The sequence below is a fragment of the Pelodiscus sinensis genome, chromosome 20, assembly GCF_049634645.1.
Source record: "Pelodiscus sinensis isolate JC-2024 chromosome 20, ASM4963464v1, whole genome shotgun sequence".
Classification (NCBI taxonomy): domain Eukaryota; kingdom Metazoa; phylum Chordata; order Testudines; family Trionychidae; genus Pelodiscus; species Pelodiscus sinensis.
In genome coordinates, this window is record NC_134730.1 from 23,181,160 (window position 1) to 23,410,587 (window position 229,428).

At 48.1% G+C, this 229,428-nt stretch overlaps 5 protein-coding genes across 30 annotated transcripts; 3 read left to right on the plus strand and 2 right to left on the minus strand.

The window, feature by feature from the left end:
• Window positions 1-6,147: 6,147 nt before the first annotated feature.
• On the plus strand, window positions 6,148-37,184 carry AMZ2 (archaelysin family metallopeptidase 2). 3 transcript variants are annotated; one of them, XM_006110564.4, is made up of 7 exons: window positions 6,148-6,224; window positions 10,811-11,093; window positions 14,096-14,269; window positions 17,142-17,270; window positions 31,705-31,868; window positions 33,999-34,175; window positions 34,973-37,184. In XM_006110564.4, exons 1-7 carry the CDS (start codon window positions 6,219-6,221, stop codon window positions 35,117-35,119), a joined length of 1,080 nt encoding a protein of 359 aa, XP_006110626.2. In that variant the 5' UTR covers window positions 6,148-6,218; the 3' UTR covers window positions 35,120-37,184. The 3 variants fall into 3 exon arrangements, with proteins under 3 accessions (XP_006110626.2, XP_075760101.1, XP_006110625.2); XM_075903986.1 differs by lacking the exon at window positions 6,148-6,224 and adding an exon at window positions 9,086-9,208 and having other exon boundaries at window positions 34,973-37,183; XM_006110563.4 differs by lacking the exon at window positions 6,148-6,224 and adding an exon at window positions 9,581-10,490.
• An 832-nt stretch (window positions 37,185-38,016) lies between these two features.
• ARSG (arylsulfatase G) lies at window positions 38,017-185,258 on the plus strand. Of its 23 annotated transcripts, XR_012896913.1 has the most exons (16): window positions 42,561-46,063; window positions 64,976-65,164; window positions 75,777-76,616; window positions 78,281-78,468; window positions 80,181-80,228; window positions 81,477-81,588; window positions 82,475-82,612; window positions 94,573-94,769; window positions 96,572-96,652; window positions 103,926-104,034; window positions 118,301-118,421; window positions 128,709-128,799; window positions 131,135-131,476; window positions 139,655-139,792; window positions 160,755-160,815; window positions 184,703-185,258. XR_012896913.1 is itself a non-coding variant. In XM_075903967.1 (15 exons), exons 4-14 carry the CDS (start codon window positions 76,396-76,398, stop codon window positions 131,431-131,433), a joined length of 1,605 nt encoding a protein of 534 aa, XP_075760082.1. In that variant the 5' UTR covers window positions 38,020-38,172; window positions 45,355-46,063; window positions 64,976-65,164; window positions 75,777-76,395; the 3' UTR covers window positions 131,434-131,476; window positions 139,655-142,403. The 23 variants fall into 23 exon arrangements, 18 of the variants coding, with proteins under 18 accessions (XP_075760090.1, XP_075760082.1, XP_075760086.1 ...); XM_075903967.1 differs by lacking the exons at window positions 160,755-160,815; window positions 184,703-185,258 and adding an exon at window positions 38,020-38,172 and having other exon boundaries at window positions 45,355-46,063; window positions 139,655-142,403; XM_075903971.1 differs by lacking the exons at window positions 160,755-160,815; window positions 184,703-185,258 and adding an exon at window positions 38,022-38,172 and having other exon boundaries at window positions 45,808-46,063; window positions 139,655-142,403.
• SLC16A6 (solute carrier family 16 member 6) lies at window positions 47,476-62,766 on the minus strand. 2 transcript variants are annotated; one of them, XM_006110555.4, is made up of 6 exons: window positions 62,450-62,760; window positions 57,215-57,456; window positions 56,046-56,189; window positions 54,554-54,682; window positions 50,805-51,626; window positions 47,476-50,136 (listed from the first exon to the last, which is right to left on the minus strand). In XM_006110555.4, the coding sequence occupies exons 2-6, from the start codon at window positions 57,447-57,449 to the stop codon at window positions 49,895-49,897; spliced, it is 1,572 nt and encodes a 523-aa protein (XP_006110617.1). In that variant the 5' UTR covers window positions 57,450-57,456; window positions 62,450-62,760; the 3' UTR covers window positions 47,476-49,894. The 2 variants fall into 2 exon arrangements, with proteins under 2 accessions (XP_006110617.1, XP_006110619.1); XM_006110557.3 differs by lacking the exons at window positions 54,554-54,682; window positions 56,046-56,189 and having other exon boundaries at window positions 62,450-62,766.
• On the minus strand, window positions 133,639-178,498 carry WIPI1 (WD repeat domain, phosphoinositide interacting 1). Its single transcript, XM_075903985.1, has 13 exons — window positions 178,340-178,498; window positions 167,242-167,324; window positions 163,488-163,657; window positions 157,223-157,319; window positions 152,463-152,560; window positions 151,100-151,192; window positions 150,695-150,765; window positions 148,741-148,848; window positions 146,861-147,025; window positions 146,198-146,305; window positions 144,424-144,545; window positions 141,567-141,667; window positions 133,639-134,192 (listed from the first exon to the last, which is right to left on the minus strand). The coding sequence occupies exons 1-13, from the start codon at window positions 178,414-178,416 to the stop codon at window positions 134,145-134,147; spliced, it is 1,341 nt and encodes a 446-aa protein (XP_075760100.1). The 5' UTR covers window positions 178,417-178,498; the 3' UTR covers window positions 133,639-134,144.
• Window positions 185,259-204,170: 18,912 nt separating the features above from the next.
• On the plus strand, window positions 204,171-228,314 carry PRKAR1A (protein kinase cAMP-dependent type I regulatory subunit alpha). Its single transcript, XM_075903988.1, has 12 exons — window positions 204,171-204,315; window positions 206,215-206,288; window positions 207,153-207,331; window positions 216,264-216,437; window positions 217,639-217,730; window positions 218,222-218,283; window positions 218,800-218,846; window positions 219,796-219,954; window positions 220,791-220,851; window positions 221,788-221,909; window positions 222,761-222,842; window positions 225,851-228,314. Exons 3-12 carry the CDS (start codon window positions 207,155-207,157, stop codon window positions 226,021-226,023), a joined length of 1,149 nt encoding a protein of 382 aa, XP_075760103.1. The 5' UTR covers window positions 204,171-204,315; window positions 206,215-206,288; window positions 207,153-207,154; the 3' UTR covers window positions 226,024-228,314.
• Window positions 228,315-229,428: the final 1,114 nt, after the last annotated feature.

A 229,428-nucleotide genomic window follows, 5' to 3' on the forward strand; every position in this document is an offset into this window, starting at 1 on the left:
TATCCAGAATGGGATGTTTTGTTTATTTTTCCCCACAAACGTGGGGATTCGTTGCTTAGACATGGGAGGAATCATAGTTCTGGCTAGTGTCAGCAGGTTCTGTGCAAGCTTCCTGCCCTCCAACTCTGGCAATGTACCTCTTTCCTGCCCTACAGACCTGCTTGCTTTTGCAGTCTTGATGAGGGCCCAGATAGCACTGCTCCCCAATGCACTCAGTCCTGACTTTCCTGCTCCCCCAAAGCCTGTGTCTCCTGTGCAGGACTTACTAACCTGGGTAGTGGTTTTGTGATGCAAACTGTGGTGGTACCCGGAGTACTAGGACCAGATCACTAGGATCCATTTCTGCTTGTGATTTAAATCAGATCTCCAGAAAGCTAGTTTGTTAATCCAGGGCCCATCTTCTGGGGCACATCAGTTCTTCTTAATATTTGCCTTGTTTTACAACAGGCTTCATGAAAAGCACTAGGGAAGTCAGTACAAATTATAGTTTCATACAGACAGACTTGTTTATACTGCCTGATACAGTATACACTGAAATGTAAGTGCAATATTCACATTTATTTTACCATTATATAGTTACGAGTCACTCATTTTTCAGTAAACGTGTGCCAGGACACTTTTTTAGATTTCTGTCTGGTTTTGTGGGCAAGTAGTTTTAAAGTGAAGTGAAATGGGGTATACCAGACAAATCCAACTCCTAAAAGGGATACAGTATTTTGGACAGACTGCATTAGTCCCATGTTCCACCAAATTAGCCCTCAGGGATCATCATGAATGTTATGATTGAAGTTTAGAAGGGATTCCTGTTACAATCTGTGCTCTAATTCCCCAGCCAAATGAATGCATGTTTCTTTTCTCCAAGATGTGTGTCTATATATAGTCTGGAAGACTTACCAGTGGTATGGTGTTCCCTGCACTAGACAGGCAGGAGGCTGCACAGGCCTCCCACTGGTGCTTGCCAGGTCAGGCAGGGAGGAAGCCAAGCAGATGCTCCTGTGTGGGTGGGGACTGGGGATGTGCTGCCCAGACCCTGTGGTGGGGCCCAGCATGGCTTCTCACCCCATCCCCCTCAGTCTGGCACGGCAGCCGAAGACCAGGGAGGCTGCTATCCTGGTGCTGTGGCCAACAAGATGACGAACCACACCCCCAGCTGGCCACTCCCTTTCTTGTACAGCTGCCTCTGGTGGCCATTCTGCAGTGTTGCTGTCCCTCCAATTGGCCCTCTCCCTTTCCATGTTATGGAAAACCATTGAATTCCAGCCACATCCTGTTTTCCTGGCACAACCAAACCCTGACTTTAAAGCTGCACACCAAATTTGGAGGTCCTAGCTCTTACTGTTTAGGAGTTCTTGACTAAACAGGCTATCTGACTCTCAAATTGCTAAAATATATATAGAGAGAATATTTGATGGCTTGCATTATTATTTTCAATTTTTGGCACACTGTTAATACTGGTCTGTAGATTTGAGACCTTTGTGCCGCTCCCGCTCCCTTCTTCAGGGATTTTGAAAATAAATCACTGTATGTGTTGCAGAATGTAGCAAAGTCCTGTCTCTTTTTTTTTTTTTTTTTTTTTTTTAAATTTAGGATGTGTATTGCTGCTGTTCATCACGGTATAAATCAAAGCAAAATAATCTCTGCTATCCTTTTTCTGAGAGAGACACTGAAGAAAAGGGGTGTTGCTTTAAATGTACAAATGTCCATGACCAGCCCTCTTGGGTGTTTCTCTGTCAGAGCTTCAGCCACTGTTCCATGGTGAAGTTTCAGCAGGATTTTTTCCTTAATTGGAAGAAAAACCCCAACTGCCTAAATCAGCAGGGATGGTATTTAGACACTTTTTGTAATTAACATGTATGTTATCACTCATCTAAAACATTAGGAAGGTAAATTGTTTTTGTTTTCGTTATTTCCCATTCACTGAAATGGACCTGGACGGCAGCCAACTGTACTCCACCAGAGCCAAGCTTAGCTTTTCTTTCTCCTTGTTTGATTTGCTTGTAACAGGCCAAATCCATCCCAAGTGTGACTCCATTGAGGTTAGTGGAGTTACATGAGAGATTAATTTGACCCACCACTCTTAATATTATGACTTTCCTCTATGATGGAGGTTGCACTGCCTGGTGCTTAGACTGGGGCACTATGAATCTAGCCACCTGAGAGTCTAGGCTTGGTTTCAGCCTTGCTCTATGGTGGTGAGAGAGTCGCTTAATCGTGTTGTGCTTTGGTTTTCCTCATCAATTGATTGTGAATAATCCCTGCTTCAAAAGGGTGCTAGAGGGGTTCATGAATTCTTTTATAGCACTTGGAGATCCTTGGAGAAATTTCTCATACACTTGCAAATTATTGATTGATCGATATAAGATCCCACCGCTTGTCTCGATGGGATTTCACAGGTCTGGTCTCCCATGTTTTCCAGATACTAGCTTTTGTGAGTGTACCTAGGTTGTTCCTGTTGCTGGAGTTGTTTGGAGCATGTACACTTGCAGTTTTTACATGATTTTTTTTCCCACTGTGTTTACATCAGAATGGATTTCTCTTTGAATAGACATGCCAAGCCTAAACGTCATTTCATCTCTTAGTGGGATAGCCCAGAAAACAGTGATCTCAGAGCAATGGATGTTTAAAAAGCAAAACAAAAACAAAAAAACCTTAAAATACTAACAAGATCCATGCTATGGAATACACAGCTAAGTTTGTTGGGAATAAATAACAACTGCAGAATACTAGTTACTAGTCACAATTATGTAGGAAAGATCCTGGAACATCTTTAAGCAAATCTGCTGGATTGTCAGGATTATGCAAATGATTGCAAACATGTGAGTTCAGAGATTCCAGAGGTATCCGACAAGTCAATTTTCTTCACAACCTCCTTCCACGGGTAGATTGTGCGTTGTGAAGTACTTCTTTTTGTTTGTTTTTAAATCTGCCGCCTATTAATTTCATGTAGCGACCTCTCTAGTTCTTGCATTACAGTAAGGAGTAAATAACTATTTTTTGTTTTCTCTGCTGTTCGCCAGTTTTTGACAGAGTTCATGTCAGTTGTGTTTGTGGCATTTAACTGCAATAACAATAAGTACATCAGAAGCAGGAAGTCAAACAATTTGTGGGGACACTGTATGATCATAGTGCTAAACATGCACTTAGGAAGACACAGTAAAGAAACTAAATTAATTCTTTGTTTTGGTCTTCACTCCTGAGGATGCAAGGGAGATTTCCACACTTGAGCCATTCTTTTCAGGTGACAAATCTCAGGATCTGCCCCAGCTTGAGGTGTTTGTTGACTGAAGAGGTTTTGGAGGAACTAGATAAGCAATAAAACATTACCAGGATCAGTGGTATTCTGAGGAAATTCAAATATGAACTTGAAGCATCACTGTGCTATGTATGTAACCTATCAGTTAAATCAGTCTATTAGATGACAGAAGGCTAGCTAAAATAATGCTGATTTTTTTTAAAGGCTCTGTAGGTAATTGTGGTAATTACAGGGCCGTAAACCTAATCTCAGTGCCAGCTAAGTGGTAGAAACTATTCTAAAGAACAGAATTATCAGATTGATAGATTAACATGATTTGGGGGGTGGGGGGGGAGAATCAACACAGCTTTTATAAAGGGAAAGCCTACCTCACCATCTGTTAAAATTATTTGAAAAGCTCTACATATATGGATGAGGGTGATCCAGTGAATATAGTGTACCTGAAATTTCAGAAAGCTTTTGACAAGGTATCTCACTAAAGGCTCTTAAGCAAAGTAAGCAATTGGGATAAGATGGAAAATTCTGAAATTGATCAGTAACTTTTTTCTCTCTGAAGTATAGGAATTAATGGTGAATTTTCAGAATGGATTGAGAATAGTAGGGTGCTTCAGCGATCTGTGCGGGGACCTATACTTTTCAGCCTATTCAAAAGTTATCTGAAAAAAAGGGGAGGGGGTAAACAGTGAGGATACAAAAATTACTCTTGATAGTTCAGTCCAAGATAAGTCTCTGAAGAGTTACAAAGAGATCTCACAAAACGGTGCTTGGGTGACAAAACAGCAGATGAAATTCATAGTGATAAATGAAAAGGACTGCACAGTGGAAAACATCCTGATAATACCTACAAAATGATGGGGTGTAAATTAGCTGTTACTACTCAGTAGAGAGATCTTACAGTCATTGTGGATAGTTCTCTGAAAACATCTGTTCAATGTGCAGTGGCAGTAAAAAAGCTTACAATTTTAGGAATCATTAGGAAAAGGTTATATAATGAGAGAGTAAATACAATGCCACTGTAAAAATCCACAGTTCATTTACATCTTGAATACTACATTCAGTTCTGCGTGCCTCATCTCAAAAAGATATATTAGAATTGGAAAATATACTGAAAAGGGCAACAAAAATGGCTAGGAGTATGAAACCGTTCCCAGAACAGGAAAGATTGAAAGAGTGGGACTGTTCAGCTTGGAAGAGAGAATTCTGGTATAATAGAGATCTATAAAATGAATACTGTGAAGAAAGCTTCAAATAGAACAAGAACCAGGGGTCACCTAATGAAATTAATAAGCAGCCCATTTAAAACAAACAAAAGGAAGTACTTCACACAATACACAATCAACTTGTGGGGCTCAGTGCCAGGGAATGTTTTGATGGACAAAAGTATAACTGGGTTTAAAAAAAGAAAAGAATTAGATATGTTCCTGGAGGATATTAGCCAAGATGGTCAAGGATGCAACTCATGCTCTGGCTGCCGCTAGCCTCTGAGTGCCAGATGCTTGGAATGAGTGACGGGATGGATCAGTTGATATTTGGCCTGTTCTGTTAATTCTCTCTGAAGCATCAGGTATTTGGCCACTGTCCTAAGATACTGAGAGGTAGATGGACCAGCTGTCTGATCTAGTGCGACTACTCTATCCATATATCTCAGTCGAGGAGAAATAGCTATTGAACACATTTCCAGAGATTGGGCAAATTCAGTCTGACTAGTCTTTTGGTAATGCAACATAACTTTTTGAAGAAGTGTTTCCACAGCAAGCATGATTTTCACAATATTGACTCCTTATTCCCCCTCAAAAGGGTCCATTCACCCATCTAAATAATCAAAAACTAAAACCCTCTTGAAAAAGGGGGAGATGCCAGAGACTCCATGAAGTTTGGTAAGGAGTTTGCTGTTACCACTGATTTTTTTTTTTTTTTTTAAACACGGGTGGCACTCAGATTCTATGATAAGCTATCTCATTACCAAGCCACTCTCTCAAAGCCAACAGTTCACATTTGTTCTTGGTTGTAACTTTGCTGATGTCAATGGAGGTGACACCCTAGAGGTGAATTTTCCCAGTATATGAGAGTGCGTCTCTTCTCCATGCTTTGTTGTACAAGTGTAACGAGACACCCAAAAATACAGCATCCTCCTCAGAAATTGCAGATGGGCATAAAATGATGGCTAGACATCCTAAAGCCAGACACAGCGTCTTTCATAGGGCACTTCCGTAGGTCTCAGGATGCCGTGCTAATGCAGCCAAAATGACAGGAAATGACATCTGAGTTTGAGGGGGATTTTTTCTTTATACAGTGGCAGCTGAGAGAAACTGCTTTCTTCCTGAAAACCCTCCAAGAGGCAGAGCTAGTTAATTCCTGTAAAAACCACAGATGCATCAGCTGAATCTTTCAAAGATCCCCTCCCTAGATATCATGCAGCACAGAGTAGCTGGAATAACAGGAAATAACAGCCATTTGTCAGCTGCCTGTAGCAGCTTAGTTAACACTGCACCACTAGCTATCCCAAAACGGGTTAATTCCTGCAAATTCATTAGATTTCAGCCTGGTCTACACAGAAACATTGCACTGATTCAACTAAATACTAATGAATTGAATTAAGCTAAATCAGTATCAGTCTGCCTCTAACCAATATAAGTGAATCCACTCAAGGGGATTGCACTGATTTAATTAAAATCAGTTTAGCATTTGATTTAGTTAAATTGGTGGTGTTTGCCATGAGAGAGAAGCTCCAACCTTTATGTCATGTTTCATAGGACAGCTGGTTTTTGCAGATTGACAGCAGCAAAACACTATTCTTCAGAAACACGCAGTACACAGAATGATGGGTTATTTCCTGTAAATGCCCTGAAGGTTTGCTTACTTTTTGAAACTATGTTCCGCAGTTGTCTCCCCCTGCCCTCAGTATCTTCCCAGACAGTAGAGATGGAGTCACTTCAACTTAATGAGACGGGATGCATGAGCTTTCATGGAGGTAATTGGGATTTGCTGAACTATAGTGTCATATTCTGGAATTATTCAGGTCCTGGGTTGTATTCCTAGGGTAGAGTAATTTGGGTTCTGGGGGACTGTCTGGCTGCTTTAGTTTCAGACATTTGAAAAAAAGAAAAACAGACTAAAGGTTGTCTTCACTTTCTGAGTTTTGGGAAAGACCAAGAGATTTTGAAAAATGCCCAATGGCTTTAGATTGTCATACCCTCAGAAAAGGTAATGTCCAGTTGGAGCTCTCCATTTTGACTGATGTTGTGGATCTCGACTTATCAAGGGTACTGAGGTCACAAACTCCTTCAGTTGTAGGCAGTGCTATTCCTGAGCTATTCATGTGGCTCTGCCTTGGGTCACAAGGGCCTTTTTAAAATCCCACAGCTGTCATAGGTCTTGAAGTTCACTTGTCTAGGGCTCTGCATGGAGAATTTCCATCATCTGTAGCCCTAAACTAGTACTCTCCTCACTTGCACCCTGGTGCCACAACAGGTTGAGAGAACTCTGGTATTCTATAGTGGCTTCATAAGAAAAGTAAAGGCTCCCTGGATACAATCAAATGACTCCAAACAACTCAACTACAGCTGCTGGGATTGAATTTACAAAACTGATAGTACTTTCAAAAGTGAGAGTGATTTCTTGTGTGCCAGATTTTTTTTTGTAAACTTAAAAAAAAGCTCTTGTGCTTGCAAAGAAAATCTTTGCATTTTGAACCAAGTACAAACTGGTGAAAGGACATCTGTCTGAGACTGCACACATCACAAACAATACACCTGCAATAATTTTTGTGCAATAATTACATCTGTGTAATTTAAAGGCAATACAAAATCCCGTGATCAAAATTTGCAGAGCGGTAAGGTTTAAGAAGAGAGGTGACCATATTATTTTGAGAAATGGTATGGTCTTCTGTGAGTAATGTCTCATTTCAGTCTCTCATATCAGGGCAGCATGGGAAGAGGCCATTATTTTTCTTCCATCCCTGCCCCCATCAGGATACCTCTATTGAGGTTTAAAGCAACCAGAAAAGAGACACGCAGGGACAAAATGCAGTGTGTCCTTTGGATGTCATTGCCTGGTGGGCCATCCACACACCCTGGCTGTGGCCCAATTCCAGGCAACTGTCCTTGCTGAGTCAAAAGGAGGGAGCCCCTATGGTTCCTGAAGAGTAAGGCCAGGTCTTAGCATTACTCAGGCTGGAACAGGGAGCATTACTGGTAACTCTTCCATTCCTGTGACAGGTCTTACAATTTTGGGGTGCATTTCTGTAAAGCCCCAGCTGCTAGCAGCAAGAGATGCCAGCTGAGGTTCAGCTTTCTTTCAAGTAACTTTCTAACCCTCATGGCTGCAGAAAAAAGCTTGAGAACACAGAGCTCAGAAAACAGAGCAGCAGCACCTGCAATTCATTAAAAAGCATGAAACTTATGGAAAAAATAATTTGTCTCCAGTGTTGTAGCTGGGTTGGCCCAAGGACACTAGAGAGACAGGGTTGGTGACAGAAATAAGCTTTGGAGCCACAGAGAGCTCGTCTTTGGGGGATGTTTGGGAAGTGTATGTGTGGGATGGCATGTGGACAAAGGGGGGATGGTGTGTGGGAGTATTATGGGATGGGGAGTAATGGAGCTGCTGGGAGGAGTGGGGTGTGAGGGGAAGTGTTATGGGGTGGAAGTGAGTGAAATGCTAGGGGGTGGGTATGCTGCATGTGTGGGGAATTATGGGGTGAAAATGCAGGAGATGCTGGGAGAGTGGGGTGGTGGAAAAATGAGGGGAGGTGCTGGGAGGAGAGTGGGGGTGGTATGGAGTTGAGGGGATGCTGTGGGGGGTGTTATGGGGAAGGAGTGCGATAGATGCTCTGAGGGGTGGGAGATGCTAGGGGTGAGATGCTGGGAGATGTGGGGGTGGAATAAGGACAGGGGGATGCTGTGTGAGAGGAGGAGGCTTATGGGGAGGGAGACGCTGGGAGGGGTGGGGGAGTGTGGGAAATGCTGTGGAGTGTGGGGGCTGTGGGGATAGTATGAGGATGAGGGAGATGCTAAGGGGAGAGGGTTATGGGGTGGGAGTGAGGGAGATGTTGGGGTGGCATGAGGGAGAGGACTGCTGTGGGGGGAGGATTATGGGAGGGAGTGTGAGGTGCTGTGGTGGGTTGGGGCAGTATGAGGGAGCAGGGATGCTGTGGGGGGAGGGCTATGGGGTGGGAGTGCAGGGGTGCTGTGAGGTTGGGGTGGTATGAGGTAGGGGGATAGTGGGGCTTATGCAATGGGGGTGCAGTGTGAAGAAGCGGGGGATGCTATGGGGGGAGGGCTGTGGGGTGCGGGTGCTGAGGGGGCAGAGGATGCTGTGGGGTGGGAGTGGGGCGGTGGTATGAGGGAGCAGGGAATGCTGTGGGGGGGGCTGTGGTATGAGGGAGCAGGGAATGCTGCAGGGGGACGGGTATGGGGTGGGGGTGCAGGGCGTGTGGGGCAGTATGAGGGAGCAGGGGATGCTGTGGGGGGAGGAGTGCAGGGCGTGTGGGGCAGTGGTATGAGGGAGCAGGGGATGCTGTGGGGGGGGCTGTGGTATGAGGGAGCAGGGAATGCTGCAGGGGGAGGGGTATGGGGTGCGGGTGCAGGGCGTGTGGGGCAGTGGTATGAGGGAGCAGGGGATGCTGTGGGGGGACTGTGGGGCGATGCTATGGGGCAGGAGGCGGGAGCAGGGGATGCTGCGGGGGGAGGGCGTGCAGGGTGTGGGGGGGTTGGGGCAGTAGGAGGGGGCGGGCCGCGGGGGCCGGGCTTTGGGGGGTAGTGGCAGGGGGGCGCGGGGCGCTGCGGGGGGAGGGCTATGGGGCGGGTGTGGGGGGGGGGCGCTGCGGGGAAGAAGCCCCCCCCCCGTGTTGAGTCTCTGAGGCGCTGGGCCCGGCCCCGCTCTGGCTCTGGAGCCGCCCGCGCGGCGGGGCGGGAGGGACGGGCGCGCAGGGCCCCGCCTCGCCGCTGGGGCAGGAGGGTAAGGCCGCGCCCCGGCTCGGCGGCCTTGCGAGGCGGGGGGGCGATGGGGGGGGGTCACTGTGGGGATCCGAGGGGTGCTGAGGGGGTGGTGTGGGGCTCGGGGGGGGGGGTCGGGACGTGTTGTGGGGGGAGGGGGTGGGGCCATTCTGAGGGGCAGGGGGAGTTCTGGGGTGGCTGTGGGGGGAGTGCTGGGACCCGTGTGTGCGACCCATAACCCGCGACTGCTGGTAACTAACAGGGTGTGTAGGGGTGAGAGGGTGAATTTCAGTGTCCCCCTTTTGAGGACTGAACTACCCGATAACGTAATCCCCCTTCTCTGCCTTTGATACTTTTTCTCATTTAAAAAACAGCAGTGAGTACAATCAAGTGTATGAAAATAAAATGCACTTTTTGTGCACAATGAACTAATGGGATCAACATAGTCCCCTTAAAAATCTCCTCAGTCCTGCCTAATACTTTTTATAATACATTGTTAGGAAAATTTAAATATATATGTAATCTTTTTTCCTAAATTTACATATGTATTGGTATTATGTTGTATTCTTAATTATTGCGTGCACTTTATATTTCCTAATGTGCTCTGCAGTGCAGGCACGATTGTTACTAAAGCCATCTTGATACTCAGCAATCTGGCATTCAGTTTGCTAATCGCAGATGAAGATACATGAAGAAGCAAGAGATGAGATAACAAGATACTATCCTAAATGGTGGATGATTAATAGAAGTGTCCTTACAGAGGAAAAATTGGCATTTGTATTATACTGATAAGTGCTTCACCCAGTGCATGATGAATTGTTTATGGGGTGTTTTTTTTAGTCATAGTGACTTTTGTTCAATCATAGTGATAGAAATGTAGCCGTGTTAGTCTGGGGTAGTTGAAGCAAAATGCAGGACAATGTAGCACTTTAAAGACTAACAAGATGGTTTATTAGATGATGAGCTTTCGTGGGCCAGACCCACTTCCTCAGATCAAAAAATCCCACTTCCTCAGATCATTTTGTTCAATCAGTTATTGATAGAATTGCCTAAGCTTACAGAAGAAACAGCTTCTTGATCTTGGCTCTCCTACATCAGCATAAATCTGTTGACGTCAGCTGAGGGAGCTGCATTGTTTTTTGTTTTGTTTGTTGTTTTTGTACTGGTGCAAGTGAGATCAGAATAAAGTATAAAGATCTTTCTGCAGTGGCAGCCACTAGACTGATACAGTAGCAACAGGGATATTTTAAATGCGGAGGATGAAGCAAAGGAATGACATCATATGTAGAACTACACTGGGAATTGTGAGTTTACAGCAAAATTTTCCCATGCTGGTTCCCTCCACCCCCCACCTCAGCACCCCCCAAAAAGCAGAAGCTGCTTCTGTTGGGGAGGGGGGCTGGGTATGGAAATTGTAGGGAAAAGAGGAAGCTAGACAGCCTGGCTGGGTAGCTAAGAGACTGTGGAAAACAGCTGTTAACTTACCAACACATCAGAAAAGGAATGAGAGGCTGGGTCATCAGGTGGTGGTAGAGGAAGGAAGGAAGCTGTTTAGAAAACATGCTAGGTATGAAACCTGGTTTTATAAATGCTTTTAGTCTTTTCTTTCTTTCCCTTGGGTCAGATGAAGGTGATTAAACACTCTGAGCAGGCCCTGAAGACAGCTTTGATCTCCAAGAACATGAAGCTTGTGAAGCTGTATGAGAATCTTGAATCTAGAGAGAAGTGTTTGCTGAATGAAGCATTTCAGCCAGACAGTGTACTTTTCAGACCCATCACACTGCATTCAGAGTCAGACTGGATCTCTTCACACCCGGAGCCCACCCAGGACTTTGAACAGTTTTATAATGATCCTTACAGAAGCAGACCAACATCTGAGAAAAGTACCATTTATGTACAGCCAATTGGTAATGTCTAACTATGATAGCTGAACCAAGCCATCTGTGTCTTTAATATGCCTGTCCAATTAAATATGACCTACTTAGGTTATATGTTTCAATTTTCAAATAAAAAGACTTTATAGAAGATCTCAAAGTTGTCTGGGGGTTAGAGCAGACTTGGGAGTCAGGACTCCTGTGTTTTATTCCTGATTCAGACATTCAGCTATATTGTTACAGAAAATTCACCAGTATCCTGCAAGCACTTATGGATGTGCTTAACTTTACTCATCTGAGTAGTCCTATTAGAATCAATGGAACTACTCATAGGACTAGAGGTCAACTCATCCATAAATACTTGTAGGATTAATAAAAACAATGAGGAGTCCTGTGGCACCTGAGAGACTAACAGATTTATTAGGGCATAAGCTTTCATGGTTTTTAGCTCCGTGGCTGTAAGTGATAACAAGTGGTGTTCTGTTATTTACCTTGTTGGGTCTGTCCTGAAGCAGGTGACACCTGCAGCCCCCAGCTAAAAACCCTCCAGCACGTCATTGACAACCTACAACCACTCCTGGAAAACGATCCTTCACTCTTACAGACTGTGGGAAACAGGCCAGTCCTCGCCTACAGACAGCGCCCCAACCTGAAGCAAATACCAGCAGCCACACACCGCACCACAGAAACACTTACCCAGGAACCTATCCCTTCAACAAACTGCATTGCCTGCTCTGTCCACATATCTACATGCAACATCCCTGCATGATGTTCCACCACATAAGCCACATTATCAGGGGCTCAACTACCTGCACATCCACTAACATGACACATGGCATCAAGTGCCAGCAATGCTCCTGTGCTAAGTGTATTGGCCAAATTGGGTTGTTTCTATGTCAAAGGATAAATGGACACAAATCAGACCTCAGGAACGGTAACTCACACAGACATGTAGGACAATATTTTAACCTCCCTAGACATTCAGTAATGGATTTGAAAGTAGCCATCCTTCTACAAAAAAATTGCAAAAACTGGTTACGAAGGGAGACATCTGAACTGGAATTCATCTTCAAATTCAACACAATCAGTTTAGGATGAATAAGGATCTCAACTGGTTAACACTTTACAAAGGCAATTTCCCCCTCTGAATATTCACATCTCTAGACCAAATGCTATGAATGACCCTCTTCCACCCAGACTTGATTAGCTTCATTAACACAAGCAACTTCTTCCTTATAGATACTCCTGCTTCTGCAACTTCCATTCCAATTCATCTGATAAAGTGGATTTTACCCATGAAAGCTTACACTCTAATAAATGTTAGTCTCTAAGGCCATGTCTACCCTAGGAGATTATTTTCAAGTTACTAAATTTGACTTCTGGGCGGCTGATTTTACAAATTTGAAGTTCTGTGTTCTCACTAAGGGGAAGAATTGAATGTAGTCCGAGGCAGGCTCTGTTAATGTGGACATGCTGTCTCGGACTCAGAGCCCCAGGAAGCACTCTGGTGAACTGCAGGAAGCCTTCTGGAGGCCAGTAAGTTTGAATTAGTGGTACCAGAGTGTCTACGCTAACATTTTGGATTTACAAATTCGGGAATAATGTTATTCCTCATGAAAAGCAGGACTGCAGACTTCAAATTCCATCGCCCCTTATTCCAGAACAACGGGCTTGGTAGTGTGGACGCAACACTTACAAAATCAAACTTGAGGGGCTAATTTCAGACTAAGGTCCTAGCAGGGCTGGCCCGAGCCATTCGTGCGCCCTGGGAACACAGTGCCGCCCCCAGGAGTGCGATGCATGTGTGTCCCTGCCCCTGGGTGCCCAGTGCATGCGTGGCCCTGCCCCCAGGTGCGCAGCGCATACGTGGTCCTGCCCCGGGGTCCCTGGCCCGGCAGTCCCACGCGGCGCTCCCTACAATGGGTGCCCAGGCAGTAGCCCGGTTGGCCTGTACCTTGGGCCAGCTCTGGGTCCTAGTATAGACCAGGCCTAAGGTGCCACAGGACTCCTTGTTGCTTTCACGGATACAGACTAACATGGCTAGCCCTGTGAGACTTGTAGGATTAGGTCCTTCTGTGCCTCTGTTTAGCAATGTTTAAAATGGTGAAAACTTAATTAAGCATTACTGGAGAGTTGTGAAGCTTAATCAATATTTACAGCATGCTTTGATTTCTTTGGATGAAAGGTGCTAAAGAAATGCAAATTACTATTATTAAATATGTTCTTTCTTGTGAAGATCCATGCTGTCATTGATCACAGTAAATAATATAGAATACATATTTTATGGTAGCTTTCACAGGTTTTGATTAACTTGTGTATAAAATTGTTTTAAGAAAAACAGGAACAGTCATAATCTTTGGGGGGGGAACCCACTGATAGTAATAACAAGCTAATAACAAATACAGTATGGTGAAACTCAGTCCATCAGTTTCCTTACTCCATCTATATTTGATCAACTGTTTATGGGAGTTGCTATTACTCTTGAAACTGATGTTTTAATTACAGTTATGAGTAATGAATTCACTATTGCAGTCTACAGCACTGATGTCTGTGTTGTCTCTTATGGTTACCATTGTAATATTTGACTTTTAAATATTATGCATCACAGCACTTGAATGTGACAGCGATTACACAATACCTTTATTTAAAAAACAAGTCTCCCACTTCCTTACTGTACAATAATTATCCCAAACGTGGCTGTATCACTGTTAAGAGAGTATTTTGGAGCATTCCAATAGAATAACTTTGTCACCACATTTTTGGGTTAAGGGAATAGAAGTTAAATAAAAAGAGGCTTTCTTGGAGTTGCATAGAAATGATGAACAGTTACAGTTGTGTTTTGTGCCATGTATTATAATAACTGTTTGTATTTTCTTTTGATAACTTGGAGTAAATGTGATGTCCAAAACCACATATGAAATAAGAGGGAATATTAAAATTATAATTCTTTGGGGGGATTTTTTAAAAAATGAGTTGATTGAATGAGTTACCATAGCAGGTTTCTAACTTGATGTTATTTTGTACTGTTTATATAGGTTCTTTTGGGGACACCAAAGTTAGCACGGAGGATTATATGAAATGGTTGAAGGATTACTGTGAAGCCTTTTACTATAGCCTAACTGTAAAAATCCTGGAGCCAGTTCCTGTTTCACACACAGGTTGTGCTTTTCGAGTGAACGAGTACACATGCAATCTACAGATTCATGCAGGTATGTAGGGAGCAGGAGAATAGTATCAGTTTGGAAACTGACTCCTTGTAAAAAGATTTGGATAATAAATGGCCATTGAGTTTCTTGAAATTCTGTCATGGGATGCTATGAGGTTAAATATATTAAAGTTTGTGAGGTGTTTATATACTTCAGTAAGGGTATGTCTAAACTACACCCCTCTTTTGAGAGAGGTATGTAAATTAGACAGATCGAAATTGAAAATGAAGCTGGGATTTGAATTTCCCGTGCTTCATTTCTACAATGGCGACCATTAAGGGCTTTTCGGAAGTAAAACCGCCGGCTAGACAGGGTTCTTTTTAAAAAAAAAAAAAAAAAAAGTTTTCGAAAGATTCCATACTCTTCATTTGAGGAGTACGGGATCTTTCAAAACGAGTTTTTTTCCCCCAAAAGAACCCCATCTAGATGGCGGTTTTACTTTCGAAAAGCCCTTTTTCGAAAGACTGTGTGGCTGCCATTATGCAAATGAAGTGCGGGAAATTCAAATCCTGGCTTCATTTGCAATTTCAATCTGTCTAATTTACATCCCTCTCTCGAAAGAGGGGTGTAGTTTAGACATACCCTAAAGGGGAGGTTATATCAGTGCCACAGGCAGAAAGAGAAAAGGATGGATGACGAGAGGTTCTTTGTCAGCAGCTCACTAGAATCTCCAAACATGCAACTTACAGTGCAGTGGAGAAGTATGGGTTAGTTGTTTGAGCAAACTCAGTAATGCAAGATCCTAATCCCAGCTTTGGTTACAGATCTGATGCTGCAACCTTTATTCACATGAGTAGTTCTGTTGTCATCAGTGCCATTCATGCAAGTTAAAGGCATTCGATTAATGTCTAAAAAAAAGTGACTGTCATTCCATTACTGTATATTGATATATCACATGCCTGGTAGTGCATTCAGGCTTGATCACAAAGTTCCTTAAACTAATCAGATGGTCAGCTAGCCAAGTAGTTTTCATGGAAACATTAATTATTTAAAACTAACAGAATATATTGTATGAGTCTAAAGATCAAACAGATGTCCAAGCTAGTTTAGACTGAGATGCTTTTTCTTTAGATATTGCCTCAACATCACTTGATGATTACATATTCTGTTCATTCCCTCTGAAGCACAGGCTTTGGCCACTGTTGGAAGACTAGGGCTAGAACGACCTTTGGTCTGACCAGTACAGACATTCTTGTTTCTTACATTATCATTTTTGACCCTTATAATTATATGAAAGTATTGAAGGATTACTGTGAAGTCTTTTACTATGGCCTGTTTGAAGCCAGTTCGTGGTGGTGATTTTTGTGAATTGGCTACTGTTCTATTAGAAACTTTGCTGAGACCACCAAATGTTCCTCTGACCATTGGGATTTTTAACCTGCAAATAGATTCAGACATCTATATTTATTAAGCAGCCTGAGTACTCTTGTAAAATATTAATTCAGTACCCTGAATAGAAAAATATTATCTACTCTAAGGACTTATCTAGGGTTAGTGCTTTGTCAAAGCTCACTGTGGAACACTGAGTGTCTGTTATCAGGATCCAGGTGGAAACTTAGTGAGCACAGTAAGCTAGTATGCTGTAGCTTCACCGTGTAGCTTTCTGTGTACTTATTTAGTGCATTCTCACAAGCCCCGATTTCATCATGAAACCAATCCTGCAAGCAGAACTCCCCTTGGAAATTCTGTATATGGAAGGTTTACAAGATCTGACCATGTTAGCAGCATTGGCGCCTCCAGTTTGATAATGTAGCTCAGTGGTCCCCAACCTTTTGAGGTTGTCGGGCGCCAGGAGGCGTGGCCGTTTGCCCGCCGGGCGCCAGGGGGCGGGGACACTAGGGCGCCCGGGGGCGGGCCCCCCCTTGACGCATGCCTGGGGGTGGGCCCCCCCTTGCCGCTCGCCCCCCAGCTGCGCGCCCGGGGGTGGGACCCCCCCATAGCCACGCCCCCAGGGGCAGGGCCCCCTCCAAGGGCCGCACGCCCGGGGCCGGCGCTCCCCGCCGAGTGCCGCGGCTGGCGCTCCCCCCCGCCCCCCCGCCGAGTGCCATGCGCCCGGCGCTCCCCCCCCGCCCCCCCACCGAGTGCCGCATGCCCGGGGCCGGCACTCCCCCTCTCCCGCCGAGTGCCGCGCGCCCGGCGCTCCCCCCCACCCCCCCGCCGAGTGCCGCGCGCCCGGGGCCGGCACTCCCCCCCTCCCGCCGAGTGCTGCGCGCCCGGCGCTCCCCCCGCCAAGCGTGCTCCCCCCGCAAGCGCCCGTGCACCATGTGCCCGGGGCCAGGCCATCCCCGAGCACCTGGCGGGTGCATTGAAATGCCCCCGCGGGCGCCATGGCGCCCGCGGGCACCGTGTTGGGGACCACGGATGTAGCTGGACACTTACATCACATAATCCAATGGCTCTTAACCTTTCTGGACTACAGTATCCCTTTGAGGAGTCTGATTTGTCTGGCTTAGCCCCAGGTTTCACTTCACTTAAAAACCACTTGCTTACAAAATCAGACATAAAAATACAAAAGTGGCACAGCACACTATCACTGAAAAATTGCTTCCATTCTCATTTTTACCATATAATTTTATAATAAATACATTAGAATATAAATATTGTATTTGCATTTCAGTGTTCGCTTTGCAGAGCAATAAGGGACAAGTAATTGTAAGAAATTTTAATTTGAACTGACTTCACTAGTGCTTTTAATGTACAACTAGGCAAATATGTAGAGAAACTGATGTACCCCTAGAACACTTGGGGGTACAACCAGGGGTACACGTACTCCTGGTTGAGAACCATTGGCATAATACTATGATGGCTTTCACAGCTTTCTTTTCTGCTGACTTATGCTTCTCCTGAAATGAGTTGTTTTCTGTTGTTCCTACAGGGGACATCTTGAAATACTTAAAGAAAAAAAAGCCCAGAGATGCTTTCTGTATTGTTGGGATAACAATGATAGATCTTTATCCAAGGGAATCCTGGAATTTTGTCTTTGGACAAGCCTCTTTGACAGAAGGTATTCAATTTTATATCGGGATAAAACTAAAATGACTCCAAAATGCTAGGAATCAATTTACAGTGAAAAGAAATAAAATATGCTAAATACAGGAGGAAGTAATTGAATTGATGCATAATTTGTGTAAAAATAGTGTGTGATACTGTTCTAACTCAGGGCTACGCAACATGTGGCCTGTGGGCCGCATGCGGCCCATTTCTTTGCAGCCTGTGGTGTATTTACAGTGTGGTTTGGGTTGATATGTGTTCTAGCAGTTAAATTCCTGAATTGTTGTGAAGCCAAAACAAAAAAGTAGTCAATATAATGGTCTTCTGTTGAGATGCGTTTTAGTTGTTAAATTCCTGGACTGTCATTGCTCATTAAAAGTGCTGTCATATGAGTGGAAATCGGGTAAATATTGCATTTTATTAATATCAGCAGAACTGACTTAAATGGGACCTGCGTGTTATGTAGTCTTGCCTTAATCTTTGTATTCATGCCTGTCAGTGTGAAAGAAGCTATTTACATATATTTGCATGTATATACAACTACACTTAAATTGCGACCCTCGGCATGTGCTGTGAGTATCATTGTGGCCCCCAGAGCTTCCAAAGTTGAGTAGCCCTGTTCTAACTCATAAAGTTCAAGCTCATTACATTTAAGAAACAGTCAAAAGAACAACAGATTTGATTAGTCTACCTTTAAAAGAAAAATGCCTAAGACTTTTTGTTACTTTAAATATCTTTCCCTTTCTATACTGAATCTTGCTGGATAAGTTCACAGCCCTAAATGGTTTGTTTTTTTTCTTTTTGGTTTATACAGTTAGGTTTGTGTTGGTTTCTGTTTGTCTGTTTAGCGAGTTACAGAAGTGCCAGAGAAACTGAGGTCACATTTTTAAGGTTTCTTTTTTAATCTCTGATAAGTAAACCGTGCATTTTGCTTTTTAAAAGAAAATCTTATGCCAATAAAGAAGGTTTTGTTGCCCAAAGAATTTAAATCCACCTCAGAACATGCTTAAGTTACCTGTATTTCTTTGATGACTTACTGTCACAAGCAGAGGCTGGGCTGAAAAAGAACAGCCAAAAATAGTAAATTGCTGCTACAAAGACTCTCAAACCCTCTGCAACACCATGACCCATTGGCAAAGGGCCCCCTGTTCTTTGCAGACAGCTCTTACCTCAGACAAACCCAGTAGCCAAACATGTTTTATAGGGTGAAGAGAATAAAGAGAAACATGTAAGTTATCTATAGAAGACTTGTAACTTATCAAGATTCATAATAATTGCGAGACGTATGTATGGGTAATATATAGAAAGTTTGCTTTATAACTTGAAGCAAAAATTAGTCATCAAGGTTAATGCCTATTCTTCAAGGCTGGAGTTATCACCCCTCGCTGTTAAACTGAGAATGCAATGCAAGGCTTACTTGTTTAGTCTTGTGCAATAGCAAGACTTTGAATGGGAAACCATCAGATGCAACTGCAAACAGTCAAAACCACTTGAAGATAAAAAAGGGACTTTACAGCAAGATGGGTTTGCTCTGTCTCTGAATAGAAACAAAAGATTGGTTTCAGTATAACAAAGAGGGAAAGGCCCTCTGGATCCATTCACTGAGGAAACCCCTTGTTGAACAAAGGTGTTTTCATACATGTTTAGATCATGATTCTTGGGAAACCGGACAGTTTTACCACTATCTGAACTTTGCAGGGGAAGCCTACTTTATTAGGTAGGAAAGGTATTTATTAATAAATGTAGACCTGTGTTCATTTTGTTGCTTTTGTTTTGCATTGTAACTGAATGTTTCAACTGCTTTATCTTGTGTCTAGTTTAATCTTTTTCTACCATATATTTTAGAGGTAGTTTGTGTGTTTGTTTATTCAAGAACTCGTAAACGGTAAGAGCTAGGACCACCAAATTCAAGTATGCAACTTGTTCTTATAATAACTAAAAGCAACACAAGGGCTTGAGTATGCCAGGAAAATGGGATGTGCCTGGAATGGGATTACATCTCATAAAGCCAAACAGAAGAATCATGAGGTTGGCTGGGGGGAAGGAGGCTGAAGCTCCCCTCTGCCCAGATTCATATGGAGACATTGCTGGCTGTTCCCCTTCATCACTGTCAGGGAGCGAGGGAGAAGTGCACAGTTTACTGCATTCCTCACTGCAGATGAGCTGTGCACTTTGCTCTCGTTCCCTGACAAACAGGTAGGGGAAGAGCAAGCAGCCCTGGTGTGAATTGGGGAAGGGGCATTTCCACCATCCCCTGCACACACCCCTCCACACCAACCCCCTGCCCTGAGCCCCACATCCCCAACTCCTGCAACCTCCTCCAACCCCCACAATAACCCCCTGTCTTGAGGCCCCTGCACTTCACTCCACACTTATATTTCTTACAGGTATTGTTGTATTACAGCTCCCCTCCTGCCCCTTGGGGAGTTGAAATACAAAGGTACCTGTAAGAAATGTAAGTTACTTTCAGAAGAGCTAAGAGGAGCCAGAAAAACTGGATGATCCTGCTATAGGATCACTTCTCAATAAACCTTACAGAAAAGAGATAAAACAGAGAAATTGGGAGTAGTGCTCTCTTTTGGCACAGCTAAACCAGTGCTTTCAGGTTTGCAAACTAGAAGAAAATGGTATTGCAAACCACATTGACTAAATGTATAAAGTTATAATATTTAGACTGTTTAGTTCTGAGTCTGGTGTCACACCACTGTAAATTTGGAGTCTGTACATTAACGGCAATGGAGTGATTCCTGTATTAGTGAAAGAAAACTTAGGACTTCTCTGTCCTCATTGCACATTTGCAGTATGAATTCACTTCACAGACCACGACAGCCTTTAACCTATGATGCACAAAATCTACATCTCAAAATATTGTTCTTTGGCCTTTTCAACCTTAAATAGAGTGCCTGTATTGTTCAAAGTAAAACTTTTTCTCGTCTTAGCTATTCCAAAAACATGTATGCTTGCAAAAATCTGCTCAGGCCACTGACTGGGTAAAACCATTTGCTTAGTGGGTGAGTACATTTAAATGCCAGGCTTAGTTGCCATATCTTGCCATGAGCCCAATTCTGTACTCAGTTATAATTGGACAACTACATTAATTTTATTTGGGATTGCTGAACGTAAGTGCAAGTAGATTTTGGTCTGACATCTGCCCAAAATACATTGCAACTGGCTCTATTTCTCCAGAGGCTGACTACTAGAAATAAAGTCCAGTTTGCATAGGTGCTTCTGATTTGACCCGTTCCTCAATTCCCATCTTATGTGCCTGATAGAGCAAGCCCTCCACTTGCCAAATTATCATAGAAATCAGTGGAATTACCCTTATTTACACTTGTGATTAAATTGGATATTTTTTTATGTTGATTTTTTTCTTTAATTCACATTCTAACGTATTTAACAAAATACTGTTTGAAAATAATCAATTGATCTATAATTTTCATCAGAGAAAAGGCTCTCAGTGAGAAATGTTGGCCCCTTTATGTATAGCTTTAATTTAAATAGTATTTTTCTGGTTCACTGTTTGTTTGTTTTTTATGTATTATTTCCCCTGCATTGGCTAGTTGACGCCAGAAATAAGGAATCTAAAATTACCTATGTAACATCTGTGACAAAATCTGGCACAGATTCCAATTCAGCAAGGCACTTAAGCATGTGGCTAAGTTTGTTAGTATCCCTATGGACTTGAATGAGACTACTTTATAATTTAAAGGTAGTTCCATACTTAAGGACCTTGCTGAACTGGATAATACAGCTTGAGTCCTAATTCTGGGAGGTTTTGAATGTGCTCATTAGCCACTGACATCAATCTCAGGATGGGCCCTAACACAGCTATTAGGGGCCTAATTTCAGATTTTGGTGGGGGGAGGGACAACTTTAACCATGATTCCAGGGGCTATTTAGGCACTTTAAAACTCTGCAAAATTATCTGACAAAAAACTAGTTAGCTGACCAGAGCCCTATATCTATTTCCTATATAAAAGACAAATATTAGATCCACTCAGCTTTAATAATAAGATGATCTGACATCTTGTGGCAAGTCACTTACAGGACACTGTTAGGTTTAAAATTTTAATGTACGGACATTGTTACTAACTCTGCAGAGAGAGAGAGAGAGAGAGACCCTATCAGAATCTAGATTTCTAGCTCAGCTCAGCTCTGGGATAGGAGAGGGGTCTAGTTGGGTATAGTAGGAACAGATATATCTAGGTTCTACGTAAGAACATCAGAATCACCAGACTGGGTCAGACCAAAGGACCATCTAGCCCAGTATCCTGTCTTCTGACAGTGTCCAATGCCAAGTGCTTCAGGGGGAATGAACGCAACTAGGGTTGCCAGGTGGTCTCCCAAAAAATACCGAATGCACGGGCTAAAAATTTGTTGACCCAAAAAAAAACCAATCACCCACACCAAGCTACTACCAAGAGCCACCAAGCTGGGAACAAAGGAGGAAGCAGCAGAGCTCATGCAAAGCTGCCGCCTGCTACCCAAAGCAACCATGGGTAGGAAGGTGACTCCCCCATAGCCAGGTCTTTGGGTGTCCAAGTGGGAAGAAGCAGAAATTCCACCCCAGTCAGTTTTGACTGAGGGCCCATGGAAGGCGCCTAAACGCAACCACAAAGTTCCTGCAGGCTTCTCTCCTGGACTATGGTGCCACAAAGCGCTTGAACAGCGCTCAGGAGCAGGGACAGGGCTTCTTCTCCTCCCCAAGGCGTCACTCCTCCTCAGACGCAATCAGCTGAGGGCTCCCAGCTCCAATTGCATCCCACTTCCCAGCCACTCCCCGCACCCCCACCCGGCTTCTGCACACAACCAGAGGCTCTCAGCACTGATCGCGGCCCCACCTCCCAGCCTGGGACTCCCTGTGATTGCGTGCAGAAGCCCAGCAGGGGGAGTGGCTGGGACTCCCTACCACTCCCCCCACCTGGTTTCTGCATGCAACCACAGGCTCTCAGCTGGGAGGCAGGGCCATGATCGGCGCTGGGAGCCTGTGGTTGTGTGCAGAAGCTGGGTGGGGGGAGTGGCTGGAAGTCCTAGCCCCCCACCCCCGCCAGGCTTCTGTCCGGCGCCCAGCGGCAAAACAGAAAATACTGGACATTGCACATGTCCGGTATTTTCTGAATTTTTTTACTGGACAGAGGGCACAAAAATCGGACTGTCTGGTAGACCTGGCAACCCAAAACAACAGGCAATCACTGAGTGGTTCCTCCCATCACCCACTCTCAGCTTCTGAGAGTCACACAGAACGTGGAGTTAGATTTCTGCCCACACTGGCTAATAGCCATTTAGGGACTTATTCTCCGTGAATGTATCTAATTTTATTTTGAACCCTGTTATAGTCTTGGCCTTCACAACATACTTTGGCAAAAAGTTCCACAGGCTGATTGTGCAGAAATACTTTCTTTTGTTTGTTTTAAATCTGCTGCCTATTAATTTCATTGACTTCTAGTTCTGGTGTTATTTGAAGGAGTAAATAACACTTACTCAATTTTTCCACATCATCCCATGATTTTATAGACCTCTGTCATATTTCCTCCTTACTCATCTGTTTTCCAAACTGAAAAATCCCAGTCTTTTTTTAATCTCACCTCATATGGCATGTGTTCAGGACTCCTAGTAATGCCTATTGTCCTTCTCTGTACCTTTTCCAAATCCAGTATATCTTTCTTGAGATGGGGTGATCAGATTTGCATGCAGTATTCAATATGTGTGCATCAAGGTTTGAGAGGCAAATTTTCCTATGGGCAGAATAGTGGATTCAAAGTTAAAGATTTGATTCTCTGTTGCTGAATGCCTCTTTGACAGTTGTGTAATTCCATTAATCTAATTCCAGTAGAGTTGTACCCACTTTAAAGCTTGAGTAATACAGTGGTCTGAGACTCTTCTGAAAATTTAATCAATTGAGCACAAACTCTCATGCCAAAAAGGCCCATGTGCCATTGCTGAAATTAAGTAAGGAATAGTGGTAACGTTCCCTATTGTCTCTCTGGCTACGTCTAGACCATGGGGTTTTTGCGGGATACCAAAGATATCCTGCAAAAATCCTGCCCTGTCCAAGAAATGCATTTGCTCTTCCGTTCTTGTTTTTTTTCCGTGGAAGAGCAAACGTGCTCTTTCGGACACCTGTATACCTCATTTCATGAGGCATAAGGGTGCCACCAAAAGAAGAGGCTTTCCCATCATTTGGCCCCATCTAGATGGGGCCAAATGGCGGAAAAGCCTCTTCTGGAAAAAAAAAGGCGAAAAAAGCTACACAAAATGCAGAGTGCATTTTGTGTAGCTTTTTTTGCAAAAACACTGCAGTCTAGACCTAGCCTCTGATGTTAAGCAAACAGAAAATGTCCTCTTGTGCAACTTTGTTCATAATCCTGCTTTACGAGAGAAGTCTAATCCTTTATTACATAGTAGATCACCTGATACCATTTCAAATTCGCCAACTCTAAATTTAAAATCTGAGTGAAGTTGAGTTCAGTGTAAACTACTCGGTTGGAATCTTACACGCTTTATTTGAAGTTTGAACAGAATATAATGTAAAAGCAATATTTACATGCAGTGTTAGTGTGCTTTCTGACTAACTACATGTGTGCTTTGGATGTACTTTGTTTAGTGTACAGTTTGGCATATAAAAGCTGGGATACATGGTGTTTTATGCAGATAAAAATATGTATAGTTGCTAATATGTGCCGTCTCATAATTATTGTTGTGCAAATTTTCAGTGAGATAAAATGTACTAGTCAAATGTTAAAATACACATATTCAAAACCTATCTTATAGTGACATCACACACAAGATCTTGGAGTCTCCTTTGTGGTTTGTAGAATTACCACTTGAGTTCATTTCTGCACTGTAGAATTTAGCACTACTTCACTGTGCCGGGGAACTTTTACCGTGTTCGGTGAGCTTACACACCTACGGGGTAGAGATGTGAACGACTAGTTGACTATCTGATAAGCCAGAGCTACTCAACTTTGGAAGCCCCAGGTGCCACAATGATACTCACAGCACATGCAGAGGGCCACAACTTAAGGCATATACATGTAAATATATATGCAAATATATGCAAATAGCTTCTTTTACACCGACGGGCATGAATACAAAGATTAAACCTTAAGCCGTGGCACTGTACCCACACGTGGCCAGTGTGAGCCAGTCAGCACCGCTCAGGCTCCGCCCACAAGGCTGAGCAGCCAGCAATTCCCACAATGCCCCAGAGCTCCCGGCACCTCCTCCCTAAAGCCTAGAAACGCTGATACCCCGTACCCTTCTGTTCCAGCCAGCCCGTCCATTTACGTCTTTTACGGCTCACCCCACCTGGGGGATGCCTCACTGTTGTGGAGTGTGTTCCCAGTGGAGGCCATGTTCAAAAGATCCCACCCGCGGGCCATGTGTTGAGCCCTGCGTAAACCCAAACCGCACTGTGGGCCGCGAACAAACGGGCTGCGGGCTGCATGCGACCCACAGGCCGTGTGTTGAGTAGCCCTGTGATAAGCAAATGCTTATCAGATAGTTGATACACTAGTCGACTAGTTGCTTCCCTCCCTCCTTGCTGCATCTATCAGACTATGAGAAAGAGGCAGCAAGGAGGAGGGAAGCAGAAGGGGTGCTTCTAAGCAGTAGTGCTGTGTGGAGGCTGTGCACACCTCACTGACCCCGGGTTCCATGTAGTGCTGCCACTTTGAAACACCACGTGGAGCCTGATACCAGCCTGATGGCATTTCAAAGCAGCAGCACTGCATGGAGCCTGGGGTCAGAATCCCCAGCTGATTCCGGGCTCCAAGTGGTGATGCCGCTTTGAACTGCTGTGGCGAGCACGGGGCCAGCAGGGGACTGCTTGAGGTTCCCCCCCCCCCAGGTCTGTTGCTACACTTCAAAGGTGGAGGCGCCCTCATCGACTAATCGAATAGTCGATGCAAATTGCATCGACTGTTCTATTAGCCAAATAATCTAAATGTAACATCCTTACCACGGGGTTGTTTGGGAGTGTTGTGGATTGCAATGGAGCCAAAACTGTGTGGTAAGTGTCTAAGCACTGTTGTGGATATCATCCTAAGTTCTAAAGCTGCATTTAATGTATGACAGTTTGCATTTTTTTTTCTTGAAACTTAAACATGATGATGAAATTCCTAACTGTAACCTGTTGACTTTACTGGGTGGTATAGATGATTTATACTTCTCAGGATGTGTCCTGGTTTGTGTCATAGAGAAAGTCACACAAGGAAAAATCGTCAAATCTAAAGTGCATTAAGGGCATGTAAGAGTATGATGCAAACATAGCTAGGAAATACAGAGTGAGAGCTCTCTTTTGAACCCTAGATATAGTGGACATCTGCCCTTTTTGCTACTTGTTTGTATTGTCCTGTGTTTTCTTTATGTACAACATGAGCTTTATCTGTAACTGTAATCTTACTTATTTTTTTAGGTCACTCCCTCGCTCTGGGAATGGCTGTGTCTTTCTGGGCCAGTTCTCTTAGGGAGGCTGCAAAGTTTTGCTTTCACACTTCCCATTTTAACATTACCACCTTCCAGGTCTTTTAAGTCAACTATCCTTCTGTCATAATACACTTGGGGGACGTCTGGACGACAAGCTTCTTTTGAAAGAAGCTTTTTCAGAAGAGATCTTCTGAAAAAACTTTTTCCGAAAGAGAGCGTCCACACTTCAAAAGCGCATTGAAAAAATGACCTGCTTTTTCGAAAGAGAAGCATCCACATTCATTGGACGCTCTCTTGCATGTGAACTGTGATTACTATGGACAAAGTGACCATCAGGGCATCTGTGCTTTTTCCTGGAGGCCTCTTCTTTCAAAAAAAAAAAAAACCCCTCCCTCTTCTGCGTCCACACACGCCTTTTTCCGAAAGAGCTCTTTCAGTGAAGTTTTTTCGGAAAAAATGGCCATTTTTCTAAAAAAAACCAAAAAAACCCGGAAGTGTAGATGCATCCTTGGATGGCTACTGTTTAGAAGCCCATCATTGTTGTTCCAAGGTCAGCAAGATGGGTCATTATTGGGCAACACAAGGTGATTGCTTCCTCAGTGGCAGAGTTATTTTTTCTTGTGTCACTTGAACCTCCCTCCAACCTGAGGATTGAGAGCCAGCTGTGGAATCCCATGCTGCATTGCAGTGCTAAGACCCTGAACATTCTTATATAGGTAGCTTTATAGTTTCTCTTTCTGCTGCTGGTACACATAGCACTTCCCTCTATTGTAAATCCTCAATGATTCTCAGTAGAACTTTTGATCATGTGGGATGTGGGCCTATTGACTTACATGCAGGACTCCTGTTGATGACAGCAAGATTTTATCCTAAAGGAATAGAATTTCAAATGGACTATTTTTGTGTTTTACAACATCCTGGGTGGCAAATTTAAAGTAGACACCAAACGCCACTGATGGTTACACACATGAATGTATGGAAGGGAGCCTTGTAAACTGTGTGTGACAGATCTGAGTCATCCACTCCTTCCTGAGTCATTGTGAATCAGTTGTGCCACAGAAGTCATGTTCCATTCTCAGTGAAGACTAGTGTGAGGCGCTGACCTCGTAATTTCATCACCTTTCTAATTATAACATCCAAAAGGCCAGGGTCCTACTGCCGTGTTTTTCACGGGGATCAGTTATACAGGAAACGCTCAATGCTAAGGTACCTTGTACGTCAGTTATTCTCACAATAATTTTAATTGGTCAGCTCAGAAAAATCAGCAGAATGAGAATATATTGGACTCACTACCTGGAAGATCTGGTTTTATTGTTTGAAAAGGAAATGTACTGTGTCTGGGATTTTCAATAATATCGTCCCACGGTAAAAGTAAAAGATTGGTGTGTATTTTTTCAGATCTTTGCTCTGTCGGCCAAACCCTCCTTTGACCAGAAGAGGTCGCTAGCTGTACACGTAAAGCACTTTTACTAACTTCTGAGAGCCTGCTCTTTGTAGTGCTTTCCAGGGCTAGAAACCAGCCCACTGCTGAGCAATAGCTAGGTTGCTTGGAAATAGGTAAGGTAGATTTATTTGTCCTTCTGTGCTGTGTCATGAATTGAAAGGTACATTCACTAGCTAGAACATGTGGCAAAGCAAAAAGAGGATTTTAAAGATCAGGGCACAATGTATATTATTGTTTGCTATTGTACTTTCCATCATAGGCGGGCTCCGTGAGTGTCCAGAGAAGAAATAGTTGGTGCTCAGCGCACTCATCGGCAGCCAAGCTTTTCCCCTTTTCTCCTCCCCCAGCGCTTCTCACCTGCTGCTGGCCCTACTGATCAAGTCCTTCCCCTCCCTCCTGCTCTCTGGGTATAGCTGTTTCCCAGCGTGCAGGACACCCTGTGAGGGAGGAGAAGGAGCAGGGTGGAGTGTGCTGGGGACTGGAACGGAAAGAGAAGGGGAGACGTAGGGCAAGAGTGGAGCCTCAGAGCAGGGCTGGGCAAGATGCGGCATGGGGGCCAAATCCGGCCCACCTAACATTTTGATCTGGCCCACGGAATGCATCAGGGGGTGGCTCAGGCAGCGAGATCGTATTTAAATGGCTCCCAGCTCCCGGCTGTAGCGATAGCCTGACAGAGGCTGGAGCCACGCATCTTTTAAACAGCTGCAGCAACCCCAGGCGGCTGCCGGGCAGTGCAGTAGCAGCGGGGCTGAGGGCTGTGAACCCTTCAAAGTGATGTTATTTAAAGGGTTTGCAGCTCATGGTCCCGCCACTACTGCATTGCCTGGCAGGCGCTGGGATTGCTGCAGCTATTTAACGAGCTTGTGGCTCCAGCCCCTTTCCAGGTAGCTCTGCAATCAGGAGCTGGGACAAAGTATAGCAAAGGACTCGCGGTTCCCGGTCCTGCCACTACTGCATTGCTTAGCAGCCACCCAGTGTTGCTGCAGCCATTTAAAGGGCTCCTGGTTGTGGAGGACTTATGGGGGGGGGGGGGTGGAGCCGACTCGAGACCAGTACCAAAATGAATTAAGTGGGCCTGCTGCGAAAATTATTGCTCACCCCTGGCCTAGGGCAAAGGGGAAGGGTCAAGCACCCCTTAGCTAGAGGGTAAATGAGCCCTATGCTTTCCATGCTCAAACACTTCTGTGTATCTAGTACAGTACATAGACGTGCGCTTAAAATGAGCAGAAGTCCTGCATTTGCTAGTTTGTTTCACTGCAGTTGGGTTTATGGTGTCTATGATGGATGTGGCAATTCCCTGCAATATCTTTAAGAGATCTTACTATAATATATTTTTATATTATTGTGGGCCATGAAATGTGTGTCATTCCACGGGAGAGTGACCACAGCTCCTCCAGGAAATAAGAACAGAGGTGAAGAGCAAAGTTCCCTCTAATCTTTTCCACCCACATGTAAATTTTTTTCCATCCACGTACAGAATAAATTTTTACGTGCACCGAAAGCCTGCCTGTGGGTGCTCTGCTAAGCAGCTGGATGGCATCTGAATTTCTCCTGGGCAGCTGCACAAGTGCTTACAGGGAACATTGGTGAAAAGATCAGGCAAACTCACTCCTATTGTAACTAGGGATGTAAATATCGTTCAAAACCGTTAACCAGTGAAATGATTAAAACTGTATCTTTAGCCAGTTTACCATTGGTGGGCCGGCGCAGAGCAGCTGGGGGCGCTGTCTCACAGGGCTGTGGACAGGCATGGCATTGTTGCTGTGCCACGGCTGGGGCCCTGCATACCCCTGCCCAGGGTCACTGCAGTGCTGTTGGGGCAAGGGCAGGGCTGCTAGTACGGCCAGGGTTGGGACTGGGGCTGCGGGTCCCACCTGCCCCACTCAGGACTGAGGTTTCAGGCACAGTTGGGACTGCTCCTGTAGCGTGGATGAGGCCAGGATCCCCTTGTTCCCAGCCGGGATGTGGCTGAGGCTGCTAGAATCTGGGTTCTACTTGTCCTCGGCTGGGGCCAGGAATGCAGACGTGGCCAGGGCTGGTGCGGGAGTGGGTGGGCCACTATGGCCTCACCTGCTGCCCTGCCCTGAGTTCCTGCCATCCAGCCTGTCTGGTTAACTGGTTACCTATCTGGTAGATCTAATGCTTACCGGGTAACTGGTTAACTAGTTAACCTTTTACATCCCTATTTGTAACCCCCCCCAGAAAAGTAGCGCCACCTGGTGATGATCGTATATACTGGTTCAAACTGCATTCAGGTACATACAAGGTTGTTACAAAGAGGTAAGTAATGTGTTGTCATTAACCTCTGAGAATAGGACAAGAAGCAATGGGCTTAAATTGCAACAAGGGCAGCTTAGGTTGGACATTATGAAAAACTTCCAAACTGTTAAGGTAATTAAGCCTTGGAATACACTGACTAGAGAGGTTGTGGATAGCGATGTAAAATGCCATTTAATCAGTTAACTGGTTAAACATTCTGTTTAACCGATTAACTGCTTAAACAGGAGTGAGCTGGGATCTGCTCCTCTCTGCCTGTTGTGAGGCACCAGGCTCTGGGTGGTTTGGGGTACCCTCTGCCTTCCCTGCCCATGGCATGGCACAGCTGGCCCCACTGTGGGCCCGCCATAAGCTGGGGATGCTCTGGTCTGGCTGGAGCACCCCCCGCACCTGCCATTTGGTATGGCTGGCCTGACCTTCCCATCGTAGGCAGGGGTGCTTCGGTCAGACCAGGCCCACCATGGGTGTGGGCTGCTCCAGCTCAGCCGGGCTGCTGGGTAACCGTAAATGCTAACCATTCACATCCCTAGCTGAGGAATCTCTATCATTGGAGATTTTTAAGAACAGGTTAGACAAACATCTGTCAGGGACAGCCTAGATAATGTTCAGTCCTGCCATGAGTGCAGGAAATTGGAGTAGAAGACTTCTCAAGATCCCTTCCAATCCTGTGAGTCTAGGATTCTTCAGAGTCTAACAGACAAAGAAAGGACTAAATAGCGTGAGTATAAACTGACTGAGGAATACCTTTCTTCTGTCCAAGGGAGGCCCCAGTCCTTCCAAAGAGGGCTTGGAAGAACTTTGGCTTTCTGAGGCCCCGTAAGACGGATGGATGACTTCTGAGAAGCTTATTAGCATGCATTCAGGTTCTTTTATTATTTGAATGTTTTATCTGTGATGCTTTCTCCTGAAGAATAAATGCATTTGCTTATAATGAGTTGGATGATAATGTATAACTAGTGGCAATTATGTTCTTTTATAAGTCTTCACAGAGAAACCAACACACTGATGATGGCTGGTTATAGACAGTCTGACTTGCTAGGAATATCACAATCAGGAGAGAGAAGGAGTAGTCCTTGGGGCAATTCTGCACCACTGCGCAATGCAGAATTTTGAATTAATTTAATTTTTTTGCACAGAATATCTCTTGAATGCAAACAGGGCTTTTTCGAAAGAGAGGGTCCAGATTGCCTGGGTGCTTTCTTTCGAAAAAGCGGATCACTTTTTCGAAAGTCTTGTGGATGTCTAGACAATCTCTTTTGGAAGAGGCTTGTAGTCTAGACGTACCCTGAGGTTGGGGATGGGTGTCTGGGCTGAGGGGCCTATGCAGCTGGGCTCTCAGAGGGCAGGGGATGTGAGTGTCTGCCCCCCAAATGGGCTCTTAGGGAGTGCAGGCAGAGAAAGAGAAACTGGGTTGTCATAGGAGTTTCTTTAACTCTTTACTACTAGACGTATTCTTTTGTGTGCCTGTGTTGTTACAGACCTACTTGCTGACAGGTATTTGGAAATAAATTACCAAAATAGTTGAAACTGGCATGGTTCTGTACTGTTTTTTTGATACATTTTGCAGAATATTTCAGAATTTTAAAACATTGCTTGCAAAATTTTTAATTTTTGGCATAGAATTCCTCCAATAGTAAGGGACAGGGCAGCTGAACAAAGGTGATGGCTGAAGAGCCAAAAGTCTAAAGTGATGCTTTGCAAGGACTACAGAGTGAGTTGCCCTGAACTGTGACTGTCTTCTCTAATAGCCTGACTTGATTAGTCTCATTAACACTCGGGATGGTAAAACGTGTGTATTTATTTCAATGTGTAATCACTGAAAAATCCAGCAGTTACAAGTTTACACGCAGGAGCCAGTGCTTAGGGAGCCCTTTATATTGGCTTCCCACAAGCACCGGCTCCCACGGAGCCACCTGCCCTCCACCCTGTACTGCTGCCTCAGAGCTTAAAACCGGTTCCCCATGCCTACTGGCTCCTGCCTGCTCTCCCACACTTCTGCCTTTGTATCAGGCTCATTGGTTAACCATGTACACGTGTACACTGTCGTATCCCTAATTAACACTGGTTCTACACTTGACAAGTAACTTCTTTTGTTGTTTTTATATATACACCCCTGCCTCTGTAATTTCCATTCCAGTTCATCTGATGAAGTAAGTTTTACCCACAAAAACTTATGACCTAATAAATCTGTTTGTCTCTAAGGTGTCACAGGACTCCTCATTGGTTTTGCAGATATGTACAAACATGGCAACCCCTCTGAGACTTCTCTGATAGAATTCCTTTTTGATTGTGTCTTAAGGAATGGGGATCTTCAGCTTTGCCAGATATGACAGTGACTTTTATAGTGCAAGCTACAAAGGCAGACTGAAGAAAGTCAAGAAGCTTCCCTCCTCAGACTATTCAGTTTTTGATGGCTATTATACGCCTGCAGTCACCAGTGTGCTGCTTCTGAGGTCATGCAAGGTGGGTGCCTATTGGGATCTGCAAAGTTACTGATAGCCTTAAATTTCCATTTGGAAATACAAACAGTTTTTGTTTTGTGTTTAATTCTTCTCTTGCTGGAGTAAATTAGGAGTAGTAACACCAGTGAAGTCAATGGAGTTACACCAGTGTTAATAACAGCAGAGTCTGGTCTTGTCATCGTTTAGCCTTGTAGTTGAGATCAGGTTGGATGTTCAAGCTGATATCCTTAGACTTGTGTACATGGGAGCAGGATGCTCTCAGTAGAGGGTACTTGGCAAGGATGGATTAAAGCCAGATCCACTAATCTGAATCTTGGATTGGGAAAAGGTCTGAGGAGTGACAAAGTTTGGATCCAAGGATACAGCTAAGCTCTAGAGAGTGCTGGTGTTTGCTGTGAGGACTGAGGAGTGGGGGGTAACACAGATGGAGTAGAGAACCTGGAGTGGAATTAGTGTTTTTGCAAGGGGGAGGGGCTTTGGTTTGCTAAGAGCCCTTTGGTGGGTATTGGAGCCAAGATCTATTAGGCTGGATCCACTACCAATCTGCTTCAGCTTGACTGGATGGAGCCAGTTTAGTAACCTCCAGGCCTGCCTGTTTAATTAACCACTTCTTGTAGAGGTGTGTCTGTGAGATACTCAGGGGCGGCCAATGAGCCTAGGCAGACGAGGTGGTCGCCTAGGGCGCTGCCGGCCCAGGCGTCCCGTGATCACGTCGCGGCCATTGACGGCCGTGCAGGCGGGGGCACCAATCGTGCCTTCTGCCTGGGGCACCAGCTGCTACAGCCAGCCTCGGGCCGCTCCTGGAGATACTGTAGCTGCAGGAAGAACTTCATTGGTATTTGTGGTTCCTGTTGTCAGTGGACGGATGTGGTTTGAGAGCCTTTGTCCAGATACTAGAGGCTGTGTCTACACTGCACCCCTTTTCCGGAAAAGGGATGCAGATGAGACAAGTCGGAATTGCAAATGAAGCGGGGGATTTAAATATCCCCCGCTTCATTTGTATAAACGTGGCTGCCGCTTTTTTCCGGCTCGGGGCTTTGCCAGAGAAATGCGCCAGTCTAGATGGGATCTTTCGGAAAATAAACCCTTTTCTGAAAGATCCCTTATTCCTCTTAAAATCAGGAATAAGGGATCTTTCGGAAAAGGCTTTATTTTCCGAAAGATCCCGTGTAGACTGGTGCTTTTTTCTAGGAAAGCCCCGAGCCGGAAAAAAGCGGTAGCCACGTTTATACAAATGAAGCGGGGGATATTTAAATCCCCTGCTTCATTTGCAATTCTGACTTGTCTCATCTGCATCCCTTTTCCGGAAAAGGGGTGCAGTGTAGACACAGCCAGAGAGTACAATAGCATTTTCCTAAATTGGAGAAATCACCTCACCTAATTGATGCATTTTAATTTCCAAATCAAGGAAGATCATGCTTCCCTTTACTCAGTATTGATTGACCTAAATAAAACACAATAAATCCTTATTTTGAAGGCCAGTAAATTCAATCTCTGGGGCTTAGTCAGGGGGTCGTGAGTCTTAGCTTACTATTGCTTGCAAGGTACTTTGAGCTCCCTGGATAGTAGCACTATATTTATAAGGATAATTCTTTACACTTCAAACATCTGGTTTTAAAAATCACTTAAGCATATTCTGAGAAGCAGATATTTTGTTACAATAGTGTCGAGAGGTCCCCCTGAAATTAGGGCCTGATTGTGCTAGGTGATGTACAAAAAAAAGGAGAGAGGAAGAGACAGCCTCTAAACTTGGGGAGCTTAGAGCCCAGGTCCACAATACAAAACAAGAATGGGAGAAAGTATTACTGTCCTCATTCTGCAGCTGATGAACTGAAGCATAGAGAGACTGTGACTTACTCAGTTCACAGGAAGTCTGTGGCAGTGCTGGGAATTCAACATTCACTTCCTTTCATTAACTACAAGGCCATCCTCTTCTTTTTTCTTTAGCTAAAATTGGTACCAGCCCAGTACCAGCTCTGTTGACCTGTCTTGGAATGGGTTCGAAGTGGATCATTGTATCATCAGCCCATTTCGGAAGGTGTTATAATGGGTATTGCTGATGTAGGGAGAGCAGAAGAAAGAGGGGAAAATATAGATTACAGTACTTTGTGAAGTATGACCTGTATTTCAGACCCTGACCCATGAGATTGGACACATCTTTGGACTCCGTCACTGTCAGTGGCTGCAGTGTGTGATGCAGGGTTCCAATCATCTGGAGGAATCAGACCGACGCCCGTTGGACCTGTGTCCAATTTGTCTGCGCAAGTTGCAGTCTGCCATTGGCTTTCACCTTGTGGAGAGATACCAGGTACAGAGAAATTGCTTAGAAAGGGAAGGATTTGCCATTGAGGAACAGACTACTTCTTCAGGTCTAACGACCTGCCAATAACTGATCTTCCTAAAAAAGTGAAAATCTTTCATCATGCACCTGACTACATGTGCAGTAATGTAAATGGGAGAAGTACTTACAGATCCCTATGGCTGTCTGCCCATGCCAAAGAGCATGATATTTGATTAGCCCGCAATTAGCGTGTATTATCCAATCCCAATGTTTAACCTTTTGACCCCTAGCAGGAGTGAATCTCACAGCCGCAAACAGAAAGAAAAAACATTTTTCTTGTGTTTGTTTCTGCCACTTTAGTTATTTGAAACGTTGCTATGGAAACTGTAGTTAATGTCAGTGTGTTTTTCTTGGTACCTTTTTGGTCCTCTACTGTAGTGCTTAAAAAAGTTAAAAATTAAGGAGCACAAACATTCATGGCCTCCAGAGGAAACTGTGGTTTGAGACATGCAAAGTAAGATCATTGTTTATGCAGAATACTGTCCCCATGGTTTATTGGAAACGAAGTGTTTACTTGTTATACTAAATAGTGAGCTATAGAAGTGGCTAGTTGTACTGACAATTCTTCACATTTAAAATGGAGGACAGAATAACTGTATTTATGGTTGGCTTGTTGAAAAACTCCTAATCCCTATAAACTGGGTTTGTTCCCAGTAGACTATAATGGAAAAAGAGAGAACAATTTCAGAGTTGTTCAGTAGTTTAATTTGATCCAAAACTCACTGAATCATGAATGGCCGTTCAGCTTGTGTATCTTTTTCTAGGCGTTACTGGAGTGGATGGATGAAGATGGGAATGGAATGGAAGCTGAACTCCGCAATGAAGCCAAGATGGGTTTGCTGAAACCCATAGAAGCATTTAAGGAGTGTCGAGAGTGGGTATTAAAATGTCTTGATGTCCTGCAGAAATAAAGCTGTAGGATGTATGTAGTATCAAAGGGGAACTATTCTCCTCTGTTTAAAGATTAACTTCCAGGTTGACCATTTCTAAAACTGTTGTAACTTGCTATAGGTCATCCACTGCATTGTAAGGATCTGTAATAAAAATCCATCCCTTTGTTGCTGAACCATTTACCTTTACTCCAGAACAGTAACTCTTTCTTCCATGACCATACAGTATTTGATCTCTGCTAGTGCTATGCTCATAACAGAAATCAAGGTACATTTTAATCTCAATTGCAGGAATATACAGAAGAATATTTAATATCTTGTAAAAAGGGCGTAATGTGTAGCTTTTAAATATATATTCTAAATATTTGCAGAGGATTGTTGTGTTTATCTAATTTCTTTCTCAAGCATTGGAAATTAGGAGCATTGAATAATGAGGAGTCAGTGGCCAAGCTCCCCCACACCCGCTGAAGCTGCAGATCTGTAGTATTCTTCAGGTCCTGTAACAGGCCTTTTCTATACTACCGCAGGCCATCAACCTAAGTTATGCAACTTCAGCTACCTGTATAATGTAGAAGTCTATGTACTTAGATCTGTTTCCTGCTGTCTCTGCACTGTGTTAAGTCGACATCTGACAGTCTCCAGTTGACTCCACTTAATCTTCTCATTTTGGTGGCGTACCGGAGTTGATGGGAGAGTGCTTGCAATAAATCGACCTCCACTGGATTGATCACTGCCTGTTGCTCTAGCCCAGTGGTCCCCAACGCGGTGCCCGCGGGCGCCATGGCGCCCACCGGGGCATTTATGTGCTCCCACCTAGTGACCAGGGCCGGCCCAAGTCATTCTTGCACCCTGGGTGCATGCACGGCCCCTGCCCTAAGCGCGCGGCGCATGCATAGTGCTGCCCCTCGGTGCCCGCCAGCCCCAAAGGGTTGGGGATCACTGCTCTAGCCCGTAGTGAAAACATGCATTAAGACAGTCACTGGGGAGAGGATTCCATCCCCACTACCTGCCTAGAGGCCTGCAATTTTCTCCATGTGGGTGCAGCGGCCTGTCTGTCTGCAAAATCATTTGCAGGGTCAGATCCAAAGTGAGTTTTTCATTTGAGAATCAGGAAATGGTGCCTGGGTACTTTAAATTAGGAATAGAATGAAAAGAAACTGATTAAAGAGCCAAAGCAGAACAGATTTAATTGATGTGTTGTGTGATGTGTTTAATTTCCCATGCCAGGTTATTATTTTAATTACGGACACCAAGACCCAATTATACTTCAATTTTCTTTATATAATCCTGTTAGGACACTTCCTTAGTCTGTTGCTGCTAAACTGATTTCTTCCCATCATTACCCCAAAGAAAGGCTGGAGGACTGGATTTCACACTGTGTACAATTTTCAGGATTATTTTTGCACTGTTTCACAAAGGTGTATTTGTGTTCCCTTCCAAATCCCTTTGCATTGTGAGCAATTAACTTTCTATTGAAGTTTATAAATAAATCATTGCTGTTCCAATGGAAAAATATATGCCAAATGAATGTTTTATGATTTTTAGATTTAAATCCGTTCGAAACGTGTTATAATATTTATTGCTGTTATAATTTCCATAGTGCTATGTTTGTGGAAATTTTATTTGACAGTTATATAAAAGGACACAATCCATGTCCCAGAGGCTTCCATTTTGAGGCTGTGATCTTGTAATCTAATCAGCAGGGGCAGCCATACTGAATGGTGCTCTACTCCAGAACAGAGGCCCATCTGTGCAGATCAGATTGCAGAACTGGGTCTAATCCTGCAAGCACTTCAGAATAGAAGTAATTTGATTTACATGAATTGTCACCATTGTTATCCTGATTTCTTGGGTGAATAAAGTTTACTCACATGCTTAAGTGTTTGCAGAACACAGTCCACATTTCTCCACCTCACTTAACACCTCAATTGCTAAAGGCACTGAGCAGGAAACCTCTGTGTTACCAGTGGATTTTTGTGTTCACCAATTTTGGAATAACCAAACTATACAGGATGTTCAGTACATCGCTGCTTTCATTATATTTTTAAAGTTTGGAAAACATTTGATGACAATCACCAGGACTAAAACTTTGGCAAAACTCCAAGACTTCAGTGGGGCCCGGATTTCATCTTAAATCTTAAATGTATACAGATTTTTTTTAAATGACATTTTAAAAATCAAAATTAATACTTGCACCATTCATAGGCACCAGAATTTTTTTTTTTTTTTGGTTTATGCATAGGTAACCATGCATGGCAAACTCACTAGAACCTGCATTCCCATGTATATGTCCTATGTCAGGATTTTCAGGTGGAAATGGTTAGAAAGTGAGGGAGACATTTGATTTCTAAAGGCTCATTAAAACAGAGCAAAATGCTTCCTCACGAAAGATTATAAGCAGTGTTGTTATAGCCCTTTTGGTCCCAGGGCATTAAAGAGCAAAGGTGGATGAGGTAAGAGCACAGACGTTTAGTGAGGGGACCTGCCCCCCCACAGAAACAGAAGACAGGACTATGCAGCTCTTTAAAGACTAACAAGATGGTTTATTAGGCGATGAGCTTCGTGGGCCAGACCCACTGCCCCACGAAAGCTCATCACCTAATAAACATCTTGTTAGTCTTGCAAGTGCTGCATAGCCCTGTCTTTTGTTTCAGCTACCCCAGACTAACAGAGCTGCATCTCTATGGCTATTCCGACACAGAGAGATGGTGCTGTAAAAACAACACCGCTAATCACCGCACTCTCCAGATGCAGATCTGCAGGAGGTGCCGGGCTAGAGCTTTCTCCAGCAGCCAATCGCAGCAGGCCAGTGGGGGTAGTGGAAACAACATCGCTCCCTTTTGCTGGGCCCGCTCTTAACCACGTGTGTGGTGCAGGCAAAGCGCTGCGCGTGAAGCCCCGGGGCTCTGTAGGGGGCCGGGAAGCGAGCAGCTGTAGGCGGCTGAAACTTTCGCTCCACCCTTCGGTGTGGCCCTGGGCGGGGCAGGGCCTTGCTCACCCGCGTCACGCTGCGCAGCGGGGAGGATTAAGCATGGCAGGCAGGCAGGCAGCCGCGGGCCGCTCTCAGTACACCAGTGAGTGCACCCTTCTTTTGGCTGGCTGTGGGGCTTGATTCTAGGGGGCCTGTCCCTGGGGGCGGCGTGTGCCAACTTCTACAAACTTGTGTGCGGGATAGAGCTGCTTGTGAACCTTGGGGGGATGGGGCCTGTGTCTCTCTGCAGTGTGTTGGCAGCTGCCAGCTCGGAAAGTGCAGGGGAGGGCAGAGCAGGAGGTGTGGCTATTGCTGATCAACTCGCAACTGTGTGTGTGTGTTGGGGGGGAGATGTTATAGGGAGAGATTCAAATCCAGGTACAGCTCGTGGCTGGTGGATATTTATTTGATGATGCATGAAGGAGATGGAATCCAGGTCTTGCAGAGTGAGGATCTCAGGTCTGGACTTAGGATGGTCTGTAGGATTTGCCTCATTATTACTTTGCATCTTGTCTGTGTGTTCCGTGGTGGCTCTGTGTGTGTATTATTCGCTCAGGTCGGGCACCTGTTCAGCTAGTTACATTACAGAGCAACAACCAGCCCCTGCCCACCAGTAGAAAAACCCTTGTTGGCCATAGAATACTAGAACTGGCAGGGACCTGGAGAGATCATCCAGTCCAGTCCCCTGCCCTCATGGCAGGACCAAACATTGTCTATATCATCCCTGATACCAGTGACCCCAGCACTTATGACCTAATTGGTTCCTGGAGAGCCATCATAAGTCGAGCCATAAGTTGAACCCTTATTTCTTAGAGGTGCAATGTTATAAATGGGAGTTCTGTTCCTGGCCCACTTTGCTTCCTGGGAGTTGTAGTCCCCAATGTGCTGGGCCTGAAAGGACTTGCTGAGCTGGAGCACGGCAGTCGTAAGTTGGGGGTTGCCTGTAGATGTCTGTCTAACCTGCTCTTAAATATCTCCAGTGATGGAGATTCCACAACCTCCCTAGGCAACTTAGGTTGTGGAATCAGCTTGACAGGAAGTTTTTCCTAATGTTCACCTAAATCTCCCTTCATGCAGTTTAAGTCCATTGCTTTTTGTCCTATCATCAGAGGTCAAGGAGAATAATTTCCCCCCCTTCTCCCTGCAACACCTTTTTAGATACCTGAAAACTGCTATCATGTCCCCTCTTAGTCTTCTCTTTTCCAAACTAAACAAGCCCAGTTCCTTCAGCTTTGCCTCATAGCTCATGTTTTCTAGACCTTTAATCATTTTTGTTGCCCTTCTCCGGACCTTCTCTAATTTCTCCAAATCTTTCTTGAAATGTGGCACACAGAACTGGACACAGTACTCCAATTGAGGCTTAATCAGTGCAGAGCCATAATGCTGTGGTACGCAGAAGGCTAGAATTCTCAGGCTCTGTCAACTTTCCGGCGGGAATACCTGTACCCATCCATGGACTGAAAATGTCTTTGCTTCAATCTAGAGGGTGTGTAATAAAGGACCATCTGAGCATGGAGGTTGAACTTGAGGCTTTGAAAGGTGGTGGGGATTCACAGGTGGAGATTCCCATAGAATTTATTAACAGGCTATTTCTTCCATTCAGAATGGCAATGTCCTCTTCCCTTTATGTAGCCAGCCTTCTCTGCTGGCTGGTGGATTATGGAGTGGAGCTATAATCCTGCCTGCTCCATCCCCTTGCTTATCCGCTTGATCCTTGGTGGCGGACCTGTAGTGGAAGAAACCCTAGTACAGGTGCATAAGTGGCGGAATTCTGACTCCCTCTGCAGCCAAGTTGGGCCATAGACAATCTCTGGCCTGGAGTTGATTGACTCTAAATGGTATAAAATGCTTCATTTCAGTAAGCTTGCGTGTTGTCCGCATGGGCTAGTACGGATTAAAAGGGTATGGTCAGATGTTCGTTTCCACTGTGCAGCCTGGGGGAACAAGGCCAGGTCTACATCATCAGAGAAAGTTGACTTAAGAGAGGCAACTCCAGCTATGAGAATAGCGTAATTGGAGTCGACATGCCTTAAGTCGACTTCCCTTACTTGCGCCCCTGTGAAGTACTAGGGTCGACAGGGATGCCGTCAGCAGTTGATTTAGTGGGTCCTTTCTAGACTCACTAAATCAAACCCTGGAAGATCAATCTCTGGTGTGTTGCTCTCGGGGTAAGTGTAGTCAGGCCCTGAGAAGCAAAGAGGTGGGGATGGTGTAGTGGTGAGGAGTGGAGAACTTGGGGGAGAAGAGCAGTTTTCTAAAAGTGACACACAAAATGCTCTTCAAGCCATCTAATTCCAATAGCCACATCCATCTTCCACTGCAGGGATGCCCAAACTTTTCCTGTTGCACCTCCCTCCTTACCAGTAATGGAATCTTTTTGCACAGATGGCTCAGCAGAGGACTGAAAGCTCCTGGTGGGAAAGGAGCGGAGGCTAGAAGAGCGGGATTGGGGCAAAAAGGGAATGGGGGCAGGGCTGTGCTAGAAGCAGAGCGGGGGACTGAGGGTTTCAGATGGGAACGGAGGGAGCTATACCCTGCTGTGCCTCCCCTCCCCCCCAATTTCTTCTCTACCCTCCTCAGGGAGCATACCCCACATTTTGAGGACCACTGCTTCATTGGCTAATCGGACTCCACTTTGTGTTTCAAATCAGCTGCTGTGTCATAGGGGTGCAAGTGAGTAGTGAATTGGTCGACTACCCCGTAAGCCTAGGCTTATCAGGTAGTCAAGTTGACTACTCACATTTCCCCCTGCCCTTGCTGCCTCTACACCAGGGCTACTCAACACGTGCGGCCTGTTTGTTTGCGGCCCGCAGTGCGGTTTGGATTTATGCATGGCTCAACACAAGGCCCGTGGGTGGGAGCCAAACCAAAAAAGTAGTCAATATAATGGTCTTCTGTTGATATGTGTTTTAGTAGTTCAATTCCTGGACTGTCGTTGCTCGTTAGAAGTGCTGTCGTATGCGTGGAAATCGGGTAAATGTTGCATTTTATTAATATCAGCAGAACTGACTTAAATGGGGCCTGCGCATAGTGTAGTTTTGTCTTAATCTTTGTATTCATGGCCATCACCGTGAAAGACACTATTTGCATATATTTGTGGGGGGAGGGATAGCTCAGTGGTTTGAGCTTTGGCCTGCTAAACCCAGGGTTGTGAGTTCAATCCTTGCAGAGGCCATTTAGGGATTTGGGACAAAAAGTTGTCAGCGATGGTACTTGGTCCTGCTGTGAAGGCAGGGGACTGGACTCAATGACCTTTCAAGGTCCATTTCAGTTCTAGGAGATAGGTGATTTGCATATATACATGTGCAGGGCTTGACAAATGGTGGCAAAAGCTGCTCGCCAACCCTGCAGTGTGCAAGAGCTGAATTGCGCATGCACACACTGCTGGTAAATGGGGCATGCAGCTGAAATCTACTTGCCCATGTCGAGTAGATTCTAGAGTTTGTCAAGCCCTGTATGTTTGCATGTATATGCCACCACACTCAAGTTGCAGCCCTTTGCATGTGGTGTGAGTATCATTGTGGCCCCCAGGGCTTCTGAGGTTAAGAAGCCCTGGGCTACGCTGTTTCCTACTGAAACGTTTTATGGTGGAAAAAGTGAAGTAAAGCATTGTCTCCTCTAATCTGTTCTCCATAGATGTTCTTGGTTAATAAGCATATCATGACTAGCTCTGGTGACAAAACCAGAGACTTTGGGGTGTTTTAAGGCTTGGTCTGTGTCACTCTGGTTCAGCGGTTCCCAACCCCTGGTCTGCGGACCGGTGGTGGACCGCAAACAGCTGCTAGCCGGGCCGCAGTACGCTGCCAGGACGTACCCCAATGCCTCAGCCCCGTCCGCTGGAGAAGTGAGCGGCGCAGCGGGCTGGTCTTCCAGGGAGGGGTCTGTGCTGGGCCTGCATGTGCACCCGAGCAGCATGGGGAACGGCGGGGGGGGGTTCTCATGTCTTGCAGGAGCAGGCCCCACCACGGCACAGGCCGCTCCACCCGATCTGACAGAGCAGCGCTAGCCGGTAGTGGAGCGCGTGCGCGGAACCGGAAGTCCGCCAGTCTTCGCTTCTTGAAGGGCCCTTCAAGGCCCTTAAGCTGAGGCTTCTCTATGGCCCACGGCTGCTGCTTGTGCGGGGAACTGGTGAGGCAAGGGGGAGCGGTAGCGGCACCTGCCCCGGGGAGAGGGATGGGTGAGAGCCCCTGCCCCATTAGAGTGATCCTGGTGAGTTCAGGCTGCCATGGCAACAAGCTGCTCTTCTGCTTCCGCTTCCAGCGTGGAGCGCCTGGCTGCCCAGGCCGATAAGTGACAGCGCGGGAACTGCAGGCTGGGCGGCCGGGCGCACAAAGCTTGGTGCCAATAGCAGGGGAAGAGCGAGGTGGGGGTTGGGCTCTCCTTGGGCTGAGGGGCTGGAGGTGGGGGTGGGAGCAGTTTGGGGGCCAGTGTCCAGGTGCTGACGGGGGTGGTTCCTGAGGTGACGGTAACGGGGCGGGAGGGAGGCGATGGCCCTCATAAAAGGGGCAAAGTTGGAGAAGTGGGGGGTTATTCATAGTGTGTGTACGGATGCAATGCAAAATAGCACACGACAAGATTAATTACCATAATGAATATGCAAATGTTTCTACGCCAGTCCGCCAAAAGTTTTTGAATGCGTTTGCCGGTCTGTGGTAATAAAAAGGTCGGGAACCATTGCTCTGGTTAGTCTGTTCCTGAGCAAGACCCTTGCACAGACTGTTACGTATGTATAGCTGCAGGGCAAAGGAGTGTGGGCATTGTACGTAGGGATGTAAATAAGTGATTAAAAAGTTATCTTGTTAAATCACTAAAATTATAATGTTTAACTGGTTAACCATTGGCCAGGCTCCCACCTGGCCTTCTCCAGTGTGGCCAGGGCTAGGGACCATGCGGATGGGGCCATGCCTGCCCTCTCTGGCCCAGCTGGGACCAGGGTCCCTGTGGGCTGCTCTGGCGGGGTCAAGGTCCTGCCAAGTCACCCAGGCTGCTCCAGTGCACCTGGGGCTGGAGTCCCACCTGCCTGCCTGCTTCAGCACATCTGGGGCTGGGGTTCTGCTGGCTTGAATGGGATGAGTTGGAGCGGCCGGGGCTGGAGTTCCATCTGGCCGCACTGGCATAGCCAGAGCCAGGGTCCTCCCAGCTCACCCAGGCAGAGTTGGAGCAACAGGACCCTGCCTGCCACCCCCACATGGCCAGGTTTTGCCGGCTTGATGCAAGCGCAGTCCTGCCTGCTGCGGTTGGCTGTCCAATCGGTTATTCGGCAAGTATTCCGGTTAGGAATGTGAATGTGTAACCATTTACATGGTTAACCTGATGCAGAGGTGTGTGTAGGAATGTGAATGTGTAACCATTTACATGGTTAACCTGATGCAGAGGTGTGTGTGTGTGTGTGTGTGTGTGTGTGTCTTACTGTTTAGGACAAGTTCTTGCACAAACAGACTCAGATGGATAGATAGACAGATCAACATTTCTAAAAATGTATGAACGGATATAGGGATGATGCTGGGCCTACAGAACCAGACAACCAGAGGAAGAAAGAAACAAATTGTATAAATGAATTAACTTGCAGATATAGTCTCTGTCTTGCACCTTGTTTAGTAATTTGGACCAGTGCAAAGTGGATGTGAAATGTAACCTAATAAGAATGGCAATGCTTTTACCCCACTTTGAGCTGTTTTAAATGACTACATACAGAGCAATTAAGAATCTGGCCCATGTAATCAGATTAAATTACTTTAAATCTATATGGGGTGTGAGGGGTGAGGGATTACTTAGAAGTTATAGTGGAAGTCACCAGATGTCACTGTTTAACAAGTTCTGTTTCTTAGCATGTGAACAACGCGCAGTCTCTGTTATAGTTTTGCAATGCCAGTTCTTTTTGGGAACGCTGTTGCAAATAGCATGTTTGTGGTCTACTTCTATCTAAACAGAGTTCATTCTTGTGACAAAGTTGCTTCCTCAAAAAATTGGCTATTGGGTTGAAACTAGGGATGTAAAAAGTCAGTTAAATAGTTAAACCTGTAATGGCTGAAAATCTCAGTGTTACATGGTTACACACACTAGGGGCTTTGCAGTATAAAGCTTAGCGAAGCTTTATATTGCAGAGCCTGCAGTAGGGATGTAATAATGTAGTCGATTAACTGATAAGCAAAAGCTTACAGGTTAATGCTATGGACTACATGCACCCCCCCCCCCCCAGTAAATTTTTTAGCAGGCTGGCCAGCAGCCCAGCTCAGTCCTGGCTCATGCCAGGTCTGGGACGTCTCCCCACTGCGGCTCTGCATTTAAAGTATTAGGAGCCAGGCAGGCAGCTCCGCTCAGTTCCAGCTTGTGCCAGGTCTGGGAACTCAGCCCCTCCACTGGACAGGGGCAGCTGCCTCTGATACAGCCACTGCGCTCCACCCACACCCAAGGAGCTCCCTGCCACTCCACACTGCTGCCTGTGTATCCGAGGCAGCAGTGCGAGGTGACAGGCAACCGGTCTGAGAGGGAGCTGGTTTAAAAGCTGGTTCCCCCCCAGCACTGTCTCTGCGGCAGGCAGGGGGTAGCAGGGACCAGGTGCAAGCCAAGAAGCAGCTGATTCCTAGCTCGCGCCTAGTCCCAGATGCTGCACCTCTTCTTTTTAAATGTATTAAGAGCTTGTCAGCTCTTAATACATTTAAACATCAGAAGTGCAGTGGGGGGACCCCGTGTGAGCCAGGAATCAGCAGTCCTAGCCTCGCGTGGATTCCCTCTTGCTGCACTTTTAGCCTTTTAAATGTATTAGCCACTAACGGGCTCTTAATACATTTAAAAGGCAGAGCCATAGCGGGGTTAACTCTTGGGCTGGGAGCTAATCGCACTGCGGCTCCCCCGCTTATCGACTAATGGATGGAAACTCCATCTACTACTCGATTAGTTGATTACATTCAATTTAACATCCCTACTTTGGGAGTGGGGCTAGAGCGCACTGGCTTAGCCCTCTGATAAGAATTCATAAGTTAATCGACTGTTCTATTCATCCATATTTAATGTCCCTAGCCTGCAGCAAAGCCTCTCCAGAAGCAGAGCCATCAGCCCCTGCCAGTCCAACTCCTGGAGAGGAGGCTGCCTTGCTGCAGCAAATCTCCTGGGGAGCCACCATGTAACCTGTGGTGGGGGGCACTGGGCCAGGCCACCGTGGACAGGGGTTGCTCCGGCTGGCGGGCAAGCTGCTCCATCCCCTGAGATTAAGGAGAATCAGGTAGAGTGATGCTTGGTGGTTAACCTTTCACATTCCTAGCTGAAACTGGATTTTTTTTAAAAGGTTTGCCTACATGCCACTTGTGATCACCTTTGTTCCAGGACTGATGTATAATGTAATAAAGCAAGTCACTCTAAGAAAGTGCCACTGATTTCTCCACCAGTGAATAACCAGCTTACAAGGTTTCTGACATCTGCCATTCAGGAGAAGGTCAATAATTCTTTGAAAGGGGATTGGTGTTGCAATTAAGGTGCATAGTAATTGTCTGGCCTCTTTAATGCTATGAGCTTTTATATAAGGATTATGGGCGGGAGTGGGGAGAATTGTTTTAAATTAATGTGATAAGAACCCAGGTTTTGCAGAAGAGAAAGTTAATTCCTCAGGAAGTGTTACAGCCTGTGCAATTTATGATTTTATTTTTGAGGCACCAGCCAGCTACTTTGTAATAACTGTAAAAGCTCTTATCTGGCACTCAATTAACTGGCATTTCTGTTATTTCCCAAAATAAATCTCCAGTCTAGTAACCAGGATACATTAGGCAAGTGCATATTCTGCACTCTACGTGTATGCAGAAGAAGTAGAAGACACGTAAGCAAGCTGAAATCAGGGATTTGTTCAAGAAAGCAGCTTCCAGAATGTGTGTAGGATCATTCCTGAGCTCAATCTCCGACCTATACTACCTATAGCTACAATGATGATTGATGTTAAGGATGACCCTGAGGCATTGCAAGATTCTGATGTGCCATTTCAACCAAAGAAAGATTAAATTATGGTAAGTGTAGTTTTCATGATCTGGGTGTACCCCATGCACTGCCCATAGTGATATGTGGGGTCGTAAAGAGGTAGGTAATTGGCTAACTGTAGTCAATAAAGGAAGGCGCTCAGTCCTGGCTTGTGCTAGATCCAGGAGCTAACCCTGCTGCAGCTCTGTGGTTTAAACATCGTTGGAGCTGGGCGCGCAGGCAGGGCCGGCTCTTACTACATTTAAAATGCAGAGCCACAGTGGGGGTAAATCCTGGACCCGGTGCGAGTCCCGGTATGTGCCGAGTCCGGCAGTCCCTGTCTGCAGAGATGTCCCAGCATGGAGTTAGGACCCCCCATGGACAAGGGCTGCTGCCAGAGCAGCCTGTGTTCAAGGCTACCCTTGGCTGCCACAGATGGGGGCTGCTTCATGGCAGCAGCGCCTGGCCACGGTGGCCCAGGCTGGCTGTGAACACAGGTGCCACAAAGCAGCCCCTATCTGTGGTAGCTGGGGCTGCCTGTGAACAGAGGTTGCTGTAGCAGCAGCCCATCTGCAGGGGGTCCCAGCTCCTCACTGGGACCCCCCCGTGGGCAGGAACTGCTCTGCCAGATGCCTGTCACGGGCAGAGTCTGCTTTGCGGCAGCCTCCCCTGGCCCCCATTCTCTCCTACTGTTGTTTTTTAAGCCTGCTCCCCTCAGCACCAGCTCCTGCCCCCTGCTGCCTCTGATACAGAGGCAGCAAAGGGTGGGGGGAAATGCAAGTAGTCAACCTGACTACCCGATAAGCCCAGGCTTATCAGGTAGTCAACTACATTCCTACTGTATACACTTACATGCTTCATGAAACTCTGCAGTACAGGATTGCTATGGATTAATGAGTACACGTATACTATTTATACATTTTATTGTATTATAATTCTTTGTACATTGGTATTCCATGGGTAAAAGTAGAACTTTCAGTTAACCAGAACATTTGATTAACCGGAATCCCTGATGTGCTAGATAACAGAGCTTTTACTGTATAACACACTTTCTTGTCTAATTCACTAAGACAAGATGTTCCTAAAATGGGTGTTTGTTATCAAAGCATAGCTAGAAGTCAGAATGATGCACTGATTATAGCTCAGAGTATAGTGGTACAAATTTTACAAGAACACCCAATGTCATGTCAAGGTCTGTGTTAATCGACCCCTTCATAGGCAGTCAATGTTAAAGAATGCATGGTTGCTCCATCCACTGGGTAAACATGGTCCTTCAATCTGAGCAAGTTGCATGTGATAGCAATGCACTCCTGAAAGCCCTTTTAAAGAGGGAATCGTAATAATCAAGCCTTTTAGTCACAAGGCTGTGTCTTACTTTGTAAGGTTATTATAGGACAACTCGAAGCACAGCACTGTTTGAGTAAGGAATGCAGAAGAGATCTGGAAATAAAAGGGGTAAAAATTTTGTTTTTAAAAAAAATTTATTGCAAAACTCAATATTTCATATCACTTCCAAACTTCACTAAATACATTACAGAACAAACCAGCAAATCCTGTTTTGAATGCATTAAAGCCTGCATTTTCTAGGTCTTTTGTGCACACACATGCATGCACGAATACACATGCACTTGCCTGCTCATGCTATGTACAGAAACTTATTATGCAGCCATTTGTTTACATTATTACTGAATCTGTATTGGAAATCCTTGTAAAAAAGTTACAGTAGAACCTCGTTAATCTGCAGAACAGGTAATCCTCATACATAACCTGGAGGCTTTTCCCACTTCTAAATAAGTTTATAATAGCAAAGTGCTGTAGTGAGGTCTCGTATTACTAAGACTTCATTAATTTTACAGTTATATTCTACAGTACATTTACCAGCATGCCAGAAGTATTAGCATAAATTAAAAATAAACACTTTACAAAAATAAATAGTTTTGTAATGCAGTATCGTGTTTGTTCGCTTACTCGCTAATTCACAAAATCTAGTTGCCTACAGTGGATCTTCCAGTCATTCATGCAACTCATCGAGGTTCTGCTGTTCATGATAAAGTGCTGAAGGCATATAAAAAGACACAGAACTGCAGCATAGTCACACTGATTCAGGCAGTAACAATGGATTGCTATGGACACTTTGTTGCAGGAATGTGTTTCTTTTTGGACATCTAAGACAGTTTAAACAAAACCACCTTCCTAAAGAGAGAAGTCTTCTACAGATTGTCCCAGATTTCTATGGCTGATAAAATACATAAACATGTTAGCATAGCAGTTAATATACAGTGCCACTTCCACTTAAATGCAGAGAAACATGTCAAGCTGTATGCGTACTTAGAACCAAACAAACTTTGTACTTGTCCCCCTGAGTTGCCGAGTGGTATAAAAATGCATAAGGGAATCTTACCAAAATAAGAGTGAGTGAACGGCCAGTTCGTTGTCTTTCAGAATTCCCTTCTTTACCAGTAATAAAATGGGAAACACAATAAGGACCTAATCCTGCCATCACTGAAGTTAGTGGCAAAAAAACCTCACTGACTTCAATGGAAACAAGGTAGCGTCCACAGTGATTATTTTCTTTTCATTGTAGACCAATTATGTGACGCCTACAGAAGCTTAAGAACACAGACTGTATTCTAATGTAAACTGTTACTGGTAATGGTCAAGTGCCTTTACTATTTTGTATTAGCCACAGTGATTTTATTCATGCTAATTCAGTAGTGCTGCAAAGATTCCTTTGTGCAGCTGTGGTAAGTGAAAGTTGTAGGTGTGTTTAGGTCCATATCATACAGGTCCAGATTCTCAGCTAGTGCTATTCAGTGGAGCTGTATCAGTTTACACCAGCTGAGGATATGACCTACAATCTATTAAGAGTCGCTCATATTCAGTGAATATCCACCACAGAATTATTTTAAGAGCATAGTTGTCTAAGACCTCCATAGTAAAATCAGGCAGCATTCACAACAACCCTGTGATTTAAAAACAAACAAAACACTGAGTTTACAAGATAGGTGTTGAAAGGATTGATGAAGAGGTAAAAATATCTTCTAAATCAGATTTTTCTCTCCAATTCAAATTATTTATCTGATCGCTTTTAACAAACCTAGAATAACTTAAATAATAAATACTGGTTTAAATTAAAGACAATACATCTTATCAAGAAATTGTTATCAGGATGCTAGTTTGTAGAGAAATAACTTTTTATAGTGAAATATCTGTAGTAATAACTGGCCATAAAAATAAGTGGTAACCTCCAACTTCCCAGCGTTTACAAAATTCAAGTTAACTACAAATTCAGTTTATCAATAATTCTATTTTAACCAGTTAGCCTACCCTACTGTCCCCAAGTCTTCTTACAAAGATCTGAAACAAAAGTCCATGTTCTTCTGATAGAAAATTCAAGAGTTCAGATTACCGGTACTTAGTTATTAAATCATTTCTTCTGTATTATTTATTCTGTTGGTTGAAGAAGATCTACAGTTTGAGAAGCTCGCCAAGCGATGACAAAGACTGTGACCTAATGGATTTAGTTGCATGCATCACTTCTGATTTTATGCATACAACCTTATGTTTTCTATTTAAGATCAGTAGAACTTTGAGATATGCATGTTATGTATTCAGAGTGTAGGAATGTGAACCATATGTCTTCATGTGGGTCAGGTATATTTTTATGTAGCGAGCAGTGCATGGCCCTATTTCATATGGATCCTACCATTGCGGACTTTAAAAAAAAAATCTTTCCAAAAGAATAGTCATTGATGGCAACTTGTTCACATTAAGATTTTGCATTCCCTTTCAAATATAGCTTTACAACATGGAGCAGAGCTGACTTGTTTTTTTCCCCAGCTTTAACACAGAGTGTATTGGATTTATGAGGACCGGCTTTTTTATGCCTTGCTGTCACAGCTTCTTCCTGAATCATCTATTTTTCCGAGATCCATTTCGATAAAGTCATCTGGGATTTCTTGTAACGCTTCTGACACATTTCCTTCCAAGCTCTGCTTTTGACCTTGACACAATACCGTCTTGCATGGTCTTACTAAGGACAGAAACACAGCGCCCAGTACCATGCCAGCAGCACAGGAGTAGAAAGCTGATCTGTAGTTCTGTGTCATGTCCACTAGCACACCTATGGAAGAAGCATTTTACATCGATTAAAAAAAAAAAATCACGTCACACTCATCTACCATTTTCTTGTCCATCCCACTAACTCAACACCCTTTCTACTTTTCAATATAGTTGCCATTGCATTTTTATGATATTGCAACTTGAAGATAAGTACCGGTAATCAGCTAGCTAACCATTAGGAGGTACCCTTTTAAGCCTTAAAATATCAAGGGTTTACTTAATCCATATTTAACTGATGGCTCCCAAAAAAGGGCTGACTTATTTTGCAGGATGTAGGGCTAGAAGACACTATTTAAATGAGTCGTCATCTGAATGTATGTTTCACTAAAACCTGGAAAGGATGCCAGCTTTAGTATTCTACCAGGAACAGGGAAGCAGTGCACTATTTTCCGTCCTTCAGGCTCCAAGACATTGTAGTGCTGACTCCCTTCTTTCCAGCTCAAGGGGGCTGGATGGGACATTGCTTGGAGCCTACCACTACTGTTCCTAATTCGCTGGAAAGGCAGTTAGAGAGAAATTTTTCTCATCTTCCCACCCACTTCCTGCCCAGGACCCAAGAGTAGCACTAACCACAGCCCCAACCCATTGCAACGTGGTTATTACGAAGAGGCATCAACAACAGTAGTAGCTGATTTCAGACATTCCAAAAAGCATTTATTTTAAAGTTACCTGCAAGGGGTGGTCCAGCCAGTCCAGATAAACTCTGAATGAACACATATACTCCAGCTGCAGAAGACATCCTGTCGATACCAGCCACATCATCTTCAGCTAACATGGGAATGTGTGTGCCTGCTACAGTTCCAAGCATGAATCCAAAAAATATGCTACATATCATCAACCCCCAAAATTCATAAGCAAAAGGGAAGGCAAACAGAGCGAGGGAGAGCAGAATGACACATATGAGTTCAATGTAAATCTTGCGGATAGGCTCCTTGTTGAGGACCCAACCAGCACTAATTCTTCCAAAGACTTCAGCAATTGCCATGGCAGACAATATGTATGCAGAATGATCCTTATTGATACCAAGACTGATGCTGAGCGGAATGATGTACAGTGATGGAGCAAAGAATCCTAGAGTAGCAAATAGACCAAAAAGTGCGTAACAAATAAAGCTGTGGTCTTTCATCACAGAGAAGTCCAGTAGTTGGATTTTTGGTTCTTTAGGGGAGCTGCTAGCTTCAACAAGCATCTGTACAGTTTCCTTTGGTTCTTCACTTTTCAGGTCTGCTTTGGTGTTTCCAGGCACACTGCTGGGTGAGGTAGATACTTCTACTCCTGAGTCAATTGAATCTAGTGAGGTGCGTGTTTGCTCATTTTCAAGCATGTACTTAGTCTCTGTATGCTCTTCTGTTGGCAATACTTTCACTATTTCCTGTGCTTTAATAATGATCGGTCGCAGCAGCGATCCACAGATGACAATGCCTAACTGTAGCATGCCCACTATCATGAGACTGTATCTCCAACCAATCTGTTCCTTCAAAGAGGTGATAGCTGGGGAAATAGGGAGCAGAGAAGAAATGATTAAATAACTTTAGTTATCAGAACAGGTAGCCTCCAAAATACGTGTGTTAAAACAAAATCAAAGTCAGTGCATCAATGTAGTCTCAAGTGACTTACTCAAGATCACTCAATGGCTCACTATCAGAATTCCAGATTCCCATGTTTAGGCTCAGTCTATGTTGTCTAGTATCGAGAGTCTGGCTTGTCATAACTACTGGATTTTCCCTCTCTTCTAAACAGTCTTTTCATTTCTTAACTGGCATGGACTGGTTGTCAATGTTCCCTCTAATTTTTTCCATCTGTGAGTGGAATAAATGTTATGTGCACCAAAGCATACGCAGATGTGCACCATCAACAAAAACACATGCTGCTGGCTGTGGATGCTCTGCTAATCAGCTGGGCAGCAACTGAATCTCTCCTGGGCGGCTACCCAAGTGTTCAGCTTACAGGGAACCCGCTCGTGATGGACTTTGACATGCAGGGAATAATTAGGCATTATTTGTAGTGAGTGTGTGAACACAGTTTTAAAGTTCCTTTCCTACCTAACCTCTCCTGAAACCAGTTAATCGGTGGGGGGGGGAGGAGAATCTCTATTCAAACTGTGCGCTGGTGCTTACGTACAAGTCTTTCATTACAAGGGTTTCTTTAACTGAAAATGAGTATTTTGCGCTAATTGAAAGACCTTCACACCAGCAGACTGTATTATTTGATTCATAGAGAAATGGCCAATTTATCTTACTAGCACTTTTCAGACTAGCTAAATGAGGGGAAGCAAAAATGGGATACGAGTTTCCAAAATTACAGTACAAGAAAAATTCTTATGGAATTCTAGGGAAAGACTCATTCAGAATCCCAAGATCTTGGAGTTGGGTTACATGAGAGACCCCCCCCTCAATCTCTATGTCCACTGATCTTTCAGAGTGACTCCACGTTACAGCCCATCCGTAAAGTAGTTGTGGTAACCCACCTTATTTTTAGTTTGTCAGATGTACAGGGAACTTACACAATCTAAGATAATGGAGCAGGTAATTAAGGAAATCATATGCAAACACTTGGAAGGTAATAAAGTGATAGGGAATAGCCAGCATGGGTTTGTGAAGAACAATTCATGCCAAACAAATATGATAGCTTTCTTTGATAGGATAACGAGCCTTGTGGATAAGAGAGAAGTGGTGGATGTCATATACCTAGACTTTAGTAAGGCATTTGATACGGTCTCGCATGATATTCTTATTGATAAACTAGGCAAATATAACTTAGATAGGGCAACGATAAGGTGGGTGCATAATTGGCTGGATAACCGTAGTCAGAGAGTTGTTGTTAACTGTGCTAAATCCTGCTGGAAAGGGATAACAAGGGGAGTTCCGCAAGGGTCTGTTTTGGGACCCGTACTGTTCAATATCTTCATCAATGATGTAGATATTGGGATAGAGAGTACGCTTATTAAGTTTGCAGATGATACCAAACTGGGTGGGGTTGCAACTTCTTTGGAGGATAGGGACATAATTCAAAATGACCTTAGCAAGTTAGAGAAATGGTCAGAGGTAAACAGGAGGAGGTTTAATAAAGAGAAATGCAAAGTGCTCCACTTAGGAAGGAACAATCAGTTCCATACATACAAGATGGGAAGCGACTGTCTAGGAAGGAGCATGGCGGAAAGGGATCCTAGGGGTCATAGTGGACCACAAGTTGAATATGAGTCAACAGTGTGATGCTGTTGCAAAAAAAGCAAATATGATTCTAGTTTGTATCAACAGGTGTGTTGTAAGCAAAACTCGTGAAGTCATTCTGCCGCTCTACTCTGCACTAGTTAGGCCTCAGCTGGAGTACTGTGTCCAGTTCTGGGCGCCACATTTCAAGAAAGATGTGGAGAAATTGGAAAGGGTACAGAGAAGAGCGATTAAAGAGAAGAATGATTAAAGGTTTAGAGAACATGACCTATGAAGCCAGGCTTCATGAACTGGGCTTGTTTAGTTTGGAAAAAAGAAGATTAAGGGGGGGACATGATAGCGGTTTTCAAATATCTAAAAGGGTGTCACAAGGAGGAAGGAGAAAATTTGTTCCTCTTGGTTACTGAGGACAGGACAAGGAGTAATGGGCTTAAAGTGCAGCAGGGGAGGTTTAGATTGGACATTAGGAAAAAATTCCTAACTGTCAGGGTGGTCAAATATTGGAATAAATTGCCAAGGGAGGTGGTGGAATCTCCCTCTCTGGAGATATTTAAGAACAGGTTAGATAGACATCTGTCAGGGATGGTGTAGACGGAGCTTGGTCCTGCCTTGAGGGCGGGGGGCTGGACTCGATGACCTCTCGAGGTCCCTTCCAGTCCTATTATTCTATGATTCTATGAATCTGGCATGAGTGTTGTTCACCCTGTTCAGCTAGCAGAGACAGACTAAAAAGCCAAGCCTCTGACCTGACACTGCTTTTTTTTCGGTCAATAACAGAGAGGCAGATCATTTCTCTTATGCCATAACATCATGCAGGAGATGGGTTCCTATGTTTCTCAGGAACAGGAAGGTAGCAGAAGGCTACTGCAACTTGTCCAGAGACCATGTCTCTCTTAGCAGGTCTTGGTCCCTGGTACCCCCTGCCCCCCAAACTCCAATGAAAGTTAGAGACATTTCAGTGTCTTGTGACTAGAATAACTAGGGTCTATACTTAAACTTAGCATTATGCAGAACACCGGCATTTAAGCTATTTATCCACAAATTTATTGGGGACTAAATTTGAAGTCCTTACTCAGGCAAGGCCTTCAAGAGTTTTGTCCTAAGAACAGGACTGGCCTAATAACTACACGTGTCAATGAACTCAATGTAGTTGTGTTGAAGGTGTCAGTCATATTCTCATTGGACTGATAGAAGGATCACAGAAATGTGTTGTTTTTATAAACACATACAATATTTTGGTCTACATACCTGGCGCAAAAGAGAAGACAGCAAAGCATTCTCCTGTAGATGCCACTGCCGTGACCAGAGAACGTCTTTTGTCAAAATATTGCGACAAAATGGTGACCGTCGGGAGGAAAGACAGACAGTATCCCAGGCCTGTGGATGAAGGCCAGAAATTGTCATGACAACGAGGAAAGAAGCAGGGTATGAATGTTAGAATAGCTAAATCAGCTTTCCTAGTGGCGAGATTATGGTATTGGTTCTGCCAATTATGTAGTGCACCCTAGGGAAAAACAGACTGACTTAGGATGTCCAAGATCCATTAGACCCACTTCCTACTCCCAAATAACTGGAAATTTCCAGCTTGAAAAAAAGGAGATGGATTTCCCTTGTTTTCTTTTGCATTCTTCTCAGGCACAGGAAGGCAGCCGAAGGCTACAGCTACTTGTCCAGAGACTTTGTGCCTCCTGGTGGCTCTGGATCCTTGGCCCATTCCCATAAACTCCAACTTCAATGGACATTTCAGTGTCTTGTGAGTAGAATAGCTAGGATCTTAAATTAAATTTAACAGCATGCAGCACATTGTCATTTAAGCTGTTTCTACAAAAATTTCATGGAGACAAAATTTGAAGTCTTTACTCGGGCAATGTCTTCAGGAGGAGTTTTGCCCTAGTAAGGTGTGTGTCTGGTGTTCATCACCCTAGGGTTGGAGCACTTCATGGGCAATACATTTCTTTGTAAAATGCCCATGCCATTTGGCAAATATCCTGATTCCCAATTTACATTGGGGGACTGAGCTAGAGAAAGATTCAAGGGATCAATCCCGGCAAATTGCTGAGCACCTTCAGCTTCCATGGAAGTCACAGGGAAATGACAGTGCGCAGCACATCTGCTTGAGCATTTAAAATTTTCAGAATTGAACCCCAGGGGACTTTGCCACTAGGTTGTCCATCCTTTCTCTCTGGGATGTGACTTCCTTTTGATGTGACAACAATATATAGAAAGCTTCCAGAAAGTAGACACACAAACAAGGTGCATATGCAAGTCAAATATTCTCTGTAAAGCTGAATGCTGGTGTTTATACACACACAAAATAAATTATTTTCTAAATCAAGGGCACATATGGGACTTTAGAAATCATAGAGTTTGATACCCCTGAAATCTTAAAATCCAATACCCCTCCCCAAGAGCGCTCCCAAAATCAAACATGGCAAAAGTTGTGGGAGAGAGTTAGAAATTAGTTTTGAAGTGGTTGATACAGGAAGCCTTTGTGGAAAAAGAAAAGGCTTTTAAGGAAAGGAGAGATTGCTTGGTAAGTGGGAGATGGTTCCAAGTATAGAAGGAAAGAAAAAGTAGAACACAATGATTGGGAGGAGTGCAAGTAATATAGATGAAGAGTGGTTGGTTTTTTTTTTTTTTAGTTGTCAGTTTAAGATAAGGAAATCTTAGTTTACTAAATTGTGTTTGCTGGAAAGTTCACCAGTAGATGGAGTATCTGAGAAATGTGAAAGTAACTCACCAGAAATTAGGCCAATTGTGATATACATCTCAACAACTGTGCGTGCAAAGGAGGCTGTGACCATTCCAATACTGATCAATATACCTCCGACCATCACCACGAGACGATGACCAAAACGATTACTTAGGACTGTAGACAATGGAGCTGCAAAGTTGGGGTAGGAGAGTGAGGGGGACAGAAGTGCATAAAACATGACAATTCTGTCTAACTCCTGTTGTCTCAGATCTCTTCTCCCCCATTTATACCTCCTTTCAATCCCTCTAGTTACTCATACACCCTATACCTTTGCTACTCTATCCACACTTCTGCAAGCATTTTATACCCAGGGAGCAATTCTGGAGCCTGAAATAAATACTGTGGGTGAAATCTTGGTCCTATTGAAGTCAAAACTCCCACTTCAGTGGAGCTACAATGCCACCTTTTGTACTTTTATAGCACTTACCAGCAATGTATGGTAAGTCACTTAAAAGTCAAAACAAAAGTTTGGTGCTGATCATAACCCCACCCCCCTTTATACGTATGGAAATTGATGTGCAAAGAAGTTAAATGACTTGTACAGCTCACACAAGAAGTCAGAAGCAAAGACATGTACAGAGCCCAGATCTTCTTCTGCATCCCTGGTCTTGTGGTAGTTAAGAATAAAAATGCAGAAGTGAATTGTGGAATTAGCAGAGACGAAGGCCATGTCTCTACTTGCCACGCTGGAGATAGAGCTTCTGGCATTTAATTTAGCAGGTCTAATAAAGACCCGCTAAATCGAACGCTGAGGAGCCCCCCAGTTGGCGTTGGTGAGGAAGCCGAGAGGAGCATTTGCTCCTGTCGAACTCTCACTGTGCAGATGGCACTGAGGTAGGTATGTTGACTCCAGCTATGTAGCTGGTGTTGCATACCTGAAGCCTACCTTCCTGGCCTAAGAAAAGGAACTGATATGTAGAGTGGAGGATGGGCTGAATAATGACTTATCTGTTTATTCCCTTTTTCTTTATGGTTTGTGATCGTGGGATATGCAGTCTACAGTAATCACCGATAGCTTATATACTTCTCCCTCCTCTGAATTAAGTGTGATGTGAATGAGTATAAATTCCAATATTTATATGGGTGCACTAGTGCCATGCCACACTGACCCTTAATAATTTTCAGTTCAAACTGAAAATGTACCATGTGCTTACCTGTAAAAGTTAGTACAAAAACACATATTGAAATTATCCAGGATATCCTGCTGTTGGTTTCATCGAAGCTTTCCATCAAATCATTAAAGAAGACTCCAAATGATTTTATAATACCGTAGGTAAGTGCTTCCACGACAAAGAAAGCAAAAGCAACAGTCCACCCCCATCCTCCGTCAGGCACTTTCGTATAAACATTAGGAGTGGCGCACAACATTTTTATAGCTTTGACAGTCATTCTTAATCTGGAAGAGAGAGAACACAAGGCATCTTTTTAATTCTATTTTTTTTTTACAAAGTCTAATAAGACTAATAATTATAACATGGCATAATGTATTGGTGAGGAAAGGCACTTTCTCTGCTGCTGTGAGTTTAAACATGGGGGCTCCAGAAGTTTCTTTTTTCTATGAGATAGGAGTGATTTGCTAGTGGGGCCTTTGAATCATGAACCAGAAGCTTATAACTTGGCATGAAGACAAGCGGTCCCAAGTCATCTAAGTTAAATGCAGAAGAAATGCAGTTCATGGAAAAATATGCAGAAGAGCCCACAGGGCTCATGAAATGAGACAGACTTCAGAACGGTATCCTGACAATTACGTTTTGCTAGCTTGCTGCCCTTTACCAAAAAACTAAAGTAGTAGGGTAGGCTGAAACTTCTCTACTGTATTTCTTCCAGGATCTCTCGGTGGTCTCAGACCCCTGCACAGCTCCACATGGTCTCTGCAGAATTGGTTAGGTACATAAATCATCTAGAGGCTGTTTTTTTCCTTGTGGCTTTTAAAGCCATGAAATGCTTTCCTGAATGGCTGCCAAGAGTCAAGGAAAGAGAGTGGAGTGACTTGGATCATCAACCTAACCTCTTGAAGATAGGGGGAAAAAAACCTGTTTTCTTTCACCTCTCCCTCAAGTAGCCAACATAAATTTGGAGATGGGTGTAGCCCCCTCGTGGTTCTTGGGGCCAGGAAACATTGGTCAATTTCTGAAGCTTTTTCCATGGTAAGAAAGATTTGTTAAGATGAGTTCGATGCTGAGGAAGTTAAAGGTGACCCACAAAACAGAAAGAACGCTCTGCTTCAGCATGATGGATTGAACACTCATAGCACTAATAAAGGAGGGCACTGAACACACTATAAAGGAAAACCACGTGCCCCCCTGCACAAGTCTCAAGTTGTGACATGCCAGGTATCGCAAATAGTGCTCAGTGAAACAGTCATGCATCTGGTGATTTCACATTCACCACTGGTACCTTCTGCAGGCTAGGACTAGCATAGACATATAAAAAAGTCCTATTGTAAACATGACAGCATGGTTTCTGGAGTGGTGTGATACCTTATAGCAGGGGTTCTTAACCAGTGAGGTGTGCCTCCCAGAAAATATATTGCAATTGCCTTCTCACTGGATAAAATTCTAAAGTTTAGATTTCTTCATAATCAATATTATGAATTAAAATTATAAACATTAATTAACTTCTAGAGATCGGCACACTACAATAGTTCTTATCGTTCTAGCCACGCCCCTTAGCTTCCTGTCAGGTGCGGGGCTAGGCCGTGCACAAAATGGCTCCGGGGGGCGGGGGGGTGTGAACATGACGTTCAGTTTCAGGGGAAGTGTGAAGGTAAAAAGGTTAAGAATCCCTGCCATACAGGATATTAAGCTAGACCCAAATCATTCTGATGCAACTCTATTGATGTCAGTGGAGCTATACCAGGGATAAACATGGCCTATTCGCTTTAAAAAGCCAAGCACTACTATGTCTCAAAACAAATCAACAGAAAAAGATGCACCCCCCCCCTCCAACCCAGGGTTAATCTTCATTTCCAACGATGCCTCCAAACATCACTCTGTAGTGTTTTCTGAAAACTGACATTATAATGAGCGTGACAGCATCAAGACGAATCATGGAGTCCCTGTTGCCAGCTAACCAGAGTAAGTTAAGACTCCATTTTATTTTGTAAGCTTTCAACATACAGAATTGCAGAGAGTCCTTTCTCTTTCTGGAGCTCCCACTGAAAACCCAAGGGCCTCTGTCATATCGATTCTCCTGCTAGTTGAGAAGGGCTGTGACTTGTGCTTCTGAGTAGGATGGGCAGAGAGCAATCAGAGACATCCTGGTCTATACCAATGGTGGGCATTTGTTTCCAGTTGCCCCCACACAAGGTAAAAGTTTCATCTGAGTAGTTTTAAAGCAAGGGTGTGTAATGTGAGGTGCATGTTGTCTACACACAATATTGATTGTGAGAGCCGTGTGCTCCCTCTGCATCCAAAGTGCTGCTACGGTTCAGTCGGCACAACCTGCAAATTCTGTGTCCGCCAGCGTAGTGAGCATAACTGTCCTATCCGTGGAGACCAGCTTGGTTACAGCAGTCTTGCGGCCCACTGAGATGGAGGGCTTTTATTTAGCCCTGCTCATTCCCCAGGGAATTCCCTTCCAGCCCACTTATCCATGCAGCAGCAGGGTGAGTGGGGTGGTGGGCAGCCAGTTGAGCTGCAGCTGAAGCCAGGACCACGGTGAGGCTGTCCTACTGGGGCAGCCTCAACTTGGCCCTAGTTCTAGCTCTGGCAGCTGCTACACAGCCAGCTGCTGGGGCCACGTGGAGCGTGGCTGTCCCTGTGACCCTATTCTCCTCCCTCCCTGCACAGCAGGAGCCTCCCCCTGGCCTCTAGCTGCTCCCAGCTGGCAGGTGTACACATTATTATTATTCATTATGAAATGCGTAGGAAAATATGAATGTGCAGAATGTGTCAGCACCATCAGACCTGTTACCTACTGCCTCTTTAATTCTGGTGCAGTAGAAGCAAAAGGTTTGGGCTGGAGAATTTGCTTTAACAAGTGTTAACTATTTTATTGGTTTTTTAAAAAGTACATGTGCAGCAGTTTTTCAAATTTTTGTTAATTATCATGTCCCCCCTCTTTGATTTGCCTGATATACCATGGGCTAAAATTACAACAATGAATATGCAAATGTATTAATCACCATAATGAATATGCAGATATTTCAGTGCCAGTCCACCAACCGTTTTTGAATAAGTGTGCTGGTCCACAATATAAAAAAGGTTGGGGACCACTGCTTTAGGGTGTCAGTTCTTCCTATTTACAGATTGAACCTCTCTAATTCAGCAACATCTGTGGTCTAGTATTTTAGTTATTCTGCTGTCAACTTATCATAGGTGCAGCCAGGTTTCCCAAGATCTCAAAGTTTGTTTTCAGCTACCAGTGCGGGCTCTCAGTGTTCTGTGCTGTTATTTAGCTCTAATCTACCTCTAAATGTCTTCTAAGAGCCCAGTAAGCAGTGGAAGTACTGTTAATGCTGCTAGACAATATTGACTTTCTGTGGTTAGGCACTGGTCAGATCCCGAGGGTGCTGAACTAAACCTGTACCTCTTACTGTACGGTGCTCAGAAAAACGGGACCCTGACCTCTAGATACTATAGTGGCACAAAAGGCTAATACCAACCTTGGATCTTGAACTATTCCCAGCTGGTTGCTGTATCTCTGCTTTTTTCCACCCCCAAAATCTTTACACAATGATTTCTTTTCCTCCTTTCTACCTGCATAGGTTCAAAAAAATCCATACATTTTTAGGGGGAGAAAACCCTAAGGTGTCTGTTTAGGTTTTGTATGCTATTTTCAGGCTAAGTTTAGAGTTCAAGGATGAATTTCAAACTGAAACACGGACACACCTTTTAGTGTAACAGATCTGTATGTAGGGCATACTCTTTGCTAGATTGTGATCTATTCATTAAAAGCTGGCCAGTCGATCATGTTGATATTCAGGACATGCATGTAAGTATATTAAAATGGACTTCAAGAAAAGATGGAAAAAGCTGTCGCAGGGCATTGATACAGGTCACCGACTAATTACAAAATCTAATTTTTAACTGTGATTAAGGATTTACAGTTTTGCCCCTTGCTCCATGAAGATAACACTCCTGGAAGCTGAAGAGTAAACCTGTGCTAGGAGACATGTTGTCTATGCAAACACAACTTTTCCTACTTGGCTGAAGAGTGCAGTAGGACTTGTTTGTACTGAAGACTTGATGACTTAAAGAAAATGACCTGCTTTCTTTGGTTAAGCACAAAGGGTCAAATCCATTCAAGTTGTAAATCACTTAAGTACAGTTAGTGACTGTACGCACAAAGACCAAATTCCTTACAGCTCGCTAGAAATGGCAACTACTTAATCATTATTTATTTCCAACAATGGCCCCAATATGCAATTTGATTTCTTAACAGAAGATGGTCACTGCCCAGAGTAGTTTACAATTAGGGAAACTTATTATTATAATGGATTTCAGAGATGCTACAGCAAGTCTCTTGTGAAAAGTGCATTTCACACTGATGCTGGCTTGAAGGAACACTGATAGGGGGCTTGTTTTTGTAAAGGTTTTATAAAGTTACAATGTATACTTTTCCTATCACACTGCTGTACTCATTTGTCACTATTTAAATCCAGCCAGAGAAAACTGGTTGGAGATATTTGTTCTCAGCACTATGTCAAATAACAATAGCTTCCTAAACATTTTACAAAATGGGGATTGGGAACAAACCTTAATGATTTAGGGCCAACTTGTGCTGTGTAGGCACCTAGCAGAAGTGATGCTCTGAGCCATAGGGTGGATAGGATGGCAGCTTTCTGCTTTTCCTCCTTCAATGGAGCACTCAGGTCCACCTGGCAGATTTCACCAATCTTGTACCCTCCCCAAAGCATGCAGGATGCTTTCTGCTCTGGATCTCAGTGCTGCTTTACTTGCTCTTCCTATGCACTCTGGATCCTCTCCAAAATAGATCCCTGATTCAACAAAGCAGTGGAGGATGCCTTCCTGTCCATCCGCTAAACACAAGCGGATGCCCCCACTGACTTCCATGCTTTGCTGAGTAAGAATGAATGGCTTTGCTTTATGGCTCTACTTGACCGAATCAGGAACAGGACGCTGCTGAAGTACAGAGCATTGGGAACTTGCCCTGGGGTGAAAGCAGGGGAGTGCCCACCTCTTGCTCCAAACTTTGGAGGAATCTTGACACCCGCCCCCGCAGTGGGGGGCACTAGGAATACGGTGGGGGGGGGGGGGTACCGATCTTGGGCACTAGAGGTCATCACTAATGGGAGAAATTAGGAAGAAAGCGGTCTGGAAATGTGCACCCCCCAATCCAATGTTAAAATATAGGGGAAAAAATTTGGGTGCAAAAATCCCTCTCCTGGTTGGGATTTGGGGAACCCCCGCATGGGTCTCACTTACCGGGTTCGCGGGGAGGAGGGCCCCCCCGGCTGCAGCGGGGGTGCGAGCTGGCTCAGCAGCGGGGCCGCCGCATGGTGGGTGGGTGGGCTGGCTGGAGCAGCGGGGGCGAGATGCCAGCCCCGCTCAGGGCTGCTCCCAGCGCCTGGCTCCGGCGGGTGCCGCCCTGGCGCTGCTCCTGCCCGGGCTGCGGCGGCTGCTGTCCCCGCCGCTCACTCCCCAGCTTTATATACCGGCTCGAGCCGGTCTCTGCCGGCGGGCCCGGCGCGCGCGGCTGCTCAGCAGCGCCATGTGCGCGCCGGTCCCGGCTTGCACCAGCCGCCGGGCGCTGCAGGGAGGGGTGCGCGCTAGGGGGCGGGGGGAAAGCAGAGTTTGCGGCCCAAAGTCAGCGTGCGAAGGGGGGAGGGGTGGTCCTACAGCACCTGCTGCCCGACCCCAATATCCCAGCCCCCCCACCCCCCCCGCAAAAGGGCCCCCAAATACACACGCCTCCCCCGGCCACTCCTCTTCTTTGCTTTGCATCCCACCCCTTCCTCTTGCCGGAGTTTGGAGCGAGGTCGCCCCCTCCTCGAGGGTGATGGTCCTGTGCACATGGGGAGCGAGAGAGTGGTGCCCCCCCACCCTCCGCGTGTACGTGGTGATGGCCGGGGAAAGGCTGCGTGGGGGAGCTTTGCATTTTCACCGAACTGTGAGTGGAGAGGGAGCAGACACCTGCCGGACATTCCCCCCCCCCCCCCCAGTCGCAGCATCCTTCCAGCTGCTACTCCAGGGATAGGTGGGCAAACGCTCCCTGCTCCCAACCCACGCCCCAGACAGAACCCCCTCCCCGGGGCTGCTGGCGGCTCCCACGCCCAGCGTCCGGGCTGGAGCCGCCTGCGCTCCAACCTGCTGGCCGCGCACCAGCGCAAAGCCGCCCGCGGGCACCCGCTGCCGCGCAAACCCCAGCGCAGCAGGCCAAGAAGTTGGGTTTTGCTGCCGCTTGACCCTCCGGGAGGGGCAGGGCTGTGACTGTGAAGGGGGGGGGGGGCTGCACAGGGGGAATAACCCACCCTGCGGCCCCCCCTCCTCCGATGCTGTCGCCCTTGCAAAAGGGGTTGCGATGCACCCGCACGGCCCCTGCTGCAGAAGGGGGGGGGCGGATGCTGCCGCTGCTCCCCCCAGCACGGCGCTCCCCGGGCAGCGCTTCTTTCGCGCGGCGGGCGCGAGCCCGGCAGCAGCATCCCCCCCCCCCCCGGGGGCTGATGGGCGCGGGCGCGCGCCGCCCAGGTTCCAGCGCGTGCAGCCGGCGCGGAGCGGAGCCGGGCTGGGCAGAACAGGTTTCTTCCAGTTCGGGTGGGTGTGGGCGCGAGCCGGAGTCCCCGCCGGAAGCGCGGCGGGCGGGGCAGGGGCCAAGGGCGCGCGCCGCGCAGCCGGGTTTCCCCCCCCCCCTCCCCCTCCGGAGTCAGCAGCTTGCACCCTGCGCCCCCTGCAATCCTGGGCGGGCTGGTGCATGTGGGGGGCAGGGAGGCTGCCGTGGGGTGGTGCATGTGGGGGGCAGGGAGGCTGCCGTGGGGTGGTGCATGTGGGGGGCAGGCGGGCTGCAGTGGGGTGGTGCATGTGGGGGGCAGGGGGGCTGCAGTGGGGTGGTGCATGTGGGGGGCAGGGAGGCTGCCGTGGGGTGGTGCATGTGGGGGGCAGGCGGGCTGCAGTGGGGTGGTGCATGTGGGGGGCAGGGGGGCTGCAGTGGGGTGGTGCATGTGGGGGGCAGGGAGGCTGCCGTGGGGTGGTGCATGTGGGGGGCAGGAAGGCTGCCGTGGGGTGGTGCATGTGGGGGGCAGGCGGGCTGCAGTGGGGTGGTGCATGTGGGGGGCAGGCGGGCTGCAGTGGGGTGGTGCATGTGGGGGGCAGGGAGGCTGCCGTGGGGTGGTGCATGTGGGGGGCAGGCGGGCTGCAGTGGGGTGGTGCATGTGGGGGGCAGGGAGGGGGGGCTGTGCTCCCCGCCATCCTCTTCCTGCAAATGCTGCTCCCCCACTGGGCTCTTACACAGGTGGGGCAGCCGGGGGCGGCTGGTTGGGGAGGATTTTTTTTTTTAAGAGGAGTGATTGTATTATCTTCAGCGCCAGAGGCCTGGGTGGAGCCCATGTGAAAACGAAAGTCCTGTCGCCTCACCCAGTCAATTGGGAAACGGAGAGGATATCCCTAGAGAGGGCAAAGGGCTTGTGAAGGCTTCGTCACCACTAGAGTGGCTCTTCCACGGGTTCAAGAGTTCTGCTAAGAGCTCTGGCAGGCTTCTAGATCAGTGTTTCTCCATCTTTTTTTTTTTTTCATAAAGTACCCCTTTTGGAAAAAAAAGTATCCTCAGGACCTAGTTTTCAGACACACAGTTTTTTCTTTTGCAACACATTTGTTTAAACAACTGTTTTTCCGAAATAACTTTGCTGTGTAGACACCCTTGCATCTCTGTGTGATAAAGAGACAGAATGGATATTTGTGTAAAACAAAGGAAGCAATGTTTTCTCTCACCCCCCCCCCCCTCCACTCTGTTTGTAGCGTGTTAGGTACTGCTGGCGTCTCATCAGAAACCTGCTTGCTTTGAAACCGCTGCATTCAGCATTCTCTTTAATTCTCAACTACAGTTGGCATGTGTGCAGTTTAGAAAGACATGCAAGACAGGATCCTATGGATGGTGCATATAACAGTGCAAGTGGAAGTCCCAGCCTGCTATAAGGAGGGAATCTGGTAAGCTTGTCTTGAAAAAATAATGGTTAGCTCCTGCAAGTGTTGCATTTTCCTAGCAGTGTCCAGTCACTGATTAATTATTTTAAAAGACTAATTGGTGCCTATTTTTTTTAGTGCCACAATAATGGTAGGTCTTCTTTTTGGAGCCTTGACAAACAAACTGACAGTCTGAGTGTGGCTTTCACTTTTAATCCATTACAAAAAAAATCATTTGTTTTTGTTCATTTTTAAAAAAGATTCTCCTTGCCTTTAATGTAAAAAAAAAACCCGATCAAATAATAATATAGGCAGGACTATCTACCATGAAATTCACATTGAGAAGTAGTGCTGCGTTTATCATTATAGTTTGTATTATTGTAGCACTTAAGAGCCCTTGTCATGGAGCAAGTCCCTGTTGCTCTAGGTACTGTACAAATGCAGAACATATTGTCTCAGATTGCTTAGTTGCCCTGAACTTTAAACAGGATGTGGACATTATGTTTGTCTTGGTTCAGTTGCCCAAAGAGCCATCCCAGAAGTGCACTAGACACAAATTTAGGTGATGCCTTTAGAGTCAAAAGGTTGAACGGACTAATTTGGACTGGCCACATTTGAATGAATGGTATTGCGAGTCTGTGCTCCGTGAGCCAGGCCACAACTGCTGTAGCAGTGAGCGGAGCCCATGCATCCTTGCAGTACAGGTGCCTCTTCACGTAGGATTTATTCTGGCTTTCTTGCATTTTCTTTTTCTCCTCTCTCCCTAGTCACAACCCACAGTTTGGGAAATGCAGCTATAAAAATAACTCATCCTGTAACCTCAGCTCCAGTTCTCTATTCCTAAAGTTAGTATTTTTCCAGAATAAAGTGAAAGGAAACCAAATTTGTATGAAATGAAGGTAACCTTGGAACTAAAATGAGAGATTTCAAACCAGTGTAATCGGCAGGTATGTTGCTAAGACCGTGTCTCCACTTACTGGAGAATCAACGCTCTGGGGGTTGATCTTCCAGGGTTCGTTTTAGCAGGTTTAGTAATTATTATTTATGTAGCTGGAGTTGCAGACCTTAAGCGAACCTTCTGGGTGTAGAGTAGACCTGGCCTGAATCATATGAGGAGGCTTGCATTCATTTTATCTGTGGTGGCTGTGGCTAAGCAGAAAGTATGGCTTCTTGTGCCAGCATTTGGATTCATATAGGGATTTTGCAAGAGAAAATTAAACTTTTTCTAAATCAACTTGGCTGATAATGTGATTAGCTTTGGAGACTCAAAAAGGTCCATTCTTTAGGGTTTGTCTCCAAAGAAGTCTGTGTTTCAGGCTATTATTCAGCTTGTGGAAAAAAGAACCTTTGGGGCTTGAAAAATGACTGGTAGCCCCAATTAAAAGAGTCACATTATTTTCCGTGTTCATTTCTGGCCAGGGAGGCATTCAATGCTTTGTTCTCTAAGCACACAAACTGTGTCATTGATACAATCAGATTGTGGTTGTTCTTGTTTTTTTAATCTCAACATCCCTCACCACACGCCCATTGTTTGTGACTTAAAGCAGAGCTCTCCTTCTGTATTCTTAAGCCTTGCACCATTAATCATTGTTTGTGTTTACAGTCAATGATTTTGCCTACTTGTAGCAGATAATAGTACTTCATTGAGACCAGAATGGGGTATAAAACAGTCCTATCTTGTTTGCTCTGCAGTTCTTATGGATGGTGGAGACTTGCCACATTGCTATGATAATCAAAAACTGTAACACAAAAATTAACTCTGCCCTAGTTCACATGGGATTCAAAAGAACTTTAAGGAATCTGATTTAAGACTTACAAAAATTAGGAAATAAATCAAGGTCTTTGTTCAGTTTTTAACTCATTCTGCAGTGCCCATTTCATTTCACATAGCACATATCATTTCTCAGTGGTTGTGTAGCCCCATAGAATCCCTGGCTCAGCTCTGGGGCGTAAATGATCAGATCCCGGAGAAACAATCTTGAGCATTCTTTGACTTCAATTGGCAACTCAGCCCAAAACTCCCATTCACTTTCAATTGGCAACTCACGCCATTGACTTTCAAGGACATTTCCTCTGAGTGAAGACATCAGCATATGTCCCATCTCTCTGATTCCTCTTTACTAAAGACCTGTGGGTGAAAAAGATCTTTCTGAGGAGTTCATCGCCTGCCCGATCCTCCGTCATTCACTCCGTGGGTTACAGTGCAAATAGTTTTGAGGCAGTGGAAGAGATGTATGGCTCCAGGTGAGAAACCAACATGCTAAGGCTCTTAGGGTATATCTACACTACCACCCTAGTTCGAACTAGGGTGGTTAATGTAGGCAACCGGAGTTGCAAACGAAGCCCGGGATTTGAATTTCCCGGACTTCATTTGCATCTTGCCGGGCGCTGCCATTTTTAAATGTCCTCTAGTTCGGACTCCGTGCCCGCGGCTACACGCGGCTTGAACTAGGTAGTTCGGATTAGGCTTCCTATTCCGAACTACCGGTACACCTCGTTCCTATTCCGAACTACCGGTACACCTTTTTCCTATCAGGGGCCACTGATCCCCAGAAAATATATCAGTCCTGAGCCACACACAGCCTTGCTGCGCGGGCTTCAGGCCTTCCACTAGGCTCTAGCATGGAACCGAAAAGGAGGAGTTCATAATATTGGAGGGGGCTCCAGGATGGAGCAGAGAGTTTGGGTGCAGGAGGAGGTGAAGGCTCCGACTGGGGTGCGGGCTCTGGGTGGGGGATAAGGAGTTTGGGATGTAGGAAGGAGCTCCAGGATGGAGCCAAGGGGTTTGGAGGGCAGGAGTGGGCTCGGGGCAGGGGTTAGGGTGTAGGTGTGGGGCCTTGGCAGGAGTGAGGGTGCTGGAGCGGGCTTACGGCTGGCATAGAGGGTGAGGGTGTGGGCTGTGGGAGTGAGTTTGGGTGCAGGAGGGGGACTCAGAGCTGGGTCAGAGGGTTGGAATGTGAAGGGTGGGGAAGGGGACAAGAAATTTGGGGTGCGGGAGGAGGCTCTGGGCTGGGGGTGCAGACTCTGGGAGGGAGTTAGGGTGCAGAAGGGGGCTCAGGGCTGGGGTAGGGGATTGAGATGCAGGAGAGGACATGGGGCGCTTTCCTCAGGCAGCTCCCAGTCAGTGGGGCAGCGGGGCTAAGACAAGGTTCCTGCTTGCCCTGGTCCTGTGCCGCTCCCAGAAGTGGCCAGCACGTCCCTATGACCCCTGGGCAGTGGCGGCTTTGCACCCTGGTATTGCCTGCAGGTGCTGCCCCCACCGCTCTCATTGGCCGTGGTTCGTGATGAATGGGAGCGCAGGGACAGTGCCTGTGGAAAAGGACAGCACACAGAGCTTCCCCGATTGCCACAAGCCAGTGCTCCCAAATCCAGCCTAATAGTGGAGGAACCAGGGCGCAGGGCTTCCAGCCCACGGCACAAAGACTTCCTCAGGCCGGATGACGTTAAGCAGGGAGCTGGTTCCCATCCCAAAGAACTTAAGCCCTTGCATGAATCCCATTGAAGTCCGGGGGAAAAGCACACGCTATAGCATTTTGCTGACTATGAAGTTTGGATGATTCATGGTCGGGCATGGAGAATTGGGCACAGATTATCTGTCGCGTAGGCATGTTTTAGTTCTCTTTGTACTTTGTGCTACATCTCTATTAATGACTCTGAGGGTTCATGTAAAGATGTGCTAACTCTGCCCAAGCTAACACACTAAAAGTAGCAGTATGGCCTATGCATCATGGGTTAGCCACCCAAGAACGTACCCTGGGGATCCGCGAGCCTGAATTTGGGAGGCTAGCCCCCATTGCTGTCTGTGCTTGCAGTGGCCATGCTGCAATTTTTAGCTCAGTAGCTCCATCAGACTGAGTGCATTTATGCCTACCCCAGCTATGGACATGTTCCCAGCTGCAGTGTAGACATACCCTGAGGGTTAAGAGGCTCAAGCAGTGTAATCAGATCCTAGTGGATAGGTATAGGCCTCAATGACTTTTTCCTTTTCAGTTAAGATGCGTCTACACTGCACCATTATTTTGAGATAACAAAGTGAGTGTCTACACAGCCTTTCGAAATAAGACAGCTTATTCTGAAATCTGTAAGTTTCATTCTATGAGGAATAACGCCTATTCCGAAATACCTATTTCAAAATAGGAGTGTGTAGATGCTCCACCTCTGCTATTCCGAAATAGCCTCTTACCAGGGCCATTCTAAGTTATTCCTCACCAGTACCTCGTGGGGCTCTAAATCGAGATAGCACATCCACATTAGAGAAGCCTGCCTTGGACTCATTTTGAGACTTCCCTGCAGTGTAGACATGCTATTTTGAAATTCAGAATAACAGTGTAGACACACCCTCAGAGAGGACAATGTCCTTTGAAAATGATTTGGATGGCTTTTTTTAGCCATATTATACCTGCTTACCTCCTTCCAGCAAACTGAAACTTCTCCCAAGACTTTAGCCTCACTCTTGGTTATCTGAACACGCAGTTAGCTTGGTCAGGTGAGGGTGTGGCAATGCATTATTGTGGTAGGTCACTCGTGCTAAGTGAGATTTGATAGGCAAAGCCAGGAGCCCTTTTGTTAGCAGGACATATCCTACCAGCAGGGTTTGATTTTTCCCAAATACAATTTTAAAAGATACCTTGCTTGGGCATTTTCAGCTAAGAGCACTGTTACCTGTTTTGCACCCTTGGTGCACCACAAGGACACATTTTCATGGGCTGTTACTCTAAATGCGGATTAGGCTCTTTTCTCGTGATGCTAAACTTTGCTTATTTACTTTACTGTGCTATTAGGATGGGAAGGCTGGTGGGCGTGTGGCTAGGATGGCGTGTGCATGGAGAGTTTCTGCAAAAGAGACAGGCAGTATAGCCTCCATCCTTCAAGTTACTCTGCTGGTCAAGTCGTGAGGCAACACAGACCACTGTGCCCACTGACATGAATGGTGACCATCTATAGGCGCTGGGTTCTCCTGATGGAGTGGCCCACAGGATCAGGGCCCAAGATCCTGGAACTCTGAGATATAAATACCTACCAGACTATTGAATGGACAAGGCAAAGTACAGCGTCCCGTTGGAGGATACATCTATATGATAGTACACTTGACCTCATGCAGAAGACCAAGAAGTGGTGTGTGGTCTGGATGCCTGGGAAAGTCCCAGAGGCTGTAGCAACAGGCTATTGGTTCTGAGTGTGGGGAAGCATAGCCTGACTGCAGCACTGTGGGTTGGCTGGGAGGGGCTGGATAAATCAAAGACCCCTCTGACCTTTGTCCTTTTTCTGAACTGAATTGAAAGCTGACAAAGTTCAGATAAGGTACATTTTCCCAGATCCTCCCACAACATCTCTTTGACCTCCAACAGAATCCACACACTTTGATCCCTGACGTCCCGTTCGCCTCACGATGGCTTCTCCCAGGAGGCTTCCTGGTCACCGTCTCCTTCAGAGCCGTCTGATCAGACACCTCTACACTCCCAGGCTGCAGACATTGGAAACAGTGGGGGCTCAGTGTATCAGCTTCTTCTGAATAGTTAGCTGTGTGTGTCAAATCAGAATGTCAGCGTGATTTCTGGTGATTTTAGAATTAGGGCTTTTTTTAACAGCTTTGAGCAAACTAAATTTCTTGGTTCAGTCCTTTTACAATAGTAGCAGTGTGAGCTTCCTCTCTGATGAGTACAGGCAGTGTTTCCAGCAAGGACACACATATGGTTTAAGAATTGCTTAGGGTAGAAGAGGCGATTTGCAAGTGTGACTGAGTTTCCCATCGGCTTTAAAAAAAAAAAAAAAAAAAAGGTTACCAAATCGTCAAGATATTTTTTTTAAATCTGTTTTTTTTCATACTCCTGAACAACTAAAGTTTTAGCACTGAGGCTACGTCTACACCACAGGGTTTTTGCACCAAAATGGCCATTTTTGCAGGAAAAAAACGAAGTGTCCACACCTCAAGCGCATTTTTGCACAAGTACATTTACAGTAAATCAAAACAACAGAGGGGTTTTTGCAGTGTAGGCATTCCTCTTTCTACGAGGAATAACTCCTTTTTGCGCAAGAGTTTTTGCGCAAAAAGGTGTGTGTGGGCGGGCAACAGAGGCTTTCTTGCAGTCTGGACGCTCTCTTGCGCAAAAGCGCTTTTGCAATGCGCTTTTGTAGTGTGGACACGCTCCTGCGCAATAAGTTTTTGTGCAAGATCTTTTCTGCAGAAAGCTTCTTGTGCAAGAAGCCTGCGGTGTGGATGTAGCCCGAAAGGGGCAGTGTAGACATGTCCTCTGTGATGTTTGTAAAATAGCAAAAAACTCTAGAGTAGACAAGGGATGTAAAATTCTGTTTAATTGGTTAAATGGTTAAACGCAGTGCTAACACACAAGCGTGGGGGGGAAGAATGACTAACTGAGGGACTAGTCGACTAGTTGCTTACATCCCTATATGAAATGATTATACAACAGGGTTTATTCCAGAAATATTTTTTAAAATGAAATCTGGCAAACTTTATGGGATGTTTCTCTGTGAACACAAGGCAATATTTAAAGTGTTCTGCAAGGTACACTGAGAAAAAAGACTTGAGAAAAGAGACATCTGACTTATTTCTGATGCTTCTCTTTCCATTAACAGAAAAAAAGCTAACTAAAACATCCAACCCAAATAATAGGAAAAAACAGTTATATCGGTCAGGGAAGTCCAAAGAGACTTGCAGTAACTTTAATCTGTGGAACCCTGCAGGAAACAATTTGGGCTCATTTGTTCAAAATCTTTCTAAAGGAATTTTATGCCCATAAATCTTACTACAATTTAGTGCTAATTCAATCTAGCTCCCTATCAGATATAGGTTCTTTTTGGTAGCATAATATATGAGGGAGAGACTATGGTTTTGTGGTCAATGCATAGGAATGGGAGTCAAGATCCTGAGGTCTGCTCTTGGTTCAGGCAATGGCTTGTGTGTGACCCTGGATTGACTGTGCATCTGGAGGGCTGTTCTGTAGCTCACACACTTTGTTAATGAATGTCTATAGAGAGCTTTGAGAGCCTCAGAGGAAAGTGGCAGCGTAGTGTGAGTATAACCTAAGGTGTTAAATAACAACACAAAGTCATATTTGTGACAATGATTTATTAGTATAAGTTAGAAGACTAAAGAAAGCTGCTGATCAGCAGTCCTAAGGTTTTTTAAACTTAGTACCGAATTTGGCTGGGAAATGATGATTAATTCCCCACTGCCAGCTGCTAAATTCTTGACCTACACATTGGTGCTTGTTGTGTTTTCTCTCTTTTTTTACTCGGCAATCTCACGGTCTCTTTGGTTTTTGAGCATTCATTTATTTACTCTTCCTCTGAGTTTATCGAGATCGTTCTGAATTTTTTTGCCTTCCTCGGTTGTGTTGACTGACCCACAAGTTTTGTATAATCAGCTGCACATTCTTTCCTCAAGGGCATTGATACACAACTGGAAACAGCTGTCATAATACTGGCTGTAGCTGGACTCATCTAGCTTTCTCTGCCCACTTCAATCTGCTCATATTCACAGTGCTCCTTGTATTTGATATTCGAACCAGTTCTTTGCCCATTCAAATGTCTCATCCTCTGATATCACTCTTGTTGTCCTTGCAGATTAGGCTTGTGCTGAGGGCTTTGTATAACTAGCTTGAAGTCCTGTAGATTACATCAACTTCCCTTCATCTCATTCATGACCATCTCCTGAAATTCATACTGGTTTCTTCAGCATCAGCTCATTTTCTTGGTGAATTTTGGCTAGTCAGTTTAGTTAAAGCATAACTTTCAACTTAAATTATATGTTCAGCTATATGTTCCACTAGATGTTGAATTGTAACTTTGGGCAGTTTCTCTTTGCCCTACGGGCATTTGTCCCCTAGATCTGCCTTCAGCCAAACTTAGTTCTCTTAGGTTTTGTCTACACTTACAAGTTGAAAGCACAGCAATACTCTAGTTCACTGTTTCTCAACCAGTGGTATGAGTACCCTCAGGGGTACTCGAGAGAAGTCTGGGGGGTACATCAACACAATTGAAATTTGGAAAAAATGGAACTTTTGTTTCAAGTTTTACAGCATTTTATTATTTTTGTACTTTTTATCCCCCAGAATTTCATCACCCCGCCCGGGTGTTTAAACAAATGTGTTGCAATGGTAGAAAAAGATTTTGTGTCTGAAAACTATAGGTACTGGGGTACTTACTTTTATTTTTGGAAAAGGGGGTACTTTATAAAAAAAAAGGTTGAGAAACACTGTTCTAGGTAACCTGCCTTCATGAGGGGAGTGGTAGCTGGGAGTCCTTTATAGCAGGGGTTCCCAAACTTTTTGACATGGGGACCAGTAAATCCATTCACGAACTTTTGGAGGACCAGTAACATTCATTTGCATATTTTGCATATTCATTAATCAAATGATGAATATTCAAATAAGTTGATTCTGGCACAATAGAATCCCCGGGCCAGACTCACTCGTGCTTTGCGGTGGGGGGGGGAGGGGGGGAGCTGCGCCCTGAGATCCGCATATGGCCGGGTCAGTCCTGCTCCCCTCTGGCCAATTCGCTCCCCCTGCTGTGCCTCTGGCCAGCCCCACTTCCCCCAATCCCCTCCCGGACAGCCAGTTCTCTCCCGCTTCTCCTCCTAATCTCCCTTGGCCAGTCCCGCTGCCCACGTCCAGCCCCTCTTCCGGTGGCCGCTTCTCCCTCCCCTCCATCTTCCCCGGCCAGCTCCCTACCACCGACCTTGCACCCCCCCGGCAGCCCTGCTTCCACTAGCCCCCAATCTCTCACGGACAGTCCCGATGGCCCAGGCAAGCCCTGCTTCCAGCGGCCGCTTCTCCCCTACTCCTCCTCCCTATCTCCCCCGGCCAGCCCCCTGCCCAGCTCTGCTTCTGCTGGCTGCTCCTCCCCCAATCTCCCTGGTCTGCCCCGATTTCGGCCAGTGCTGCTTCTGATGGCCGGCTCTCTCCTCCTCCCCCCCCCCGACCTCCCTTAGCTACACATCTGCCGGGAGCCGGAAGATCCAGCTGCAGACTCCGCCCTGGCTGGCCAAAGGCTTGGGAGACCCTGTGACACACAGGCACTCCGGGAGCCCGGAACACCCCGGCAACCACGCTGAGGCCCAGTACTTTTTTCCTGCGGCCTGGTATCAGGCCGCGGCCCATAGTTTGGGAAACACTGCTTTATAGTGGGGGGGAGGGAAGGGGTGTGTTTTTTCACACCCCTGAGCCAGAAAGCGACAGCACAGTAAAGCACCAATGCAGACTTAGCCCTAATTCTGATGCCTTTTTATACGTCTCCTTGGACCAAATCTGTCCCTAGGTACTACCATGCCAGTGCACTGATTTTCATGACAATTCGTCAGCACAGCTACTACGTTAGCTTTTCTCCAGCCTCCCCTGCGCCCAGCACTGCTGTCTGTGCTGTAGATTGTGTCGCATTGCGAGAACTCCATGCCTGGCCCTACTAACATCCACAGCACTTCTCCTGGGATAAGATGCTGTGTCACACAAGGAAGCCTGGCTCTGTTTGAGGAGTGGGTTTATTCAGTGTAAATCAAGATTAATTTAAAAAAAAAAAAAACCCTGAGTTTTATTAACTGAGCTTAGTCCTTGTAAATTGTTAAAAATGGTGGAAAGTCTGCACATAAATCCTGTCTGCAGATTAGTAACACCACATGGCATAAGAACAACCATAGTGAGTCAGACCAAAGGTCCATCTGCCCCAGTGTCCTGTCTTCAGACAGTGGCCAGTACCAGATCTTCAGGGGGGGAAAAGAACAGGGCAATTAACAAGTGATCCATCCCTTGTCTTCCAGTCCCAGCTACTAGGAATCAGAAGTTTAGAGACAACCAGAGCATGTGGTTATGTCTTTGACCATCTCAGTTCTTAGCCTTTGATGGACCTATCCGCCCGGAATCTATCTAATTTGTTTTTTGAACCCATGACCTCATGCTCAAAAGTCAAATCTGAGATCACATGGTAAATCTAGGCAAAATTACCTCTCCAGTGATCTTCAACTCCTAATTGTATAAGAAGAAATAGGGCTTGATTGTTTATCCAATTATAGACTGTATGTTTGATACGTGGTGATTAGGGAAAATGGGCACTGTGTGGCTACGTCTACACTGGCATGATTTTCCGGAAATGCTTTTAACGGAAAAGGTTTTCCGCTAAAAGCATTTCCGGAAAAGCATCCATGGCCAATCTAGACGCGCTTTTCCGCAAAAAAGCCCTGATCGTCATTTTCGCGATCGGGGCTTTTTTGTGGAAAACACTACTGTGCTGTGTACACTGGCCCTTTTCCTGAACAGTTTTCCGGAAAAAGACTTTTGCCCGAACAGGAGCAGCATAGTTTTTCCGGAAACGCACTCATGATTTTACATTAGATCCTCAGTGCTTTTCCGGAAATTCAAGCGGCCAGTGTAGACAGCTGGCAAGTTTTTCCGGAAAAGCGGCTGATTTTCCGGAATAACTTGCCAGTGTAGACACAGCCTGTTTGTTTCCAGGCATTGGAGTAGTTATCAGTGGAGTTACAACCACCTTAAATTTGACAGCAAAATTGCAAAGCAAAGGAAATGTCTGTGCCACAGAAAAACAATTCTTACGCTCACTAGGGTAAAGTCTAAAAAGGTCTAGCTCTTTCCAGTGTTAATAGTCTTTTGTTTTTCTTGCCTAGGAACATTTGCAGTAATGTAAAGGTGTCTCCCTTATGGAATTGAAAGAACAGTTCAACATCATTCAACTTCGGCGTTTGTCTCTTCTTTTGGAAAAATGGACAACGTCCTTTTTAGAAGGCCAAATTAGAGCGTTCTACTGCAAACATCAGTAATTTAAATGTCATGCTTCCTGGGACTAAGTCATTTATAAAACGTGGAGACAGTTTGGAATCAGGATAAAGAAGCTTGGGGAAAAAACAGTAAACCCATATGTTAATAAGACATTATCATTTTCATTGCATATTTAGTGAAACCCCACAATTACTAAATGACAGTCTGACTATTGTGACTTCCTATAAGATCTCACTTAGCATGTCTGCTGTTTGCCAATGGAAAAGAGAGAGAGGCTTCCATTGATTTCCAGATTCTCACAAGTCAGTACTGTGGTTCTGTGGCTCATCTCTTGAGCACCATCCAGAGACCGTGACTCCTAGGGTGGCTTTGGGTGGCAATGAACAGCTGAATCACATCTAAGGAACGCATGACAATGGGAGCTCTCAGATGAGCGTGTGGCAGGAATAAGCCACTGCCACCGACTCACTCCGAATAAAGGTCTGCAGGAGGCATTCCCACAGCACCATGGAGATTTTGTTCCTGAAAACACTTCTGCTGCTGGCTGGCTGTTTAGCTGGGCTCTTCTATTACCTCTCAGATCTTTGTGTGGGTGAGAAGAGGACCGCAGAGAAGCCGAATTTCATCGTCATTTTGGCAGATGACATGGGATGGGGGGACCTTGGGGCGAACTGGGCAGAAACCAAAGACACTCCTAACTTGGATCGGATGGCTTCAGAAGGAATGAGGTAAGCCTCAAAGAGGCATCTGACTGTTCCTGAGTCTTCCATGTACTGAGTGTATGATACCAAATGGCAGGTGTCCAACAGTAAAATGAACAGAGGTTCTCACTAGTTCTTACAGCAACAGTACGTGCCAGTGCATCCTGTCTGAGACCCACATGAGAACCATCCTGTGGTCAAATTCATCGCAATGCTGAGACACCCCCCAGCCCCGGCCCAGGGCGGTCCATGAGTCACATCATGTATGCCCTCAAAATAGCAAGAGGAGGGATTTTGCCTCACCAGTTGGGGGTGATTGGGCATGGCACTGTAGGGGCCCTGGCACAGGCCAGAAGGATGAAGAGCCAAAAGACATTGCATTTGCCTTAGAAAGGGTCTGGATTAGGCAGGTCAGCCATGAGCTGGTTGGAGAAGGGGGAACGGGGAGGGTGCTTAAAGCCCAGGAATGTGAAACAAAACTCTGGGTGGCCCTGGGCAGTATCTTTCCTCACTATTCTTTCCCTCTCAGCAACTGGGGGAGAATAATGCTTCCTTACCCCACACGGGTTGTGATGCTGAGCTTCCAGGCTGGCATTTTCAAAAGGATGATGGGCACCTAGCTTCCTAAGACCCCATTGATAGTTCCAGCTTTAGTGTCTGTTAAACCTTCGAGAACTCCCACAGAAGGGGTGATACAAGTGCCCAGTATCCTTCTTATGTATGGCATGGGTCTGCAGGCGGCAGCAGCAACCCCCAAAGGTGCAGGTGGTGACCCACGGAAGAGTTCTTGACTAAGCATCAAGATCGGAAAACCTGCACAGATGCTCAGGAAATCAGTGAACAGAGCATAACTGCTTAGGACTTTGGTGGTTTGCAACATATTTGTTCTTCACGCTGACACTGGTTAGCTTCAGGCCAGTGTGGCAGGGAACCTGGGTTTTTACAGTTTAGGAACACCTGCTAGATATTTGCATGAACCAACTGCCTAGCAGTAAAGCCTTTTCTTCTGTTCAGCAAATATTTAGAGGCAGGTCCTGGTTCAAATAAGGAGTCTCGTGTTTAAGGCCATTGATAAATACAACTTATGGTAATCACAGAGGAAATCATACCATGTTTTTTGTGAAGAACCCAGAGAGAAATCTCAGCTGGAAAATGATTTTAATAACCTTTTTACCGGGGTATACAATGCATTGTAGCAATAACCCTGAGCTTCCTGAAAAAAAGCGGAAGAACAGCTCTTGTGCAAGAGGAAGTTTTTGTGCAAAAAGGAGCCATGTAGACAGCTCCTTTTTGCGCAAAAGCCTCTTGCACAAAAATGGAGCCTCATTAATTATGCAAATGAGGCACGGTGATATTCCACGCTTTGCCTCATTTGCATATTTTTTGTACAAGAGAGGGCAGTGTAGACGTAGCCAGATAGATTCATGGTAGTAGGAATATTCAACTCAGCTATCTTCGGGCCACAGGGCATCTTCTTGGCCACTAACATGGACAGCACAATCATTTGCACTTGTGATTGTGGTAAGTAAATGGCAATCGTGTGTGTGGTTTGTAGCCCTGGGCTCCTGGAACAATGCCCAGCATGTGGGTCCCTGTCAGTTTTTGTCAGCAAAGAGAGGCAGTTTTTTCAGCTCTTTGCCAGACCTTGCAGGCACAACTCCTAAGGTACTTTCTGTCTCTTTCTCTTCTAGATTTGTGGATTTTCACTCTGCTGCATCCACTTGTTCCCCCTCCCGTGCCTCCCTGCTCACAGGAAGGCTTGGCATTCGCAATGGAGTGACCCACAACTTTGCTGTCACATCCGTGGGTGGCCTCCCCCTCAATGAGACTACGTTAGCTGAGGTTCTGAAGGATGCAGGATACATCACTGGGGTAATAGGTAATTAACACGCTGCATGCGGCTCACTAACTTGGTTCTGTTTCATGTTGACAGTGGCAGCAAGGGCACTAGAACAAGGGTGCTGGGAATCGCATGGCTGGAAGTGGTTTCCATTCTATACAGGGTTTACAGTTAGGGTCCGTGGCTCTCAGCACCTCCCACTATAAAGATCGTTGCAGCACCCTGAGCAGGGGACACAGGATCGACCGTGCAGCTAATTTATTGGCTCAACTCCATGTTAGGTGTGGCCGCAAGTGATTATATGAGCATTTATGTTGTAAAGTCTTGGGAGTGGGGACTGTGTCTGCCTCTGTGGTCTGTGCAGCACCTTGTACCACTTAATCCCGCTTGGGGCTTTGGAAGGCTACTGTGACTGAAGCATTAACTAATGGTGATGGTGGTTCAGCCAAGGGAGCTTGACCATCATGGCTACGGGATGTCTGCATCATTTGAAGCATCATCTCGCTTGACACTGGATGACAGTTCCCTTGCTAGCAGGCAGGTCAAATCTTGAAATGTGCCATGGAAACTCACTCTTCATTCACCTCCAGGATCAGTCCATTCTGGGATAGCACTGAGGCAGGTTGGTCCAGGAGCAAGTTGAACTATATGGTTCAAGATGCTTGGTGTATGTTCTCCAGTCTACTTTCTGTCTCTGTCTCTCTCTCTCTTCCTTTCTCTTTTTATACAGGATCCCATCCACTGCTTGGGCGTCTTTTCCTTACATTGAAACCCATGCATTCAGTAAAGAAGAACTTAAAGGACTGCTTTTTTTCCTGGTTTTTTTCCCCTCCCTTTTGGCAGTTCTGTGATATTTTAAAAGAAAATAATGTGTAATTTTCTGGGTGGTTAATTCATGATGTGAACTAAACTTTTGGCCCCCTCCAATGGGCGAATTGCTTCAGGAAAGTGTTTTTTCCCCTACAATTGGTAACTTTTTATCAAAATATTGATGATGTTCAGAATGGTTCTGGGTCCCCAGACCAGAATATTCCTTGATGCAATACCCTGTGCTAGCATGAAAAGCTATGTTATACTATGTTGTGTCAATGGTCTGTAAGTTTTGACCTTCCTACTGTAAACATATGGAGTTCTGTACCAACTTCCAAGGGAGTCGTTCTAGTGTGTCAAATCAGTCATCTGTGGATAATGAGAGTAAATCTTATACTTTCATTCAGAGCTATTCAAATTGCAATAAAAGAAAGTCACAGAAACCAGGAAATTCAGTTAGTTCAATGCACATCTTGCCATATCTTTACATTGACTTACATGCAAAACTATTCTTTGACTTCAAAGGTGGTTTTCCATGCAAAATTACAGCAAGATATGGTCCAGAATAGCGAAAGCTTCATAATTAAAACCATTGGTTTTCATGTTGGGCCAGATTGTGAAAACCTATATCTGGCAGTTCAGCAAATGCACCATTCAGAACCTTGTAGAACGTCCTGTCTTCAAAAACTGAATGGCAGAGCTTTCAAGGGCTTAACAATGAGAGAGACTTGAGAAAACATAAGAATTATCTTATGCAATTCCTCTGAAATCAAACACCCTTAAGGAATGGAGCTCTTGGTAAAATTACCTGTTTTAAGCTGGATCTGAAAAGACATCAACTCTTGTTACTGGATTTAAGTGGCAGGCCCTGGGCACTTTATGTAATTATTAGTACATGCAAAGCTTTCCTGCTGAAAAGACTTTCTGTTGCTTCCGTGCAGGTAAATGGCACCTAGGACACAGCGGCCTTTATCATCCCAACTTCCGTGGTAAGACTGTGTTGTAAAACCCAAGACATGTTTTTGTTTCTCACCAATATCCCCTCTAATCTTTCAAATCCATGTGAAGCTTTTTTCCCACCCATGTGCGGAATAATTTTTACTTGTGTGACTGTGCCCTGCCAATAAAAATACAAAACCTAGCGGTGGACGCTCTGCTAATCAGCTGAGCAGCATCTGACTCTCTCCTGAGTGGCCGCACAAGTGCACAGCTTACTGTAAACACTGTTTCCCACTGTCCCTTCCTCTTTTTAAGCCCATTCTCCTTCTTCCTGGGTAACTGCCGTCAGAAAGGGAGGAGGGAGCCAGGAGCTGGCTCCTCTGCATTCGTCTGCAGCGATACTGTGCTACCCTTTCCGCTCATGCTCATGTGCAGAGCCGGAAGAGTTCTGCCGCACGGCAGGGAAGGGGCAGGCGGTGCAGGAGACTGCCCACCTCCACAGCAACAGAAGGGATTTGCCGGGTGGCCAGGGACTTGACTTCCCTGCAGAAAGAGAGGCTCTAGCTCCTGAGTGGGGATGCCAGTTCCCAAGCTCCCATGGGTCGGCAGAGAGGGGGTGCAGTCGGCGAGGTGTGGGTTCCTTTGGGTAGCCATGGTGGAGTAGGGGATATTTCCGCTCTAGACCTCTCTGTGTCTAAGCTCACACCAACGGCTGCTTTCAGTGGGGTGGGTGGAGTTATTTCTGGGTGGAGTTGACCCAAAAAGTCCATCTTCCCTTGGCAGAAAGTCCAGCGTTGCTGTCAATTCATCCTTAGAATAAAGCCCCTTTTCTTGTGCTATTTACTCGCTCCAGTCTCCCATATTAGAGCCTTTTAAAAAGAGGATTTTGCTGGGAAAAAACCCCCACAGGAAAGTGCAAATGATGAAGTCTCAACGAAGCCTCATCCTGTTATAACATGAACTAAATCTAGGGTTGCCAGGTGTCTGGTATTGGCCCAGTCAGTCCGGTATTTGTGTCCTCTGTTTGGTAAAAAACCCAGAAAATACTGGATATGTAAAATGTCCGGTATTTTCTGTTTTTCTTGGACATAACTCCATACAGCCCCATGGGCGCGAGCCTTCGCCTGTGTGGTTCTTCTTACAGGACCAGGGTCTAAGCAGCTCTTTTGCCCAGAAGTGACTTTGTTCCCTTCCTTGAGCTTGGAAACTGGGCAGCAACAACTACGTAAACAGTATATAAAAGGCAAACATCCCCAGCAGGCAGCTGCAGACACATTAACACGCTCTTTTGGATGCAGGTTTCGACTATTACTTTGGGATTCCCTACAGTCACGACATGGGTTGCACTGACACTCCAGGCTACAACCTCCCTCCCTGTCCGGCATGCCCTCGACACTCTGCAGCTGCAAGGTACAGCTTCTTTGGTGGGGTGAACTCCGGCCTGGGTTCTGACGGGAGCCGGCGTGACCCAAGGCCTCTCTCTTGTGAAATGTCAGAGCTGAATGGAAAATGCTTCCCAGTGGATCCTGGGAATGAGACATTGGCAGGGGCTGTAAAGATGAAGGGTTTGGGGTGGATGTTCACTGCCCTCTCCTTTCCCCTTGCAGAGGGACTCTTCCCTCTCACCCTGCAGCGTGTTTTAAACACAGCAGGTTTGGGGGGGTCTTTGAACCCCCTGCCCTCTCCTCCCCTGGCATTGTGGCAAACCTTCCTCAGGCCAATGAAACCTGGAGGAGCCTGTCAATGCACCTTCATGCACCAACCAGAAGAGGTAACCAGCGAGCACGGCCGCCTTGGCCAGCTGCTGCCAAAGTCAGTGGCTGAGCGGGATCCAAGGGAGAGAAGTGGTTAAGACACTTGTCTGGGGACATGGGAGATCTGGGCTCAGTCCCTGGCTCTGCCGCAGCCCCCTCCCATGTGATCTTGGGTAAGTCTGTCTATGCCTCCGTTCCCATCTGTTGAGACTGTCAGCTCCCCAGGAACTACCCCTCCCTGAGAGTCTGTACAGCCAGCGGCCCTGGAGCCTCCAGGCGGCCCTGTGGTAACAAAAACGTGTTTACTTTCCCAGAGTGGGAGGGGATATTGAGGGCCCGAGTTCAGGTCCCCTGTCTCACAAGTAGAGCCAAAACCCCGGAGAGTTGAGTCTTGAGGTTCTGGCACATCGAATACGAGGGAAATACCTGAGACTGAGCCACATTGCGAACGGACCCCTCTGGCATCAGGGCACCAGCAGGCCTGCTCTTTCTGTTCAGAAAGCCTCCGTCATTACTCATGGGGCTTGTTGGTTTCTCTCCAGCAGCCCAGGGAGAGATTGTTACACCAAGGTGGCTCTTCCTCTCTTTGAAAACGGCACCATTGTCCAACAGCCCGTGAACCTGACTGGTCTGGCTGCGGAGTATGCAGAAAAAGCAACTCAGTTCATCCAGCGCGCAAGGTAAGCAGCCCCCTGAGATAGCTCTGTCTCCACGGAGACGAACCCAACATTGGTGGAGTCCTGCTACTTGAACCAGCTACTCCATTAACTCAAGTGGCTGAGTTCTGTAGGGTGGGTCGAAACATCCCCACCCTGCTGCTGGCCTGCGGAGCGGTAAGCAAGAGCTCACGCGATGGAATTCCTGTTTATTCCCTGTTTTTAACCCCCTAGGAAATTGACCACGAAAAATAACATTACGGCTACATCTACACTGGCAGCTTCTTGCACAAGAACTGTTTTGTGGAAGAGTTCTTGCACAAAAAGTCTTCCACAAGAGCGTGTCTACACTGGCATGTGCTTTTGCGCAAGAGCGTCGATGGCAGTGTGGACGCTCTCTTGCGCAAGAAAGCTCTGATGGCCATTTTAGCCATGGGGGTTTCTTGCGCAAGAAATTCATGTTGCCTGTCTACACTGCCCTCTTGCTCAACAGGGCTTATTCCTCGTGGGGAGAGAATAACTCTTCGGGAAGAAGACCTGTTTTCCGATGCTAGACTGTAAATTTACTTGTGCAAGAATACGCATGCCGTGTAGACGCCCTGCAAGTTTTTGCACAAGAACAGCTGTTGTGGCTCAAGAAGCCGCCAGTGTAGACGTAGCCTAAAAGAAGGTGATGGTTGCAAAGTCCAGCACTCAGAAGTTAGGCTATGACAGAAATAGGATTGTCTGTGCAACCGTAATCTGATCCCCTTGTGTGTATGCATTGTGATACCGCAGTGGTGAGTAACCCGCGGCCGAAGGGTTGCCTGAAGCCCATTGAGGTTCTGGCCCATGAGACATTTGGTTTACTGTTACCCACGTGCAGGGTTGCCAGATTCTGTTGGTTTCCATCCATGTAGGTTTTTTTCTTACCAATAGTACTAAATCGACACGCCTGAAAAGCAAAGGCATGTGAAGTGAGGTGCGTGCTGATGGCACACAACACTATGAGAACCTTGTGTTCCCTCTGCACCCAATCACAACGCTACGGTTCAGTCAGTACATCCTGCAAATTCTAGGAACGCAGCACAGTGAGCAAAACTACTTTATCGCGGGAGCCCATCTTGGTTACAACAATCTTGCGGCTCACCGAGATGGAGGAGGGCCCCCGCTCATTAGCCTAGATTGCCCATTGCTGTGATAAATCTTCCAAAACATGAGTGCCTACTAATTTTTTCCACAGGACCCCTGCCTCATTTAGTGCTCTCGGAGTGAACCCCTGTAGAGCAATGAATTAGACTGTCCTAGGTCATTTGTTACAGAAGTTGAAAGGTGTGTAGCAAATGAGTCATATTATAGGAAAGAGGGGAAAAAACATTTCACGCTTAATGCTGTTGAATGCTGGCTTGGGAGATTGGCTTGTATCCCTACTTCTGCTACAGATTTCCTACGTGACGCCGGGCAAGCTGCTTTCATCAGACTTTTCATTAGGTGGTCACCAACCATGTGTTCCTCATTTTATGTGTGGCTGACCTGAGAGCCTATGAAAATAAATTGTGCAATGCCTCTGAAGCACTCACATCCTGTGGTACTGAGCACTCTAGAAAAGCCCATGAGGAAATTAATACTGTTGTCTTTAGAACAGAGTTTGAGCAGTGTTCAGCAAATGAGCCATATGGCCTTCCCGGAGCCATGAGGATAAAATAAAATAGAGAATAACTGCTCATTCGAGGAGCACTGTCCATCCTGTACATTGACTAAGGATGGGGTCCGGTGAAAAAAAAAGTATGTGACCCTGTAGTTAAAAGCTGTATCAGCATGCGGCTGCACAAGGGGCTTGAAGTAAGGTTGCCCAGTTAATCTTAATTCTGATATTGCCTAACTTGAGAGTCTTTGCCCTTGCAACCCAACATAATGTTCATTTAATAGAGTTGTTGTGTATAATTTCCTAGGTTTCTGAAAAAGCAAACCGAATGAACAGAAATGGCATCGCAGGAAATCGTACGGCTCTCTTGAGGAGTAACCAGTGGGCACAGACCTGGGCCTCTTGAGCTAACAGACCGATAGCAGCAAGTAGGTCATGCACCCATGTGGGAGCCTGCTCAAAGGCACACACTTTGCCACTTGGTTTCACAGCTGTTTGCTGCCAGCCAGAGGACTAATAGAGACTTAGGTTCAGTCCCAGGTTCTAGAGAGGAGCCTGTTTAATGATCACAGACTTTGCCTCTCTGAACCCAGCATGGCTTTTTATGCCCTCTGGTATTTCTGGGTGTGTCTAGACTACAGGGTTTTGTCGACAAAAGTGGACTTTTGTCAACAAAACTATACCTACGTCTACACTGCCGCCGAGTTCTGTCGACAGTAAGTCGACAGAACGCGGCAGTTTTGTCGACGGCGGTAAACCTCATTCTACGAGGAATAATCGCCTTTTGTCGACAGAGTTCTGGCAGTAGTCTAGATGCTCTTTGTCGACAGTATCTGTCGACAAAGCCTCTGTTGACTAAAGCCTGTGGTCTAGGTCCCTCTGAGAGCAGAATTTGGCGTAGCCCTGGGTAACTGAGTTTGCATGTGTGTTGCTGATGCTGGAATAGTGAATAATACCGTTCCATTGCCCCAGCATTAATAGGAGCACAGCACAGAGAGTCTTAGGTTGGCTTGCCAGGTCTCCTCACCAGATGGACCAGACACCATGTACTGCAATGCCGTCTGCTCTAGGAGTGTTGGCAACCCAAGTCTTAGGCCCAGATCCTCAGAGGCATTTAGGATCCTTCCTCTTATTGCAATATGGGAATTAGCTACCTGGGTACCTTTGTGACGCTGAAGCGTATCCTCAGAGTTTGTGACCCCTCCCTCTGAAATATGTACAGGGAATGAGTCTGGGGAGTCGAAAATTTCAGTGGAATCACTTTTCAGAGCGCTCTTCAGCAGGGAAAAAGGCTGCTAGCCATGAAAGGATGTTCTGCAGGGCTCATAGGAAGAGTTTTGCCCTCTTCAGTGCATCTCTTGTGTGTGCTGGTAGCAGTGTTCCCTCTAAGCAACACAGCTTCACAGGTGATTAATCAGCCCTGCCCATTCAGAGGCTCAGGGCTCCGGAGCTGACTGGGGTGGGGGGCTGATTAATCACCTGTGCTGCCGTGCAGTTTAGCAGGAACACTGGCTGGCAGGTCAGACGTTTTAGAAAGCTCCAGGCTTTTAATTTGTATTTCGGTAAGAGACATGGAGGGCCAGGCTGCATTTTGACAGCAAGAAGGGGCTTAGCCAGCCCTTCCAGGATGGGGAAGCTGAACATGAGTTGGAGCAGCGCTGAGACTGCTCTAGCTTATACCAGAGGTCGGACAGGGCTCTGCATGGCCCCAAATACTGGCTGTGTAAAGGTAGCTTAAAACTATGTTTTGTGGTAGCCCACTCCATCCTTGCGAGTAACAGAATCAGGCCCAGAGGTTTCTGAGGACAAAAGGGGGCTTTCTGAGCTGTGGAAACGCTCTTGAGAATCAACCAGACTCAGAAACAGCATCCCGCTTCTTGACTCTGGCCTAGGAAAGCTGAACTGAGCAATTCTCAGCACAACAAGGCCTGTCACAGGGGAGAAGGATACGCTGGCCAACTCGGAAATGCTCAGGAGCTGTTAAGAGTGCAAGAGCAAAGCCCAGCTTGTCAGGAGTTAAATGCTCTTTGCTTGGGAGTTGCACTTTAGATCCACCCATTCACTGCGCTTTTGAAATCACTTGTTTGCTGTCAAGCTGACAGCTCTTGAGAAAAGAACTTTTTTTCTTTTCCCCTTTAGGTGGGACAGCTTCCTGGGATAGGCGAAGGTTGATGATGTAGATGGAAAAGGATTGTGTAAAAATCACTGTATGCAGGGACAGATTTTTTTTTTTTTTTTTTTTGCAACCTATTGTCTAGCCCGCCAAGATCAGTGGCTGGAAAGGCATCTTGTGTGTGTTTTGCAAGCTACTAGCCCACTCAACTGAAACGGGATTTGGAGGCTTGCGCCCTTTGAGTCTTTCTGGTAAATGATCTAGGAACGGTGTTAGAGAGTGCGCTGACCTTGAAAGTGTTTACGCTGGTCTTTTAAATCATTCTTCGCCTGGGGAGCTCGCAGAATCATAGATCTAGGAAACCACATCCTTCTGATTAGCATCTTCTCCTCCCTTATGCTCCTTGTTGCAGCTCTTAGTTCACAGCCTACGTGCTCCCCCCCAGATGCTGCCAGATAAAATAGGAGTGTCCAGGAACACTGTTCTGCCCAGAGATGAGTGTAAAACTGGCCTATCTTCCCAGGCTTTCCCATGACTGCATTCTCCTTCCCATTGGCTCTGTGAGTGACTCTGGGCAGCACCTGAATCTCTCTTGGGTTGTTGCCCATGTATGCAGCTCACAGGCAACATGGTCCATTGTCCTTGTACAAACTGACATGGCTGGTGTCCTGTTGACGTGCACCAAGAAGAGTCTGTCAATTCAGTGCTAGGCCTGCCTCGTTTGTCAGTGTCGAAGTCTGAGCCTGAACTCTGACCAGCCTCAGATTGTGTTATCTAAGCCAGGGAGTGGTATTGACATGCTTAAAATGTGTTTTTTTTCTAGTGCAGTTCCTGCCCTGTGTTACCTCTGTGTTAATCTGTTTTTTATCTATCCCTTTGGTACCCAACCCTCATTAAAGTTATGGTGTGAGAGCAACTAGAATCTGCTATAGTACTGAGGTTACTTTATACCTACACCCATTCTAAGAGCACAAAGACCCCAAATTGGATCTTGCTTGTGCCTATTGAGTCAACAGCATGATGTACTTGGGCTACGTCTAGACTGCAGAGTTAAATGGGAAAAAGAAACACAATTTGTGGTATGCAAATTGCATGACTTTTTCCAATTTACTTTCCAAAGAGCCTTTTTTGAAATTTGGCACATCTGCATGGCACCAAATTTTGGAAAAAAGTGCTCTTTTGACACATCCCTTATGCCTCATGGAACGAGGTTTACAGGGGTGGCGAAAGAGCATGTCTGATTTTTCGAAAAATATTTCGGAAAAGCGGACACGTTCCTTGGATGCAGTATTGGGCAGTCTAGACGTAGCCTTGCAGAAAAAGCAAACATCATTCTGGGATGCATTAACAGGAGTATTATGAGCAAGACACGAGAAGTCATTCTTCCGCTCTACTGTGCACTGATTAGGCTTCACCTGTAGTACTGTGTCCAGTTCTGGGCACCATGTTTTAAGGAAAGATGTGGAGAAATGGGAGAAGGTCCAGAGAAGAGCAACAAGAATGATTAAAGGTCTAAAGAATTGGGCTTGTTTAGTTTGGAAAAGAGAAGACTGAGAAGAGGATATAATAGCAGCTTTCAAGTACAGGCAGTCCCCAGGTTACATGGATCCGACTTACATCGGATCCCTACTTACAAACGGGGAGAGGCAACCCCGCACTAGCTGTTTCCCCCCAGCAGACCAGGGAGACACAAAGCTAGCGCCCCCCCCCCCCCCAAGCAGACCGGGGAGACACGGAGCGGCTTTTCTCAGCAGACACCTCAGCTTGAGAATAAAGGACTAAGGGAAGTGAGGTGTGGGAGAATAAAACTGAGCTCTGGAGAAATGTTTGGCTAGAGTTTCCCCTACAATATGTACCAGTTCCGACTTACATACAAATTCAACTTAAGAACAAACCTACAGTCCCTATCTTGTACGTAACCCGGGGACTGCCTGTACCTAAAAGGAGGGTTACAAGGAGGAGGAAGAAGAATTATTCTCCTTAATGTTTGATGATAGGACAAGAAGCAGTGGGTTTAAATTGCAGCAAGGGAGGCTTAGGTTGGACATTAGAAAAATCTTTTTGACAAGGTAATTAAGCACTGGATTAAATTGCCTAGGATGGTTGTGGAATCTCCATCACTGGAGATATTTAAGAGCAGATTAGACAGACATCTATCAGGGATGATCTAGATGGTGCTTCCTGCCGTGAAAGCAGGGGACTGAACTCGATGACCTGAGGTCTCTTCCATTTTTGGTGTTCTGTGATTCTATGTATTAGAATCCCAGAAGAATACATGTATTGGAGCACTTGCCTGCCTCAATGGAGCCTATGCAGAAACACGGCTGCCCTTTGGAAGGCTTGTTCTGGAATTGGTGCCCTGAACCCATGTGACTGTTTTGAAGCAGCTGCACTGTGCCCGGTTGTACACATACAGGGTTAATGGAAAAGCTTTTAAATGAATTTCTAGATATTTGGAGGAAATGTTTCACTCTCTGCAGAGAACTGGATGAAGCAGGTTGCAAAGTCCAATTTGCCTGCTGCTCCTTAACTTTTAAATAGGTTAGTTAACTATAGTTTTTCTTTGCCTGACTCTCACATCGCTAGACAGTGGCCACACGTGAGGTGCATCGGGAATACTTTGGTTTATATATACTTTTTTTTGCAGCAGCATGTAGTGTAGATGCAAAAGCAACAGAGATTTACAGCTGAGTGGACCAGGAATGAATCTAGTGATTTCTGTATTCTTTCCCCACCTCCTCTTAGAAACACTGTACAGGTTGGAAATCCTTGGTCCAGCACCCTCAGGACCTGACTGGTCCTGAACAAAGGAATTTGCCAGATCAGGGATCATCAATTCTGGCCCCTCTGCTGCTAGGCTCTGGGCTCTTCCCAGGGGCCACCAGCCCCCCAGCCAGGCTCCCCTCATGGCTGCTGGTCCCAGCCACTGGGCTCCACTGCCAGTCCTTGCCAGGCTCCCTGACAGCTGGACTAGCTCAGCACAGAGCCCCCTGGACATGGGACTGTCCCTGCTCTCAATCTCCTAGGTGGGCTCGGGCTTCAGCTCTGCTAGCATTTCGGGCCACTGACTCCCCGGCCATGGGACTGGCTCTGCTACTGGTCCCCAGCTGGACTACAGGCCGCCGGCACCGTGGCCACAGGACCAGCCCACTGCTAGTCCCCCAGCCAGGCTTCTGGCCACCAGCCCCTCTGCCGCCAGACTCCCAGCTCTTAGTCATTGGGGTTCTCTGGTCCAGAGGCTCTCTGGTCTAGCAGCATCCGTGGTCCTGCCAGACCACAGATGATGCTGGACCAGAGAGTCCCAGATCCTACTGTTAGTGCCAGGTCCAAACATGATCCCTCATCAGTGGGCTAAATCCTTAATAGTATGTCTTGAGGTTATTCCTAGAAGTCCCAGTGTTGAACCAGGGTTGTGTTATGGTAGGGGCTGTACAAACAGAACCAACTGATCTGTCCCAAAGATCTTGATTAACTTCCACCAGTATTCCCCAGATATGAAGTCAGGGGGGTCGTCATCCTTCTTTTGTGCTGAAAGGGTGAATAATTTTGTTTGAAATTTTGCTGAGCTATTGTTCCTGGGTCTGCAGAGGTTGATTTGAGACAGGCTCAATGGAAGCATTCAGAAAATGAGGCCCTCTTGAGTTAGACTATCAGGGTGCGTCAAAATAACTTATTTCGAAATAAAATTAACTCCCCAAATAATAATTTAGAAATAGCATGTCCACACTATGGGGAAGCCTCAGAATTAGTCCAAGGCAGGCTCTGTTAACATGGACGTGCTACCTCGGACATGGAGCCCCAGGAATCACTGGCAAGTAATTAGTTTGAATTACTCTGGGGAGTAGTTCTTTCGAAATAGTGGCACTGGAAGCGTCCACACTACCATTTCGAAATTAGTGTTATTCCTTATTCCTTGTTATTTTGAAATAACAGGCTTGGGAGTGTGGACGTGCCACTTGTTGTTTCAAAATAAGGGGAGTTATTTCGAAATAGCTCCCTAGTGTAGACCAGGGCTCAATCTCAGTGGTTGCTGCCCTACTGAAACAAAAGGGGCATTTCCCATCTCTTCCCTGAGCTGTTGTTTCAGGCTCTCTGCAGTCTCAGGAAAACACATGTCTCATCACCACATAAAGTGATTTTTCCCCCCAGAGCAGTCATGGCTAGAAACATATATGCATATTTTAATTAAAGCTAAATTTTGTGCGGGAATGTAACAGCCCAACAAAGAAAGTGCAAAAGGGTGTGACTCTTTGGCTGGTTCCAGCTAGGCTGTAGAATAAAGAGGCAATTGAGGGATTTTTAGGATGGACTGATTTTTTTAACTCCATGTGGGAGATCTCCTCTGGGTCAGTGGTTCTCAAACTTTTTGGCCCGTGGCCCACCTGGCCCAAAGCAAACCTTTGCGTGGAAAGTTGCTAATGGAAACTCGCTGTTAATTACACAATTACGCCCGAGCCATTTTGCTAGTGCTGCAGGGAGAATGGTTTAATTTAAATTATTAAAACAGATTAAGCGGGTTAAATTTCTCATGTTAATTTATAAACTTAATTTTAAATAAAGTATAATATTAATTTACGTCCAACACTAGAGGTTTCAATGTTTTTTTTATTTATGGCAGGGGTGGGGAACATTTATTGGGTCGGAGACCACAGACCCACAGAAAAATCAGTTGGTGGCCACACAAGTGAGAAGCAAACAACTCCTCCAAAACTTCCCAGCCTTAACTAATGTGGCCCCCAACTGAGACACCTCACTCCTCTGGCACTTCAGCCCCACAAGGCAAGGGGGAGGGGCAGGGAGGACTGAGGTTCAGGGCTTCCCATAGGCCAGATTTACTCTTCTAAGGTTCCGATGTTAGTGGATTTTGTAGACCCCCGTTGGCTTTGGGGTGGGTACAAAAACTAGGGGTTCAGTGTGCAGAACAGGCTGCCAGCGAGTGGTATCGGGATGGGGGTGCAGGATCTGGGTGGGAGATGGGCTGTGAGAGTATGTCTACACTACCCTCCTAGTCCGAACTACCGTTATTCCTCATTCCACAAGGAGTAATGGTAGTTCGGACTAGGAAGCCTAGTCCGAACTACCTAGTCTGTGCCGCGTGTAGCCGCGCGGCACAGAGTCCGCACTAGCGGACATTTAAAAATGGCGGTGCCCGGCTTATGCAAATGAAGCCCGGGAAATTCAAATCCCGGGCTTCATTTGCAAGTGCGGTATGCCTACATTACCAGCCTAGTTCGAACTAGGGTGGTAGTGTAGACATACCCTAAGAGGGGATGAGGGTGGGTGGGAGGTAGGGTGCAGAAACAGGCTGGGAGTAGGGTGTCTGGCCAGGAGGGGAGGGGGCAAGAGTGAGGGAAGGTGCAGGAGCAAGGTGTGGGTAGGGTGTCTGCCCAGGAGGGAAGATTCAGGAGCAGGCAGGGGGTAAGGGTGTTTGGGCAGGAAGAAGGGTGCAGGAGTTGGGATGTCTGGCCATAGGAAAGGGTGGAGGAGTGAGCTTGGGGTTTCGGGGGTGTGTGTGAGAGGGGTGGGGGTGCAGGCTCAGGGCATGAGGGAAAGGGGGGAACTTACTTGCCTTCACTCCTCTCACCATTTGTAGGCATCGTGTCCCAGCCATGGCCTTCTGCTGCTCCCATTGGCTGGAATCAGGCCAATGGGAGCAGTGGGGAAAGCCTCCAAGCAGCGCATCCATGTGTTGTTGTTCCCGCAGCTGGCGGGGGGTGGGGCGGGAGGAGCCACAGTTCGGGGATCTGCTTCTGGCTCCATTTCTTCCCTGCGAGATGGATCTGGCAGGGAGGCTCGGGACTTTATCCCCCTCCCCCGGGAAGTCAGCTCTGGCGATCCAACCTCACAGTGGGGAGAGGGGAGTGTGAGGCTGCAGCGTGCGCATGGGTTCCCTGCTGTGGGGAGAGGGAGGAAGGAAGGGAGGGCTTAGCTCGAGCCACGGACCACTTAGAAGGCGGCAGTGAACCACTAGCGGTCCGTGGACTCTAGTTGAAGAACCACTGCTCAAGGCAAAGGAAGGAAACATAGGCCATGGGACTGAAGCATGCTTTGCGTGAGTCATGGCAGCATCTTAATTCTTTTGAAATTGGATCAGGCTCTAATGATGATCAGACCCTGGTTCGGCAGCAGAGGCTATGTGGACCTGCAGGGCTGGGAATCATCGTGGCAGACTGCAGTGTCCTTTGGTGACTTCCAGTCCTTTGTTGGAAGCCTGTGCGTACACATGCATCCCTGCGATGACCCAGTTCCTCCCTATTCCTTGTCATCCCACCCTTCCCTTCAGAGGGCCCTGAGGAAGAACAGGCCTCTCGAGGAGATAAATATAGCCCGTAAACAAGAAAACAGGATGCATCCGCTGGTGATTTAAAAACAAACTTCAGGGCCGACGATCATCAGCCCGCCGGTTAGCTGGAGAACCGGATTCTCCTGCAAACATGCCTTGTGAACAGTTGAACGTGCACGGTTTGCAGCTCCGAGAACCACTGCTGGAGCGCAGGCACCTGTCGGTCAGTTTAACCCTTTGAAACAACTTCCTGGTGCTGTGGGGTCCAGATCTTACCTAGGATTACTGCAGGGGAATGAAAACAAAGGGAAACCCGGTCGATCGCAAAGCACTCGGCAGTCCCCATCGCACAGATGGGAAACTGAGGCACAGAGAGGCCTGAAGCCAGGTCTGCCGCTGGGGGTAAAGGGGGCAACTGCTGGTGATTCAAAAGGGCTTGGGACTAGTGGCAGTGATGGCAGCTGAAGCCCTTTTGAATTGCTGCTGAAGTCCCGCTCCATGGGGTGCTGAGGGGTGCTCGGGAGAGGCACGTCGTGCTCCAGGTGACACTGAGGCGCCCCCGAGGAGAGGTGAACCCAAGCTCCTCCCCTTTTGCCTGAGGCCCCGCCTCTTTCAGGAGTACGGCTTCCACCCCATCTTGCCCAGGGGCCTGGCGAGGCCCCTGCCTGTGACTTGCTTATGGTCTCACCGGGAGTCTGAGGTGAAGCAGGAAATTGAACTTGGGGCTCACAAATCTTACACTTGTGGGGGCCTCACCCCACTATCCTCCTCCTTCACAGATGCCCCCAGAATCTCTTCATGGGCCGGGGTGTGTGTGTGTGTGGGGGGGGGGGGGCCAAGTTGAGTCTCCCTCCAGAACTCTGTAATGACGTGGGGTAGGAACAGCAGTGCCGGGCCTAGGGTGGCTGTCCCGCTGTAGCAGATACCGACCGAGCTCAGATTGCCTGGCTAGCAGGGCCCTTTGGGCCAGGGTGGTAGCCTGTTGATGGAGGGGACAGGGTAGCAAGCCTGCGTTGCTGCTGCTGTACCTGTTGCGTGCGTGGCTCGCTGGGGAGGGCTGCAGACTGCCAGGAAGGAGAGACGAGGCTTGGAAGGCAGCCGAGCAGCGGGTGCCTTGGATTGCCAAGAAACGAGCTGAGGAAGTGCAATCAGGGTGAGGAAACGGCCCCTGTGTGCTCCTCAGGCCGGGCCAGGAGCGGTGGTGGATGCAGCGGGCGCTTAGCAACCCAGGGTGTGGGAAGAAGCAAATACAATTCTGGGATGAGTAAACAGCGCCAGAGAAAAACGGACGCTCGCCCAGTGACAGGAAAGAACGAGGCCAGGCTTGGAACGTGCACTCTGGAACAGGTGCCGGCTGCTGGAGCCCACCTGGGAGGCATGTTTGCCCCTCGCGTAGATTTGCTCTGCACAGAAGCCAGTGATGTTCTCCATCCCTCCCCCTCATGTGGAGGCTAGATGGGCAGGGCTGAACTGGACAGGCTGGGAAGCCTGTGGCTGAGGCATGGACGGTGGGTCCAGGCATGTTATACCTTCCCAGAAGCAGGAATGGCCTGTGCAGAAAGGTGTGTGAGGCCAACCCTCTGCCTTAGCCCAGTTTGGGAACCCGGCTCTGCTGTCTTCCCTAGGCATCCTCAGTTCCCTTGTCGCAATTCAGGGCCCTGCCCCGCGGCACGAGAGAAAGTCTGCTCCTGCTCCATGTCCCCGCACAGAGCTGGGTGCTTGCCAGCCCATAGAGACAGGCCCCCTTCCCGGGGGGCACTGCCTGCCACGTTTATTGCCACGCAGCTTGTAATGGCTCTGGCAATCGGCCCTCGGAGAGCAGGGCCTGGGGGTGAAGTACCTGGCAAAGCTGGACGTATGGTAACTTGCCTAGAGCGGCCTGAAGGGCTGGAGACACCGGGGAGAGCTGGGCCTGGATCAGAAAGAGACGCATGCTAAACACACTTCCTGTGTTTCCTGTTTAGTGACAGCGGACGCCCGTTCTTCCTATACCTCGCCCTGGCCCATGTGCACGTGCCCTTGGTCGTCGCTCAGCCTCCCTCCGGTTCCTCGTTCCCTGGGCCCTACCGAGCCAGCTTGAGGGAGATGGATGCCCTGGTGGGACAGATAAAGGACAAAGCTGCCAGCTGTGGGGCGGAAAACACATTCCTTTGGTTCACAGGTGAAGCACTAAGAGCCGCTGCAGTGATAACAGATCATCTCGATACCTGATATTTACTTACTGCTGGGCGGGCTGGCGAGGCAAGGGGCTCAGGGAAAGGGGTGAAGGGCAGCCACGTGCAGATGGGAAGCTGTTTTAGGGAGGGCCTTAGCACCCGGTTAAGAGCCAAAGTGTGGCTCCTGAGGGAGGAAGGACGCTTGTTCCTGGGTTCTGCCCGAGGGGGTGGATTCCATCCTCCATGAACTCTGCTCCTTTGTATTTGTCTGTGTGCTGAACAGTATGAAAGCCACAGGCCACGCTCTGCTCTCAGCCATTCTGGAGTGAAGCGGGAGCTGCTGCACTTCCCCAGTGCAGGATCTTTACGGAGCTGGTGTCTTCTGTTCCTATTTTCCTGTCTCATGTTTCCCTGCAATGTGCCCTTCCCCGACCGTTCTTAGAGCGAGGAGAACCAGCACGGGACAGGCCTATGTACGCCAAGATATTTGGGGGAGGGCAACAGGGGGAGAATAAGCCCCTCCCAGCCAAGTTTCAGGGAGTTGGGGAGCAAGAGGAGCTGCAGGCACAGGAGGGACAGAGGAGATTTGGTCAGTTGTGTGCCCCGACAATACTCAGAGCTGGTGCTGAGAATGCTGATTGGTGTCTGGCCTCAGGTGGGACCCCCAGACATGACGAAGAGTGACATGGTTTCTCAGAGGAACTGGCTCTCAGGGTCACCGTGAAACTTGGGGGACTCCTCTCCCCCTTGTAATTGGGGGGCTGTGGGGAACGGAGACCAGGATCCCCAGAGATTTTCCCTGGGCTGTCCTGTTGGGTTGTAAACAGGAGTGGCTTGAGGCCGGCTGCGGCATGTCATCATCGGGTGCCCCAGGCCAGCGGCGCCCTACGCGACCGCTTAGTCTGCCGAGGCTCACGGGCTGCCCCTGGTTGTAAATGCCTGGCTAGGTCAGACTCGCCCGCCTTGTGGTGTTGCCAGGAGGCAGGACTCCTCCAGGTGCTTTGTAGGCAAAGTTTGGGCCTCACAGGGCTGTGCTGCTCTGTCAGACTCGGCGCCGGTCCCTTCCCTCAGGCAGCTTGTTTTCCAACCCGTCTTCCCCCGCCCCAGGCGGCCCCGCTTCAGGCAGATGGATGAACCTGGACATCCGTGTCTACCAATTAAACCTCAAATCCCCATTAATTAAAAAGTCCAAATCCGCTCTTGCTGAGATGCCTTCCTAACGAGGAGTTCTTGCTTCATTACCCTTCCGAGGACAGGAACAGCTCCACGGCTCATTAATGCTGAAGCCAATTGCTATTGTCTCCCCCCACTTCCCCGTCTTAGACTCAGTCCCCTGAGTGGAAGTTCAGCCCCCTGGAGAAAATATGGCCTTGTTATTTGGCAATAAACTCCATGGTGGTCAGCAGTATAGCGAGTCCTCAGTCAAGCGCCTGCTGAGGTAAAAGGCCATCAAGGTGCTGGAGAGGAGGGGAGCAGGACATTGCTTGCCGGGGAGCAAAGACCTGACGCAGCAGCTCCCCGCTTCCCCCCAAACATCAAGGGGCTCTGTCTGGAGCACCCTTGATTGCCACCGGCCACCAGACAATCTGCTTTGTGGAAGCTAGTGAGACTGGGCCTTCCTCACTCAGTTTCCCAGATCGAAATCAGAGTCACTCTTCGGTTTGACGCAGCTGATCTGAGTTTACGCCTGTGGGCTGGAGACTGGCGTTTCTCCCGTGGCCTCCGCAGTCCGACGCATTCACTCTGTGTCAGTCCAACTTGCCTGTCTCTGGCTGTTTCTCACGCATGGTGTTTATCTCCCCTCCAGGAGACAACGGCCCGTGGGCTCAGAAGTGCGAGCTTGCAGGGAGCGTGGGCCCCTTCTCCGGGGCCTGGCAAAGGCAACGAGGTAACTTGCGAGGCTGCTGGCAATGCTGTTCGTGTCTCGGTGGCTGTCACAGGCCACCTGTTGGGAATGGGGAGCGACCTCTTCCTGGAAGGCCCTTGTTCAGATCTGGCCACCAAGCAGAAGGGAGAGAGAAGATATGTCCCTGCCTCTGGCAGAATTCACTCCCATCTGCCTGGCTACAGCGAGGCCCTTGCCAGCGTGGTTCACTTGCAGAGCTCCAATCGCCTTGCCTGCAGAATAGATCAGCTAGTACTAAGTGGCAAGTGTTTCCCCAAAACATCCCGAGGCATCAAGCCGAATGAAGGCAAACTTGGGCCCTGGGCACATGCCCAGGGAGCCTCCTGGCCCCTCCACCATGCCATGGCTCGACTCCTTCTTACCCAGGTAACAGCCTTCAGATGGCTGGATACGTTCACACCTCTTGGAGCTGTTGGTTTAAGCTGCCTGCAGACTCAGGCAGGCAGTGTTCCTGCGTGACTCACATTTTAAGCTTTTCTTTTATTGCACAACATCATTTTTTAACTGAGCCCCTTGGTCTGGGCCTATGGTGTCATCTACTCTAGTGTCTAGGGCAGTGTTTCTTAAACTTTTTAAGAGGGAGGAACACCAAACAATAATTTTTTTTATGAGGAACACTGAGAACTTTTTGTTGAGCAAAAAAAAAAAAAAACGGCCGGGGAAAGTTATTGAGAAAAAAAAAACAAAACATTGGGGTTATTGAGAGGGAGGGAAAAAAAGTCTCCCGTCCCTTTAAGGGTAGCCATTTTGAACTCTGTTGTTCTCCGTGGCACACCGCCGACTGCCTTGCAGCACACCGGTGTGCCATGGAACACAGTTTAAGAAACACTGGTCTAGAGAGAGAAAAAACTATTGTCTGTGGCCCTGATGGAGAAGGATGCTGGGAGATGCATATAAAAGGTCTTCAAGTCCACCCAGCTCTTGAGAGGACCCACACCGAGACTTATGCTCTCTACTGAGAATTATTCTAGAGCTTGGATGTTGTCCCGGAAATGCTGAGCTCTCTCTGACTTCTGTAGGAGTTAAAGGGTGTTCCAGGTTTTTGGAAATCAGGCCTATAAAAGTGTATATCATTCTAAGCCCTCCAGTCTAACTGTATGGAGGTTTTAAGTGTTGCTGTCCCCAAGGGAGCCATCTGTGTGGTGGGTTTGATTATTTATATGGAAGCAGCCAAAAGTCTCCAGCGTGACTCAGGCTTTTCCTGCGTCTGCGTCCCATGTTATACACTATCAATATGTGTCAGCTTACATTTCCCCATTTGCTCCAGGACGGAAGGGGAGGGGGCAGTAAGTGAGACAGCATCTCTTTCCTCCTCTGTTTCCTGACACCTACCAAATATAGTAGAGGCCTGGAAGGAAACTGACGTAGGATTCTGAGAAAAGGCTGCTTGAGGGGCTGACCTGTGCCTTGCCTCTTTTTGCAATACTTTCTTGGTTATTTTGTATCGCTGCTTTTTTCTCCAGAATCAGCAAATCCGGGTTGTAGGCTCTCTTCTGACCTAATGAAAAAAATACATCGTTAGCCATATCCCCGCACACTTGTGCACAGCCAAGTGTCTGCTAATGACTGGCAGCCTAGCCCTGACTAGCAGCTTTACAATAACAAACCAGGACTAGCCATCCACTGCTCACTGACAACCATACCCACCAGTGGATAAATACCACAGAAAGGGGAGCAATTCCCTAAGGATAGCAAAACACCTGGCAGCAGCCGAGATTTTAAAAATCCCTCTGGGTATGTCTACACTACAGCGCTAATTCGAACTAACTTAGTTCGAATTAGTTAATTCAAACTAAGCTAATTCGAACTAACGCATCCAGACTAAAAAACTAGTTCGAATTAGCATTTTGCTAATTCAAACTAGCATGTCCACATTAAGTGGACCCTGAACCGGGGTTAAGGATGGCCGGAAGCAGTGCCGGCAGGGCATCAGATGAGGACTTAGAGCGTGGAGCTGCTGCCTCAGGCTAGCCGAGGGCTGTGCTTAAAGGGACCCGACCCCCACCCCGGACAGACAGTTCTCAGGGGTGCCCCGCTTGCAAAGCAGTCCTGTCTTGGAGTGCCCTGAGTGCCCACACTGGGCACATCACAGCACTCGGCCATCAGACCGGCTGCACTTGCCGCAGGCTGCCATCTGGGGAGAGGGGGCAATTGGGGGGCTGCAGGAGAGCTTCCACCCCCAGAAGCCCGCAGAGCCAGCCCAGTCCTCCCCATCGGGGGCTCGTACCCCATTCCTCCCTCACCTCCTTCCACTTACCCTTCCCTAGCCCCCCTTCCTGATGTACAAAATAAAGAAAACGTGTGGTCAAAAATGGAATCTCTCTTTATTGAACAAAACTGGGGGAGACTGGGAAAAGGAGGTGGGAGAGGGGAAGAGAGAGGGTGGGAGAGGGGAGGGCAACTAAAATGATCAGAGGTTTGGAACAGGTCCCATATGAAGAGAGGATAAAGAGACTGGGACTTTTCAGTTTAGCAAAGAGGAGACTGAGGGGGGATAGGATAGAGGTCTCTAAAAGCATGAGTGGGGTGGAGAGGGTGCATACAGAAAAGTTCTTCATTAGTTCCCATAATAGAAGGACTAGAGGACACCAAAGGAAAGGAATGGGTAGCAGGCTTCAAACTAATAACAGAAAGTTGTTCTTGACAAAGCAGAGAGTCAACATGTGGAACTCCTTGCTGCAGGAGGCTGTGAAGGCTAGAACTAGAATAGAGATTAAAGAGAAGTGAGATAAAGTGATGGAGGTTGGGTCCATGGAGTGGTATTAGCCAGGGGGTAGGAATGGTGTCCCTGGCCAAAGTTTGTGGAAGGCTGGAGAGGGATGGCACGAGACAAATGGCTTGGTCACTGTCTTCGGTCCATCCCCTTCAGGGTCCCTAGGGTTGGCCGCTGTCGGCAGACAGGCTACTGGGCTAGATGGACTTTGGTCTGACCCAGTACGGCCATTCTAAGCTCAGAGCTCAGGGTTGGGGGTCTCAGTGGACCACCTTGATTTTCATGCACACCTGCTCCTGGGTGGCCAGGCTGGCAGCTCTCCTGCCCTAGACAGCCACTTTCCTGTGCCTAGTGCGGAGGTTCTGGACGAGGTCCACGATGTCCGCACTAGACCAGGCGGGTGCCCGCCTCTTGCGGTCCCGGGCAAGCTCCCGGGAGCCGCCAGCCTGGTCCCAGGAAGAGGTCGAGGGCTGGGGGGCATCGGGTGGCTGGCTCAAGCCGTGCCAGGTGCAGGGTCTGCTAGCTGGGTGCTGGCAGGCTTGCACCTGGCACGGGCATCGTAGCCAGCCCGTGCCCCTTTAAGGGGTCCGGGGCCGGGAGGGGGGCATAGAGTTTCCCTGGTGTTGGCCAGAGTGGCCACCAGGGAAAGCTGGGGAGGGCTAGCCTCCCACTAGTTCGAATTAAGGGGCTACACAGCCCTTAATTCGATCTAGTAAGTTCGAACTAGGCTTAGTCCTCGTAGAATGAGGTTTACCTAGTTCAAACTAAGCGCTCCGCTAGTTCGAATTAAGTTCGAACTAGTGGAGCGCTAGTGTAGCACCTATCAAAGTTAACTCGAACTAACGTCCGTTAGTTCGAATTAACTTTGTAGTGTAGACATACCCTCTGGGTTCCATATTAAACTGGAATATTTATAGAGATTTCCAAGTAAAAAAAATGCCTGTGTGACTCTAATATCTTTGTTTATTCTATAGCATCTCAGTCCTTTACGTGCTTGTCTCTGTTCTGTTGCCCGAGATCTCTTTTATAAATTTATGGATATAGTTTGCCTATTCTGATATTCCCAGAGTATAAGATCTATCTGTTCTAAACTCTCGCTCATAAATGCAGAATCCGAACACCTGCAGTGTAAAATCAATAGCAATTGTGAAGTCCCTGCTGGATTTTATGGCGTCTCTGATATTTCTCCTTTTTGGAGAATCAAACCTTTATTTGGGTAGGGTGTTCATGTGTATGTGTGGGTAGAAGTTTAGGGGAGCAAGGGAGGTGTCATTCAATGTTCCCTATATTTTTTTCCATCTGTATGTGAAATAAATGTTATGTGCACTGAGGCATGGGCAGATGTGCACCACCAGCAGAAAGTCACACTGCCAGCTGTGGGCGCTCTGCTAATCAGCTGGGCGGCATTTGACTCTCTCCTGGGAGGTCGCCCAAGCACTCAGCTTACGGGGAACACTGTTGTTAGTGTTCTGAGTGCCATTTTCATATGATACGGATTTTCATATGGGTTGGGTGAGGCCAAAAATTAGCTGGCAAGTTTACAAAAGGACATTGGTTATTAGTAAAAGCACTCTGCAAGCAAGCTGCCTTTCCCTTAGTGCCTGATCCAAATCCCAGGAGTTGGTGAAGGGCAGCGGTTCCCAGCTTTTTCCAGATGGGGACCCATTTTGACAATTCAGGAAGACTTGGTGACCCAGGGCAGTTCAAAAAATGTGTGAATGGCTCCTTAAGAGCCACCTGGGGAGACACCTGGTGACCCTTTTGAAATGTAATGGCAACCCATATTTGGCCTAGGGTTTCGGATGAGCTTTAGATTAGGCTCTTACTGAGAGAAAATAGCAATACTGAGGTCCTGCCTTTCCCACCTTCTCCATGAGTAGCATACAGCAGAATAAAAGCTTCCTCTCTCCTCTGCAGCAGCCCCCCAACCCATGGGGGAAACTGTCATCCCATCTCTGGCTGGGGGGGTCCTTAGCTGAACCTCTGGAAGGGCTGGCATGGCAGTGGAATACCCTGATGTGTCTGTAGCGATGCACCTGCCATGTAAGGTGTCGTTGGAGGTGCGTTGAATTTGCTGTGGAAGGAATTAGTAGACTCATCACCACCCTTCCAAGACATACGAGGATGGGTTCCCCTGTTTTGTGCCTAGTCACTGGAAACGCCTTCGCTTTCGGCTTGTCATTGAGCTGGATTTGTTATTACTTGCAAGGGAATGTTCCGTCCTGCCTGGTGTCCAGCTTCTGTAGAAAGCCTTGGCCTTTGAAATGTGATGTCATTGCACAATTGTGCAACCGGTATTAGTGAGAAAAATCCATGTGGCTTTGTGTTTTGTTTTGCTTCGCCTGTCGAAAGGGCCGCTGTGATTTCCTGTTTAAACTTAAAGGCAGCACAGTATGTGGAATAGACAGCAAGCTAGTGGCTATTCCTTTGACTCTTTCTGTGGGCTATGACTCGTTACGGGTTTGTATACAAATCCCTTGACTAATTGTGTGTCGGTTAATTGAGCTGTAACTTGGTACAAGGGAAATGTAATTTAAAAAGCACAGGGGCCTCTTTTTATTTGGATCACTAGCAGACTTACCCGGCGTTGTTCAGGCCTCTTCTCCTCCCCCACAGACTACCCCCCTCCAGCCTGCCTGGGACCTGTTCATTCATCTCCTCCCAGTACACCCCGCCTCCCCATCCACCCAGGGCCTGTGCTTTCACACGTACCCCAGGCCACCCCCCAACACACCCAAGGGCCTGTTCTCTTCCCCCCCCCACAATTCCAGCAATGCACCTGGGGGGGAAGAGGTTTGTGGCAGGGGGGGTATTTATTGGTTTGCTGGCAGGCAAGATGGCGGAATCCCAGCCCTGCTAGCCGCTGCCTTGGTGGTGCAGCTTCCCCCAATGGACATGCTGCAGGATAGCTCTCCCCTGCGGGCTCGCTGCCCCTGGTGCCCACTCCCATCCACGTCCCTCCGAACAGCAGCCCCTCCCTGTGCATGTTGTGGGAAACTGTCCCTTTCCTGGGGCTTCCGGATGTCCTGGCACAACCAAACCCTGACCTTGCTTTCAGTCAGGAGAAGATGAAGCTGCATAGCAAATTGGGTAGCCCTAGCTCTTACTGTTTAGGAAGAGTTCTTGAACAGATAGATAGATAGATGGGGGTGAGGATAGATAGATGGATAGAGGGGGTGTGGGGACAGATAGATAGATGGATAGATAGATGGGGGTGAAGATAGATAGATAGATAGAGGGAGAGTGTGGGGATAGATGGATAGATAGAGGGGGGTGAGGATAGATAGATGGATAGAGGGGGTGTGTGGGGATAGATAGATAGGTAGGTAGATAGATAGATAGATAGATAGATAGATAGATAGATAGGTGCATACGGATGGATGGATAGATAGATACCTAGATGTGTATGGATGGATAGATAGTTAGGCAGGTAGATAAAAGTGTGGGGAACTGGGGATAGGTAGGTAGCTAGATAGATGTGCAGGGATGGATGGATGGATAGATAGATGTCTGGGGATGGATAGATAGGTAGGTAGGTAGAGGGATGGATGGATGGAGGGTCAAATTAAAAATCTGGTATAGAGACTTTTTTAAGCCATAGATTACATACCACAGTTAGTTCTGCAATTTCATATTTGAGTTCCTGCAGAACTCTTGGGTGATACCCCATGGTCCTGGGGACTTATTTAGGTTATGTTTAACCACTGGACTATATTTCCTCCCTTGGCAGAGCTAGACCCAGGTTTGTTGGAAGATGACTTAGTGGGTAATTAAGAGCCGGAGAAATGATGATGCAGATTTAGTTTGGAAGGTGCAGGCCTGGCAGGTTTGTGTTTGTATGCTGCTTCAGCAATCCAGAAGGAGAAGCTTTCGTGTAGCGGAGTTGTTTGCAGTTGGTACTGTATGAACACACGCATGTACACACCCCGCTGTAGCCAGCCCCTGAGGCCTGCACATAGAAACAAAACAGAGTCAGTAGTTACCACAAGCTAAACGTTTCCTCTGTGTGTTAGGTTCTCACACAACATCAAAGGCTTGTGGAAATAATGTTACACCAGCTACATGAAACCAGCACTGCAGTTTTTCCATTGCTCATCAAAAGGGATAAGAAGTAAAGGTACTACTGGGAGCTTTGGTCTGGAAGGGACCTCCATTCTCCAGCCAAAAATCATTGTTAAAAAGGGCAAAAGTTGGAAATCCAGTTCAACTTTTTCCTCCTCTGAAAAAAGAACTCTGTAGCATTAAAACCCCCACATGTTGGAAAGACTCAAAATACACAAGGGGTTAAGCCATGCATGGGTCTGGTGTTGGTCCCGGGTGAATTTCATCCCTAAAGAAACTGGAGGGATGGGAGGAAGCTACTCTTTTAATTCACTTTGCTGTAGGGATTTTTTTTTTCCTGATATGGCTTCAGTTTTCTGGTGCAATTCTCTTTTGCAATAATTGCTGAATAATTCCTTCTCTTTGTATGAGGAGAGGTTTTGGTTAACAAAAAGCTCCTGTGAAGGACGGTCTCTGTGAGAAGACCTGTCTGTCTTCCAGGTGGGAGTGCAGCCAAGCAAACGACCTGGGAAGGGGGACATCGCATTCCAGCGCTGGCTTATTGGCCTGGCAGGATCCCTGCAAATGTGACAAGTGCGGCACTGTTGAGGTAGGAGGACAAAACTGTTGCGTTTCTTGGCACCTGGGGACTGTTTGTTTTGTCATTAGTGCACACCAAGATTTGTGGGCTCTGGCAGGGACTAAAATTGCATCAGAGACAATGGAGTGTCTCCTGCTTGTTCCAGAACTGCATGTCGCCCTGGGGCGCAGCTAACTTAGCTGGGGAAGGCATGTGTTGCCAGGCGAGTTAAAAGGTCACTGCGTAGCTCTACAAGTGATCCCTTCAGCTTTGCAAACAAGGGGATTGTCTTAAAGTAACCGGCAGTGACCCTTGTTTGTTATCTCCAGCCTGGGGTAAAACTGTGTGCCGGATAGCCTGCTCCTAAGCCTCCTGCACTTTAATGCTTCAGCAAAGAAGTACTTGAAGGCGTTCTCTGTGTGGATTTATGTTGGCTGTTAAGTAGGGTTGCCAGATACTTTCATAAAAAATACCGAACATAGCAGGAGGGAAAAATTGGTTGAGCAAAAAACGGGACCAAACTTGTTGAGCAAAAAAAAAAAAAAAAAGTCACTGTGCCTTTAAATCCCCCCACTACCACTGGACAAGTCAGGGGAAGAATGTCTCCACCAGCCTTCTGTCCGAGAAAAACAGAAAATATCGGACAATTTACATGTCTGGTATTTTCTGTTTTTTTTTTTACTGGACAGAGGCCGTAAATACCGGACTGTCCGGGCGAAAACCAGACACTTGGCAACCCTACTGTTGAGAGCCCTCAGAACCCAGGTGGAGAAATCTCTTATCACTGTCGTGCGAATGAAAAGACAACAGCTTTCTCTTTCCCCCAAGAAGGCGGCTTAGGAACATGAAGGAGGGAAGCTGGGGCAAAGAGTCGGGTGTTACACCAGGAGGCAGGGAGGTGAGACGCTGCTTGAATTTCTTCCAGCAGCGAATTTCATAAGCATGGTCTGTCTGCTGTGCAAGTTCTTCGCCCATGGTCCCATGCCCCTCCTGGGGCACTGCATGGCAGGGAGTGATGTGGGTGGCCTAGCAGGGGATGCTCTCTTCTCCAGGCCAGTTGCACTTGAGCACACTGGAGAGGGCAGCGGCGGATATAGGGCAGGGCGAGCGAGGCGGCTGCCCCAGACCCCGTGCTTCAATAGGCCCCGTGCATGCACCCCGTGCACGCAACTTCCGGTTGGCTGCTGCCAAGGCGCATGCACAAAATTGTGCCTCCCCGGGCCCCGCGTTGCAGCTTTGAGCCCCGCAAAATTATCATCCGCCCCTGGGAGACGGAGAGGGTCTCTCCGGCACCCAGGAGTCCAGGTGGAGATTTGAGAATAGTGGTGGTCGCTGGATTACTCACGTGTCCTGGGGAGACCTTTGTCAAGAAGCCGGCTGCTGACCCCAGCCACCTCTCTGGCTTACAGGGGAGTTGAACCACAAGACCCCCTGGAACAGTGTGTTTGTTTTCCTTGGGTGAGCTCTGATGCTCTAAGCACAGGACTGGACGCTTGTGAGAGGAGGCCTGGATCTCACATCGTCCTTCTCCCAAGCTCAGAATGTGCTCTCAGGGCATGACATGAGCTAAGAACCGACAGGCCACCGAGGCTAGTTAGGGGCCCCCTCCTCCATCTCCGTGGGCCGCAAGAGCGTCATAACCAGGGTGGTTTTGCTCACAGCGCTGGTGGACCTAGAATTCACAGGCGGCGCCCATGGAACCGCGGAAGCGCTGGGATTGGGTGCAGAGGGAGCACCCGGCTCTCTCTGTCAATGCTGTGAGCAATCAGCACGCACCTCGCATCACGTGTGTGTCCCTTCAGAAATACCAGTAGGAGAAAAACGATGCGGATGGAAACCAGCAGAGTCTGGCAGCCCTGCACGTGGGCAAAGGTAAACAAAACGTCTCACAGAGAGCCCCGATGCGCTTTACCCACTGGGAAGCGAAGCACAGTCTCTCTGCTTGGTGCTGACAGATGAGCCATTGCTTAGTGGCGCAAAGGGCGGTAGAAGGAATCCAGGATCCCTGCCCGACATGCCGGGCGGATTGTTCCTGCCGAACCTCAGGCTGGGCTGGCTCAAACCTCCATGCACGTGGAGCCAAGGACTGCGTCTTGTGCGTATCATGCAGCATTGGTGGAATCCAAGTCTTTGTGCTTTTCTCAGGCCTTAGTTGGAGTGTTGTGGCCAGTTCTGGGCACCACATTTCAAGAAAGAGGTGGAGAAATTGGAGAAGGAAGGCTGAAAGAACTGGGCTTGTTTAGTTTGGAAAGGAGAAGACTGAGAGGGGACACGATAGCGGTTTTCAAGTATCTAAAAGGGTGTCACGAGGAGGGAGAAAAATTGTTTTCTTGGCCTCTGAGGATAGGACAAGAAGCAATGGGCTTAAACTGCAGCAAGGGAGGTTTAGGTTGGACATTAGGAAAAACTTCCTAACTGCCAGGATGGTTAAACACTGGAATAAGTTGCCTAGGGAGGTTGTGGAATCTCCGTCTCTGGAGATATTGAAGAGCAGGTTAGACAGACATCTATCAGGGATGGTCTAGACAGTAGTGGGTCCTGCCATGAGGGTAGGGGACTGGATTCAATGACCTCTCAAGGCCCTTTCCAGTTCTCCTGTGCTATGGTTCTTGTGGAGGGCCAGCACCAGTGAGCCCTGCCAGGACAGCCTGGGGCAAAACTTCCTCAGAATTAATCCCCCGCTGCAGAGAAGAAAGGGATTGTGATTGTACCCAAAAGCCCTGCTCTAGCTGATCAGAGCAACAGGCAGTCACAGGAAGGTGGAGGAGGGGAGCGGGAAGGACTGGACGCTGCAGGGAAGGGTGTAAAACTCCCACCCCAGCAAACAGGCGTGCAGTTACCGAATGCATTGCAGCACAGAGCGGGGAATGGAGAGACTGGGGGCTCCCTGCTGCTTTGACTTCTACCAGCGCCAGCCCTGCAGGTTGGACACTGCGACCTCTCTGAAGCTGCCAGAGTTTCAGGGTGCCCTGTCGAGGCTGGATTGGGGCTGAAGGGTGCTTGCCGGCCCTCAGAAATACCCAGCTCCAGAGTGACGTATTTAAAGATGACGCTTTCCAATCCCGCACGGTCCCCAGGCAATCCAGCTGTGTGCACTGTCCTGTGAAACCCACTCACAAGGCTGGGGGGTGCAAACCACCGTCCGTGCAGCTCTTCTACTCAGGTCCCTGGGGTCACTTTGCACCCACAGCTAGGGGTTCTCAGTCACGGGACTGACATGAGCCCAGACCCAGTGCTTGTAGCCTGGCCTGCCTCCAGTTGCCTCCTGTGCACTGCCAGGAAGTCGATCTTGTACAAGGAAACTGAAAGACGACAGACTCTGGGGAGGTTTAAATAACACCAAGTGTGTGACGCAGACCAACAAAAGGCAGGAAATTGCTTGTGAAGGGCTGACAGCCTGGCCGCTTCAAGGAATTCCCCTCAACAGGCCACATCCGGTGGTGATGTAATTCAGCAGCTCCACAAATGGGCCTCAGTGAGTGTCAGTCACACCAGGACTGTTGCAGGAAGAGCAGGAGTATATACGAGGGTGTTCAACAAGGCGGAGCCCTGGGCTACGTCTAGACTGGCATGATTTTCCGGAAATGCTTTTAACGGAAAAGTTTTCCGTTAAAAGCATTTTCGGAACAGAGCGTCTAGATTGGCATGGATGCTTTTCTAGATTGGCAAGGACTTTTGCCTGAACAGGAGCAGCATAGTATTTCCACAAGAACACTTGACAATCTTACATGAGATCGTCAGTGCTTTTGCGGAAATTCAAGCAGCTAGTGTAGACAGCTGGCAAGTTTTTCCAGAAAAGCGGCTGTTTTTCCGGAAAAACTGGCCAGTCTAGACACAGCCCTGGGGTTTTGTAGTCTAACAGATTGGGCCCAGGGCGGTGTTATCCTGAGGCTGTGGGGGTTTATACCTGACTTTCATGCCAGTTATGGGAGCACCACCGGGAGCCTTGAGGACTGTAGGTATAGCAGAGATGACAGCTGTGCCTGCTTCACCGGGACAGATTTTCTCTAGGGGTCTAAGTTCCCCCTAAACCATGTGGCCGTGCAGGTTCCCATGAAACCCCACGCAGGGGCTGAGGGCTGCAGAGATCTCTTCCTGAGCCTTGAAGCTGCTGGAGCCAGCGTGAAGAACCCCTCCCTGCCAGCCCCAGCCGGGAGCTGCCCAGGTAAAGCCCAACCCCCTTCCTCAGCTCTGAGCACCCTCCTGCACCCCAAAGCTCATATCCCCAGCTCAGAGCCTGTACCTCCTCCTGCACACCAACCTCTTTCACTGAACCCCTCCCCAAACCTGGAGCCCTTCTCTGGCACGCCAAACCCCTCATCCCCACCCCAGCGCCTGCACCCCCAGCCGGAGCCCTTGCACCCCAACTCTCTGCCCCAGCCCCGAGCCCCCTCCCACACTCAGCATTCCTGGGCCTCACTCCCGTCACAGGGATTTTGCTGTGTGCACCAATATCACCAAAGTCACCTCCCCTTTGATGCACATAGGAACATTCATCCCCGGAAGTGCTGGGAGGGAGGAGGAGCTAAGTGCAGGGTCCCCAGTATGCGAGAGACAAGAGCGAATGGGGGTGTGTGCAGGCTGCAGGTAGAACCCCCTGGGCCGCACGTTGCCCACCACTGGTCTAGGTGCTTCTGGGGTTCTCATCCCTGCGGCCACCGAGCACCTGGCAATCACTCCTGGACGTTATCCCTGTGAGGAAGGGCAGGGCTGTTCTTCCCATTGTACTGAGGGGAAACTGAGGCCCAGAGAGACTAAGTGACATGCCCAGAGTCACACAGGAAGCTTGTGACTGAGCCAGGAATGTGAATCGTTGTCTCCTGAGTCTCAGCCCAGGCAGCTGGAAAGCCCCCGGCAGGTGCAAAGCTGTTGGGTCTCGAACTTTTACTCTCCCCTCCTGGCAGCAGGGGGGCCTGTGAGGGACTGTGGCAGCCAGGGTGGGAATTGCCAGCCCTTGCAGCCACTCTGACCTGAGTTGCCGGCTGAAGCAGGCACTGCTGTGGTCTCTGCCGCATTCAGTCCTCAGGGCTCCCAGCGCTGCACCTTTTACCGGCATCATCCCATGGCTCCCTGGGCCCACCCCCCATTGGTGCCAGAATGAATTCTCCTGCCATGGGCCTTGTGCTGAGACAGGGTCCTTCCCATCTCCTGTGCCTGTTGCCCCTCCTGGCCCTGGAGAGCATAGATGCTGCCTGAAATTAACACCCTGGAGGAAGGGAGGGTGCAGGGCTGTCCCGAGGGGGTGTGGGCCAGGGGTAACTCCGCCGGGGCTCAGAGCAGTCCCCCTTCTGCAGGCCCCACCTTCGTTCCATTCCTGCCCTGTCCCTGCTCCACCCCTTTCCTGACCCAGGGGATTACTGGGGGCCGGGTGTGGGGCGGCAGCAGGGCTCACCCCCTCAGCACTCCCCACAGTGGTGAGAGCGGAGCGGCCTGGCAGCAAGCTCCGCCCCGCCCCGCCCCGCCCCGCCCCGCCCCGCCCCGCCCCGCCCCGCCCCGCCAGAGTAGACGGTTGGGCGGCGAGGGCTCCCGCCATATGGGCGAATGCGGGAGCGACGGTGACCCCTGCTGCTTCGTGATGCCAGAGTGAGGTGGCCACTATGGGGCCCCAAAGCATGGGACTTGCGGTGGTCACCCCGAACCGTCCTATGGGCGGGACGTCTCTGGGAGGATGCAACACCCCACGCCCAGGAAACGCAAGCGGCTGGCTCCCTTGTGAAAGTGGCACAGCTGTGTAGTAGCCTGGCTGCACTCCAGCTTCTCTGGCTCTGGCATGCTAGTGCCACCGGCATGACGCGGGCTTGGGAAGGACTCTGCCTGCTTTGGAAGGACACCGCAGCTGGGAGGAGAGGGAACATCCCCGTGGAGTTGGGAGCGGTGGATCTGAATGCTGGAGGAAGGTGTACGGGGTGCAATGCCCAGCCCTAATTGAAGCAGGCAGGCCAATGGCTTTCTTCCCCTAGGGGAAGAAGCCAAGCAGCCAAGTCTCCCAGGGTGTGTCTAGACTGCATCCCTCTGTTGGCAGAGGGATGCAGATTAGGCAGGTTGACATTGCAAATGAGGCAGGGATTTAAATATCGCACGCCTAATTTGCATAAAAATGGCCACCACGTTTTGCCGATGCAGCACTTTGTCGGCAAAAAGCGGCAGTCTAGAGGAGGGTCTGTCGAGAAAGAAAGCCTTTTTCGACAAATCCTGTAAACCTCCTTGCAGGAGGCATAAGGGATCTGTCAAAAAAGTGATCATGTAACCACTGGAAAATTTCAATGGTTACACATGGGGGGCAGGTGGCTGCCGTTTGCCATCCCACACTGCTGCCTCTGTATCAAAGGCAGCAGCATGGTGGGGGGAGGAGGAGAGGCAGCTCTCTGGGAGCTGATGCACGCAGGGAACTAGCCTTTTAAATCACCTGTCCACAAATACCGGCTTCCACCTGCCCTCCCCCATGCTGCTGTCTCTGTATCAGAGGCAGCAACCCTGGGTCAGGAGGAGAGAGGGGGCAAAGCCAGCTCCCTGCATGTACCAGGAGGCTGCGTGTAACCATGAACGTTAACCGACGAGCCCGGGCTCCTCAGTTAACCGGGTGCACGGTTACACTTTCACATCCCTCTGTGTTCTGCGCGGCGGTCCTGGAGTGAGCCAGTCGGTCAGTGGGCAGCAGGGCTGAGCCATGGAAAGCGAGTCAGAACTGAACAGCAAAATGCTGATGCACTCTGCATTCTCTTTCACACACGCTGCCCTCCCGTGTGCCAGTGTGAATGCGAATGTGCAGCAGCTAGCATGCTTCCACTGAAAGCTGCCATGTCTAATTGCTTAATGATATTTAGTGGCAGAGGCCTTTACCATTCTCCTCACGAGTCAAAAGTAGGGCCCGAAGTAGGTCACTGGGATGAATAAGGAGCAAATTGTGCCATCCTTTACCACACACTCTTGGCAAAGTTCTGCAGATTGAGCAAAGCTCAACACTCAGATTATCAGAGGCTTTACATGGCTTGAGGTGAACTGAAAGAGAGCGGCTTTCACTGATGTCCTCCAGGATCCTTGTCAGTTACTTGCCGTTCTGCTTCTTTGATTTTTTTTTTTTTTAAATATTCATCTTGGTTCGTGCCTGCAATGAACTGGAAGGAACACCTGGAGGAACTTCCAGTGTTGTTCAAATAGACATGGACCCTAAGCAGAGAGTTGGAATGTCTGTATTTACCCACAGGTCTCCTTAGATTACAGTGTTTGCTATGTAGCCAAAGCATCTTCCCCTTTCAGAACTGACACATTTTCCCAGCTTTCCTCCTGAGAGTCATTCTTCTTGCATCACACTGGCCTCCGCACAGCTCTTGGAAATTGCGTCTGTGCATTGCTCAGGGGCATAGACACATTCACCTAGAGAGGTTTGGACGCAATTGTGGTAAATGGTCGGGAACAGCTGCACTGATTCATAGCAGAGGAAGTGGGTTTTGTGTTTGAATGTCGCTGTCCCAGAAAGGAAGTGCCATCCTCTATTTATTGCAGCCACCTTGAAAATACGAAAGGTAACACAGGAGCTGAAGTGCAAAATTGTTAATCTTTGAGCTGAGCCTCAGCAGGACTGTTGCAATGTATTTGTGCCGGTTGACCTGGCCTGGGACTGAGTTTTGTCAGCAGTCTTAGAAGTCTCTGGATCCAGTTTGTGTCTTCCCAGCTCAGCCGTCAGTGAACTTTGAATCCTGAGATACCAGCTAAGAAAGAGCTCTTGTGTTAGAGCCGAAGACCTGGAACGTTGACAGGAAAGATGAATTGTCATCAAAGCGTCTGTTACAGCATGAAACCTCCTGACATCTGTGATCTGCACTTCATATCTGCAGGGGATTCTGGAACGTAATACCCCCGGAGAACTCTGAAATCTTCCTGATCAAACGCCAGTCACAGGGGAGACTGCCCACAGAGGGGATGGGGAAAGAGACTAGAGTCAGAGTGTCACATGCAGCCTAGAGCCTACAAAGAAGGGCGTTACAGACTCAAAGCTTGGCTCTCGTTCAAGACTCCCAAAACAGGGTGAGCCTGAGCCGTGTTCTGGAATAACCCCAAGCGTCCGTGGCCAATCTAGACGCACTTTTCCACAAAAAAGCCCTGATCGCCATTTTCATGATCGGGGCTTTTTTGCGGAAAACAGTACTGTGCTGTTTACACTGGCCCTCTTGCGCAAATGATTAGCGCAAGAGGGCTTTTGCCCGAACGGGAGCAGCACAGTATTTCCGCAAGAACACTGACAATCTTACATGAGATCGTCAGTGTTCTTGCGGAAATTCAAGTGGCCAGTGTAGAGAGCTGGCAAGTTTTTCCACAAAAGCAGATGATTTTGCGGAAAAATGTCCCAGTCTAGACACAGCTGATTTGTTTAATTTGGAAAGGAGAAGACTGAGAGGGGACTTTCAAAGTACCTAAAAAGGATGTTACAAAGAGGAGGGAGAAAAAATATTCTGCTTCATCTATGAGGATAGGACAAGAAGTAATGGGCTTAAATTGCAGCAAGGGAGGTTTAGATTGGATGTTAGGAAAAAATTCCCAACTATCAGGGTGGTTAAACACAGGAATTAATTGCCTAGGGAAGTGTGGAGTCTCCATCACTGGAGATATTTAAGAGCAGGTTGGATACTCATCTATCAGGGATGGTCTGTGGAGTTTGGTCCTGCTGTGAGCGCTGGGGACTGGACTTGACCTCTCGAGGTCCCTTCCAGTTCTAGTATTTTTAGAATCTATGATTCTGAAGCCAGACCCTGAGGTGTGTGGAGCATCTGCAGCTCTTCTGGCCAGCGGGGGGAGCTGCAGGCAGGGGGCAGCCTCGGAGTTGGCTCTGTGAGGGAGCTTTAGGGCCATGTCTACACTACGGGCGCTGGAGTAGTGCAGCCAGGACCGGCCCGAGGTATTCTGGCGCCCAGGACACGGGCGCGCGGCACCGCCCCTGGGTGCATGGTGCATTCATGGGCCCTCCCACTTAGGGAGCGCAGGCCCGCCCCTGGGGCGCACTGCGCATGCGCAGCCCAGCTACAGCTGAAGGCGCACTATCGCGCGTGCCAGGCCAGGTAGAGCCCAGCGGCCGTGGGGGAAAGGGCGCTGCTGGCCGGCGCCGCAGGGATGCAGGTGGGCCAGTGCTGCGGGAGCCAGGCGTGGGGCTCCTGATGGCAGATGTAAGGGACGCCGCACGCCCCTTACAGCTGCCATCAGGCGCCCCCCAGCAGTTGGCGCCCTGGGCAGCTGCCCGGCTCGCCCATGCCTCCGTCCGGCCCTGAGTGCAACCCCACTCAGTGACAAAAGGGGGGTTTCCGTTGGTGTAGGAACGCTGCTTCCCCGAGCAACTGTCACTGAGGAAAGCTGGTCGGCGTGGGCAGGATTCCCCTGCGATGAGACCCGAGTGTTCACTGTTTGCAGCCTGATTTGTTTAATAGCCTAACCCATCAGCCGGCCTCTAGGAGAGGGTGTTAGCCAGGGCCTGCCTTTCTGCTCTCCTCGGCGTCGTTTGGCCGCTCGGTGTCTTAGCAGCCGGAGAAGTAGGAGCCTCAAGTTCTTCTGCTTCCAAGTCAACGCACCCGGGATAGTACCAGGCAGCCCAGGCCAGAGGTGCTCCCCTTGGTTTCCAGTCTTGCTGCTTGACTCTTGAGTGTTGGTTGAGTCAGGAGTTCAGGCCTGGGCCCTGTCAGACCTGGCACTTGGACTGCTGCTTGCAATGGCCCTTCTGCGGCAGCCCAGTAACAATAATCCACTCCCAGTGCCCCACGAGACAGGGAAGGTGCAGGGCCGTTTCGCCTTCCTCAGGCCCGGCGAGCTAAGACGTAGGTTCGGCGAGTTACCCGAGATCCCAGCACAAGTCTGAGCTCCTGCCAGGGGGGCTTGTGTCTTCAACAGTGGCACCTGCCCCCGCTAATGTTGGCTGCCTAAAGCAGGGGTGTGATCAAGTGGCTCAGCCCAGCCGCCTGGAAGCACCAGGGGCTGAAGGAGCACTGACAGACTCCCCCACGTGCCTGTCAGTGCTGTAGCTGGGACAGAGACCTTTGAGGAGCCCAGCAAGCAGGGAGTTACCACCCTGTTCAGGCAACTTAGGCATGTGGGAGATAAGGGCCTCTGAGAACACGGAGAGCTTCAGAGGTTGCAGTTCTAGGGCTGGGGGCAGTTATCAGTTATGTTTCCTTATTCTATCCAACGCCCTTTAACGTCTCAAGACTAAGCCCCTGAGGAGGGGGTGGTGATGGTTGCTGACTTACTCTGCCCACGATGGCATCCCCGTGCCCTGAGACTTGTAGCCTTTTTGTAACTTTTGTAGGAGCCCAGCATAAGGGGCCTTCTCAAAGCTGCTTGCTAGAGGTTTCGTAGTCCAAGGAGCACCGGCTACGGTTTTCATAGGGGCCCACGCGCCTAGCTATTCTGGAAAGTCAATGGGAGTTAAGAGTCGAGATCAGTGGTGGGCAACTTGTGGGCCATGAGGGTTGTGTGTGGCCTGCAAGACATTCTATATACTGTTGCCCATGTGCAGTGTTGCCTGATTGCTCTGGTTTCTATCCATGTTGATTTTTCCCTACCAGTATTACTAACGTGACACACATGTAAAGCAAGAGCATGTGAAGCGAGGTGCGTACTGATCGCAAACAGTATTGGCCGTGCGCTCCCTCTGCATCCTATCATAGCGCTGCTACAATTCGATCGGCACACCCCGCAAGTTCTAGGTGCACTTAGCAAAACTACCCTATCCCAGGAGACCGTCTTGGTTACAACAATCTTGCGGCCCGCTCAGGCTACGTCTACACTGCAGGGTTTTTGCGCAAGAAGTCTTTTATGGAAGAGTTCTTAAGCAAAAACTTCTTGCGCAAAAGTGCGTCCACACCTCAAAACGCATTTCCACACTGCATGGACGCTCTTGCACAAGAAAGCTCTGATGGCCATTCACCTGTGCTTTTTCTGATAGGCTTTTTTTGCACAAGATACCCCTGCGGAGCGTCCACACATGCCTTTTTGTCCAAGAGCTGTAGCGCAAAAAGGAGTTATGCCTTGTAGAAGGAGGTTTACCTACACCGCAAAAAGCCCTCTGTTCTGTCAATTGACTGTAGATTTTCTTGCGTAGAAGTGTGCCTGGGGTGTGGATGCTTCACGGGTTTTTACGCAAAAACCACCGTTTTTGCACAAAAACCTATAAGTGTAGCCGGAGATGAAGAAGGGCCACTCATGTAATCCACTCTCTAGCATCGGCTGCCCTCTTCAAAATCTCCAGCCCCATTGTTTCGTATTGAAGCAGGCTGTGAACACTGCTGAGCTCTTACCTGGCAGTTTAATCTGTGGATCTCAACATGTTTTTAAACATGAAATGTGCCCATGGTCCAGGGAGCCCTGGAGAGTGTCACTCATCCATACTGACATCCTGGTTCCTTTATAAAGGGCTGGGACTGTCCTGGGAGGACATATCTGTCCTCAGAGTCAGCATGGACCTTGTTTTGACCATCCTAGATTGCCTGGCATGCACGCTTACTGGTGGCTGTCCACGCCAGAGAATGTAGGAATCATACATGGCACTCATGGAAGTGCATAGGGATGTTAAATATGGAGTAATAGACTAATCGAATAGTGGAGGCATTTTGCATTGGCTATTTGATTAGTCGATAGGGTGCCTTTACCTTTGAAGTGTAGCAACAGCTGTTGCTACATTTCAAAGGCAAAAGCACCGCGTGGAGCCCCGGGTTAGCTGGGGACTCCCTGGCGCTGCCACTTTGAAACGCCATGGGGAGCCTGGGACCAGCTGGGGTGTCCCCAGTCTGCACACAGCGTTTCAAAGCGGCAGTGCTGCATGGAGCCCAGGGTCAGCAGGGGAGTCCCTAGCTGATCCCAGGCTCCATGTGGCGCTGCCGCTTTGAAACACCACATGCAGCCTGGGGACACCCCAGCTGGTCCCAGGCTACATGTGGTGCTGCTGCTTTGAAATAGCCCTTCCTCTTCCCCCCTTTCTTGCTGCCTCTTTCTGACAGAGGCAGCAAGATGGAGGCTGGGGGAGGGAAGCGACTAGTTGACTGTCAACTAGTCGTTCACATCCCTAGGAGTGCGTTCATATTTGTGCTTCACAACAGGGAGGTTTAGAAGAGAAGCAGAGCTACAGAGAGTGAGGGTTAGATGAGGGGGAACAGAAAGGTGGAGAGCTGGATTTGCTTCTTATCTCACTGGAGTTGTGCCTGCTTCTGACAGCGGTGAATTTAGCCTGGAAAGGTTAAATGACTTACCCAAGGCTACTCAAGAAGTCAGTAGCAGAGCCGGGAGCTCAGTGATTCCTGGTACCAGTCCCATGCTCAGTTCACCAGACCATGTTCGTGTCAATCGGCACATTAACAGTTGGCTGCGGTCCACAAACAGCAGGAAGAAACTCCTGCCCTTCCCTTTCCTGGCCTTAGGGGTCTATACAGCGCAGCTCCTGGGTGGCAGGATACTGAACTGCCTGCTTCTCTCTCGGTCAGGATCTTAATACATGGAATAACTGAGCATTAGCCCAGAGCAGTATTTTGTGGCTGAGCTGTAAACCCCTGAGAAGAGAGGATGATGGTGGAAATGCTGACGGCTTTTCGGTATAAATGCACAAAACAGCACTGCTCTCATTTTCCAGTCTGGTGTCTATGACTTCTCTGTGCAATGCATAAGTGAGACCACATTTTCCTAGGCTACAGGATCTGCCGTAAGTGGAGTGAAAAGTGACTGAGTTAGCACTTTCCCTTCAGAGGGTAACTTGGCACCTTCCAGGAGGCCTTCAGAAAGGGTTATGAGGCTCTCCTGCAGCTGCCTTGCCGGCTTCCTTGCTGATATGGACTCCGGGTATCCGAGCACCTGGAGGCCTGTAAGATTCCTCAGTGTCCGCAGTGCTTGTGAATTCCTTTCTGGAAGGAGATATTCAGCCCTGCCAGCAGGGAGGTTGGGACAGTGGTGGGCAACCTGTGATCCACCGAGGTTCTGTGGGTGGCCTACGAGACATTTTGTTTACCGTTGCCCACGCGCAGGGTTACCAGGTTCTTCAGGTTTCTGCCCATGTCTGTTTTTTCCTGCCGGTATTTCTAAATTGTCATGCCCATAAAGCAGGGGCACGTGAAGTGAGGTGCATGCTGATTGCACACAACATTGGCCGTGGAAGTCGTGTGTTCCCTCTGTCTAGTCACAGCGCTGCTACGGTTCAGTCGGCACACTGCAAATTCTAGGTACAGCAGCACTGTCAGCAAAATTACCCTATCCCGGGAGACCATCTTGTTATGAAAATCTTGCAGCCCCCTCACTAGCCTCGGTTGCCCATGGCTGATGTAGGAGTTAGGGCAATGGGCTGGCACTTGGGAGAATTAGGTTTCCAATCCCACCTGCTTATTGTGCATATTGAGGTAGCACTGAGGAGCCCCAGATGTGGACCTGAAGGCCATTGCGCTAGGTGCTGTACAGACAGAATATAAAGATACTCCCTACCACAGACACCCTTCAAGACCTTAGGTCTCCATCTGTGACAATAAGGCTTCCTACCCTCACTTGAGAGATGAGGACACATTGATCGAGGGCAGTGAGAGATGCTCAGATGCTGCAGAGGTGGGGAGCAGTGTTCCCTCTAATTTTTTCCATTCATGTGCAGAGTAAATTTTATTATGTGCGCTGAGGCATGTGGATGTGCACCACCAGTGGAAACACATGCTGTGCGCAGGTGTGAGTGCTCTGCCAATCAGCTGGGCGCCCCCTAAATCTCTCCTGGGGTCAGTCTCTCTCAGGAACACTGGTGTGGAGGCCCAATAAGTGCCTGGAGAGAAACCATGTTCCCTCACAGCTCTGGCCCTGTTCTACAAGGCTGCTGGGCAAAGCCCATTTTGACCCATTCTCTCGTATATGTAGTAGTGAAATTGTCCAACACATCCTGTCGCTGGGGGGCTCACGCTCCTGGGCTCTTTCCAGCGGCTGTGTCCTTTGGCACATTGATTTGTGTAAGACGTGCTGGCTTGTCTCACATACACGCTTGCTAGCTTAAAAGGGTGCTAATCGATACAGGTTACCAGGCATTTCCGTCTCCTCCACAGAGCATGCTGACAGCCAGCTGGGCCATTCAACTCGCCACGGCTGGGGATTATGGTAGCTTCTTGGATGGGTGCCCTGACTTCCAAGCACCATTAGCTCCGATAAGTGGGAGGATCGAACTCCAGCATTCCCCAGGGGCTCTGGCGTTTCTGTCAGGCCTGGGAAGAGCTGTCTGAGGGATAGGCGCAACTGCCCAGGGGTGTGGATTTTTCCAGGACGTTGCCTCCGTGTTCTAATGAAACCTTCCTCTTCGCTCCAGCGCCACGGACATTTTCCCCACCTTGGTGTCCCTGGCAAAGGCAAGTCTCCCTCCCCACCGGCGTTTCGATGGCTCAGACGTGTCCGAGGTTCTCTTTGGGCAGTCGCACCAAGGGCACAAGGTACGTTGTGCATTCTCTTCAGCGTTCTGCTGCCGGGGAGGAAGGGGGGAAGGTATTCCAAACACCACCTCACTGAGGGCGAGTTGTTAAGCCTTGGGCTCCGTGTGTCTCTGGCATCACCAGGAGCTGCCTGTGAGTAGCCAGAGACCACAACTTGGCCCTTGCCCCTTTCGGTTTTGCTCGGCAGTTGACCTGTCAGATCTTGCTCCCTGTGCATTTCATGGCTGAGATGCAGCGGGAAGAACGCCACCCCAAGCAGTATGTGGGTCACCGTAGCACTAGCATGAAAGATAAACAAAAATCCCAGGCACTTGAAGCCAGCGGAGCGTGTCTGTCTTGATCTGACCAAACAGCGTTACGATTAAGCTCTTATGCGCTCTGACCTTGGCTTGAACAACGTGCCCATTATCAATCTGTAAGTAGGGCAGCCCGTCCCGTATCCTGCCGCATTCAGTCCACATGACAATAGGGCCATCTCCCAGCATCCTAGTGCATGAGAAATGCGGTTAGCCGAACCACCACTGCACTGACATGTTTTCGGAGAGTTACACAAGATGTTGGCGGCAGGACTCCACGGTCGTTAATGAGCATCCCATAGCTAAAGTCATGGTGAAGCTCATTGCTTTAAAAATCTGTCCTGCTCGGGAGCATCTCAAACTGGCTCCCGGTTGGGATTTGCTGTCCAAATCCCTTGCATGTTTGGTATTTAGTATTTTTTTATGGGGCCCTTTGTTGATGCCTGAGATAAACAACAGAGGTGGGGGAGAGATGGAGAAAGCCCATTGGCTGTGTGAGTTTGGATGACCCTTATTGCAATGAGTGTATAGTGATGGGTCACAGTGAAATGCTACAATTAGCTGTGCAGGTCCCGTTTCTAAGCAATAGTCAGGGAATTAACGTCTCGAGTGGCCATTTGCCTGGCTGTGGCTGAAAGCCTCAAAGCAGTTCCAGAGAAATATAATAGCCACAATAGAAGGGCTTGGGTTCAGAGATCTGCTAGCACGGGGGTTGGCAGCCTTTTCAAACCAAAGGGCCAGACTACATCAAAATTCAGAACAAGCGGTCAACAAAAGCCGGGAGAAGGCGGCCCATTTGCAGGGCTGAAAATATGCAAGTTCATAATGACTTGATGATGAATAATCGCATGTGTGAAACATTGTACTCACGGACTTGGACTTCTGCTGCTGGTGGGGGTGCAGTTTGTGGATGTGGGGCTGCAGGAGTCAGGGTTGGGGTGTATGAGGGGCTTATAGAGGATTGGGATATGTGGGAGGTGCAGGCGACAAGGTGCTGGAGGTGGGAAGTAGAGTATGGGGGGGTAGGCTCTGGGGCTGTATTACCTTACCTGGCCAGGGCAGGGCTGGATGAGGGGCCAAGCCAGGACCACCGCAGTCAGATCATGGCCTCCCCTCCTATCCGTGCTGCAGCAGGAGGGGGGCTGCCGCCAGCCCCTTCCTACTGCCAGATGGGGGCCAGGCTGCAGGGACTGCCCCAGGATCGGGGCTGGGCCGCACCTGAGCCGGGCTGTTGTAGAAGTTGCGGGGCCACCAGGACTGGGCCACAGGGTCTACCCCAGGAGCACGACAGCTGGGGACAGACCATGGCTGTCAGATGGGGGCTGGAGCCAGGCCGCTGCGGACAGATGGAGGCATCTGCTGCCTCCAGCTCCTCTCAGTATCCCAGCTGAGAGCATGCACCCGCCCCTACAGCACATCCTCAGCCGGCCCTTCACATGAGCAGTGTGTCCCAGCTGGTACTTGCTGGGGCATAGCCGGTTCTTATCCAGGCACACTGCCTTCCTTTCGCCTCTGGTTCAAGGTGAAATAGACCAAAACAGACCCTCTTGACACGAGTAATGACGCTCTTTTAAAATGTTGAATCCATTGTTCATTTGAATGTCAAAAGTTGTGTGTGTTTTGGGAATGACGGACGAGCCGGATTTGGCTCCGGAGCCATCGGCTGCTGACCCCTGCACTTGCGGGACTGCCCGTTTCCATCACGGGAGTTTCCAAAAGCGCGAGGGGAGGAAATTGAAGAAGGTGCAAGAGAGGGTCACAACGAAGAAAGGGAAGATGGACAGTCTGTCGTGGGGCAGGGAAGCAGAGACTGCAGGGCAAAAGAGAGCACGATGCAGGCTCGGGTTACAATGCTGCAGGACACCAGGGAATGCAGTGCTAGAGACTGTGGGTAGTAGAGAGTACGGTGCTGGCATGGGGGTAATGCAGAGCACCATGCTGGGTCTGGGCGGCTGTTGCAGGCTGCTAGGCAGTGCAACAGCCCGGGAATGCTGATACCCAAAGGAATACTTTATTTTTTGACCTTAAGCCCTTGATTGTCATAATAGCAACACTTTCTGAAAGGTTGCATTGGGTACTCATTTAGTTTGACTGTTGTCTCCAGTTTATTGCTGCTAGAGCTCTGATCTGCCCTGCCTGTGGTTACCCGCTGATTAATAACATGCTCCTGTCTCAAACCACTTGTGTTCCTGTGAGACCCTGCGGACTCCTGGAAATTCAGCTGAGGAGGCTGGGATGGGATGGAAAATGTGTTCTCTCCTTGCCTGCGCAGGGCTGTTCCCAGAGCTAGGGCTGTGTCCTGCTCTGCTCTTCGCATTCCCATGGAGACGATAAGTAGAGCCCTGCGTGGATAGGAAATTTTGCATCCACATCTGTATCTGCAAAAACAAGCCGCTCCGTGGGTGAGGCTACCCGGGCACATACAGGGGATATCCCGTAACACTCAAATGAGAAGTGCCTTGCATACGTGGCCTTTCAAACCATCAGCTTGTGTCTCTGGAGCACCCCTTTAAAGGTGAGCAAGTTTTCTAGTTCTCCCCAGCAGTGAATTAACCCTGTCAGGGCCAGATGCTCCCTGGGTTTGGGAAACTGTTTAAATAAAGGACAAACAGTAGCTTGCTCTTTCTAGGACTAGGACAACCTGTCAGCCAGTTTAGGGCTCAGCTCCCTGCCGTTTTGCGTGTTTTCTACCTACAAGCTAGACAAAGGTGCACTTCTGAACCATAGTCCAAACCCACAGAACCCACCGGATGTGTCTGAAGTTGCTTGGCTCCCTGTCCTTTAGCCAGCTGCGGCTTGAGTTGTTCCAGCCAGTCTGATATAGTTGGTCTGGGATGTGCTCCACCCTGCAGCTGGAGAAACAGATGAGTCTGTCAAAGCAATCCAGCATCTTGGAGCGTGTGCATTACATTCTAATACGGGCACATCCGTGGGTCAGCAATCAGTTGGCCTGGCCCCTCCCAAACACTCATGCTGGAAAGCTGATTGCATTTCTACTGTACCTCCCTGCTTGAGTGCATATAGCCAACTGTTCTGTGATGAGAATCCACTCCCTTTTATCTTGTACTTGTGAGTTAGCAATAGCAAAACTGCCTTTGATGTTACAGGCTTTTCCTTGACACAAATCTTCTCTGAACTGGTTCCTCCCTCCCCCTCCCCCCCAGTGTCTGATTTATACACCGTTCTGGCTGCTGTTTGGGGTTGTTTTCTTTATTTGGGAGGGAGTCAGTTTGCTGACTGCAGTGTCTACACATTTCCTCACTTTATCTCATTTAAAAACGAGTAGCTGTGTAGCACCTTTGAGACAAAAAAAAAGTATGTTAGTCTCTAAGGTGCTACACAACTAATTGTTTCTAAAGTTACACATTATCTCATTTAGGTAGCCTTTGCTTTCCACTCCAATAGCGCTTAGTTTTCACTAGTAGTTAGGGATGTGAACGTGTAAACGTGCAAATGGTTACATTGGTTAACTTTCATGATTATGTGCAACTGTCCTGCCCATGCTGCTGCCTTTGTATCAGCTCTCCCCCCCATGTGTAAATATGTAACTTCTGAAATTTTCAGTGTCTACATGTTTACCTGAATACACGCATTTTAACATCCCTACTAGTAGTAGCACCTGTGTCAGTTCTGGAGTTGTAGCCAGTGTCCTGTTTTGAATAAGGATTGTTAGCAGTAAAAGCAAATAATACAAAAGCATAACATAGGGACAAACAACAGGCACGGTCAGTCATAGAAATATACTAAGTAGTTTAGACCCAATTTTAAATGATCAGCTTTAAAAGAAAATTAATAAAGTCCTGACTCACTAGACCACTAAGATACATGGGAGCAAAGCTTTGCTATTTGCTAGAGCTACTCATCAGAGGGCTTCAGTTGAGATGCCTGTGCAGTAAGAATTGCTTTTTTGCACTCCTAAACACTGTAGAGGAGTTGACTTAAATTTTAGGAAACTTTCCCTGTCACTGTGACAGGGAAAGGCTCAGGCAGCAGGACACTGTACCGCGGTGGTGTAGACCGGGGAGCACTGCTTGGGTGCGTAGAGAGCCATGTTAAATACAGTAATTCCTCATTTAACACTATAGATGTGTTTCTGAAAATGTTTGTGCTAAGTGAAAACGTGCTATACAGGGCCAATTTTCCCATTCAAAAAAATGGAAAAGGCGGGGGTTGCGTTTCAGGTGGTGGTGGCAAAGCCAATTTTGTGTTGGTGCTGGGTTGTCAACGTCAACATTAGATAAACTGGGTGGGGTTGCGACTTCTTTGGAGGATAGGGACATAATTCAAAATGACCTTAGCAAGTTAGAGAAATGGTCAGAGGTAAACAGGATGAGGTTTAATAAAGAGAAATGCAAAGTGCTCCACTTAGGAAGGAACAATCAGTTCCATACATACAAGATGGGAAGCGACTGTCTAGGAAGGAGCATGGCGGAAAGGGATCTAGGAGTCATAGTGGACCACAAGTTGAATATGAGCCAACAGTGTGATGCTGTTGCAAAAAAAGCAAATATGATTCTAGGTTGTATCAACAGGTGTGTTGTAAGCAAAACTCGTGAAGTCATTCTGCCACTCTACTCTGCGCTAGTTAGGCCTCAGCTGGAGTACTGTGTCCATTTCTGGGCACCACATTTCAAGAAAGATGTGGAGAAATTGGAAAGGGTACAGAGAAGAGCGACAAGAATGATTAAAGGTTTAGAGAACATGACCTGTGAAGCCAGGCTTCATGAACTGGGCTTGTTTAGTTTGGAAAAAAGAAGATTAAGGGGGGGGGGACATGATAGCGGTTTTCAAATATCTAAAAGGGTGTCACAAGGAGGAAGGAGAAAATTTGTTCCTCTTGGTTACTGAGGACAGGACATGGAGTAATGGGCTTAAAGTGCAGCAGGGGAGGTTTAGATTAGACATTAGGAAAAAATTCCTAACTGTCAGGATGGTCAAATATTGGAATAAATTGCCAAGGGAGGTGGTGGAATCTCCCTCTCTGGAGATATTTAAGAACAGGTTGGATAGACATCTGTCAGGGATGGTGTAGACGGAGCTTGGTCCTGCCTTGAGGGTGGGGGGCTGGACTCGATGACCTCTTGAGGTCCCTTCCAGTCCTATTATTCTATGATTCTATGATAACTAGCAACGCAAGTCGCCGCCGCGGTTTGTTAAAACACAAAGATAAACACATGAGTGAGCGGAGGAGCGCTGTGACCATGTGTATTCATCCGCTCATGCGTATTACCACTGTTTTCACCAACTTATACTGCCGTGCGAAGTAATCCGCCACTTGATTATTTTTGTGTTATTTCGGGGACGGTCGTGTTATTCCAAAAACGTTCCCTAAAAAAAAATCGTGCTATTGCAAAAACGTGTTAAACAGGCATGTGTTAAACGAGTAATTACTGTATGCACATGCTGGGTACATACCCTAAGGCTCTGGCGTGTCTTTACTCTGCTCACTTAAACTGTCTACACTGCTGTTTATACCTGTGCAAGGGGGCTGTAGGCTGCACCGCGCCATGAGGAGCGTGCAGGATAAGGGATGGCCTTGGGTAAGGAATCAGGGGGGTAGCCGTGTTAGTCTGAATCTGCAAAAGCGGCGAGGAGTCCTGTGGCACCTTATAGACTAACCGAAGTGTTGGAGCATAAGCTTTTGTGGACAAAGACCCATTTTGTCATGCATCTGACAAAGTGGGTCTTTGCCCACTAAAGCTTATGCTCCAACACTTCGGTTAGTCTGGTGCCACAGGACTCCTCGCCGCTTGGGTAAGGAATGTTCCCTTTGGGTGGGAAAGGAGAAGGGGCAGGGTAGATGAGAGGCAGCATTTGCGTGATGTGCCCTGGCCTGAGGCCATGGCCCAGGGCACTGATTGGCTCCTCTAGGGGCTGTCACTTGTTCCCACTGCATGCTGCTAAACCAGCAGCTGTTCAGCAACGTGTTTTCCTGTCTCCCGCCCCTGCTCCGTTCTTCGGACAGGCTGGGACCTGCAAAAGGCCAGCGCTAATCAACATTCCAGAGGCTGAGCTCTCCTGGTAACAGCCTTCCATGGGCAGCTCTGCAGAGCCAGGACAGGCCGAGGGAGGGGATTTGGCGCGCTGCTGAGCAATTGAACATAAAGGCTCCCATAATGGGACCAGGCCAGGGTACCATGGTGATGAGGGCCCCAGAAATACCTTGAGCTCGTGATAATCTCCGCTCCTGCAGCTGCTCAGAGGGCAGCGGGGCCGGAAGGATGCTAGATGTTATGAGCATTTATAGCTGCCCCTGGGGAATTGCTGTTAGCATCTGTTCTGGGATGGCACTGACGGGAGGCGGGGGAGGAGGTGAAGGGGGCCAGTGCCCCGGAGCCCAGAAATTCTAAAGGGCCTCGAACTCCTGGCTGCCAATGCTGCTACTAGGCCCTTTAGAATCACCGCTGGAGCCCCACACTCTGCGCTCCGGCCGGCAGGAAAGGCGCCACATCATCTGGGTGGTGCAGGAGCCTGGCTGCCCCAGCCCCACTCTTTCCCAGAGAAAGGAGCCATCACCTCCCACCCCATTGCCCAGGAATCCAGCAGTCCTGTCAGCCACCCTGGCCCTGACTGAGCTGTTAGGATAGCAGGAGCCTGTGCTGGAGGCCTGCTCTTGTTCTCCCTTTGGCCTGGCTGCGTAGGGCTTTGAGAGCCAGGACTGTTCTCAGCTCTGCTGCTGCTTCACTGTGTGACCTTGGGGGCGGGTGGCTTAGCCTCACTATGCCTCAGTTTCTCATCTGCAAAATGGTATCAGGATCTGTGTGTCAGCGCCCTTGAGTTCTTTGCCTGAAAGGTGCCGATATGGGCAGAGCATAGCATCAGCACGGGAGTCCTCTAGCTGAAGAAATCAGGCCTGACTGCCCTGCATTCCAGTAGGTGAACACTTCTTTCTGCCTTGCTGCTACCTGCCAGGAGCACTGTGCACCTGCCGTAAAGCATGCTGTTTGAAGCAGCTCTCTGTTGACATGGTCTTCTCAAAGTACTGCTGTGGCAGGGGTGGGCAATAAACGGTCTGTAGGTCGGACGCAGTTCACCCAGGGCTAGGCTCTGGCAGGCCACCAGCCTCTGTTATCTGAGTATCCGCAGGTACTCACCATTCCTGCTGGCCACAGTTCACTGTTCCTGCTCAACAGGAGCTGCGGAAAAGCAGGGGCCTGGCCCACACTGCTTCCTGCAGCTCCCGTTGGCCAGGAACAGTGAACTGTGGCCAACAGGAGCTGCAAGCGGCCGTACCTGCGGATGCTCAGGTAGGTAAATTATCTGGCAGCCCACCAAGAGCTAACCCTGGCAAACTGCATCCAGCCGGCAGTCTGTTTATTTGCTACCCCTGCACCAGGTGGCCTCCTTTCCCTTTTGGGGGACTTCAGAGGACAGACAGTAGCCCTAGCAGTTGACTCCTAGCTCCATAAAAGTGCATCAAACTGGGAGAAGACCAGATGTTGAGTCAAAGGGAGCTAACGCGCTGAGTGGCCACGGCCCAGTTGGGCCCAGTTCCTTTTATGTTTTCCACATGGAACCTGCCTATGAAAATGTTAAGATCCTGTTTTTCTCCTTTGGGGGGAAATAGAGTAGCGCCTCTCTGAAAATGGAAAAAAGTTCTCACGTGTCATTTGTAGTTTGGATACGGGGGAAGTGGGACCTGGCCCCTGCAGCCGGAGTCTGCTCGTTTTCCCCAGCTGAAGTTGCACGAGGTCCGGAGACGGTCAGAACACCTGCTCAGGCATCGTATTGCTCGTCAGCTGTGAACGCTCGTGCTAAGCTTGGCCAGACAGCTGCCTCCAACTTCAGCAGCTGTTTCTAATTTTTAGCCCAGTGGAAACCTTATGAATCACTTCAACTCCTTCCCCCGGAGGAAACCTCGTGATTCATCTCCATATGGAAACAGCAGGATTCCAAGCAGAGATGATCTGACAGACTGGCCCACCCTGCTCACTTAGCCCTGCAATTATATTTGGGCTCCCGGGGATTATCCAGGGTGGATTCAGGGTGTCAAACACTGAACTAGAACGATTCCACCCCATCCACTCCTTGTCACCTTAGCTCCCCTTAATACGTCCGTATTCGTGAAGAGAGACTTCCCCCCAGCGGATTGAGTGACTCAGTGGAGATGAACAGTGCTGTTCCAGGGCATGATCTAAGAAACATGAAGTCATTATGAACTTGTGGCTTGGTTGCTGGCCCCACATTGCTGCAAAGGTCTTTTAGACATCCCTGCCACTGGCAGAGCTGTGATAATAGCAGGAAGGACCAGAATGCTTCTTGTTCTCTGAGAGGCATCCTGGAGGGTGTCTAGAGGGGATGTTACAGGAGAACAGCAGCTTGCGTGCTAAATACATTCCGTTCTCTAGCGCCAAACGTTCTGCCGCTTCTCTTTCAAAGGCCCCGATAGCACAGTTCGTGTAACAGGGCTGGTATCCGAGTAGAAAACACAGAGTAGTTAACTTGACTGGAGTGAAACTAACGCAGCTTCTGTTGGGCCGTATTGAAATCTTTAACAGCTCTATTGGAGGAAAAAATAAGGTGTCTGTTCAAGCTGTTCATGTTTTAAGCCAAGCAGCAATAATGCAATGGGCACAGTGTTCATCAGCAACAGCTGCGCGGGGATTGTGGGAACGTAGACAAGCCGAGAGTATGTCCGTAGGGTTGTCCGGTCGCCTAACGAAGGGTGTTAGCAACTTTTCCAAGGATCTGCTACATTCTGGCTTGTCTGGTATTTGTTCCAATGTTGATAACCCTGCTAAGAATGAGATGTGAAAACAGGAGGGGTTGTTATAAACAGGCAAAATGGTTGATGAAATCTCTAGTGCACAATTAGTGCCTGGCCACTAGTCATCAAGGAACGAAAGGGACTCCAAGGGCCCTGCCTCAAGGAACAAGATGCAAGAGAAAAGGTTGGAAAGGGCTAATAAAACACAGCTAGGGAGCAAGATTCAGTGTCTTACCTTGCAAACCAACGAGGAGTCCTATGACACCTTAAAGATTAACAGATTTATTTGGGCACAAGGTTTCCTGAGTAAAAACCACTTTGTCAGATGCCTGGAGTAAAAATCACAGAGGTAGAGCTATATGTGTAATAGCACATCCAAAGAAGGTAGTAACTTGTCTAAGTGACAGTGTATCTGACAAAGTGGGTCTTTCCCCATGAAAGCTCAAGTCTTTAAGGCTTTGTCTACACTGCAGGGTTTTTGTGCAAGAAGCTTTTTGCGGAAGAGATCTTCCACAAAAACTTCTTGCGCAAAAGTATATCCAGACCTCAAAAGTGCATCACGAAAGCCATGTGCTTTTACGCAAGACAGCGACCACACTGCATGGATGTTCTTGCGCAAGAAAGTTCTGATTGCCATTCACCTGTGCTTTTTCTGATAGGCTCTTTTTGCACAAGAAGCCCCTGTTCAGTGTCCACTCTTGCACTAAAAGGAGTTATTCCTTGTAGAAAGAGGTATATGTACACCACACAAAGCCCTTTGTTCTGCCGTTTTATTGTAAATTTTCTTGAGCAAAAGCACACTTGAGGTGTGGACACTCCACAGGTTTTTGCACAAAAACTCTGTACCGTAGACATAGCCTAAGGTGCCACAGGACTCCTCATTGATTTTGCAGACACAGACGAGCACGGCGACCCCTCTGAGAAGTGTCTTATCTTGGCGAGCAGATCTCTTACAGTCTAGTGATAGAAATGTAGCCGTGTTAGTCTGGGATAGCTGAAGCAAAATGCAGGACAATGTAGCTCTTACAGTCTGACATCTCAGCAAGCCATCCTCTCACCCGGGACAAATGCAGAGAAACATCAACAACTCTTACTTTTCCTTCGCAGAATTTCACTTTTTGAGCATGCTTGGTCCTCCATACTTATAATCCGGCGGGGGGAGGCAGAGTGCTAGCCGCTGCATGCACAGCCTGGCCTCGGGGCTGTGCAGAGCTGAGGGCAGGAACAGACAAAACCTTCTTACCTGGGATCCCCTAACTTCTTGCCTTTTTTTCTTCCTTGTAGACATTGTTTCACCCCAATAGTGGAGCAGCGGGAAAGGACGGAGAGATAAAGGCCCTACGGCTGGCTCAATACAAGGCATTTTACACTACAGGTAGAGTGTTTTTGAGTTTATACAGCATAGGGAAAAGCCCCTTAGCCAGAGGCCAAGGTGCCCTTGAGGAGAGATTTAAAAATCCAGGCAGATGAGCCCAAATAAGCACAAAACCAGTAGCCTCTTGCAAACTCACTCAGACCCTCACCCCAGCTACGAGCTCCTCCCCTGCAGGCTTCGTGGCCCAGTGTGACCGACCTTCGGAGCCGCTTCAGACCAAGCGGCGTGTGAATTCCCAAAGGCGAGGCTGCCTCCCAGGGCATGGGCTGACCGCCGCTTCCCCTCTCAGCCCCACATTCAGCAAGGCACCTCAGCATCAGCGGAGCAAGCCATGTGCGTGAAGGGAGGTGCATGCTGCCAGGCTTTGAATCAGGACCTGGAGCAAGGGGAGGTGGGGGGGACGGGGGCTTTAGCCACAGCACCTGCAATGGGTCACAACTACGGATACTGGAGACCTTTGGATGCAACGCTGGGGAAGCAGCCACCTGGGGCACCTCAGCAAAAGTGACGGAGGAAGGAACCTGCTGTGAGGCCAGCAAGAAGAACAACGTTCTCCTCCGGAGTAGGGGGTGTGAAAAATGTTACAAAATATTAACCGTGAAACCGATGAAACGTGCGTGGTTAAAGGGGCTCGGTGGGCGTCCAGGCTGTGAGACCCCAGCTGCCACCTGCCTTGGTTCAGCACGTCCCGGGTAGAAGCAGAGCTCCTTGGCCAGCCTCTCCTGGCTCTTCCCCCGCAAAGCCCCATACGAGGAAGTGCAAGTCCCGTCGGAGGTGCAGGTAGAGCTCCTGGCTGAAGCAGAACAGCCTCTTCCTCAGGTGGCGCAGGCAGTGAGTGCTGGGGGCCCCTCCTGGGCCCGGCCCCGGCCAACTGCAGCAAGTGGATCATCTTTACTCGGGTCTGGGCCCCCAGCCTCTGCTGGCCCTGTGGGGTCCGGGTTGCCCACCCGCACTCCCTAGCTGAGTTTACATGGTAACAGGAACCGATAGCTAAAGCGATGAACCGTTTAAACTCTTACCTCCCCCTGGAAGTGCTCCAAGGCTGGATGATTAAAATGGGCCCCTTGCCCCAATTTCAGACCCTGTGCACAATTCCCCTGCTCCTCTTCATAGCAGTCGGCTTGTTTTAAGGCAGCAGTGGGCAACCTGTAGCCCTAGGGCCACACGGGGCCCATGGGGGTTCTGTGTGTGGCCCATGAGACATTTGCAGGGTTGCCAGAGTCTGCTGGTTTCCATCCACGTCGTTTTTTTCCTACCCATATTACTAAAGCGACACAGACGTAAAGCCAGGGCCCGTGACGCGAGGTGCGTGCGGATTGCACACAACACTGACTCAGAGCCGGACGCTCCCTCTGCAGCCAGTCACGGCGCTGCAACGGCTCAGTCAGCACACCCTGCAAAGCCTAGCGACACCAGTGCAGCGAGCAAAACTGCCCCGTCCCGGGAGACCGTCCTGATGATGACAATCTTGTGGCCCGCTTTGATGAAGGAGGCCCACTCCCTAGCCTAGGTTGCCTATTGCTATTTTAAGGCCTCTCCAATGTCATCTGTAGCCCCTGCAGAGCTGGTGCTGTCTCTCCTAGGGTCTCTGCTTACCAGCAGCTTTGGGCCTGCTCATGTTCCTCCTCATCTCGTTTATTTTTAACCTTTGGTTCCCTTTGCTTTCTTGTGTTGCTGCGTTTCCCTTTGCTCGATTCCCTTTTAGAGCAGCCTGCAAGACTCCTTGCTCTTCTTCCCTTGCCCGTTGAGTATGCAAAAGCTCTAATTTCCTAACTGGGTCAAACTCCGGTCAGCCCTTGCAAACCTGTGCACAACCTTGCTGGAGGGGGTTCAGCCACAGCGGAGGTCTCCGTTGCCGTATAGGGTTTCTGAGCTATAATTACCGCAGGCTGTCGTGCTATTATTTGCCAGATATTGTAATTTAGCTCCCTGTCCTTCCTCTGCTGCGATTCCTAAAGAGCAGACAGTGACTTCTACGGCTGATGCCGATACAGCACCACTGCATAGTAAATGGTGCTAGGCAGGTTGTTCCCTACCCTGTCACAGGAATAATCCACGTAGAACTCAAAGCTTTTCAGGCTGCTGCAAGATTGCGATGCCATGTCCAGCAAGGTGATAGCTACTGTAGGTGTAAGAGTAGATCTGTGCTAGAAACGCACTGGTCTCCTTTGTTTTCAAGTAACTCATTTGCCATAGTGAGGTCTGCTAGCCTAGGCCCCTGCCAACCCAAGTACCTGCTGCTTGTGTTCAGGCTGCCACATCTGCTGGTAAGTGATGACACTGCAGCACGGATGGCTGCTAGGGACTTGAGTTTTTCGCTGGGTTTCTTTTCCAGGTGGGGCGAAAGCCTGTGACGGAAGCATCGGGCTGGAAGAGCATCACCAACCACCGCTCGTGTTTAATTTGGCTCGTGACGTGCAGGAGCAGGTGCCTCTGGACGTGAGGGCTGGCGAGTATCAGGCTGTGTTACCTGCGATAACTAGGGCTTTGGCAGACTTTCTTCAGGATATCGCAACGGATAACGTCTCGATGGCCGATTACTCCCAGGATCCCGCAGCGAGGCCCTGCTGCGATCCACAGCTCCCGGTTTGCCGATGTCAGGCATGCGGCTCTAGCCCAGCCGCAATGGACTAGCGGGGAGCAGTAGACAAGAGGGTCACATGGAGTCGGCTGTCAGGTCAGTTCTGTGCTGTATGCAAATAAATTGGAGGCTGCCTAAACCCACTTGAAGGACTAATGCGTCCGCATGTAGCCAGCATGGGCCTGAGAGAGAGCAGTGTTGAGAACAGCATGGGCTTGTGGCATCCTTTTGAGACAGAGCAAGTTGGAAAGATCACCTCTGCGCCTGCGTGGCGAGGGCTGGTAGATCTAACCCAGGGGTCTTCCTCCCTTTTACCTTTGTGGGCTGTATCCACTCCCACCTATCCAGCCCTAAGTGCCACGGCTCTGTGCCGGCGGCCCGCCCACGGAGAACCACGGATCTAGATTGTGGCTGAGGGATGGCGAGGCAGTTTTGGGTCAAAGCCCTGGTCTATGGCACTGCCCCTTGCCCATGCTTGGAGGACAATTGCTGCAAAAGACGAAACTGCACATCCCGTGCCACTCCGATCTCAAGCTGGCCTTGAAGGGTCTTGCGGACAGGGATGAGGGAGGATGGGCTTAGATGGGGAGGAAGGGGCCCAGGAAGCAGTCGATTTAACTTTTCTAGGTATAGCTTTGGCTGTGGTAGAGGTTCTGTGATCTGTTGGCTCCGAGAGCCAGACACCCCCTGACGTTCCTGGGGTAATTTTCACTCCCCTTGGCAACGCACGGTCGTCATTCCTGTCTCCAGCGAGAGCTAAACCAATATGGAATTTACATAACAGAGATGAAGACAGTGGCCCAGCTCTGTACCCTAGAGACAAGGGAATTGTAGAGAGAGAACTGCCCTCCTCCTAGAGACGTAAACAGCTGACAAGTGGTAAGGCCAGCTGCCACCCTCAGCCCCTAGAATGATGCCCAGTACTTCTCCGCACTTTGCCAAGTGTTAGCTCAGCCTGAGAGGACCGGGATCGGTCCTGCTTTGAGCAAGGGGCTGCACTACCGGAGAGGGATGTTAGTTATCGTGTAATTCAGTAGTTGTGTAACCTCATGAAATCTTAGCAGTTACACGACTATTCATTAGTCCCTGGGGTGGCGGGGGGGGGGGGGGGGGAGGGGCTGGCAGCCAGTGCACTCCTGAGGAGACCCCTCCCACCGTGAGCTGCTGCCTCTGTGTCAGAGGTAGCAGCTTGGGGTGGCAGGCAGGAGTCGGTCCACCAGGGGCATCAGTTTAAAACCAGCTCCCTATGTAGACCGGCTGCCTGGGGAGGGGAAGGTGGCACCACAGGGCTGGTGCTGGGGGGAACCGGCTCCTGCCTGTCCCCCCTCACTGCCTCTATATGCAGCAGGGAGGGTGGGGGACAGGTGGGTCTGTGGAGCCAGCTCCCCATGCATATCGCCCCAGCCTGTCTCCCTCACCCTCCACACTGCTGCCTCTCTCTCAGAAACAGAAGCACAGGGGTGTAAGGGGCAGGCAGATCCAGGTTTTTGGGGAGCCTGCTTAAAGCCAGCTCCTCATGGGCACTGCCTCCTGCTCCCCCGGCTCCTCCCATGTCAGAGGCAGCAAGGGGCGGGGGGGAAATGTGTGTAGTCGACAAGATTAACTGATAAGCCCAGGTGTATCAGTTAATCGTCATGTTGGTATCCCTGCTGCCTGTGGCCCCTTCCTCCCTCAATTGCCTAGGGTTCCTCTTGCATAGCAGGCTGGCCTGGTGGCAGGGCGTTTGGGGCTGGCTTAGAGAAGGGGTGTGGAGGGCACAGCCAGAGCCTGGTGCCCTCTTGCAATCTTGACCACGAACACAACTCCTGGGCACAAGGCAGCACAGCCCCGAGATTAACTGGCAGTTCCCGAACCACCCCCACGCCCTGCTTCTCCAGGCTGCACTGGCAGACCTGGGAATCGAGGCCATTGCCACCATGTTACAAACGGGGAATCCAGGGCTAAAGTTAAGTGACTAGGCCGAGGCTGCAGCAGGTCAGTGTCACAGCAGCAAGCCGAGACCAGACCCTGCACAGCACTCCTGAAACCACAAGCGGTTGGGCAGGGGGGTAGGTCAGTCCAGGTTCTGCAGCAGCCGCCGCCGCCTTCAATTCCCTGCTCTGACAACCCCTCCAGAAATAATATTGTTGGGAACCAGCAGGTCAGCATGCAGCGGAAGGCACCGGGCTGTGATTCCCCACCAGCCCAAACCCAAACTAGGAGCAGTTCCACTAATCCTCCCCCAAAGAACAGCAAGAACTCCCACAGCAGGCAGCCACTGACGTGCGGCGACTTTATTACTCGACTTCTGGTAGCGCTCAAACATAATAAACGGGGGGGAAGGAGGGACAGCCCCCTAATATCTTCCTATCACTGCAAAAATACTCTGCATGGGTAAAATACTATGTATATACTGTACAAAGACACAGCTTAATAGACTTTATACACATAAAAACAGCATAAATTAGAAACGGGAAAACCCATGATATAAAATTCAGGTTCCATACAAATCTGGTTAGGTTAGCATTTACAAGGGGGTTCTCACGTCTCATTTGTTAAATACAGACTGTGCATACAGTACATTTACATCACACCCATATACCACAGCAAACACAGGGCCAGAGGGGTGAAGTAACCACTTGAACATACTGTAGTAAAAGCAATGTAGCACCTCCGGTTATTCCCCCTGTGGTAGGTGCCCACAATTCCATTCTTCCACATAGCTTGGGGTTTTTTTCCAAACCACCTCCCAGCGCCTGTCCTGAATCCTGATGTTGGCGTCTCATCAGGACCTCTTCTCTTCTCCCGGCTGACCTCCACGGCACAAGTTTATCTACCAAAATCAAAACAGAACTGCCTTACTTTTCCTAGAGACAGGCTGTGAGGCAGGGTGTATTGTAGGTGGTTTTGCACCTGTGCAGGAGAAAACACGCCATGCACGGTTTTACTTTCTGGTTAGTGGGACTTGTGTGGGTCAGTTAGTTTTTGCCCTACATGTACAGTAATGGGAACAGGAACCATCCGGCTTGGCATTAATCTGTCCCTTATCCAGCTGCCATCTCATCCAGAACACAGAACCAAAAAAAACAAACCCCAGAGCATGCATACACACTGGATTGCTACATGTCAGCTAGTAACTCCAGTAACAGAATATGGCAGCCTCCTAAGCCACAGGCAGGAAACACACAACAGCAAGGACTTTTAAATAGGTACTTCATAGCAGCATGGTACACATCTCACAACAACGTATTAACCATCGCCGGGGAAGAATGCCTCTTCTGATGGAAAAGTTTGGGATGGGACTGTGCTGCTAAGGATCTCCCACTCCCTATACAAAGACGGGTTCCTCTGATCTGCAGAGATTCCATGCAGCAGCTAACATGTCCTTTGGGGGTAGATTGTCCCCCAGCTCCTACTGAAATGACCTGCATCTTGGGCCAAGTTGCAGAGACGTTGAATGATCTTTTCAATCCTGGTCTGATTAAAAAAAAAGATTTTATTCTTCAGAAGCTTGCAAGGAGCCACAGTCCTTCAGCCACGCAAGTTATGTAATCTACTATAGATTTAAGAGATTTTGACTGTCTTTTTTATCAAGAACTCCAAAACATAAGAGCTCACCAAATCTAGTATGCAGTTTCCTCTTATCATAACTTAAAAGCAAGGTCAGGGTTCGGTTGTGCCAGGAAAATGGGATATGCCTGGAATGGGATTGCTTCTCATAAAACCAAACAGAAAAGAGAGAATCACCAAAGCAAATGTAGTCTTCCAAACGGACATAACTGAGCAAATGTTGAAAGAGACTGAACCAAGACAAGCCACAAAAATAGGATGAACCTGCAATAGGTTTGCTTCTCAATAAAACCTTATGGAAAAGAGATCAAACTGAGAAATTGGGAGGAGAGCACTGTTTTGGCACCGCTAAATCAGTGCTTAAGGTTTGCAAACTAGAAGACCATGTTATTGGAACTAAATTGACTACAGCCCTTTTTGGTGAAAGCATAGTAAGTTTTATAGTGATGAAGAAAAAGAGATACGTTTGATGGAATTCCTATTTTAAAAAAGGTGCTAACATTAACTTCATAAAAATAACACTTTTTGAAAAACGCAATTATTTCAATGAAGCATGTACATTTTCCTTTTATTTAAAAAAAACTGAATTAAGGACTGGAGCAAAGCCAGGTAAATCTGCTAATTTTGTATATAATGAGGCTGAAGCTGAGAGAGAGACAGCTGGATTCTACACCACAAAAGGAATCAAGCTAACATAGCTGCATCCGGGTCTGTTCCTGCAGGAATTGCTATTTCTACTCAGGCCAAATTTCCCTCTAAACTCAGTAGGTCAGGAGTTGCTGCAGCAAGGAGTAAAATGCAGCTTTACTTCCACGGCAGCTTTCCGCCAAGAAGGTGCATTATCCACAGAGGCGCTTTTGCTTTTTGTTACTGTAGAGGTGGCCACTCATAAGCAACGTAGCCAAAAATTCACAGTAGGTCAAATGTCTACCTAGCAGAGTTAGTGCAATCAAAATGAGAGAGCGCCAACATTGACAAACACCAAAACCACGCAACAACTTTGGGCATACCAACATTTCCAGGGCTTAGACACCTTTGGAGCCTGTAGCAAATGCTGCTTTTGGCACCAGTGCACAGAAGCAGCTCCACCTACTTCTGCATAGCAAAGCCGATCAATATAATGCTCCCTGTTGTAATAAGTAAGTTCTGTTCCCTGGCACTAGGCTGGAGAGGCAAAACACGTCACCACGAGCTTATCTAGCGCATAGCTCTCGTCAGCACCTGTTGCTAAGCCTTCTTCTGTTTTACAAGGCTGCAATGTCACCTTTATCCTGCCCTAGGGACTAAACAATTTCTGCTAAGCAAGGCTTGTTAACTCTCTGATCATCGCGATTGGACAGTCTTCCATAACTCATGCTAATTACACTGCATCCAGTACAATATGCTCTTTTCTAGTGCTCCACATTGTTTACTGGCTTCAATTTCGAGTCAATTCAGCATGAACAAAGTGGACATAATGAAATACCTACAGCAGTAGGTTTTTCTGAACAGCCTCTTCCTCACTGGCCAAGCAGAAATACTGGGGTGCGAATTGTAACAGGCATACGTTCATCAAAGTCTCTACACCGTTTTGGCCTCTCACTAATCCAAACGGCAGCACACAGGTGGTAGAGAGCCACTAATCTTTTTCATCCATGTGCAGAATAATTTTATGTGCACCAAGGCATGTGCAAATGTGCACCACCAGTAGCAACAAAAACATGGGCCCTCAGCTTATCACCTGGTCAGCATTTGAATCTCTCCTGAGCAGCTGCCCAAGTACCCAGCATACAGGGAGTGTGACCTATTGTTAGGGTTCTGTTTTCTCACTGCTATTGGGCATGCACAAAGCAGCTATCCGCTCCCAGAGGCAGCAATGTCTGTCCACTTCATGCTCTTTCATACCGGCCATTCAAGTGTCATTTAGTTAGGTGGTAACAGAACAAGAGGTCCTGAGCCCAGAAGCTATTTTAAAGGCTCCTTCTGCATGTCAGTCCCAAGCGATTGGTTCTATCAAGCAACTGATTTCTGTGCACTCCCGTGCTGGAATTCGGAAAACACAGCTCATGAAATTCCCTCTTGCTATCAGGCTCCCTCTTGACATTCCTGATTGTCTGGCCCTCAGCCTTTCTAGAAGAATCCAACAGAAACGTAGGCGAGCAGGATCCCCCTGCGTTACAGCTCGACAGGAGGGCGTCACGTTCTGCACAGGTCCTCTTTGCCATTCCAGTCCCCGGGCTTTTGCAGCGATTTCATTTCTACTGACGCTTTTTTGGTGTCATCCTTCTCTTGAAGGGATGCTTGCTCAGTCCTACAGGACTTTTCCTTCCAAGCCCCCGACAGCTCTAGCCCTTTAGAACACTCAGAAAAACACCTTGTGATCATGGTAGCCTCAAGATGCTGCACCGAATTATGAAAGGTTATTCTGGCTACGTGTCCAAAAATCACACCAGCATTAAACTCAGGAGTAAAGTGCATAAATCCACCATGACTTAGGTTGCACCTACACTGCAGGGCTTAACTCTGAATAAGCAATGAGAACTGAGCTATGTCAATTGCTTGTTTCGAAATCGCTTATTTCGAAATTGGGAGCATCTACACAGCACTTATTTCAAAACAGAGCACCCTCCCTCCGACTTCTCTTACTCCTTGTACAATGAGGGTTACAGGAATCAGAGTAAGAAGTCCTCCAGCTTGACAGTATTTCAACATTACACGTAAACTACGTTATTTCAAAATAATGTTGCTGTGCAGATGTAACCCTATGTCTCCTAGAAAACTCTTTGGGACTGAATGCCGTGTGTTCCGAGCACCAGCACCGGTAAGGAGAAGTCACACCAGGAACTTCTGCAGCCGTGTGTGGCCAAAACCACGTGAACATTTAATAGAATAAATTCTGTACACAGAATAAATAAAATGGGGTCATTGCTCCATTCCCACAAGGATTTCTGGTCCTCCCAGCCAGTCAGGATTCTACAGGGATCAAGTACGGACCTCCATGCCTTCCTTTTGAGACATCAGTCTTAGGGTAATATCGTGCCAGCTGTTACCATAACTCAAAAACGCAAGGTCCCCAGTGGATTTCACAGGATGAAGTCTATTCCCACGATTGCAAGTGAAATAGGTGATTAGCCTGGTTCTCCATGTCACTACCAGTTTCAATAGCACCTTGTATCACCCAAACAACTTCTACTTGTGGTCAGATGATACTCTGAAATCACACAGGTTTTCTTTGGGCTTTCTATTGCCTCTTCTCACTGAGATCTGACCTGGCTCTTCCCTCGTCAAATTAAGTGGCAACTTTCTACAGCCAGCAACAGGCTCTGCATCAGGCCCATGTGATAAATACCTTTAATACTAATGACTTGGTCACATTAAGCAGTGTCTGAATTAGTAGAAGGAAAGTATTTAAAAACCATGAGGAACTACAGGATACCATATGCTGCTCCTTCCACAAAAGCGTGTCCAGGTACAAAGTCCAACAAACAGAGCCCTTACATCTGCAAAAATATGCTGTGGATATCCGCAGATTTACAGCACTCTACCAAGTAGAGCTGGCTGAGGGAGAACAGTTCTATTTTGCAACAGCTCTTTGTTTCTGTTCTGCATTGGAATGAAGCCAAAACCTTTCAAGCTTTATATGACCTTTCAAGATCCCTTCCAGTCCTAGGAGGTGCTGATTTCCACTAAACAGAGTTGTGTTGAAATGTCTGTTTTCTGATCAGAAAGGTCAGGCTTAGGTCAACTAGTCAAAAAATGACCAGACAGCACAGCCTGGACTCCAAAAGCCTTTCTGTTGAAAACCTCATCGAGATCAACCTACCTCCACGTAAAGGGCTCCAACCAGCCTTACTTATAAACAACTCAGGATAAGCAAATGCTGCACTAGCAACTGGAACCTTCAGCATCAAGGAGGAAACAAAGTTCTGACTCCAAATGCTTTATCTGGACGCTCCTACTGCTAGGTCATGGCAGAGGGACCTGTTTTGGGAAATAAGTCAGACACGTAAGTTGTTCTGTCACGTAAATTACAGCATGGGGCTCTTACAGATCAAAGTCCATTTAATCAAGGGCTTGATGATGGCCAGCAGGGGTTTTGGGCTGCTTCCATACAATCCAGTCACAGCATGCAAACTCACTTAAGCGTATCAGGCCAGTTCAGCTCCTGCTTGTTGGCACTTGCTTGTCCCTAGAACACAAGCCCTAATGCGGGTCCTTTAGAAACAAGCACAGGCATTTTTGGTAGGCTCCACTCCTTCTACAAGGCATATTTGCTTCAGCATCCCAGGGGGTCAACATGCAATCATGAAAGGGTAGACCCTTGAGACTAAATACCATAAACAGGAAGCCAATGGGGAAGGGGGAACACACACACACACACACACACACACACACACACACACACACACACACACACACACACACACACACACACACACACACACACACACACACACACACACACACACACACACACACAGAGTCATGCCAGGTTTCAAATAAAATATGGTCCAGGCAACAAAAGAGAACTGTGTACTCCAGGCTGTGTCATACACAGTTCTCAGCTACAGCCGTGAGTTTCACAAGAGTTCTGTGCTGGCTGGCTTGCTCTTACACAGCACTCTACATCAGTAAATCTCAGTGCTCTACAGGTTCACTAAACCCGAGTCAACTTCAAAATCTCAGCCACCAATTGTGGGTCACATCCTGAGATCTTAATATAGTTTTTACTTGGTCTTTACACAGGCAAAACTTCCACTGAAGATGGGTGAGGTCTCAGTAAAGGGCTGAAGATTTGGCCCGCAGTAAATTGTCACCGCACTGTTATGTCACAACGTCCTGGTGTAGTAGTGTGTTACCATGATGGAGAGGCTGCCAACTACTGTAAGTTATTCTTGCAGCTAACCAACATCTGTTCTCTAAGCCAGTGTTTCCCAATTGGTGCTCCGTGGAACCCTGGGATTCCGTGAAGAGCTGGCACTCCCTCCTGTCCCCTCTTTAAAAGACAGAGCCCAGAGCTGCAGTGGGAATCGCGGTGTCGGGGCTTTTTTTTTTTTTGCTCGATGAATCGCAGCAGGGGCCTTTTTTTTTTTTTTTTTTTTTTTTAAAGGCAACACTAGGGGTTCCATGGCCAAATAAAATTGGGAAACACTGCTCTAAGCAAACAGCATAGTGTTTGGATACTAGATCACATAGTTAGACAGACACTGCCAGGTCCAAAGTCAGTTTTAAAGAGCAAAAATGTCCCTGACACTGATGACTAATAATGCTGATTGTTAAAAATATTGGAAACGGATTTTAAATTCTACTATGGCTGTCGCCATGTGTAGTGGAGGTTTGGGTTTTTTTCCCCCCCAGTGGGGGCGGAAGCTTACTGTGAATTGGGGGTGGTGATGGTGAGGCAAAGGATCAGAGGTGCTTTACATGGGAAGACAGGGCGTGTATGTGTGTGTGTGTGTGTGTCGGGGGGAGTCAGTGATAGATTGTGGAGTGGGATGGGTGTTCTGCCTGGGGAGAAAGGGGAACTACTTAGGCCACATCTAGACTAGTAAGATTGATGCTGCAGCAGTCAATCTTCTGGTATTTGATTTAGTGGGTCTAGTAAAGATCCACTAAATCAAATGTGGAGGGCACCCCTGTTGATGTCCGTACTCCTTGATTCGTGAGGAGTAAGGGAACCTCCTGCTATGAAGACAGCGCAGAAGATCAAATTAAGGTACATCAAATGCAGCTACGCAATTAACATAGCTGCATTACTGAATTCAAACTTCCAGTATCTGCTCCCCACGTAGGTGCCGCAATGGCTGCTCCAATCTCTCTAGGTTCCACTCTCACCTGCCTCTCCCCCATCTCCTCTTGCATATGACTGCATGTTACAGGGAAGCTAGGGTGGAAGCACAGATCAGCCCCCGCAATATGTTCCTTACGGAGGAGCTTGCCACCTCTGATTCTAAAGACGCTGGGATTTTTTGCATTTCACTGAGGCCATGTCTTCACACTGCCACAATCAATCTTCTGGAGTTCCATTTAGCAGGTCTAGTTAAGACTCGCTAAATTGAACCGAGAGGGCATGTCCTCTCCCCCCCAGCAGCCTGTACTCCTGCTCCTGCAGCGTAATTAACATAGCTGGAGTTGTGTGTCTTGATTCGACCTTCCCCTTTAGTGTAGGCCTGGCCTCAGCCTGGATATTGAAAGATTGCTCAGTTTTACCTTTGGTTTGGTCATTTCAATTTACAGCTGCACTAACCCAATGCTGGATTATGTATGCAGTGAAAACACTGCAAGGAATAATTACTGTGTTGTTAAAAATGCCGCCTTTGTTGAAATTAAAGATGTTTCTATTAATGTGATAGATAGGCCCAAAATTACAAGGTCAGATCCAGATTCAAACCAAAGCCTGAAGGGGCTTGAAACACAGGAATTTGCTTGGCCCTAGCTCTAATTAACATTAGTTTGTGTAGGCTACATCCCCATTCCTCGCTGTCATGCCTGAGAGTGTAAATGACCTGGTGGTGTGTCTGTAACACAGTTGTTAATAGGCTTGATAATGGATCGGGGCACATTAGAGAGATGGAACAACCATCTTTTCCGTAAGAAGTTACTACTTTCTTCTTAGCAAGAGGGCTGTACTGCTGTTTTAGGGGCTCCTAATGCTCACAGGCGGGAATTCATTCTCGTCATCGAGACACACTGGTCCAGTTGCAAATTCATGCTCTGGGATAACTTCCCCTCGCAAGGCTCCCCCGTCTTCTGAGTAACCTGTAAAACCAAAGAAAGGCGACAGACTTAAGACCAAATGAATCCAAAAAGCCCAGCACCGAGCGCGCGGAGACACTGTTCTTGCACTGCACATGAGCCTGAAGTTGGTTTCTGCAGCAGTCTGGCAAAGCTACCGGTGTGCGTGTGATGTGGGTGCTTGTCTGTGCCCGCAGTAGCCTGGGGAACAGATTAACGTATTAGCTTCTGCAAAATAAGTTTTCTGCTTCCCACCATTGGCAAACCAAGAGGGACTTGGCTCATTTGCTACAATAACTTTAACAGCCACACAGCTGTAGCACAAGAGTATTTCGTACAGAAGACTTGGAAGGGCATTTGTTCCTGTGGGATGCAAGAAGGAAAGAGGCTTCACAGAGAAGTCAGTTTCAATAGTAAAACAGATCTCGGGCTATACAGACAAATGCCCAGGGAAAAAATCACGCCAGCTTGTGTTTCCAAAAAAGGTGAAAGTTTAAATGGTAATAATGCTTTCTACTGCTTCACAGTCTTTCCATTTCTTTGGTTATTATGACAACCAAACGATGTAGCCGAAAGTACATTTGCACCTTGTAGCAGCAAGATACTGCCAAGAATTTCTTTATAAAAGAGCCGATCCCATAAAAGGCCCTTTGCCGGGACCGTATTTTGCTCTCAGTGGGTATGTGCTACTTCTGCTGAATATTAACAGAAACTGTGCCTCAGAGCAGGACGAGATGCTCACCCACCCACCCACCGCAAACGAATTCTCCCTGGCACGCATTCGGCATAAGACAGGGAAGCAGCCTGCTTGATGCTACCAAACTGCTGAGGAGTCATGCTCCATGTTTTAGCAAAGTCTTGTCAGACACTTTGGTCTTGCTAATTTATTCCCCACCCCCACCCCAAGAGTTAGAAACCTGAAATATTCCTTCGTGTATTTAATTAGGATTATTTCCGATCACCTTAGGTCTAAGTGTTCTGCAAGGCAGCTGGAATCATTTCTTTTATGCTGGGAGGAGATGTGTTAAAGGTGTCTGGGTCCATTAAAGAAAGCCCAGATTCCTAGAACATGGACTAGAACATATGCAAGTCTTGACGACCAGAGTGTCTTAACAAGGCAGTCACCCACTGAAAGGCATCATTTGCTAGTTTCTGTAGGAGAAGGCACAGTTGTAGGTTCAATGAACCTGTAACAATCCTGAGGCGGTACCACAGGAGATCTGGCTTTTTGTGCACAACCGCAGTTTCAATGGTTGGACACAGATCTGACAACTGTTATCAGTAACAAACTTCAGTGCAAGTGACGATAAAGTTACTACTGTTCTCAGGGGAGCTGCAGAGTAATTTTCATCATTATTAATCATGCTTAGCATTTAGCTAGTGCTTCCTACTGTCAAAGCCCTGTATCGCTTTGATGATAGAACGTTAAGTATTATAGCCCATTCATCCCCCTGTGAAGTAGGAAAACAACTTTTTTTTTTTTGCGGTGGTGAACTGACTGTAATTAGTTTGTCTCATTCCTGAAAAATCCAATGACCAGACTCTTCAAATGAGTTACATGCCGAGTGGCGGCTTTATATGGCTGTAAACTCTTCACTGTTCCTGGACACACTGTGCAGGTCCAAGGTCCAGGAAATGGGCTGTGAGCCAGGTTGAAACACCAGAAATATGCAAAGTTCTGATCAGAAAGAGTCCAGTAAAGGGTGTGGTGTTTAGTTCAGAGAAGGGTGGGGGAAGACATGGATTGACAGACCTCCGTGCTGCCCCAGGGTTTCGTGCTCACGCTGTTCACTTGAAACATACTGAACATTTATATGCGGAGCTCTTGGACATGCCCTGTGTGGCTCCACAGTCTTATTGTTCAGCTTCACAACACGGATTTATTTTACAGGTGGCATCATCTGACACAAAGTGGTTACATGGCTAGCTCAAGGCTATATAGGGCAGGGCTGGGCAAGATGCGGCCTGGCTCTGGCTCACGGACTGCATCTGGCCACTTTCCATTTATAGCCTGCTGCCCATGCCACCGAATTTCCATGTGGTAGCTCAGGCAGCAGGATCTTATTTAAATGGCTCATGGTCTCAACATTACCCCAGCAAGGGCTGGGAGCTGTTTAAATAGCTGCAGCAACCCCAGGCAGCTGCCAGGCAACAAGGCAGTGGCAGGTCCAGGAGCTGCGAGCCCTTTGCTGTGTTTTTAATTCAAAGCCCCTGGCTCCAGACAACTGTGGGGAAAAGGCTAGTCCCCAAGTCCCGCCTCCTTCCACCTCAGGCCCCGCCCCTTCTGGGGGTGGAGTTGGCCCATAAGCATGCGCCAAAGTTCGTTAAGTGAACCCCTGTGAAAGTTATTGCCCACCCCTGTTATAGAGAGCGTCAATACTGGAGAGGAAATTCAAAACGTAGGTGTTCCCGATGCCCTCTCCTGTGCTCAGCGCACAAGAGCAAACGCGCCCGTGAGCACTGGCATTTGAGAATCGGCGATCGTCATGAAACACGGGGCGCGGGGAAGGAAGGTCAACACGATGGAACCTGCAATGGACTCGGTTGCAGTGAAATTCCACCCTGCAGCCGGATCCGTGGAGGAGGGCCTGGGAGCCCCCAAGGGATGCTACCTGAGCATAAGGATTATCCCTGGACTTGATGGCAGGAACTGGGGTGATGGGAAGCAGAACAAATCATCCCAAGTCATTCCAATGGGCCGTGTCGTGGGAAGGGCCGGGTCAGGGAGGCCTCTCCGCGGCTCCGTTCTGTGAGCCCTTGCAAGCCCAGCTCACGCTCACCTGGCCTGGTTGAAGAGGAAGGCGTCGAACTCTGTCTGGCTACGGTGGCGGCGTAAGACTGAGGGAAGGGAGGCCGGAGGTCGTTTTCTTGGTTCTCGTCTGGCTTTCCCGAGTCAAGCAGGCTAATCGGGTTGAAGCAAGGGAAGGAATAGGAGTTAGCATTGATCCTCTCTGTTCCTCTCACCTGCAGCACCTCTAACAAAGCACCAGGGATGGATAATCAGCTTTAAACTCACTTGACTCATCCAAAGGTTCCGCGAGATGCCAACCCTGCTGCAAAACCAGGAGGAGCCTGTAAAACCCAGGTAACCAAACGTGAACCTGAAATGGCCCATCTGAGACCTGTGCTATGCACAAGGTACATGGCTCGGCCTGTGTCACGGATGTCTGAATTAGCTGGGCACACTGGAGTATGCTGAGCAGCCAGCTTTTGTGTGTATGAGTTTGGTGGGCTTAACGGACAATGCTTAGGCAGATACAGACACGTATTCTCTTCCACCCCTCCCCGAAGGCTTTTCATTATCCAGTCACGTAACCCTCTGGGGTTATTCATTTCAGATATATGTACTAGGGATGTGAAAGTGTAACTGTGTACACCATTAACCCGTGAGCCTGCACTCCTCCGTTAACCTGCACACTTACATGCAGACTCCCAGTACACACAGCGAGGTGGCTTAAAAGCCAGCTCCCTACGAGACGGATGTAATAGTGTAGTCCATTAACCAATTAACTGAGAAGCAAAAGCGATCAGTTAATGCTATAGACCACACGCACCTACCCCCTTGCCAGTAAATTTTTTAGCAGGCTGGCCAGCAGTCTGGCTCAGTTCCAGCTCGTGCTGGGTCCAGGAACTACCCCTGCTGCGACTCTGCATTTCAAGTGTATTAGGAGCCAGGCGGGCAGGTAGCCTGGCTCTGTTTCAGCTCAGGCTGGGTCCAGGAGCTCAGATCCTCCCCTGGACAGGGGCTGCTGCTACCCTGCACTGCTGCCTCTGCATCAGAGGCAGCAGCATAGAATTGCAGGAGGATCCTCGGGAATGGGGCTGAAGTGCACTGGCTGCCAGCCCCACCCCTGGGGACTATAGAATATTTGAGTAACCGATAAGCATTCATGAGGTTAATTAACTAGTCAATTAACCAATATTTAACAGCTCTGCCCCATGCACATTGGCTCCTGAGGAGCTCCCTGCCGCCCTGCGAGTAAGTGCTGACGTTTTCAGCGGTTACGCCATTACTTAAATGCACTTTAACATCCCTACTACGTACAAATGAAAACAGCAGCACAGGAGAAGACTGCACTCGGCCTGACGTCTGTGGGTGGGCAGGAGAGTTCCCAGAACTGCCCTGCCTTATCACCCCTCCCCAGTCAGAGGGGCACTACTCCTGCCTGGTCAGCGCAGAGGACCTGACCTCAGTGGATGTGCCCTGGCCTTGGCGGTAGGTCAGGGTCTCCGCATTTTGGAGATGAACAAACCTCTGCGAGGAGGTGATTGCAAACATCCCCCTGCCCAAAACAGGCTGAGAATCCGGCAAAGCCGTGAGTGATTGTGATGCCTGGACAGCAGGGTGCTCAGCTGGAGACACCATGCGGGGGAGGAAGTGCCTAGTGTTTGCCCTCTGGAAATCAGGCTCCTTCCAAGAGCCTCACGTTGAGGACCCAAAACTACAAGTCGCTTTAAACCCTGGTGTCTCGTTTTACTCTAGGAGGCAAGTTTCCCTTTAGAAGGCCATTCCCTAGCCAGGCCATGGGGTTGGCGCCCCTGGGAGGCGCTTACCTGTGTTTCTTAATTAAGACGCACTCTCCTCCATCTTGCGGGTCTAGGTTGTAGATGTACAGGTGTCCGTCGGACGTGGTAACTAACAGTCGTGGCAGCTTCTGAATCCTATTCAGAAACGAAGCCATGGATCTTGGAGCCAGTAGGGCACCATGGTAGGGATGCAGCGCATGAAATTACAGCCCATCCCTTCCACGTGTCTGCCTGATGTTCCTACCTCGCACACCCCCCGGCCCTATTTACCCCATGATGGGCGGTGCATACACTGCACCAGAGCAGGTTGCAGGGGAGGCCAAGCCTGGGGCGTGCCCTAACCCATCCAAACCCAGTTACTAGTCATGTCGACACAGCTTTAAAGGGACCCCATGGGTTTGCACTGGTGTAACTCAACCAGTGCAGACTGGTGAGTCAACAAGACCTACACGAGGACCCAGAGTTACGGAAGGGCTTTGCAGGGGACCAAGTCTGTACCTAGCCACATCCCCTGAAGGACTGTGTAGGAGGTACCCTACATGCAGTAAATGCGCCTTCAGCAAACTATTACACCACCCTTTTCTGCCTGCCCAGCTGATTGCTAATGTGTCACATGAGGAAATTGTCCGGTTGCGTCTGTAGCGCTCTCTGCCGGCAGAGGGGGTGAGGAATGCAGCTGCTCTTACGTACGTGGAGAGCGTGCAGATGTTCCTTTGTCCAGATACGTTCAAGCGCACGGTGGCAAAGGCCCGGTCCTGGTTCATCATGTCCGATACCTGAGCAGGAAGGTAGTTGGTAGCAGCCATGAACATCTTCCCCATGTAACCACTCCAGGTGGGAGGCTCTTCTGGCCGGCTGAGGGTAACAAAACCAGTCAGTGGGGCGAAGTGCAGTGGCTACTATATCTAGCATCAACAAAACAGAGACCATGGCTAGTTAGAACGTGCATGCTCATCAGAACAGCGGCACACGGATCTGCCTTTTGCTGGACTGTGCAAGCTGACTCACAGGCTTTGCAACACCCCCGTTACCTAATACAAATGATTTGCTTGCACGGAGAAAAAAATGCCGTGCTGGTAACTTCTGCAAGCCTTCCCCCGCTTGCGAACTGCTGAGAGTGACTTGCAGGATTGTCGTGCTAGATACGGCCAGAAACACGCAACCTGCTTGAACGTAGGCTTGCCCAACTAATTCAAATGGCCTCGGCCAGACACAAAATCTACTTCCCCACCTTCGCCTCAGGGAGGACCATGATTAAAAATTAACCCTTTTCTTGCCTGGCCAGAAACCCCAATAAGTTACTTTCCCTGCATGTTTAGCACTTCGCAAGGCTCACTCGGACAGGAGGCCTTTAGAACAAAGGGCCTGTAAGTACAGTGCAGCGCACAGATCAGCATCAGGCAAAACTGACGCACGGAGAGGCAAAGCGACTAGCCAAGGTCGCCCAGCAGGCCAGCAGCAGTGCAAAGAACAGAGCTCCAGGGTTCCTGGGTCCCAGAGCAGTGCTTGGTCCAATAAGTCACTCCCCCCCTCCACAGCTGGATTGAAAACTGCACCTCACATCTGAGCCGCGTGGGGGAATGCGGCTCCAAGGACGGCTCTCTTGCTGGGGAGCGAGACCACAATCTGAGCCACAGAACTCTGCCCTTGCAGCCGCCTGCGGAAGGCCCCCAGCATGACAGGGGAGCTGTCCTCCGGTTGGTACGGCTGCTAGGGGACTGTCTGCAGACTCCAGCGGAAAGGCCCCGTTTGCAAGCCCCATACACACCCTGAAGGCCCGCTGCTGGATCTGCTCTGCAGGGAACAGCCGGGTTCTGCTAGTCAGACTGAAACCCTCCCCTTGCTGGGGCTGACTCAGCGAGCAGCAGGGCCAGCAAGTTCTAACATGATGTGACCACAGGGGGTGGAAACGCATCCAGCAGGCAAACTGCTGAGACCTCATGGCCAGTTCAGGGCTGTGCTGCCTGCAGCACGTCTCTTCCCCCTGCCTCCAGCCGCACGCACACGGCGGCTCCGTGGCAACACTGCTTGGCTTTGCTATAGCAACTCGGACGTCAGCGGCATCCGGCGGAGGGGGACCCTTGCTGGGAGCTGGCCAGACACTGGCAGGGAGAGGTTAGCCTGACATGCTTTCCAGCCAAGAGTGGGGAGAGCGCTTCCTAGCAGCCAGTCCCCTGGGATACTGAGCTGAAGGGTTAGTCTGACCAGTCTCACTGAAGGGAAGGCATGGACTAAGCCGCATGCTAATGGTTGTGTGGCAACTCCCCTTGTCGAGACGGGGGGGAAATGGCGGAACTCAGAGCTGAGGGGCCGACAACATCTGCAGGCCACTGGGCAAGGTGGGGGGGCTGCTTACACACCTGGAAGGGGCAGGTCTGGGGCATCCAGCCCTCAATGCTGGGTCCCGCCCGCCCACATTCCCATGGCAATTTAAGGGGCCCCAGGCACTACCACTGCACAGTAGCAGCAACAGGGGCCAGGAACCCAGCATCCCTTTTTAACTTAGAGACACCTGCCCTCTTTTCTCCCTCCTCCTCCCTGGCCAGTGGGCCTGGCTTAGAGCCACTCACCTGTCTGTGGTGTGTTCCAGTTTAAAGATGTGCACGGTCTCAGTGTTGCTTGAGGCACACAGGAACTGCGAGTCCATGCTGAACACCAGCGAGCTAATGTTCACGTACCTGGGGCAGAGAAAAGAAGGGGCGCGTCACTCCGCAGCAGCCACACCGGGCCATCTAGAAATCCAGACTCAAGAGGACCCAGAGCGCGACAGGCAACCAAGGCTCATGAGCGAGACACAAGAGTGTCACAGTGGGCCGGGATATTGTCGTAGCCAAGACGGTCTCCCAGGACAGGGCAGTTTTTCTTCACTGCGCTGGCGGACCTAGAATTTGCAGCATGCACTGATGGATCCGCAGCAGCACTGGGATCGGGTGCAGAGGGGGCACCCGGCTCTCACAATCAATGCTTGAGCAATCAACATGCACCTCGCAGCACAGGACCTGGCTTTACGTGCGTGCCTCTTCTTTAAAACCAGTCGGGAAAAAACTACGTGGACAGAAAGCAGTGGAATCTGGCAACCCTCTGGGTGGGAAACAACAAACAAAGTGTCTCGGGGACAAATGTTCCCGCTAATTTTTTCCCATTCGTGTTGGAATAAATTTTATTATGTGCACCAAGGCATGTATGGATGTGCACCACCAATAGAAGCACATGCTGTGGGCCCTCTGCTAATCAGCTGGGCAGCACCGACTCTCACTCATGAGCTCAGCTTGCAGGGGACCCTGGTCATGGCTGCACACACAGAACCCTGATGGGCCGCATGCTCAGCTCTGACCCAGAGACTGGAAAGCTGGTGAGACGTTTTGCCCAACTAAGCCCTGGCAGCATCGTTTGACCATGTTTTTTCCTGGTCAGGCTAAATACAACCCTAGGAGGGAGACATGGCCCCGGCCCTCATACTAGGACAGGAGTGGCAGAAGCTCCCTAAAAGTGTGTGTGTGGGGGTTACCAGTGCCCAAACCATGGCCCTGCCCTCATGCCGCCCCTTCCCCTCCACAGGCCCCCCCCACACGCCACCCCTTCTCCCCCACGCACACAGGGGCCCCGCCCTCACACCGCCCCTTCCCCTCCACAGGAGCCCACACACACACACAGAGGCCCTGCCCTCATGCCACTTCTACACTTGCAGGAAGATAGACGTTCTGGAGAAGGATCGTCCAGTGTTCGATTTAGTGGGTCTAGTAAGGTCCTGCTAAATCAAACACAGAGGGCGCCCCCGTTGACCCCAGGACTCCTCATAGTTGTGAGGAGTAAGGGAAGCTGACAGGAGAGTTTTTCCCATCGACCTCCCACTGCAGGGCCGCCCCAGGAAATCAGTGCAAGGGACGTCGACTCCAACTACGCAATTCTCCTCTCTGGAGTCGCATATTTGCATCGATTTTCTCCACCAGTGTAGATCTGGCCTTAGTCAGTGCAGTGGGCCAGTTACAACGGTGGGAGCTACATTTTAGGGTAAACACAAAGTTAGGTCGAGGTAAGGCAGTTTGTCGACCTAACTGTAGTGTAGACCTGGGCACAGTCATTTATGCCTGGACAATGTGGGCATAAAACCCAACCAGATCAGAACAGGTAAACGGTAATACCCACTTGACCCAGATATACAGAGACCTGATTCTCACTTTAACGATATAACTATTGTGACTTCATTACATTAAATGGAAATTCAATAACCTTTCCTTTCGAGGGGAGATTATGCAAAAAAGAAAGAGTCAGTGTATCCAGTATGCCTGCAATTCTCTGGAATCACCCAGTTTTGCAAGAGACTGAACTGTACCACTTAGCTTACCAGAGACAAAAAAAGGCGGGGGCCATACACAGCTATCACATTCTTATAGAAGGACAGTAACATATGTCGAAGCAGCTATGGTCTTACATGGTCAAGAATGCCTGCAGTGAGAATGTATTGAACGGGCTGTTACTTGATTCCAGGACATACTTGTCAACCATTTTAAGGAGTGAACTGACCTCTTCATTCCTCTTCTGAATTCATAGAGTTTTTGCCCATCAGGTATGGAAAACACACGGATAACAGTGCCCTGTAAAAATGCAGGATAAAGGTCATGCAGCAAGCGGGGCGAGCAGAAACATGCCCCTTTTCTGATGCTTTCCCAGAACATGCAAATGACATTCCCACCCTCCCATCTGGTGCAAATCCCAACTGTGTTTCTTTCAATGGTCTCCCTCACCCCAGCTTTCCTCTTCTTCTCAATCAATACTGGAGGCTTCACTGGCATGAAACAGAAAGGTTCCACTTCCCATAAAACAAGCTAACCCAACCACTGGCTGGCTCTGTGGATCCTCAGCAAACCTGCAACCCCACGAACACACAGGCATTAAGGAGACGCTAGTCACAGCGGGGTTCTCGCTCACTTTTTCCGACGCACTTGCTAACTTCGAGCCGGTGGAGTTGAAGGTTAGGGCAGCCAGAGGCCCGTCGTGGGCAGGAATGGTGCAGACTGTTCTCTGTTGGTAAAAAGGTAACAGGAGGATCAACCAAAGTGCAAACCCCCTCCTCTCCCACACACACCTGCTTTCCGGCGGCTCATTCCATATGTCTTTGGGCCCTCAAGCAGCTGCGTTCTACCCTCCATCCATCCCGTACTTTGGAATGTGGAAATACTAGGTCCCAAGCAATTACACTGTCTTTTGAGCCTACTTCTACGTTCAGGACAGTTTCTATGCTTCCTTCCACCCACCCCAGCTCTCCTCCTACCCACCTACCACAGCCACCGTGCCCAGGACTTACAACTCCTCTGGCAGCTGTGGGTGCCCAGCCTAGCTTCACACCAGGCTGAGAAGATGTGACTGCCCTTCTACCTTGCTCCCTTGGGCTATGTCTACACTCGCGGCTTCTTGCGCAAGAAAATGTCCACACTGCCATGTGCGAGCTGTGCTTTTGCGCAAGAGCATCCATGGCAGCGTGGACACTTTCTTGCGCAAGAAAGCTCTGATGGCCATTTTAGCCATAGGGCTTTCTTGCACAAGAAATCTCTGCTGAGCGTCCACACTGCCCTCTTGCGCAAGAGGGGCTTACACCTGTCAAAAAAAGAGCATAGCTCTTGCACAAGGAGCCCCCTCTTACCACGTTGCACTGTAAACTTACTTGCGCAAGAGCAGGCGGGCAATGAGGATGCTCTGCAGATTCTTGTGCAAGAAGCCGCGAGTGTAGACATAGCCTTGATGTTTGGCACCTGCCTGGGCACAGGCAGAACTGAACTCTGGGGACAGTTCACGCTCTGCGAAGCTTTTAATTTACCGAACTTTACCGATTCCTGGGACTTTATCCCCGGGAAACCCTGGCAAGGGAGGACTGAGGATTTGCTAATCATTTTCACTATATGCCTCTCCAAAGCAGTTGATGTGACTTGCTGGCTTTTCTCTCTCTGCCTTGCAGCTCCCTTCGCCCTATAACGACCACACATTTCTCCCCAGTTGCTGAGGACGCAGGGCATGAAGGCTGCTCTCCTTGCCAAAGAACTAGACCATAAACACACTGATCTTAAATTCAGTACTTTCACTCTGAGCCCCATGCCAGATAATTAGTTGAACCACGTGCTGTGTCTGGACAAGGAGGGGTGGAAGATGCCCCCAATATTAGTGGTCGATTTCTGTGCAGCATGGTTATGCGGATGGGCTTTTCTCTTTCGTTCGAAAAGCTCTGCCGGGCATTTCTGAAGCTTTTACGCACATTATTTTCCATCCGTGTCAGTATCTGCATGGTTAGCACACCTACCAAATTATTTCCGTCGTACAGCATGATCTCCCCAATAGTCGAGCTGCCAGGGTACGCCACGTAGGAGTTGGAATGGTTGATAGAAAGTGCACATAAACCTAGCACGGCACGAGGCAAAGAAAAACGTGGTCAGGTAGAGAGTGAGCACATGCCATAAAAACAAAACGGGTGCAGCCCATGACTGAAACCCTGGAGTTCCAGCTGCATTGCTTCACCGGAGGAGCGTCCAGCCACGCACTGTGGGCTGGAAATCACTAGGAAATTCCTGGACTCTGGTGGCACCTACTGGCATGTGCGGGTAGGGCTCGCTTTTTCCTCGATAGCCCTTTTAAAGAGGCTTCTTTCTCCCCCTTCATCTGAATTACCAGCCTGGTAACTGATTGTCTCCAATCACCCGCAACATTTCAAAGGGCTCTTATGGGTCCCCCCTCACCACGGAGCCAAGCTCCTCACCGCACAAGTGGCCCTCCGTCGTCTCAGTGGGCCATGAGATGGTCGTCTCCAGGATGGGTTCCCGGGATAGGGCAGTTTTGCTCACTGCGCTGGCGGACCTAGAATTCGCAGGGTGTAGCAGCGCTGTGATTGGATGCAGTGGGAGCGCCTGGTTCTCACAGCCACTGTTGCAAGCAACCAGCACCCACCTTGCGTCACGGGCCCTTGCTTGGCGGGTGTGTCACTTGAGTAATATCGGTAGGAAAATAACGACGCGGATGAAACCCAGCAGAATCTGGCAACTCTGCACATGGGCACCAGGAAACCCAATGTCTCATGGGCCGCACACAGACCCCTGATGGGCCACAGATACCCTTCCCCCCAGCTGCTGTGGCTGCTGCTAGAATGCAGGGGACAGCTGGCCCCATAAGAACCTGCATTTCTGAGCAAGCGTCAAACCTCACGGAGCGCTCCTAGGAAAGCGCCGCACGTAGGGGAGGCTGCAGCGTTCAAGGCTAGTTGTGATCCAAGCAGCTTGTGCGTGCAGCTCCCCAAACAGGAAGTGCACTTCCCCTCCCTGCACGCTTCACGGGGCCGGTCATGCCAGGATACTGCCGTGGGAAAGGCCCAACAGCCAGACAGCATTAGCAGCAGCTATTGTTTCAGATCATTGTTTAGAACGGAACAAAAGCCCTGGAACTAGAGCAGCATCCAGTAACGTGAGCTCTCCCGTTAGCAATCCAGGGTATTGAGACATTGCCAGCCCTGCTCTGCCTCACGCTGAGGTGAGCAGCAGCCAGATAAACACAGTTCCGCTGCTGTCCAGTGTAACACACAAGGCAGCTGATAAAGCCCAAACAGTGGGATTGTGTCACGGGGGAAGGATTTTTTAAACCAGAGTTTTTTTTAAAACTAAATGAACATAAGAACGGCCAGACTGGGTCAGACCAATGGTCCATCAAACCCACTGTTCTGTCTGCCGACTGGCCAGTGCCAGGTGTCCCAGAGGGAAGGAACACAGCAGGTAATCCCTCTCCTGTCACTCATTTCCAGACAAACAGAGGCGAGGGACACCATTCCTACCCATCCTGGCTAATAGCCATTGATGGACCTAACCTCCATGAATCAATCTAGCTCTTTTTTGAACCCTGTTCAAGTCCTAGCCTTTACCACATCCTCTGGCAAGGAGTTCCAGAGGTTAACTGTGTGTTCCAGAGGCTAAAGTGCTGATAAAAGGCCAAGGAGACAAGGAGCGAGTTCCCTCAAAAGGAAGGCCTTTGCTCTCAGTCATTACCGGTTAAAGGCAACAGCGGGAGACTGTTTCTTACCAGCCTGGAGAGGACTTCGGATCTAGGGCAGTGGTTCCCAACTGGTGGTCCGTGACGGTACTGTGGGGGCGGGGGCATGTGGAAAGTTTAACACAGAAATTATCATAAACGTATGGAGCCTCTCGTAGCCAGCACGTCCTTCAACCCACATTGCTTCCCACGGCTCGGGAAGCAGCGGGGGCTGAAGGATGTGCAGGCTGCCAGCACAGCTACCTTGTTTGGGGTGGGGATGTAAAATTGTAATAGATTGAAAAGGGGTCTGTATGCTCGAAAAGGCTGGGAGCCACTAAGCTAGAGAGTCTTCAAGCTGAAGAAGCCAGGCTAGGAGTCAGTTGCACCCTGCTATTAGCCTGGCTAGAAGACCCAGCCAGGAAGCCAGGCCTGGGACAAAGAGCAGCACCACTGCTGCAGCAGAAGAAAAACTGGTCTGATGTCCCCTCCTCCGGGGCAGCATAGTCTCATCTCGGCGGATTCGAGCTACCCAGCGAAGCAGACGTGGGCCCAGACTCTGGGTGCTGCTCAGGATGGGGGCAGAGAGGGCTAGCCCCATGCTACCTCCGGCTGTCTGATTCCGGGGATCAGCTCAGGGTTTAGCGTCACTGAGCAGGCGGGGGGCTGCCCAGAGCACAAAGAGGCGGCAGGAGTCAGGGGGAGACTAATTGGACTTAAGAGCAAGGTTCAGTTTCATCGGAGTTCAATAAACCAGCACCCAGGAAGGAGAGTTAGTCGAGACAGGAGAGCCTCCAAGCAGTTACTGGGGAGCTGGGCGGGGGAAACTGAGGCAGCAGCTGGGCTGGATGCTATAGTCCCCACAGAGAGAGAAGAGGGAAACAAGTCAGAGCTGTGCTGAGTTCAAGCCTGCAGGCAAATGTGGCTCTTCCGTACCCCAGACAGTCCTACAAGAGCCTGTGAGAGCAGAATGTCCTGCCAGGGCCATTACACCGCTGAGCCACTGACATCATTAATAAAAAGGCAACCGGCCTACTTACAACCCGCCGCTGATGCGATCTCGTACCCGCACTCCAGCCCCAAGCACCGTGAACTCTGGAGGCCACTTGCTGCCTCTGCTAGAGATCCCCCTCCGTGGCTGGGGGGAGTCACTACCCTTCCTGCCTCAGTTTCCCCCAGCCTGCAGAACAGGGCTGTGCTCCCTCGCAGTGACGGCAGAGAGGACTGGTTAGCAGCCTGCAAAACTCTTGGGAGATGAGGAGCACTCGGTGCTCAGTGCTAGCAGCACACCATTAACCTGTGGCTTCTAAGACAAGGCAGCCGCACAACAGCAGCAGGCCTGGGCGTGCGTGTCTCTTGTGGGATATTTTTGATCGGCATCGAATTATAGTCGAAGATTTAGGATGTTTAATCCTCAGCAAGAGGCCATCTGTTAAAAGACAGAAGTAGGTCGTGCTGGAGGGCCAGGCATTGTGTTCCCAGGATGCCAAGCAGACAGGCAACTCTTCCACGGAGATGGCTCTGCAGCTGGGGTGGGCACGATATGGCCCATGGGCCATATGTGGCCTGCCAAGCCCTTTGATCCAGCCCGCCCTGCGGAGACCCCGAAGCAGGGCGGCCCTGGACCACGTACCAAAATCCTGGAGTGGCCCCTTCCCCCTCAAAAACGATCACCCACCCCTGCTCTACAGCGAGAGATGCCACCACCCACGGCAGTGACAGCAGAACCACGTACACAGGAACCCGCCACGAGCAGCCGCCGCGGACTCCTCTCCCCTCCCCTCGCTCAGCTAAATAGCGGCTGCAGAGCTGGATTTCCCGGAAGTCGCACAAGAGGGGACTCTGCTGCTCCCTGCCCTCCACTGGCACGGAGCAGTGTTAGGACACGGCCAGGCTCTATGGGAGCTCAGAGAGGCGAGCTGAAGAAGTGCATTCCCTCCCGCTACTGGCCACCCCCCTCCCTGCCCAGACAGGTCCCTGGCAGAAGCCTAGTTGCAAGGGCTTTCCACCATGCTACAGGCCTCCCTGGCTGCCGCAGGCCTCTCTGGGCCAGGGTCTAAATACAGAGTTAAAATCAGGTGTCGAGCGACAGGACCGCATGTGGAGGCGCAGAGCTATGCGGCTGACTCGCCCGGGGGACAAACACAGCTGGGTCTCCTGTGCACAGGAATGCAAAAGGCTGGGAGCGTCTCTGAAGCAGGATTGCTAGAGGAAAGGGCAGGACGTCCTGAAGCTAGACGTGCTAATCCTCCCACTCAGGAAGGATCCCAGGAGGGTAAAGTCTAGGTACGGTCCCTGCAGTAATCCCTTTGCTGTGGAAGAAGAAAGGCAGACTCCAGGAAGAGGAGGGAAGTATGTGCTGCGTGTGGGCTGAGTGAAGACGTGGGAGAGGAGCGTGTCGGGGCCACCTGATTGTATCGATGAATTTAATTACACGGGGGATTTTTTAAGTGGTTGCTGGAGACAGCGGGCTGCCTGCTGGAGGTCACGTAAGCTGGATGCTGGGGCTACCTCAGAAAGACACATGCAGCCTGGTTCCTGCAGCACCACGGTCTTCAGCTAGAAACCCCAATACTTCGAGAAGAAGCCCCTTTCCTTTTACCCCATACCCATATCAAGCAAAGCCAAGCCAGGTCTGGGCATTTCAAGGCTGCCTCCTACCCGTTGTTGGACATGCTATTACAAGGGTGTTGCAGCAACATAAACGCAGCTAGACTGAGTCCTAGCAGTGTTGTCAGAGTTATTTCCATGAAGTTATTTCCTTGGAAGTGGGTGCCGTTCCCCCAGTCAGCTGTGCCTCCTCTCCCATCCCTGGTTCCTACTCCTCCAGCTCTGCATGGCCAAGGCACGACTCCTCTCACATGCACAGGTCCCTGGAGAGATTTACGGTCTTCAGGGCCTTTCTGGATTCTCAGCACCCAGCTAACCCTGTTAGTAAGAATGCTGGGGCTGGCTCAATTTCAGTTCTTAGAGACGTTTCAGATCGGCAGAGCTCGGTGCAGAACACCCAGCTTGTCATGTGTTCCCTTTGATCCAATCTCCTTTGCTTACCTGTTGTATTCGGCGGTGTCTCCAGGATGGTCTTCAAAAGCTTCATGTCCTTAATGTTATGAATGTAAATAGATTCCTCCAGGCAAACAATCAGCCTCTGCAACAACACAGCAGATAAGTACACAACTGCAACCTATTAATGCCCCCTGCACCCAGACTGAAAACATGTCAGCAGGTGCCAGTTATGTTGGTCTTTCCCAGCAAAGTTTACTCTTGCACTCAGGTCCTGCAAGCTGAGCGCGCAAACCAGGCATCTCTGATTGCCAGAGTGGCTAATGAGAGCGGGGAGACCTTTCCTCTCAAACCCCTTGCTCCCGGAAAACTAGGTTTGCACACCACAAAGAGCCGCCTGCATTCCGTTCCACTTTGGAACCCGGATGACACACCCTGAGCGTTTTGGCCTTGACCTTACCGGGGAGTTGATTTTAAAGAGCACTCGCAAATGCACCGTGCTGTGCGGTTGCCAGGGATTATCTGGGAGCAGCTTGAATGTTAGCCACGATGGTGGTCTCCGAATAGCCCAGTGTTTCGTTCCTGCCCCACTCCAGGTAGGCTTTTCTTTTTAAACACTTTCCCCTTTGTGGCCCCTTTCACATCAGGATCCTTTACAATCCTAACAATCAGAGCGGGATGCGCTCGTTTCCCAGCTAATCGACTCCCGCCACAGCCCGGCGCGGCTCCCTACAATCCACTCGAACGTCATCCTTGCGATGGGACTCCTCCCGCTTTCCAGTGCGAAGCCTCACAGACCACCGCAGCAAAGGAGCACCGGCTGCTTGTGGGGGATTTCTGACTCAGCATCTGGGAGTGGGAACCCAGCCTCTGCTCCCCACTCCAGAGCGGTCTAGACCAGCAGTTGGCAAACGTTTTTCTCATGACTCAGTGGAAGAAAATGATTGATGTCTGTGGCCCACCATCATTATATCTTTTGACGAGAGTGCGGGCTCCGGGGTGGGGCTGGGAATGAGAGGTTTGGGGTGCAGGAAGCGGCTCAGGGTGGGAAAGGAGATTGGGGTGCTGGTGACTCCCAGTCAGCAGAGCAGTGGGGACTCTAAGGCTGCTTCCCGCCTGTCCTGGCACCTCAGACCGCGCTGTGTCCAGGAAGCAGCCAGTAGCCAGCCTGAGTCCTAGGCAGAGGGGTGCCAGTGGCTCTGTGCGTTGCTCCCATTGGCTGGGAACCAGCTCCCATTGGCCGGGAACCAGCCAATGAGAGTGTAGAGCTGGTGCGCAGGGGGAGGGCAGTGCGTGGAGCCCTGTGCCCCCCCCCCCCCCCCGCTTAGGAGCTGAACCCACTGCTGGCCACTTCTGGAGTGCAGTGTGGTCCGAGGAGAGGGAGGAAGCCTGCCTAGCAACCCCCATTAATCACCGGGTCAGCCTACAGTGATGCGACCCATCACCTGACATTCCACCACCTATACTGGGTCGTAACTTTGAAAACCACTAGGTCCTGCAGCAGGACGTGTTCAAATTCCGCCGGGGGGGGGCACATTACAGAGGGCCAATTAGCTCAGTAGGAACAATAGAGATGAAACAGGTTATCAGACAGCTACTGTGATCTGCCCCATCTCCATTGCATTGCCTCGTGCTGCCATTCACCCATCTATGTTGACACCACCCCCAGTACCGATTGCCAGGAAGAGGGCTGCAGAATAGAGGGGAAGAAATGGAAAGAAGCAGAACACAGGATCCCCCGGAGCTGTACCTAGTGTTGTCAGGATATAAAGGCAAGGGCTATGATCGCTCAGCACCGTGCCTCAAAACAGTGGTGCTGCAATCGGATACTTGTCACTTATGTTCCCGTAACACAAGACCTAGGGGTCACCCAATTAAATTAATAGGTTGCAGGTTTAAAACAAACAAAAGGAAGTTTTTCTTGACGCGGCGCACAGTCAACCTGCGGAACTTCTTGCCAGAGGGTGTTGTGAAGGCCAGGACTTCAACAGAGTTTAAAAAAAGAGTTAGATTAATTTACGCAGGTTAGGTCCATCAAAGGCTATTAGCCAGGTTGGGTAGGAATGGGGCCCCTCGCCTCTGTTTGTCAGAGGATGGGAATATGCAACAGGGGAGGGATCATGTGAGGATTCCCTGTTCTGTTCATTCCCTCTGGGACACTCGTCATTGGCCACTGTCGGCAGACAGGATTCTGGGCTAGATGGACCTTTGGTCTGACCCAGTGTGGCCGTTCTTATGTTCTTAATGTGTTCAGCACTGGTACAAACAGAGAAGGCAGCTGGGGCCTGTTTTCAGAAGCGCTGAGCACCTGTAGCTTCCCCCCAGCATCAATGGAAGTGGCAGACACTCAGCCCCTCGGACACGCTGGCACTAGCAGGCGAGGCCCGACTCTCCAGACCTGGGCGGCTCTGGCAACAGATACTGCCACCCCTTTTGGCCAGCGGGCCACTTATTTTAGTTCTTCATGTGGATGTCAGTGACTCACTTTAGACACCCACACTTTAAAACTTTGGCTCAACCGATGCTACTTGAAATCAAAGCCGCCTTCTAATTCAAGAGAAGCTTCTATTCTTGCAGCCATTCAAGGAGGCCCACCTTTAGCATACTGTGGCACGCTCCAAAGGAAGAGCCTTCAACTTCATAACATCATAAAAATAATGTGTGTGAAGCATATTGTGTGCAAAGGTTTCTCGAGGCTTCCCAGAGTTCGACCATCCGAGGCTGCTGATGCACAGCTAGAGGGAAGCAGAGGGGCAGATAGATGGATGCGTAGGGGGAAGAATGCAAATAGGTTTTCAGATGTGAGATGGGGTGTTTGTGGGGCAGAATTACAGTGTCCTGCACCAAGAACACGATCCTAGAAAAGCAGACACCAGGTGACTGGTGGGAGCATGGAGGTAAAGGGGAGAGACTATTCCCTGAAGTAGTTCAGGGAGAGTTTCAGACAAAGGCCTACTTCTCCATTGCCCTGCCCATTGAGCAGTCGTTAACACTAGTGTCAACTGGAAGGATGTGTGTCTCATTCGCACTAGTGTAAAGCACCGTGCTAGGGGCACATAGTGGCCCACGGATGAGGAACTAGCATCGCGCTGCTTGCTTAGATGCTGGGGAATGGTGCATCAGAACTGTGTGGAGTACTAATTCCTAGGGTGCGTGAGAAGGAACGACAGCAATACAGATTGAACCTCTCTAGTCCGGCACTCTCTGGTCCAGCAACATCCATGATCCGGCATGATTTTAGTCAGCTGGACGTCCACGTATCAGAATTGTGGCCAGGCTTCCTGTAGTCCCATATGGTTTGTTTACAGCCACCAGTCCTGGCTCTCCGTGTTCTGTGCTGTTATTTAGCTCTAATTTACCCCTAAATGTCTTCCGAGAGTGTCCAGCAAGCAGTGGAAGTGTGGGTGATGCTGCTAGACAATCTTGACCTCCTGTGGTTTGGCAAATTCTCTGGCTCGGCACCAGTCAGGTCCCCAGGGCCTGGACTAGAGAGGTTCAATCTGTACAACGTGCATTATGTAGAATGTACCATTTTGGCTGTTTACTGCTCCACAGCATTCTCCTCTCTGCTTTCATTTAGACACCAAGAAACGGACAAAATCATCTTGCCCTGCACACTGAGAAGCAACAAAGTCCTTCTGGTAAGTACATCAAAAGGATTCGGCTGCGGGAGTGCAGCTGAGCGATCCAAGGAAAACACAGGGAGTTTTCATTGAAATGCAAACACTGCTTCTCACCAGACTAAAGCACAAACCTCTGCTCCAGCATTTAAAGGAAAAAAAAAATCTTGTTTTTCCACCATGTGCAAGTAATAACAGTGCTGGGAACAAAGAGTTTCCATGAATCAGTAGCAGCCCCAGAGTCTAATTCAAATGGATTCTTCAGTTTGAACAACAAAGATTTTCCACTGATCTTCCAATCAGAAGTCAAAACTATTCACCCAACAAGATCTGCTCTTATTTAAACTTTCATGGCCGACGGTGATTCTTTGGCTTGGATGGGTTTTCTACGATGACAGATATTCTCCAGTGCAGGCTGGTTTCCATACTAAAGTCCAAGACCAGGATTTTCAGAGTAACAAAGTGAATGCCTAACTTGATCGTCAGCCAATTAACTCACAAGCCAGGGTCATCAGAAGAAGTGGGCTGTGCCCATGAAAGCTCATGATACCATGTACATGTTTTGTTAGTCTTTAAAGTGCTACCAGACTATTTGTTGTTTTTAAGTTTAAGACAGGCTAGATTAGTCTCCTGAAGTCAGTTACACCAGAGATAAATTTGGCCCAGGTTGTATTGATTTTGTGCAGCAATGCACTGAAACAAAATGCATCCATGTCCAGAGGGCGGGGCCAACTTTGCCTCCTAGTATCAAGAGAGAATTTTGCGCATGATCGTTCAGATATTTGGGTAAGCCAGCGATCCAGTCATAGAACATCTGCAAACCCTCTAGCGGAATCAGCTTCACACACTTTTTTTAAATGAGACAAAGTGGGGTAGGTAATATCTATTATTGGACCAACTGCTGTTGGAGAGAGAGACAAACTTTCAAAGACAAGCTCTTTGAAGAGCCTGTAACAAGCCCGAAAAACTTATTTCCCTCACCAGCAGAAGTTGGTCTAATAAAAGGTATCACCTGCCTCAACTTGTCTCCCCAATGCTGTGGAACCAGAATAGTCTTAATACCACCATTTACACATGTTAATGACAGTTGATGTGAAATAAATTATTCCCAATGGCAAGCAGGAGCATTATTATCTAACCCTCCCATGTGATGAGTATCCTCCTACATCTTCAAAACTCTCTTTGGCTTAGTTTTCCAATGCTGCTCTCCGGTGCTGGGTCATAACCATCATAGATTGTATCCACCTGTGCTAGAGCAGTAGCATCTCAGGACAGTGACCGTATCTTTTATGTGTTTTCCCAAGTGGCATGTATACTTACAGCACTAGAATAATTTAGCTCTCCTCCAAGTGGGTGTTTATACCATCTATCTAGGGTCCCTATTATTACTGTGTCCGAGTGCCTCGGTCTTCAATGTATTTATCCTCATAACCCCCTTGGGAGATTGGGAGTAGTCAACCTGTCCTAGTTACAGCTGGCGAACGAAGGCCCAGAAAGACCGAGTGAGTCGCCCACGATCACACAGCAATGAACTGGGGTCTCTCAAGGACCAATCTAGTGCCCAAGTCACTACAGCATCCTTCTTTTCTCTGGCAAACTTCTGGCTCATGGCACTGCACAGGGAAGCGAGAGCCACCAAAAGGAATGGCAGTCGCCTAGAACTACACTGACATTTGCAAAACGTAAATCGGCCTCCAAAAAGAAGTCCTGCTTTTGCCAGCTCCTCCCTCCCTGCCACAAAACATTTCAGAGAAGAAATTAAATGGCCAAACAAAACTTTACTGGAAACTCAAGACAGGGCTTGCCTCTTGGATATGCTTACTGCAGGTTTTGCTGTTGCTAATCTAGCAATGGCCAATTATATACAATTATAGGGCCTCGTTTTGTGTTGTAATTCACTCTATTCATGATAACCTCTAATGTGTTTTGGAAGAGATTGGGGGCGGGGGAGGGAAGGGAGAGGAGAGGGGACGTGGGAAAGAAGAACTTTAAATCCTAAAAACCAAACCAAACCAGCTGCTAGGAAACAGGGTAAGTTCAGCAGGACAGTCACGGTACGAGGGACACCTTTAAAAAACAGCGAGGCTTGGGGCTGCTCATGGATGCAGACGTTAGCCTTTGGACAAAGCTCCACCCTGCATTACAACCAGGCTTGTGTTACTAGCCGTGACTACATCGTCCGTGACAAAGATGCCATGGTAGGTCTGAAGCCAGAATTGGCAGTTGCACTGGCACTTCTTTTACTGTAAAGGTACTGAAAGCTCGTGGTCCTCACACGCCCACCCCCTTACATCCATTTAACACCACATAGCTCTCGAGGGTGGAACTGAATGATGGAATCTAGCTAAAACAATGTAGCTCACCTGTGGGTACCAGTGGGCGTGAATGTACCTCCTTGACCTCCCCTTTTTGTAGAGAGGAGAATACAAGGCTATAGGAAGAGGGTATAACCTCACGGAAGTCAATAGAGTGAGAACAACTTAAAACCACAGCCAGGGAGGGGAGAGCAGGCAGCATGTGTTTCTACTGATGGTGCACATCTGCACATACGGCGAGGTGCATAAGGTGCCACAGGACTCCTCGCCGCTTTTGCAGATTCAGCCTAACACGGCTACCCCTCTGATATCTGCACATAAAATTTATTCCACACATGGCCGGAAAAAGTTAGAGAGAACATTGCCTTCATCCCTTACCTGCCGATTCAGACGGATGGACAAGATGTTGCTAGAATAGCTATAGTTACAGATCTCGGTCCCTTTCTTAAAGTGGTAGACGTTCATTTGCCGAGGCTTGGTGTGACTCACCACGACCACCAGGCTGCTGGAGAAGAGGCGCTCCACAATATAAACATCTGGGATCTCATCTGTTCAACCAAAAGAAGATGAGGACAACACTTTCATCTTGGGGGCTTGGCTCTTTAAGAGTAAAATCCCTTATATGCATTGTGCCTATCTCAGGAGTTGCAGGGTTAGATGCTTAGTGTGAGAGTTCTGCTTTTGTTATACACTAGCAGATGTATTGAGGTCCTTCATTCATATATATATTTTACATAAAAGGAAAACATACGTATTTTTGAAATGATTGTATTTTTAAAAAAATATAGTGTTATTTTACTGAAGTTAATTTTAGTATTTTTTAAATGGGAATTCCATCAAGTCTATTTTTTTCTTCATCCCTATCAACTCATCATGTGCTACGTTTTAACCAAAAAGGGCTGTAGTCAATTTGGTTTCCAATAACATTGTCTTTTAGTTTGCAAGCCTTAAGCATTGATTTAGCGGTGCCAAAACAGAGCACTGCTCCCAGTTTCCCTGTTTTATCTCTTTTCTGTAAGGGTTATTGAGAAGCAATCCTATTGCAGGTTCATCCTATTTTTCTGGCTCATCTTGGTTCAGTCTCTTTCAACAGTTGTTTGTGATTTGTTGATTCTGTCTCTGTCCCACTCCAGGCACATCCTGTTTTCCTGGCACAAGCAAACCCTTACCTTGCTTTAAATTATGATCAGAGCAAGCTCTGTACCAAATTTGGTAGCCCTAGCTCTTACTGTTTAGGAGGAGTTCTTGATCAAACAAACTTTTAAATATACAGTAGATTACTGTTGCTTGGAATGACTTCAGGTAGGCCTTCAGATGGGGATGTGCACAGAGCCCAGACAGGAAGGGGTTAATGGTTTTTCTTTTGGAGATAGGAACTTAGTGCCTGCAGTAGCTGCACACCTGACTAGTCTGGGTTGGGCCCTCCAGGTGCAGTTAATTAGAAGGGAACAGGCTCCCTCATGGGTGTTCACCTTAATCAAGGGAGCACATGTCCTCGGAAGAAGCTGGACAAGCTCCTTAGAGGGGAAGAAATGGATCCGTGAGCAAACAGAGCAGGATGCCCTGAGGCAGGGGACAAGCACTGCGTAGTCTGCTGGTATTTCCTGTGAGTACCTGCTATGTGGCTGCTCTGGGCTCCCTGAGAACAGGAATGGCCCGAAGGAAGATAAGACACAGGATAGTCTCTGCTGCACCAACCCTCCAGATGCCTTGGAGCCAAGGTACTTGGGTTGACTTTCTGTAAATAGAGGACTCTTTCTCTTCCCTCCCCAACCCTTCCTCCCCAGATACCCTGGGAAAGGTTCCCCCTTTTTCACTCTAGCTACAGGCAGCCAATATTTGCCCTTCACTGACCAGATCTGTGCTCATGGGCAGCTGGTGAAGGCAAGTCATAGCTCCACTCCTTCAGCCCGAAGTCACACCCTTCCCCCAAGACCACGCCCCTTCAGCAACCCCCAGCCAAGTCCTGCCCATCCTAAGCTCTCAAGCCCAATCCTCCCCATTTGGCTGGAGTGCCGGGGCTGCAGTGCTCCCTGGCAGCCGAATACTGTAAGCAGTTTTAGAAAGGCAATGCCTTTGCTTGCCTACATTACCCACTGCCCATGCCTGTGCAAACTAATTCTTTGTTGCTTGGATTACAGTATTTTAAGTGAGAGTGTAAAAACAACAGGCAACTCTGACAACAGTAACGTTTTAATATGAGTCCCCTAAATAGTGTGGAGTGGGACTGGCCCCCTATGTCAGCCCACTTGTGCTCTACATCTCTTGTAGGCTGTCACTTGTACCAGTCATCTGTGACACTCTAAACACTATCAGCTTCCAGTGTTGTAGGAACTGTGGCATCTTAAAAACTAACAGATTTGAGCATAAGCTTTTGTGGGCAAAAACCCCATTTTATCAGATGCTGACAAAGTGGGGTTTTGCCCACAAAAGCTCAGGTCCAAATAAATCTGTTAGTCTTTAGGGTGTCACAGGACTCCTTGTTGTTTCAGCGGGTACAGGCTGCCCCCAACTTGAGACGTGATCAGTTCCGGGGATAGTGTCGCAAATCGGAGGCGCCGTAACTCATAAGAACGGCCATACTGGGTCAGACCAAAGGTCCATCTAGCCCAGTAGCCTGTCTGCCGACAGTGGCCAGCACCAGGTGCCCCAGAGAGGGTGGACCAAAGACAATGATCAAGCGATTTGTCTCCTTCCATCCTTCTCCAGCCTCTGACAAACAGAGGCCAGGGACACCATTTCTATCTCCTGGCTAATAGCCTTTTATGGACCTAACCTCCTGAAATTATCTAGCTTCTCTTAAACTCTGTTATAGTCCTAGCCTTCACAGCCTTCTCTGGCAAGGAGTTCCACAGGTTGACTACACACTGCGTGAAGAAGAACTTTCTTTTATTAGTTTTAAGCCTGCCCATTAACTTCATTTGGTGTCCTCTACTTCTTCTATTATGGGAACTAATAAATAACTTTTCTTTATTCGCTCTCTCTACACCACTCATGATTTTATATACTTCTATCATATCCCCCTTCAATCTCTTCTTTTCCAAACTGAAAATTCCCAGTCACTTTAACCTCTCTTTATAACTTGTTAGTCCACATTTACGATACGTGTCGTATATCGTTGTAAATGAGGGGCCAATGACGCAAGTCGGGGGATTTTGGCCCCCTTCCACACCTACAGAAAAGGTCGTAAATCGGGCTGTCACAAAGCGGGGGCCTCCTGTTCACACACAGATAACTAGCCCTCTGAGACTTGTTGTTTGAACAGTGTCCCTGAAGGCTGTGGAAATCCAAGAGGACAAGTCTGTTGCAGGAACACTGTGTGGTTCCAGCTATGTTGTGTTACTGAAGTGCACCTTGATCGGTTGGGACTACCATGCTTTTTAATAGGTGGTGCAACACAGCTGGGCAGATCAGTATTCATGAGGCTAAATTGTTATAATAATGTTAAAGGGCTTTGGCCGAGCACCTAGGTAAGCAGGCTTCTTAAAATCTAGGCTGATCTTGGCAAACAAAATTGCATTTTATACTGTTTGGTAACATAAAAGTTGCTCAGTGGAGTCAAACCTCCTTGCAGATGGGTCCCTAAAAGAGAAGTGCTGGTAGCAACCCTTATTCTGAATATCAAACTCAGGTAATGCAGGCGGAAGACTGAAGTTGTGAGTCTGAAACTTACTAGCCATAAAGTAAATGAAAATTCTTCCATCTTTTCGTGTCTGCAACTCAAACCTGAGTTCAGCTAACCTATGGGAACTGAGAGGCAGACCTACCAGAAAGCAAGACTGTTTAGTGTCTACACTTCATTCAGTCTGAACAATGGAAAATGTCAACTAACAACCTATCAATGAAAAGCTCTTAAATGCTCAGGTCTAGCCACCTACACTGGTGTTAGAAATACTACTAAGAATGTGTTTCCAATTGATTTTTTAAAAGCCTGCCAATATTCCTTTAAACGTATCTGTAACTAGCACCGCTCTAGTCCAGTGAGGATGGAGCAGAAGCTGAGGTTATCTTTGCTACAATAGGAAAGTTAACCAAATGGAATTGCTCCTTAAGGAAGATTAGAAGAGCAGTCATACAAACTAAAGACGATCACCACCCAATATTCTGCTGCATCAAGGTAAAACAAACTTACAGTTTTCGTAGACGTGGTCCAATTGTTCCACAGAACTTAGGGAGAAAAGCCTGTATCCGGTTTTGGTTCCAATTGCCAGGGAGCTGCAAAAGACAAAACTTGTGCCAATTAGTTTGTAGTGTCTTGCTCAGATGTTGGAAACCATTCAGTATCACAGAAAATGAAATTAATAGTACAATGTGTCATTTAGAGGGAGCAATTCCCCTGGTCAAATATGCAAATTTCAACTTAACAGATGTAACCGTCTGCCACAGTAACTGAGTTTCTATCTGTTAGGTGCACATAACAAGCAATTTGCATCGGAGGTTGATAGCTTACCAATGCTAATTAAGTTGCAAAGTGTCCTGTGTGGGCTGGGTCTACAGCCTATCCCTTGCACTCACAGACCTTGGGAGGCAGGCCAATCCTCGCTTACAGACAGCCCCCTGATCTGAAACACATACCACCAACCACACACCCCACAACAGTAACACCAACACCAACACTAGGAACTAGGGATGTGAATGGTTAACTGGTAAGCCTCACCCTCTCCACTCGCTGCCAGTTAACCAAATTAAACAGGATTTTACATCCCTACCAGGAACCAATCCCTGCAGTAAACCCCGTAGCCACCTCTGTCCACATATCTACTCTACTGACACCATCACTGAACTTAACCACATCAGCCATTCCATCAAAGGCTCATTCACCTGTACATCTACTGATGTGATATACGCCATCGTGCACCAGCAATGCTCCTCTGCCATGTACATTGGACAAACTGGACTATTTCTATGCAACACAATAAATGAACACAAATCAGACATTAAGAATGGTCATATACAAAAACCAGTGGAAGAACATTTTAACCTCCCTGGACACGTAAACTTGTAACTGCTGAAAATTTCACGCAAGGTGATATCAGTTCCCTGGGAGCTGGTGTGCATGAGGTGGGGAGCCATCTTTTAAGCCAGCTCTCCTCACTTACTGGGAGCCTGTGTGTAGCCATGAAGGTTAACCATTGAGCCCGGGCTCATCAGTTAGCCGTGTACATTGTTACACTTTTACATCACTACCCTGGATACACAGATACAGATTTGAAAATTGCTATCCTCAAGAAAAAAAACAACAAAACAAAACCAACCCTTCAAAAACAGGCTGCAACGTGAAACTGTTGAGCTGGAATTCATATGCAAATTTGACCCCATCAGAATGGGTCTGAATAGGGATTGGGGGTGGCTCACTCATTACCATAAGTAATTTTCCACATTAGGTAGTATCTGATGCAGCACTCGCATCTCTGTATGCCTACTATCTGTTTCCTTTGTCTTTCACTTCATGGCTACGTCTAGACTGGCCCCTTCTTCGGAAGAGGCATGCTAATTTCTAACTTTGGAATAGGGAAATCCACGGGGGATTTAAATATCCCCCGCGGGATTTAAATAAACATGGCTGCCGCTTTTTTTCCGGCTTGGGGAAAAGCCGGAAAAGAGCGTCCAGACTGGCGCGATCCTCCGGAATAAAGCCCTTTTCTGGAGGATCTCTTATTCCTACCATCGGACACCTCGTTCCTGTGAGTGCTGCACAGTCTTGCTTCACAGCGGGGAAAAACTGAAGTGCTCTGGACAGGGCCATCCTTACCCACACACAGAATACATAGCTGCATAGACCACAGGAAAATCTGGGGCACCGCTGGGTCTTAATGTCCACCCATCCCCCTCTTCCTATCCCTGTTCTGTGGTTCTGCTTCCTCCAGAGAGGATCCAAAGGTCTCAGAGAGGAAGCAGTGTTAGTCTGGAACTTGAAAAACGAGGAGTCCTGTAGCACCTTAGACCAATACAAATATATATCTAGTATCATGAGCTTTCTGGGAAAAACCCACTTCCTCAGAGGAGCAGATTGTCTCTGTCTGCCAGGGCCCACATGGAGAGCTGGGGCTGCCTGTGGCCTCAGCCCAGCCCTCCACGGTGGTGGAGAGGGGGGAAAAGAGAAGAGAAGGGAGAGACTGGGGCTGGCACACCCTTGGCACGGCCCTGGCATGGCCCTTCCCAGCAGTCGGGGAAAGCTGCACCCGGTGCAACCTCAGCCTGGCCCGCTCCCCTGGCAGCCTTGGCACAGGCCCGCCACAGCCCCTCTAGGAAGCCAGGGGAGAGCTGAGCCTGGCGGTCCCTCAGCCCAGTCCCCCTCCTCCTGCCAGCTGCGGGGAGAGAGCTGAGGCTGGCGCAGGGGGCGGGGAGGGCGTAGAGCTGGGGCTGGCGTGGCCTCAGCCCTTCCCAGTTGCTGGGAGGAGGTGAGGGAGGAGCCTGGTCTGGCACGGCCTTGGCCCTGCCCAGTGGTGGGTAAATGCCAGGGCCAGCCAGGATGGTGGAGGGCAGCAAGAGTCGGGGTGGGGGGAAAAGCCCTGGTTGGCCAGGGGCAAGTGGGGATAGCCCGGGCTGGCATAGTTTTGGCCCTGCCCAGCAGCAGGGTGGGGTGGAGAGCCAGGGCTGGCCAGGGGGCAGGGAGAGAGCTGGGGCCAAGGTGGCCTCAGGGCTAGGCCCTCCTGCTGTTTTTAGAGAGGATCTAGTTAACTTAAAAGTGAAAGCAGAACACTGAACCTGTGAAAGAGCCGTTCAAGTGATCACTAGGGATGTGAATGGTTAACCAATAACTGGATCCCGTTAACTGGTGGGGGCCTGCCACCCACCTCCCACTTCAATCAGTTAACTGGTTAAACATTAAACATAACTGGCTAACCAATTAAACAAGATTTTTACATGCTTAGCGGTAACGAAGCCAGTTAACAGATGTTTTCCAACCCCAGGTTGGCTGTGTACTGTGTAAGGCCCCATAAATCCTAAAACTGGCCCAGTCTATGGACATACCCCGCTATTTGGCTTTTACACTGAAGTCTCTATTAACGGCTTTAGATTTTCAATACAAATTTGTCACATTCTGGCATAAATTCAGTGATTTGCCCGAGGTCGCACATCAAGTCTGAGGCAGAGCTGGGAACAGAACAGACTTCTACTGCCAGCATTAATTTAGTACCTATTAACATGCGATCTCTGGGTTCCTTAAAAGGTCAGTACTCTACCCACTCGACTGTCCTTTCCCAATGACGGAAAAATATTCCTCTTGCGTAAGGTAAAAAGAGCAGGGACACAGATGTGGCAATTTCCTGCAGTATCTCTGAAACTCCTTACTGAATTAAGTTAGGGTGTCTTTGGAATTCTTGCAAAGGCTACGAATTATTGTGGGCCGGGATGATCAAAGAACTACACTGAATAATGTCGCAAACAAAGAACTTTCAGGACACTCCATGTGAATTGAATTTCCTGAGAAGTATGGAGGGGGGAGGTAAATGCAGTTTCCCCACCCCCACTTATGCAAAACCATCGCCTTTTAAAACTATGGCCTGAGAAGGTGCAACTGCCCCATGTAGGGTTACCAGGTAGACCCCCCCCCCCCCAAAAAACCGGACACACTTGATTGTGGGCGGGCAGGAGGGGGAGGGGAAGGGACCGGCCAGGGGGCGTGGGGCTGGCTGGGAGGAAGAGGGGCAGGAAGCAGAGCTGGGGAAGATTGGGGGGGCCAGACAGGAGGAGGAGGGGCTGGAGGAAGGGGAGCAGGAAGCAGAGCTGGCGGGGGGGGGGGGGGTGCAGCCACTGGCCGGAGCCAGAGTCCAACAGGCCGCACCCCCGGCAGGCACTCCCTCTAGTTGCTAGTAGAAGCCGGGCAGGGGAGGGGCTAGGAGTCACTCCCCCTGCTCAGCTTCTGCTGGCAACCAGAGGCTCCCAGCTGGGAAGTGGGGCCGTGCTTGGCACTGGGAGCTTCTGGTTGTGTGCAGAAGCTGGGCGGGGGAAATGGCTGAGAGCTCCCAGTGCCAATAGTGCCCCGCCTCCCAGCTGCTCCCCCGCCCCTTCAGGCTTCTGTATGGCGCACAGCCGGAAATTCAGAAAATACTGGACATTGCACACATCTGGTATTTTCTGAATTTTTCTACCGGACAGAGGGCGTAAATACCAGACTGTCCGGTAGAAAACTGGACACCTGGCAACCCTAGCCCCGTGCTGGCTAAGAAGGGTTGAAGTAGGCTGGAGGGACCCTGTGCAGAAGCCTAGCCAATCAGGGAGAGGCTTTTAAGGAGCCAATCAGGGTATAGCTTGCTGGGGCAGCCCTGTATAAAAAGAGCAGTTCAGGAGAAAGTAGGACTTAGGCCCTGACCAGGGAAGGTGTAGGACTGTGTTCCCAGAAAAGCAACTTCATGAGAGCAGTGCTGGGCAAGCTCAGGGGGACTAGTGAGGGAGGCTCCAGCCTGATAACCTCCAAAGGCCAGGAGGATGCCAGTCGTCACAGGGGGAAGTGGCTCAGGGAACGACAGAGTAGAGAAGGTCAGGACAAGGCTGCCACCACTGGGTCCCTGGGTCAGGACACAGAGCAGCAGGTGGGCCTGGATCCCCTTGCAACACACCTTACCACTAAGGCATAACTAGCACAGGCTGTGGCTTGCCCCTGAGATAAGGAGCTAGGCTTCAGGGCCACAGTGGTGGGTGAAACGGAGAACTGCTGATGCCCTCTTGGGAGGAAGGCGTGGCCCATACAGACTGCAGCTGCCCCCTGAGACTGAGGGGCTAAGCTTGGAAGCCACAGTTGGCCAGAGTGACAGTGGAGACATAGGACTGCCAATAACCCCCCTGGAAGGGGGCGAGAGGCCACTGGAGCAGACACTGTGGTTGGGTCTGAAACCCGAGCATGGACCGCGGAGGGGGGAGTCGCCAGCCAGGAGGAGGCGCCCTGTTGCCCAACCAAATTCCACAGAGCAACCAGCAGGAGGTGCTGCAGCGGAGTGCTCGCCCCGTGACCTGGCCACTATCTGCTCATTGCCTGTCCCCAGACTCTGAAAATGGGAGGGCCAAGGTGTATACAAAAAGACTGAACTATTCATGGCTGGTCACCGCAGCCTTAGCTTAGAACCGGAGAAAAACCATTTTGTGAGGTTTGAGGATTGACTCGATCGGGGGATGATTTCTGACAAGCCTGTCAGAACACGTACGAGGGATGTGATGGCTAAGCATTAAGTGAGATGCTTACCAGCTATGATTAATTGGTGGGCTGGAGCAGCCCCTCCACCCACCATGGGCAGGGTGTTGTTCCAGCCCGGTGGGGTCCACTGTAGGCAGGGGCCACTTCAGCCCAGCTGGAGCACCCCCTCCTCCTCCCGAACAGGCCCGGCTAACTGATTAACCAGAATTTTACATCCATAATGAATACAGGCTTTTATCGTGTTAATGTTTTCTCTGTAACGCCTTCACGTTAAGAATAATTGTGCTTCCTTCAAGAGCCATGTGGTAACTGCTAGCAAGTATGCTGTTTATAAGCCTGTAGACAGGAAGCAAAAAGCAGACACTGGCCTCTGTAGACAGTTGGAGGACTTGTCTCCGCTACCGGGTGGCGCCATATCACGGCGATCAGTCCACTGGGAGTCAAGTTAGCAGGTCTCGTGAAGACAACTAAATCGACCACTGATACTTGGGGCATCTACTCTAATATGCCACCCTCATGAGATGAGTAAGGGGAGTTGATGGGAAAATTTCTCCCAGTGACATACAACGGGGTGGACCATAGTTCCCACTAAGGCGTACATCTGCGTGGCCGTGCACAAAAAATTCTTTCCCCGCCCACCTCCTCTGGAGAGCCACGCAGCAGGGGGCCAGCTGAGACGGCATGGTGAGGAAGCCGCTGGAATGGGGGGCCAGGATGTGCTGTGGCCACATGGCAGAGGCCTGTTCTGGTGGCCGGGAGGGCCGGGATCTGTTCTGGTGGCTGGGTCTGGGAACGGGACCTGCCACATGATGGGGAGTGGGGTCTGCTCCGGCAGCTGGGAATGGGACATGCTGCATGGTGGGGAAAGGGGAGGTTTTCTGCTCCGGTGTGTGTTAATCAATTGGGTACCATAGTGGCACACATCCATACCAGCACACATGACCTCAATACTGTGCACAAGCCAAAACTCACTCCACTCGTGGTTGGAACATCTTAGAGGGAACACTGCTGTGGAACCTGCTGTAAGTAGATCTAAGATACACAAGACATCCCTCCTGACTGAGTCGAAGTAGGTCTCTGCCCAAGAGAGGTAATGACTGAGGACCTGGAAGCTGAAAAGCAAGTGCCCTCGAGGGACCACATGGAAGGAAAGATAGGTGCAGTTTCCCTGGACTGTGACAGGAATCCCTTGGGTTTGAGGGTTGGGGAGGAGGAAGGGTGGTGTTAGTCATTAACTTTAATATACTAGGTGGATGAAACTTAAGCAGCGTTACAAAAGCTGTGAGAACTTTCATACATACAAACATCTCCAAAGCTTGCTGGGAGGGAGGGAAAAGGAGGAACACTTGTTAGGATACCAGTAAAGACTTCTAGCCAGCAGAAGCAAGACCTTTCTCTGGCTGCAAAGCATCGAATCCAAGACTCTGTCTTAAAAATAGTGGTGTTTTGGGAGAGCCGCGAAGACATAACTGGTTTGGCTGCTGCTGCCAGGACATCAAGAAAGATGCTGCTGCACAGCTGTGTGTGTGCAAAGTGCAGGCTTTTTTCCCCCATAGCCAGAACTTGGCTCAGGTAACTGTCAACATCTAGGTTTAAATCAGCAACCGGTTTAGAAACTCAGACAAGGGAGAACAGTGAAGTGTTTGTCTGGTACTGCTCTCAATCCGTGTAACCACATCAGAAGCACATCACCAACTCCGTCAAAGCACTCTTTGTTCAGATACTTAACTGGAAGTGTAAGATAGCAGTGCAAACATAATAGAATGCTTTCTTGCCAAATCTCTAGAAATATTGGTAGCTACGCATTTCTTGAATACATAAATAAGGATTTCTTAGCAAACAGCTTTGGTCTTGTAGTACAGTGCAATTGAACTGTCAGTATGCAGCCTGTGTCTCAAAGGGAAACTTCTCTTAAGTGACCACCCAAGCAGCCAGTAAAAGTCGCACTCTCCTACCCACAGTCAAAGCACAGGTTAAGGAAAACTGAATTTGGCTCAGGGACAGCTATTGATGATTGATACCAGACATTTATCAAGAACCACACACGTACCTTGGTGCTGGATATCTAGTAAATGGCATAACAGATAATTCAGCTCTTCTGCAAGCTAGCGTTCTAGCATACAGAACACACTTTGTCTTCCAACAATACCTATGCATAATACCTCCACTGGTGAATTATTAACCCATTGGGGAAAACCTCTCCCCCTACTTCTGCAAAATTGTTATGCTGGATTTTCAATAGTTTTGAGATATTTACTTGGAGCTACCCATGGTTGAGATGGATGACTAAATAGTAGGAAGAATACTGTTCACATTTAGTCTGGATAATCAACATGAGGGATGTGAAAGGCTCCAGCCCTGCAGGGCCTGCTGTGGACAGGGGCTGCTCCAGCTGTCCAAAGCAGCTTGTCTACAGTGGGGCATTCATGTTCTCTCTCAGTGGTGGGCTGGTACAGCCTCCCCTGCCTCCACCCACCTCCCTTTAATTAACCAGTTAAACAGGATATTGCATCCTAATCAACCCCTTTACTTCCTTGTCTCTTCCCAAATATATTGGAGGCTACACGCAACTCTCGTGGCTATGAAAGCAGATTGTCACACCTAGGTTTATTTCAGCCCTGACATTTAACTCCTGGGTGAAGCTGGCATTAAGGATGTTAAGAGGTGGGTAATTGGCTAATTGTGTAGTTGATACAAATGTTATCGACTTACACAATTAGTCAATAAGGGAAGGCTCTCCATTCCGGCTCATGCCAGGTCCAGGAGCTATCACCATTGTGGTTCTGCAGCTTAAATGTAGTAGGAACTGGGCACGCAGGCAGCCTGGGGATGGCCGTGAACAGAGGCTCCTCCAGTAGTAGTCGTTGTCCTCAGGGGGTCCCAGTTCCCCACTGGGGATGCAGAGCAGTCTGTGCTTGCAGTGAGCCTGGGCCCTCCACAGGCAGAGGCTGCTTCATGGCAGCCTCCCCTGCCCCCACCCCCACGCTATCAGAAGCAGCAACGTGGTGAGGGGCAGATGGCACAGTGGAGACTGTGCTGGGGGGAACTGGCTTTAAGCTGGCTCCCCCCAGCACTGGCTCCTGCTTTCCCCCCCTTGCTGCCTCTGATACAGAGGTAGTAAGGGGGAGGGGGTGAGAATGTGAGTAGTCAACTTGACTACTCAATAAGAATGCGAATAGTCGACTCGACTACTCGATAAGCCTAGGCCTATCCGGTAGTCGACTACAGCCGGACCCCGACTTACGAATGAGTTACGTACCAAACACTAGGTCTTAACTCGATCTGTTCATAAGTCGGATTGCATTCACTTATATATGGCCGCGCTGTTAAGTGCAGATTTCGTTCGTAACTCGGGTTCCGGCTGTATAGGAGGTTGATCGTAAATACAAATGGTCGTAAATTGATGCATTCGTAACTTGGGGAGCAGTTGTACTTGCTTACATCCCTAGTTGGCAGACACCTGCTGTGCCTCAGTTTCCCTGTCTATAAATGGGAGATATTTCTCACCTGCCCTTGTAAAGCAGTAAGACAGGGATGGGCAATAAGTTTTGATGGAGGGGCCACTCCAAGATTTTGGTAAGTGGAAAAGGGCTGCACCTGCACTTTTCTATGCAGATGGTGTGTGGTCTAGGACAGAGATTGGGCACAGAAAGAGCTTAGAGTAGGGAACTGGGGTGCAGGGTATCAGAAGGGCATGGGTGCAGGAGAGGATTCTGACCTGGGGGAGGGGTATAGGAGTGGGTGCAGGGTCTGGGAGGAAAGTTATAACCTGGGGGGGAGGAGTGCAAAGGATTTGGATGGTGAGCTAGGGCAGGAAGGGGGGGTGACCTGAAGCAGGGAGTTGGGGTGTCAGAGGGAGTGGGGTGCCAGAGGCAAGCTCTGGCCAGGAGGAGTTTACCTAGGTGGCTCCTGGCCAGCAGCCCATTGGGACCCTCAGGCATACTCTCAGCCTGCTGCAACCCCAGGGCTCAAAGCGACTGGCTGCTGTCTCCATGTGAATGCCAGGAGTGGGGCGGGGGAGAGGAGGGAAGACTTTGTACACTGTCTCACACCCCTAGCACAGTGTCTCAGCTCCCACTGCCAGGAACCAGCCAATAGAAGATTGTGCTGGGGACAGGTGCAATGCACAAAGCCTTCCCCCACAATTGTGTGGCACAGAGGCACAAGGAGCAGCCAGCTGCTTTGAGCATGGGGCTGCTCCCTGCCTGAGGGTCTCAACAGGACGGGCTGCTGGCAGGACTGAAAGGTATGGTGGGCTGCATCTTGCCCACCCCTGCAGTCAGATCACCCAATGGAAGCTTCACTTAGCATGCTACCATGTAAGTCATCGTGCCAAGAAATAGCTCACAGCTGAACTACTATTTAAATACCCCCTCTGTCAATAAATGCACACTGAGTGGTTCTAACAAAGAAGCAGGGGCATGAAACTAAGGCTCACAATCTCTACAGGCATCTAGATGTTGCCATCCCCACTATGTAGTTAATATCAATGCATCTCATGACCGGCCAAGCCCTGAATGCGCAACAGCGACACGGAGTGAGGAAAGCACAAACTGGTAAAGCAGGAAGCAGGACGTGAGATGGGATTGAATTCCACTGCCCTAACCAGATCACACTGAGGATGCAACCCTACGTTGTGACAGGTCAACACTCCCCCTTGGCAACAACGCTTTGTGCATTGCCACAGACGCACGGCCCTGGTGGTGTAACAAGTACACTGGGGAAGCTGCAGCAAGCCTTTGGGATATGAACCAGGTTGGCATAAGCAGCCTAATCCCATGAAATGCCTTGTCGCTAATTTCCAAGAATGTCCGGGTGCCCAAGCACCTGGCAAGATTGGGCCCAAGGTAAAGTGGTTTGGCTTGAGGAGGAGGAAGGCTGTCTGTACGAGGGATGTTGTAAAGCAGTTAATTAGGTAACTAAAAAAAATCATAGTGGTTACATGCTGTGAGCTCTGCATTATAAGACTCCTGGTATCAAAGCAGCACGGGGTGCCAGCTAGCTCCCTGGCATATAACAGTTACAGTAACTGGTAAGTTCATGTACTGAGGGAAAGAGGAGCTCTGGAGTTAACTTGCACACCAACAGCCGGATATCCCTGCTGGCCGAGGCCCAAACATAGGACAGATAAATATTATTGTACAGGAAACTTCAACAGTGTGACCCTGACAGCTCTGAAACAACTGTCCCTATGGTCCAGGCTCTGCCATGCTGAAGCCAACTCTTTCCCAGCAGAAGAGCTGTTCCTGTGTGGGACAGAGACAGGGTTGCTGGGTCCCAGGCACAAGCTGGAAAGCCTGAGAGTCAGCAACAACCAGCTAAAGCCCCGCCTGGTTCATCAGACCCACGCTGGCCCGGGCAGCGGCCTGGACTTGGCCTGGAACCAGCAGGTACCAGAGGAGGCCAGGGAGACACAGCTGTCTCTTTGTTCCTGTTCCAGGGCAGCTGCCCTGCCACAGGGCCAAGCAGGAGATGTGTCTCTCTCCTCCCCCCCGGGGAGAAGTCAGAGCCAGGTCCTCAGCCCCGGTGGCTCTCTTCCCCCGGCCCCATTCTCCCCTTTATCCCTGTCTGACACTTGCCCTCCTCTCTCCCCATCTCCACGGGAGCCGCTTGCATGCTCCTGCCCTCATTCTCCTCTCCCCCACCTCTAACTCCATCCTTCCTCCATGGCCCCCACCCTCATTCTCCCCCCCCATAACACATCCCTCCTCTCCCACCCTATTCTCCCCTCCCCCTCTTCTAACTCCATTCCTCCCCATGCATCCTGCCCCCCATTCTCCCCTCCCCCTCTTCTAACTCCATTCCTCCCCCCATGCATCCTGCCCCCCATTCTCCCCTCCCCCTCTTCTAACTCCATCCCTCCCCCCATGCCTCCTACCCCCTCCTCCTCTGCCCCCTTCTAACTCCATCCCTCCCCCCCATGCCTCCTGCCCCCCATTCTCCTCTCCCCCCCTTCTAACTCCATTCCTCCCCCCATGCATCCTGCCCCCCATTCTCTTCTCCCCCCTTCTAACTCCATCCCTCCCCCCCATTTTCCCCTCCCCCCATTCTCACTCCATGCCTCCCCCCCATTTAGCGCCCCCCGCGGTCCTACGTGCAGTCCTGGTTGTAGGAGAAGCAGCTCAGCGCCTCGGGCCCCCCGGCCGGGCCCCCTCCCGCTGCGGCCTCCATGGGCGGCGCGCGGCAGCCCCAACCTCGCTCGCGCCCGGCCTCGGTGGCTCCCCGGGGGCCCGGGCTCCGCTGGCCCAGCTGGAGCCGCCTGAGGCCTCCCATTGGCCGACGGGCGTTCGGACGGGCCACCTGGCCCGCCCCTGGCCGGGGTTCGGCCTATCGCGTGTCTTTCTGAGGGGAGGGGCGGGGCCAAAGGCGGCACGCCCCGCCCCCGGGGCCAACAGGGCCGGTTGTGATTGGCTTAGAGGGGAAGAGCCGCTCCCTGAGGCCACGTGGTTGTGTTGTGGTTGCATCAGACTGGACTCCTGACAGCTGTGGGGAGGGGGGGCAGGGAACAGCTGGAAGGGAGGGAACAGCTGGGCTGGGCCCTCGCGGAGAGACGCGCCCGCTGATTGGGCAGCTCGGATGTAATCTGTAACCCGCATCATTCCACTGTCTCAGTGGTTCTGCGCTTCCCCCTCTCCTGCACCCGCCTGATTGATTTAGCAACTCGTGTCCCAAATCAGCCTTGTGCCAGGCACCGGGCACACACATAGCAAGACAGCCCAGGTCTCCCAGAGCTGGCAAGAGAAGGCCCTCCTCTCCCAATAGGGTTGCCAGATGGTTTCAACAAAAATAGACACACTTGACATTACATCACAATCTACATTACATCTTAGTTAGAAAATAGAAATGTCCAGTATTTTCTCAATTTGTTTCCCAAACAGAAAGCTCAAATACTGGACTGTCTGGTTCAAAACTGGACACCTGGCAACCCTACACAAAGACTGAAGTGCATCTTGACTCAACGGTGAACAGCCTCAGAGGGTTCTCCCTGTCAGTCTGTTAGCTGCAAAAACAGCCAGGAGTCCTGTGGCACCTTAAGGCCGTGTCCAGACTCAGGGGTTTTTTCGGGAAAAGTAGCCTTTTCCCGAAAAAACTTCCCCTGCGTCCAGACTCAAGCCGCGTTCTTTCAAAATTATTTCGAAAGAACGCGGCTTTTCTTTCGATGGCGGTAAACCTCGTTTCACGAGGAAGAACGCCTTCCTTCGAAAGTTCCTCTTTCGAAGGAAGGCGTTCTTCAATGTAAAGAGGCCGTCTTCGAAAGAGAGCATCCAGACTCGCTGGGTGCTCTCTTTCGAAAAAGCGGATTTCTCTTTCGAAAGATCCGCCTACAGTCTAGACGCGATCTTTTGAAAGAGGCTCTTTCGAAAGATGCTTTCGAAAGAGCCTCTTTCGAAAGAAGCCTGCAGTCTAGACATAGCCTAAGAGACTAAGGGTATGTCTATACTTGCACCCTCTTTCGAGAGAGGGATGCAAATGCAGCTGAGTGAAATTGCAAATGAAGTGCAGTTTTGAATTTCCCATGCTTCATTTGCATAATCGCGGACTGCCGCTAATTCAAAATACTCTATTTCGAAATAACAAACACTGTGTAATAGCGGTTGTTTCGGGAGAAAACCCTTCTTCCCAAATAACTGGTGAACCTCATTGTATGAGGAATAAGAGTTATTTCGGAAGAAGGGTTTTCTCCCAAAATAACTGAGTCTACAAGGTGTTTATTATTTCGAAACAGGGTATTTCGAAATAGCAGTGGTCCGCGATTATGAAAATGAATCACAGGAAATTCAAATCCGCGCTTTATTTGCAATTTCGCTCAGCTGCATTTGTATTCCTCTCTTGAAAGAGGGTGCAAGTGTAGACATACCCTAACAGATTTATTAGGGCATAAGCTTTCGTGGGTAAAACCCACTTCATCAGAGAAACTGCAGCCACATCTGAGGAAGTGGGTTTTGCCCACAAAAAGCTTATGCCCAAATAAATCTGAGTGTCTAAGGTGCCACGGGACTCCTCATTGTTTTGACTCAAAGGAAGCACTTGATGTATGTAAACTGTAGGGACAGCTGTAAATCCCTGCAGAAGTGGGACCTGACTAGACTAGACCAAGAAAGGGTAGGAAAAGGGGAATAATACTTTGATCTATATTTTACTAAGGCACAGAGAAATCCAGTAACTTGACGAAGGAAACAAAGGATGCCTATGGCAGATCTGAGAAACCCAGAACTCCTGACCTGAGTCCCAGTCAACTGTCTTTAAAACAAAGACCATCCTTCGCCATCATATAAGTAATTAAAGTCCTTGGATGAAGGGTGGTGTAAAAAGTGCCAAGTATATTGTGACCTTGGTGGGGTCAAGCCAACTAGCACTCATGCAATGTGACTAACTCATCTGAAGAATAGTAAAAGAAATGTAGCTGTGTTAGTCTAGTGTAGCTGAAACAAAATACAGGACTATGTCACACTTTAAAGACTAACAAGTTTATTAGGTGATGAGCTTTCGTGGGCTCTTCCACTATTTGATCTGAGGAAGTGGGTCTGGCCCACAAAAGCTCATCACCTAATAAAACATCTTGTTAGTCTTTAAAGTGCTACATAGTCCTGTTTTTTGTTTCATCTGAAGAAGTGGGTTTTGCCCACCAAAGCTCATGATACAAACCTCTCTCTATCTAGATAGATAGATAAAAATTAGTCTCTGAAGTGCTGCAGGACTACTTTAAAAAGTAGACTAACACAGCTATCTTCTAAGACTTCTTAGCAGAGCAATTAATCCTACACATTGGAATGAAACGATTTATATCACATGTAGAACCAAACCTATTAAATAGAAAACACCAAGAAAAGGGAAAACATGCTTCTAAATCACAAATGTTCTAAAAGTTCATATAACTAAACTAATGGTTAAATAAACATCTGTATTGAGACTTGAAGACAGAGCCTGCCAACCCTTAATTAGATGACTAATCCTCATGTGAGTGCTAATGTCAGTGGGAACACTGTACGTGAAAGAGTACCATGAGAGTAGTGGTTGTAGGCACATCTCTGAACCTGTGAATGGGTCCACAAATCACTCCAGATGCTTGTGTCCACATGCCTGGATGAATCCCTTTCCACAGGATCTAGTCCCTAAATCTCTCTTGTTTCAGTATTTTAGAATTAAAGACCCACAAACATGTCAGGAATGATCAGTCTCTGACAAAGTGTTTATGTTAGGGAAAGTTTCTGTTAAAACAAATAGCTCCAATTTAATATTATTTCTGAGCTCGTGCTGACATGGGTTTGGACTCAGCTCAGTGATGCTGATGGCCTGGCCTGGCAAATGGTTCTCATGCTCAATGCAATGTAGAGATTAAGGGTATGTCTACACAAGGCATACTCCAGCAGCACAGCTGCAGCATTGCAATAGACACACTTACCACAGTGATGGAGGTATGGAAGAACTCTTCTCTCGCCCTAGTGGTATCTACACTGGGGCTTAGGCTGACTTAATTACCTCACGCAGAGTGACATTTTTCACAGCCCCGAGCGATGTATTTAGGCTGAGCTAACGTTGTAGGGCAGAGCTAATTGGGAAACACAGCAGGGGGAAGAGTTAAAATGAATAGAATTTCAGGAAAACACTTCTATTAATATTAAGCCTTTTAAAAAACATAGAAAAGCTTGTATTACATGACCTCATATTGTCCATAGAGTTTAAGCAGTGCTGCCGACCAGGGTAGGGGGAGAGGGGTAATTGCCCTGGGGGGATACAGAGGTAATTGCCCCAGGCCCGGTGGTTCTTAGGGACTGGAGGTCCCTGCTATTGCCTTTGCAGCTGTGGCCCTGGGCCCCTTTGAATTGCCACCAGAGCACCACTCTGCATGACTTTGCGGGCTAGGGGGCACTAAGGGCTGACTGCCTTGGCCCTGCCCCTTCCAGGGACATGGAGCCCTCCCTCCCCCGCCCCCACCTTGCCCCTGGCTGTCAACCCTGCTGTCTAAAGGGGAGTAGAGCCTACCCAGGAAGCAGTGCAGATAAACTTCATGCCTGGTTTTAAGGAACTTTGTCAGATTAGCCACTATAATCAAAAGCTTACACTTCTGGGGTGGTGATGATAAAATTTACCCTTGGAGGTTTTTAAAATGATACACATGCAAAATCCAGTCACAAGAGCAACTGAAATTTGTGTAATACAAGTTGCAACCATACTTCTGTTTTGCCATCCAACACTGTCGCAACTGCGTTGACCAATCTTTGCAGTATCTGCCTACAGCTAGTATTTCACCTCTGTGGTGAAGACACTCTACGTGCCAGTAAGATAATTGATGATGGAAGTGGCCTCAAGAAATGATCACCAACTCTGACAGATGTCAAACACCGCTGAGTCAGACCAGGCTAGGGTGACCATATTTTCCTATGCTGAATATGGGACACCTGGTAAAATTACTCATTTTCAAGTGAATTCAATGGCAATCAATCAGAACTACACATCAAGTTGCCTGAGCCCCTGTTACAAAGAAATACTGCCTAGCTAGAGTTTTTGTATTTACCTGCTTATCTTTAAGGCTTGCACAAGGAGAGGTGACGCACTCTTATTCCCGTACACCTCTCTCACATGGGGCTGAGGGTGACTGACCGACCTGACCCAACCATTGCTGCCTAGTGCTCTTCATCCTGCATGCCTGGCTGGGCCTCTGAAATGGACCCACTCCTCTTGGTACCTCATCGTCCCAAGGCAACATATGGGGGGAATGCAGGGTCACATGGCCCCTCCCCAGATTTCTGTCTTTCGGAATGGCATGGGAGGGAATTTTTTTTATTTTTCTAGATTTTTTTCAATAAAAAGGTTTTACAGGAGTCTAAGCGTAGTGTATTGTATCAACACTATTTCCTTTATCAATCAAACTTGAAACCTTCCCAAAAACGGTGTCAGCATATTCTGACAGGATCTATTTTGCATAAACCCATGTTCACGGGCATTCATTACATTCCCTTCCTTTAATTCTTTACTAATTGTGCCCCATAACAGCCAATCCATTCTCTTGCTGAGACTAATGTTAGAATGACAGGCCTATAGTTACCCAGGTCATACTGTTTACCCTTCTTAAACACTGGGACAACAATAGATTTCTTCTAGTCCTCTGGAACAGTCCTAGCATTCCAGGACTGAGTGAAATCAACACTCACTGGCCAAAGATGTCCGCAGCCAGCTCTCTTCCAACTCTTGGATGCAAGTTACATGGACCTGCTCATTTAACAATCTCTAACTTTAGAAACTATTGTATTACTGTACTCCTTTCATTCTGCTAATCTCTCTGAAAGAGATCACATGCTACGACTTTATCATATTTTCCCCAGACATTCTTACCTTTGGTTTACATTTATTACCATGTGCTTCACCTTTCTTCTAATTGTTTTATATACAATGTTTTAAAGCTGCTTTCATCTCTCCTCTCAACCATGTTGAATTTTTTTAACTAATATGGCCTCCTTCCTCAGTTGTGCCTTTTGGGGCATCTAGAGAAGTGTTCTTAATTGGGAATTAAGTAGTTATTAACAGTTCACAATAGTGCTGGAAGGGCATAACAAGTGGGGTTCCACAGAGGGTCTGCTTTGGAATAGATTCTGTTCAATATCTTTATCAACGATTTAGATGATGGCACAGAGAGTACAATTATTAAGTTTGCAGATGATACCAAGATGGAAGGAGTCGCAAGTGTTTTGGAAGATAGGGCCAAAATTCAAAATGATCTGGACAAACTAGAGAAATGGTTGGAGGTAAAAACAGGATAAAGTTTAATAAGGACAAATGCAAAATACTCCACTTAGGAAGGAACAATCCGTATCACACACACAGAATGGGAAGTGACTGTCTAGGAAGAAGCACTACAGAAAGCGATTTAGGGGTCATAGTGGATCACAAGTTAAACATAAGTCAACACTGTGACACTGTTGCAAAAAAAGCAAACATGATTCTGGGAGGCATTAACAGGTGTGTTGTGAGCAAAACACAAAAAGTCATTCTTCTGCTCTACTCTGTGCTGATTAGGCCCCAGTTGGAATATCGTGTCCAGTTTTAGGCATCACATTTCAAGAAAGAGGTGGAGAAATTGTAGAAGGTCCAGAGAAGAGCAACAAAAATGACTAAAATAAAGAAAACATGAGCTCTGAGGGAAGGCTGAAAGAATTGGGCTTGCTTATGTTAGAAAAGAGAAGACTGAGAGGGAACATGATAGCAGTTTTCAAGTGTCTAAAAGGGTGTTACAAGGAGGAGGGTTACAGGAGTCCGAGTAAGAAGTCCTCTAGCTTGCCATTATTTGGAAATAATGGCTTGCCGTGTAGACGCACTCTTTGTTATTTCAGAATAATGTCAGTTATTCCCAATGAACGCTGCTGTGTAGACGTACCCTGAATAAAAGGGTATGGCTGAGCAAGATGTAAGTGCACTGAAAGAACAGAAAATGCAAGTACAAATGCTTTGTCTTTTGCAGCATCTGCAATGGTGATGGTGCTGTTGAAGCTGATCCAATCCAGGATTGCCCCATAAGAGAGAAAGAGGCCCCTTGTATCCATCCACCTGTGTTCCCCATCTCCAACAGAAGCTCACCAAACAACATCTTTGAACCCCAAAGACCGGGGCAGGACTTGTCTTCAATTCCTTTGATGTAAGCTAAAACATCCCATTGCATTGTAGCAAGTGGTATATTAGGAATGTTACAGGGCACAGGCCCAAACCAAACAATAATAGAGCAACAATTATGACTGGGAAAAGGAGACTCGTGATTCGGGGGAGGGTACTGTGTAAAACTGACTTAAGCCTCAAACCAGACTAAGCAAGGTTGTTTCAATGGAGTTCTGGATTATTTTGTGGGTTCATCCAATCCCAAGATTCCAAGTCACGTCCTAAGGCAAATGAACTCAAGACAAAATGAAATGGAAGGAAAAAATTCCCATAAATGTCAGTAAACAAAAATGGCCATTCTCCCTACAGTCTTGTTTGCTGTTTTCAAGGGTTGGAGCATCAAGCTAATCTTTGAAATGAACCATCTAATGTCTCATTACTAAACTCCTAGGCTACGTCTACATTGGCCCCTTTTCCAGAAGGGGCATGTTAATTTCAGAGATCGTAATAGGGAAATCCGCGGGGGATTTAAATATCCCCCGCGGCATTTAAATAAAAATGTCCGCCGCTTTTTTCCGGCTTTTAGAAAAGCCGGAAAAAAGCGTCTACACTGGCCCCGATCCTCCGGAAAAAGCGCCCTTTTCCGGAGTCTCTTATTCCTACTTTGAAGGGCGCTTTTTCCGGAGGATCGGGGCCAGTGTAGATGCTTTTTTCCGGCTTTTCTAAAAGCCGGAAAAAAGCGGCGGACATTTTTATTTAAATGCCGCGGGGGATATTTAAATCCCCCGCGGATTTCCCTATTACGATCTCTGAAATTAACATGCCCCTTCCGGAAAAGGGGCCAATGTAGATGAGCCCCTATATAGAAGCCTCTGACTTTTACTGGGAGGATCCTTTGTGCTGCAATCTAGCCCTAGGGCTTATCTAGACTATGCGGAACAGTCAAAAGAGGAGATGCAAATTCCCGCAGAATTTGCATATCCTCTTTCAACTGTTCTGCGTAGCCTAGATAAGCCCCTAGAGACTACAACTCCCATGACGCCTTGGAAAAAAGGAGGGAAATGGTTGCTCTCTTCCAGACAGTGCAAGGAGAAAGTTGATGGGCTCCAATTTGGAGAAAGGAGTCTGATTACTGGTGGGGAGCCTGTTCCAGTCCAGGAGCTGCTGCTGGAAGCTAGAGGCTGCTACTGAGAGCCTGCTGGGGCTTTGATATAGCAGTCTGCTTCAGGGGCTGTTGGTGATTATCTCTGGAGGGGAGAGACTCTGGCTGTGCCTGTGACTGAGAAGAGCCTGCACAGGAGTAACTGAGTAATTGTGGCTGTTTGGGAAATGCTGCCTGGGACGGAGCTCAGAAGAGAGGCTGACTCTGGGCCTGAAGAGAGGCAGAGTGATTTGCTCAGGGAACCAGAGCTGCTGGCATTTGGTGGAGCCGAAAAAATCCCCCGCACACACACACACCCCCTTCACACGGCACAGAAAACCCTGCACTAAACTCACCTCCTGTGGCGCAGGCAGCCGACGCACTCCTCCTCCGGAGCTGGCAGGGGCGGCAGATTTGTATAATTTTTGGTGATGCCCCATTAGCCACACCCTCTGAACCCCGTTAACCATGCCCCGACCCCCATTAGCCACACCCTCTGACCCCCGTTAACCATGCCCCGACCCCCATTAGCCACACCCTCTGACCCCCGTTAACCATGCCCCGACCCCCATTAGCCACACCCTCTGACTCCCGTTAACCATGCCCCGACCCCCATTAGCCACACCCTCTGACCCCCGTTAACCATGCCCCGACCCCCATTAGCCACACCCTCTGACTCCCGTTAACCATGCCCCGACCCCCATTAGCCACACCCTCTGAACCCTGTTAACCATGCCCCGACCCCCATTAGCCACACCCTCTGACTCCCGTTAACCATGCCCCGACCCCCATTAGCCACACCCTCTGAACCCCGTTAACCATGCCCCGACCCCCATTAGCCACACCCTCTGACCCCCGTTAACCATGCCCCGACCCCCATTAGCCACACCCTCTGAACCCCGTTAACCATGCCCCGACCCCCATTAGCCACACCCTCTGACTCCCGTTAACCATGCCCCGACCCCCATTAGCCACACCCTCTGAACCCCGTTAACCATGCCCCGACCCCCATTAGCCACACCCTCTGAACCCCGTTAACCATGCCCCGACCCCCATTAGCCACACCCTCTGACCCCCGTTAACCAGGCCCCGACCCCTATTAGCCACACCCTCTGACCCCCGTTAACCAGGCCCCGACCCCCATTAGCCACACCCTCTGACCCCCGTTAACCATGCCCCGACCCCCATTAGCCACACCCTCTGAACCCCGTTAACCATGCCCCGACCCCCATTAGCCACACCCTCTGACCCCCGTTAACCATGCCCCGACCCCCATTAGCCACACCCTCTGAACCCCGTTAACCATGCCCCGACCCCCATTAGCCACACCCTCTGACCCCCGTTAACCATGCCCCGACCCCCATTAGCCACACCCTCTGACCCCCGTTAACCATGCCCCGACCCCCATTAGCCACACCCTCTGACCCCCGTTAACCATGCCCCGACCCCCATTAGCCACACCCTCTGACCCCCGTTAACCAGGCCCCGACCCCCATTAGCCACACCCTCTGACCCCCGTTAACCAGGCCCCGACCCCCATTAGCCACACCCTCTGACCCCCTTTAACCATGCCCCGACCCCCATTAGCCACACCCTCTGACTCCTGTTAACCAGGCCTCTGGAGGTAACACGCTCAGGCCAAGATGGACACATGACCAGAAGTAAAAGGTGTCATGTCACCCCTATCAAAGGATTTTTCCCATCATCCTCCTATCAACAGGGATTAGTTTGGCCCCACCAAACCCCTCTCATGCAACTATCCTGCAATTGCATTAACCCAACGCGTGTGACGTTAACTCAGGAGCAGAGAGGCTGGGGGAAGTGTTCCCTCTGAGGCTATGTCTACACTCGCGGCTTCTTGCGCAAGTACAGCTGTTCTTGCGCAACAACCCACAGAGCAGTCACACTGCCCACCTGTCTTGCGCAAGGAAATTTACAGTAGGCGTGGTAAGAGAGGGTGTCTTGCACAAGAGCTATACTCTTTTCTAACAGGTGTAAGCCCTCTTGCGCAAGGGGCAGTGTGGATGCTCGGCAGGGATTTCTTGCGCAAGAAACCCCTATGGCTAAAATGGCCATTGGAGCTTTCTTGCTCAAAAGAGCGTCCACACTGCCATGGATGCTCTTGCACAAAAGCACAGATCGCACATGGCAGTGTGGACGTGTTCTTGCGCAAGAAGCCACCAGTGTAGACATAGCCTAAGAGTTCCCTCCCATGAGCAGAATGGATTTTGTGTTGTGCACCTGCACTGAGTTCATGTGGCTTGTTTGGATGTGCCACTGTGGCACCCAAGTTATTAATACATATTTTATAAACCTCGACCTTTTCTCTCTGCTGCCATGTCTCCTCCCCTTGCTCCATCAGCTCCCCTGGTGCCTGCTGCCCCCCAACTCCTCACCCTCCTCTGCTGTCCTGACTCCTGCCCTTCTCACTGCCCTCAGCCCTTCTGCAACCTGCCCCCCTCCACCAGCCCTTCTCTCCTCCCTGTGCCCACTCCTCCAGTAGCCCCACTCTGATCATGTGAGCTACTCCTCCTCATCCGCTCTTCTAACACCTCCCTCTACCCACCTGCCCTGCCTCTCTCCTCTGGTCCTGGTCCCTCCCCTGCAGGTGTCTGCCCTTCTGCTTCACCCCAGAATCCCCTGGCACCTGCACCTTCCCTTAGCCTTGCACCCTCCTGGTGCCTCCCTGTTCCCTCACTGCCCCTGCCCCCTTTGCCCTCTTTTTCCCTGATGCCCACCCCCTCACCACCTACTGCCCCCATTCCTCTCCTGCCCCTCTGTGCCCTCACACATGACTTACTCTATCCCTACCTTTCTCATGCCCACCGCTTCTTTCAAGCCTTCTCCCAGCACCTCCTCCTCCCCTCTCTAGCCCTCAATGACCTTTCCATCTCCTCTCCTCTCCCAGCATCACCCTGTCCCCCCTCCCACTGACACCTCCCCTCCTGCCCTTTTCCTCATTGTCTGCACTTGGCCCCCTAGCATTTGTCTCTCCTCCATCCTGTCTCTTGGTGCCTTCCCCTTTCTTCCCCCTCCCGCTCCACACAAACCCCTTCCTCTCCCATCCCTGCCCCCACACAAGCCCCTTCCTCTGTCACCCCTCCCCCCTCCCCCCGCACAAATCCCTTCTTCTCCCCTTTCCCCCGCACAAGCCCCTTCCTCTCCCACCCTCTTCCCCTAGTTTTCCCCCTCCCCTACCTTCTGTCTTCCACTTTGCGGGGCTGGAGTCTGTGCTCGGGCCCCGGACTCCGAACCCACAGATGCCATGCAGCGCAACGCAGTGCCGAGGAGTTTTAAAGTCCCAAGCCGTGATGTCACGTCATGCCCAGGCGTCCTCCCCACTCACCGGCTAATGCCGCGCATGGCAGCAGCAGCAGCAGCAGCGCGCACCGGCGAGGGGGAGCCGCACTGAGAGCTGCACACGGCAGGGACAGGACAGGGCCGAGGGAGATGCTCTGGGGGCAGGGTGAGAGAATGCACTGGGGGGGGGAGCAGGTGGGGGCCAGGCACCGCTCCAGTCAGAACCGGGGGAGAGACCCAGTTCCAAAAATTGCTAGAGCAGGGCCCCCGGCTCTGAATGTTAACTCGCTGCTCATGGCGCCCGGCTCACTTCTGGGTTCAGAGCATGGGGCCCTTTTAGGTTGCAATTCGGGGGAATCGGGCGAATCGGCCTAAGGCCGGCCCTGGCTCTCGGTTGGGATAAATGGTGACAGGGAAAATGCCAGCGAGACATGTTTCCTTGATTTCTGTGTCCTTTGCTAATTGTTTTTATTTACTTTTAGTTTGTTAAACCCTGTTTCTTTAAGTGGTTAAATAAAGCTGTGTTAATTCTAATTTACAATTAGTTGTATATTATTTATAATTGTTATTTGGGAGTTAGATCCAGATTATTACTGGAATAAGTTTGTTCCTGGAGGTTCTTAAGGCATACCATTGAGGGTATGTCTACACTACAGAGTTTTTATGGAAAAACAATTGTTTTTCCAAAAAAACTTCAATTACATCCACACTGCAATCATGTTCTTCCAAAAGAAAATCGAAAGAACAGAGGGGTTTCCCCCCGATATTGGTAATCCTCATTCTACGTGGAAAAAGCCTTTTTCCGAAAGAGCGCTTTTGGAAAAAGGCGTGTGTGGACAGGGAAGAAGCAGTTCTTTTGCAAGAAGAGGAAATAGGAAAAAGCACAGGTGCCCTGGTGGCTACTCCATCCATAGTAATCACAGCTGAAATGTGAGATAGCATCCATTCCGTGTGGATGCTATCTTTCAAAAAAGCAGATTGCTTTTTCAGTACACTTTTGCAGTGTGGATGCTCTCTTTCGGAAGAAGTTTTTCCGGAAGATCTCTTCTGGAAAAGCTTCTTCCGAAAGAAGCCTGCAGTCTAGACATAGCCTATGAATGTACAGGGGCCAGCCAGATAGAGGCACCACCATTGTATATTCCTTTGCTGCAGTTCCTTGCTTCTAAAGGGGTGGTGGATAGGGGATCTCTAACTATCCAACATCACCACTGGGGTACGCGGGATCTCCTTTAACGTTAAAAACATCAGGCTCCCTGGCACAAGAGTGAACGTGGCCTGCTCCCGAGTAACCTGGGGAGGAAAGAGAGGGTTGCACCCATCTGAGAAATGGGTCCAAGTCAAAAAGTTCAGAGCCAGATCTTATTTTCTCAAAGATCATGGGCCTCTAGATGAGCCGGGGTTTTTAGTCTGATCTGGGCCCTGACTTCTTTGGTAAGCTACATCTCTCTCGTCCCTGGGGTATCAGAGCGCCTCCCAATGCCCCTGCGAAAGAAGAAAGTGCTATTTTCTCCATTTCATGGATAAAGGGCCCAGAACTGAACTCAGTCACTGAAGTCTAAGTCTGCTGCCCTCACCATATGTAAGGCATGTCGGCCATATTTGAATTCGAAGAGGACAACGGCTTGTGGCTACGGATGGATTTTGCAAGCAAATGTCCCCCTGTGACTTCAGATGAAAAATCCTAAGTGATTGGTCCACAACAGGGACGCCGATGGGAGCAGGGGGACAATGGGGACAATTGCTCAAGGGCCCAATGACTTAAAAGAGCCCGGGGCTGTGGGCGCCACTGCTGTTACCATGGTGACCGGAGCCCTGGGCCCTTTAAATTGCCACGGGAATCCTGTGCGGTGCTGAGTGCTGGCTGGGGGAGGCATGCCGTGGTCCAGGCAGTGCTGAGGGCTGCCTGCTCCTAGCCCCACTGCTTCTGCTCAAAGCCCTGCCCCTTTGGGGGGCTCTAAGCTGAGTCCCCCCCCCCCCCATTGCTCAGAACCTGGCAGAATCTGTTGCCAGCCCTGATCTACAATGAGCAACAGCCCACATGCTGAACTCTCAGGGCTGGCCCTACCACGAGGCAAACTGAGGCAGCCGCCGCAGGTTCCAGACTGTGAGGGGGCGCCACTCGGGCCCAGAGTGCAGGAAATTGTGTCTGCTGCTGGGGCATATGTAGGTAGCAGAACAGTCCCAAGAGAGGAGTAGAACAGGAAGAAGGCAGAATTGGGACCGTTCAAAGTTTTGGCCCAAGCGAGGGGGCATCATTTGACCTCCCCACCTCAGGTGCCAAAATGTTGTGGGCCGGCCCTGTGAACGCTCTGGCAGGGCCAGTGCGGACCTGAGGGGACACTACACCCTAGGAAAGTCTCTAACCATGCAGAAGAAAAGGGGAGGGGGCTTCTCACACCACCACCCGCTTCACGTTGTAGCCTCCTTCCTTCCCTAGACCCATCACCCAGAGAAGAAGTGGAGAGCTCTGACCATCAGCAAAATCAAGCCTGAAGACAGGAGACAGAGAAAAGCTCCCTGCGTGTGGAGCTCTCCCTTATTTGCAACACCAGAACTATCCGTCAGCTAACCCTGGGAGTTAGGTGCGCTGCGTTGGAACGCCCCCATGTGGGCAGAAATTTAAAAATACCTAGTTAGTGTTAACTCAGTCCCCTGAGTTCACACCCTCGGCCGGCATGTGGCAAAGTTACAGTGCACTGCGCTGGGGCGTGCTTGCAACTCACACAGTGGTCCCAGCGATGGTGCTGCGCTGACAGACCCTCTGAAACTAGAAGGGGTGAAAGAGAGTTTGTTTGGACAGAAAGAGACGTCGGAGTCCTCCAAGGTCCCAGGAAGGGGAGGTGACGGGAGTGAGTGAGAGAGAAATACGTGTGTGACTAACCAGTTCCCCAGATAAGACACTAAACCTCCTCCTCCCACAAAGTCTCTTATCTAATTAGTAAGACATTTTGGGGTGGGGTGAAAAGCATGTTATTCCAAAGCAGCCTGACTTAGAATCACTTCTGCATCTGTGTGAGGGGATGTCAACACAGCAATAAAACTCCCACGGCTGGCCAGGAAGCATGGAGCTGGACCCCCCCTGACCCCACGGGGCCTGCTGTGGCTGTCAGCCCCACAGCTGGTCAGATAAATGGAACCATTGATCCAGTTACTGAGATTCAAATCATAACCTTGATTTGATCATTGCATTGTGTTATATTGGATTGACTGGTTTAGGGAAATTAGCAGTGACCTAGCTAGCGATATAGGCCGGCTCTATACTAGGAAATTCAGCTGGTATAACTATGTTGTTCAGGGGTACAAAAAATCCACCACCCTAAGCGATGCAGTTAAACTGCACTTAATCCCCAGTATTGATGGTGCAATGTCAATGGGAGAATGATCCCCTTGATCTTACTACCATCTCTTGGGGAGGTGGGTTACCTACGTTGCTGAGAGAACCCCTCCTGTGGACGTGGGTCATGTCTTCACTGACGCATGACAGCAGCAGTTGGGTTTTGAGTGCAGACAAACCCATACAGATGCTTCACTTTATATCCATTTGCCTATTCTTTGAATAAATCCTTAAGAAGCACTCTAGATGGGTTCCCGCCTCAAACCTTCAATGTGCGAAAACAGCTTCTTTAGAGGTAAAGGTAAATATACCCAGCAGCTTCTGAAGATGCACAATTTGATAAAAAGCCTTTTACCGCTACACACTGGACCATCCTTCTATTTCATAAATATCACTACACTGAGGGCTTGTGTGTATTTACCTAGAGATTGACATTCTGGAGCTCAATCTTTCAGGGTTTGATTTATCTGGTCTAGTACAGACCTGCTAAATCAAATACTGATGGTGCTCCCTTTGACCTCTGCAAATGCTTATGGGGGCCCCATAGGGTTGCCAGATGGTTTCAACAGAAATACCGGACACACTTGACATTACATCACAATCTACATTACATCTTATTTAGAAAATACCGAACATTTATATTTTCTCATTTATATTTTCTCAGTTTGTTTCCTGAACAGAAAGCTCAAATACTGGACTGTCCGGTTCAAAACTGAACACCTGGCAACCCTACGGCCCCATCAACGCACGTACACCACGGAGTCTCCCATTGACTTCCCGCAGTGGACCTGCTGGAGAAATTCAATTTAAGATATGTTGACTCCAGCTCTGCTACTCTCATCGTCGGAGTTGCGTATCTTAAATCGAATTTCTCCCCTAGTGTAAACCTGGCCTGAGCATTAAAATGCTTCTGTCCTGCTACATATGGCATATACTCAGACTCCACACACAAACGAGGAGGCAGCTGACAGTTCAAAGGTTGATTTTTGTTTTGAAAGAGGTATCTTGAGAGTTGTAAAAATGTCTACAGTGTTTTATGCACTCTGTGTATAAGGTGGGGGAGGAGGAGTTCACACCTGCTGCACCAGAAATCACTTGATCCTGCAACCAGTAAAATGTTGAGATGCCAATCTAGACTAAGTATAGTGGATCTGATTGACTTCTTTATGTGTTTACTCAGCCACCTGTCTGTTAGAGTCAAGCACAGAGGAAGAATGAATACGTGGGAAGTTTGGAGCATATAACTCTGTAGTGAAGCTGTTCTGCAAATGACCTTTCCCAGAGTGCTTGTGTTCCAGCTGCTTGGGAAGTTGGGATCTTTTTAGTGAAAGTATTTGCAGTCCTCTGAAAACTAAACCCTGGTAACTAGGTGGCCTTTGTTTCAGGAAAATCAATGGATGGCCGCTATCTCATGTCCCATTAACGGGGTTGCTTCAGTACAGACAAAGGAGGGAAAATCACATTTGCAGATGCTAAAGCAGTGGATGAACGGTTTGGGTTGTTCTGTGACTGTAGAAGCACAAAGTGATACAGTCCCATCCCCCCATGAATTATAAAGAAGGCAAGACCTGTGTGAGTATCTAGTAGGGATGTGAATGGGTAACCAGTTACCTGGTAAACATTATCCTTTCCGGCTGATGCTTACCAGGTAATGGTTAACCCAACCTGGGAGCAGTCCCACCAGCAGCACCTCCCGGGATCTTGCTTAATTGGTTAACTGGTTAAACCTAAAGTTTAACCAATTAACTGATTAAATGAGGTTTTACAGCCCTAGTATCTAGTAAACCTTCCTGCCCCTGAAGGACTGTTCCTCAGAGAGTATCTTTTTTTGGGGGCGTTGCAATACTGTCTTTCAGGGGTGGTCTAGATAGTACAGGGTCCTACCATGAGGGCAGGGGACTGGACTCGATGACCTATCGAGATTCCTTCCAGTTCTAGTGTTCTATGATTCTAAGAACATACGAACGGCCATACTGGGTAAGACCAAAGGTCCATCTAGCCCACTTCTGACAGTGGCCAATACCAGATGCCCCACAAGGAGTGAACAGAAACAGGTAATCATCAAGTGATCCCTTCCCAGTCACCCATTTCCAGCCCCTGACAGAGGCTAGAGACACCATTCCTACCTATTCTGGCTAATAAGTATTGATGGACCTAACCCCCATGAATTTATTTAGTTCTTTTTTGAACCCTGTTAAAGTCCTGGTCTTCACAACATCCTCTGGCAAGGAGTTCCACAGGTTGACTGCACTCTGTGTGAAGAAAAAAGTTCCTTTTGTTTTTTTAAAACCTGTTACCTATTAATTTCATTTGGTGACCCCTAGTTTTTGTGCTATGGGAACAAGTTATTTACTTTCATCTGCCTGCCACCCTGGAGTACCCCCGCCTTGTCCAGGGAATGCCTTTGCTCTTCTGCTTTTTTTCGCAGAAGAGCAGATGCACTCTTTTGGGGAGTCCTGTATACCTCGTACCACGAGGAATAAGAGCTCTTCCAAAAGAGGGTTTTTTTCCCCATAATTTGGCCCAGTGTAGACAGGCCACATTTCAGAAAAGCCTCTTCTGGAAAGAAAAAAAAAAAAAGCAGAAAAAGGTATGCAAATTGCAGTGTACATTTTGTGTACCTTTTCCCGCAAAAACATTGTATTCTAGACATACACAGAGTGGGGAACAGCCCTAGCAGTATGCATAACAATACCATGGTGGGAGGGGATTTTCTGTGAGCCACACCTCTGGGGTAGCCGAGGACCAGCATGTAGAAGTCTGCCAGCTGTGCAGGCTAAACTTGGGCTAGCTCTGGTTTATAGGGAAGGGCTGGCTCATTTATTTGCTTTTAACCACTGCACTTTATTGATGGGAAAATGTCATTATATGACTTATTGATGGGAAAATGTCCTTACATGACTTATATCAGACATGCCAGCTGCAATACTCACTGTTTATGTATTGCACACACCACGTGGCTGAGTCTAAATCAGCTGTTTCTTACCGCACAATATCTCTGAGATGGGGCTTTTTCTTGCTGTGCATGCAGCAAAATCTCTTCCATGCTGTACTTACCTCCCATCTTGGATTAATGACTCCTTATGTCTGGAGTCATCAACATCGACATCCCCTGCACAGCATGCAAACTCCAACTTCTTAAATAAAATACTTTTTTTGGCCTGCCAATCTGACCAGGCTCCCCTCTTCTCCCTCCAAACCCATGCACACTACTCTCTTCTCCTCATGCTCCATGACTCTCATGTCTTCACTGAGTAATGGTGTAATCACATTGCTGTAACTCCTGGCCAACTTCCCCCATCACTTACAATGTTCCTTCTAATTTTTTCCATCCATGTGTGAAATACACTTAAGAGACCCAGTGGGGATGGTAGAAGTGAGTTGAGTGTTACTGTTGCTGGACGGATTTAACACTCCACACCCAGAAGCTGCTAGAGTTGGGCGTAGGGTTGCAAGATGGTTTCAACAAAAATACTGGACACACTTGACATGACATCACAATCTACATTACATCTTAGTTAGAAAATACCGGACATTTCTATTTTCTCAATTTGTTTCCCAAACAGAAAGCTCAAATACTGGACTGTCCAGTTCAAAACCGGACACCTGGCAACCCTAGTTAGGTGTGGTAGTGGGGTCAGACTTCATGAGCAAGTAGGCAGGACAGATGCTTTTCTACGGCCTCTGTGAGCTAGGAGAACCTGAGCCAGAAGCAGAGAGCAGACTGTCGTCCCTTGCTCTGCAGTGCTTTGAAGCAGGTTAGTGATGTGGTTAACCCTCTACCAGGGGTCATGGGCAATGCTACTTACAGCAACGAAAACCTGGGAGGGAAAATATCTTTTTCTGTGTTAATGGTCTGCTTCAAATGCTGTTTTGATTTTAGCCAAACTGTTCTAGTTCACTTTCTCAGTCAGTGGAATTCTTCAGCTCCTCTTGAAATGTAGCAATGAGGAAAGAGTCATTTCTGTTTTGTTGTTCTCCGTTTTTGTATTTTCTTGTAACAGGGTTTTCTTTAAATCTGTTCACTTGTGAGTTAACTGACTGGTTAATCAATGAGCTGGCTGCCTAGCAGTGATCCACAGCAGAGGAAGAGTCTGCCTGGACTCCAACCGAGGATTTCCTACAAGCAAGTGGAGAGACGGTTCAGACTCAGCATATGGTGCAGACTTGATGATCAGAGACAAACTGAAACGTTGGTCATCTAAATCAAAGCTTTTGGGATCTTTCAGTCTCTTCTTATGGGCTGTGTCTAGACTGGCAAGTTTTTCTGCAAAATCAGCTGCTCTTGCGGAAAAACTTGCCAGCTGTCTACACTGTCCGCTTGAATTTCCGCAAGAACACTGACTTCCTACTGTAAGAAATCAGTGCTTCTTGCGGAAATACTGTGCTGCTCCTGTTCGGGCAAAAGCCCTCTTGCGTAAATCATTTGCGCAAGAGGGCCAGTGTAGACAGCACAGTACTGTTTTGTGCAAAAAAGCGCGTCTAGATTGGCACGGACGCTTTTCCGTAAAAGTGCTTTTGCGGAAAAGCATCTGTGCCAATCTAGACGCTCTTTTCCGCAAATGCTTTTAACGGAAAACTTTTCCGTTAAAAGCATTTGCGGAAAATCATGCCAGTCTAGACGTAGCCATTGTGTTTGTGTGGACTGAAGTGTTCAAATTTTACTTGTAGTTTTCTCTTATGTTTACTGTAACTGGACAATATTTGTGGGTTATAAAATAGCTGTGTTCTGTGGTAAGAATCAGATTATTATTTATTTGTTCATATGATTTTATAAAGTTATTTCATTACATTCATTTCTTTAGTTTGTTTTGGAACTTGAATGTAAGGAGGCTGACACTGAGCCATCCTTGCTGAAATTCCCTACAGGCGGAACTCAGGGTCTCCAGTTGGGCTGTGTCTAGACTACATGCCTCTGTCGGCAGAGGCATGTAGATTAGACACATAGGCAAAGGTAAATGAAGCCACGATTTAAATGATCGCGGCTTCATTTACATTTACATGGCTGCCACGCTGAGCCGACAAACAGCTGATCAGCTGTTTGTCTGCTCAGCGCGCTAGTCTGGACGCTCCCCTGCCGACATCAAAGCCCTTTGTCGGCAGCCCCGTTATTCCTCGTGGGATAAGTTTTACCGGGGCTGCCGACAAAGGGCTTTGATGTCGGCAGGGGAGCGTCCAGACTAGCGCGCTGAGTGGACAAACAGCTGATCAGCTGTTTGTCGGCTCAGCGCGGCAGCCATGTAAATGTAAATGAAGCCGCGATCATTTAAATCGCGGCTTCATTTACCTTTGCCAAAACAACAAATCTACATGGCTCCGTCGATGGAGCCATGTAGTTTAGACGTACCCTTACTTTCTGTGCGAGTGGCGTTTTTTTTAGACACTGGAGAAGGCCAGTGAAGTCTAGTCCACCCAAAGTTACATATACACCAAGGCATGTGCAGATGTGCACCACCAATAGAAACATATGTGTGGGCTATAAGTGGCTGTAGGCGCTCTGTTACTCAGCTGGGCAGCACCTGACTCTCTCCTGGGTGGCCGCCCAAGCGCAGAGCTCACACTGATCACCGCCCTTTGGCCACGTCTAAATTAGAATGCAAGTTCTTTGGGGCAGGGCATATCTCTCTTCTGTGATGCAAAGCTCCTCGCACACCGCTGGGTGCTGTAAAAAATAAGTAATTAAATGCTTCCTCATGGCAATATTGAGTGTCCTAAATGGACACAGTGATTAACAAGGTTTCCCTGAAGCACCTGCTAGTAGCAGAGGATATGGCGAGATTCCTGGGGAGGACACCAAAGTAGGAAAGCAGGGAGGAATGTATCTGTAGTGCCCAGTGCAGATACAAAATCTATATCTGCAGCTGCAAAAATGAGCTGTGGATATCCGCATTGACATCTGCCGATACAGATACCTGTGCATATCCGCAGATCTGCAGGGTTCTAGATACAAAATGTACAGTAATTACTCATTTAACATGTGCCCGCTTAATACATTTTTGCAATAGCACGATTTTGGGGGACGAGCTTTTTTGAATAACACGACCATCCCCGAAATAACACAAAAATAATCAAGTAGCGGACTCCTTGGCACAGCGGTATAACTTCTGCAGATACTTTTTTAGGTGTCTGGCCAAGACTCCACTCCCAGTCTGGGTTTACCCTCTTGTCGGGGTCTTTCCCAGCTGGCTTTCTTCTGGTAGCTGGTCATTTCAATCTGAAATAGGCAGGCAGCGTCACTCTGAGATGACTGCGCTGCACCTGGCTGTTACAAGCTGAACTTCCTTCCTTCACAGCTAATATTTCAGTGCCGGACGTGGCACATTATTCCAGCAGCCCCTGTGCTTTCATCGGGAGGAGGCTGCCAAGGAGGTCAGTGTCAGCCGTGGGCGTGAGGCAGGTGGGAGGAACCAGGGAAAGAGAGAGACGGGGAAGAAACACCAGTTACATTGAGCTGTGACTGGATTCTGTGCTGCTTTTGCTTTTGGCTCCCTCATGTCAGGCTTATTAGAGCATGACACAAATGTAACTTATGTACGGGGGCAATTCAAGACCTGGAGTAACTCAACTGAAGCTAGTGGAGCGTCACCAGGGATGAGTTTGGCTCACGATGTCTGGCTGTGGCAGAATCCGAGTCAGCAGAATTAACAGGGATTGCAAGGCCCGAAGGTACCGCTGTCCCCATAGTCTGACTCCTGTCTAATACCACAGGACAGTGAATGAACAACTTCAGAAATTCCAGCTCGTGGGCAGCATTCCTAGACAACAACTAGGATGAGTCCCCTGCGATCCTTTGTCACATCCCCAGCTCTTCGTTCGCCGACTGTACATCACCTCACGATCTGCAGGAAATTCACCCGATCTCCTTCCATCCGAGACCCTGTCCGGGAGTGGCATTTACCAGTCAGGAAAAGTGAATGTTCCAAAGCCCTGTTTGTCTTACGGCTGTAACCATGGGAGTAACAACTGCGCTCAAGCACAATGGTGGCTAAAAGGTTCCTAGGAAGATCCCCCTGTCTCTGTAAGCCACGCTTAGGGCCGTCCTGAGGGGGATACGGGGCACCCCAACTCAGTGCAACCTCCCCGCCACAGGACCCGCCCCTGCTCCACCCCTTCCCTAAGCTCCGCCCCAGCTCCACTCCTTGCCCGTACTCCGATCAACACAGCCCAGGGAATTATGGGGCCTGGCATGGCAGCAGTAGGGTTCCCCTCCCCGCCCACTCATCACACAAGTGGCAGAAGCCAGAACAGCCCAGCAGCCTGCTCCGCTCCACCCCGCCATTTTCTTGGGCCCCCCATGCCTCGCTTTTTTGTGGCAGTGGGAACTGGAGTGCCTTGAGGCTGAGACGCTCGGCTTCCCACCCCCACTGAGAAACAGGGCACAGTGGGCCAGGAGAGAGTGGCAGGGCAGAGCGGAGCAGGCTGCCTGCTCTGGTTCTTGCTGCCGTTGTGAGTACGGGAGGTGAGGGAGACCCCTACTGTTGCTGTGCCAGACCCCTGCAATCCCTGGGTCCCTCCCATCCATAGAACACCAGGGCCAGCCATTGTGGGTCTCCCAAAAGTGTGGGGCCCGGAATGGCCACCCCTAACCATCCCATGAATGGGACAACTCTGGTCATGCTAAAACTGAGCTAGAGACAGCCCCCTCCATGGAGCAGGAGCAGAAGCCATGTCTATACTTACTATGCTGGGGATTGATCTGCTGGCATTTGATTTAGTGGGTCTAGTGAGGACCCACTAAATCGAATGCTGAGGGCAACCCCAGTGGGTGCCACAGTGTCTCGATTCATGAGGAGTAAGAGAAATTGACGGGAGCATTTGCTCCCATTGATCTCCTGCTGTGAAGATGGCACCAAGCTTGGCTTAACATATGTCCACTCCAGCTACGTTATTTAAGACGATCTTCCCGGTCTAGAATAGATCTGGCCAGAACTGAGAACTGCACTAGCAAAACCATACTGGAGGGCCTAGCTTCACCAGAGACAGAACCATGCTACATTTAACCATGCTGCTCTGACAAGGCTTCCGCTAGAATGGTTCAGCAACATCCATGCGACACCATGTTCCCCACACCCTCATGTCAGTGGAGTTGGCCTCTCCATACCTACCATACCGCACAACCATGCTTGCATCTGTATGTTCTGGGGGAAACTGGGGTCGCTTTCCCATTCGGCCTCAGCTGTTACTTAGGGAGCAGTCCTAACAGTGATCCCAAGTCATTTCATTCATAGCTCTATTTCATTGTTAGCGGGTTATACGCTGACAGAAAGAGTTATTTTATTTTACTAACACACAGAACAATGAATTTTAGGAAGACTTCCCACACACAGACCTAAGCAAGAACCCATTTATAGCCAAACATTCATGGTACAGCCAAGCTCACAGTCACGTTGCTAGGAACCGTTTATGGTATATGTTGTGAGCACAAGTCAAGTGCAGCTATAGTACTGCTAGGGATGCTAAAACGCATGTAATTAAGTAACTCTGTAATTGCTGAACATTTCAGTAGTTACATGATTACATGTGAGGTGGCTGGCGGCTACCTGGGAGCTGGTGCATGACAGGAGCTGGCTTTTAAGCTGGCTCCATGCATGCACCGGGAGTCTGTGTGTAACTGTGACCGTTAACTGATAAGCACAGGCGCATCGGTTCACCGTTTACATGGTTACACTTTCACATCCCGAAATACAACCTGGTTACCAACCCGGTAAATATGTGAGTGTAGTCTCCCAAGTGGGAGAGTTCTTAGTAAATAGCATGGGTTTATAACAGGATTCTCTACACTTGTTGACACTGCAAAGCAGGGCATCTGATTTCAAGATTTCATGATGTACAGTGTGTCCAACGACACATCTAAGACCTTAGCATGGTTGTGGAGAACACTTAACATTGCATCCCTGCTACAAATGGAATTGTGTTGTACCTGTGTCCCCTGACTCAGTGTAGATGAAGCTTTAAAACTCTGCTACAGCAATGGTGTTGAAACATGACTGTCACTAGGGCTTTGTCTCCCAGCGCCCCATGTAAACCACCTCCATCGGGGGAGTAGCTAACTCATCTGGGAGCCTGGTTCACATTGGTGCTTTACTGCGCTGTCACTTGCTGCGCTCAGGAGGATGGGTTTTTTCACACTCCTGAGCCAGAAAGTTACAGTGCAGTCAAGTGCCATGGTAGCCTAGGACAGTTTGATTGCAGTGTGAGTAGACCCAACAGTTTTTTTTCTTTCACCTGATTTGAGAAAGTCTCAAGACACCTCAACACATGAATATATATTGGCAGGCATTTGGGAGGCATAAGGAAATGTACTCATCACAGAGAAGGCTCTACATACGGACTTGTATTCAAGGTGCACCTGCATCAAAAGCACTTAACAGAACTGAGCTCCGATTAGCATCGCAAGGTTGCCTACAAATCCCAGAGTATTCTGCTCCACGTTTTAATACTTTGATCTGTGACTGCCGTATTGTAAAGTGGTTTTGCACTATTCCTGTAGAGTGCCGTCCTCTTTTTCCTTGATGAGAACATGCTGCGAGACTGCGAGACAAGTTTTACTTACGGGTTTGATCTTTGCTCAAGGCATGGCAGAATATGGGCTCTATCCCAAAACTGGGATACAAGTTATATTAATTCAAAGAGAAAGCCCCACCAATGCTAAGCATTGCTATTTTCCAGTCACAAATTGGAAATAATAGAATGAGTTGTCCTGTGGCACCTTAGAGACCAACAAAAATATATGTAGTATCATGAGCTTCTGTGGGCAAAACCCACTTCTTCAGAGGAGTTGGAAGAAGGAGTGGAAAAGGCACGAACCCAGAATTTATAACACAAAAATAAGGGAAGAAAAAAAAAAGTACCTGTCAATTGTAGTACTGATGCTAATGCGGTTAATTGAGTGGGCTGGAAGTTTCCTATACTGTACTTAACTTTTGGTGTAATGAGGTGTTAAATGCATGGAAAGCTGCCTTTATGTTGCATTATAAAGCCAGTCTTCCATGCATTTAACACCTCGCTTAAATGGTTCCTTCCCCCTTCCCCCAACACTGGCTCAAGAGCCGCCTGCTCCGCCCCCCAACACACCCGTCACTGCTGTCTCAGATACAGCACCCATTCCCAGCACTAGTTCCCTGTGTAAATGTGTATTTCCAGTGGATACACGTCTACACAAATAAACACATTTTAACATCCCTATCCCAGAGCCCAGTCACGATCCTAATTCTCATGGCCTGATTTGGTACCCAGCGCCCAATCCAACCCTAGTTCCCACGGGGTATCTCTGTGCCCAGCGCCCATTCCCAGGCCTAGTTCCCACGGGGTATCTCTGTGCCCAGCGCCCATTCCCAGGCCTAGTTCCCACAGGGTATCTCTGTGCCCAGTGCCCATTCTCAGGCCTAGTTCCCACGGGGTATGTCTGTGCCCAGCGCCCATTCCCAGGCCTAGTTCCCACGGGGTATCTCTGTGCCCAGCGCCCATTCCCAGCCCTAGTTCCCACGGGGTATGTCTGTGCCCAGCGCCCATTCCCAGCCCTAGTTCCCACAGGGTATCTCTGTGCCCAGCGCCCATTCCCAGCCCTAGTTCCCACGGGGTATGTCTGTGCCCAGCGCCCATTCCCAGCCCTAGTTCCCACGGGGTATCTCTGTGCCCAGCGCCCATTCCCAGCCCTAGTTCCCACAGGGTATCTCTGTGCCCAGCGCCCATTCCCAGCCCTAGTTCCCACGGGGTATCTCTGTGCCCAGCGCCCATTCCCAGCCCTAGTTCCCACAGGGTATCTCTGTGCCCAGCGCCCATTCCCAGCCCTAGTTCCCACAGGGTATCTCTGTGCCCAGCGCCCATTCCCAGCCCTAGTTCCCACGGGGTATCTCTGTGCCCAGCACCCATTCCCAGGCCTAGTTCCCACGGGGTATCTCTGTGCCCAGCACCCATTCCCAGGCCTAGTTCCCACGGGGTATGTCTGTGCCCAGCGCCCAATCCAGCCCTAGTTCCCACGGGGTATCTCTGTGCCCAGCGCCCAATCCAGCCCTAGTTCCCACGGGGTATCTCTGTGCCCAGCTCCCATTCCCAGCCCTAGTTCCCACGGGGTATCTCTGTGCCCAGCGCCCATTTCCGACCTGCCTCTCATATCCCATGCCCGCTGCTGAGCCCTCAAAACCCATCATTAGCCCGGCCCCTGGCTGGTCCCCAGGGCCATGCCTGGAACTTGGGGCCTGGGTGCAGCCTGGCCCCTGGCGTGGAGCCCTCGTGTCCCCGCAGCTCCGCCTGCCATGTGCCCGTCCCATGGACTGGCAGCAGTGCCTAGGGGTGTCGGGCACTCCTTAAAGGAGCCAAGGAAACTGGGCAAGGCAGACCCTTGAGGCAAGGCCAGGGTGGGGTTGGCCCCTTTAAGAGGGCGGGGCATCGCAAGGCCTTGTAAGGGGAGGGGCTGGTTGCGGAGCTTCGTCAAAGCTGGAGGAAGGCGCCGTGGTCCCTTTAAGAGGGAGGCGCGAAACGTGTCGGCGGCTCCTTTAAGACGCGGCGCGAGCGCGGCGTCCCCTTTAAGGTTGCCCCGGCGACGGCTCGCAGTGAGAGCGAGGCGCATTGACGTCAGGTTGGCAGGCGATTGGCTGAGGTCGCTGGTTTCCGGTGGGAGCGGGAGCCGCCGCCGCCGAGATCGCCGAGGCCGGGTCGGGGGGAGGGGGGCGAGCCAGGCCGAGGAGGGAGCCGCCCGGACCCCGCGGTGAGTGGGAGCCTGCGGGTCCCGCCTGGCCGCGGGGGGCTGCCGGGCGGCGGCTCCGGGGAGAGGCCGCCGGCCCCGGGGGAGCGCGGCGGGAGGCCTGAGGCGCTGGCCGGGGGCAGGCGGCGGGACGCGGGTGGGGGGAGGGGGCGTGGAAGACCCGGGGGGGGCAGGCAGGGCACTGGTGGGGGGTGGGGCAGGCCCGGGGGGGAAGGGCGGGGCGATCTAGGGGTGGGGGAGGAGGGGGGAGCAGTGGTGGTTGGGGGGGAGGGGGGTACGGGGATAGGCGGTGGGGGGGGCAGGTGGGGGGGCAGGCGGTGAGGAGGGGGCAGGTGGGGGGGTAGGCGGTGAGGAGGGGGCAGGTGGGGGGGTGGGCAGGTGGGGGGGTAGGCGGTGAGGGGGGGCAGGTGGGGGGCTGGGGAGCAGTATAGTGAGGTACGGTGTTATGTCGCTTACTGGCGGGGGTTGTGTGTGTTGCATGGGGTTGGGCTGGGGGTGTTTTCTCCCCCCCCTCCCCCCGTGCACACGTGCAGAAAGAGGAAGGTTTAACTTTACTGACGCAGGCGTTAGCTCTCTCCACACGCACCCCGCAATGTGAACCCCGCCTTATTCGATCCCTGGGAGAGGATGCTGCCTCCTGCAGGGAATCGGGCTGGGCAGGCTTACCTCAAAAACCTCCCTCCCCCCCCACCTGCATGGCAGGGTCCCCAAGTTGGGGTAACTTGACAGGAGGTTTCTTGATGTGTTGCACCAAACCCAGCCAACAAACTACAGAGCTGCCAAGTTTTGCTCATCCCCAAGTGGGAAGCATTGCAGGAAAATGTTTAGGTTTTTCAGTTTTTACATTGGTGGTGTCAATAAAACAGTAAAAATCCTTCCCCTTAAAAAGAATTTTTGCAAAGGTTTTCAGTGAGATACTTTGAATCTTACTGAAGTGTTTTTCAGACTGTGCTACTTATTAATTCCAAAGCTAATCTTGGAATGAGAGAATCTCCCTTACAAATGGATGCGGTTCACATTTCAGACACTGTTGGGGCGATGGACTTCTCCTCACTCCCAATGTGAGGAGCTTTTTGTAGTTTGACTATATGCTGATTGTTCTTCACAACACTGCACCACTAATGTGAAGGCTTAACATTTGGCACTGGCGCTTTAACTAATACAAATGGGAATAAGGTCCAAAATTTGGATCAGAATTTGTAACTCCTTGAAGTATGAAGTGGTTTAGGTTCTTGTACTAAAGTCATTGCAATTTTATATGGTGGCTTTTTTAATAATAAAGATATAGTTACAATATGTAGAAAGATTAAGGGGAAAATTTACAACTTGTTTGCTTGATATGCATTCTGGCACTGTTTTTTCACAGTAGTATCTTTGAGCCATTAGCGACTCATGTTTGCTGTCTATCAGCATCATGATGCTTTTTCCATAGACTCTAATTTGTGGGCTGTCATGGAGCCACAAATTTACTCTGGGACATTTAATTAGGCTTCTTATTGACCTTCAGCATGCAACTTGTCAAAACAAAAGGGGTAACTAGAACTTTTCGTGATAGAAATGTAGCCGTGTTAGTCTGAACTTTTCGGTAATCTTTCTCTTAGTACAAACCACATATGCATATGTGTTGCATAAACATGACCGTGGGTCTGCTTCTATACACTTTTGTGGCGATCAGTAATAAGAATGCAGCTTGTTTTGAATTATCTGTTCTGCCTCTAATCTGCCTATAATTCAAAGGAGCATAATTAATGTTATATTGACTATATTGCTGTGTGTTTTGTTAATTTTGTGCCCAAATAGAAAAGCATATGTAGTACGACTGTACCACTTGTACTTTACAGTGATTCTTCAACTATTAAGCATGCAACTTATTTTCTGTCTATTTTATTTTCCTCCCCAAAGCCGATATTGGGATCAACACGCTTCACTGTAAATTCTCTACATATCCACAGTTGTCCCTTCTATCTGCATCCCAGGTAACTGTCTTTACAGGGTTTATTTATATAACCTTAGAAAATACTCTTCTAAACATATTTTCATTTTTCTCTGTTAATCTCTCTTCAGAGCAACTTGCATAAGAAAAAACTGGTTAAAATAAAATATAATGGCAGTTTTTACACACTGAAAGCTCTTCTACTAAATTCTGATAAGATCTGGCATTTTATTTAATGTTTTGAAATCTAATATATGAGTTTTAATTACTGTGAGCGTACTTCAGAATTACAGAATATTAATCTAAATGTCACCCCTTTTTAGTTAACTTGTAGTAAAAGAGCATCTCCATTGGGCAAACATCTGTATTTCTATGGCTCCTACTAGCTGTTAATGGCTACAACTACCAGGGAGCTGACTTTTTTTGCTGTTACCTTACCAAATTTCACTATACTTTGTACCTCTGTTCCTTGTTTCCTCCGTGGTATGAGAGGGACTTCACTGAAGCAGGAAATCTGGGATATAATCAACAGCCTATGCCCATATGACTCCATGCCTTTCAGAATGCTCAAGGGGCCAGGGTTGCTGAGTTTCATTCACCTGGGGAGGGCGGGGGAAAAAAAGCCCTCTGCTTGTCTTGGGCCTGTGGGAATTTCTGTAGAGCAACCCAAGGTTCTCACTTCCTCCCAGATGCCAAGTACATCACGTCTCTGCACTGCTGGGCCAGAGCACAGGCTTGGGAATTGAACTTTGAATTTTAATTACTAGCCCTGCTGATAAGTTAGCTTTTTTTTTTTAAGTGAGATCACTGCAACAAAAGTTAATACAGCATGTCTAGGGAGCATGTCAGCTGGATCTGCTTAATTCTCAATGTAGTTCAGATGATTCTTATTTTTTTTCTTAAACAGCAATGGCAGCCTCTAGCAGCACCACCAATGAGGAGGAGCGTAGCCTCAGAGAATGTGAACTCTATGTCCAAAAACACAACATCCAGCAGCTTCTGAAGGACTGCATTGTACAGCTATGTACAGTCCGACCCGAGAGACCCATGGCATTCCTCAGGGAATATTTTGAAAGACTGGAGAAGGTATTTATTTTGAAGATTGCTGGGGAGTAGGGGGGAGAATGCAATAACTTGAACTTATTTTAGTCTTTCTCTTTCTTAAAATAAAGACTCTGATTCAGATTTGACCAATATTTATTAGTTATTTAAGTCTGAAACTGAAGCAAAGTATTTATTTGGAAAAGAAAGTGTTTTTCCATAGCTAAATGCCAGTTGCTCCCTAGGGAAAAGCATCCCTACAGTAACCAAAAGTATGCACATATGATGCAGTGAGAGAAACTAGTAAAGAAACAGATTGAAGTTAGATACTGAAAATGAAGTTTGGTGCTGGGATCGGTAGTGGGACATGTATAGCTTGACTTATGTCGACGTAATAAAAATTAAGTTTTTTATGTACAGCTGAAATGTTTTGGTGATGAGCATTCAACTCTTTATATTGAGGTTAATTCATTTTCTATAGTGAGTCATAGGCATAATATTGATTTTGGGGGGGGGGGGGGGGGGAGTGAGGGGAGAAATAATCCTAGTTGGACTTGTTCATTGAGAACTAACATTGGTGACTTTGGTCTTGTCTCAGTTGGAATACTTGTACCATATTTCAAATGGGTAAACTTGTCTTTGCTTTCTGTCATGAATTTAGTAGTAAATGGCTCGTACATTCTGTCCCAGAGGTAAACTAAGTGATTCTTGCACATACCTTGTGTAAATTACTCTGGGATCCTTGCATATGGAAAGCACCGGGTCAATATGATCCTCACGTTCTGGTGCCCACTTTTGCAATTAAGATTAACCTCACCGAGTGAGTCATTTATTTAAAACCCCTATTTTAAAATCTGAACATCTATAAAATAGCATTTTTATGTAACGTATCTACAGGTTGGACCTCCCTGGTTTGGCACCCTCAGGACCTGACTCATCCCAGATGAGGGATTTTGCTGGACCAAGGGAGGTCATTTCTGGCCCCATGTCCTGACGCCCCACTGGGCTTCCCTGCCCCCCTGGACCATGTACTGGGCTTCCTGGCTCCCAGCCCCTTGGCAGTGCAGTGGGTTCCTGGCTACCAGTTCCCACGGCCCAGGTGGGCCGTATGCTGAGCTCTCAGCCTTCCTGCAGTGTGCTGGGACTCTGGTCCTGTAACATTGGTGGTTCTGCTGGACCATGGATGTTGCCAGGCCAGAAAGACTTGGTTTATAGAGGTGCAATCTGTAGTACTTTCCTGGTTCCTATTACTATATGTGCTATTCTGCATCTGCAACCAATTGTCTCTGCATCTGACTGTTGTCTTTGGTAAGTACTCTGTTGGCTATTACTGTCACTTCAGTTTTATTCTGTTGTCGGCACTGCTCTCATTTGCATTCTGTAAATCCCTATATATGCTTTTCCCTTTATTCTGATTCGCTCTTTCTAATTTCTCCCCTTTCTGCCCAAATCTATAGAAGAGTGTAGGTTGGCAGCATACAAACTGTGGCATCTGTATTACAATGGAATCATCAGACCACTATTTGGTTATTGGATCTAGCAGTGAATGCTGCAGTACAAGCTATTATAGGGCACTCTGGCTAAAGAAAGTCTCTCTTATTTTTGCGGTCCAGCTCCTTACGTCTTTAACATGAATGTGTAGTCATAAGTCCAAGAACTGTTTCCATTAAATGTCTTTAGCAAGCTACCCAACTCCTGTAAAAAATAAAGTCCACTGATTGTCAGTATGGGATTTGAGTTACTCAAATTACAAGCAGATTCCTAAATTCTGCATTTCAACACATTTTAGTGTAGCTATTTTGAATATTGCAAAATAATTACCTTATTGCATTTACTTCACAGTAGATATCGTGAATAACCACCACCATGAGATGTGAAAGGGGAAAAGACACATTTCTGTGTAGTAGGCTAACATGCAGCAAATACAATATTTAATCTAGCAAAAGAAATTCAAATTCCATGTTAGACAAGAGGTTCTGCTGGCTTTGTATTTAACTGTATGAATTAGGGATGTGAAAGATTAACCGGTTAATTGACACACTCGTAAGCATTAAGCTAAATGGGCAATGCTTACCGGTTCTGGTTAACCGTAGGGGCTGGAGCAGCTGCCTGCCCGGGCAGGGGCTGCTCCAGCCTCGTGGGGCCCACCGCAGGCAGGGGCTGCTCCTGCTGGCTGGAACAACCCTGGCCCCTTGCAAGTTACATGCTGGCTCTCTAGGAGTGGGGCTGGCAGGGGCTGCCAGTTCCTCCCCAGGAGCAGGGCCGGCAGCTCTTCCCAGCTCCATTTCTGGGGAAGTGGCTTCAATGTGGAAGGGGAAGCCTCCTCCCAGGAGCGGGGCCGGTAGCCTCTGCTGGTCTAGCTCCAAGGGAGGCAGTTTCGCAGGGGTTGCTGGTTCTGCTCCTGGGACTGAGGCTTCTGTGTGGCAGAGAAGCTGCCTCCCTGGGAGCTGGGCCTCTAGGGGCTCGTGGCCCTGCTCCCAGGGAGACTTTGCTGCCGGCTCTGCAGTATAACTCTTACTTTAAGCTTTCTGCTGCAGAGCCTGCAGTGCATGTAACTGTTAAGATTTTCAGTGGATACAGGGTTACCTTTTTAACTGACTTTTATATCCCTAGTAGGTATGTGTTGATGTTATAACTCAAGAAGGTTTTTTGTTTCAAATATACTAAGCTGTATTCTGAGTCCATTCCTATAAAAAGTTTGAAAATAGTTCAGTATTTACACTTCCCCCTCAATGGATTTTTTTTTTGTAAATTTTAATTATGGCGCTTTGTCTTTGATAAAGGACCTTTACTATCAGACAAATCACCATGTGTAACATTAACTGACGCCAGTGCAGTGACTTTCAAACTTTTTTTATCTCAAGACCCAGTTGAAGAACATTTTTGAAGCCTGCGACCCAACATAATTTGATTAGAGCGTGGGCTGCAGATGAGAGCTTTGGGTGTAGGAGGGGGCTCTGGCGTGTGTGTGTGTGTGGGGGGGGGGGGGGGTCAGGGCTGGGGCAGGAGGGGCTTACCTTGAGCAGCTCCCAGTCAGCGGTGCAGCGGGGGTGCTAAGGCAGCTTCCTGCCTCTTTTGGCACTGCAGACCATGCTGCCCACCAGAAGCAGGTATCCAGCCAATGGGAGTGCAGTGCTTGTGTTCAGGGCAGGGGCAGTGCACGAGCCCTGTGCACTCTTTTCTCTCTCTCCCCCGCGCTCTCCCCTGCCCTCACACACCTACGAGCAGGGCCTGCTGCTTCTAGGGTGCAGCGCAGTCTGCAGTGCAGGACAGACAGGTAGCTGCCTTAGCACCCCCACTGGTCACCTGATCACCCTGCAGCAACGAGACCCAGTGCCTGACATTCCATGATCCAGTACTAGGTTGCAACCCGTTGATTGAAAACCACCACTCTAGTGCACTCATTTCATACGTATCAATGGAAAGCACAGTAGGAATTTTAAACACTTTTTCCTTGTCATGAAATTCATTTTTATACATGGAGTTGTGATTAAAAGACAAAATGTAGCCTTCTTCTCCGACTAGTTTCATTCATTCAGGCCCACAGATTCTAAACTTGGCTTTAGTTTAACCAGTTGTCATCATATCCAAATAGCTATCAAATAACAGAGCAGTAAAGTTTTAGTCTAGCACAGGATGTCCTCTGACATCTGTGGCTGAAAAGCACAAGTGTTAAGCACTATTATTAATCACCTCCAACTTCTGGGTGAGTGAAGAGATTTGCAAAGGAATGTGGCCTTTGGACCTTTATAAGGTCAAGATGCATCTGACAGAATAGAACTATCCAATGATACCCGCCATAATGCCGTTAAATGGGCTTTGATAGAGGCTGGTGTGGCAGTATGGACCAAAATCATATTAGTAAGAAACACTATTTTAAAAGTCGAGGCTAAACATGTAGATGAAGTAAATGTAACTGTTCAGCTCTTCCTTTTCTGTAGCTTATATATTTTTGATTCTTTAACCATAATTCACTATTTTAGGTCTTTAAAAACTAACTTTCATAGCTTTGGATGGGAAAAACATTTTTTTTTAAACTTCTTCTACCTAGATTTTTCTTTTAATTCCTACATGCGGCATTTTTTGGCCTTCAAATCTTTCTCCTATAAAGTATTTTGATTAAGAATGTGGCTAGATGAACCAATTACTGTACTTTAAATAAAAATATCTATGTAGTTTGCATGCAGCAGACTAAGATCATCTTTGTGTGTTTTAATGTGCAAATGTGAGTTATTCACTGTTGTTAATAGCTACGTAATACTGTGCCTGGCTTCATACTCTGGCTTGTGAGTGCGTAGATCACTACTGCGGTCTCTTATGCCATTATTTAAAATTGGGCATAACTGTCCATAGGGATAAGAACAGGTATAAAAAATACTGCCAATATATAACTGATACAAAAAATAAATTGTCCTATTCTTTGCCATGCCTCTCCCTCCCCTCCAGACACTATCCAATACTTAGGACTTGCAGGACACTTGATATGATGAGTAATTTGTGTAAAACAAAGGCACAATGCGGGTGGTGGTTGTTTCCTTTAAATCCACAACAGCAAGGTGAATTTAAGGGAGATCTTGTTTTTATCATTAAGCCATCAAATGCCAACTTTTTTTTTTCTTCAGCGTCTAGCATTGCATGCTGATTTGTGCTTGCATCCATTAGAACAGTGGGTCTCAAACTTTTTAGACCTGGCTCAATGCAAACCTTTCCATGGGCCACCAGTTGCTAATGGAAACTCACCGTTTATTAGATAGTTATACCCGCGCCTTTTGCTAGTGGTGCAGCTTGAGAGAATGGTTTAATTTAACCGGTAAGAAAGAAAGAAAATATTAAATTATTAAACAGATTAAGAGGTTGAACTTTCTCATATTAGCTTACCTAACTTCATTTTAAGTCTCTCTCTATATTATTTTTCTGCTGCATGACAGAATGATGCCATCAGGCTCTCTAGCTGCAAAAGTGGTCAGAGAAAGGGGGAGTTGGTGAGTGTCGTGAGCAGGGGGCAGCTCCCTAGTAAAGTAAAACATGAATTCATGTCCAACCCAAAAGGTTTCAATGTTTTATTTCTTTATGGCAGGGGAGGACATTTTTTTTTGGATTGGGGCCACCGACCCACAGAAAAATCAGTTGGGGACCACACAAGTTAGAAGCAAGAAAACCCCGTAACCCTCACTAATGTGGCCCCCAGCTGAGAAACTTCACTCCTCTGGCTCTCCAGCCCCATGAGGCGAGAGGGAGGGTCAGGGAGGACTGAGAGTCAGGGCTTCCTATGAACCGGATTTACTCTTTCAGGTTTTGGGGTTAGTGGGTTTTGTGGACCCCCTAGGCTCTGGGGTGGGGCAAAAGTGAAGGGTTCAGTGTGTGGAACAGGGCTGCCAGCGAGTGGGATAGGAATGAGCATGCAGGATCTGGGAGGGAGATGGGGTGCAGGAGCAGGCTGGGAGTAGGGTGGCTGGCCAGGGAGGAGGGGGCAAGAGCAAGGGAAGGTGCAGTGTGTGGCCAGGAGGAAGGGTGTGTGGCCAAGGGAGAAGACGTGGGAATGTGCTGGGACCGTGGGGGTCTCGGTTGGGGCGGTGTGGGAGCACGGTAGGGTGTGTGGTCTGGGCATGAGGGGGAGCGGGGCGCTTACTTGCTTTCATACCCTGCTTCCAGGCATTGTCTCAGGCACGGCTTCCTGCTGCTCCCATTGTGCGGATTCCAGCCAATTGGAGCAGCAGGGAAAGCCTCCAGGCCGCGCGTCAGCCACTGTTGCTGTTTCCCCCGCCATGGGAGAGGGAGCAGCAGCACACGGAGCCACTTCTGGATCTGCTTTTCTCTGCTTCTGCCTCCGGTGGGGAGGCTTGGGGCTTGGGGCTTGCTGGTGCTCCCACTTCACAGGGGGTGCGGGTACAATGGGGTGTGGGTACAAGGTGGGAGACCCAGCATGGGCTCCCTGCTGCGGGGGAAGAGAGGGAGGAGGGTATGCTGAGCTCAAGCCACGGGCCACCTGGAAGGTGGCTGGACTGCAGTTTTGAGAACCATGGCATTAGAAGTACAAATTGCATAGAAGCAATTGAGATTACTGTGTTCCTTAATGAGACGTGTGTTCAAAAGTATTTAAAATATCAGTGCAGTCTGATCAGTTAATATTGTTCCTAGCTAGAAATTTACTTTCAGAATACTGAAATATATAAAATATACACATATTTAGAAGTGTACAATCATTTATACAGACTCTTATCACATTTTTCTAGATACTTTGGCCAGTAACAAGTTGTTTTTTTTAAGTTGCTGTTTGTTAAATGTTCTGTGTCTACAGTAAAATGCTCTAAATTGTCTGTATTGCCGCCATTTTTTTGTGCAAACTGACTTCACGTTTCAGTTCAGACCCCAGGGCTGGAAGCTGTCAGAGCAGCTTGCAAGATCGGGGTCCAAGTCAGCAAATGACTACTTAACGCAGGCTTAATCCATAACTTGCCTTCACTGTTACAACGGTCTTAATTTTTTTTTTAGCAGTATGACATCACAATAATGATGATTCTCTGGTCAGTCCTCTTCTAAGAGCACGCCACATACCTGAATTTGGTGGTTCTAGCTCTTAACGTTTAAGAGTTCGTGATCAAACAGACAAATTCTTTAAAATATACCTATATACTTTAGAGATTTGTTTGCGAGTCAGTTTTTGTTCAAGAACTCCCCCTAAATGGGAAGAGCTAGGACAACCAAATTTGATATGCCCCTTGGTCTTATCTGAACTTAAAGCAACATAAGGGTTTGGTTGTGTCAGGAAAATGGGATGTTCCTGGAATTCGATTATTTTCCATAGCATGGAAAGGGACGGGGCTGAGCAGAGGAAGGCTATACTAATAGTCACCACTGGGGACAGCAAGCACAGGGGACAGCTATATTGCAAAGTGACCACTGGGGCAGCTACACCACCAAAAAAGTGGGGATGGGACTCACCATCTTGCCTGCCATAGGCCCAGATTAGAGGTGCCCCCCCTCCCCTGAGCCCTGGCCCCTGCATTGCTTATTACCCTCGCTCCTGCCAAAGGAGCCACAACCTGTCCCCTCCAGTCTGGCCTGTATAGCCTCATCCCTTCCCCCGGGACCTGGCAATGCTGGGTAAGTCTTCTAGTAGTAAATATTTGAAAACATTTTGTAATTGGCTAGTTTCACTGAGTCCCTTGTATCAAACTCTGTTACCATATTGTTTGATTGGCTTTTTCACCTGGAAGAGAGATCCTGTTTTTAAAGATTTGGAAGGGTAACTTAGGAGTTCTTTCAAGTAATACACAGTCCATCCTAACTCTTAAACTTACTGGACTTTAAGTTGTGGTCCTTATGATATGTCTATAGTATTAGAACAAATAGCGTGGACCTTGCTTGTACTGATTCCTCTCTTCCCCCCCGCCCCATAACTTTTTACTGTAACATAGCTCTTGTCAGTAAATTCTGAGTGTGCCTGTGGTACGACTGTCTTTGGAAGTGGGATGTGTGGAAATTGTTTGCAGACATGGTCATTATATGCTGTAAAAGGATGCTGTGAGTACTGTAGTTTAAACCCAGCCCTTGTGTCACTGCACTATTTTTAACAAAACCCGAGTATAATGGACTCTTCCTTTAAAAGCAGAAAGAAATAAGTTTAAATATCCCCTTGCTCTTTGAAACATAACACACAGTCTCATTGCTGCATGAGAAGGAAGTGAAACTGACTCAACAGACCAGAGGAGTTTCTTTGGCCAGCTGAGAAGTGTAAAATATAACCTTGCTGTAATGTTCATCTGAATTGTCTTCCCAAAGCACTCTGGTTATACATAGCATTTAAGTGGCATTGCAAGTATATCCGGAGTGGAGGGTGGCAGCCAAGCAACCTGCTTCCCCAGTGGTACGTGGGAGGGGAGAGTTTGGTCAAGGACATTGGATCAGAGCCTTCTGTTATAAGTGCCCTGGGATCCAGGCATAGCAGATAGTTCCTCAGTTTTTAATGTCTTATACCAAAGTGTTGGAAAACGTAACTGAAGCTGTCATGATTTTAAATACTTTGGTTCCACTTCTGGTTCTAGCTATATCAGATCTGCTACTTGAAGTCTGTTATCTACATTGCTGCTAGCAGTGTGATTGTTGCAGCGCTGATGTTGGCTTGAGCTAGCCACTTGAACTCAGATCCAAGGCATCATGCAGGCTTGGACTTTCTCAGCTAGCTTGAGCCACCGCCAGTGCTGCAACAGCCACACTGCTGTTTTTGGTGTGCTAGCTTAAGTTGAGCTAGTCTGCCTGCCTGCTCTGGGAATTGCACCTTATAGCTGCAATGTAGACATACCCCAAGTCAGCTCCTTCAGTGCATATAGCAGAGCCAGTATTCTGGGTGACACATTAGCTAGATTTTTAACTATTTCAGTTCTAAGTCTGTTTGTTTCAACTGTACAAGCAATCAGTATGGAAAAATATCTCTTATAAAAGCTAACAAATCTGTGCCTTGGAATGTAAACTAATGGCTGGATTTATGAACACTAACATCCATCCAATAACTCATTTGTTGCCTTCTGTTCAAATAACTTAAAATACCGACTTGGTCAGTAACTGGACCTTGCCTCCAGCTGCTTCTGTAACGTGGTTTTCTGGGTCATTGTTCTGTCCTTTAAAAGCAAAAAAACCTCAGTCCAGGGATAAACTGTTGAGCTCACTTGTTGAACATGTCTTACCTGCTGCTGCTTGCAAAGCGGTGTTTCTCCACTTCGTGTTGGTTACATCGCAAGCATGAGGTGAACATGCTCGTTTTATTTTAATAAGAGAAATAGACAAATGACTCTTCGTCTCTTTATGTTGCTTTAAAACACTTTTATAAGAGTAAGGCTGCTGTATCTTCCCATCTGCCATAGTATGAGATTAATAGTACAGAGGAAACTCTCCATGTTGGCAGACTGACCTGGAATATGATATAACTAAATTTTTACCCTTGGATTATGTGACATGGAAATATCTCCTTCCTGTTTAGGAGGAAGCAAAACAGTTGTTGAATCAACAGAAATCTGGCTCTCGCTCAGACTCGCGTGAGGAGGAAGTCTCTCCTCCTCCGCCTATGAACCCTGTGGTTAAGGGCCGAACAAGGCGTGGGGCCATCAGTGCAGAAGTCTACACAGAAGAGGATGCTGCGTCTTATGTTAGAAAGGTCACTTACTCTTTAACTATTTCCCAAACTCCTGCAAATCTGAATCTATTATCCAGGTGCCATATTCTTGCTGTCCTCAGTGAAAAACCCCGTTTATGGGCCCATGGTGTTACATAAATGCATATACCATACTATTGTTGCTTTGTGCATGATTGCTGGATAGTACCCACCTGATGTGGCCTTGCTAACCCACATGGTAGGTCTTCAGAGCCATAGAGAGTGGATTCCTCTAGGACCTGGGGGTGTGCAGTTCTATGCTCTGCTCCACCCCTACCTGGCCCCTTCCCCCCCAAGTCCCCGCCTCTGCCCTGCCTCTTTCTGTTCCCATTCCACCTCAGCTCCTGCGTCTACCCTTTTCCCCAAGTCCTGGCCCTCTTTCCCTCTCCTTAGTGCATGCTGTTCCCAGAGCCTCCCACGTGCTGCAAAACAGCTAATTGTAATGGGTCTCTGGTGAACGGGAGGCCCTGGAGGGGGGGAAGGAGGGAGCTGACTGCTGGTGGGTACTAAGCACTCACTTTTTTTTTTTTTTCCCCCTTTGGGTGCTCCAGCCTCAGAGCACCCGTGGAGTAGACACCCATGCAGTAGAGTAGACATCCCATGGGGGGGAGGGATAGCTCAGTGGTTTGAGCATTGGCCTGCTAAACCCAGGGTTGAGAGTTCAATTCTTTAGGGGGCCATTTAGAGATCTGGGGCAAATCTTGTCAGGGATGGTACTTGTTCCTGCCATGAGGGCAGGGGACTGGACTTGATGACCTCTCAAGGTCCCTCCCAGTTCTATGAGAGAGGTATAGATAGATAAAGCAATCCTGCTGAGCCATTCGTGGTGTTTATTCTGGGTTGGAGCCTGTGATGTATGGTTATAAGGTTTTGGTTTCACTTGTGCCATTCCCACTTCTGGACAAAGCATGTCCTGTTCCTTTGTCTGGCCCCATAAAATCTTCAGAGACGTTTCATCTCGTTTCTTATGTCTGGCAGAATTTCAGTTCATTGCACCATTATGGTGGAGTAGCTTTCTTGGTTTTTTTTATGAGTATATTTCTATTTGTTTTGAGCAACCCAGGTCAAAACAGTTTGGTGGTGGCTGAGAGGGAAACTGCAGACTTCAGCATTGAGTTGTATAGGGTTTTCTCTTCTCCCCCCCCCCCCCCCCCCCCTTTCAACTTTTATAATTAGAGTTGCTTTGCTTTTGGTTGTGCTCTAGGTTATTCCTAAAGATTACAAGACTATGGCTGCTTTGGCTAAAGCCATTGAGAAGAATGTGCTATTTGCCCATCTTGATGATAATGAAAGAAGGTAGGAACAAATCTGGGAATGTAGCTCTGCTTTGCTAGCAGTGTTTTCACTGTTTTTTTTTAAGCTTTTAGTGTTTTTATGGAACACACATTTGAAACAAATTATAACATGCAAAATGGAATAGTCTTGGGGGCCAGTCAGTCACCCCACATTGTTGATTGGAGAGGTCCTGCAGAATCTCTCTCAAATGTTGGGAGAGGTTGAACCTCTTGAGTCTGGCACCCTCCAGACCCGACGAGTGCTAAACCAGAGAATTTGCCAAACCACGGGAGGTCAATATTGTCTAGCAGCATTACCAGCAATTCCACTGCTTGCTGGGCTATAAACAAACTCTAGGGGACCGCAGGAAACTTGGCCATGCCCATGATAAGTGGACATCTGGCGACTAAAATCATGCTGGACCGGAGAATGCGGAACTAAAGGTTCAACCTGTACACATGTACATATAACAGGCAACCAAACTGTTGGTAACTTTGCAATATCTCTTTCAGTGACATCTTTGATGCAATGTTCCCAGTCACCTACATTGCTGGTGAGGCTGTGATACAGCAAGGTAATTGATGCTGTTTACATTAATAACTAAACAATTTGTAGGTTGTGAGAAGATTCTTAATCTATGGGTTTTGTTCTGCCTTTATGGCTGTATGAACACTTGCATTCAATAGACCTTGCCTTTTTATGAGCCATAATGTATGTTGTGGGGGAAAGAGGAGTGGAGCAGCTGCTGGGAGTCTGACTTGAAAAGTGTCTTGATAGTTCTGTCGAGCATGCTGGGTTAATTTACTGGAGAGAGGTAATGCTGCTGTTCTCTTTCACAACAGCAGGTGTCCCTTTCACGGGTAGGACGAGGAAATATGCCTGTGGTGACACTTTTCCAGCATAAAATAAGCAATGCATTTTTTATTTTTTTAGTCCCATTGAGGCATCTTCTGACAGGCCTGATACTAAAGGTTAATATAATCCCTAAAGTGCTTTTTTAATATTCCTCTATCATTTTGATGAAACATGAATCACTCTACAGCTTGTCTTCTTACAACTGAATTTTATTCTATATATTTTTTAATTTTAGGTGACGAAGGCGATAACTTCTACGTTGTCGATCAAGGAGAAATGGATGTAAGCTTTAATAATGGCTGAGATTTTAATTATATTAACTGGCAATGTATCTACCCCTTGTAGAAATGCTAGTAACATCTTGAGGCCTTTCTTATGTGGAAACCAAAAAATTCTCTGGCAGAACTGTGCAATCCATTCTTTTAGGACATTCAAGGAACCTCGTTTTGCTTGTTACTCTCCTAGCTCCTTTTGAGCAGCTCTGTGGATGTGACTGCCCAGCTGTGCACAATATGAACACATCCTGTATTGTGCCACTGCAAACGAACATTTTGGAATGTTGACAAAATGTTTCCTGCTCTAGGAGCACAGAAACAAAGGGAGAGGGAATATATCTAGGGTAATCAATGGTTTTTATATATATAGATCAAAAATATATAAATAAAAAAATAAAGGTCCAACTTTTTTGGCCAAAGTATGGTCAAAGTCCAGACTCCAGAGAAAACAATAAGTAAATAAAAGACTTTTACAGCCCATTCAAAAATGTCTGGCCTGCAGTCCATCTATTGACTACCCCTGGAGTGCATTGCTGTGGTGAGGCACAGGACTAGTAAAGACAGACCTGGGCTTTATTCCAATTTTTGCTGTAACATCTTGTGACCTTTTCTCCTATTCTCCAGCTGTAAAATTGGGTGAATACTTCACAGTTCTATGAGATTCTAAGGCTAGGTTCACAGTCCTTAGATGGAATATACCTGTAAAGGATTATTATGATAGTACATACACACAGTCCTTTCCCCAATATGTTTGAAATCTCATTGACATCCGTTGTACGCTGGATGATAATACAACTGGAGATGCCACATTTCTGATTAAACCAACTCTGAAACTTGTGAGATTATTTAAACTGGAGTGCTTCCCTATGTAATACACATAGTGAACAAGAGGAACCTTTTAAATGGTCTTTCAGCTGATTGGTCAATAAGGGCAAACATTGGGTATTTCCTTTCAGGTATATGTGAACAACGAGTGGGCGACCAGCGTTGGTGAAGGTGGCAGCTTTGGAGAACTTGCCCTGATTTATGGAACTCCCAGAGCAGCAACTGTGAAAGCAAAGACAAATGTGAAATTATGGGGTATTGACAGAGACAGCTACAGAAGAATCCTTATGGCAAGTTTTTTTTTTCTTGTTTTGAATGTCTGGGTTGTGCAGTTGATTCAAGGTAGCATATTTCCTAAACACAAATGTCTGTTGTGGTCACTAGGCCTTCTGTCTGTCCTGTACCTGATTATTACCTTGGATTAAAAAAAAAAAGCTCATGACTTGTAACCATGCTGCCATTCACACCCATTTTGTGTGTCTAGCAAGAAGAGGAGGGAAATAGTATGAGTGATCTTGGCCTTGCAGGACAATCTAAAATTACAAATGCAGTGTTCAGATGTAAGCAATCTGCTGTAACCCTGTAATTGCTCTTATTGGACTTTGATTCTCCTGCTCTGTAGCTTAACACAGACCAGCGAAGTGGCAGGCTTATCCAGTCATGAGCAGCTGAAGTCAACCATGCAACCTAGAATAAACATGAGATTGATTCTGCAATCCTTATTCATGCCAGGTAGCCCTTAGACTCCAGCATGAGTAAGGGCTGCAGTACTGGGCTGTAAATTATGTAAAGCATTCATCATAATGGATATGGGCAAATGTAATGCACTTCGATAAAGTGTTCTAGTAGTAGATTTTTTTTCTAAAGTATTTAGGGACAATATAGTGTGCAAGTCTTTGCTTGAATGTCTTCTGAGAGGTGCCGAGCATTATCACAACTCACTGATGTGAATGAGATTTGAAGGCACTGTCACTCTGCAAGTTTGGGCCATTAAAACAGAAGACATTAAGTCTTGTTGAATTGCGTGACCTTTTGAGATCTGTCTTTAACTTTTTCTTCAAAATTATCACAATGTGAGCAGAAAATAAAATCTTGGTGTTGGTCTGCATTTTTTTTTTTTTAACAGGGTAGTACATTAAGAAAGAGAAAGATGTATGAAGAATTCCTTAGTAAAGTATCTATATTGGGTAAGTGAGAAGATTACACCTTAAACTTAGATCTAATGGCAGATTTTGATGAGGTGGATACCCAACTAACTTGCTCTACTTGGTAATCTGTTAAAACCAGTTGCATGATGTATGCTGCTTTTCTGCACAGTTCGAAGGCGATGTCTATATACCACTTATGTCGATGTAACTTAATATTGCTCAGGAGTATAAATGAGCCATTCCACCTGCCCCCACCACCTGAGCTACATAAGTTACACCAGCCCAAGCGCCAGTGTGGACAGTGCTATGTCGCATGGCCCTGATCTACTCGAGGGCTTTATTTTGAAATCCCCCCCCCCCTCCCCCCCCCCGAGGTCAAATTTATAAGCGAATCATCCGCACAACCAAGCCCGTTATTTCAAAATAAGGGGCCACTTATTTTTAAATCTGTACTTCTGCTTTTCTCGGGGAATAATGCTAATTTCAAAATAGTTATTTCAAAATATCGGTCGTGTGGACGCTCCGGTGCCACTATTTCAAAATGATTGCTCCCCAGTGCTTCCTGGGCCTTTTAAATTGGGGTACTGAGTCCACATTAAAGGAGCCTGTGTAGGACTAATGTTGAGGTTTTCCCCATAGTGGGGGACATGATATTTCGATTTTGTAAGATTCAGAGTTAAGTCGAATTTAGTCAAAATAGTTTCCTAGTGTAGACATGGCCTTTGAGAGCTGCTTCTGCCTACATACCTGCCCCCTTTCATGGGGAGTGTGAGGATTATTTAAATTGAAGGGTAATCTCTCTTTAGTAGCTATACTAGAAAGCTGCTGTAAATTCTCTAATGTAACCATATCCTGAGGAGGTTATAATTAAGGTTTTGATTTTTTTACAAATGTGAATTAGCAGAGAGTAACTTTTGAAAGTGGGAACCAGATATTACATGAAGCAAACTAAATACATTGACTGATTTTGTTTAGAATCTCTGGACAAGTGGGAGCGTCTCACTGTAGCTGATGCCTTAGAACCGGTACAATTTGAGGATGGAGAGAAAATTGTGGTGCAGGGAGAACCAGGAGATGAGTTCTTTATTATCTTAGAGGTACGTGACTGTTACTTCTGGTGGAATTACACAACTGAACATCCAGTTCTAGGAATTTTATTCTCCTTGTGTCTGTGTAAAACACTGAGGGAAATTACCTGACTAAAACTTTTGTGTGCCCAAGCAAGATGTGTGTAAGCTTACTTTGGTGTTTTTATAAATGACACTTCCAAGAGGGTGAGGTAGCTGGTATTTATGGTAGTCCATAAATCAACCTACTCAATACCTATTAGCCAAGAGAATTGGAAACCCTAGATATCCTCTCTTGGTGGGTGTAATAAACTATTCTTGTCCTATACCTGAAAATAACTTGGTATTCTGGTATGTGCTATAGTATGTCTCTAGAAAAGCAAAGCTCTCCAGAAACTGCCTTGCTAGTTTCATAATAAACTACAGTATTTCTAATGACCTATTTTTTAAAAAAGGTTTTTCTTGATCATTCATAATATCATACTGTAGGGACGTAGCATCCTCTCAGACCTGCGCTATTTCCCTATTTTTTCTGAATACAGAATAATAGAATAGATGGCTTGTAATGGAACCAGTTACAAACCGTTTGTCTCTTGAGTGTTTCCTACTAATCACGTTCAAAGATGCCTCTAAAGTAACACAGAAGATGGTAGGAATTCTACGATGCATGCGAGTACTATCCTAAGGGGACTTAAAGGAGAGACCAAGAGAATTATTGCTTTAATATGAAAGGCCAGTGTCGTCATTGTGAAGTGTCATGAGCTTTTTAATGGATAAGACACTTCCTGTATGACGCGTGGCAATAAGGCTGAGTTCTTGTCAGTTAAGATGTTTCAAATGATTCTGGCAAACTCCTTTTTCTATTAACTGATTTATTAAAGGGCACAGCTGCAGTGTTACAGCGGCGATCAGAAAATGAAGAATTTGTTGAAGTGGGCAGACTGGCGCCTTCTGATTATTTTGGTGAGTTGCATTGCTGCAGGTGTATCTGGCTGTACTGTTGTCTGTCACCATAGCTAGGTGATATATCTCTTATCTATGGGTTGACGGCATTAGTAGCAGGATGGGTTTAGTTCTTTGCCAGTTGTTTGAGGTTTTTTTTTTAAAGTAATTTCTGCAAGTGCACTATGAATCCTTGGAGTACCATGTAAATTATTAAAAGTTCAGAAGTCCATGTTTTATGGAAGGGTGGTAGCATCTCCTTTTAGTGACAAGATCTCAACCATCTTCCATTATAAAGATTCTTTTGCCTCTATTTTTAACTTTAAAAATTTGGTTTATTCTGAAATCTTTCAGATAAGTCGATAGCAAAGGAAAATATTTAGTTGCATAAATTCAACACTTATTGATTCTCTGTAAAGTGATCAGCTTCAAATTAAATCTTTCATGTACCTATGAATTTTCTTCTAGAAGGGCTTTAATGTGTGTGTTTCATCAGTTAAGGTGGTGGTAGATATATTTCTTACATTTCAACGTAGTTTAGTTCTAGTGGATAATGTAAGATTTACAGTTAAGAACCTCCAATGACGTTGCTTTTTGAAGGGACACTAACTTGATTTCTTTTTATGTTGGCTGACTTGTGTGTGGTTTTGTGATACATCACTCTTTAAATGTAGTGAAGGGTGGGTGTGTGTGTGTGTGTGTGTGTGTGTGTGTGTGTGTGTGTGTGTTTTATTTTGAATTTCTCTACTGAGATTTAAAGAGATCTTGGAATGGCGTCAGAGCAATGCAAAAAGTGCTCAGGCCTTCTTTTCCTCTCCCTTTCTTTTTTGCCCAAGCCGTGCCTATGGCAAGTTCAGTTTTTTAGTTTTGCTGATAATTAAATTAGTTTCAAGTATCAGAGAGGTAGCTGTGTTAGTGCCACAGGACTCCTCGCTGCTTTTGCAGATTCAGACTAACAGATTTATTGGAGCATAAGCTTTTGTGGGCAAAGACCCTGACGAAGTGGGTCTTTGCCTATGAAAGTTTATGCTCCAATAAATCTGTTAGTCTGTAAGGTGCCACAGGACTCCTTGTTGCTTAAATTAGTGTATCACCTCTTGCAGAGCCTGAACAAACATGCAGAGTAGTACAGTAAACTTCTGATAATCCGGAACCTTTAGGACCCAGGAGGTGCCAGATTATCAGATTTGCCGGACTATCGGAAGGGGGGGGGGCTATGAGGGGTCTGGGGTGGGGTTGGGGGGGGAAATGCCACCTCAGACCCCTCATATCCCCCCCTTCCGATAGTCTGGCTCTGCCCCAGGCGTCCCTGATTCAGCCGCTGCTGGTCAGTTTCAGCAGCGGCTGAATCGGGGGCGCCTGCAGCAGAGCAGCTGGGGTGCTGCCGGGTTGGTCTGGTAGCGCCAACCCATGGCGCTTCGAGACCAACCCGGTAGCACCCCAGCTGCTCTGTCCCAGGTGTACCCAAGTCAGCTGCTGCTGAAACTGATCAGGGGCTGATTCCAGGAAGCCCGGGGCAGAGCAGCTCTGCCTAGGGCTTCCTGGAGTCAGCCACTGGTCAGTTTCAGCAGCAGCTGTATCGGGGACAGCTGGGGTGCTGCCGGGTTGGGTCCCACAGCCCTGAGGGGCAGCGCTACAGTCCAACTGCTCTGCCCTAGGCGTTCCCGATTCAGCCGCTGGTCAGTTTTAGCAGCGGCTGAATCGGGGAAGCTGGGGGCAGAGCAGCTCCAATGGTCCGGCTGCCCGGAGCATTTCCAGGTTCCTGATGTTGCTGGATCATCAGATGCTGGACCATCGGAGTTTTATTGTAGTCAGTTGCAGAGTCCTCGGGCTGATGAGTATTTCCAAGTTCATGCACTATCAAAAAACCCCCTGACTCTATGCAAAACCAGGGGGTGGGGAGAGGGGCGGCCGGATGCCTATTTCCTTAAATTTTTCACTATAGTATTTGTAGGGGTTACTGTTGCTACACATACAGAATGTTCTTATGGAAATGTATTTAACTGCCAAGTTGAACATGTCTCTATAGGTATTTAGGGTTTGTGGTAGTTACCTATGTTACTTAGCAACTGTCACAGGTTTTTGAAACAGCTTTTTAACTTTGGGTGTGGCCTTTCTTAAATGAGAAGCTAGAGGTTTCATAAAATGGGCTCTCCATTACCCTATTGCCAAAACATATCTAAACTAAGAGAATTGTTACCTCTCAAACTGGTAGTCATAGACTTTGGATATGGCTATATTCAAAGGCTGCTTTAAAAAAAAAATTAAAAATATGTCCTTTGATACCAGGTCCTACAATCCTTAAGAAAACATATTACAACATGGTGGTAACCATACTTTACAGTAAACAGTTTTTTGTTAATCGTTCATTCAATAGAAAATGACCTGGGCCTCCTATAAATGGTGAAATCTGTACAAATAGATGAGATGCAGCAAACTGTTCCCACTCCAGAGTAAGGATGTTAAATATTGGCTAATTGACTAGTCAATGGAATTTCCATCAACTACTCGACTAGTCCATAGGCTCTTCCGCATTCCTCCTCTGAAATGTACAAGAGCCCCCTCTGACTCTGGGCTGCATGCAAGTGCTAGCTTTGAAATGGAGCCAGGGTTAGCTGGGGAGTCCCTAGGTGACCCTGGGCTCCACAGTGCCACTTGGAAATGTGAAGGCGGATTGGCTGAGCTGCCGGGATTGGCTGTGTGGCGCTGCCCTTTGAACTCCGCCTCTGCGTTTCAAAGGGATTGAGCCTGGGCTCAGCTGTGCATCCTTAACATCCTTACTCCAGGGTATCCCCAAGTGTATTGAATACAAGTCTACCTTCCGAGAAGAGGCTGTTCCTAAAGCAGCTGACTTGACAAAATTCCTTGGTTTCTAAACACCAATTTGTCATTCTTAATACAACTGTATTCACAGCTCTTCCTGATCAGTGCTGCAACCCCTGTGCTCTCTTCCCTGTCCTCTTGTCGCTATTGTTAATAGTGTGGGTAGTTACAGTTCTCTTAACTGTGTTCTCGCTTTGTCATCCCAGGTGAAATAGCTCTATTGATGAACCGTCCCCGAGCTGCCACTGTCGTTGCACGTGGCCCATTGAAATGTGTGAAGCTTGACCGACCCCGATTTGAACGTGTCCTGGGTCCATGCTCGGATATTCTCAAACGGAACATCCAGCAGTACAACAGCTTTGTATCACTGTCTGTCTGAGTTTTTTTTGCTCCCTCTCAAGTACATGCTTCACAAATGCAGACTGCTTTAGTCCCTTGTGCAGAGCCACACGGCCACTGGCATTTGCAGCTTCCTGTCTGTTTAAAGAAAAATTGCTTTCTCAAAGCACCATTTTAATTTTAGAGCATTAGTTCTGTGCTCTCTCCCCCATTCAATAAATAGAAAGTTCTTTGGAGACTTTTGCTGTTACTGCTTCTCTCTGTGCAATGTCTAGTGTCCAACTTGGGCCACTGCTGCGTTGCTTTTTGGTGAAGAGATCTCCTGGCTCCAAGCTAATTGCCTTAGAGTAAGGATGTAACAGTGGAAAATATTTTGTTTTTACAGATACTTTTCAGGTTGTTCAAACTTTTAAGTGGTGGTCCTAATCTGCTGTTTCTTTCCAAAAGAGACCTGCCCTTATAAATTGAGCTTCTCTAGATTTCAATTTTCTGGGTACTGTAATCCTCAGTTCAGTCCTGAGGCATCCACTGCTAATAGAGCCATAGTTGGAAGTTAGCAGTCACTCTGTACCCTTGTCTACTGGTTCAGGATTGCTTGGTTATGTTTTGTCAGGTTTCACGTAAAAGCTTTTAAGGTTTATAGTTCTGGTCAACTGCTGCAAATATGACTTAGTTCTCAGACTCTCACCGCAACTGATCTTTACCTGTCTTGTTATCCTCTGTGGAGTTACTCCTCTATATTGTTCCTGTTCATGAACTCGAAAACCAAACTTTGAGTTAAACACTTCACTTCGGTCACTTGTCCTTAGACTGGCACAAGAATTGTACAGCTACCCAGCTAGTGCCAAATAGTAATGTTTGTGTTCCGGATGCAGTGGAGGAATTGGAAGCGTACCTTTATTTTATTTTTGCCCTGCAGCTTTTGCTTGCTACTTATTTCACAGTTGACTCTGTCCTTCAAAAGATTCTTTGTTAGGTTAACTGTTTGTTACCCTGGAAGCTAATTTTGCCTGTTCACAATCAACACCTAATGCAGGCAGGTTGGTGCAGCTGGTAAATGAGACGAATGCTGTGGGGAATGTGAGGCAGAAAAAGTGAACGTCTTGTTTTTTCCTGCTACTCAGTTTTGTGTGTGTGTGTGTGTAAACCAACCAGAAGTTATTTTACATCTTTAGTTTTCATTTTAAAGTTAGTCTGAACACACATACTACATCCCCTGTTTCCTCCCCAGCTTTTCAGATCCACGTGGCAAAATATTTTAGATATTTTTGGAAGTCAAACCTGTTGCTGAGTCTTAAATGTATTTCAGTATTTACCAGCTTTGTGTTACATTCTTCTGTGCACACCAATGTTACCCAACAACTTTTACTGAATTCCACAGTTAATTAATGTAGGCAACCTATGGCTTCCTTTAACCTGTAATTTATATACACTAGACTAGGGTTGTATTTGGGAGTGGCAGCAAGCATTTTTGCATTCATTATGCAACTGTTTCTAATGATGGTTCCCTTCTTTTTTTCCTGTCTGAGGTAATTGGACTTGGTAGACTGCTTTCCCAGCTTGTAGACAGTTTGAAAATGTCTGCTCATTGGACATAAATACAGGGTGTTAGATCTGTGAGGTTTTGGGGATCTTTTTTCCAGTGTCCACAAACTCCCTGTGATGGGATTAAGTGTAAAATGCTTATTGTGTGAACTATTTTCTTTTTTTCCCCTCAAAAGACCTTTGAGTGGAGGATTCCTACCCGTGCTCTACTGGAGTAAAGAAAACTAATTTTGTAAAACTATTTTCTTCAGTTTTCAGTCTAGCTAGGTTTTTTTCTTCTTTTTAGTTTTGAAGCTTGGTTTGATCTGTGTTGAAGCACCAAAAAACAAACACCTATGTAAAAAAGTTAGAGCTCCACACAAAAAATGCACATTTTTTATATAAGGCTTTCTAATCAAGTTTCACTATTGCATCTTTTTAGCTTGCTGTTTACTCCCTTTTGTAGTTTTACCTACAAGATTTTAAGATAAACCAGCTAAGTCTGAGTTAAATATTAATCACAGTTATAGCTTTACCTTTGTGTGCAATTTAAATAGGTTTGAAACCACAAATTGGTATAGTTTGCCTTAGCTGACATTCAGGGCTTTAGAAGTAATCTCTTGCTAGGCCACCTTTAGCAGATTTATGAAGTCTACCGCCCTAGAGAGCTATAGTCAACTGGAGGACCATTTTTGTATTATCTGACTATATAAGTCTGATTTACTGTATGTGCTAATATATTATTCCTTTTTGTTATAGATTGTCCTAATGGCAGGTAAAGCAATAAAAATGATTTAAATTCTTAAATGCAATCCTTTTTGTATCTTCTTTTGCTGTGGATGAATTGTTAATGAGTTGTAGGAAGCCCAGTAGCTTAATGCTTTAGCTTTTTACCTCTGCAGACTTGAGTTCAAATCACAGCTTAGCTCACAAATGAATTCCCTTCCTAACACTTACCCCTGTGCTTTGTTTGTAAAGCAAAGCATTTCCTCTTGGACATGCAACTTCTTGATATTTTGGAGCCCTGACTAGGATCTGTTCACAGGTATTTGGCATACATGACCAATGGAATAAACCCTTGTAAATCTGCAGGTTTTTGAGATGCAGATTTTACATATCATGTCTGTTTTTTCTACTCCTTATCTAGCTACAACTTGCTTTACCCCATTCAGGATTGCAGAGTGCTAACTGTGTCGCCATTGCTGGAGCTCCTAAGCATCCTTAAATTGTCCACCCTCATCTCAGACGTAACCTCAGTGCAGACTGACTATATGGTGACTATTCATGCATGTCTTGCTGGGAACATGAAGAGAAATAGGAGAGGTAGGTGTGATTCTTAACTGATTCCTGCAGCTACAAAGCCAGAGTAACATCACTGATGATTGGAATCTCCCTAGTGGTCCAAGGAAAATCTGGTCTGATAATGCACAGCATCTGGGGTAGATGGAGGTGGCTCCTGGGCAATCAACCAGCGGCATAGTTCCCACTGTGAAGCTGTGCACAAAAAATTCTTCCCCTGTCCATCTCTGGAGAATCCCGTTCCAGTGGGTGGGGTTGGCTGAGATGGCGTGGTGAGGGAGCCGCTGTGGCCAGGGGCCAGGACTTGCAAGGGAGGCCTGCTCCTGTGGCTGGGGCTGCCGTCTGGGGCCAGGAATGGTGGGGGAAGGGGTTGATTTCTGCTCCAGTGGTCGGGGTGTGTGTGTGTGTGTGTGTGTGTGTGTAAATTGGGTGCTGTAGTGGCACACATCTAAAACTCCACTCATGGTTGGAAAACTTTAGAGGGAGCACTGGCTAGTGGTGTTCTGGTCTATTTTTCCTGGTGAGGTCAGCAGCTGATTGAGCCTCAGCACAGTTAAGAGCAAGGGATCAGCCCTAATCCCTCCCTCTATACAAATGTATGTTTTTGTTACTAGAAAATGTG

Coding starts and splice junctions, on each gene's coding strand:
- AMZ2 (XM_006110563.4), top strand. CDS start 10,437: ATGCGGAGGATGAAGCAAAGGAATGACATCATATGTAGAACTACACTG. Junction 11,094..14,095: donor CATTTATGTACAGCCAATTG/GTAATGTCTAAC, acceptor CTGTTTATATAG/GTTCTTTTGGGGACACCAAA. Junction 31,869..33,998: donor TGCTTCTGAGGTCATGCAAG/GTGGGTGCCTAT, acceptor CCTGTATTTCAG/ACCCTGACCCATGAGATTGG.
- SLC16A6 (XM_006110555.4), bottom strand. CDS start 57,449: ATGACTGTCAAAGCTATAAAAATGTTGTGCGCCACTCCTAATGTTTAT. Junction 56,190..57,214: donor TTTTGTACTAACTTTTACAG/GTAAGCACATGG, acceptor CCAACTTTGCAG/CTCCATTGTCTACAGTCCTA. Junction 54,683..56,045: donor CACAATTGGCCTAATTTCTG/GTGAGTTACTTT, acceptor CTTCATCCACAG/GCCTGGGATACTGTCTGTCT.
- ARSG (XM_075903975.1), top strand. CDS start 76,396: ATGGAGATTTTGTTCCTGAAAACACTTCTGCTGCTGGCTGGCTGTTTA. Junction 81,589..82,474: donor CGACACTCTGCAGCTGCAAG/GTACAGCTTCTT, acceptor GTTTCTCTCCAG/CAGCCCAGGGAGAGATTGTT. Junction 104,035..118,300: donor ACAAGTGCGGCACTGTTGAG/GTAGGAGGACAA, acceptor TCTTCGCTCCAG/CGCCACGGACATTTTCCCCA.
- WIPI1 (XM_075903985.1), bottom strand. CDS start 178,416: ATGGAGGCCGCAGCGGGAGGGGGCCCGGCCGGGGGGCCCGAGGCGCTG. Junction 167,325..178,339: donor TCCTACAACCAGGACTGCAC/GTAGGACCGCGG, acceptor TGTCTTTTGCAG/CTCCCTGGCAATTGGAACCA. Junction 146,306..146,860: donor AACATCTGCACGCTCTCCAC/GTACGTAAGAGC, acceptor GTTTCTGAATAG/GATTCAGAAGCTGCCACGAC.
- PRKAR1A (XM_075903988.1), top strand. CDS start 207,155: ATGGCAGCCTCTAGCAGCACCACCAATGAGGAGGAGCGTAGCCTCAGA. Junction 221,910..222,760: donor AGTTCTTTATTATCTTAGAG/GTACGTGACTGT, acceptor GATTTATTAAAG/GGCACAGCTGCAGTGTTACA. Junction 222,843..225,850: donor GGCGCCTTCTGATTATTTTG/GTGAGTTGCATT, acceptor TTGTCATCCCAG/GTGAAATAGCTCTATTGATG.